Here is a 288,142-nt window from a genome sequence, read left to right as displayed (position 1 = left end):
ACCTCATCTCTCTCTTACCACCCTGGGTGTGAGGTTTCGGCACTAGAACTACGGGACTAGCCCAAGGGCTATCCGAGGGTTCAATGACTCCCAGCTCCAACATTTTCTGCACTTCACTTTTGATGCAGTCTCTGACGTGATCAGGCTGCCTGTAGATTTTACTCTTTACGGGCAGGCTGTCACCAGTGTCGACTTCATGGGTGCACCAATCGGTCTGACTGGGTGTCAGAGAAAACAGATGTCGGAACGACTGAAGAACCTGTTTACAGTCGCTCTGCTGATGGTCGGAGAGGCTGCCGCAAAAGACAACACCATCTACCGAGCCATCGTCAGGATTCTGAGAGAGCAGGTCGGGGAGAGGGTCACTCTCCTCCTCCTGTCCCTCATCTATGGCCATGAGCAAACTCATGTCCTTCCTGTCGACATATGCTTTTAGCCTGTTGACATGAAGCACCCTGTGGGGGCTCCGGGGAGTTCCCAGGTCGACCAGGTAGGTGACCTCTCCCTTTTTCTCCAGGATGGTGTGGGGCCCGGACCATTTGTCCTTGAGTGCTGCTGGGGCCACTGGCTCCAACACCCACACCTTCTGTCCGGGCTGGTAAACAGTCAAGACAGCCTTTTGGTCATGCCAAGCTTTTTGGAGTTCTTGGCTGGCCTTAAGGTTTTCGGATGCCTTCTCCATGTATTCAGCCATCCGCGAGCGGAGGCCGAGCACATAGTCCACTATGTTGGCTGCAGGCTTTTTGAGAGGTCTCTCCCATCCTTCCTTCACCAAACACAGGGGTCCTCTTACAGGATGCCCGTACAAAAGTTCAAAAGGGCTGTAGCCAACCCCCTTCTGTGGGACTTCTCTGTAGGCGAACAAGAGGCAGGGGATCAGGACGTCCCATCTACGCCGAAGCTTTTCCGGTAGTCCATGAATCATCCCTTTTAGGGTCCTGTTGAATCTCTCAACAAGCCCATTGCATTGTGGATGATAGGGTGTAGTGAACTTGTAGTTGACACCACATTCCTTCCACATAGCAGTTAAGTAGCTCGACATAAAGTTTGCACCTCTGTCGGAGACGACCTCCTTAGGGAAGCCCACTCTGGAGAATACTCCAACTAGGGCTCTTGCCACAACAGGGGCTGTAGTGGTCCTAAGGGGAATAGCTTCAGGATACCTGGTGGCATGATCCACTACCACCAGTATAAACTTGTGCCCTGATGCTGTCGGTGGTTCCATGGGACCGACGATGTCGATCCCCACCCGTTCAAAGGGCACCCCCACCACAGGCATTGGTATAAGGGGGGCCTTTGTCGTGCCACCTGACTTACCACTGGCTTGGCAAGTGACACAGGAGCGGCAAAACTCCTTGGTATCTTCGTTCATGTGAGGCCAGTGAAAGTGCGAGACAAGCCTGTCCCACGTTTTCGTCTGGCCTAAGTGACCTGCTAAGGGAATCTCGTGGGCCAAGGTAAGTAGGAAACCACGCTGAGACAAGGGGACGACCAGCCTCCTGGTCATGCCAGGCTTGGGGTCTCTTGCCTCAGTGTACAGGAGTCCATCTTCCCAGTATACCTTGTGGGTACCTGTGGCGTTCCCAGCAGCCTCAGCAGCAGCCTGCTGTCTGAGGGGTTCAAGAGAAGGGCAGTCTAATTGGTCCTTCCCCAGATCTTCCCTTGAGGGTCCCCCTGAGCCCAAGAATTCAACTTGATCAAGTTCGAACTCTCTCGGCTCAGTTTCCCTCAATTCCTGTAGGTCAGCCTCCTCTGAGACTTGATCCTCGACCTGGGGCAAGGGGGAAGGCGCAGCCTTAACCCTACTGCTCTTTTTCTTGGGAGGTGTCTGGTCCGTTGTTCCAGGATCCAGCACCTGTTCAGTGGGGCATTTCCTGACCTGTGACCTAGTCACAGCGAACACATGTGCTGGCAAACCTAACATTTCCATGTGAGTCCGGTGCTCCACTTCTGACCATTGTGACGACTCCAAATCATTGCCCAACAAACAATCCACTGGGAGGTCTGGACTAACTACAACCTTCTTTTGGCCAGTTACCCCTCCCCAGGAGAAAGCTACAATTGCCATACTGTGATTGGTAGTGACATTGCTTGCATTGGTCACCAGGAATTCTGTACCTGGCATGATCTGTCCAGGGTCCACAAAGTTAGGCGTCACCATGGTGACGCTGGCACAAGTGTCCCTATAGGCCTGAGCCATCTTTCCATTTATGAAAGGCGTCTGTCTGTATTTGCCCAAAGTATTGGGGCTTACGTCAGGGGACACGTCTACGTCCCCTGTACTGACAAGGACAGCCTGAGTGAGTGTGCCAGCTAAGTTGTCACGCCCCTCAGAACCCAGGGTTAACCCTACTAAACCCTTGGGAGGCGCACTACCACTGCTGACTGTACTAGGGGGCACAGGTGCCTTAGGGGCTGCAGTGGCAGGAGTCTGCCCTCCTCCTTTCTTGGTGCACTCACTAAACCAGTGAGACTTACTTTTACAGTACTGGCACCATCGTTTGGATTGGCCTTCTTTCTTCTTTTGGGGAGCCTGCCCCCCACCCTCTTTGGGTTGTTGGGGACCTGTCGAAGACTTCTGGTCATTTTGTTCCCCCTTAGAATCTTTACCCTTCTGGTCTGCTTTCTTCTGACCACCTTGATTCTGGCCCTGGTTCTGTTTAACTCTCGTACGAACCCATTTGTCTGCCTTCTGCCCCAATTCTTGAGGAGAGGTCAGATCCGAGTCGACAAGATGCTGATGCAACAACTGGTTCTGACAATTGTTTAAAATTTGTTCTCTCATCATCAAATTATACAATCCTTTGTAATCAGTAACCTTACTGCCCAGCAACCAGCCCTCAAAAGCCTTAGTGGCACAATCGACAAAATCAGACCAATCTTGAGACTGCGTTTTCTGGGTATCCCTGAACAGCACCCTGTACTGCTCAGTGGTTAGGCCGAACCCTTCAACGAGTGTATTCTTCAAGACTTGGTAATTGTTGGCGTCCTCTACCCTTGTGGTGAGGAGCTTGTCTCTTCCTTTACCTTCAAAGGAGAGCCACAAGATAGCTGCCCACTGACTCTGGGGAACGCCTTGCACAGTGCAGGCCCTCTCCAAAGCAGTAATCCATTTGTGGATGTCGTCCCCTTGTTTAAAGGGGGGCACTATCTTCCCAAGGTGTTTCGTATCGAAACTCTTTTCCCTATTACTAGGTACATTGCTGCCACCAGTGGGGACTGCCCCACTTAACTGTTGCTCTCTAGCGAAAGCAAGCTTTTCCTTGGCCAGGGCAAGTTCTTCCCTTTCGATCCGCAGATTAGCTGCCCTTTCCTTCGCTTCGTACACTCTCCTCTGAGGGGACGTCATCCCTCTTTGAGAAGAGTTGTGAGAGCCGTTGGTATGAAGGGATCTGCCAGAGCCTCTTGATAGAGATCTGGCTCGTCCATTCCCCATGTTAAGCTGACCTGATAGTGGCCCCAGGGGTCCCCCAGTACCGCTATCATGTTTGCTTAAGTTGGACCTGCTTAGTCTGACGACTTCTACCTGTCCCTTATCTGCCTCGTCCCCAGAGAGATCCTCATCCTCATCCTCCTCCACATCCTCGTTCTCGGTTGCGAGATGAATGAGGTCAGGATCGTCTCGGGTTCCCTCGAGGGGAGGCATGTCTCCTTCTGGATTAGAAGAGCTACGAAGTTTCTCAGCTCTCCTGGCATCATAAGTCTCCAAGAGACCAATCAGAAAGGACGTTGTGGGGTTAGACCCCTGCTGAATCTTCCGGGAGTGACACAATCGCCTTAACTCCTTGAAGCTCAGCACAGTATATCCTGAAGGGATGACCTGTGGAGGGTCAACTGACACAAGGGGAGACTCAGAGTTTCCTCCTTGGCCCGACATACTGTTTCTAGTGTGGTGTAAGTGATGCACCTACCTACACTATGTGTTTTCCTACTTTTCCCTTGCTAAGAGTTGTAGCCAAGGTGTGCTAAGTCTTGAGGAGCTACAACAGCTGGTTCAGTAGAACTCAGAGTATTCTAAGCTTTTAGTTATATGTACTAACAGTACTTGTGCGATCTTTCAACAAGATATTCTTAGGATACGTGTGGTAAAACAACAGCAAGCTCAAATCCCAACCGCTGCTCACCAATGTGAGAAGTTGGCCCGATATGCAACGTTCGCTATTCTAGCGACCGCTATGTATCGTTCCAACGACCCTTATGGTGTTTGGTTGTAAGTCAACCTATAGACCAGCTATCCTAGTAGCGTGGATACGAGCAGTCTAAGGCTAAAGACTCGAGAGGGCGCGTTAAGCCAGCTGTTTACCACACATGTACCCCTTGAACACCCAGTGAAAGGACACCACACAAGTGTTATGAAAATAAACAGTATATTTATTAAGAATCACAACAGCCCTGTACTCTTTATGAGGACAGGGTACTAAGCACAACCAAATCTCTTTAGCAAATACTTCAAGTGCACGTTTAAAGACAAGTGTCCGAGGACACGGAAAGGTTAAGGCAAGTCGGAAGCGAGGGACTCGGGACCCTAGAGTAAGGAGGCTATGCAGGCACCGAAATGCCGAGTTACCTAGCCACGAGGGCTGCGGCTGCAAGTCTTACAGGCGTCGGGGTCTTCGCTGACGAGCCAGGAGCCGGAAGAAAAGGAGTTGCTGGCCGGCGACCAGTGGTGTATAGTTCGTAGAGATTGATGAAACCTGAAAGCAGAGGGGACCAAGTTCGTACTACTAGCCAGTAGTCAGAGGGTACCAGGAAGGCACCGGTTGGCCGTCACCTCGACCAGGTGAGTGGGCGACGCTCGGCTCTGCAGTCTCACGGACCAGGAGGCGTTGTCGGCGACCACGGTGGAGGTGCGAGCTGTCCCACGACGGATGTCGCTGTCGGCGTCTTGGGTGGACCAGGAGGGTCCGGGGTGCTTCTCGGAAAGATGGAAGCAAGGGCCAGTCTGGAGCAACCAGACCGGCAGTGTTGATTCTTGGTCGTCGTCACGGAAGGGCACAAGCCAGCGGCAAGTGACCAGACAACGTGCTGAGCAGCGAGCAGAAGGGCCCCACGCAGATCGTGGAGATGCTGGGAGACTGCACTTCGGTGCTGGAGCGGCTCAGGGTCGGGGCTTCTCGGACCCCAGAGCACTCACCAGAGAGTTACCTCGATGGTCGTGCTGGTTTTAAGAGCGTGCAGGTTCTGATGATGGCCGGTCCCTCGAGGTCTCGTCGCACCCACAGATCACAGCTGAGCTGATGACGTGGGTAGAGGTCAGAGGTGCCAGGGAAGCCGGTTCTCGTCGAGCTGGGCCGTCGGATTCCTTGAGGAAGGACTTACAGCAAACCGCAGAGTTCTTAGATGGTGCCCGCTGATGCAGGGTGACTACTCCTTAGCCACAAGGGAGAAATCTTAAGAAGAGTCTTGAAGTCCTTTCGTAGAAAGTATTCTTGATTCAAAGATGATCTAATTTGGAAGGGTCCCCGCTCCGGCCTTTATCCTAAAGAAAGGGGTGGGTACATGACTAGGTCCTGCCCTAAGGGTGGGACCAGGAAGGGGGGTAGTTACACCCCTCTCCCCTGCCGGACTTTCCCCAGGCCAGGGCTGTCGCCCCTGGAACTGGTTCTAACCGGCAGATGCGTAGTGAGCACCGGGGTGCCACTCCGCAGTCACCTTCTCGCAAAAGCCCTACCTACCCAGAATACACAAACCCTGTCTGGGACGGTGCGAACACCGCCCTTGACAGGAAACCCTTTGTCCAAGTGCTCCTCGCTGGAAGGACTCCCAGCAGCAGGAGGTCAGACTTGTGTCTGTGGTGGCAGCATCCATTTTGTGGAGCTGAGGCCTTCGTTAACTTTAACCGGGGTTCACAGTTACGTACATGTCGTGTCCCTCTAGAAGGGCGGAATGCTAACCTCGTCGCCAGAGGTGGTGAGAGGGCAGCATCCCGATTCGTATGACACCTTACTCGACATGTCTTGATAACGCGACACCGGAGTTACCGATGTGGTACGCGTTATCATGGAACAGCCATTGGGTCTCGATTCCGCAAGCTGCAACCGGGCTCGGCTCGGGCCAGAGCTTAGTTCACGCGAGCCCATGCACTCTGCCTTCAGGATTGTCAAGGCCTGCCATAGGAGTGACTGATAGGAACTCGGGTGTCCATTGGAGGGTTAGATATAGGGCTACTATATCTACAGCAAAGGGTGATTACACGACTTTGCCCCAGCTGTCATGCAGCCAGTTGTGTCAAATTTAGGAGGCCAGCCAGGGGTGGCATAATACATGCTGCAGCCCCTGACGGCCCTGGGTACACCTACGCCCTGGGTTACAGGGTCTGATAAGGTGGCCCAGTACCAATTGGTAAATGCACCTAGGGTACATCTCGTAATTTATAAAGAGAACAGCCAGGCTGTGGGTCTGATTGGCAGGCCCACAGCCAGAGGAAGTCGTAAACCAGTGAAACAAAAGCAAAAAATCTGGGTGATCATAGGATTGCAGACCCTACTCTCCTACAGTGATACATTGTAGTACGAATAACCCCATAGTGTAGCCCTATACCTCCAGGCTGGCATGCAGCATTCACCTATGCAGTTACTTATGATAGATCTGGATTGGTAAGGAGATATCCAGTGAGGGGAGCCCAGAAGTCCTTTGGACGAGATGCTTCGGGCAGCTCTTCGCGTATATTTTCAATTGGTCCCTACAATATATTAAGTCCTGGATCCACTTCTTGACCGTTGGCACAGCACGTGCTCCCCAGCACATCGCCACGGCTTTCTTTGCGAATAGGGTTGATATGGCTAGTAGTCGCCTATTGCAGGGCTTTAGTTTCTGCACCCATCCCAGCAGACACATCTCAGGCACGCACCCAACAGGATCCGAAGTGATCTAAGTTAACACCTGCGTGACACATGTCCAAAATTTTGTGATGCCAGCACAAGACCATGCTAAGTGCATAAAATCCGCGCTAGCCTGGCCGCAGCGTATACAGCACACACTTCCACGCTAGCCAAATCTACATAATTGAGTCGGTGTGTGGGGTAAAGTTGGTGTAAATATTTAAAATGAATAATGCAGAGATTACAATTCGCCGTCAGGCGCCCCGTTGAAGCACAACAAGACTTCCAAGCCTCCATTGTTAGTGGAGAGGACAGGAGATTATTCCACCTCGTATAAGAGGGGGATTCACTTATCTCTTGTTTCCAGATAGAAGCATTGTACAATTTGGTGATTAGGCCATTTCGGTTTTCCCCTCCTAAAACCGCCCGTAAGGCTAACAGTGTTCGCGGTTCATTAGGGAACTCCGGATAGATGTCCCGAATTGCCTGTCGCACCCTCACATAGGTAAATCCCAACATCATTCCAGTGTCCTGACCCGCCTGCAGGTCAGCCAGGGTTCAGAATCAACCCTGTTTATATAAGTCACCAATATTAACAATCCCCACCGTACTCAAATGTCTTCAAAGCTGCTGGCTCCCCAGCGGCTGATATACCAGGCTGTGCTGCAAGCGGTAGATTGGGTGCGTACAAATATTCTGACTGTGCTCAACACGCTAGGGCCTTCCACGCCCAGGCAGTACAGTGAACCGGGTTAATTTACGAGTGCGGGACTCCTCCTCCCCCATCAGAGCCGCCGCTTTCAGAGGCATCGGCAGCACAGAATCCGCCTTGATCTCAATGTGCAGGGGAAACTTCTGTGGGAAATACCAGAAGTGTGCGAACTGCGCCTGGGCGCAGAGATAATATAATCGCAAGTCTGGACCCTAAAAACCACTACAGTCAAAGGGCTGAGGCAGTACATTCCAACTGCAGCGGGGTTTCTCACCCCCCAAAACGAACATTAGAAGGGCTGACTGCAGTATAGTGAGCAATGATTTGTTCAAGCGAATAGGGATGTTCACAAATAAATAAAGGAGTTTAGGCAGGAAGGACATTTTAATGACCGCGATGCGATGCGATCGCAAGTGAGAGCGGGAGTTTGGCCGAGCGCGTAGCTTGATCTTTAATCTTATCAACTACCGGGCCACAATTAGCTGTTATCACCACTTCGGGGTCCCTATGCAACCATATGCCCAAGTATTTCACTGGGTCTACAGACTATTTCAAGGGATAGTCCAAGTCAAATTCTGCGATGCCTGCCATTAACCGAAATACAGTGGACTTAGTCCAATTGATGCCCAATCCCGAGTACCTCTCAAATTTGACATATTCACGTAGAAGTGCAGGTAAGTGGGTGGGAGGTTCATGGACATAGAGCAGCATGTTGTCGGCATTCAACGACACCACAAAAGGTCTCGGTCGGAATCTCAGTGCCGCCTGGGCATCTACCTGCCGCAGCTTGCACACTAAAGGCTCCAGCACCAATGCAAATAACGTAGGTGACAGGGGGCAGCCCTGCCAAGTGCCACTTTTGATGCAAAAGGGATTGGAGACCCATCCATTCCCTCGGATTCCGTGCTACCGGTGCTGTGTATAGGAGGTGTATCCAATTTAACAAGAACGGTGGTAGGCCCATCCGCAGGAGAACGGTGAACATAAACTCCCATTTTAGAGAATCAAAGGCCTTAGCCGCGTCTAAGAGTTCGGCCACTGCTTGGAAATCCTGTTCATAGTAATGAAGGGTTGAGAGTGTGTGGAGATTGTGCATCGTGGATCATGAGGGCACGAACCCCGACTGGTCCGGCAGGACCAGCTTGGGGGCCAATGGCTGAAGCCTGGTAGCGATCACCTTAGCCAATATTTTGGCATCTATGTTTATTAAGGAGAGGGGCCTGTAGGAGTCGCAGACATTAGCTTCTTTATCCGGTTTCAGAAGCATAACGAGCAGGGCCTTTTTCAAGGAGGGGGGCAGGTCACCCGAGTCATACGCCTCAACGAATATTTCTAGAAGGAGCGGCGCCAGAGCATCCACATACAATTTGAACAATTCACGAGGGAGCCTGTCCAGTCCAGCTGCCTTGCAGGTCGGAAGGGACATTATGGCTAGCTTGACATCTTCCACATCGAACTGATGCATGAGATATTCTCGGTAGGGTAGCTAGGTGGAAGCCAACCCAGTGCCACATCATCCAAGTAGGCATTAATTTTGTCCACCCCCGTCTGTTCCGGGTACCCATATAGGTTTGAATATTAGTCCAGTACCACATTGCTAATGTCAGTAGTGCCAAAGTGCGTTACACCCTCCCCATCCAGCAGTTCAGTAATGTTGGTCTGACTATTCGGGCCGCCAGTTTTTGCGCCAAGGAGCTGCCAGGGCACCCTCCCTCCCCGTAGTAATGAGCAATGCACCTCTGGGATCTGTGCACCATTTCTTGATCAACGTTCTCGTTATGTTCCTTTACAAGATTTCGACTCGCAGCCCATGTCTCTGGGGTCTGGGCAGAGGCATAGGTTCGCTCCAGTGCGACAATGTCCCCAACCAACTTTTGGATTCTGTGGCACAGGTCTTTGAGGACCCCCACCTGGGCGCCAATACATATTCCCCAAATTATAACCTTAAATGCTTCCCACAGAACTCTCTGACTGTCGACCGTCCCCTCGTTTTCCCCCAAAAAGTTGTGGATAGCCTCAACGACTGTGTGTTTGAAAACCTGATCCGTCAGGGATGACGGCTGTTGTCTCCACGTGAATGAGGGTCTTACATAGCCCGGGAACTTAAGCTCCAGAAGAAAAGGTGAATGATCTGACAGTGTTTTATCTAGGTGTTGTACATCCACAACCCAGGTACAGGCAGCCGCAGTCAACAGCCAATAGTCCAGCCGGGACCAAGTACCATGCACAGCTGAGATAAACGTACTCTCCCTGGCCCCTGGATGCCTCATACGCCAAATATCCAGCCAATTCCCAGCCTCCAGTGTGCCCAACAGTGAGGTAGTGGACAGTCTATGCCGCGCCGCCCCCCACACCCAGTCTGTGAGCGTTAACATCTAACCCCATATAATCTCTGCTGTGGGGAAAGCTGAGATACAACACCATACATCCGCAAAAAAGGTGTGATCATCTACATTTGGACCATATACATTTGCTAAGATCACACTCTTCCCCCCTTAGCATCCCTTGCACAATGGCCAGCCACCCCTGATCATCCGCTTTTGTGCCATGGACCTGGAATGGGAACCCCGTCTTGACCAGAATCACCACCCCCCGAGAGTAAGAAGAAAGAATGAGGCAATCCTCACCCCGCCCACCGTGATCCCACATTCCGGTCAGATGGGGTAGTGAGATGAGTCTCTTGCCGTATGGCCACGTGCACATTCAGCCTATCTAGGCTCACTATCACTGTGCTTATCTTTTTAGGGCTGTTGAGTCCCCTATCTTTCCATGTTAGAAATTTTAAGTTACCGCTCATACGGCCCATAGATAATGAAAATTCTTATACCTTTTAAATATGTTCAATCAATCAATCAGTCATTTGTTAAGCGCACTGCATACCCGCAAGCGTCTCAAGGCGTGGGGGGGAGGTGGGGGCCGCTATTGATCAAACAGCCAGGTCTTTAGTGTCCTCCTGAAGGTCAGCAGGTCTTGGGTCTGTCGTAGGCTCAGTCGGAGGGTGTTCCATGTCTTGGCAGCGAGGTGGGAGAAGGATCTCCCATTGGTGGTTGTTCTTCGGATGCGCAGGACGGTTGCGAGTGAGAGGGCGGCGGAGCGCAGCTGGCGGTTGGGGATGTAGAAGGAGAGCCCTCTGTTAAGGTAGGCTGGGCCGGTCTTGTGGAGTGCCTTGTGTGCATGGATGAGGAGCTTGAAGGATATCCTCTTGTTGATGGGGAGCCAGTGCGTCGTTTCTCAGGTGGGTAGTGATGTGGCCGTGTCGTGGTACATCGAGGATCAGTCGTGCTGAGGCGTTTTGGATGCATTGTAGTTGTAGTCGAAATACGTTGGCGAGCATTACAGCGAGTGTCAATAGTGTACAACTGCTGGGGGATTTGGGGGTCATAGATAGGCCAACCTGGGAAATCAAAGGACCACGCCATATTCCTGCACTGATATACAAACCGTATAATTCAAAACCTTGTGCCAGATCAGATACTGCCAACGATACCCAGCCCACCACCCCCCACCCACTTTGACCTCCCCAACTAGCCAAAGCCATCCCTGTGTTGAAGTAGCAACCCCCCCAAAGGTGACCATTCCAAATCTGCCCTATCCAACCCAACCCAGAAAACAACAAAACAAGTACAGATGGGGTATTCCCATGTGGGGGGTGTCAGCGCGCTTCTAACCTCCCATCTAGTAGGAAGTGGCTGAGCAACGATGATAGCTATGCCTTGCACACATTAGTACAGTGTGCCCCCCTACCCCCTGTCACAGAGTAACATATATCGTCAGTGAGTCCAATTTAAATCAACCAGTGGAGAAGAATAATGGTGAGTGGTTGCAGTAGTAACTTTAAACAATGATAAACAGCCGAGCTATTATGCAGAGAGCAAGCCGTTATATCCCTACTGATCCTCAGTGTCAGAGGCCACCTGTGATACACGCCTTGCCCGTTTCAAATGATTAGCGATCTCAAGTGCGGCCTTAGGGTTTGTAAAAAATGATGAATCCCCCTCAGGACCTGTAAGCAGGCGGGCAGAGTATTTATTTATTTATTTATTTATTTATTTATTTATAGAGCGCAACATTCATCCCAGGGGATATCACGTCGCTAAGGATTACGGTAATGAGTATGGTCAGCGAGGTTGATGGATCAGATATCAGTCTTTGGGGAATAGGTGCGTTTTAAGTTTTCTCCTAAAGACAGTGTAGTCTTTATTCAGCCAGAGTTCAACTGGGAGCTCGTTCAAGTGCCGTGCTGCCAGGTATGAGAAGGTACGGCCTCCCATTCTAGATTTCTTTAATCTTTCTTATTTCAGCCAGAGCGAGGTGTTGTGATCTTAGTGATCTGGTGGGAGGGTAGAAGCATATTTTGTTCTGGAGGAACATAGGGCCTGTGTCGTGGAGTGTCCTGTGGGCAAATCCAAGGAGCTTGAAGCAAGCTCTTTGACGCATGGGCAGCCAGTGCAGTTGGTTTAGGCAGTTTTTTGCTGAGCTATATTTGTCTTTATTGCACACTAGTTTTGCTGCAGCATTCTGCACCACCTGCAGTCGTTTGAATAGATAGTCTGGCATCAATAAACGTTTGGCTGTTTTACAGGATCTGAATGAATCCCGAGCACTACTAAGCAACATGTAAGTAAAAGGAACCGCCACTGGGGAAGTCAAATTAGTCACTGCAAGACCTATCTTTGGTCCCAAAAGTCAGGGATCTGGTCAGAGAAAAGATCTAGAACAAAAAAGAATTTGGGCCATCTTACAGAAAACCTGTACCTATCCTGGTTGTTGAAGGAACTAGAACAGTACTTCTCCCGCCTCTTGCTGGCAAAAAAGAAAAGAGAATCGTCTCCATTGATCTGATCAAACCACACTATGTGGCCCATATAGTAGGCCTTGTGGGCTCCTGAGTAGCCGACGCGCTCCTCTCGCTACCAACCCGGAAGTTCAGACACAAAAGACTCATAACGTTCAAAGAGTCACCATTTTGAAGTGATGGAATTTCCAACAATGAACTGGAACTCGTTACTCTAGAAACAGAACTTCAAACTACAAATGAAAGACAAAAATCATTTTGGCCTACCACCGATGTCTACATCAATATGCCTCGACAAGCGATACCTGCCAATTCAACACAACCTGTCGAGTTGCCAGAGATTGATGGAACTGCATCTGGCTACTTCATCGATTTTGATACTTTCTCTCTTGATCGCAGTGAACTTGAGACACCACCAGCTCCAGTTTCTTGTAAGCAACAAATTTGTGAATTCTTCACTTTTCTGAAAAAGACTTACGTAGTATTACCTTGGCTCCAGCTCTGGATCATAACTGGAATATTGTTTTTTCTGTTCTGGATTGGTCTAGTAACTAACTGTTGGAGGGATGGTCGGAAGCAGAAGCGAGGAGGTTGAATAGTGGGAGGTTGAATAGTGGGAGGTTTATTCAGGTAAAAGTAAAGTGGAGTGGGAGAAACAACAGTTTTGTGAGTCCAAAATAGAGTACAAGAGGTTTGGTTCCAAGGACTATGCAGCAAATTCTTCTCTGGCAGGATGGCAGCTTGCTGGGTTCGCCCCTTCCGAGGTATGAAACCTATTTCGGATTTCTAAGGACTTCAGGTTCCCGGAGCGGCTCGAAATAAAAAGAAAGTAGCGGTTAGGAACCAGCTCTTTTTTTAAAGGGGGTACCGTCACCAAAACCAAGTGCAGAAAACCAAGAAACAGTGTGGTTTGCCTTTTTAAGGGTGGCGGGTAACATGAGGATATTTGGGTATTTAAGACGATGTGATGGTTGGCCTATATAGCCAGACGGAGGAATGGAGTGGGTCTCACATCACCTATTCTCCCCCCCCCTTTCAAGCGAAGGTAGAAACAATGGTATTTAAGGAGTCGGGCAGAACAGTGTGAAGCGGTCTCCCACCTCCCAACCCATCCGTTTACCACCCACCGCCCGTGATACTCCCCACCCCCTCCCTAGGTCCCGTTCCCCGACACTTACTACTGGAGGGCACAACTCTCCTGAGTTGTGGCGGCTCTTGCGTCCTCCGGGATCCACCAGTCCTCTGTCCAGGTCTCGGGTCCGTCTTCTTCAAGCTCTTCCGCTCCTTTAGCTCCGTCCGTCTTCGGTAGGTCTCTCGCTTCAGTTGTCACGGTGTCTGCGTTGTTCCTTGCGGCATCCTCGATGATTCGGCAATCCTCTTCTGGAATCCTACCGACTGATGCGCCATCCGGTGTGTCCTCCCCCTTTTTCTGCGAATCCGGGCTCTTGCTTCTGTTTCCTGAGTGGTTGACAAATTCCGATGATTGGGATTTTGAAATTGTGAATAATATGTTGTCTGATTTAGAAACATCTGCTGCATTCACAAACAATGAAATGTTAGAAGACACATCTGATTTTGATAGTATACTGTTCTCATCATTATGGTCATCACTTTTTACACAAATCAAGTATCCCATGTAATGTTTTTACATACCACCAATAGGAATGTTGCCCAAAACCACTGAAAGTAAGTTTGAAAACATTTGTACAGAAATTATCATTTTTTCCAGGGTTTAACAGTTCTGACCCGACCCCACATTACTATAAGGTTGCACCTACACATGCACAGAAAAATATGCTGACTAACACCAAACAGATTTATTTTGTATCCTTTATTGCCCAACTGTCTGAATAGGGTTTTGACTTATGGAAGGACACTATAGACACAAAATCAGTCTGGGGTTCTAAGGATTGGCAAGTTCAGGGAACAGAAGCACTATTTATAGCGTGCCTCATTCCGCAACAAATTATATTTCTGAATGAAACTGAGCAACACACCTCGGTTTCCCACAGGTTCACGCATCAATTTTACATCAAGTGGAGGGAATACCATAGATGACATCATGCAGTATAATACTTCAGACCCCAAGTGGAAGCGATAGTTAGTTTGACTCACAGACACAAACCGATGTTCTCTCGTTGCTGTGGGCGGTCGAGCATGTGATTGAGCTCGTTCGTTGTTCTTTAGAACGCAACTTATCATGGTTGCCACTTTCGACAGGTCTTAATTGATGGACAGTACTCTTCACGAAACGGACTTAGATATATTGGTCACGAAACTTAACAGAGTTGTTTACTAACTTACGCCGCTAAGAATTTCACTTGTGGACTACTTACTATTAACGAGCAGACAATATAGCTATTTTTGTAGCTGTGGTTATACGCTTTGACTACCTTACACTTAATTTGGTGTGGAGGTTTCTCCATATTGGATATTTTGTCTAACTAGCGATGTTGTAATAGACTCCTAGAGCTTACTCACTTCTCCTATTTATCTAGGATCTTAAATACTGGAGGTGCCGTATCTCATATCTATGTGATCAAATTATCCACGGTCCATCCTCATTATTTGCGATTCCATTTTAGCAGAGCAACAGAGAACTACCTACTTAAATTCTGCCTTGATGAAGTCTCTGTGTGAGACGAAACACGTGTTGGCGATTTACGTGCTGGGAGATCTTTTTAAGAAATTATGAACATAAATAAAGAATGACCTGATGAAATCTGAAGAGGACTTTCTCAAAAATTATTGTGGATTGTTTGGATCTCTGTTCACTTATTTTCTATGCTATTCTGTATTTGTGCTGTGTATAGTAGTTAGACTTTTCTACTGATGGTATATGACTTTAGCCAAGACTAAAATATTTTGATTGCAAGGTGTGCTGTAATTAGAACCTCATCCCTAATAGTCACAAACCGATGTCAGTCAAGATTCAGGGGTACAACCAAAGGGTTTAGTATCCATAGGCCAGACCCACGGTATGTACAAAGGAAACATTCGGGCGTAGTGACATCATACAAGTGTTGGGAAGTTGTGACTCGATTGGCTAAAAAACCCGACACTGTCTCAGGTGAAAAAGTACTTATCCTATCAGATGAGGTGGATTTAAGGGATTTTTCTATTAGGTCCCTGAAAACCACGTCAGAAACGTTTCTATTATGCGGTCTATAATGAAATCTGGGAAATCTCTCAACAAGAAGCTGCTTTGATCGCACCACAGCTCTCCATTGGACGGACCACAGCTGTGTTCACTTCAGCTACAAAACCACCTTGACCCACAACCGCCCACAACCTATTCCTCGGAGAAACTGGAACAAAATCACCTCCGACCAACTCCTCACATCACTCATTGAAAACCCTCCCACCCTCTCATTGGACCCAAACCAAGCGCCCACCAAACTCAAGCAATGGATCACCCACAGCGCTGACGATTTAGCACCCCTGAAAAAGCACCAGATCAAATCAAGCAGCAAAAAGGCTCGCTGGTTCAATGATGACCTTAAAAAATCAAAAAAGCTATGCCGCACCTTAGAGAAAACATGGAGAAAAAACCCAACCACCGACAACATGGCCACCCTCAAGGCAGCCACCCGCAAACACCACCAACTGATTCGATCCACCAAGAAATCAGCATTCAAGGATCGTCTCGACAACAACGCCCACAACAGCAAGGAACTTTTCAACATCGTCAAAGAATTCACCAACCCCACCGCAGCATCTAACGACATCACTCCCTCCCAAGACCTCTGCGATGTGTTATCCTCCTTCTTCTACAACAAAATTGCTGACATTCACAACAGCTTCGAGAACACTTCCTGCGAACAACCCTCCCCACCCCCCTCAGATCCTACACCGCAAACTAACAACCTCTGCGCCTGGAACCCAATCACCACTGAAGACACTATCCGCCTAATGAACTCAATCCACTCTGGCTCGCCAACCGACCCCTGCCCCCACCACATCTTCAACAAAGCTGACTCCATCATCGCACCCCATCTCCGTGATGTCATCAACTGCTCGTTCAACTCTGCCACCTTCCCAGAAAGCTGGAAACACGCCGAACTCAGCGCCCTCTTGAAGAAACCCACAGCAGACCCCTCTGAACTTAAAAACTACCGACCCATATCCCTCCTCCCTTTCCCTGCCAAAGTCATTGAGAAAGCCGTCAACAGCCAGCTCGCCGCCTTTCTTGAATCCAACAACTCCCTCGATCCCTCTCAGTCCAGATTTCGAGCCAAACACAGCACCGAAACCGCCCTCATTGCAGCGACAGACGACATACGAACACTACTGGATAACGGAGAAACAGCGGCCCTCATTCTACTCGACCTCTCTGCCGCTTTCGACACAGTCTGCCACAGCACCCTTATACAACGCCTCAGCAACATCGGCATACAAGGAAAAGCCTTGGGCTGGATCATCTCATTCCTCGCCGGGAGAACTCAAAGAGTCTGACTTCCCCCATTCAACTCAGAGGCCACTGAAGTCATCTGTGGCGTACCACAAGGATCATCACTCAGTCCCACCCTCTTCAACGTTTACATGAGCCCACTCGCATCCATCGCGTGCCAACACAACCTTAACATCATCTCTTACACCGACGACACCCAGGTAATCCTTTCCCTCACCAAAGACCCTAACACCGCCAAAACCAATCTTCACGAAGACATGAAAGAAGTAGCCGAATGGATGAAACATAGCCGCCTAAAACTCAACTCAGATAAAACGGAGGTGCTCGCCCTAGGATCTTCCCCCTCTGCCTGGGACGACTCTTGGTGGCCTTCCGCTCTGGGCACAGCACCCATACCCACAGACCACGCACGTAACCTTGGCTTCATCCTTGACTCCTCTCTCTGGATGTCCAGACAAGTAAACGCAGTCTCATCCTCCTGCTTCAACGTACTTCGTATTCTCAAAAAGATCTTCCGCTGGATCCCCCTTGAGACAAGAAAGACTGTCACCCACGCACTGGTCACGAGTCGACTGGACTATGGTAACACACTATACGCCGGAATCACAGCAAAATTACAGAAAAAACTCCAACGCATCCAAAACGCATCAGCGAGACTCATATTGGACATCCCTCGCCAAGATCACATCACCGGACACCTAAAAGACCTCCACTGGCTTCCTGTCAACAAGAGAATTACGTTCCGTCTCCTCACCCATGCACACAAGGCCCTCTACAAACTAGGACCCGAATGCCTCAACACTTGACTATCCTTCTACACACCCACCCGCCAACTAAGATCGTCCAATCAAGCCCTCGCCGCAGTCCCGCGCATCCGAAAATCCACCATGGGTGGCAGATCCTTCTCCTTCCTGGCGGCCAAGACCTGGAACTCACTCCCCACTCACCTCCGCCTTACTCAAAACCACATCTCCTTCAGAAAAGAACTTAAAACCTGGCTATTCGACATGAAATGAACCCCCCTTCCCTAAGCGCCTTGAGATCCTCTGGGTGAGTAGTGCCCTTTATAAATACCTGAACTTGAACAGAATAAACCTAAAAAAGGCATTCGCCGTAGATGACAATGGTATGACTACATTAACATCCAGTAATTTTTCACTGGGCATCATTGTATCTTCTGCTATTGATATACAAGAACCGGACTTGTCTATACTCACGGACAAATTTAACTACGTTCTATTATGGTATTGGGCTGGACGTTGCAATTATAGCATGCTGGCTATGTGCTTTGGCGATTTATCAACGGTGGGGGCCCGATTCACAGAACTAACTTAAGACAAAATCCTAAACTTACTACTTTTGCTATTCACAGAAGTTAGGATTTTGTCTTAAGACAAACTTAAGACAGCCTTAAGACAGACTTAAGTTAGGATTTAGTCTTAAGTCTGTCTTAAGTCTGTCTTAAGACAAACTTAAGACAAAATCCTAACTTCTGTGAATACCAAAAGTAGTAAGTTTAGGATTTCGTCTTAAGTTAGTTCTGTGAATCGGGCCCTATGTCTCTATATTCAGCATACAATCTAACTGAAAAACAGATTACAATGGCACAAAGGGGAGCAAAATATACAATGCTGCATATTGAAAAACTTGACAAGTTACCTTTTACAGTGGCAGAGTACCGTCCACTGAATGGTTGATTCATGGCCACATAACATTACCGGTCACAACTTTCCAGTTTCAGTATTGCCTAAAACAAAACCAGGCAGGAAGATATGAAGCGATGGGGAGGGAATTCATCAAAGAATCTTGGGAATTGCCGTACAGATTTCGATGCACGGAAGTGTTTCTTAGCTGTACTAACTGTGAGAGCGCTTTCAGCGGCTCTCTCATATGCCAGGATATCCTGCTTCACAGGGCCTGTAATGGTTAAGTTGCAAACTTTTCCTGTCACTTGAAAGGGACCCCAGCTGCCATGATTAATTTGGTTTTCGAGTTGCTTTCAAATGGGAGTTACTTGATGCTGAATGATCAAGGTTGTTATGGGATGCTCCCGGGCATCGCATTTCTTGTCACTCAGCCCGATGTTAGAACTCTACCATCCTTTTACTCCGTTAGTGCTTATAATCATTTATATCAGGTCCTGTCTAATGGTTGTTACTTATTTCACATTAGAATTACGCTGGTTCAATAAATGCTTATTGAAAAACATCCCCACCATTTATTCTGTGTATCTCTCTGATACAAAATGAGCACGCGTGACTGAGCGAAAAGTAGTACACTGTTTCCACGATTCTGAGGGATCAGGGTTGTCATGTTCGATAGTTGCCAAGAACTATTCTCTCCTTGTTAAGAGGGGTTTCTAGTGGCACTGTGAGCTAGCTGGTATATCCTACAGTATATGTTGTCTAAACATGCAGATTCTATATAGGTTTTTAGGAACTACACAACAGAACATTCAGTTAACAGTTTACACAGTGCATAATAACCGAGTTCTGTGTGTGACGTGATCATTTATCTGTACCCAGGCTGGGGAGGATGCTACAGCTCTCACCTAGTTTAAATACAGAAAGGCAGACCCTCTGGTCCCCAGAAGGTAAGTGGAAGAAGTCATCAGCACTTACTCACTAGAACGTAAAACAAGGCACGAAAGGAGAAACAACAGTAACAATAAATACAGAAGCTGTTTCTTTCAAGACCAAATAAAACCAACTAAAAATGAATGAGTTTGACAAATTCCTCCCTTTACTCCAAAACGTCCCAAAAGAAGAAAACTACTAACCTGATCCTGTTTCAATTACTTACCGGCAATCACATTACTCCTAGTGCTATTCTCACTTATCTCTGTTATGCAACAAGGCCCCTGTTTTCCCCAAAAACAAAGGAAGAAAACCAGCAGAGCCAGAAGGTGCAACCCCCACAATGAAAGAAACAACGGAGAACACCGGAGAGCCACCAAAACCAGAGGGAAAGCCCCAAGAGGAACACATCCTCTGAGGGATTGATCACCTCATAAAGAACCGGGAGACCAGAACCAGAGCGACCCACAGACCCCAGCAAGGGGACAGCAAAGCCCCGAAAGGCCCGCCTGGAGTGCCAGAGGCAAAGAAAATGAAAAGGAACCATGCACGCATGAGCACACCAAGCCCCAACCAACAGCCAATGCAGAGCACAAGAAGACCAGGTCGACCCCAAAAGGCCGCTTGCACAGAAGAGGCGACCGAAGCCGGGAGACCAAGGCACCAGCAGCCACCGTGTCACATCTGCAAGATGCCAACCTGGGAAACGCCTGAGAGGGCTCCAGGAGAAAAAGAAACCACAGAGCCACAATCACCAATGGAACCGGAGACTCCAGGCCCACCACCAACTCCAACAACAGAGGAACCAAAGAAACAGGACAGGCACCAGAACAACCGACGCCCATCCCCACTGACCCTGAACCCTGGAACAAGGCCAGCAGAGGGAAGCCACAAAGAGGCCCTCAGGGAAAGGAAAGCGCCGGGCAACAACCCCCAATCAACACCCCCCTCCAACATCCTCAAACAAAATGGGGGATCAGCGGAAAGGAGATGCCTGAACAACCACTAGGGCAACCCACACCCATGCCACCACAGCAAATAGCAAACCCCCAAAACTGCAGAAGAAGCGGACAGTAATGCAACCTGCAAAAAGGATGCAGACATGAAGACCCCAGAGGCACATAGCAAACACCCCTCCCCTAACCTGGTGGAACTAGGGTGGCCCGCCAAGGTATGGGAGCAGTGAGGCACCCCAAAACAGGAGGGAGAGAGAGCCAGGAGAGCCAGGAGTTCCGAACCAACAAACACTCCCACGAGTGGGAAAGGTAAGCCACCAGCAGGATACACTACCCCAACCAACCCTCCACAAGACAGAAGCTCACTGGACAACCCAAGCCAGTAGCACAGCCCGAGGGACCCGAAGCAAGGCAGAAAGGGTGCTGCCAACCCTATCCGGGCAGAAACCACTCCACAGAAGGAAGAGGAATAGGGAACTGCACACTGGAAAAACCCAGGGGACAAAGGCCGACCAGCGAGAGGCACCAGGAAAGAACCAACAGGACCAGACAGGCATCCAAGCCAGAAATCACAGGAAACCAAATTACCGGACATCAGACAGCCAAGCACCCCCAAAGACGAAGTAAGAAAGGAACATGGGACAGCCACAACCGCCAACCAGCAACCAAAGGAACCAACAGGCCAGGACAGCAGAGGATACCACCACAGGTGCCCCACGAAACTTCAAGGACTGAAAGAAGCTGTGGCAACAAGAGGTGCCAAGAAGGAACCAAGAAGAAAGAACATAGCCACAGAGCCGCCCCAACCACCCAGGAATGGGAAAAGCAGGAGCTGGAGACCACTAACCCCCCATGGAACCGAAGAGGGCGAAGCCCAAACTAAACCACAGAAAGCCACAAATCACAGTGCACCAGACACAGAAGCTGGCAGGGCACGAGAGAGCGCACCCAAACCACCATAGAGCAGCCAAGACCAAGGAAGCTCCCCCCTCCCCACAGAAAAAACAGACTGCGACCCGCATAAGCACCAGGACAGCCAAGGAGGAAGTCAAAGACACCCCCAACAAGAACCGTAGACACATGACGAGACAACCGCACATGTGAAATTGGCACACAAGCTCCACTGGCACAGCAAGGCAGACCAGGCACAAAAGCAGAGATCAACAAAGGACCGACAGGCCACCACTCACCGGCAAACCACTAGAACAGAAGGTCAAAGAGTTCCAGGACAGAACAATAAGCGGCGAACAGGTGGAATGAAGAACCAGAATAACCCACTTACTCGGTCCCGGCGGCGGGAGAACCGCCCAAATCTTCCATACCCTTCATACGTAGTAAAAGGAGCCTTCGTCTGCAGGAGGAACCCAGATTTATTCAATAGCCCGGGCTATGGAATAGAGTCCCAAGCTAGTCAGAGACATGACAGAGGAGGCTGCTACTTCACTCTGTAGCTTACAAGCCGTTTATACTTTTTCATCCCTGTCTGTTGGCTGTTAGTTCATTGTTTAATCAGGGCAGTGTTTGCAGTTGATAACCAGATCCAGACGACGTTTGTAGATGGTGACCTGGTCAAGGCTTGGTACACAAATCATTATTCACTCGGCTTTGATAAAGGCTTAGTCTTTTCAAGTCATTGTTCAATTGCCTTGATCAAAGCCTGGTCTTTCAAGTCATTGTTTAATCACCCTGAGGAAGGTCCAGCAGTCAGACCATTGTCCAGATACCCTGATCATGGTGTCAAATATGTTTACCAGACTGGGAGCAGAAGATGGAAAATAAATCATTTACCCAGGTTGTCAGTGTCTCGTGGCTTTCTGGTGAACTGCAGAGAACAAGGGGGGTTGAGTGTGTCAGTTCCCGGGTAGAAATGCAGGCTGCAAGATGCATTTTGTCGTGGTCAGTTAGAATTTTCCTCAGGCATCAGCAAAAATGACCAGGTGGGTCGCGTGGAAGTGTTTGACACGAGATGGCAATGAAAAAGCAATGGAGTCCCGGTACAAATTATGTAGATCAGAAGAACACTTTTCCTCAGACCCTCCTTTTTCCATTGAGTGGCAAATACTTTAAGAAATGTCAATGTTCATAAGGCCATCAGTTTCTTGTTGGATGATCATTATCATATTGGTGTTGTGAATGTTAGAGGGTGGAGGCTTGATGGTCTGGACTCACAGTGTACAGAGCACTGGCAGACACTGAAAGCACAAACAGCAGGAGACCAGGACAGGTACTCTGAGTCCCAGAGCAAGGAAGATGAGGATTTTCCACCCCCCCAGGGAAAAGAGGCCCCAGATCCAGCCTGTGAGGGACCAGTTGCCTTCATCTGGATAAATTTCAGAAGAAAGGCGATGCAGACGTTGGATGGCATCGTACACTGTTGGTGCGTTGTCTGGGATGTACACGCAGCAGCTAGACCCGATCAATTTACACACACCACCACGATCAGCAAGGATGATGTCTAGGACCATCCTGTTCTGAAGCGTTATGAGGCGGTCCGCCTGTTGCTCTGCTGCGATGTTGTTGAGGGCACCAGCTGTTACTGTGATGGTGGCTTCAAGGACCCTGGTCAGTCCTCGTACAGCCCGACTGTTGGCCATGGGGCCCCAGAAAGGAAGGAAACCTTTAAAGAAGTCCCCAGTTTCCTGGCCTTCTGTATCCTCGGCTGATATGAGGCCCCTACGTGAGCGGCGCAGAGCGCCCTTCATTGACAGGTGGTAACCTCCATGGGTAGAATACGTTGGTGGAAGGAGGAAGGCTAGATAGCAGGTACCAGACCAGTTACTGGGGAGCCAAGTGTAGGCGGCAGTGCCACAGATGAAATAGGTGTTGGGGGATGCCACCAGCTTCGGAGTTTAAAGTTTTTGTGATCTCACACGTACTGGTACCAACTTTCCTAGTCCCTAGACCATGGATGCAGACACAGCCTTGCACATTTATGACATTCACAGTGTCTCGTTCATCAGGCAGTATCCTTCTTGTGCGGAACCTGGAAAATGTTCGTCAATTGGTTGAGTTGAATACTACCATCTCATCCAGTTCATCTGGTGGTAGTAGCGTTGTGGATGAGCTGGTCGGGCAAAAAGGAGCATTGGCATGGCCTGATCTGTTCCGCCAGAAGTCAACCCAAAATGTTCCAAGGGCAGAATTGGCAGTACCATTGACAGTGTAGGCCTTCTGCATCAGCATCCATGTGAATACATCTAACATGGGCTTCGATTGGAATTCATAGAGCATATTATCAAGGCCATTATCGCCGCTTTATCGGCAGTTTCCTGCCGATAAAAGCGGCGACAATGTATCGCCTGTCCTTGATAATATGCCCCCATTGTTCTTGGTGTTGAGCAGAGTTAAGGGAGGGTTCCACCCTTCCTTTCAGTATGCTGTCACTCTCTGCTTCCGTAGATGTAGAATGCAGTCTGGCATTGCTGAATGGGACAAACGTCGGGACTGTTTCTGTTTCTGAGTCACCTAGTCCTTCCCTCACCCACTGATCATAGGGGAGGGGCAGAGGCACACGCCAGCAGTGAGACGAATGAACCCAATTCTTCCGACTTTCTACTTTCACAGCAATGCGGATGGCCAGTAACACCTGACTGGGTTGTGTCCTGCGGGGCTCGAGGCTCTTAGTTTGTTGAAAATTCCGGATCAGGACCCAATCACCAGGTTGGATAACGTGTCCTGGGCCCTCGCTTTTGTCAGGTATGGCCTCATGCACCTGGTGATAAAGAGTACGAAAGGTGTTAGTTAAACTGTACAGGTATTCAGTTAATACAGAGTATTCAACGTCAGACAGTTTCTTAGGCCATGGGTCACCCCATACATTGGCATGCCTCCCGAACACAATTTCATGAGAAGACAGGCCGATTCTGGTGTGGGCCGTTGTTCTTGTGGACAGTAGGGCTAAGGGCAGAGCATCAACCCAAGTGACACCTGTCTCGGCTACTATTTTGGCCATTTTAGTTTTTAGGATACCATTGTACACCTCTACTAGACCTGCTTACTGAGGGTGGTTAGCTGGATGAAATTTTTGTTTTATACCCAATGCTGTACAGACATATTCCATAATTTGGCCCATAAAGTGTGTTCCATTGTCACTCCAGACCAAGCGGGGCAAACCGAATCATGGGAGGTACTCTTTTAATAGTACTTTGGCCGTAGTGATAGCGGTGCAATCTTTGACGGGGTAGGCCTCCACCCATCGGCTGAGGGTACAGACCACCACTAGGACATATTTCAAATTGTTACATCGGTCCATCTGGATGTAATTCATTTGGAGGACTTCAAAAGGGAAGGTAGGAAGAGAGAATCCTCCCTTAGGAGTAACTGTGCCTTTTCCTGGGTTATACGTTAGGCAAATCATGTATGTTTTAACCAGCTTGTCAGCATATGCTGGTATCTTAGAGTTGTACCATGTAGGTTCCAACAGTTTACATATCCCTTTTGCACTGATGTGAGCAGGACCATGGGCCATCATAACTACTGGTGGCACGTGGCTGTCAGGTAACATCCATTGTCTTTCCATAGTCGTACGGACCCAACAACCATCAATTCCCTCCTTTGCTAATTGCTCCTTCCACACCCTTAGTTCCTCAGGAGTAGTATGGGACTGAATATCAATCACTCTCTGTACTGTGTATTCAACCATGCCCTCATCTGTCACCCACCTAGTAGGACCTCCTACATACATTCCTTCTCTTTTTCTAAGAGCTGTTTGTCTGGTCGTCTGGTCTGCCAGGGCATTGCCTTTCCCAACATCATCTGTCATTTTCTTATGGGCCTTACATTTTATGATGGCCACCTTTCTGGGGAGTGTCAGGGAGTCTAACAGTCGGTGAATTAAGGGGCCATGTTGAATTTTTGTCCCATGGGAAGTAAGGAAATTCCTTTCTTTCCACAATCTCCCGAAGTTGTGGCCCACCCTGAAGGAATATTGTCTGTCAGTATAAATATTAACCGTCATCCTTTTGCTTAAATCACAAGCTCTAGTGAAGGCCACTAATTCTGCTGCTTGAGCAGAGCACTGCGGAATCTAAGCTGTTTCTACTACTCACCCTTATGTCGTGAGAGCGTAAGCAGCTGAGGTGTTACCATCTGGCCCTCGGAGACATGATCCGTCTACATACAGTGTAACTTCTGGTTCTGCTATCGGGGTGTCCTGTAAGTCAACCCGTCCCTTCATCTCCTCCTCTGTCCTTAATATGCAGTCATGTCGGTCTAAGCGGGCATCCTGAGTATCCAGTGGGAGTAATGTGGTGGGGTTTAGTACAGTGCATCTTTTGATGTTAATGTGGCTGGCAAAGAGTGTCAGTTCATATCCTGTGAGTCATGCGCTAGTGAGGTACTGTGTCTTGGTGTTATTAAGGAGGGTATCTACAGAATGGGGGACCATCAGAGTCAGGGGGGAGTTCATGACGATCCCCGCACTCTGACGGACTATGAGGGTGGCCGCAGCGGTCGCCTGTAGGCATCCTGGGAGAGACCTTGTAACAGGATCTAAGGCGGGTAAAAAATAGGCACATGGCCGATGGTGACCTTCGAACATCTGGGTCAAGACAGCGCATGTACAGCCATCTGTCTCATGTACAAAAAGAAAAAATTGTTTGTTATATTCAGAAGTACCGAGGACTGGAGCAGTACACAGAGCCTTTTTTAAATCTTGGATGGCTTGTGCATGCTCTCTAGTCCATGGAAAGGAACTGTCTGATATGTCTTTGGTGGTGAGGGCAAGGAGAGGTTTGACCATGGCCCAAAAATTGGAAATCCACTGTCTACAGTATGAGATTAAGCCTATGAAAGCTCGCACCTGCTTCTGTGTTCGTGGGCCCGTCATAGCATTGATAATGGCTACACGATCAGCGGTGAGCTGCCTTCCCTCCTTCAAGAGGAGATGACCTAAATAGGTCACCTTCTCTTGACAAAACTGACGCTTTTTCAAAGAGTCTTTGTGATTATAGAGGGCAAGGTGGCGTAACAACAGAGAGCGGCTTCTTTACATGCTGGGGCAGAATTTGCATCAATGAGGAGGTCATCTACATATTGCAATAGTGTGGAATTATCAGGGAGTTCCAAGGAATCTAGTTAACTTTTTAGGGCTTGACTATAGATACTGGGGCTCTCGTGAAACCTTGAGGGGCGCAGCAGAATCCAAAGCTCCACCCACCAAGGGAGAAACAAAAAAACTGTCTGCTGTCAGGATGTATAGGAATTCTGAGAAAAGCATTCTTCAGGTCTATGACAGAGCAGTGTGTTGCATCAGATTTAACCATCGTTAAGAGGGCTGTAATGTCGAGGACAACAGGATATTCAAGTTCAAATTCAAGTTCAAGAATTTATATAGCGCACTACTCACCCAGAGGGTCTCAAGGCGCTTGGGGAGTGGGTTCATTATTTATCGAATAGCCAGGTTTTAAGTTCTTTTCTGAAGGAGATGTGGTTCTGTGTAAGGCGGAGGTGAGTGGGGAGTGAGTTCCAGGTCTTGGCCGCCAAGTAGGAGAAGGATCTACCTCCCATGGTGGATCTTTGGATACGCGGAACTGCGGCGAGGCCTTGATTGGAGGATCTTAGTAGGCGGATGGGTGTGTAGAAGGATAGTCGAGTGTTGAGGCATTCGGGCCCTAGTTTGTAGAGGGCCTTGTGTGCGTGGGTGAGGAGACGGAATGTTATTCTCTTGTTGACGGGAAGCCAGTGGAGGTCTTTCAGGTGGCCGGTAATGTGATCTTGGTGAGGGATGTCCAAAATGAGTCTTGCTGATGTGTTTTGGATGTGTTGGAGTTTGTTCTGTAATTTGGCTGTAATTCCGGCGTAGAGGGTAATTCCGTAGTCTAGTTGACTCGTAACCAGTGCGTGGGTGACAGTCTTTCTTGTCTCGGTGGGGATCCAATGGAAGATTTTTTTGAGCATACGAAGTACGTTGAAGCAGGAGGATGAGACGGGGTTGGCTTGTCTGGTCATCGAGAGGGAGGAGTCTAGGATGAAACCTAGGTTACATGCGTGGTCTGTGGGTATGGGTGCTGAGCCCAGATCCGAAGGCCACCATGAGTCGTCCCAGGCAGAGGGGGATGATCCAAGGATGAGCACTTCCGTTTTGTCTGAGTTAAGTTTTAGGCGGCTGTTTTTCATCCATATGGCTACTTCTTTCATGCCTTCGTGAAGATTGGTTTTGGCGGTGTTGGGGTCTTTGGTGAGGGAAAGGATCAGCTGGGTGTCGTCAGCGTAGGAGATGATGTTAAGGTTGTGTTGACGCGAGATGGAAGCGAGTGGACTCATGTAAACGTTGAAGAGGGTGGGACTGAGTGATGATCCTTGTGGTACACCGCAGATGACTTCGGTGGCCTTTGATTTGAATGGGGGAAGTCGGACTCTCTGAGTTCTCCCAGCTAGGAACGAGATGATCCAGTCCAAGGCTTTTCCTTTTATGCCGATGTTGCTGAGACGTTGTATGAGGGTGCTGTGACAGACAGTGTCGAAGGCGGCGGAGAGGTCGAGTAGGATGAGGGCCACTGTTTCTCCGTTGTCCAGTAGTGTTCGGATGTCGTCTGTTGCTGCGATGAGGGCGGTTTTGGTGCTGTGTTTGGCTCGAATGCCGGACTGTGAGGGATCGAGGGAGTTGTTGGATACGAGGAAGGTGGCGAGTTGGCTATTGACGGCTATCTCAATGACTTTGGCCGGGAATGGGAGGAGGGATATGGGGCGGTAGTTTTTAAGTTCAGAGGTGTCTGCTGTGGGTTTCTTCAGGAGGGCACTGACTTCGGCATGTTTCCAGCTTTCTGGGAAGGTAGCAGAGTTGAAGGAGCAATTGATGACATCACGGAGATGGGGTGCGATGATGGAGTCTGCTTTGTTGAAGATGTGGTGGGGACATGGGTCGGTTGGCGAGCCAGAGTGGATGGAATTCATTAGGCGGATAGTGTCTTCAGTGGTGATTGGGTTCCAGGCGCTGAGGTTGTTAGAGGGCGGTTTAGGTTCTGAGGGGGGTGGAGAGGATTGTTCGTTGGAACTGTTTTCGAAGCTGTTATGTATGTCGGCAATTTTGTTGTAGAAGAAGGAGGATAACGAATCGCAGAGGTCTTGGGAGGGAGTGATGTCGTTTGAGGCTGCGGTGGGGTTGGTGAATTCTTTGACGATGTTGAATAGTTCCTTGCTGTTATGGGCGTTGTTGTCGAGTCGATTCTTGAATGCTGATTTCTTGGTGGATCGAATCAGCTGGTGGTGTTTGCGGGTGGCTGCCTTGAAGGTGGTCATGTTGTCGGTGGTTGGGTTTTCTCTCCATGTTTTCTCGAGGGTACGGCATAGCTTCTTGGATTTCTTAAGGTCATCGTTAAACCAGGGGGCCTTTTTGCTGTCTTGTTTGGTGTGATGGTTTTTCAAGGGTGCTAATTCGACAGCGCTGTGAGTGATCCATTGTTTGAATTTGATGGCAGCTTGGGTTGGGTCCGATGAGAGGGCGGGTGGGTTTTGGTTGAGCGATGTGAGGAGTTGGTCGGTGGTGATTTTGTTCCATTTTCTTCGGGGAATAGGTTGTGGGGGGTTGTGGGTCGAGGTGGTTTTGTAGCTGAAGTGAACACAACAGTGGTCCGTCCAATGGAGAGCTGTGGTGCGGTCGAAGGAGATGTGTTTGCTGGAGGTGAAGATTGGGTCGAGCGTATGTCCGGCTACATGGGTGGGGGTGTCAACAAGTTGTTTGAGGTCGAGATTGGCCAGGCTGTCAAGAAGGGTGGTGGTGTTGCTGTCGTTTTTCTTTTCCAGGTGGAAGTTGAGGTCTCCTAGTAGAATGTAGTTCTCGGAGGCGAGGGCATGTGGACTGATGAAGTCAGTGATGTCTTCGCTGAATTGTTTACGGGTTCCTGGAGGACTGTAGATGAGGGTGCCTCTGAGAGTGGTCCTAGGGTCGGTGTGGATCTGGAAGTGGAGGTGTTCGGCGGTTGTAAGGTTATCGTCGGAGCTGGTTGTGATTTTGATGGTGTTCTTATGGACGATGGCGATGCCTCCTCCTGTTTGGACGGTGCGGCCTTTTCGGATGATCTTGTAAGTGTCCGGGATGGCAATGGCGATGTCGGGTGTTGATGATGCATTCATCCATGTGTCAGTAAGGAAGGCGACGTCCGGTGATGTAGTGTTGAGTAGATCCCAGAGTTCAGTGGCGTGTCTGTGGACCGAGTGGGTGTTCAGCAGGATGCACTTCAGGTGGTTAGAGTCGGAGCTGTGTTTGGGGTTAGTGGATGTGGTATGGGTCTTGATGCTGGTAAATTTGCAGGAGTGGCAGGCAAAGGGACCGTGGGTACGTCCCGGGGCAGCTTCGTAGCATTGTGGTGTGTGTCCGGGGTTAAGGGCGAGGAGAGTGGCGGCGTTATACGTTAAGCGAGTGGGGTGGGTATGGCAGGGACCAGGGGGTCTGGCAGTGGGCGCAGTCCAGGCGTGGACGGGCGTGGACGGGCTTACCTTTGGCGCACCTTCGGCGCGCATGCGTGAAACACCATCTGTCATAAGTGGAAAGTGGAGGGGGCGGGGGCGAGGGAGGAGCAGCTGGGAGGCGGTGCGTGCTGGGGAGCCTCGCTACGAGGCACAACAAACAAAATGGCAGCGCTAAACAAACAAACAACCAACCAGGCAAGCAGTCAGAGCTACGATGCAATCAGGCAGTAATGTATTTAATTTACAGTCCGGCAATGCAAGCGCACAATAATTATTCTGCAAAATTAATATTCCCAAGCAGTCACACTACGATACCCAGGCAGCAATCTGATTTGCTCAAGCAGCCAGAGAAAGCATCTCCATTGGTCTTTTTAAGGACAGGAATAATGGGACTGTTACAGATATTGCCACGTTTCTCCTCCACTACGCCCTTGCCCATTAATTCAGATATTATTGTTAAAAGGGCCATTTCTCCTTCCGCGGGCAGTCGATACTGCCGGAGGCGGGGGAGAAGTGCACCTGACTGGATGTGTACCACATGAGGGGATATGTTGAGACACCCTACATCAGTGTCTGATGATGCCCAGAGGGAGGAAGGTAAAGACTGCAATTCTGGTGGGAGGGGACCAGACAGATACATATAGGAAGCTGCGGGGGGGGGGGGGAAATAGTTAGGGATACACCTTGGGGACTACATGATATGGTCGCATACAGAGCTTTCAGTAAATCCATGACTAACAGGTTTTCACTGCAACCTTTAGTAAGGACCAAGGGAGCGTCAACATGTGCTGGGCCAATATCGAGAGGGAGGGATCTGAGACAGGGCTGGTCACAGGTTTTCCTGCAAAACTCACGGAGACATTCATATTGCTAGAAAGGGTTGCCTCTGGGACTGACAGACGTGCAATAGAAGACCTGGTGGCCCCAGTATCCAAAAGAAAATTCTAATCGTTCCCCACAACTGACATTTAAACATACGGGCCCCTTTGATCCACAGGAATTTGCACTCTGGTAATACCCCTTTCCTGGCTGTCCTATGCTTGGTAGGACCCTGTCTCATCATCGTCATCATAATCATCATTGTAATAAGTGCGTGTTGCTTCGTACCCATCATACCTATTGGCCGTGCGCTGCCGGATGGGAGTGTCATCCCTGGGCCTACGCTCTTTATCCTGTGGATGGGGCGGGCCATGGTCCCTCGTCGGCCTCCCGTCCCTGGGAGCGCGAGGCCGAGTTTTCCCTGTTTGGATGTTTTCAGCTAACACAGGGCACTCATCTATCCAATGGCCATACCCCTTACAATAAGCACACTGATCTGTTTGGAGGGCTCCCGTACGTTGAGGGCTGGAGGGGGTAGACTGGCGAGCCCTCGGTTGGGGTTGAGGTCTGAAATTCCCGCGGGCATCGGGACCTCGGGGAGGGTAAGCCTGCTGCAGAAGTGCCTTAGTCTTAAGATCCACGTACTTTCAACTTTCTTAAGGCTGGCAGAAATGTCAGGAAGCAAGTTGCTGACAAACTTATCGACAAACACTGGGCCAGAACCGGGGGTGCGCGGATCCAAACCACTATGTCCCTTGTATTCTGTCTCAAAACGGGTAAAGATTCGATTCGATTAGCTTTATTCAATTTTGAAATATAAAATCATAAAAGCAGCAATACATATATAATACACCATTACATTTCATTTCACAATAAATAACATTATATTAATATAGCATTACATCATTGGAGCAAATCAGCTAATCATTGAGTTTGTTACGAAGTATGTCAAAACAAAGTCTGAAAATTATAGCCCCTCACCCCGTGACCGTTTCTGCCCATCGGAAGGTTCCTCTCTTCATTTAGTCTTGATTGGGGGAGGAGTGATGCTCTGGGATAAAAATCACACAGTTCCCAGGTGTGTATAGGGCCGTCTCCTATTTGTGGCTGCCAGGTTTGAAGATGTGGGACAACGTTATTATTTCTAAAATGTATTACTACCAGGTCACCAGGTATATCTTTTCGAAGGGGACCTAGCCAGCCCACCCTTCTAACACTTCGAATTCTTCCATCAATATCAGGTGGCAGGGGTCTATTTTTTGTTAACCAGAAAACCACCTTATTTCTTAAGTCCTGATGTCTTTCAGATTTTCCATTTGTAAGAGCTGGCACTCCAGAAAGGACGCACACAAACGGAGCAGCCTCCGGTGGAAATTGTATATGGTTAGATTTCCGTGACATATTCCCTAGATTAGGGAATGACCCTTTATGGGGTGTGGGTGTGGGTTCTTTATTCAGCCCTATTCTGGGGAAGAGCTCTGTGCTATTGCGGATGTTGCGGTTACTTTCAGGGTGTTTGAGGATGACATGTGTGAGGCTACTGGATGATTTTGGTCTATGTTACTTTCTGGGGATGTTATGTGGACTACAGTGGCGGGTAAAGACTGTGTTTGGTTGGGGCCTGCCACACGTTTTAAGAGTAGCGAGTTTGCCTTAGTCATTTCCTCTATGCCCGTAATCCTATCCCCTAGATTATTCATTCTTTCTACCAAGGGAGATATTATAGAGTTGATCATGGTTTCTAATAGAGTTGGCCGGGTAGAAGATGCAGAAGTTACCCGTTTCGCTGAATCCTTACATGCTTTAGGGGTAATGGTGATAGGCAATGGAGGGCTTATGTTCAGTTTTTGCTGTTTTGCTTGACTCCCCGTGTGTGTATCCATATTTCGTTTTCTTTTAACAGAGGGCACCTGGGAGGACATTATAGATTTCGTGTTACCTTTTATAGGTAGACAAAGGGGGGTACCCAGCAATTCTTCATTTGATTGGGATAATGTACTAGACTGGGGACTAGTAATGATTGTAGGGCAGATAGAAGCAATGAGTTGGTCGATTCTCGATTCCACAGCAGCATACTTGGATTTACATAAATTATTGAGTTCCTCCAGCAATGATGAGTTTTGTGCTATGTCAACTGTCTGTGAGGGAGATTGCTCACGGAAAATGTAATCTGTAGGCAGTCGTCGTTCTGTTCTCACTTTTAGATGGGCAATCGATGATGTTGCCTTATTTAGGTAGTGGTCCAACGTCCCCTTGGCCAAGTCCCTCTGGAGAATTGGATTTTTGCGCACCCCCTTGCATGTCATAATGTAATTGGCTTTGATGTAATTAGCACAGGAACAGCAACAAACACCTAGAAGGATCTACAATTGTCACAAATCACAATATGATTTCCCTTGGGGAGGGCCGGAGTTTGCCTATGAATAATAATCAGGGCTCTTTACCTCCTTCTGTTGCACTTCCAAGGGGGGTGGCCCGACCCTGCCTTTTCTGGCCTATGATGGCCTTAGATAGTCCAGCCCTTGTCCCGCCCTTGTCCCGGGCTTCTCCCGGCGGCGACCCGCGAACCTGCGACGCGTGGGCTGTCCTCCTTTTGAAGCGCCTCCTGGCGCAGGAATGAGGTGTGGAGGCGTGCTCCGCCGCTAGGGCGTCTGGGAAATGGAGTCCTGTACCAAATGCCCCCCTCTCGCTGCGGCCGCTGGTGTGGCTTTTGCGGCGGCGGAGGGGAGTGATTCAGCGGCGGTGGTCCCTGCAGTGGGACTTGCGAGGTATGCCCACGATTTCTGGTTGATCCCCCCAGGTAAAAACGGGTAAAGAAGTCAGCCACATTCTCATCTTTTCGCTGCCTACAGGCATTTATTTTATCCCAGTTAATGACAGTTTCCGGCAAAAGTGCTTTCATAAACGTCATTATTTTACCGCGCAAAGTCCGGATGGCAGCTTCTGGTTTAGTCCCTCCTACCCTTGCTTCTTCCATAGCCTCTAGTTCAGCCCATTTACCTCCCAACACCGCTTCATGGTCAGTATGTCGAATTTTGTCCCACATCTCACTGGGGACAATTGTACCAAAAAGTAAATCTATATCCTCAAGAACGAGCATACCTGCAGATATAATCTGACCTAATTCTCTGTAAAAGGCAGCCGGATTCTTCCGGGGATCTGGTAATTGTGTTTTTTTAACTGCATTACTTCTGACCTTTTCCAAGGAACTTGAACCCAAAGTCTGCACCAGTGTGCCTCAACAGCCCCTCGGCCATTATTTTGGGCATCGGTAAGTGCGTTAACAAAGACAGGGGCCACCTCTCTCATTGGCATAGCTGTTTCTAGAGGGGTGTTGGGAAAAGCGGTCATATCCCGGTAAGCCATTAAAGCAGACATAGCCCCAAACATCTCCTCTCCCTGAACATAGCCACTTTTTATTTGCGACCTAAGGTCCATTAATCCGGTGGGTCTCTGCATAAGCGCATTCTCAAATCTTTGCATGACCAGGGTACACATGTATTCGTCCCAAGTGGTCTGTTCTATAATTGTCTACTGGGAAAAGGTGGACCATATTTCTTTAAAGGCATAAATATTCCTGTTATTTATCCAACATTCACAATGTTGCCTCTGTAGGCCATTTTCTCGAAGGGACGAAAAGCTGACTGCAGAGTGCAAGGAGGCCAGTTGGGGGGGTGGGAATTCAACAATTTATATAAATCCTGCTTAATTGTAGACCACGGGGAAGCAGGAAAAGGGCTTGTAGGGATAAAGCTGCAGGGGTTGAGTGGATGTAGACTTGTTGTCATTCCCATAGCGAGGACAGGGTTAGCGGGCGTGGTCTGTGTTGTAGGAAAAGTCGGGAGGGCTGGTGTGAAAGGGAGAACAGTAAGAGGGGCAATGGGGGCAGGAGTGGGCTGTGGCGGGGGGACATGCGGGGTGTGAGGCTTCAGGGCAAGGTACATTGGGGCATATGCAGGAGGGTTTTCTAGCATGGTATCAAGCAAAGAATCACCTTCTTCTCCCCCTTCTATATGGCCCTTTCCTTTCTCTTCACGAACTGGATAACATTTTTGTACCCGGGCCCCATGCTCCCTATCGGCTATTTCTACTGACTTTGTCATTTGATTTTGTAAATTTTCTCTGCCGTGGTCGGCCATTGACATACGTTCCTGTTTTCTTTCTTGAGCCTTTTGCTTTCTGGCTCTCTGCTCCCTCTCTTTCCTCCAAAATCGGACAAATTCAAACATAAACGGGCGCGTTTTTCTTTTCATTAATTGTTCCTCTAAGTTGTTGGGAATTGGGAATTAAAGGAGCCATAATGTAGCCACTGTAATTTCGCATCACTTTGTTTCGTATATTTTACCCAGAACGAGGAAAACATTATGGCAGAAGGGCCATGTTTAACCTACATCGTACGGTCAGGGGTCCCTTCTGGAGGAAGCGGACAAGCCACCTCCAGCTGGGAGTCCTGTGTACACATACAACAACATAATTTCTTGAACTTACTACTGACTGGCATGCTTAAAAAATAGAGAACAGACACCAGCGGGTTTTTAAAACTCACCTCGCTTGCTTGGCTTTTGCAAAAGTCAATAACAACAGAATCATACAGAACAGACACCAGCAGGTTTTTAAATATTCACCTCACTTGCTTGGCTTTGGCAAAAGTCAATAACAGCTTGGCTTTTGCGAAAGTCAATAACAGAATCATACAGACTTGGTGGGTGATCAGTCCACCCTTACCTTACAGGGGTAGTTCTCTTCTGCAGACATAGGGCTGTGTCCTGCTCCAGAAATTATTTACTAGAGGACTCCGGTGAGAACGCAGTCAAGTGGCCCAGACTGGGTGGGGAGGAACAGCGGGCGAGTCGTTCGGCTTACCGGATTGCAAGAATCTCTCGGGTAGGGTACCTCCGTCGGAGTCTCTCTGTGCACCTCCTCACATCCACCAGGCCTGATCTTCGTGCTCGTGGAGTCCCTATTCGTGCGCCATTTGAAGAACCGGAATAACCCTCTTACTGGGTCCCGACGGCGGGGGAACCGCCCAAATCTTCCATACCCTTCATACGTAGTAAAAGGAGACACAGGAGCCTTCATCTGCAGGAGGAACCCAGATTTATTCAATAGCCCAGGCTATGGAACAGAATCCCAAGCTAGTCAGAGACAATACAGAGGAGGCTGCTACTTCACTCTGTAGCTTACAAGCCTTTTATACTTTTTCATCCCAGTCTGTTGGCTGTTAGTTCATTGTTTAATCAGGACAGTGTTTGCAGTTGATAACCAGATCCATACGACGTTTTTAGATGGTGACCTGGTCAAGGCTTGGTACACAGATCATTGTTCACTCGGCTTTGATCAAGGCTCAGTCCTTTCAGGTCATTGTTCAATTGCCTTGATCAAAGCCTGGTCTTTCAAGTCATTGTTTAATCACCCTGATGAAGGTCCAGCAGTCAGACCATTGTCCATATAACCTGATCACTATGTCAAGGATGTTTACCAGGCTGGGAGCAGGAGATGGAAAATAAATCATTTAATCAGGGTGTGAGTATCTCGTGGCTTTCTGGTGAACTGCAGAGAACAGGGGGGGTTGAGCGTGTGACATTTCCTGGGCAGAAATACAGGCTGCAAGATGGTTTTTGTCGTGTCAGTTAGAATTTTCCTCAGGCATCAGCAAAAAAGACCAGGTGGGTCGTGTGGAAGTGTTTGACAAAAGATGGCAATGAAAAAGCAATGAAAAAGCAATGAAGTCACGGTACAAATGATGCCGATGAGAAGAACACTTTTCCTCAGGAACTATGACAGAACAATCAGGCAGCAAGAAGCAACAAACACACCCCACCAACCAGCTTGCAGGGGAAGCTGAACACAGACACTATCACCATATCTAAGGGGGAGTAACCTCACAACAGAGAAGCCCCCAGAAGGAGGCGCACCAGCATAAACAGACACAGATGCACCAAACAGGGAGACCCGGCGGGAGCGCACACGCCACAAAATGCACCTACCGCCACAACCCTAAGGAAGCCAAGAACAGCAGAGGCACAGAAACATAGCAGAAGGGCAGGCACAAAACACCACCCGGCATTCATCAAGGGCACCTATCAACCTGTGAGGCGCCCCCGAAAAGGCAGCACCAGGCCTGTGAGCACCACAACGCAAACGCTGAGACATAACACAGGAAAACCTACAGTCAATGGGATAAAAGAGAGCCCACAGGTCAGGAAACATTCCAACAACAAAAGACATAGCACAGCTATACACAAAACGAAAAAAGGTTGTCCAACCCAGAGGGACTGAGTTACCAACGGGAAGGAGCACGGAAGGACCAAAAAGCCAGCAGCAATTGCCCAGAGGTGCTTATTTAGTCACAACGACAGCCAGAGCACAGCTCCAAAGTGCTGCAACAAGCCCAGGGACAACCATAGGCTAAGGAGGCCCCAAAACACAGGAAGCACTGCACAGCCGAACCCACATACAGACTGGACCACCAGGATACAGGGAATCCTCTGCAGCCTAGGCCAGGGGACAAGCACCCACAAAGAACGAACGCGCTGAAATCCATAAGAAGCGGACAAGGCAATGCCACAAAAACGATCCGACAACACCCAAGGCCAAAAGCAGCAAAGCAACCCCATCCATAGCCAGCGTTTTTAGCCTTCAGCACCAGGTTCTCCTGGGGGACTCCCATTCGGGTACTAACCAGGACCGACCCTGCTTAATATTTGAGAACTGGTGATTCGGGGTGGAACAACCATAGGCCCAGGCACCCACCCCTAGAGGCCAGACACCAAAGACCAGATGCTGAGGAGCAAGCCCACCCAAACCCCTGTGGCAAGACTGAGACCCCCGGCACAAAAACCAAGCCCCTGAAGGACACATGAGCCAGACACAGGGAGCCACGGCAGAGGGCTGCAAGTGAGCCCACACATAGCAGACAAAAAAGCACCACAGGAAAAAGTGCAGACACCAGAGGGCCAAGGCCCCAAATGCCCACTCAGGCCAGAGAAGGCACTGCAGCCCACCGGCCAGGCGAAAACCAGAGGAAAGAAGCAACACACAAGACTGCGGCATTGCTAGCAGGCAAACAAACGCATCCCACCATGGCGCACCAAACAGAAATAAGCCGGTGCCAGGCAGAAACACTCCCTAGAACACCACTGACAGGGAAGCCGAGAGCCAGCAACATTGCCCCACTGAAGAAAGGCACAGCAGGCCTCCAGCTGGGAGAACAAAACCAGGACAAAGTCAGGAAGATATCTGCCGCACCACAAGCAGACCCCCCCCCCCCCCACGTGGGCCACAGGAGACACAAGACAGCACCCCTGGCTATAGAAAAATTGGGGACAGGCACCCCCTCCCCCGCGCGTCCTGACAGGGAACCAGCAGGCTGGGAGATGCCAAAACCGTGCGTCCGACCCCACAGCATCGACAGCAGGAACAGAGAGGTGCCACAGATCAACAAGCACACATTCGGCGCTCGAGAGAACTGCACCATGGCCGTAGGCCCCGTAAAGCGGACGCTGACGGATGTGCAATGGAAGAGCCCCCAACGGCCCACCGTGCAGCCGTCACACAGTCAGACACACACCCCGGCCGGAGAAAGGCACAGCAAACCTATGCCTGGCAGAAATCAGCCCAGACAACAGCACAGGCCCACCCCAACAGGACGTGAGCACCATCGACCTACGGTCAAAGCGAAAATATGCAGGCAACCAAAGCGTGGGAGAATATGTCAAAGCATCAGCAATGCCTCCCAACAGAGAGGAGGAGACAGACTCCTTAGCACTGGTACATGCCCTCAAGCTGGCCGGAGGTAAGCAGCGCAGACCTCTGGCCCAGCAAGAAATGAAACGAGGGAGGAGCCCCGATCCACCGCCCTTAGGCAGACCCACTCCTCCCCTTACCTGAAATGACATGGTCACCAGCAAGCCAGAAGAGAACGCAGAAGCCTTTCCCAATGACCGCCAGCACCGTGTGGCCAGAAACAGAGCCATCACGAACACCAGAGCACGCGTACAGTGGGTGCCCTAACCCAGAACACACAACACAGCCGGAACAAGCACGCCGCACCGCACCGCACAGCAAAAAGGCAGCCTACGATAACGCCAACCAAAACAGCAAACCTACCCTGGAGCGAGCGCGCCGCACTCAAACCACCATGTCTACAGACACAAAAGAACAGGTCTTGTGGAGGGGGCGTTTTCTGTTTATTTTGGTAGGGGGTGTGTCTACGAGGCACAGGGGCCTCATTGCGTAATGGAGATAAGCGAGAGGGACTGGAGGTAATGAAATCCTCTAAGGCTGACTTTGGAAACTGACAGATTTATTAAGTTCGATGCAAAGTTCGATAATTTTCCCTGCACTCTGGCTCTCACTCCTAATATTTGTCTTTATATATGTAAATGTCACTTTTTAGTTTCTCGCTTTTCCTGTTGTATACTCTCAGTTGTTTAAACAGTTAATAAAAAGATCAATTTAATAAGTGTATGTTGTAGAGAGGCAAATAAGTGAAAGAGAGACATGCTATGGAAAGTGGGGCCAAAGAAATAAGATCAGGGGTCAACACTTATAGATTTGCTCCAGGATTATTCAGTCTATTTTTACAAACAGCCGAAGGTGCTAACCGTCTCCTCCCCGTGCAGGCATTTCCAGTCTTTCTTCCTCGCATACTACTGCTGCGATGCCTATGGGGCGCCATGCTCTCTACAAATCCCGTCGCATATATGGCAATACACCTGATTCAGGCAGGAGACTCCAGATTTTCTAAGCCAAAGTGCCTTTTTTTTAGCTGTGTCGCTCTTGAAATTGCCTCTGCTTCAATAGACGTCAATGGGGGAAATACATTCTCCTGATTTCTTTTTTAAATCTGGCACTTAAGTTCTTGTTCTGAAATGTTGGCATTTATGCTCTCCTCCTGGCTCTGAATGGGGAGAGGAGTATCTGAGGTCTGTGAGGGTCTAAAAATGAAGATACCTGCACAGACCCTCGGAGGCCCCTCTCACATATAGGAGACACAGACCCTCAGGGGCCCCTCCACTCTGAAGGAGGCACAGACCCTCAGGGGCCCATCTCACATATACAAGACACAGACCCTCAGGGGCCCCTCTCACATATACGAGACACAGACCCTCAGGGGCCCCTCCACTCTGCAGGAGGCACAGACCCTCAAGGTCCCCTCCCCACTGCAGGAAGCACAGACCCTCAGAGGCCCCTCCCCTTGCAGGAGGGACAGACTCTCAGGGCCCCCTCCTACTGCAGGAGGCACAGACCCTCAGGGGCCCCTCCCCCTGCAGGAGGTACAGACCCTTAGGGGCCCCTCCCCCTGCAGGAGGCACAGACCCTCAGGGACCCTTCTCCCCTGCAGGACGAACAGACCCTCATGGGCCGCCCCCCTCCCCCAGCAGGAGGCGCAGACCCTCAGGGGCCCCTCTCTCCTGCAGGAGGCACAGACCCTCGGGGGCCCTCTCCCCTGCAGGAGGCACAGACCCTCAGGGGCCCCTCCCCCCTGCAGGAGGCACAGACCCTCAGGGGCCCCTCTCTCCTGCAGGAGGCACAGACCCTCAGGGGCCCCTCCCCCCTGCAGGAGGCACAGACCCTCAGGGGTAATTCTCCCCTGCAGGAGGCACAGACCCTCGGGGGCCTCTCCACCTGCAGGAGGCACAGACCCTCAGGGGCCCTTCTCCCCTGCAGGAGGCACAGGCCCTTAGGGGCCCCTCCCCCTGCAGGAGGCACAGACCCTCAGGGGCCCCTCCCCCTGCAGGATGCACAGACCCTCAGGGGCCCCTCCCCCTGCAGGAGGCACAGACCCTCAGGGGCCCCTCTTCTCCCTGCAGGAGGCACAGACCCTCAGGGGTCCCACCCCCTGCAGGAGGCTGGGACTGGACAGGACTCACTGCTGGTGCTGACTCTTGCCCCCTCTGACCCGGACAGGATGACACTGACAGGAAGAGAGGAGCTCAGCCTCCGCTGCTGGTGCTGACTCTGCCACAAATGACCCCACACTATCACACCCACAGACCTGAGGAGAGCTCATCTGTCGCTGCCGCCGCTGACCCGGAAGTGAAACTCTTCATTTGCAGACTCTGTCTTTATTACTCTCTGTTATATTTTCTATGTTGTAGTTTGTATCATCCATCTCTCCACCAGTGGAGCCCTGTAAGGATGATGAACATGGATTATATCTTAGCAATGTTGTAGTTTTTATCATCCATCTCTCCACCAGTGGAACCCTGTAAGAATGATGTAACATGGAATGTTGTTGTATGAAAACCACAGTTAGAGAAGGGCTGAGAGCCTTGCTGGCTGCTCCTGCTGGGGCTGTATTACTGATGGAGTGATTACTACTCTCACAGGCCAGGGAGAAGCAGCGCGTGCCGACTCGGAAGTGAAACTGTTCAGTTTCTTACAGCAGAGGAAGGTGAGGAGAGGAGGGCCCGAGGGAGGGGGAACAGAGGAGGGGGGGGCAGAGAGGGGAGAAGCAGAGGTGGAGGGAGGAAGGTGGCAGAGGAGAGGGGAGGAGGGGCAGAGGAGGCGGAGGAGGGGGCAGAAGGAGGAGGTGCCAGGGCAGAGGAGGAGGAAGAGAGTCCATGGCAGAGGGGGAGGAGGGCCTGGGGAGGAGGGACAGGGCAGAAGAGGGCAGAGGAGGGCCCGAGGCAGAGGAGGGGGAGGAGGGCCCAGGGCAGTGGAGAGAGGGTGAGACTTGGGTGAACCTGGGCAGAGGTGGGGGAAAGAGGAGGTAGGCGGGGCCAGGGCAGAAGAGGGGGGAGGAGCTGGGGCAGAAGAAGGGCTGGGGAAGAAGGGGGGAGGGGCCAGGGCAAGGAAGAGGGGGAGGGGAAAGGATGAGACTTAGGTGGGCCTGGTGCAGAGGTAGGGGAGGAGGGGCCAGAGCAGAGGGGGAGGAGGGGCCGGGGAAGAAGAGGGGGAGGAGGGGCCAGGGAAGAAGAGGGGGAGTGCAGGGGCCGGGGCAGAAGAGGGGGAGGAGGGGCCCAGGCAGCAGGAAAGGAGGGGCCTGGGGAAGAAGTAGGAAGGAGGGGCCAGGGCAGAGGGGGAAAGGGGCCCGGACCAGAGGGGGGAGAGGCCGGGGCAGAGGGGGGAGGAGGGCCCTGGGCAGAGGGGGGAGGAGGGGCCCGGGCAAGAAGGGGGGAGGAGGGCCCGGGCAGAGGGGGGAGGAGGGGCCCAGGCAAAGGGGAAGAGGCCCCTGGGCAGAGTAGGGATGAGGGCGGCTGGTTCAGAGGGATGAGGAGGGCCCAGGGCAGAGGTGAGGGGGAGGTGGGGCCAGAGGCAGAGGAAGGAGGAGGGGGAGGGCCTAGTTGGCGCGATACAAAACTAAAAAAACAAAAAACTGTGGGTGCAGAGAGTTTAGCAGCAAAGCAGGGGGCAGCACCAGGTCTCCTGCAGTCCCTGTTTGCAGCAGTGGCTCAGCACATGAGCTCATACAGATGTTCAGTGCTATGACTCGGGGTCAGATGCAGGGGGCAGCACATGAGCTCATACAGATGTGCAGTGCTATGACTCGGGGTCAGATGCAGGGGGCAGCACATGAGCTCATACAGATGTGCAGTGCTATGACTCGGGGTCAGATGCAGGGGGCAGCACATGAGCTCATACAGATGTGCAGTGCTATGACTCGGGGTCAGATGCTGGGTGCAGCACATGAGCTCATACAGATGTGCAGTGCTATAACTCGGGGTCAGATGCAGGGTGCAGCACATGAGCTCATACAGATGTGCAGTGCTATGACTCGGGGTCAGATGCAGGGGGCAGCACATGAGCTCATACAGATGTGCAGTGCTATGACTCGGGGTCAGATGCAGGGTGCAGCACATGAGCTCATACAGATGTGAAGTGCTATGACTCAGGGTGAGATGCAGGGGGTAGCACATAATGCTCACACAGTCGTACGACCCACAGCGGGGTAAATAAGGCGTTGGATGTAGTGTGCATGCCATGAGCCTCTCACACTCATCGTGCAATCTATGAAGTGTGAATGCAGTTCATGTGGTGCCAGCTCTCATAGGATCCCTCTCTGAAGGGGTATTTACTGTGGTGTTATCGGCCCTTGGAGTATCTTGGGGGTCAAAGGCTCTCTGTCCCCCTCCTGCTGCCCCTCCCTCTGTTCATTTAGGGGTGTCCCACCCAAGGCTCACTGGTGGGGGCTGAACATGCATCAGGGGGGCCACAGGTCTTATCCAGACCAGCCCTGTGAACCGTCGGTTCGACCAGCACTCTACAGTTTTACCACACCAGATGAGGGCTGGTCAGCTCATTACTCCAGGCACTTCCCTCCCGCTTTCAAAGTTTTATCTGCTCTGGACATAGCTCATCTCCTCCACTCGCCTCTATCTCCACTGCTCCAAGAAGTGGCTTGGATGATTCACCATGGTCCCAGTAGGTTCACCCACCTCTGTATGCGGAAGGCCTGCACTACCATGATAAGGTTGGGAGCTGGCATGCTTCTCTTTCTGTTCCCCTGGTGCTTCTCTTTCGGTTCCCCCAGGTGCTTCTATTTCAGTTTCCCTGGGTGCTTCTCTTTTGGTTGCCCCAGTTGCTTCTCTTTTGGTTCCCTTGGGTGCTTCTCTTTCGGTTCCCCCGGGTGCTTCTCTTTCTGTTCCCCTGGTGCTTCTCTTTCGGTTCCCGTGGGTGCTTCTCTTTCAGTTTCCCTGGGTGCTTCTCTTTCAGTACCCCCGGGTGCTTCTCTCTCAGTTCCCCCGGGTGCTTCTCTTCTGGTTCCCCGGGGTGCTTCTCTTTCGGTTCCCCCGGGGTGATTCTCTTTCAGTTTCCTTGGGTGCTTCTCTTTCGGTTCCCCCGGGTGCTTCTCCTTTGGTTCCCCCGGGTGCTTCTCTTTCAGTTCCCCCAGGTGCTTCTCTTTCGGTTCCCCCGGGTGCTTCTCTTTTGGTTCCCCTGGGTGCTTCTCTTTTGGTTCCCGTGGGTTCTTCTCTTTCAGTTCCCCCGGGTGCTTCTCTTTCGGTTACCCCGGGTGCTTCTCTTTTGGTTCCCCTGGGTGCTTCTCTTTCAGTTCCCCCGGGTGCTTCTCTTTCAGTTCCCCCGGGTGCTTCTCTTTCAGTTCCCCCGGGTGCTTCTCTTTCAGTTCCCTTGGGTGCTTCTCTTTCAGTTCCCTTGGGTGCTTCTCTTTCGGTTCCCCCGGGTGCTTCTCTTTCAATTCCCTTGGGTGCTTCTCTTTCGGTTCCCCCGGGTGCTTCTCTTTCAGTTCCCACCGGGGTGCTTCTCTTTCAGTTCCCCCGGGTGCTTCTCTTTCAGTTGCCCCGGGTGCTTCTCTTTCGGTTCCCCCGCGTGCTTCTCTTTCGGTTCCCCTGGGTGCTTCTCTTTCAGTTCCCCCGGGTGCTTCTCTTTCGGTTCCCCCGGGTGTTTCTCTTTTGGTTCCCCTGGGTGCATCTCTTTCGGTTCCCCTGGGTGCTTCTCTTTCAGTTCCCCCGGGTGCTTCTCTTTCGGTTCCTCCGGGTGCTTCTCTTTTGGTTCCCGTGGGTGCTTCTCTTTCAGTTCCTCAGGGTGCTTCTCTTTCAGTTCCCCCGGGTGCTTCTCTTTCGGTTCCCCCGGGTGTTTCTCTTTTGGTTCCCCTGGGTGCTTCTCTTTCGGTTCCCCTGGGTGCTTCTCTTTCAGTTCCCCCGGGTGCTTCTCTTTCGGTTCCCCCGGGTGCTTCTCTTTTGGTTCCCCTGGGTGCTTCTCTTTCGGTTCCCCTGGGTGCTTCTCTTTCAGTTCCCCCGGGTGCTTCTCTTTCGGTTCCCCCGGGTGCTTCTCTTTTGGTTCCCGTGGGTGCTTCTCTTTCAGTTCCCCTGGGTGCGTCTCTTTCAGTTCCCCTGGGTGCGTCTCTTTCAGTTCCTCAGGGTGCTGCTCTTTATATTCAGCAAGAGCCAGGATCATTGGAAGACTTGTGGGTGGGAGACTGAGCCTTGCCACTGTCTGCAGATGTCTCATCCCACGGGTCAACTATCCTGCAGTCGTAGTGGAACGGACCCCCAACCCCACACTATGCTTCAGTCCTTTAGCTTCGGTCAGTACTGTGGATGTGGCTCTACGGATCTGGGCCCCGGGCTGCCCAGCACTGCTTACTGTTGGGGGATTCTGGGGTGCTTAGTGTAAATGTTGGTCCAGGTTGTACTAGGTTTCACTGCACTTTCTGGTTCTAATTGAAATATTCTCAGTAAATCATCACCGTTACTCTGCTCTCTCATGCAGTATCGGTCACTCTTTAACCTTGCGCACGCGCACCGTCTGCAGCCGCTTTGTTTGGGGCAGAAATGAATGGGCAATCTTCCCTATTTTGGTCTTGATTAAATAAATTGCTGTCCTTACTCTGAGCCCGAGGTAGCGGCAGACAGCGCCCTATTGTGAGTGAAGGACTCTTTTCATTTTGTGCCCAGCTCACTTGGTTGTGTGATGTTTAATAATTGTGAGTCTACATGGCCCACGGGTATATATGACTCCCTTCAGTTAGCCATGGGTCATTAACAGCACATTGCATTATGATATTTTTGCACCCATACTAACAGTGCTTAAACCCAAACTACATGTCCCAGAATGCTATGTTTCCTTGCTAAAAGTTAGGACTTAAGGTGTACTGTGCAATGGGGTCACTTTGTGACCTTGTTATAGTACATCAAAGATTTAATCTGGTCTCAGTGTGTGGGTTTAAACTCCTTTATATTGGGAAAGGTTCCAGAATGGGTCCATTTGTGATTCTTACTAATTTTCACAAAAAATGCTTGTTTTTTAATTTTTTATTTGGGGAAGATTATCACTCTAATGGATTAACAGTTGTGCAAGAAGGAAACAAAAGTATATTTTGACAGAAAAATATTAGTTTCATCTTTTTTAATACATTCCTAAGCTCTTTTGCTCACAGTTCTATACATTAAACTCTTTGATGTCCAAACCTTCTTCTCCAAAGAGTTGTGAGGGTTTTATCGAAGCAGATTTATAAAGCCCAGCTAATTACCCACTAAGGTATCCAGCCACTGGTAGCCATGCTGCTTCGGTGAATCAGTTCAACAACCATGTCGTGAGTCCCTCCCTGAATGGAGGTTGAGGCCGGAGGTGGAGGGGGAGGCTGTTCCAGGACTTCGCTGCGAGGTAGGAGAAGGAGCGTCCCCTACGGTTGTTTCGGTGGATGCAGAGCGGTGTGAGACAGGGAGGTGGAGCGCAGATGTCTGAAGGTTTGGTGGAACCTTAGGTGGTGGTTGATATAAGCTGGTCCTTGGTTTTGCAGGGCTTTGTTGTTGTGGGTCAGGGTCCTGAATTGACACATTTTGTGGACGAGGAGCCAGTGGAGTTTCTTGAGGTGTGGGGTAATGTGGGTGTGTCTGTGGGGGTCAAGGCTGAGCTTGGCCGCTCAGTTCTGTATGGTCTGCCGTCTCTTCAGGGTGTTTATGGTAATTCCTGCATAGGGTGTTGCCGTAGTCCAGGCAGCTAGTAACGAGGGGTTGAGTGATAGTGCGTCTGGTGCTGATTGGGAGACATTTGAAGATATTTCAGAGCATGCAAAGAGTGAAGTAGCAGGCGGAGGAGACTGTGTTGATGTGTTTTTTTGTTTGAGTTTGTCCAGGAGGATGTAGAGGTTCCGGGCATGGTCTGTAGGAGTGGGTGAGGGTCCTAGTTCAGCAAACCACCAAGAGTCGGTGTTCCCGTTGATCAGTTCTTCTGTTTTTTCTGTCTTGAGTTTGAGGCAGTTGTTTTGCATTCCGTTGACGACGCTGTTTCAAACCAGCATATGAAACTATAACTTACAGTTTACTGAGCTATTAAGGGTTTGTAGAGCCCCGGGCAACACATATTTGGGGCTCCCTATTAGGAATACATTTGAATTTATTACCACTTTTAGGTTCAATTGAAGTCCCTGTGATGCCGAAAAAAGATTTAATCATGTTAAACCTTCACAACCCGGGGCCGGCAAAAGCATCTAAAAGCCCAAGCTGGCTAGAGTCCACCAGCCAAGTACTATCAAAAGAAGCTTGAGCAAACATTGATAAAGATATTTATTTTTGAGTTTGGGTCTAGATCTTTTACATGCAAAAACATTTTATGTGGATATCCAGCCAGCTTGTTATTCCCATTGCAGGGAAACCTGCTACGTTTAGTGGACTAGTGCATAATATTACAATAAAAAGACATATGCATATAGCACAGGAAATTGTAGCTTTAGTTGCAGAAAATTTGTTACCGTAAATATAGCCCTTTTGCCATTGGCATTCCTGCTACAGCAACGAAAAATCAAAGCACTGCTCTGAGGATTATCAAAGTCCCATCTAATAACTCCCCTTCATTTCTCTTCCCCTGCCTTGTCCATCTTCACTTCTATATATGTGAAACTTTCCAGCTCGGCAGGTACCTGTGAGCCTCCTGAGTAAGATAATGAGACACAGGAGATGTACAGAGACTTAAAGAGAACAGTAGAGCGAGAGACATGAAGTGGAAGGGAGAGACGGAAATCATGTAGAAAGATATGTGAGGTGGAGAGGAAAAGAATATAGAAAAATGTGAGGAAGCCGGATGGAAAGATGAAGAGTGGTAGATAGAGGAAGATGTGAAAGAGAGGTAGAGTTTAGAGTGAGTTAGGGAGAAGGTAATGTAGAGAGGCAGAAGAGGACAGTATTCCAAGGGGGAGGTGAAGAGAGAGAGGTAATGTAGATAAAAGGTGAATTAGAGAGAGGTAAAAGCAGCAAGAAGTGGATGATGCACGATAGAGAGAGCAAAATGAGAAGGGGTAGAGCACAACATTTCAGGTAACGAGAGCGGAATGAGGTAAAGTGTAGAAAGAGGAATCTGCTGTAGAGAGAAACGAGGAATTTGAAAACATATATGAACTAGAGCAGTGTTTCCCCAACTGTGATCTGTGACACATTCCCAGGGGGTCATCAGGCAGCAGTTTAAAAGCTTTGAAAAATTCCTTGTAGAATTAGCAGTTTTCGAGCAACAATAAAAGTGTCAAGATAACACCAGTGATTAATGTACCTGCTGGGTAGATGAGAGTTTTTTCCAGTGGCAGGCTTGACTTATCTAATGTAGCACAGAGGGTTAATATGCCTGCTGCAAAGAAGGCATACCATGCATTTTAAAAAACAGTATTTTATGTGCATAGGGCAGTGGGTTACTTCTTTTGTCACAGATATTCTTGTGTTACTCTGCAGCTCATAAGAGACAAACATTATCTAGCACAGTGACCTATAAACTGCCATCAAAGAGCTGCTTACACACTGCATGGTACAAGTGAGTAACTTACGTTTTTCCCAGTCTTTCATTATCCTGATGCTGCTAAAGGGGTTTAATTTGGTGGAAATAGATTTCTATTGTTACAGTCAATGCTAACCACTGTGTTAATTTCTGAATTCTGAGTTTGTGCTTTTCCAGACCAAGCACTCTTTAAAAATGCCCACCAGTATGAATGACATGTGAATCCTACACTTTGTAGTCCCCTTTGCCTTATGTAACATTTTCTATACATTAATTTTCACGTATGATTCATTTTCTCTATATGTGTGTGATGTAAAGTGCTCTGACATCCTACAGTGGTATGAGAGATGCTATAAAACAAATGAAATACATGTGACAGAGAGGATATGGAGAGAGGAGAGGCACTGTTGAAGGGTGATAATAAGGGAATCATTGAAGAACCCGAACAAAGATTGTTGTACCCAGGTGAATAGTAAGGCCATCATTTACTATTCCATAAAAGATAATACAATTCAATATATAATGATGAATGTGTTTTAGAATGCACCATTGTATCCTAAATTTTCTTGGGGAGAGCCTTCCAAAGCCCCCTCTGTAGTGGTCAGGCTCACTCACTGCACTTTGGGATGCACTGTATGGGGACTGGTCTGAACACATTTGTCAGGGCTGCTTTGGGTTTCCACTCTGGCCTCGGCAGGAGCAGGAGCCTTGTGCTGCAAAATAAAACTAACCCTTTAAAAGTTAATCACGGAGATGCAGCACCAACCTTCCCATTAAAGTTTTGAGTTTTTTGCAAACTCTTTCAATATAAAATGCTAAAATCCTTAGTAATTCGAGTGTTCGTTTTGTGTGCATATGTGTGTTTATTTTTTTCAAATTACTCTTTCAATGTTTGAAATTTAACATACAAATTGCTGGGGGTCCCTGGCCTCCAGTGGTGAGTCAATGGGGGTCCTCAGGAGTCAAAAGTTTGGGAACCCCTGGACAAGAGAAAGAGAGTTGATGTTAATATGGAGATATCGAGTTGTGGGAAAATTAAAGAGGAAGAGACAGTTAGGTAGAGCGATCCGTACAGATACAGTTTGAGAGAGATAGTTGAGATGGAGGGGGTGAGGTGAAATGGAGAAGGAGGTCCAGAGAATGATGCATTTCTGAGTGAAAGATCGAGTGAGGGAGAGAGAAAGAGAGAATAGTTAATGGTTGAGGTAAAGCAATAGAGGTAGCCAGAAAGTAGTAAGATATTTAGAGATGTGAAGGAAAGGGAACAGAGGTAGAAGGTGAGAAAGGGAGGTGGTGAGATTAGGCAGTGAACTAATAAGGAGTTTAATCTAAAATGTATTCAGTGAGTGAGGAGATGGATGGGGCAGAGAGAGGTGAGTCAGAGAGAAATGAGCTAGTAAGGAGGAGAGAATGATGAGGATGGAGGTGAGGTAAAGCTAGAGATGAGTTTGTCTGAGAAGTGCAATGGAAGGAGGAGAGATACAGGGATTGTTGGACTTGGGCCTTTTTTGCAGGTTCACTCCCAGACTTTTTGCCCTTAGCCTCTGGCATGGTGGTAGCGATTTTAGGCCTCTGCGCACGTTAGCACCGAGGCCCAGTGTAAAGTGCGTGCACACTCTGAGTGCGTGTGCTGAGAGTGGCCTGCCCTCCCATAGGAATGCATGGGGGATATGTGTGTCCGTGGTAGGTCCTGATATGTGGCGAGAGCAGGGTCGAGTTTGGTATGTGCGAACTCGTGAGGATAAATCCTGCGCGATGGTGTGCGCAGATTTATTGTGTCTAGTGGAGAAATGCCACTTTTAGAAGTTGGCATTTCTGTGTGCTGTGAGATGTGAATTGACTGTCTGTCTTGTGATTGACAGGAGCTGGCTGGTGTGCTTGGCTTCAGGAGCCAGGATGAGTCTTCCCGGTGGTGAATAGGGAGATCTGCATGTAGATGGGAGGGAGGAGTTGCACCTGGTACCTGAGTAGGTCTTGGCCTTCCCTCCACAATGCTGGCTCCACCCCCTGTGGTGTGTCTGATGTCCCTGGCCTGTCCTGTGAATAGAGAGGGGAGCTGAGCAAAACAAAGTGCTCCAGAACCAGTTGTATCTGGTTCTCCCCTTGCCTGCACCTTTGAGAACAAAGGATTTAGCTGTATAAAAGAAGGGGCTGTGACCCCATAAGGATGTTCTTGTTTGTGGACTTGAATCTACCAGGAGAGTGCTGCTGCTGGGGCTCAGGGGAAGGTTCGCCACCCTGGGCTCTGCCCAGCCCCGGGATGTCTGGGGGACTTCTTTCTGTTGGGACCCTGCTGCCTGGCCAGAGGATGACTGGGGGGGACTCTTGTTACAGGGAGCTGTCTGGTCCATTTTTCTTGCCCCAGGACTCCGTGTGCTTCCCAGCGCCCCGTGAGCACTCTGCTTTGGTTCCCCGTGGCTCCTTCATTGCAGGTGCCCACCCCGCTCAATTATGTCTTTCCTGCAGGTGCCCACCCTGCGTTATGGCAGTTCTATTTTTGATCGTTGCAGGTGTCCACCCCGCATGGTCACCGTGATTGTCCCTATGTGAGTTGCACGAGTGCTTACCCCGCGACGTTGCCCGCATTTATTGAAGCAGCGTGGGTGCCCACCCCGCTTATGGCTGCTTGCAGACCTCATCTCTAGCGCGGGTGCCCACCACGCATTTCACCGTCGCGGCCCGAGCCGCGTTTTAACCCCTTTCAAAGCCGCTGATGTTGCGCTGGCCGGTTCTGGAAGCCAGGCTGCTGTGCCTGACTGGGGCGGGCCTAGGGCACTTCATTTACGCTCCCCCCGCGGCCGGGGAGAAGCCACACAGTGTCCCGCGGGCGCTATCTCCAAAGTCCCGTTCCCGAGATGGGGGACCGGGTGAAGATGCACCCCATCCTGGCTCCTGGTGTTGTATGGCTGGGATCCCAGGAGTGAGGGGAGCCCCGGAAGCAGAGTCTCGCCCGCTATTCTCGGAAAGGAGACAGCCCCCGCAGAGAGAGAGCAGCCCTGTAAGGAGGGGGCTCGGGGTTGTCCCTGATTGTGTCTCGGGCGGCCCCACTTGGCAGCGGGCCGCCCCAATGGTGATGGCTCATTCCTGGTAAGAGCCAGGTGGCTCCAACCATTTAGCGATAATTATTTTCCGAGGCCCAGAGGAACCCATGCTTTATAGCCTAGGGGATATGGTTGACTTCTAGAGCCTAGAAGGCTCCAACAGGTGCATCATTTACTCCAGAGCCAGATGGCTCCAACGTTCATATAAATTACTTTCAGAGCCCTGTGTGGTTCCAGCAAAAGGCCACATTTCATAAAGGGCCAGCATTGGCAGCGCGCCCTGACTCTGGACAGAGGGCATTTGAGCCCCTTAGAGATGGCCAGTTGGCCCAGGAGACTATTAGGTTTACAGGGTGTAAGGCCCTACCTTGTGTGAGTTATATAGGTGCTAGGTAATGTGATGTTCATAGTATGTGCTATGCACCTTCATTTATGATTATAGATGTGCTTTTAATGCTTGTCAGGTTTTACCCACTGTCTTGGGTTTTATTGTGATTCTCTACTGTGGTCTAGGTTGGATTTATTCCCTATTTCAGGTTATGTAATTATGTTTATTTTCTAATGCAAGGTATGTTTAGGAGATTGAGGTCTGCTACATTCAGACTTATGAGGGTGGCACAGAATAGAGTTCTCGCCCTATATGATACTGTGCCTGTTAGGATTTATGTTACAGTTTGACGCTGAGTATAGTGTCTTGTCAGTGATTCCTGGTTGTGTTCTAAGATTATGGTGTGTTCTGACTTTTACTAATCTTTATCAAGTGATGCTTCTAAAGGTTGCCCACGTGGCCCGGTCATGTGTAAATAATCCCCTGTAAATATTGCCCGTGCCAGTTGGCACAGTGTATATTGTGTGATTACCATCTAATGTGTTTTATGATAATACTAAGGCTATTTTTATATATAACCTTGTGTGGATTTCCTTTTGTGTTGTGCCCAGTAGGTTGTTACTGTGTGTGTTGTGCAAATCACCACCCAGACAAGCCTGACTGCTTGTGCCAATCTACCAAGGGGGTGAGCAGAGGTTATTTTTGGCGTGTAACTCCCTTGCCCTGACTAGAGTGGTGGTCTCTGCCTGGCTTTGGCACAAGCCTTAGCCAACCAGAGATCCCCATTTCTAACAGGGATGTAATAGAGAAACAAAATAAGTGTGGTACAGAGATAGGGATGAGGTAGAGAGATTTGTGTAAGGGAGCAGGGATTAAGAGTGATAGATATAGATGTAGGTACGGAGACTGAAGAGAGGCAAGGGCATGAGGGAGTGGTCTAGAAAGATGGAGCAGAGTGAGGTATATTGGATGAGAGGTAAGGTAAGGTAAGGTAATTTTTATTATGCATGATTAATTAAAACCGTTGCATACATTAAATGATATTTAAAATCAAAACCACTACTACAAAAGAGTTAATCAGTGCTAAAATAATTCCCTATAAAAAAGGGATTAACCATTGTGATTTACATAAAAACTGTATAACGCTTTCAATGTTTTAATCAAGTAAAAAATCGATCTCAAGTACTTTGCATTATTACGCAGTCAGTCCTTCGAATCTTTGTCAAAGTTTTTATTCTGTGGATTGTTATTTTTTTCTCCATGGGATCCCCTTAGAGCTCAACTTGTAGAGCTAGGGCGTTGCCTTCAAGGATGCATTTTTTCAGTCTCTGGTCATTGAGAGCAAGTAATTTTATGAAGCGGCAATTCAACTGTACTGAGATTGGATTAAAGCAGTGGATTACCGCCTGCCTGCAGGACCTGATGCCGTGCTGATTAAAGGATGGTTTTAATAAAGTTTTCCTTATGTCTTTTAGTTTGTCGCAAATACAAATGATGTGGATGAGGTTCCCGACTCCACAGGCACAAAGCCTGCATAGCTGATCACCTCTTCTGCTTTCCCAAGGTGGTAAGAATGGGTTAATTGAACCAACTCCCAGGCGAAGTTTTAAGAAATTTTCTTTAGTTGTTAACTTTATTGCTGCATTAAGGTAGGGTTGGGGTTTGCAGGCTTAGTAATTGTTGAGCACTACCCAACCATGTGCTCGCTTCGATAATACTTCCTTATACTCAACAATAGATTTAAGTCTTGTTGACTTTGTAACTAGTTTGTTGAACACACAGTGAGCCGTCGGGGTATTCCAAAGATCTGTCAGACCTAGAGCTTTGATGGAGGACAAAAAGTATTTGTTAGCTGTTGATTTCCCTGTAGGCGTTAGTTCAACCCAGAGATGTTTATTTGGGGAACCAATCTCGGCAGCTCTGATTTTATGCCAGCATTTTACATAGGCTCCCATTCTCTCTGTCGCCTGATTTTCTAAGCCAAATTCCAACCGTATTTGGGCCGGAGAAACGTATTTAGGGAGCTGAAATATCACTTGGAAGGAAGTTGTTATTATGCTGTTTAAAGTTGCTGCATCTCTTCCTCTCATCGACTCACTCCCGTAGGTGATTGTGGGATGCAATTTAGCCCGCAGGACTTTTAAGAAGGGGTCTAGTGACAAGTCGGGCAATTTCTTTTTCAAGGGTTTAAGTGCCAGGTAAGTCATTGCACCTTTCCTTCGCAACAACTCCAGCTGGGGCTTTGAAGGAGTTGTTATGGTCTAAAAGTATGCCCAGGTACTTATAACTTGTTACTTGCTGTAGGCATTTCCCGTCAAGATACCAGCTGGGGCTTATCTTTTTGTGGAAGTTTACCATCATGATTGTACTTTTTGCAAAGTTTATTTTTAAGGCATTCCGTTGAGAAAAGTTACAGGTCGCGTCCAACAGATCTTGAAGACCAATAGGGGTTCGGCTGATCAGGACTAGATCGTCCGCATATAACAGATTTGTCAATGTCGTGCATCCTAGCCTCGGTGCATGTGATGAACAACTGTCCAGTTCCCCCGGTAGGTTCCGCTAGGAAAAGGTTAAATAACAGTGGGGCTAGGACGCACCCTTGTTTGAGTCCCTTAGTTGTGGGAATTCTGTTTGAGATTTGGTTTTTATCCTGATCCACGTGTTGGTGTACAAGAGTCTCAAGTCAAGTCAAGTCAAGTCAAAAATTTGTATAGCGCACTACATACCCAGAGGGTTTCAAGGCGCTAAGGAAGGGGAGGGGGATTATTTGTCAAATATCCACGTTTTAAGCTGCTTTCTGAACGCTAGGTGGTTCTGGGTGAGGCGAAGGTAATTGGGGAGTGAGTTCCATGTTTGAGCAGCCAGGTATGAAAAGGATCTGCCTCCCATGGTGGTCTTGTGGATGCGAGGTACAGTGGCGAGGGCTTGGCTGGAAGAGCGTAGTTGGCGGGAGGGGGTGTAGAAGGACAGTCGAGAGTTGAGGCAATCTGGTCCGATGTCGTAGAGTGATTTGTGTGCGTGGGTAAGCAGTCGGAAAGTGATTCTCTTATTGACGGGTAGCCAGTGGAGGTCTTTAAGGTGACCAGAGATGTGTTCGTTGCGTGGGATGTCTAATATGAGCCTGGCTGAGGTGTTTTGGATTCGTTGGAGTTTCTTTTGGAGTTTAGCGGTGGTGCCTGCGTAGAGGGTGTTTCCGTAGTCCAGTCGGCTCGTGACCAGAGCGTGGGTGACTGTTTTCCTTGTTTCGGTGGGGATCCAGCGAAAAGTTTTTCTGAGCATGCGAAGAATGTTGAAGCAGGAAGAGGATACGGCGCTGACTTGTCTGTTCATTGAGAGTGAAGAATCCAGGATGACGCCAAGGTTCCGTGCGTGGTCTGTCGGGATGGGTGCTTTTCCGAGGGCTTCCGGCCACCAGGAGTCGTCCCAAGCAGAGGGGGATGTACCTAAGATGAGGACTTCTGTTTTGTCTGAGTTCAGTTTCAGACGGCTTTGTTTCATCCATTCGGCAACTTCTTTCATTCCTTCGTGTAGGTTAGTTTTGGCGGTGCTGGGGTCATTGGTGAGAGAAAGGATCAGTTGAGTGTCGTCCGCGTAAGAGATGATGTTGAGGTTGTGTTGGCGTGCGATGGCCGCGAGGGGGCTCATGTATACGTTGAATAGGGTGGGACTGAGTGAGGATCCTTGAGGTACGCCGCAGATGACTTCAGAGGCCTCGGACTTGAATGGAGGAAGGCGGACTCTCTGGGTTCTTCCGGTGAGGAACGAGGTGATCCATTCAAGTGCTTTTCCTTGAATTCCGATGTTATTGAGGCGTTGTAGAAGGGTGCTGTGGCAGACTGTATCGAATGCTGCAGAGAGGTCGAGGAGGATGAGGGCGACTGTGTCTCCATTGTCCAGTAGAGTTCGAATGTCGTCTGTTGCTGCGATGAGGGCGGTCTCAGTGCTGTGTTTTGCTCGGAAGCCAGATTGTGAGGGGTCGAGGGATTTGTTGGCTTCGAGGAAGGCGGCGAGCTGGTTGTTGACGGCTTTCTCGATGACTTTGGCCGGGAATGGAAGAAGCGAGATGGGGCGGTAATTTTTGAGTTCGGTGGGGTCCGCTGTTGGTTTTTTCAGAAGGGCGGTGAGTTCAGCGTGTTTCCAGTCTTCTGGGAAGGTAGCGGAGTTAAAGGAGCAGTTGATGACGTCTCGGAGGTGCGGTGCTATGACGGAGTCTGCTTTGTTGAAGATGTGGTGAGGGCATGGGTCTGTGGGGGATCCTGAGTGGATGGAATTCATCAGGCTAATGGTGTCCTCAGTGGAGATAGGGTTCCAGGCGTTAAGGGTGTTCACGGGGGGAAGATGGATAGCAGATGGTAGGGTGGGTTGGTTTCCGGATTGGTTGTTAAAGCTGTTGTGGATGTCTGCAATCTTGTTGTGGAAAAAAGAGGCTAGGGAGTCGCAGAGGGTTTGAGAGGGGGTGATGTCGTTGGAGTTGGCAGAGGGATTGGAAAATTCCTTGACGATGTTGAAAAGTTCCTTGCTGTTGTGGGCGTTGTTGTCAAGTCGATCCTTGAATGCTGTTTTCTTGGCTTTTCGGATCAGTTGGTGGTGAGTGCGGGTGGCGGTTTTGAAGGCGTCCTTGGTGCTGGTGGTTGGGTCTTTTTTCCAGGCCTTTTCAAGGGAACGGCAGAGTTTCTTGGACTTCTTGAGATCATCGTTGAACCATGAGGCCTTCTTGCTGCCAGGTTTACTTTGACGTTTTTTCAGTGGAGCTAAGGTGTCGGCGGTGTTGGATAACCATAGGGTGAGGTTGGCGGCGGCATCGTTGGTGTTAGAAGAGAGGGCTGGGGAGTTTCGAAGGAGCGATGCGGAGATTTGGTCCGTGGTGATTTTGTTCCAGTTTCTTTGTAGGGTTGATTGGAGGTGGATGTTGGGTTTTGGTTTGTTGTAGGTGAAGTGAACGCAGCTGTGGTCAGTCCAGAGGAGATCCGTAGTGTGGCTGAAAGAGACATGATTGCTGGAGGTGAAGATGGGGTAGAGTGTGTGACCTGCGATGTGGGTGGGGGAAGTGACTAGTTGTTTAAGTCCGAGGTTGGCGAGGTTGTCCAAGAGGGTGGTGGTGTTGCGGTCGTGACTCTTTTCAAGGTGAAAGTTGAGGTCTCCCAGAAGGATGTAGTCTTTGGAGGGGAGCGCGTGTGGAGTGATGAAGTCTGTTATGTCTTCACTGAATTTTGCGCGGGGTCCTGGTGGTCTGTAGAGGAGGGTGCCTCTGAGTGTGGTCTTGGGGTCGATGTGGATCTGGAAGTGTAGGTGTTCGGAGTTGGCGAGGTTGGCGTCAGAGCTGGTTGAGATGCGGATTGATTTCTTATGGATGATAGCGATTCCTCCTCCTGTGTGGCAGGTACGGTCTTTGCGAGTGATCTTATAGTCTTCAGGGATGGCAATGGTGATGTCAGGTGCGGAGGAAGCATTCATCCATGTTTCCGTCAGGAAGGCGATGTCCGGAGAAATGGTGTCTAGTAGATTCCAAAGGTCAATGGCATGTCTGTGGACGGATCGGGTGTTGAGAAGGATGCATTGAAGGTGATTGGGGTCGGGGATCTGTGCTGTGGGCGTAGCGGAGATGTTGACAGTACCGATGAATTCGCAGGAGTAGCAAGAGAAAGGTCCATGGGTGTGACCGGGAGCGGCTTGGACGCAGTTGGGGGCGCGACCGGGGTTAAGGGCTAGGAGAGTGGCGGCATCGTACGTAATGCGGGAGGGGTGGACAATGCGAGGACCAGGGGGTATGGCACTGGGCGCGGTCCAGGCGCGGACGGGCGTAGACGGGCTTACCTTTCTAAGTTGATCTAAGAGAGAAGTTGGTATCCCCCAGCTGGCCAGCTTATGCCAGAGCTTGGTGCGATCAACATGGTCGAACGCTGCTGCTAATCTATGAAGCAAAGGTACAGGGTATTTGCCCTCCTGTGCAGCATCCATAAGCATGGTCAAGGCCATGATATTAGTTGTTGTGCCTTGGCCTTGACAAAATCCTGTTTGCGTTATGGGAATGATTTTGTTGTCTGAGGCCCAATTGGCCATTTCTTTTAAGATGATCCCTGCATAGTATTTGGTCTCAGTGTCTATGAGGGCTATCAGACGATAATTATTTGGGGTGGACCTCTCGCCATGTTTATATATTGTATTTACAACAAGGGGTGGTGAGGGACAGAGTCTCTGATTTAAGCAGAAAACTCTCACCCAGTCAAGAGATCAGGGCTAGATCCAACACCGTTTTTTAGCTCACTGCACCATCCCAGTTTCAGAACCTGGCTGTATGCAAATTAGTCTGTTCCTGTCCCAGTGCATGATGGGAACAGGGCAAACCAAACTACAAAAGCCAATTCTTACACTGGGAAGGAAACAAGCTCCCGGGGACCGGTTTCTGGCATTACAGCCGTCTTCGGCCCGGTTTGCTTGAATCCTGATGGTGCAATGAGCAAGGGACTCACATCTGAGTATGCCCTTCCACGCTTAGGGTGGACAAAAATATTTACAACAAGGGGTGGTGAGGGACAGAGTCTCTGATTTAAGCAGAAAACTCTCACCCAGTCAAGAGATCAGGGCTAGATCCAACACCGTTTTTTAGCTCACTGCACCATCCCAGTTTCAGAACCTGGCTGTATGCAAATTAGTCTGTTCCTGTCCCAGTGCATGATGGGAACAGGGCAAACCAAACTACAAAAGCCAATTCTTACACTGGGAAGGAAACAAGCTCCCGGGGACCGGTTTCTGGCATTACAGCCGTCTTCGGCCCGGTTTGCTTGAATCCTGATGGTGCAATGAGCAAGGGACTCACATCTGAGTATACCCTTCCACGCTTAGGGTGGACAAAAATATTTACAACAAGGGGTGGTGAGGGACAGAGTCTCTGATTTAAGCAGAAAACTCTCACCCAGTCAAGAGATCAGGGCTATGCTGTGCAGCTCTAAATTCACGGTCCGTTTCCCAGGGATGCTGCGCCTCTTGTACTGGATATGCTTCTGTGTACCTCCTTCTTTCCTTTTTCTTTTGGTTTTTCGATTTGGTCTGCTTCTCGGGAGAGGGACTCAAGGTGTGGTTTTGGGAAAAGGGGGCTTCCTTCCACCACTTTTCCAGGGAGTTGGTAGTGTCTCTTAGGAGAAGGGGAAGACCACTATAATCACTACCCAGAATGGCTTGTTCTGGCAAGTTAGGGATCAGTCCTACATTCAGGGTTCTTCCGTGGTCAGTACTGGTTTGTACCGTGACTCGTGCTGTGGGGTAGCTTTTGGTGTCTCCATGTACGCACTTGATGGCTACTGACCCTGTGGCAGGGCCGACGGGTTTCTGCATGTCCTGAGGTCGTACCACGCTGTGTCTACATCCAGTGTCGGCCAGCCCCATAAGGGGTTGGTTGTTGATTTTCACAGGACACCTAAACGGTGGGGGTGAGGCTCCTGCGGTGAGACACACATAATTCCGAGTCACCCCGATTTCCATAGGCTCCTCCTTCTGGGGGCAGTGACGGGCAATGTGTCCAAAACCACCGCAGTGGTAACTAACCATGGGCGAATTTTGCGGATCTCGCGTTCGCGAATTTTGCGGATTTGCGAACTCGCAATCCGCAAAATCCGCGAATTCCCGCGAATTTGCGGATTTTTTTTTTTTGTGTGTTCGCAATTGTTTCTGCCAGTTCGCGAGGATTTGGTACTAGTTTGCAATTGCGAACTTACTTGTCGGCTCGCAACGGTCGCGACTATGTTGTTTCTACGTCTGGTTCATCATCACCGCCTCCCAGCACCCTCTGTTTCACCACTGGCACCCTCTCTTTGACCCATGCCACCCTCTGTTACATCAATGCCACCCTCTGGTTCATCATCACTGTAGAAGATGGGGGGGAAAAGCAAGCCCACCTGCCCTGCTTGAACTGACATGAATTAATTTGGGGTTAGTTTATTAACAACACCTGCCCTGCCCCAACTGACAATAATGAATTAGGGGCTAATTAATGTGTCACTGAAAGAATTTCAAGTTCCAGCCTGGCACCTGCTTATCTGCTCCTTTAGCTGTAAATCAGGACCTTTGTGGCATACAGTTAAGGTCAGAGCAGGGTCACACAATAGTTGCAAGCAGGCAACCGAATTCTGGAGGGCCCCCTCAGGAAGCACTACAAAGAATCGTTACAAATCATGAGGTTGACCTTTTGCACCTGCTCATTGCTTTTGCTGAAATCGTTTTTTGGTTTTTTTCGCGCTATTCGCGGGGCGCGGCGTCGTGCGAAACCGACCGCGGAAGCCGCCAATTCGTGCGAATGAGCATTTTATTTTTTTGCGGCTTGTTGTTTCGCGAGTTTTTTTGCAGTATTCGCGAGCCGCTTGCAGCGCAACACGCGAATTTACCCCAAGGTCGAGTACGGGCGCGGCCATTTTGTTTGCGTGACGTATTTCCGTTTCCGCCCGCTATGTATAATCTCGCGCAGTAAGCGCATTGCGAGTAGAGGTTCGCACGAGATCGCGCGGGAAATCTAGAGGTTCGCACGAGATCGCGAGGAAAATCTCGCGCAAACTTACTTTCGCGCTCGTGAACGGGCGCCGGCCATCTTGTTTTTCATTCATTTCCTGTGTCTGGGCATGGTGTTTAATCCTCTTGGTATCTTTGCCATCCTTTGCTTATTTTCAGTTTTTTTTTTACGATTTTGCTTCTTATCTATCCCTCTCTTTTCCTAGCTGTATATATATATTCTGCTATTTTTCTTTACTTTTAAACTACTTTTTTAAACTCTTTTCTTTTCTTTTCTTCTTCCCTATCCTATTCTTTCTTAATTTTCTACTTCTTCCTACCTTACCTGCCCAGACCATGGTCAAGCCAGGCGCCGTGAAGCTGCCCAGGCACTTGAGGGCCGCAGCGGCGGCGGGGAGTAGTGCTGGACCCAGTGCCAGGACAGCATGCGGGAGATTGAGGGGGGAGCAGGTGACTCGACTGGAGATATTCAGCCCGGAGGAAGTGGGCGCGTTGGTCTACTTCGTCCAGCGCCGCCTGCCCAGGACCATCGCGGGAGGCGGCAGGATCGCGGCCGGCGGCTACAACATGCGGGAGCGTCGGAAGCGGTGGGAGAAGGTGTGCTGGGCCATATCCCACCTCTACGGGGTCCAGCACACCTACAGCCAGGTCACCCATCGCTGGACGGACCTCCTGGACCGCGAGCGCGACCTGCTGGACCAGCTCGGCTTGGAGATCCCCGGGCTTGGTGAGTAGTAGTAGCCATTTAATCACTCACTACTATGATGTTTTCTCCTGCTCTGTGTTGTTGTATTGCAAATATTTGTTTTTTACATGGAGCAAGCCAATAATGCCGCTGATGACGATTACATTGTAGTTAAATTATATTTCAAAATCTTCTGTGCATTTCAGGTGCACTGCTCTCCTTCTCAGTGGCGTTGCTACTATGCTTATTTGTTTTCTATTTCGTGGTCTCATTGGCCTGAGTAACTATTATGTATGAGTGTACTTTACAGAACTGCGTAATGCTAGACACTAGGGGGCAGATTACATTTACAAGCCCCTTGCGCCACGTTTACGTTGCCACGTTTACGTTGCCTTGCGTGACGCAACAGCGGCGTAAACGTGCCGCATCCCTGCGAGTCATTTACAGCATGACGCATCTAGGGAGATGCGTCACGTTATAAAGCCATGGGCCTGCACCACAATGGGTGCGTTCCTAGTACGCAGGGTGGGCGGTCCGGCGGCTGTGCGCCTCGCAAAATTGCCTGCGTGAAATCTACAAGATTTAACGCAGGCACTTCTGCGACGCTGCTACGTCAATTCAATTCCTTATGTCTGCTCGAAGCAGGCTAAAGGACTGACACAGCATGTTAAGTATTGGGTGGCCCTGAGCATTACTGGAGTTGCATTGCGTTGGCGACGTGACTCCAGCGATGCGCCGCTCTTACGTGACGAGATGCATCACGCAAGTGCCTACCCTTGCGCCAGGGCGCGCCGCATTGTAAATGAGGCGCATCTGCCGTGTCGCAAGGGTAGTTTTGCGTGACGCATTTGATCTGGCGCATCTCTGGAGATGCGCCAGAACGCGTAAGTAAGTATGCCCCTAAGGGGCAGAATTGCAATTACCGTCGCATCCCTGCAAAGTAGCAGGGATGCGCCATTAATTGTGCGGCCCGCTACCACCACCAAACATGGTGCGCCGTATTTGCAATGCGGCGCACCATGGGCCCAAAACGTCACCGAAGCTTTACTGCTGGAGTTGCGTCACAACGATGGCGCAGCTCCAGCAATGCTCTGGGGTACCCTATCTCCCCAATGCTGGGTCAAGCCGTAAGTCTGCTTCAAGCAGGTGCAGGGTTTGTGTGACGCATCATTGTCCTAAAGGTGACTGATTGAAATTTTGTAGATTTCCCTCAGCCACTATTAGGATGTGTTCCAGCGCAGGAATGCCCTCCCTTGCGCCGGAACGCCCCCTGATGGCGCAGGGCTTTATAACGGGATGCATCTCCCAAATGCGTCATGTTCTTATAATATTATACGCCGCACCATGGCGCCCTTTTTTGTTTAGCTGCTGCGTCACAAAAGTCACGCAAGAACGGCGCAAAAGAGCCGCAAGGGGCTTAAATCTGCCCCTTCCTTTGTACCCCTGACAATAAGAAAAATAGTGGCGGTGGATTGATAGTTTGACTATTTCAATGACTGGTAATGTAGCAGGCAACTGTTAGTGTTGTCACTGATCTGACTGAAATCACAATGGAGAATGTCTGTCACTTTGCGTCTTGCCTGCGGACTGCTGCCTGCCAGTCCTAGGTGAACGTTTCAGTACTTTGTTTTGTGAGTTACGTGACTTTCGAAGTCACAGGTCCGCAAATAAATGAAAACTAACCTTAATCAATATAAATTCGCGGAAATATTTTGTTATTGTTCTTTTGAAATGTTTGATTTGGTTGACATTGACAAGCAACAATCATCCATGTTTTCTGTTCTTTCTTTCATGTTGTACGTCAGCTCCCCCCAGGGGCGAGAGGAGGACACAGGAGCAGCAGGCGGCGGATGCTGTTCAACAGGGCCAGGATCGGGCAGGCGAGGGCTCCTCTGCTGGCCCCAGTAAGTTTTTATTTTAGACAAGTACCTATTTTTCCTAGCGTTCCTCATTTGACTTTTTTCAAAATTGTCTTTGCTCTTCTTGTAGACTGTATCTAAATTCTTATCCTGCCTCTACTATGACTCCCTGTGGTATTACTAGATTATTCTTATTAGTCTGTCTGTGTAGCTAACTAAGATTGCACGGTTGGCGAAACTCCCATGATTCTAGTCAACAATAGCTCTATCAACTTAGTGCAGTCCTCTGGGATTGTCCATAATGTCTTTTGAAGTGTTCTATCTGGACTCATGCTTGCAAAAATTGCAAAACCTTTCGCTCAGTCACTCTAGTCTGGACCAAAATACACAGATTGTATTTAAGTTTAAAAGCTTTATTAAAAGTAAACACATTTATTAAAATGAAGTCATAATAAAACTAAACGTTTAACTGATAATGGAAAAGTGGTTAGTGCTGACGATTAATTGAAGACATTTCTTGTGGTCGAGCCGAGCTCTCACCTGGTTTCAACTTGATCTTGTTGTTAGAAGTCCATCTTCTGTCTGTGTGGAGAAAAATGGTGCGTGTTAAAAAAACAGCCTTCATCAGTTGTGCCAAAAAGTGCAGCAAGACAACCTTCCCTGGAAAAAGGGACATTTTTTTTAACTTTAACGTAGACAGTCACAAATTACATTGTTTTCACATGTCTTCATTCCTAGACCAAAGACTAGTGAGTGCTTTATTCTAACATTCTTAAATGTACTTTGTAGGTGGAACATCTGGTGGCGGGGCCAGTGTGGAGGTGGTGGTGCTCGACACGGAGGCGGAGGGCGATTCTTCAGGGGAGGAGGCGGCGGCTGTGAGAGTTGAGACGGTGGTGGTGGCGGCCAGAGGTAAGCTCTTATATATTCCTTACTTATTGAGATTAAAGACTAGCTGGGAAGGCAAGAATATGAGATGCATGGCTGGGTGAATGATGAAGCAATGATGGGTGGAAGGACAACAGCCTGGGTGGGTGACACAGAAACTGTATGTGTCCATATACCTGGATCATGCTACTATCTGACTCTTAGATAGCATATGTGTATCTAGAGCAGGGGTACTCATAGTACGGCCCGCGGGCCGGTGGTGGCCCTGCAAGCCTTCCTTGGCGGTGCGCAGACCTTGCAGACAATCACTGCTCCCCCGGCCCCCACAGAGCAGAGTGGAGATGCAAGGCCACAAAGAGGTGAAATAGAACAAAGCCTCTGTGGGGCCGGGCAAGCAGTGATTGTCAGGGTGGAGAAGCAGGGGCGCTACAACAAACAAAGCCTCAATAATATGTTAATGGTCTTTTAAAGACCTGTTAAGTACTTTGGTGTTGTTGTCTGTGTGTGCGCGTTGAGGAAGCGGTCTCAACCCGGGCTGAAGGCTGACACAGATAGACACACACACAGTGAGATGACAGAGGGGGAGGTAGAGGGAGGGCAGGAGGGAGAGAGAGATGGAGAGGGAGGGCAGGAGGGAGAGCAGGAGGGAGAGAGATGTATGTAAATGCTGGGTCTGGTGGCTCAGTGGGTGAGGGCATCTGCTGCAGGGACCTGTGTGCAACCTCATGGTCACAAGTTATCGTTTTGCTTTAGCCCCGCCCCCTCTGACTCCGCCCCCACTAGTGCGGCCCTCGGCCCCAAACTACACTGTAAATGTAGCCCCTGAGAGAAAGTTTGTGAGTACCCATGATCTAGAGAGAGTAGACGGTCAGTGGATGAACTAAGTGTAACTTTGAAGAGCATGTAACACTGCACCCGCATGTCCGTTCCAGTGTAGGAAAGGCAAGGAAAAGAACTTTTAATTTTGTCCAAATACTACCATCAATAGTAGCAGTAGTTTGTATTGCAAGCACTGCATAGATCCGGTTATTACGGTGGCCACTCCCTACCTCTCTTAATAAGTTTAGTAGTACTCAGTCATTCATGTGTGGATGTATCACTGGTCACTCAATAAAAAGCAAAGCACCAAAAGTCATCCCATATATAAGCAAAAACATCCCATTTGAAGTGATAGATAATCAGATTATTTATCTTCTTCAATTTTCCATTTCTAGTACTCATTTCCACTGTAGGGTGAAAGTTAAATTAATTAAGGAGTAGCCCTTGAGTTGTAACAGAGTATTCTCAGTGCCACCCGTAATAGAAAAGTAAGAGCTTCACCACCTGCATGTACTGGACGGGTACAGTAACGCAACGCAAGTCTAGGTCACTCCTCATGGCGTGCGTCTCTTTTTCTCGGGTGCAAGTTTACTGCGCTGGCATTATGCCGGCTTGCAGAAGATAACGTACCAATTTTCCAAAACAAGAGACAAGAAGAAGAATAAGACTGGTGTACTTTCATAGTCGACTCTAATGGAAGTCCATAGTGCTCGTTGAATTTGTTCCTTAAACTCCCACTAATGTTAGAGCAAGGATGAAGAAGTGTGAGGTTAGATAGATACTGGCCTCAATAGTTATGTAATGCGTTTGCAAGTTGCTAGTTGTAGTGCAACACAAATTTCTGCTGAATGATTGAGTTAATCTTAAGGAGCATTGGTTACAGACGATGTCTTTCTTTCTTCATATAGGTTCTCCTTCCAAACGAACAAGGAGGAAGGAGCTGGCTAGAGCGGCCCGGCAACGGAGGATCGATGCCACTGTGGCCGAATATCGGCGGCTGGTGGCCCTGGAGGACGAAGAAAGTGTGCAGTCGACCACAACAACTACGTCGTCTGCATCGGCCTCCGTTCCCCCACGGGCTGCCAGTGCCACCCAGCACAGTGGTCCACCCAGACTGAGCCGGGCTGCCAAAGCCAAACGCCACCGCCGAGTAGCAAGGACAACAGCTACAGCTTCCTCTCACAGCCGTTGCACCTACAAGGCATTGAAGGCACGCCTGCGCCGCAGTACCCTGATGGTGTCCCGCCTCCAGCAGGAGCTCCACCACTTTTCCAACCAGTTGGAGGGGCTCCGCGTAGAGCACGCCTTGCTCCGCCAGGAGCATGATGCCCTGGCCCAAAAAGTTGACAGCATCCGCCCATAGTGTCCCTTGCCCCTTTTTTAGAGACTTTTGGGGGGTGGGAATTGGGAGTTGGGTTTTTGGGGACTTTTGAAGGACAATCGTTGGGGTTAGGGAGGGTCTTGCGGGAGATTATTTTGTTAGGGATATAAATATACTTTTTCAAACTTTATCTGAGCATACCCGTTTCTTACTGCTTGCCTGGTGGGTGGGGGTTTAACGTTGACTTTGTTTTCCTGAAAGTTTAGTTCCATTTTCTTCCTTTAAGTGTAAATGCCCAAATGTTTTCAACACTAAGTGCCTCTCACAGACGAAGTGAATCCAAGAGTCCTAGGACTTTAGTAGTACTACCTTCAGTCTCTCGTCTCTCGTACTAATACTCCATTATACCCCCAAACCACCAAACGCTTATCTTACCTGTAATTTGTGTTTGAAAGTAGGGCTAGACCCAGGGCTGGCTCCACGGGAGACAGCGAATATGGTTGGCAATCTTGGTCGGATAAAATTTCCTCATAGCGGTGGTACTAGTGGTGTGACACAGTGGCAGTTGCATGCCTATGAAAAAAAAGAAAATGAAATCTGGTTTGTCCTCCTGAGCAATTCAACGGTACAACTGAGAATATAGCAGGTGACAGAAGTACAGTAGAACAGTGCCACATTGTAGCCTAACAAATGGTAAAGTATAACTACTAATTCGGTTGAAGTTCTTTCACATTAGCAATGGTTCTTTGTCAAGCAGAGTAAGAATATATCCTCGGATTTCTTCACCAGCCTGTTGCTATCACCTTATCCTCCCCAGCAAGTGTGTGGATTTATTGCTGTCATTTAGTCACACATCAATCAAAACCACACAGCCCGGGGGAAGAGGGTTAGGGTTTGAAAAATGGATGGGTACGGGGGTTTTTGGGAAAGGTTTTGGGAGACAAGAAAAAATAGCACAGCATAGACAAACAATTGTGAACATAAACAAATCTTTGGGTACAAACCTATCCATCAATCTTTGAAAGTGCATGCACTACTGCATACATGTCAGTGAAAAGTAAGTAGTACATTTGACAACTGTGGAAGAATAGAAAGAATGCGACAGTACAGGGCCTGTGTGGAATTATTGATAACGATATTCAACATAAGGTCTCTGTACTTAGCCAGATACCCGAGCGAGAGCCTTGCTGGTCACTATAAATCCATTCACAACAACACTCAGTGGGGTTGGTCTGGAAGGTATAGTAGATAGAAAAGGAGAAATTGCTTGTTTTCTAGGTGTCCCCTCACTCACCAGGGTTGCCCCTTGGTGACATGCTTCATCATTGGGGCCATCCCAGTCCTCTACGGCCTGGGGCGTGCTGCGACTTGCGAATTACGTAGGAGCACTTACAAATGACTATGTGTGGTGCAGATGTGATAGTGGAGTGGACTAAGTGATGTGTTAAGGGATCAATTTAGAAGCAGAGAGAGATCCAAGAAATGCAGTCACAGTCAGAGAAAAAGGCAAGGGATACTGTATCTATGTGGTTGTAGTGGTCCTGTTGGAAGTGGTAAGTAAGTTGCCTGCAGAAAAAAAATCCTCCTTTTAGCGGCACTCCTCCTTTGCAGCCGACGCTTCGTCCATCGATGTTGGTCACCAGAAGATACCCTGTAAAAAAAAGCACAGCATGGACAAAGAATGGAACATAAACAATTCTTTGGGTACAAACCTATCCATCAATCTTTGAAAGTGCATGCACTACTGCATGCATGTCAGTGAAAAGTAAGTAGTACATTCGACAACTGTGGAAGAAAGAATGCAACAGTACAGGGCCTGTGTGGAATTATTGATAACGATATTCAACATAAGGTCTCTGTACTTAGCCAGATACCCGAGAGCCTTGCTGGTCACTATAAATCCATTCACAACAACACTCAGTGGGGTTGGTCTGGAAGGTATAGTAGATAGAAAAGGAGAAATTGCTTGTTTTCTAGGTGTCCCCTCACTCACCAGGGTTGCCCCTTGGTGACATGCTTCATCATTGGGGCCATACCAGTCCTCTACGGCCTGGGGCGTGCTGCGACTTGCGAATTACGTAGGAGCACTTACAAATGACTATGTGTGGTGCAGATGTGATAGTGGAGTGGACTAAGTGATGTGTTAAGGGATCAATTTAGAAGCAGAGAGAGATCCAAGAAATGCAGTCACAGTCAGAGAAAAAGGCAAGGGATACTGTATGTATGTGGTTGTAGTGGTCCTGTTGGAAGTGGTAAGTAAGTTGCCTGCAGAAAAAAAATCCTCCTTTTAGCGGCACTCCTCCTTTGCAGCCGACGCTTCGTCCATCGATGTTGGTCACCAGAAGACACCCTGTAAAAAAAAGCACAGCATAGACAAAGAATGGAACATAAACAATTCTTTGGGTACAAACCTATCCATCAATCTTTGAAAGTGCATGCACTACTGCATGCATGTCAGTGAAAAGTAAGTAGTACATTCGACAACTGTGGAAGAAAGAATGCGACAGTACAGGGCCTGTGTGGAATTATTGATAACGATATTCAACATAAGGTCTCTGTACTTAGCCAGATACCCGAGAGCCTTGCTGGTCACTATAAATCCATTCACAACAACACTCAGTGGGGTTGGTCTGGAAGGTATAGTAGATAGAAAAGGAGAAATTGCTTGTTTTCTAGGTGTCCCCTCACTCACCAGGGTTGCCCCTTGGTGACATGCTTCATCATTGCGGCCATCCCAGTCCTCTACGGCCTGGGGCGTGCTGCGACTTGCGAATTACGTAGGAGCACTTACAAATGACTATGTGTGGTGCAGATGTGATAGTGGAGTGGACTAAGTGATGTGTTAAGGGATCAATTTAGAAGCAGAGAGAGATCCAAGAAATGCAGTCACAGTCAGAGAAAAAGGCAAGGGATACTGTATCTATGTGGTTGTAGTGGTCCTGTTGGAAGTGGTAAGTAAGTTGCCTGCAGAAAAAAAATCCTCCTATTAGCGGCACTCCTCCATTGCAGCCGACGCTTCGTCCATCGATGTTGGTCACCAGAAGACACCCTGTCCACTGCCTGCCTGATGCTGAATTGTGGCTCGCTACTGTGAAGCCTGACTCCATCCTTTTTTCCCCATTGCAGAGACTGAAACCCGGCCTGTAGTTATTCAACGAAAAACAGGAAGTGATATAATATTACAACACCACTGATAAATAAATATAAGGTATGTAGGCTGTGGAGTGCAAAAAGTCACAATTTGATTTTCCTAGTAGACAGTACAATATTTTTGAAAGTGCGTACTCTGAGTCACCTTTTGAAGGATAAATAAGTATGGGCAAATTAATGTAGCGGATCTTGCCCCTCAAGCTAGGTGTACTGTAAACTGTGTTTTAGAACAAAATTAGATCTTCCTAGCAGTGCTCCCACCCAGACCCTTACTAAAGCCAGTCGCAAAAATGTAGAAGACCCCTAATCAAATCTCAAAAAACGAGGCCTAGCAGAAAACTGGTGACAAAACTTACTTTGAAAGTAAAAGTAGGCCGAAGTACCCCCTTCCTAATTACCCATTACCCACCGTGGATTGCATTCAAACCACTTGCAAGCAACCAAGCAAAAGTAGCCATAGCCAGCATCGCTCCAAGACTCGAAATCCCCCCCACTCAAACACATGCAATAGAAATACTGCTAACCCTAACGAACCCTAAGTTAAGAATAGTGGCAAAGGCTTTCTTTAACTATGCCAAATCCCCCCTTTCCCACACAGGATTTTCTTCAAATGACTTGCAACCAAAATTACACATTCTCACGAGTGCTCTAAGACCCCAGAACTCAGTTGGAAAAATCTAGAACACCCCGAAACACATGCAATCCTGCTGCTAGGGCTAACCCTAACGAACCCTAAGTTACAAAAAGTGCCAAAACTAAAGGCTTTTTCGCGAGGATTTTGTCCCAACCACTTCTACCCGGTATTAGACCTTCCCAGGAATGCCCCAAGACCCGGCAACCCACCCGCCAAGAAGCATAACACCCCCAAACAGGCCAAAAGCAAAATCTCATACTTGCAATATTTCTGGGCCTTCGGTCCAAACGCGCTGCGTAGCTAGGCCATAAGTCGGGGTTGGCACGACGGATTTCCTGAAAAGCAAATGCAATCAAGATTAGAGTGTCCCAGCAGTGCTCCCAGACCACGAAACTCACCCACAAACACCAGGAAGCCCCCCAAACAGGCCCCCGAAAACGCTACATAGAGCAAAATGTCAGAAATAGCCAAAAAAAAATCGGCCTGGATTTTGTCCCAACCACTTCTACCCGGTATTAGACCTTCCCAGGAATGCCCCAAGACCCGGCAACCCACCCGCCAAGAAGCATAACACCCCCAAACAGGCCAAAAGCAAAATCTCATACTTGCAATATTTCTGGGCCTTCGGTCCAAACGCGCTGCGTAGCTAGGCCATAAGTCGGGGTTGGCATGACGGATTTCCTGAAAAGCAAATGCAATCAAGATTAGAGTGTCCCAGCAGTGCTCCCAGACCACGAAACTCACCCACAAACACCAGGAAGCCCCCCAAACAGGCCCCCGAAAACACTACATAGAGCAAAATGTCAGAAATAGCCAAAAAAAAATCGGCCTGGATTTTGTCCCAACCACTTCTACCCGGTATTAGACCTTCCCAGGAATGCCCCAAGATCCGGCAACCCACCCGCCAAGTAGCATAACACCCCCAAACAGGCCAAAAGCAAAATCTCATACTTGCAATATTTCTGGGCCTTCGGTCCAAACGCGCTGCGTAGCTAGGCCATAAGTCGGGGTTGGCACGACGGATTTCCTGAAAAGCAAATGCAATCAAGATTAGAGTGTCCCAGCAGTGCTCCCAGACCACGAAACTCACCCACAAACACCAGGAAGCCCCCCAAACAGGCCCCCGAAAACGCTACATAGAGCAAAATGTCAGAAATAGCCAAAAAAATCGGCCTGGATTTTGTCCCAACCACTTCTACCCGGTATTAGACCTTCCCAGGAATGCCCCAAGACCCGCGGCGCCAACCCACCCGCCAAGAAGCATAACACCCCCAAACAGGCCAAAAGCAAAATCTCATACTTGCAATATTTCTGGGCCTTCGGTCCAAACGCGCTGCGTAGCTAGGCCATAAGTCGGGGTTGCCACGACGGATTTCCTGAAAAGCAAATGCAATCAAGATTAGAGTGTCCCAGCAGTGCTCCCAGACCACGAAACTCACCCACAAACACCAGGAAGCCCCCCAGCAATGTCCCCAGACCCGTCAACTCACCTGCAGAGAGGTAGAACAACACCCCCACAAGTGCTGAGTCTTTCTTCATTGGGCGTAAACCAGCCCTCTGCTTTGATGGAAATAGGAGTCTGGAGGAGGAGGATAGAGGAGCATGTTCTTCTGAACTTGTGAACCTGAGGAATGCAGACTGCGGCACCTTCAAATCAATTAGCAAACAAGTGAAGACAGTTCTGGTGATGGGCTTGTTTTTGTGATTATCTGATTAAAGTTTGAATTATATTAACTGTGCACAACAAAGAAAGACAGACACACAGGAATAAAAGTGAATAAGGATGAAAAAGAAAGTTATTGATTCGTTGTCTCATTTTCAGGGCTCGGTATCACGGTCCAGGAATAAGAATAAGGCTTCGTCATCATACTCTGCGAATTCAGGCAGGGTGAGCTCAGTGTCACCTGACAGAGTAGAAATTCCCTCATCTATGTTGCTGGCCACCTCCTCTTCATCCGGCACGCTCTCTCGTACTCTGAAATCTGGTGGTATGAGGTGCTGATTCATCTTGATCATTGTTAACCTCTCCACATTTTTGGGCGAGAGGCGGCTCCGTTTGGGAGTTACAATCCCACCAGCCGCACTGAAAACCCGTTCAGAAGACACGCTTGCGAGTGGGCAAGACAAGTAGGCCAAAACAGGCCAAAAGCAAAATCTCATACTTGCAATATTTCTGGGCCTTCGGTCCAAACGCGCTGCGTAGCTAGGCCATAAGTCGGGGTTGGCACGACGGATTTCCTGAAAAGCAAATGCAATCAAGATTAGAGTGTCCCAGCAGTGCTCCCAGACCACGAAACTCACCCACAAACACCAGGAAGCCCCCCAAACAGGCCCCCGAAAACGCTACATAGAGCAAAATGTCAGAAATAGCCAAAAAAAAATCGGCCTGGATTTTGTCCCAACCACTTCTACCAGGTATTAGACCTTCCCAGGAATGCCCCAAGACCCGGCAACCCACCCGCCAAGAAGCATAACACCCCCAAACAGGCCAAAAGCAAAATCTCATACTTGCAATATTTCTGGGCCTTCGGTCCAAACGCGCTGCGTAGCTAGGCCATAAGTCGGGGTTGCCACGACGGATTTCCTGAAAAGCAAATGCAATCAAGATTAGAGTGTCCCAGCAGTGCTCCCAGACCACGAAACTCACCCACAAACACCAGGAAGCCCCCCAAACAGGCCCCCGAAAACGCTACATAGAGCAAAATGTCAGAAATAGCCAAAAAAAAATCGGCCTGGATTTTGTCCCAACCACTTCTACCCGGTATTAGACCTTTCCCAGGAATGCCCCAAGACCCGCGGCGCCAACCCACCCGCCAAGAAGCATAACACCCCCAAACAGGCCAAAAGCAAAATCTCATACTTGCAATATTTCTGGGCCTTCGGTCCAAACGCACTGCGTAGCTAGGCCATAAGTCGGGGTTGCCACGACGGATTTCCTGAAAAGCAAATGCAATCAAGATTAGAGTGTCCCAGCAGTGCTCCCAGACCACGAAACTCACCCACAAACAGACGGAACCCCCCCTAAGAGCACCTCAAAGGCAAGCAAGTCATCAAAAACACAAAAAAATTTCCGCCTCGGATTTGGTTCAAACCACTTTTAGTGCTTCCCAGCAATGGCCCCAGACCCGTCAACTCACCTGCAGAGAGGTAGAACAACACCCCCACAAGTGCTGAGTCTTTCTTCATTGGGCGTAAACCAGCCCTCTGCTTTGATGGAAATAGGAGTCTGGAGGAGGAGGATAGAGGAGCATGTTCTTCTGAACTTGTGAACCTGAGGAATGCAGACTGCGGCACCTTCAAATCAATTAGCAAACAAGTGAAGACAGTTCTGGTGATGGGCTTGTTTTTGTGATTATCTGATTAAAGTTTGAATTATATTAACTGTGCACAACAAAGAAAGACAGACACACAGGAATAAAAGTGAATAAGGATGAAAAAGAAAGTTATTGATTCGTTGTCTCATTTTCAGGGCTCGGTATCACGGTCCAGGAATAAGAATAAGGCTTCGTCATCATACTCTGCGAATTCAGGCAGGGTGAGCTCAGTGTCACCTGACAGAGTAGAAATTCCCTCATCTATGTTGCTGGCCACCTCCTCTTCATCCGGCACGCTCTCTCGTACTCTGAAATCTGGTGGTATGAGGTGCTGATTCATCTTGATCATTGTTAACCTCTCCACATTTTTGGGCGAGAGGCGGCTCCGTTTGGGAGTTACAATCCCACCAGCCGCACTGAAAACCCGTTCAGAAGACACGCTTGCGAGTGGGCAAGACAAGTAGTTTAAAGCCAGGTTGGTGAGCTGTGGCCACAATTCTTTTTTCCCTTGCCAATACGCCAATGGGTCAGAATTAACATAGACCTCTGTTGAGTCATTCAGATAGTCCTTCACCATCGACTCAAGGTCCTCATCCAAGGTTCCTCCACTTTGCTTAGCTCTTGCTGTGCCTCTGACCTTTTGAGAACCAAACCCACGCAGAGCTAGCCAATCCTCTTCAGCCTCCAATGTTTCTGTTGTCTTTCGTGCAGATGATCCGGTTGCCGGTGTCTTTAACGGCTGAGAGGTCACTTGTGCCACAGCCACAGGTGCAGAAGTGGATTGTTTTGACTGGGGATGGCCTGCTGATGTACTGCCATTTCCTTCAATTTCCAGCCGTTCTGTTTCAAACTTCTTGGCTGACAAGGCTAGCCAACGTTTGTACTTTGGAACATGTTCATCATCAAAAGGAAAGAATGCTTGGCCTGCCAGCGCCTTTTTGTAGCGTGGATCCAGAATAGTAGCACAAATGAAATGCTGTTCTGAGTGGATCTTTTTAAGACGTTCATCACCTTGTAGGAGCTCTAATAATTGCTCAGCCAGAAGCAAAGAGTCTTGGTTTTTGTCATCTTTCCAAACACAGAACACACCTCCTTCAGTTGGTCCTCCAGCATGTACAACAATGGGATAGCTTTTCCCAAATTAGAGTCCTCCTTGCTGACTGCACGCGTGAAGAACTCAAAAGGACGAAGCATGCGTGTCAGGCTTTCAACTATGTTCCATTGCGGCCCACCCATCCTCAGCTCCTCTGTACCCTCTTTAAAGAAATATTGGTCGAGTTCCGTATACTGCTCATACAGACGCTCAAGCATGTAGAAGGTTGAGTTCCAACGTGTTACCACCTCCTGGATGAGTGCTTTCACTGGCATTTGACGTTGATATAGCAGGCTCCTCAGCTGCTTCCGGGCCTTAAAAGAATGCCTGAAATGCTTGCACATTTTTCGGCAGGTCTCCAATACACTGTACGCTGCACTGCCTTTATTACCCAAGAATTTTTGGGCAACCAGGTTTATACAGTGCGCCAAACACGGCACTCTGAAATAGTAACCGTCCCTCATGGCCTTAACTATATTGGCGCCATTGTCCGTGGAAACATAACCAACCTTGCATTTTAGTGGGGACAGCCAGTTAAGGACCTTTGTGTTAAAGACATCCAAAATGTTTTCTGCTGTGTGACGTTTCTCCAAACCAAACATGGCTAGTGTTGCATGTTTCCGAGCACCTTTAAAAACAATGTTAGTGTCAACACCTGCGTTTAGCTTTGCTTTAGCCCCTGAAAAAGAGACCCAGTGTGCAGTGATGCACATGTAATCAGCGCCTGCGCCACTGGTCCACATGTCTGTTGTCAGATGTATAGTGTGAACAGCACTCTTCTGCAAAGCTGCCCCAATCACCTTCAGAACATCTTCATGTAGTGCTGGAACCGCAACTCGGGCAAAATAGAACCGGCTAGGAACCTTCCATTTAGGGCAGAGCGCTGTCACTAATTCTAGAAAACCAACCCCTTCTACAAAAGAAAAAGGGAGAAGGTCCAGAGCTAGCATTTTAGCCAGCTTAGTGTTATACAGACGGGTCATTGGGTGGTTGCGTTCATATTGCGCTTCTGTAAACAACATCTTTTTAATGTTGCCCTGGACCAAGGATTTACGGGATGATGATGATCTCTTCGACCCAGTTATGCTCGCTGATGAACTTTTCCGCATTGATGTCTCACTCTCTCCCACACTCTTAGTGTGGCTCCCATGGGGTGTGCTGCTGACAGGGGAACTGGGTGTAAGTGAAGTGTTTGAATCGTCTTCTACCTCCTCGTCATCACCAGATGAAAAATCAACGTTTTCATTACGTGCAATTGCGGCTTTCTTGACCGCCTCTAGGTGCGTAAACCATTGGACAGGGTGCGCTCTCTCAAGATGACCTCTCTGGCCTCCGGTACCATAGTTAGAACCAAGCTTACCACGACTAAATCGAAGCTTACAAAGGCTACAAATGGCTACGTTTTCCTTTTTTGGGCAAACACTAAAGAAGTCCCAAACTGGAGACTTGAAATGTCTTCGGGGGCCGGAGGAGGCGGAGATACTGGTGGTGGTGGTCCTGCTGCTAATGCCAGATGAAGTGGAGGATGTGGATTGCCGAACTTCAGTACGTTTTGCACTTTCACCACCACGAATTGAGGTCGAGGACGAGGTGGGTACCTTCTTGCGAGGAAGAAATATGGAAGCGGTAGGTTTTGGTGTACTACTTAACTCCAAATATAATGATTCCATTTCCATTGCCTCCTCGCCGACATCATCATCACGCTCAGCAGCTTCTCGGGATAGGGTCAAAATGTCTCTTTGCTGCATGCCCGGTGGGGCTGCAGTGACCTTTGTGATGACTGGCTCGTCGTCATCGTGAGAGGCTTCATCACCAGCAGTATCTGTCACTTCTTGTTGAGCCTCATCACACTCCATAGGTTTGAGTTTTTGGACGACCTTCCTTTTACGCTTAGGTACCGGTGTCAGATCATGGTGTGCCTCACTGTCAGACCGCAGTTGTGGTTCCCAAGACAGATCACTTGCATCAGAACGAGGTGGGCTTGAAGAAGATGTAGACACCCCCCTTGATCTTTTCCTTGCTAGGGATGTGGAAGACAATGAATGATCATCAGGAGGAGTGGCTTCCAATGATACCTCAGCTTCATTGTCGATTTCCTGATGTGCCCCTACTTCGGGAGGAACAACTATTGTGGGCACTTGTGAACCTCCATGCACCTTTGCTTGCGCATCTCCTTTTGCTGCCTCTCCTTCCACATGTACTAGGGCGTGTACTTGCACATGGTGTTGTTGTTGCGGCTGTGGTTGTTCAACACTTGTCAGATGAGTTACAACAACCTGTGTTGATTCAGGGACATTGCTGCTACTTTCTTGCGATGAGCCAACATCACTGGTCGATGGTGATTGGAGAAGTACACTGACTGCCTCTGAAGCACTCAAGGGCTTTGACTTAAGTTGGCGTGGTGGTGGAGGCACTGAACCCAATGGAGCAGGGGTGCTGCTCCCAGCTTGGTCCCCAGCAGATCCTGCTGCTGCAGGCGTACTTTTTTTTTTGCTCCCAAAAAACGTGGCGGGTGGCACACCAGCCTCCTTGGTAACTTGCTTCTTCTGCTCCTTACTAGCAACTTTCTTGCTAGAGGAGCTACGGAGAACTTTCTTTGGGGGCGGGGCCATCTTCTTCAGAGCAGGTCAGACAGCAGGCCGCAGTTGCACGAATTGTAGAGTTGTCTGAGGCCAGACGTGACGTCGCGTGACGTTATGCTGCACACACACACCGCTGCAGGACTTCTTCCTGGCACTGGTGGTTCTCTTGAGTCTTGTGCACCTAAAAAAAATGGAAGACAGAGGAACATCAGTTCAGTTATAGAGCACAAAAAAATCGAAAAACACTGCAAAATCAGCACAATCCCAATCCATCCATGCCCTCCATAATGTTTAAATTCAAGACAACCCACAGAAAGACTAGGCCCATGCAAGACTCACTACCCCTGGGCATAAATAAAGGTTGAAAAGTAGGCAAAATGGTTGGAGGCCTAACAACAAAGCCTGCATTCAAAATGGCCACTTGCCTCCTAGCACATGGCCAGGGCCTGCCTGTACCAGCACTCAAAATGGCCCCCACCCACATGGCCTGTCCCCATGAACACCCCCAAAAATCGAAAAACACTGCAAAATCAGCACAATCCCATTCCATCCATGCCCTCCATGATGTTTAAATTCAAGACACCCCACAGAAAGACTAGGCCCATGCACCACTCACTACCCCTGGTCAAGGCCCCAACAACAGGTCAAAAATCGAAAAACACAGAAAAATCAGCACAATCCCATTCAATCCATGCCCTCCATGATGTTTAAGTTCAAGACAGCCCACAGAAAGACTAGGCCCATGCTAGACTCAAATACTCCTGGTGAAAAGGCCACAAGTACAGGCCCAAAAAACGAAAATCACTGAAAAATCTGCACAATCCCATTCCATCCATGGCCTCCATGATGTTTAAATTCAAGACAACCCACAGAAAGACTAGGCCCATGCAAGACTCACTACCCCTGGGCATAAATAAAGGTTGAAAAGTAGGCAAAATGGTTGGAGGCCTAACAACAAAGCCTGCATTCAAAATGGCCACTTGCCTGCCAGTGCCAGCACATGGCCAGTGCCTGTAGCTGCACTCAAAATGGCCACCAGCCACATGGCATGTCCCTCCCCATGAACACCCCCAAAAATCGAAAAACACTGAAAAATCTGCACAATCCCATTCCATCCATGCCCTCCATGATGTTTAAATTCAAGACAACCCACAGAAAGACTGGGCCCATGCAAGACTCACTACCCCTGGGCATAAATAAAGGTTGAAAAGTAGGCAAAATGGTTGGAGGCCTAACAACAAAGCCTGCATTCAAAATGGCCACTTGCCTCCTAGCACATGGCCAGGGCCTGCCTGTACCAGCACTCAAAATGGCCCCCACCCACATGGCCTGTCCCCATGAACACCCCCAAAAATTGAAAAACACTGCAAAATCAGCACAATCCCATTCCATCCATGCCCTCCATGATGTTTAAATTCAAGACACCCCACAGAAAGACTAGGCCCATGCACCACTCACTACCCCTGGTCAAGGCCCCAACAACAGGTCAAAAATCGAAAAACACAGAAAAATCAGCACAATCCCATTCCATCCATGCCCTCCATGATGTTTAAGTTCAAGACAGCCCACAGAAAGACTAGGCCCATGCTAGACTCAAATACCCCTGGTGAAAAGGCCACAAGTACAGGCCCAAAAAACGAAAATCACTGAAAAATCTGCACAATCCCATTCCATCCATGGCCTCCATGATGTTTAAATTCAAGACAACCCACAGAAAGACTAGGCCCATGCAAGACTCACTACCCCTGGGCATAAATAAAGGTTGAAAAGTAGGCAAAATGGTTGGAGGCCTAACAACAAAGCCTGCATTCAAAATGGCCACTTGCCTGCCAGCACATGGCCAGTGCCTGTAGCTGCACTCAAAATGGCCACCAGCCACATGGCATGTCCCTCCCCATGAACACCCCCAAAAATCGAAAAACACTGCAAAATCAGCACAATCCCATTCCATCCATGGCCTCCATGATGTTTAAATTCAAGACAACCCACAGAAAGACTAGGCCCATGCAAGACTCACTACCCCTGGGCATAAATAAAGGTTGAAAAGTAGGCAAAATGGTTGGAGGCCTAACAACAAAGCCTGCATTCAAAATGGCCACTTGCCTCCTAGCACATGGCCAGGGCCTGCCTGTACCAGCACTCAAAATGGCCCCCACCCACATGGCCTGTCCCCATGAACACCCCCAAAAATCGAAAAACACTGCAAAATCAGCACAATCCCATTCCATCCATGCCCTCCATGATGTTTAAATTCAAGACACCCCACAGAAAGACTAGGCCCATGCACCACTCACTACCCCTGGTCAAGGCCCCAACAACAGGTCAAAAATCGAAAAACACAGAAAAATCAGCACAATCCCATTCCATCCATGCCCTCCATGATGTTAAAGTTCAAGACAGCCCACAGAAAGACTAGGCCCATGCACCACTCACTACCCCTGGTCAAGGCCCCAACAACAGGTCAAAAATCGAAAAACACAGAAAAATCAGCACAATCCCAATTCATCCATGGCCTCCATGATGTTTAAGTTCAAGACAACCCACAGAAAGACTCAGTCCACCCACCACTGAGTACCCCTGGGCAAAAGGCCCCAAAACAGCCCAAAAATCGAAAATTCCAAAATTTTAATTGCAGCAACTGTAATGCCCCAAACAAACTTACTTGTAAAATTTCTAATCCAACAGTGATCCAAAGAAAGTCAAAAAGGCCTCAAATCCAAATATCCAGCAGCATCCACAAAAAGTAATCCTTCCAGCTCCAGACCCAAATGAAAAGTGACCAGGAGATGGACAAAGCACTGGGAGGAGCCTGCTGAACAGGAACAGGAAGTTGAAGACTGTGGGGCACTTCCTTCCTCCCACCCCCCTGCCCCCCTCCCCAAAATGGACTCCTCGCTAAAAAAGTGCAGGCAAATGTCAAACTAAGGAGTTATTCAGATAAAAATCATCATTTCTAGAAGGTTTATGCTGCTTGCTGGTGGATTTCTTGTGCAGAATTGCAAATTTATATTTTCGCTCGCCGCATCTCAAATCTCGCAATTGCGAAGTACCGCGAGACGTGATCTCGCCGTACTCGCGTTGACAAACTATCGCTGGCAAGCTGCGATGACGTAATCGCGCTCGCCAATTCCCGCGAGATCACACAGCAAGATCCAAAATGGCGCAGCACTCGCAAACTATCGAAAAAAACTACTCGGCAAACGATGATAAACGCCGCGCGCCGCAAAAATTGTATCACCAACGCCGCGCGCCGCAAAAAAATTCCGCTGCGTGCGAATTTGCGGATTTTGCGGGAAATTCGCAAATCTCGCGGATTGCGAATTTCCCAAAAATCCGCAAAATCCGCGAGCGTAACGGATTTTCCGCCCATGCTTAGTGGTAACATTGTGGTCCGGGTGGGTTTGGTCGAGGCATCATCGGATAGGGCACGAAAGGAGCAGGTTCTGCTTTTCGGGGAACGGGTGGCCGAGGGGGCCGGATGTGGCTTCCATGCGGGCCCCGAGGGAGGTGTTCTTCTTTGTTCTTCTGAACTTCTTGGGCTTTGCTGTAGGCACTGGCTATCTCGACTGCCCGTTCGAGCGTCAGGTGAGCATGCTGCCGCACCCATTTTTGGGTGCTCGGGTGAAGGGAGGCGAGGAATTGTTCCAGGTTTATTTTAGCGACTATCTCCTCTTTAGTGGACGTAGTAGTTTTCAACCACCGGGATGTTAGGTCCTGAATGCGATAAGAGAGGGCCCGTGGAGTTTCTTGGGGCCCCTCTCGTACTTGTCTTAGGCGGATCCTATAGGATTCCTCGTCTATCCCCAGACGCTCGAGGATGCACTTTTTAATGTCGGCATATGGCGTCTGCCCCTGTATGTTGGCCTGTTGATAGGCTGATTGTAACTCCCCGGTCAGCAACGGACCCAAGTAATGACCCCAGCGATCTTCAGGCCAGTTGGCCGCTTCAGCCAGTCGTTCGAAATTCGTGAAAAAGAAGTCGGGGTCTTCCCCCGCGACATACTTTTGGAGGACGACCGACGGTAAGGGAGCCAGAGGCCTCTGCTGTCCCATTGCCTCCGTGAGCTTCCCTAGAGCCTGGTCCTGGGCAGTTCCTTGCCCTTTCAGGACGTCGTGGAGTTGGCCCCGGTCGTCCTCAGCGGTCTTCAGGAATCTTTCCATCATTTGTCCGAGCTGCTCCTGGCTTTCGGCCAGCTTCTTGACTGCGGCCTCCATGCCTCCGGGTGATCCCACTTCTGACACCACTTGTGGGGTGTGGGATTCGGCGGGCCGGAATAACAGGCGGGGAGGCCAGATATAGTGCGCTATGTTTAGCGAGTTTTATTGTAGATACAGGTAGGTGTGGATTATAAGTCTCTGAACAAAAGGGGATCGATGGAGTTCTCCTGGGGAAGTCCGAGGTAGACAAGACGTCCGGTCGGTGAGGGAAGGGAAGAGCTCCGGCTGCTGGGCTGATGTCCTCCGGATGGTGTAAGGCCTCCCTCTCTGTAATGCCGTTGGGTCTTTGACTTCGGTTGGTGAGCCTCGGAGGTTTGGGGCGAGAGAAAAATAGAGGACCGTTAGTCTTTCACTCCTCTCGGTCTGTACAACTATCACCGACACCAGGGGGTGGGGATACAGAAAGTGGATAGTGAGGGACGGGTAACACGGGGAGGTGAAAGAGGCCGACAAATAGGAGGGGAGACCAAGGGTTGACAGGGTGCTCGAAGTGTAGGAAGGTGGGGGTCTATCTATAGATATATATACAGTGCTCTCGTGCTCAAGTAGGTGCAGCGCTATACTATTTACACTTAATTACAACTATCTACAAACGGCACACGGAGATGGATGACGGTTACTCACGTGGCCCGCCGCAACTCCCTGGTGAGTTGCGGCCGCTCTCCAGCCACCTCCTGAGGACTCCACCAGTCCTCAGACCACACGTCGCCGTCGGCGTCCTCCTCCACTTCTTCCGCTTGGATCTCCGACTCCTCGTTTCTCTCTCTCAGCTCCGGTTCCTTCCTTGCTGCCTCCTGCCACAAGTCCGCGGGTTGGAACCTCCTTCGTTGTGGTTCGCTGGTTTTTATATCTTCCGGGATGTAGTCGGGGGCGGGACTTCCGGGTTCATGTAGAACTGCATCCGGGTGTCCGTCTTCCGGTTTCTGACCTCGGTAACCCTGCAGTGGGAGAGATAGAGAAGCAGTCCTATAGAGAGGGAACAAGGCATCATCTATGTTAGACGGACCTCTCCCCGCGCGAGGATGCCGCTTCGCTACGGCAGGTATGGTGGCCTTTCCACAATCACTTATTGGATGATTCCCAGTTTGGCTTTCGTCAATATCATGGGACGTAGATGGCCCTGATCAAGGCTGCGGAGGATATTAGAGCCATCCGGGATGCTGGGGGAACAGCAGTTCTTATACTGCTGGACCTGTCAGCAGCATTTGACACGGTCGATCATACCATCTTGATCGACAGTGTCGAAGGCATGGGCGTTCAGCAAAAGGCCAAGACTCTCCTGGCCTCCTTTGTGGCAGAAAGAACCCAGGTGGTTACCATAGTACCCTTCCAATCTGCCACCTTATCACTGCCATGTGGAGTACCCCAAGGCTCATCCCTGAGTCCGACACTTTTTAATATATACGTGTCGAACCTTGCTAATATCATTCGAACTCATGGGATGAGCCTTACATCCTACGCTGACGACACCCAGCTGGTCCTTGCCATCAGGAATGATGGCCAAAAAATTGCTGACAAATTCAATCTGGGCATGCAAGCCATAGGGAATTGGATGGCCTCCAATTGCCTGAAATTGAATTCTGATAAGTCCGAAGTAGTTATCTTCGGAAACTTGACCCCGGAATGGTCCTCCCGCTGGTGGCCACTGTCTTTAGGTCCTCCCCCCACACCTGTAAGTAGGGTGAGGAATCTGGGAGTCATTTTTGATGACCGTCTTACCTTCCTCCCACATGCTAATCAGATTACCTCCTCTGCCTTTTATAAGCTACGACTTATAAAAAATTTCTCCCTTTCCTTCCGACCTCAGCAGGCAAAACTTTGATTACGTCCCTGGTTCTGTCCACCTTGGACTATTGCAATGCCCTATTCCTGGACACACAAGAAAGAGTTCTTAATAAAATGCAAGCCATCCAAAATGCAGCTGCCAGGCTTTTGGGAGGTGTCCCCAAATTTCACTCAATGTCAGGAACCATCAGAGAACTCCATTGGCTTTCTATCAGGAATAGAATAAAATTCAAAACTCTTTGCTTTGTTTACAAAGCCTTGCATAACCAGGGACCAGCCTTTCTTACTCAAAATCTTATTCCGTACCGTCCCCTTAGATCCTTGTGATCTTCTAACTTACATGAGTTAGTGGTACCCCGTACCAAACTGGTGTCATGGGGTGACAGAAGGTTCCTCGTGTCAGCACCCAAACTCTGGAATACTCTACCATTGGCCATTAAAACCAGCTCGTCTCTTTGGTCTTTTCGAAAGCAACTTAAAACCTGGCTTTTTAATCAGTGATCCCCTTCCCCTCTTTGGCTGTACATAGCAGATATTTTAGCGCCGAGATGCCCAAGGGCCTTCGTTCGCGCTCTACAAGTGCTATAAATAAATAAATAAATAAACAAACTTTGCTTGCACACTTTCCTCTAGCACACAGTTACCCGCCTTGAGTGCCCATAGTGTCTCAGGTGCATAGGTAAGTACCCGAGCAGGGGTTCTGGCTGCGCGTTGGCTCCATCAGCTGTTTTTATGGCAGCCGCGGCAGAAACTAGAACGCTAACCAAGATGGCGGCTTCGCCTGTGCCACCGGAAGTAGGAGTGCAACCGCAACTGTCACCCTACACTACCTTCACACAAACAGCACTTTGAGCTGCGGTGGACCAGGCAGAAGTGACCGGAATTCGGCGGAGGACTAGGTAAGCGGACGCGATGTATGCAAACACAGTCTAAAAGCCCTATAGCTGTAGCAATGTGTCAAGCAGCTTCTCAAAAGTCCCCTCTGTAGGTGAGCAACAAAATACAATAATGATTCAGGGGTGGTGATGAACAGAGTGTCTGAATTAAGCAGACCACTCTTACCCAGTCCAAAGATCAGGGCTTGATCCATCACCGTTTTTTAGCTCACTGCACCATCCCAGCTCAGAACTTGGCTATATGCAAATTAGTCTGACCCTGGCCCAGTGGTCTGCCTAATTCAGACACTCTGTTCATCACCACCCCCTTTTCTGAATCATTTTTGGCCACTATAGGTGTGGCAGGGTATACTCAGACATGAGTCCCTTTCTCACTGCACCATCAGGATTCAAGCAAGCCGGGCCGAAGACGGCTGAAATGCCAGAAACCGGTCCCCGGTAGCTTGTCTCCTTTCTGGTGAAGAATTGGCTTGGTAGTTTAGTCTGCCCTGTTCCCATGATGCACTGGGCCAGGGACAGACTGATTTGCATATAGCCAGGTTCTGAGCTGGGATGGTGCAGTGAGATAAATAACGGTGATGGATCAAGCCCTGATCTTTGGACTGGGTAACAGTGGTCTGCTTAATTCAGACACTCTGTTCATCACCACCCCCTTTTCTGAATTGTTTTTAGCCACTATAGGTGTGGCAGGGTATACTCAGACAGGAGTCCCTTTCTCACTGCACCATCAGAATTCAAGCAAGCCGGGACGAAGACGGCTGAAATGCCAGAAACCGGTCCCCGGTAGCTTGTCTCCTTTCTGGTGAAGAATTGGCTTGGTAGTTTAGTCTGCCCTGTTCCCATGATGCACTGGGCCAGTGACAGACTGATTTGCATATAGCCAGGTTCTGAGCTGGGATGGTGCAGTGAGATAAATAAGGGTGATGGATCAAGCCCTGATCTTTGGACTGGGTAAGAGTGTTCTGCTTAATTCAGACGCTCTGTTCATCACCACTCCCTTTTCTGAATCATTTTTGGCCACTGTAGGTGTGACAGGGTAAACTCAGACATGAGTCCCTTTCTCACTGCACCATAAGGATTCAAGCAAGCCGGGCCGAAGACAGCTGAAATGCCAGAAACCGGTCCCCGGTAGCTTGTCTCCTTTCTGGTGAAGAATTGGCTTGGTAGTTTAATCTGCCCTGTTCCCAGGATGCACTTGGCCAGGGACAGACTGATTTGCATATAGCCAGGTTCTGAGCTGGGATGGTGGAGTGAGATAAATAACGGCGATGGATCAAGCCCTGATCTTTGGACTGGGTAAGAGTGGTCTGCTTAATTCAGACACTCTGTTCATCACCAACCCCTTTTCTGAATCATTTTTGGCCACTATAGGTGTGGCAGGGTATACTCAGACATGAGTCCCTTTCTCACTGCACCATCAGGATTCAAACAAGCCGGGCCGAAGACGGCTGAAATGCCAGAAACCGGTCCCCGGTAGCTTGTCTCCTTTCTGGTGAAGAATTGGCTTGGTAGTTTAGTCTGCCCTGTTCCCATGATGCACTGGGCCAGGGACAGACTGATTTGCATATAGCCAGGTTCTGAGCTGGGATGGTGGAGTGAGATAAATAACGGTGATGGATCAAGCCCTGATCTTTGGACTGGGTAAGAGTGGTCTGCCTAATTCAGACACTCTGTTCATCACCACCCCCTTTTCTGAATCGTTTTTGGCCACTATAGGTGTGACAGAGTATACTCAGACATGAGTCCCTTTCTCACTGCACCACCCGGATTCAAGCAAGCCGGGCCGAAGACGGCTGAAATGCCAGAAACCGGTCCCCGGTAGCTTGTCTCCTTTCTGGTGAAGAATTGGCTTGGTAGTTTAGTCTGCCCTGTTCCCATGATGCACTGGGCCAAGGACAGACTGATTTGCATATAGCCAGGTTCTGAGCTGGGATGGTGCAGTGAGATAAATAACGGTGATGGATCAAGCCCTGAACTTTGGACTGGGTAAGAGTGGTCTGCTTAAGTCAGACACTTTGTTCATCACCACCCCCTTTTCTGAATCATTTTTGGCCACTGTAGGTGTGGCAGGGTAAACTCAGACATGAGTCCCTTTCTCACTGCACCATCAGGATTCAAGCAAGCCGGGCCGAAGACAGCTGAAATGCCAGAAACCGGTCCCCGGTAGCTTGTCTCCTTTCTGGTGAAGAATTGGCTTGGTAGTTTAGTCTGCCCTGTTCCCATGATGCACTGGGCCAGGGACAGACTGATTTGCATATAGCCAGGTTCTGAGCTGGGATGGTGCAGTGAGGTAAATAACGGTGATGGATCAAGCCCTGATCTTTGGACTGGGTAAGAGTGGTCTGCTTAATTCAGACACTCTGTTCATCACCAACCCCTTTTCTGAATCATTTTTGGCCACTATAGGTGTGGCAGGGAATACTCAGACATGAGTCCCTTTCTCACTGCACCATCAGGATTCAAACAAGCCGGGCCGAAGATGGCTGAAATGCCAGAAACCGGTCCCCAGTAGCTTGTCTCCTTTCTGGTGAAGAATTGGCTTAGTAGTTTAGTCTGCCCTGTTCCCATGATGCACTGGGCCAGGGACAGACTGATTTGCATATAGCCAGGTTCTGAACTGGGATGGTGCAGTGAGATAAATAACGGTGATGGATCAAGCCCTGATCTTTGGACTGGGTAAGAGTGGTCTGCTTAATTCAGACACTCTGTTCATCACCACCCCCTTTTCTGAATCGTTTTTGGCCACTAAAGGTGTGGCAGGGTATACTCAGACATGAGTCCCTTTCTCACTGCACCATCAGGATTCAAGCAAGCCGGGCCGAAGACGACTGAAATGCCAGAAACCGGTCCCCGGTAGCTTGTCTCCTTTCTGGTGAAGAATTGGCTTGGTAGTTTAGTCTGCCCTGTTCCCATGATGCACTGGGCCAGGGACAGACTGATTTGCATATAGCCAGGTTCTGAGCTGGGATGGTGCAGTGAGATAACTAACGGTGTTGGATCAAGCCCTGATCTTTGGACTGGGTAAGAGTGGTCTGCTTAATTCAGACACTCTGTTCATCACCACCCCCTTTTCTGAATCGATTTTGGCCACTATAGGTGTGGCAGGGTATACTCAGACATGAGTCCCTTTCTCACTGCACCATCAGGATTCAAGCATGCCGGGCCGAAGACGGCTGAAATGCCAGAAACCGGTCCCCGGCCGCTTGTCTCCTTTCTGGTGAAGAATTGGCTTGGTAGTTTAGTCTGCCCTGTTGCCATGTTACACTGGGCCAGGGACAGACTGATTTGAATATAGCCAGGTTCTGAGCTGGGATGGTGCAGTGAGATAAATAACGGTGATGGATCAAGCCCTGATCTTTGGACTGGGTAAGAGTGGTCTACTTAATTCAGACACTCTGTTCATCACCACCCCCTTTTCTGAATCGATTTTGGCCACTATAGGTGTGGCAGGGTATACTCAGACATGAGTCCCTTTCTCACTGCACCATCAGGATTCAAGCAAGCCGGGCCGAAGACGGCTGAAATGCCAGAAACCGGTCCCCGGTAGCTTGTCTCCTTTCTGGTGAAGAATTGGCTTGGTAGTTTAGTCTGCCCTGTTCCCATGATGCACTGGGCCAGGGACAGACTGATTTGCATATAGCCAGGTTCTGAGCTGGGACGGTGCAGTGAGATAAATAACGGTGATGGATCAAGCCCTGATCTTTGGACTGGGTAAGAGTGGTCTGCTTAATTCAGACACTCTGTTCATCACCACCCCCTTTTCTGAATCGTTTTTGGCCACTATAGGTGTGGCAGGGTATTCTCAGACATGAGTCCCTTTCTCACTGCACCATCAGGATTCAAGCAACCCGGGCCGAAGACGGCTGAAATGCCAGAAACCGGTCCCCGTTAGCTTGTCTCCTTTCTGGTGAAGAATTGGCTTGGTAGTTTAGTCTGCCCTGTTCCCATGATGCACTGGGCCAGGGACAGACTGATTTGCATATAGCCAGGTTCTGAGCTGGGATGGTGCAGTGAGATAAATAACAGTGATGGAACAAGCCCTGATCTTTGGACTGGGTAAGAGTGTTCTGCTTAATTCAGACACTCTGTTCATCACCACCCCCTTTTCTGAATCAGCAAAATACAATAGTTAAGAGTAATTGAAAGTATTAAAAAACCCGTAATGAGGCGCTCCGTGTTAGCTGCTCTTCTCTAAGCTGCGCGTCGGCTCCATCTGCTATTTTTATGGCAGCCCTGGCAGAAACTAGACCGCTAACCAAGAAGGCAGCGTGGACTGTGCCACCGGAAGTAGGTGCGCAACCGCAACCGTCACCCTACACTCCCTCCACACAAACAGCACTTTGAGCTGCGGTGGACCGGGAAGAAGTGACCGGAACGCGGCAGAGGACTAGGTAAGCGGACGCGATGTATGCAAACACAGTTTAAAAGCCCTATAGCTGTAGCAATGTGTGAAGCAGCTTCTCAAAAGGTCTGAGGCTGTACAAGTGAGAGTTGGAGTTTGTGTCACATCTGCGAGTATACAGTTGAATGGAGTTTTTTAAGAGCAATTTCTTTGCGTGTGTGTGTTGCAAAAATGTTGCCAATGACAAGCCTGTCTGCTCCCAGGCACGCCTGGCCTCATCCGCTGGGACCAGGAGTCAGGTAGTATCCTAAATATTTTGCATATTCAGCATAAGATCTATTGTCTTTCAGATACACAGATTTTAGTATCCCCCCATGCTTGTCTCAACTTTAGAAGCAAATGGTGTGTATGCTAACCACACATATAGGGTAATCTGGCACTCAACAGCCCTCACTGTGGACCAACAAACAATAAGACTCGTCTACATCCTCAGATTGAGGAGTCGTTAAAAGTGGCTTTACTAAACCCACCCTCCCTAGGCAAAGATAAGGTGGAAATACTCAAATTATTAGAATTTCCTAAGACGGATATCCTGTTCTTAACTGAAACCTGGTTGTCAGAGGAATCTACTCCAGATCTCCAGAAGCCATACCCGAAGATGACCAAAAGAGAACGAGCTCAGAGAAAGGAGTGAGATAGCAGCACTTATTCACGAGTGGATCCACACATCTCTGAAACAAATTACTCAAACTGATGGGGTAGATCTGCTTTCCTTTCTCAAGTTTCGAGTTGATGACGACAACGCAGACCCTAAAGATAATGAATTTGCTGATTTAATGACGTTGGATTTACACCAACACATTAAATGCTCATGTCACATAAAACAAAATCCCTTAGATCTGATCTGGCTGTATAATTTGAATCAACCCAATATAACCGTCCTTCCTTGCATATGGTCCAATCATTATTTGATACAGTTTTGTATTCCAGTAGATTTTTCTAACTTAATCCACAAGCAGGAAATTAAAACCATATGCAAATGGCAAAAAATAAATACAGAGCCAGTGTTATCAACACTTTCAACCCCCTCCCCCTCTCCCTCTTACCATCAATTGAAGACATTCTCTCCAAAGAAAAATAATACACTCTGTGGCTCAGACATGCTAGTGACCCACACCCCCGCAAACCGCACCAGAACAGTACCCTGGTACAAGCCAGAGTTAAAGGAGGTGAAACCTGCATTGCGTCGACATTGGTAGGAAAGGGATGATGAAGAGAGCAAAATCAAATTTAAAATTGAGCTTGAGGAATATAAAGGCAAAACGAACATGCAAAGTCCTATTAATAGGCAAATAATAAAAATATTTTTTTGATATCCTGAATGATTTTTCGCCCCCAGGTGAAATGAAAACTTCCCTGACTCCTACTGAGGCATTCTTTGACAATTGAAATACTTTAAAAAAAAATTATGTAAAGATAGTATAAACAATTACAGCAGCAGTAATTCTGAAGTTGAGTCCGAAACAAACTCTGCTCTCCTTATCCTCGTTTGAAGAAATAAACAAGTTCCATGAATTTGTGATCAAGGTCAAATCCAGGTCACCAACTGACCCTTGCCCTTCAGCAGTCAGGGAATCTCTGACCTCATCAATCAATCAATCAGCATTTATAAAGCGTACCCTAAGGATATCTGGGCGCAGAGGGTGCTGCGTCTCCTTCGAAAACCCAGGTCTTGAGCAGTCCCCTTCGGAGCGTTTTCATCAATTAAGCCGCTAAAGCTGTCGCTCCAAGCGTGTTTCAAAATGCTGAAGAGCTCCCGATACTGAAAAACCACGGAGAAGTCCCGGGTATAACCAAGAATTATAGGCCAATATCTCTGCTCCCTTAACCTGCAAACACCATTGGTCAGAGAACTATCTTCAAGAGGTTCCAGGCTTTATAACTATACCTACTCTCAGTTGTTAATTTGTGTGGGCAGAATGTCCGCCTCACCACTCCAGTTTTAAAATATGATGCAAATTAATTATTACTTGATGAGGTTGAATCAGCTAAAACCGTGTGTGGACAAAACTGAGATTGTAATTTGAAAGAATAAGACCAACGTTTGGAGCCAACTTTACTCTCCAACAAAAATGCGATTGTTACCGGAGCCTAAACCCACAACTAAAAGCCTCTGAGTGATAATCAATAGTAATATTAGCAAGTCCCAGCTGCTGGAGCAGTAGGATCAAAATGCAGATTTGTGCTGAAACTACTTGAGAAAATAACCCCAATCCTCCCACTTTAGACAAGAAAAGCAATAGCGGTGGCCGCAGTCCTATCTAGATCTCATCATGCCAACCAAGTATATGTAAGAATGCCCAGTATCACCATTCATAGACTACAAGTAATTCACAGCGACGCAGCTTGTTTACTGCATCATCTTCACAGGTGGGCACGCGTCACACCTATATTGAAATAACAAATCCACTATCAGACCCACTGCCTCAGCCCTAAAGGGTTGTGATGTCTAGCCCCTCACTTCATTGCAAACCAGGCGGAAATGCATACACCCGTACAAAACCAGAGATCGCCTCACTTGAATTTACTTGCTATTCTAAAATTACAGAGGAACAGATCAGGTGGACGCGGCTTTGGTATAAGCTCCTTCCATTTGGATCTCGCTTCTGGCGAAATCTATATGAATCTAACTTCAAGTGTTGTCCCAGAAATCTGACAGCCCACAAGCCTATTCATGCTCGATTCTTCCCTGGTCTGATTGGTTGTCTCCTCTTTTATGCATTTCTTATTCAGTTCCAAGAAACCCCAGGTTGAACATGCTCTCTATATATGCAATGACATAAGAAGCGTTTTGTAGATCCTGTAGAGGTTTGGTATGTTGGAACGTGCTTCAGTAACAGAACCGAATACTGCAAAAGAGAGCTGTACAGTGCAAGTGAGAATGATAGCGCAGTCTTGTCTGCTAGGGTTTTATAAACCTTTCATTGCTGCAAGGCTGCTACAGTATTCAGTTTTTTCCATAAAAGTGTGCAATTTGAGCAGAGCAAGGAACAGACATAGTGTTGGAAGCGCATTTCAAATCAGTGCCTTTCCTAATATATGAACTATGTTATGGATATTGTTAAATTTTAATGATTGCATTTTTTTCTGGTGTTAGATATTCGTAATTTCCTCTGATCACACTGGGGTTGGTGAGACAGGAAGGAGTATTTTGACCTAGTTGTCCTGTGATAACGTGTTGTCTTTTCTCTTTTCCTCTCCTCTGCAGAGTTAGATAATTCGTAATTCGTAATTTCCTCTGATCACACTGGGGTTGGTGAGACAGGAAGGAGTATTTTGACCTAGTTGTCCTGTGATAACGTGTTGTCTTTTCTCTTTTCCTCTCCTCTGCAGAGACTTGAAAATCAGAGTACTAGAATGGGGAGAAGACGGGCCCCGGGAAAGAAAGCGAATGCGCAGGGTTCACGTGAATCCGTAAGAGCCACAGTCCCATCTTATCCTCTTCATGACGTCTCAGCTTCAAGATCCCGAAATGATGCTCAGAGGGACGAGGACCTGGAATCGCTTTCGGAGAACCTGCCCCATATTATCCTTCTATCCATGCTGGAGGAGTTGGAAGCCAAACTGGATAACTTGATGAATACTGTGAAGGACGTACCTTCTAGAGTCGCTGGGCTGATTAAGAAAATCTGGATAGAAAAGGATCAAGGATCCCTAGATAATGGTACGGTGTCTTTGGAGCTTATCTGTCCGACAAGCATTAGAGATTGTGCTGTTAGCCGGTCTCCTGCAACGCCTCAACTGGACAGGCCAGCGGAACCGAGCTTGTGTCTTCAGCCGGTGTTCTCTGATGGGCATGCACCAAAGCAGGACTGTACGCTCTCCTCGCCAACTGATGTTCAAGGGCGTCCAGAGGAGCCAAACCTTTGTCTACAGCTAGTGTTTCCTGATCGACGTCACCCACAGCAGGACCAGTGCGTGCAACCTGGGTTTCCAGATAGAAATGGAGTACAGCAGGATTGTCCTCTATCCCGGTGCCCTCAGACAGTTCCTCCAGGAAGATCACAGGAGGCAAAGCTGTGTCTTCACTCAGAATTTGTTGATGGGCAGAGACCAGAGCAAGACCAGAGCGTACAGTCAGCGTTCCCAGAAGAGTGGGAGCCAGATGAGCCCCTGAAGCAAGAACCATCCCCATTGTATACTAATAACTGGGACCAGCAACAGAACCTCTGCCCACACCTAGTATTTCCTGAAGGACACAAACTACAGCAAAACCACTGTATACAACCCACGCTACCAGATGGGAATGGACCTGATGATCCCTTGGAGGAAGAATTGATGTGTTTTGATTTCCAAGATCCCCAGGAGAACCGCAGCCTTCAACCCTTGTCACCTGATGAGATGTCATCAGTTGAACACTTAGAGTCTGGGCTGTTGTCCTTTGATGAGTTGGGGTCACAACAAACCCAGTGCCTACAGGAACACCTATGCTTGGAGCAGAAACTTCCTTATGCGCAGGATCCAAACGTGAACTACGAGCTAGAATCTATGCGCACTGAAGCACAGGAACCAGACAAACATGACAATCTAGAACCGGCCTGTAGTGATGCACATGGTTCAGATCAAAAGTACAAGCAAGAACCACTGCACACTGCGGACCAGGACCGAGAGCAAGAGTCAGCGCTTCCAGAAGCACAGAAACCAGATCAGAACGATGAGCTCGAACAGACCTGTGCAGATGCACATGGTTCAGATCAGAAGTACAAACTAGAACCTCCCTGTACTGATGCAGAGGGTTCAGATCAGAACTACATACTCGAACCACTGCATCCTGAATCACAGCATCAACATCAGAACTGCAAGGCAGAACTGCTCTGTCCTGATGAGCGGGGTCAGTGTGTGCCTCAATCATTCCTAGGACTGGATACAAATACTGCAGATGAAGACTCAATGGAGAGAGGAAATACAAAATCACATTTATTGCTGTTTGAAACTACCCCAGGTATGTGTTTTACTATAAATAGACTCTTGGAGTGCATACTAACACATGTAACCTCTTCTAAATGCGTATGGGCAGATTTTAGAAAGTCTCTGAGGGGAGGATTATGGTTTGGATGAAACCCACTGAGCGATCTGACCCCCAGAGTACGAGTACACAGGGTGCAGATGTTTCCCTGCATTCTTCTCCTCTGTTTCCACACAGGACTGCATCCTTCCTGTGAAGAAACAGGCCTGGTAATGGGACTCTGCATGAGACAAATAAGCCAGTAGCTCTTGTCGTTCCTTGTCCGTCCCTGTTCCAGGCTGAAGAACTGGAAATAACGCTATTCATGGGAGGAATTACTGGCCAGAATCGCACGTAATAGTCGGATGCAAGTGATGTGGTGTTCATTGAGAATAGCAGACATGTGCAGTCTAGAGAGGGAACTGTGTTTCTAGTTGCACAGTTACATTGGGTAAAATGCAGTCGTCTCCAGTTCGTGATTTAAAAATCCTAGTCTGTATTCAGCCTCAACAGCAAGGCCGACCAGGGATGTTGTTGTCACTGCAGGGTTCTCCAGGAGTGCACACCACCTCATGATAGACAGATACACAAAGGTTATGGAACTCTGAGGTGACTTGCAATAATCTTATGATATGCACCAGGTGGTACTTTATCCCGTATAATAGATGGTCACACATCCACTTTCCCACAAACTTTGGTGCGTAGCTCCTACATATGCATCAGCTAACATATTTGCAAACATGAAGAATGAACTTAAAAACGCATGTGCAAAAGTAAAAATAAAAACTGTTAGATATTTGTTGCAAAAAGATGTTAGAAACAGTTCAATAAAAGTCCAATAAAAAGAAAAAGCTGCAGTAGCTCGAAACGTGTAGAAACATGCAGAAAGATTCCACCCTTCCTTTATCTAAGGAAGCTAATAAACATATTCCCTCTGCTTCTCATAGTAAACTAGTGACAAAGCGGACATTTCTATGATACCAAATACATATGTTTTCAGGCCTATAGTCTTTTTTGAGCTACTAAAGAATTGACACCGGCAGGAATTCACAAAATGGTCGCACGCTCCATTTTGTGTGTCAGTCAGCTGCAACGTGCAAGCAACACAAGGCTTTCCGAGAACAAACATGCTAGCTTCCAGCTAGCTATTGCAAAACCTCACATTTCAGTAAAAGCATGTCGACATGACCTGGCCGGTCAAGTACGTGCCAAGTCCACGTATACCAGAGGCACAGATTTCACCTTTAGGGGAAAACCCAAATCTGCTCTTGTAGATGGCATGTGGGCAGCAACACCAGGGTATAGACATACCTCGAGCCTTGAAAGGGTATCATGCCACAGTTGCCCTTCATTGATTGGCCCAGCAGGACATAGTCTGATCCAGGTTACGTATGCAATGATGCCCATCCTGTGGGGGCTTGTAACTATAAAATGTCTCTGTACTGTCATACCAATTGGGCATTCAGTAAGCTTTGCTGAGGTCTCATACAGCAGAAGTTATAAAAGCAAAGTTCTGTTTGTTGCTTTAAACAGCTGCTTCAATTATGCTTCGTGACTTGACGTTCTATTCACATCAGCTGCTGGCGCTGGCAGCAGGCATTGTGCCCTCAGGACTCGACTGTAATAACTTATAAAAGCGGCGCTCTGACGTCTCTTCTTCATAATCACTGACTTTGTGCATCACAAATTCCTGATTATAAAGAAATTAGAGACTGCCATCTATACAGGGATTACAGAATCCCATGTAATATAATTATATATATATACACATATAATAACTTTGGCACAGTTCAATGAATCTGCACAAAACTATTTGGGATTGGCCTGGCTAGTTTCATGCAGTGTTTTTTGTGGTCCTCAAATTAAGCCACTAGTCATTTAAGGTAGAGCTAGCTGGACCTTTAGCCCATGAATGGTCCGTGCATCTGGACTCGTGGACCCAAATGTAAAAATATATTGGATCTGATTGGTTGAGGGAGCTTTTTCGCCCATCCATTTCGGATACCTAAACCCAAAGTTGGGCCTGCGGACCTGAAGCTCCCTGGTTGGCTGGCTACATCTTGAACCATGACAAAAAAAAAGGTTCCTTTCTGTGGTTTTTAAATAAAGTTTTTTTCCAATGTAACTTGTAAAGCTAGACACCTATCTAGAAAACTCTTCTATCCTCAATTACACATATACAAGTGAACCATAACATAAATTGTATCAAAAACCATATTTATTAAAAAAGAAAAGTTTCTTGTATCAAATAATTTGACATAAACAATTTTTTGCACATAAAATTACATACATATTTCATTATAGATCATACACGAAAATTCAATGTATCAACATGTAGAAATCAATTTAAAAAGCCAGTATTGTCGACGCGTTTCGGTGCTTAGATTGTTGGAACACCTTCCTCAGGACTATAATTAAAAACTTCTTCAATCTAAAAAGGTATATGGAACATTCATTAGTATACAGTATATGAGGATTTTTTAAGTCTTTTTACAAAAAGAGTTTTTTCTAGGATCATACAGGGTCAAACCTACAAGTGATCATTATGTCTTACATTTAAAGCATTTTTCAATTTGCGGTACCAGTCTTGATCCTGGAGTGGAGTAGCCTTTTATAATGTTATACGCCTCAGCTTTGTCGTCAAAGGATCCATATATAAAATATAAAATAATAATCATTTTGAATTTATAGTTCAGCTACTACTATAATGCATTATCTGTACATTGTAACTATCAAAGTATTTGGCTTACTTTGTGATAGTTCGTGGAGTCTTGCAATTTAGGAGACACACTTCAAGTGTACAGATAATGCATTATAGTAGTAGCTCTCTCTCTCTCTCCCTCCTTCTTTCTCTCTGTCACTCTTTCTCTGTTTCTCGGTTTCTCTTTCTCTTTCTTTCTATCTTTCTTTCTATTTCTCTTTCTCTCTCACTCTCTCTCTTCTGCTCTTCCTTCTTTCCCTCCCAGTTAGTTTGTGGTTATAAGAGCTTCTTTTGAAAAGCAACTATTTCTTTGTTAATAATTTTGGAATCTTTTAACAAATTTGCTCAAACTTTTCAAAAAGAGGTTTTTTCTGGTGTCTCTTTATTATACCAAATGCGTTTCTTTTTGTGGTTTTATATAGTACAATCTTGGCTAAAGGGCATTGAAGCACTTTTCTAAAGAAGAAAGACCAAAATGCAGATTAGATGTGCCATAAAATAACAGATAAGCAATAGACGAATCCCACAGATCACGTCGGGGGAGAAAGTTCAAACAGTTAATATCTGGATACATTGGAAAAGTGGATGCAGAAAGGTGACCACAGATTTATTATTCAGAGCGTCTCTCAAGTAGGAGGATTTTGAGTTTATAATTGTGGCAAGACTTGTTGTTGTTCAAGGTGGTTGGGGAGTTCCATATCCTTGTAGCGCTGGCAGAGAAGGCGAGCTTTATAAAGCGTTCTTGCCTGAATGTCGCTTGTTCCAGCAGGAGGACTTTACAAATTCTCAATCCTTGTTCAGATCCAGACATTTTGAGTTTTTCAACCAAGTAGGAGGGTGTGGAGTTGTGGAGGGCTTTGTGGGTGATGCATTCAGTGTTACATTGGTCTGTTGCTTCAATTGGAAGCCATTGTAGGATGCGAAGTATAGAAGAAATGTGACTTAAAATGTTGTGACCTGTCACAAAGTGGATACCTGTATAAAGCATTTCTCTCGGTGATGCTAATTTTCTCTGGGAAGGCCAGACAGGAAAGTACCAGCGTATGGACTTCTAAGTTCGTCAGGCACTCTTGTGCTTTGATGAGACTTGCTTCTGAAGGTAAATGTGAGTAAATATAGGTCTGTAATTGTTAAGGTTGTTCTAGTCGGCATCTGTGTTGTTTGATGAGGGGGGTGACTTGGCCAAGTTTGAGGGAGGTCAGCATGGAGCTTCTCGAAAAGGAGGAGTTGATGATTTTGGTCCATGCAGGCGAGATATGATGTGACTGAGATTCTTGACACGCTCAGGAGGGAGGGGATCGGAAATGTGTGTTGGTTTCATGCAAGCGAGTAATTTGAGCACTTCTTCTGAAGGGACATAGTCGAATTCAGTCCAACCGGGATAGGATGAGTTTGGTGAGACGACCATTAGTTGGAGGTAGGGCCTTGGGTAGACCCTCTTTGCTAGGGGGACATCTTTGGTATAGGACGGAGAGATGGGTGGGTCAAGAGATATTTCAATGTTAGATATTTTTTCAAAGAAGAATGTTGCAAACTCTTCGCGGCTCATGGTAGAGTCATTTATTGAGTGTTGAGGGAAAGATGAGGTTTGCTGTTTGATGATGTTGAGAAGGTCTTTAGGGCTGTTCCTAGAACGGTCAATTTGGGCTCAGAAGAAGGGGGATTTTTCTCTGAAGAAATATTTTTTGTATTTTATGCGTTTAGCTCCTGGTATCGCTAGATGTGTTAACAAGGGTTGTTGTCTCCAGTTTCTTTCAGCCAATCGGAGTTGATACCTCTCTGTTAAGGTCGTTGTTAAACCAAGATCCGAAAGGAATACATATGATTTCTTGAGTTTCAAAGGGGCGTCTATGTCAAAAAGTTCTCTAATTTTTCTGTTGTAGTGGGCAGTGAGATCATCACCTTGGAATTCGGAAACTGACTAATGCTTCTAATCCTGCCTGGGCGATTCAATGTATGTTCCTCGCCCAGTGCTTGTGCCGGATATTTTGGGGGCGGGCCTTTGGTTGGATGGCATTGAGATTGAAAAGAATTAGGTGGTTGTGAGTCCAGTCTGTGGGTAGGATAGAGCGGAGGGATAAGGTGTTCTGCTTAGAGATGATTGCATCAAGGGTAGAGCCCTTGGTATGAGTTTGTTTTTTGCAGTGTTGGGTGAGATCGTTCGCTTCGAGGAGGGTGGATAGGGCTTGTACTGTTGGATCATTTGCATTGTTCAAGTGCAGGTTCAGGTCTCCTAGTAGAACGTCTGCGCTGCCTTTAAGATAGTGTTGCCTGAAGAGGTTTGTTTAGTCCTCAAAGATTTGTCATTTTTCACCAGGAGGGTTATAGATTACATGAGTTTTGTTAGAGTTGGGGCCTTTGAACGAGAGTTGAAGTCCTATATATTCAAAGGTAGGGTATTTCGTGTTGAGGAATGGAGTTAAGCACAGATAGTTTTTGTGTATAATGGTTAATCCACCGTCAATACGATCCTAGCGGTCGTACGGATGATTGAGAAGCCCTGTGGGTTGAGGAAATTGATAAAAGGGGATGAGTGGTCGTTCAGCTGGGGTTCAGTTGGAAAGCAGAAGTCGATTTTGTGTCTTAGGATGGTTTCAGCTATTTGAGTGGCATGCTTGACTGCTGACTGACAGTTTAGTAGCATGCAGCAACACGTAGGTAGTGATCTTGGACCAGGCTGACAGGGTTGGATGGTTGTTATTTTTGTAGGCCGCCTGGGAAGATGAGTGGTGTTCAGGGTTCTACTCATGCCAAGGATGACTGGGATCTGGCGGTGACAAGGCTTGCTTGGGGCATTGTCATATGTGTTGCTCAGCATTTCAGCTTCCCGTTGCGTGATTTCAGTCGTAGTGCATCTATGATTGAGTTGGTGATGGATATAAGGGATAGTTTGTCTAGGTGTAAAGGATAGGGGATCAGAGTGTATGTTTGTGGCAGGATCAGTGTTCGTCATAGATGCGTGAAGCTGGGGCAGGAAGTAGGTAATCTTTGCGTTCTTACGTAGTGACAAGATTTCATCCAGAATAGTGTTGATTGTGAGTTCAAGCTGGGCTGTTGTAGGGATCAGTTGAGTGGCGTTGGGTCAGTGGTAGGAAGTGGAGTGCGATTGAGCTCGTCAGAGTTTGTGGCGGAAGCTAATGCCGGAGCGGCCCGTGCAGGTAAAAGCGGTGGGGCCGGGTGGGGGGGATTCAATAGACGACAACAAGGGGGGAATTATTTATTTAATTTTCCCTTGTCATCGTCTGTCGCATTCCCCCGGCCCCCACCGCTCTTACCTGCACAGGCCGCTCCTGGGCTAATATAGTATCCAGCCTGCTGTAGTTGGAGGACTGTGAGGATTCTGGTGGGATAGATAAGTCAAGCAGGGCAGTGGAGGTGAGCCATGCAGAGGGGGCAAGTAGTTTTGGGATCGAAACAGAAGGTTCAGTGCGTCTGGGGATCAGAGAGGCTGTAGGGGAGGTAGAGGGGGGGCAGTGCGAGGGGGTTTGAGAGTAGAAGGTTCAGCTAGTAGATGAGGGCGTGCATGGGAGTGAGTGATGGGGTAGTGGTAGCGAATGGCATGGCGGCGCAGAGAGCCGGAAAGTGGAAAATAGATAATTTTGTTCAGTGGCTTGGATTAGGATGTTCCCATTTCTGTATATAGTAATGGACCGATCTCTGCTAAATTTCTGGGATAGGCATATAGTTTGTTTAGATCCATAAGGGACATTGGTAGCATTAGTTCTCTCCTTTTGGCGGGTTTCGTAGTGTAGCAGATGAAGTCCATTTTAAGACTTCCGTGTGTAGGATTGTAGAAATGTCTGGTATTAGTGTCTCTGGGTGTTCTTTAAGGATTTTCTGTTTGTACTTTTTAGCAGCGTGTTTGGAGAGGTTTTGCAGAAATGAGTTGAGGGCGTATCTTTCCACGCTCCTGAAGTTGAAGTGATACTCAGAAGTTGTTTCTGAGGATAACCAAAGTTAGACTTCAGGAGAAGCATTCAGAGGTGTGCATAGTGGTCGAGAGGCGGCCTCCAACACCTGAGATGGCTGCCTGATTGTAACATTGGGCCCTTTCAATGGACGGTTGGTGGGCACTTCTTTGGAAGAGTGGGATGCGAGTGTCAGAGGCGTGTGAAAAAGGTCACCAAGGCAGTCTGGTAGGATCCCTTTGAGGAAAAGGGGGCCTTGAATGCTGAAAAGCGCCAGTGGGCCTGTTGATGTCACTGGGTTCTTAGTGGCCATGGTATCTTGGAGCTGGAGGTTGTGATGGAGTTTATTGGTCAGTCTGCAGAAACGTCCTTTATATTCGAGGGCATATATACAAGTTATACACCCACATCATAGGTAGTATATCAATATCAGCATAGACTAGTAGACATCACAAAGGATGGGTCACTGCTATAGGCACATGGTAGGATAGGAAGCAGCATCAACTTGAGATAACAGTGTATGCACGAGATAATATTGGAATAAGATGGGCAAAACAATGCCCATGTAGGCTTAGAATAACAGTGTAGATATAAAGACACAGTATACTCGCAAGAGAACATCTTGAACTTTAGCATTGTGGAACTTCGTTGGTAGTTCATTTTAATGGTGAGATATGTTAGGAGGGGTCACTAGGTGTCATTGATGTAAATTGTCTCTGACACTATAGTTTTGTGGGACTTTGTTGAGAGTTGTTTTTACTGGCATGAAGTATTAGAAGGGACAGTGGGTGGCACTGGGACCTCGTTTATTCTTTTGCGGTCTGGAGTCCAATATTTATACCCGGCGCCCACTAGTAGGAGTTTCTAGAGGCTTCCACCGCCATGACATGTCAGGCATCCGCTTCCTCCTTGCCCTGGGTCCAGCTTGTCTGGAGTCACAAAAGACCAGTGATAACTCCTTTGAGAGAGTGCTCAAGCAGAGCCTTTGTAATGTGCAACTGTGATAAGTGACAGCTGCTCCCCCTCGTTAAGTCAAAGAGGCCTATCCTGCCAACACCTCTCTTCCAAATGAGCAGAGGAATACTGAAGCACTCAGCGAAGTCCAATGGCCATGCCTTGTGGCCCGTAAAGAAGTACTGCAAGATCAGAGATGTTTGTTGTGATTTATTGTTTCCACAATTATTCACCTTTCTTGCGTCTGAGACGTAAAATCCATTACTGACACGCAGCCGTCACGTGTTTTGTCATAGAGACTTTTTCAAGGCTGCAAGAGGATATAGAAAGTATCTTACACAATTGTAACAATAACATAGGGATAAGAAATGCAGCTGTTAAGTCACCATCACCAGATAGAACAAGAAGAACGCCGTTGTGATCCTGACGGATACCCTGTGAAGAGCCAAGTGCATCGGGTGAAATCCTAAAACTGATTGTGCCTGATAATCTGGCCATGCTAAGTTATTGCAACTTGCTGTAAAATCCTACTACTTCCGATAAAGTCATTATGAGCCAAAAGAACAGTAATCAAATCTATTAGCATTCCAAAATGCTCAAGTAGAGTGGCGTCTCCGATTTTAAAAAAATGCTGTTTGACGGCAATCCCCCCAGATTTGGGGATACTAGTATATAATTAGGGCTCCCGGTTTTCCGTTTAAACGGATTTTTACATATAAATTCAGACGGAAAACAATTTTTCCTTTGTCTGTATTTATATGTAAAAACAGCAAAATACTAGCAAATGCTGCAGCTCTGCCGTCTCGAATACAGAGTTATCTCCCCACGCCCCCTTCCTGCTGCTGGAAATTCCTTCCCGGGCACACACACAGCCGCACCCGAGTACTTCACAGGTCTTTTGAAAGACCATTTACTTGTTAAAGAGGCTTAATTGTTCTTTCACCCCGTGACATAGCCTCCTCCAGCGCCCCTGACACCTCCTGTCCCAGATCCCATACAGTTGCTCAGCTCTGCCCTCTGATGCCTTTAGGGGTGTTTTAATGTCAGATAGCGTTGTGTTTCCATTCATAATATTTAGTCTGTATAAAAAAATAGAAACGTGACATTGTATTTCTACTGAGCACAGAGGGAAATGAAGTGCTTAGCACTCATGCATTTGGACTCGTGGATTTGTCAATGTCACGTAAAATAAACGTACATTTGTCTTTCTTTGTTGGAATGAAAGAGAAGCTCCGTTAGGAAAAAATGCCCTTTTTTATACTGAAAAACCTCCTCCTATAAGATGCCTTGCGTGGCCTCCATATGTGCATACATACTGTTATTAAATGTGAAATGGCGGCTGCGGAGTCCAGGGTGTGGAGCAGGGGTGCGCAGGTAAAACGGAGGCCACAGAGCACAGACCAAGCAACAGTCTCAAAATCCACCTGACCTCTCCTCCATGCCAAGGCGAAGCAGACGTGATTAGAAGGAAGGCTGGCAGCAAATATCCCAAGAGGCAAGTGTGATCATTCGGAAATACAGGGGAAGGGGGCGAGAGGGAGCAGGGTTGTAATGAGCTGTTTGATCCAGGTGCTAAGCACCTGAAAAATAAAACTCGAAATAGGCCCCTTTATATGTTAAATATTAAGAATGCTCGAGTTAGCTTGTGTCTGAGAAATTGGATGGGCAAACTTTTTTTGGAGCAGATTAGGAAATATCTGTCTTCAGTTAATTGTAAATCGGAATTAATAACAGGGCCGGATTAGGCTCACCATTTGCAGTCTGCTCTCAGTCACAGTCAATCTTTCTCCTGCAAAGTTGAACCTATTCTGTGTGTAAGAATAGAAAATAATTTAATATGCCCCATGTTAACCTGAATTACTTTGTTAAGAAAAGCATGTCCATCCAGCCTTGATGTAGACAGAGGCGGAATTACAGTTAATGACTCACCTCCAAAACATTATGCGAACAGAAAACGTGATTCAAATACAGTCAAGCAAATGCACTTTTATCAAGATGGATGGATGCTTGGATGTTCTGGTGATTCACCAGTGGTGAAAGGATACATAGATGGATGGGTGGGCAAAGAGTTACAGGAGAGTAAGTCCGAAAGAATGAGTGGATGTATACATGAATGGATGAATGCCCCAGATCAATGATTTTCCAGTGAATGGATACATAAATGGTAGAAGGGTGGATGCCTGAATGGGAGTCTAGAAGGATGTATGTATGTATGTATGCATGAACAGATGTATGCAGTCAGTAGATGATGGAAACATGGATGAATTACTGGGGGAATGATTCAGTGAATGATGCTTGCGTTGAACTCCCTTATGTCGCCCGGACTCGCTCGCTACACACAAATGAATCCCCAAGTCCTGTGCCTCGCCACTTTGAAATATCACCAGCCGCCACTGAATGATAGGTTATTTCCAGTAAGGACTTTCATGACAAGCCAATTTTCACATAGAAATTAACAAGACAGCTGCGTGAGGCACACACAAAGCTCTGCCCTCGAAAGCCACTTGAGAGCATTCAAATCCGATTGCAGGGGTGTGACGGAGCAGTGACGCAGTCTGAGAGATCCTTGCTGGAGCAAGGAAGGCAGAAGGGTCGTTTTCAAACACGGAGCAATAAGTCACAGGTTCATGCTGCTCGCGGGTCACCAACAGCTTGTGTAGGGCTGCCACGGGGTCTTTTGTGTAGAGCGCCCCCTCTGTTGCCGGTGGCGCATTACTTCAGACAAAATTTCAAGGTGGTTTTAATGGCTTTTGCCGAGGTGAGCATTTGTACACTTAACAGACTGTAAACGAGTTATGCGCTGGTAAAACTGGGAAGCAGAATTGAGGTCCTGAGGTTATAGCACAGGTGTGCATATTCTGGGAGGTCGAGGCGCAGTTCAGTATTTATGGATTTGCCACCGTCTTCCTCGAGCTGTCAGTGCAGATTATTAGACTCCTATGTGTGCCATATTATAAAACAGGAATGTGACAACTCTGGCTGATTTTATTTCGAACAAATGCTGAGCCCTTTGTTTTATTGCACAGGTGCGTAACTCTGGGAGACGTGGACACTGTTCAGTATTTACGAGCCTGTCACTTTCTTTTTCGCGTTGTTTATACACATTATTCCACTCTATCCGGCTCACATCCTAAAATGGGGATATTAAAAAAATGGATACTCTGACTAACTTTATTCTTAACAGCCATTAGAGGGCCAGCCTCAACGGGTTCCTTTACACTTTCAGACACAGACCAACCAGCTGGGTTATATCTCCACAGCCATACTATCCCAGACTGACTCATCCACTGAATATCGATCAGCAGGTATTAGTTTACCAAAGGATGATCTTCAGGGATGGAATATTTAGAAACCACAGATCTCCTTCTTAATCCCAACCTCCCCTTGCCACGTCAATCTACACACGTTGGTATTAATGTTGCTTTGTTTTCTCAACACGTCATTCTACACATATTTTGACCCATTCATAATGCTAAAGTGTTTTTATAGCAGAGCTGAGAAGCACCGGTACTCTCCTTTTCATATTACTCAGTACCGGACCATTTAACGCACTTCTAAAGCCACAACAAATCACTAGTTTAAGTGAGCGCATGTGTGCATTGTCAATTTAAATAAATGTGGAAAAATACTAGCTGTAGCGTCGTCTTTTGCTTGTGGCAAAAATAAATATGGATAAATACAGAAAAAATGCCCCAAACATAAATATGGATAAATACAGACGGAAATGGCAAAAAAATAAATACCATAAAACTGGGAGCCCTATAAATCATGCACATAAGTCCAAGGTAACCAGTATGTTGCTGTCAGTCTACTCACATTTTTTTTCTCATTGCTTCATCAACCCTACACCCCCATTCTGCTGCATACACCAGAAGCTACACTACAAACAAACCCCTCTCCTTTCGCCGCTTCAGCCGTGCCGTTTAAGGTTTATTTTGTAACTTTAAAGCTGAGTGCAGCGCTCGCTCTGCCCTAGACTCCACCCACTTTTCATCTGTGTTGGACTTGGCCCTTTTGTCAGGTTCACCCCTGAACTTTTTGCCTTAAACTCTGACATGGTGGTAGTGATTTTAGACCTCTGTGCACTTTAGCACTGTGGCCCAGTGTAGAGTGCGTGCGCTCTCCGAGTGCATGTGGTAAGATTGGCCTACCCTCCCACAGGAATTCATGGGGGATATGTGTGTCCATGGTAATTCCTGGTATGAGAGGAGTGCAGGGTCGATTTGAGTATGTATGAACTCGTGAGAATAAATGCTGCCCAATGGTGTGCACAGATTTATGGTGAGTGATGGAGAAATGCCACTTTTAGAAGTTGGCTTTGCTGTGTGTCTGCCTGCTTGATGTGAATTGCATGTCTGGCTTGTGAGTGACAGGGGCTGGATGGTGTGGGTGGCTCCAGGAGACAGTGTGAGTCAGCCCAGTGATGAATAGAGAGATCTGCATGCAGATGGGAGGGAGGAGTTGTACCTAGGACCTGAATAGGGCTGTGCCTTCCCTCCACAATGCTGGCTCCACCTCCTGTGGTGCGTCTGATCACTGAGCCCCCACCTAACAATAGGGAAGAGGAGCCTGGTAAACAGAGTGCTCCAAAACCAGTTGCATCTGGTTTCCCAAGTCCAATGCTGTAACACAAAGGAAATTGTCCAATAAATGTAGGGGCTGTGACCCCATGAAGTGTTACACTTGTTCTGGGAGGACGCTCTGCCAGGAGGAACCGCCGCTGCATGCAGGCCTGCCTCGCTGCACTTTGCTGGGGTCTCCCCAGCACCAAGGACTCTCTTATTTCTGCCTTTTTGAGGACTTTTGAGGCCTAGCGCCTCGTGAGTGCTGTATTTGGGTTGCCTAAGGGAAGAGGAGCAGGCCCTGCTGCAGTGCGAGGCTGTGAGGGAATCCCGGTGTGTGGGATTCCCCCCTGAGCTCCTTATTAAAGCAGGAGCTCACCTTGCATTTGTGTGTGCTGCCGGCAGGTGCCCACCCGCAATCATCTTTATTGAAAGAGTGGGTGCCCACCTCGCACTGCCGCTGTTTCCACGGATTAGTACTTTTTCAAAAAACGAAGCGGGAGCCCACGCTGCCCGTTCTGGCCCCCCGCCTGAGGCTGCCGCCGAGAACACAGATGCATTCCCACAGCTGCCCTGCGAAGCGCAGGCAGCCTGAACGTTTGGGCCCATTTATTTTGTTAGAGTCCCAGTGAAGGACATGTCGTGATTTGACGGTGATCGGGTTAGCGTTAAGCTTTGCTACACGAATTTTCCCTTAACTTGACTATGGTATTCGGAAGCCATTTTGAAAACACTGGCGTCCATTTTATATGAACGCGCTGCCTCGTGGTCAGCATGTCCTTTGTCTTTCCTCTGTACCACTGACCACTCAAACTTGCCCAGCAACAGGCTATTTTTAGTACCGGTCAAGCTTGCACATGCGCGGTTAAACCCTCTGTACTAGTGGACAGTCATCGCTTAGGAATGTTCTTCAAACTGACCAGTGGTGTTGTAACCCCTCCCATGAGTTGGCTGTGTTCCAAAAATGACCTTATATGTACCTAAACTGAGCAAATGTGTTCCGCCTACTCTTTTTTATTACTGTAAAACTGTATAAAAGAGGCCTCGCACCGATGCTCGGTGTGATACTTCTTGCATTGCCGAAGGGTGCTGTAGGAATGTACCACCACCCCATGGGGTCTTAATAAACTTGTCTTTTGCATTTTCCAGTTGCCGTGCCAATGTCTATTTTATGGTGTAGCGGGTTTTGCGGAATATGTAGGCCTGGAGGACCCAATACCACAAATTGGCGACCACGAAGGGACTCATCGGCGACTCGGATGCCCGAAGGAGAGGTCGTGACGAAGGATTGGAAATTCGCCAAGGACGCGTACGCTGCCACTGAGTGACCCGAGTCTTGGCACCCACAGTGTTTTCTTCCTTTCCTTCTGATCTGACCTTCCAGTTGGCGCCGGTCCTCGACTGAGATCCTGCTTGTTTGAGTTGTCGTACAGTGCCGGTTTGGCTGATTCGAACTTGGCAGTTGGAACCTGGATAGCTGAGAATTTGGTAAGCTTGTGATTGGTAAGATAGTCTACGGACGCTTACTGTGGCTCTTTGAATATGTTTTGAGTTAGCTAACATTTGGTTCTATGATTTGAATTATATGTGCAGTGCACTTCACATAGGCGGGCATGTAGAGATATTTCTCTAAATTTGTCTTTGTTTAAACGGCACACCTTGTGTAAAGTATATTAAGTGCCATTTTTGTGATATCGCGTTTCCGTGATATTTTGACATGCCTGTTTTAAGCACACTCCGAGGAATATGTTGTCTTGGAAAAGTTACCAATTATCGATTAAATGAATCTCAGCCGGCTCCCCCAGAGGGGACACCTAATCGTGAAATGTACGTAAAATTTGGCATTCCCCCTATTCTATACAGTACATTGTGGCACAGATATACAAAATCAGATCCCGAATTGCAATGGCCACTACATGGGTCGTTTGATTTACGAAAGGTTCAGTATGTGGAGCAATGTTTGTTTCAGCGCAGGTCTAGACAAGATATGTTTGATTGTGTACGTATGTGGGAGAAAGCGGTGCGTGAGCGAATGAAGCGTGAATTAGCCTTGGTGGACAAAGAGCAGCGGAAGGCTGCTCGGGATAAGGCTTTACAGCTGGAGGAGAAAGAGTTGCAGGAGAAGAAAGAGAGGGAGGCACGGGAACGTAATTTGCAAACGAATGGTCAATTTCCTATTAGACGTCCTCTTTATCCTGTCCTTACTAATGAAATTGATGATTTTTCATTATTAGATCGTTGCCCGCCTCCGTATGTTCTACCTACGGCCCCAGATGAGGATTCGGACGGAGATGATCGAGGGAGTAGCCGTGTTAGGTTAAATGCTAGTGAAGCTGCGGAATTGCGCAGCTTTGCCCGTAAACTCAATTTGAGCAAAATAACTATGTCAGAGATTAATGATGAAATGAGTAAGTGGTCCGAGCGAGAACGGTTGTATTTCTTGAGTCAGTTTGGAGACGAAGTTGTAGAACGATTTAGGAAAAATTCAAATGATTTAGAGCCTAAGGATATATCAGTTGGTCGTGAGAACATGCGTAAAGGTCTTTTTGTTATTACAGATGCGGATCGGTTTTTCCAACGGTTGGTCCAGCTACGGGATGAGGCGTCATGCTTACGGGAGTCGAGAAAAGCATCAGATGCGCCTGCGCCGGGATCGTCGGAGATATCCAAAGAGTGTCCTATCTTTGGAGCAGATAAGAGTTCTACGATTCATGTTATGCCTATGCGTGAAGCTGCACCTTTATATGTCCCTCCTAAAGGGCAAGGTACAAGCGATGACAAATTGTCTGGGGATGCAAAGGGTTATTTTATATATAATTGGGTTTATACACCATGGAATAGAGCAGATGTTATGGCACTGAAAAATGCTTTGCCTGACCCCCGTAAGAATCCGGCAGCTTTCTATGAAGGGGTGGAAGGGGCTAATTCTTCGTGTGTTATGACGTTAGTTGATATTGACCTTTTCTTTGGGTTAATATTGCCTCCTGATATGTGGAGAGCAATTCGTAAGTTCGACGATGGAGCGATCCTGGGGGCGGATTGGAAAACTTTATCCCAAGCTGATTTAGACAGGGAGCCTGCATGTAAGCCATGTCAATTAATTTTAGATCTCCCGACGGCTATTTTGAATAAATTAAAAACGCTCGTTCCCCCAAAAAAGATTGATTGGACCATGTTAGCCTCTTGTAAGCAGAAGGCGGATGAGTCGGTGTCTGATTTCTTCTCACGTTTTGAAGAAGCATTTCATGACTATAGCGGGCAGTTACTAACAGAAGACACGGGTAGACATTTGTTCGTTGATAAGTATGTAGCGAATCTCTTACCGGAGATTTCAAAACGCTTAAAGACTAATGAAAGTTCTTGGACCACGGCGACCCCTGCTTCTTTATTGACTATGGCTCAGTATTATGAACAACAGGAATTAGAGGCTAAAGAAAATACTGATAAGAAAGCGAAGGAATTGAAGACGAAAGTGATGTTGGCTCAGGTTTATGCTACACAGCCGAGAGGGAATGATAGAGGTAGGCGTGGTTCGTATGGTACGTCTTCTGGTCGTACTGACATTGCTGAGGATCAGTGTGCATACTGTAAAGAGTTTGGACATTGGGCCTCAGATTGTCCGGTGCTTCGTGAACAACGTAATCAGCGTGGTCGAGGAGGTGGAAGGACACGGAATAGTTATTCAGGAGCGAGGGGAGGAGCAAGTGATCGTGGCAGGATAAAAGCGAGGGGTCATGGTCAGGCTGATAATAATACTTTTGGTCGACGGAATCAGTATCAGATATGGGAGGGTGAGAATGTGGAGTCTCAGGACTATGTACATGCATAGGATTGCGTAGGATGGGGTGTGGAATCGGTTGAAGTACCAGTAGATCAAAGAGGTCCATACGTATCAGCGGGCGTTTTGGGTTCTACTGATCAGTTCCTGGTTGATACGGGAGCTACTCGTAGTTCTCTGTCCAAAAACTTGGTTCCAATGGCTCCCCTGTCTGCGAAACAATTACATCCATAGGGTTCGATGGAACACCTTCTCTTAGCCCATTGTCACAACCCCTTACATTTTACATTGACAGATTCTTTGGTCCGTGCCCGTTTTTATTGTCACCAAATACTCCAGACAATATTATGGGAATAGATTTGCTCAAATACTTTCGAGCAACAATACGCTGCGCTCCTGAAGGAGTGCGGCTTATTTTGAATGACAATTACCCAGATGTAGAGAGATTGTGCACCATGCAAGAAATTGAAGCGTTGGCCTCTCTCCCGCAAACGTTATGGGCTTCTTCAGACACGGATGTGGGACAGATGCTTATTCCCCCTATTCGAATAACTGTTAAGGAGGGTGTGTCTCTGCCACGTGTGCCACAGTACAAAATCTCCAGGGAAGGTGAAGTTGCCTTAACTCATATTGTACACGACTTGATTATTGCAGGCGTTGTGGAGGAAGTTCCCTATAATGTCTGTAACAGCCCTATTCTTCCGATCTTAAAGAAAGATACTGATGACAAAATCTATCGATTTATTATTGATTTGAGAGAAATTAACAAGATAGTAGTGCCCCAGTTCCCGGTGGTGTCTGATATTACCACCTTACTTACTCTGATTCCGCCCACTGCCACCACGTTTACCGTGATTGATCTGAAAAATGCCTTCTTTTCCATTCCCATCCATCCTGACAGCAGATATCTATTTGGCTTCACATTAAATAATAAGTCGTATAGATTTTATCGAGTTCCTCAAGGCTATACAGAAAGTCCTAGCATTTATAGCCAGGCTTTAAAAAGACAGCTTGATTCTTTCGATTTGCAGTCTGGAGTGGCTCTCATTCAGTATGTTGACGACATTCTACTTGCAGCAGACACGCAAGAACAATGTGAGGAGAGTAGTCTTGCTTTGCTTTCCTTTCTTGCTCAGAACAATCATAAGGTTTCTAGGAAAAAGCTTCAATATTGTAGACCAAAGGTGACCTACCTCGGTCATCTTTTGTCTAAGGAGGGACGTGCATTAACATCTGATCGAATCCAAGCGATTTTAGATACACCAGTCCCCCGTACTCAGAGAGATGTGCACGCTTTTATAGGCTTAACGTCTTTTTGTAGACAGTGGATAGTGGGATTTTCACATATTATAAAGCCTTTGTTAGCACTATTGTCCAAGACCACACCAATGCCCCTTGAATGGACAGATGAATGCCAGAATGCTTTTGAACAATTGAGACAAGCCCTTTGTTCTGCACCAGTGTTAGGTACACCAGATTACACGAAGATTTTCACATTATATGTACACGAGAAGGATGGGTGTGCATTGTCAGTCCTAGTGCAGACACACGGGGATAAACAGAGACCTTGCGCGTATTTTATCAGCAATACTTGAACCCGTAGCACGAGGATTACCTGGGTGTTTTCGAGCAGTTGCAGCAACAGCAGTGGCCATAGGACAGAGTGAGGGAATAGTTTTGTCACACATATTGTTGGTGTTAGTTCCCCATGCAGTAGACGCTCTGTTAAACCAAACAAAAACTCAGTACCTCACGAGTGCACGTTTAACAGGATATGAGCTCACACTGTTGGCGCCGCATATCACATTAAAGAGATGTGCTACTCTGAACCCTGCTACTTTATTGTTGTATCGAGTTGCTGAGGGCCAGGAAGAAGAACACCATGATTGTGTTTTCCTGACTGAAGAACAAACAAAGGGTAGTGTCGACTTACAGGATACGCCACTTCCAGATGTGGATGGGGAACTGTGGGTTGATGGATCGTGTTTGAGGCTGCCAGATGGTACAACTTCCGCAGCATATGCGATCACGACACTTAAGACAGTGGTAGAAGCAGCACGAATACCACAGAAATTGGCCCAAGCAGCGGAACTGATAGCCTTAACAAGAGCATGTGAATTGAGTGCTGGCTTGTGTGTGAACATCTACACTGATAGCCGGTAGGCCTTTGGAGTAGCGTATGATTTTGGCCTACTCTGGAGAGAGCGTGGGTTTTTTACTTCACACGGAGTGCACATCATGCACGGAGAACTAGTGCATGATCTCCTGAATGCGTTACTTTGTCCAAAGAAAGTGGCGATAATTAAATGCAGTGCACATAAGAATGTGACAGACAAGGAAACGCCTTTGCAATTGCATAGCGAGGGAAACTGCTATGTTACGAAATGCCTCGCCAATGTATGTAGTGAAATCGCAGGCTGAGCGATGGCATGATGCTAGAGAGGAGATACTAGACATTCAGAAATCAGCGTCTGAAGCAGAACTCGCAACCTGGGCAGCGGAGGGAGTGCTGGATGATGAGGGTTGTTGGAGAAGCAAAGATATGGTAAGATGGAAATTGCCTGCAGCTTACTTGCAAGCAATGGTCCAAATGACACATGGATTGGCACATGTTGGAGCTCTTGCAATTACTCGATTGCTAACGCGAGTGTGGGAGCATCCTGAGATTGCCAATACGGCCAAAAGAGTAGTGCAGACCTGTCTGATATGCTTTCAGCACAATCCTGCTAAAGGGACGTATATTCCGAAAGGAGGGTTTGTTCCACCTACTGCACCATTCGAAGTGCTACAAATGGATTTCATCCAGCTTGAGCGTTGCAATAACCTTAAGTATGTCTTAGTGAGGTTGTGTGCTTTCAGTAAATGGATTGAGGCCTTCCCCACGAAGGATAATACAGCGTTGACAACAGCTAAGGTTTTGCTCAAGGAGTACTTGCCACGCTATGGTGTTTGTAAATTTTTGTGGAGTGATAATGGTCCTCATTTTGTTGGGAAAATTGTGTAATACGTCTTGAAGGGATTGGGAATTCAGCAAAAATTCCATGCTGTATTCCATCCGCAGTCAGCAGGTCTTGTGGAAAGGTACAACGCTACTTTGAAATTGAAGCAAGCAAAGATTGTGGCATCCACGTCTTTGAAATGGCCGGATGCTTGGCCTCTGGCATTGCTATCTATTAGATCAGTGCCCCATTCCCGAACTGGCCTCACACCTTATGAAGTGGTGTTTGGAAGGCCTATGAATATATGGGGAGTTCCTAAGCCTCGATTGTTACATGATATGCCTTGTATAATGATGAACGATTATTTAGCACGATTAACAAATGATTTACTTTCCATTCATCAACAGGTTCGAGAAGCGCTCCCCGACAATTCCATTGGAGAGGCTCACAATCTTCGTCCTGGCGATTATGTGATGGTCAGATCCTTTGAGAGAACAAGCAGCTTGGAGCCGAGGTGGCGTGGACCTGAGCAAGTGCTATTGGCGACTCGTACGGCTGTGCGAGTCACGAACAAGAAGCGGTGGGTGCATTCCACTCATTGTCGCCGAGTCTCTCCAGATCTGGTGAACCCAACTGTGCTGTCTGACTATCGAGACATCTTGGACGAGGAGAAGAGCCCAGCTGTTGCGTCTACTGAGTCGGAGGGAGCCTTCCCGGACCACACCGTCTCTGGAAGAGAGAGATACAATCTACGACAAAGAGAAGCAGTTGTTTTGTGCGAGACTGGTTGAGTTACCGCTCCAGGTTTGTGAAACGGAAGCCAGGAATATCAAGGGGGGGGATCAGTTCTGCCAAGTGTAGCGACACCCGTCTTGAATCTTGGAGAAGAAACCAACGGCTACCTCGGAGCTCAGCACTCATATTTTTATTTTTTAGTTGTTTTCTTTTTGAGACATTTTGAACTTTGAACTATGGCATCTTCTACAATGCGAAATAAGAGAATTCTTGGTGCAGTTCTCTTTGTTATGACAATTGTGGTGATATCAGTTATAGCTTGGGTGGTAGAACTACTGGTGCCGGCAAGAGAACATTTATTGCCAATTACCCCTATTCAGTCCGAACATTTTCATTTTACTTTGCCTTATCATGAAGAACGACACAGACAGACTTATCTGAATAATAGTTTCATCCAGATTTTGCATCACACCCATAATATGACAAACACTTCGAACTGTTGGGTATGTGGGATGTTGCCTGGACATCAAAAGAAAGGAGGCACTCCGCTTATCCCACTCCCATTCCCTCACAATGGTTCTTGTAATGCTTGGTATACTCTTTTATTCACTTTGCGATGGCCGACAAAAGGTGGACTACTTTTCCGACTCAACAAGGTCTGCTTTAATGACCGAGATGGTTATCCACAAGCTGAAGGAACTAAATTTGAATGGGAAGAATATCGACCCGATAATGTATCCTCGCCACGAATTTATAGTAACCAACGAAATGTAAATATGTCTAGTCTGCATGTAATCACAGTCATTGATACGAAAGCCGATCTGTGTGTCCGAAATAAAGGTACAATCCCAGTAGGAAGAAGTGAATGTAACACTACTCTCACCTTTGACACTCCAAATGGTATCACCTTTGTGGCTTCACAAAACACTTACTTTATCTGTGGAAATAAAGGTTATCACTGTCTCCCTATAGGGTGGTTAGGAACATGCTATATATCCTTTGTATTACCCCCCGTGTTTATTGCCCCACCTATGTACCATAATGACTTTATCCTGTACCACGATTTTATACTGAATAGAGTGAAGAGAGCATTAACTCTCGTTGAAATAGACCAAACTGACACTTCTCTGCAGCAGTATGTTGATTTTAATTTAGGTCTCTTCTCATTTGTTGGGGCTGCTTTAAATAGCAGAAAAATAAGACGACTGACACGTGTTGTAGAAGCTGTTGCTAATGAGACAGTTTTTGCTTTAGGGAACTTGACTGAGGAACTTCAAATTACCAGAATTGTAACGCTCCAGAACAGAATGGTTCTAGATGTAGTATTGGCTGATCGTGGGGGTGCATGCCGCATTATCGGAAGTAGTTACTGTGTATACGTGCCAGATAATTCGCCCTCTGTATATGATGCAATTTCTAAGTTACATAAGATAGCTGCTGAGATACATCCTGATAATGGTACTTGGACACTTTCGGGGTGGTTTTGGACGTTACTTAGTACTTGGGGTTGGAAGTTGCTGACAATCCTATGTGTAATAATTGGGATACTGTTTTTACTATGTCTCTGCATTCAATGTGGCCCTATGTTATGTTCCATGTGCCTTTCTGCTTGTATTCCTTCCAAGCGAGCTATTGTCAAGAATGAACAAATGATTCATAAAGAAGTAGCAAATATTATGTCTATTGATATTGAGGATGAATACCCTGATTATGTCCACTGTGAGGTAGCTTCAGCTAAACGCTAAAAGGGTTGTCTATCGTAATTTGACGGTGATCGGGTTAGCGTTAAGCTTTGCTACACGAATTTTCCCTTAACTTGACTATGGTATTCGGAAGCCATTTTGAAAACACTGGCGTCCATTTTATATGAACGCGCTGCCTCGTGGTCAGCATGTCCTTTGTCCTTCCTCTGTACCACTGACCACTCAAACTTGCCCAGCAACAGGCTATTTTTAGTACCGGTCAAGCTTGCACATGCGCAGTTAAACCCTCTGTACTAGTGGACAGTCATCGCTTAGGAATGTTCTTCAAACTGACCAGTGGTGTTGTAACCACTCCCATGAGTTGGCTGTGTTCCAAAAATGACCGTATATGTACCTAAACTGAGCAAATGTGTTCCGCCTACTCTTTTTTATTACTGTAAAACTGTATAAAAGAGGCCTCGCACCGATGTTCGGTGTGATACTTCTTGCATTGCTGAAGGGTGCTGTAGGAATGTACCACCACCCCATGGGGTCTTAATAAACTTGTCTTTTGCATTTTCCAGTTTCTGTGCCAATGTCTATTTTATGGTGTAGCGGGTTTTGCGGAATATGTAGGCCTGGAGGACCCAATACCACAAATTGGCGACTACGAAGGGACTCATCGGCGACTCGGATGCCCGAAGGAGAGGTCGTGACGAAGGATTGGAAACTCGCCATGGACGCGTACGCTGCCACTGAGTGACCCGAGTCTTGGCACCCACGGTGTTTTCTTCCTTTCCTTCTGATCTGACCTTCCAGTTGGCGCCGGTCCTCGACTGAGATCCTGCTCGTTTGAGTTGTCGTACAGTGCCGGTTTGGCTGATTCGATTAAAGAACTTGGCAGTTGGAACCTGGATAGCTGAGAATTTGGTAAGCTTGTGATTGGTAAGATAGTCTACGGACGCTTACTGTGGCTCTTTGAATATGTTTTGAGTTAGCTAACATTTGGTTCTATGATTTGAATTATATGTGCAGTGCACTTCACATAGGCGGGCATGTAGAGATATTTCTCTAAATTTGTCTTTGTTTAAACGGCACACCTTGTGTAAAGTATATTAAGTGCCATTTTTGTGATATCGCGTGCTGTAGGAATGTACCACCACCCCATGGGGTCTTAATAAAATTGTCTTTTGCATTTTCCAGTTTCTGTGCCAACGTCTATTTTATGGTGTAGCGGGTTTTGCTGAATATGTAGGCCTGGAGAACCCAATACCACAGACAAAGGGTGCCAGTGCCCATCTTTTTGGATTCACAGCTGCCCAGCAAGTAGATGGCAGCTGCCACGTTTAGGCCAGCACTTCTTTGAGGGCATCTCTGAATGAGGCAGGAGTGAGATGCACTCCTCTGCCCAGCGCAATTGCGCACTGCGAATTCTGCTTCATTGGCAGCAGCCCTGACATTTGGAACATAGGGCATTAGAGCCCCTGAGAAGGCCAGTTGGCCAGGGGGACTAATAGGTTTGTAGGGCGCCAGGCCCTAAGGTGATTTATGAGTACGAGGTCTATCCTAATGTGTTTATGCCTAAGGATATAGTGTAATGTGTGTTTGCCCAAAGTGATGCAGACATAATGTGTTTATTACAGGTGATAATGCTGAGGTCATTATGGTACCAGTAGTTACTGGTTGTTTCATTACTTGTGTTTTACTTGCCTGTTCTGATGGTTATGACCAGGGCGCGATTGGCCTGGTCCTGTATATAATCCCCTGTGAATATTGCCTAGTGCCAGTTGGCACAGTGTATATTATGTGATTATGTTTCTAATGTGTTTATAACAATACAAAGGCTATTTTTTATATAACCTTGTTTGGAGTTCCTTTTGTGGTGTGCCTAGGGTGTTGCTGCTGTGTATGTGTGTGTTGCGCAAACGCTTTACAGATTGCCTCCGGGATATGCCGGACTGCTCGTGCCAAGCTACCAAGGGGGTGAGCAGGGGTTATCTTTGGCGTGTAACTCGCTTGCCCTGAATAGAGTGGTGGTCTCTGCCTGGCTTTGGCGCAAGCCTTAGCCAACCAGAAATCCCATTTCTAACATTGATGGTCAGCGGTGAGGATAGGACTTGCATTTGCACAGTACCACAGCAACAACTGGTTGCACTACAAACCCTGCATTTAGATAATCACGTGTTTGGGGATTATTGTTTCCGAGTTTTATTTTATTTTATTTTTGTCTCCTAAAAGTGTCATTTTTTAATTATGTACCCTTGTTACAGCTCTTGCACCTAGGTGTCCTGTGTTGCTCGTGTCTCTGAGCGTCCTGCCAAAATGGAGTCTGCCTTTAATTTCTATGGTCTGTTTAGATACAGTATGTGGGAGTTGGTGGGGTTCTGTGAGGAGAGAGACATAGCAGTGAGTGGGTCAGACACCACGTCAAAACTTCGGAAAAACCTGATCCAATGGAAAAAGGACGAATGGGAACATGAGCACAATGAGGAAATAAGGGCCCCGACCGCCCGCCAAGAGGATGGTGGGTCTGAGGGGGGGGGGGGCTGTGGAGTTTGAAGGGGAGGTAGAAAATGACAGCACCTGGACGCTAGTAGATAGTGAGGACCCCATAGATAGGGAGTCTCTCGCCGGGTCAAGTGTCAGGGGCAGTGCCCCATCCCTTTCCCTTTCCCCAGAGGAATGGCTAGATAAGAGGGAAGAATGGGGGCATCAGCTGGCTGTGGAGAAGCTCAGGTCAGAGCATGCCAAGGAGATAGCGCAGCTAAGTGTGGAGGAGAAAAAGCTAGAGACCGAAAGGGTCTCAGCGCAGGATAATATGGCGGAGGCTGAGAGGGCCTTCGCCAGGGAGAAATTGACTCTGGAGGGTAGATTATCCCCTGAGTGCAGTTGTGGTTTTCTGGATTCACTAGTGAGGGTGGGGTCCAGTGGTGGCAGAAATATGGAGTCCAGTGCAGGAAGTCCCATTCCCAGTTCCCAAAGTATGGTACCTTGTTCCCAAGAAGAGGAGTACAGGTTTTTGAGGGACTGATAAATATGGTTATCAAAGAGCACATGCTCAGTCGTTGTTTGACAGAGTTGTCCCAAAACCTGTTGGAGTGTGAGTCCTTTAATCCCTGGGAACTTGCACAGGAGGCAGACGTCTGGGTAAGTGCCCGAAGTTCTGCCAAGGCATTGGAGAGTGATTCCAATAGTAGTGGCTTGGGTATCCTCCCATCCTGTGTGGGGGAAGAGGTTCAGTATAGCCCAGCTAGGAACCAGTGTAGTGGGAGGGGTGTAGGGGCTCACGTCCTGTCTCAGTGGAGTAGGAATGAGTATGGGGCTGTGCGTCTCAGGGCCTGGAGGGTTCCCTAAGGGAACACCAGGTTGAGGGCCTAGGCTGTACTAGGAAGCCATTTGAGGGGGATCGCCTAGTGTTAGGAGACCCTGGAGCATCTGTAAACGAAGCGCCATTTGTTCTGGTGTCTGGCAGTTTCGCTCCAGTTAGGAGGGTGCAGAAGTCCGGATTGAGGGGTGAGAGGGGGATGTGTTCCCCAGTGAAAAAACCAGTGGGTCAGGGTCCATCCAGAAGGACTGAGTCACCGTTGAATGGCAAAGTTGACACCATTTCTGTCCTGGGGGATCTTCGCGTGCTGTCAGATGAACAGGGGTCGGAGATCTGCGCCAGGCAGACTTTCACACGACACATGAGTCATGTGTTACCCTCATGGGGGTTGAGGCTGTGTGCGCCCCTAGAAGTCCTAGCGCACCAGGCAAGTATTCAATGGCAGGGGTTGGTCCCTTGGTTGGGAGGACAGGATCTGCCTGACCTGGAGGGAGGGACATCTGTAACCAGTGTCTTAACCAGTTTGGCTTTCAGGGGTACCGCTCCAGTTGGGAGGGTGCAGAACTCTGGAAGGGGGTGCAGAGAGAGGGAGCCCTTGCCTCTGACCTGTTGCAACCTGAGGGTTTAGCCCCTAGGTTTGGAGACCAGTTGCTGGAGAGAGGTCCTGAACTGGTGGGAGAGATGTGTTCTGGGGGGCCTCTCAAAGGAGGAGAGTGCAGAACCCTAGGAGAAGAGGTAGGGGGAGGAAAGCCTCGCCCATGACTTCTGGTCAGCCTGAGGGTGCGGACCCTAGGCTGGAGGATCAGTGGCTGTCTAGAACTGCCTTTATGAGGGGAAGAGTGGAGAATAGCTACTATGTACCAGGGATAACTACACCCACTCTGTGGATGGGCAAGGACAAGTGGCATCTGGGTGGCCTTGGGCCTGGTCCTGGCCGTGTGCAGCTAGGGAGTACCAGTGGGGTAGCCTAGTTGGTCCTGAGAGCTTTTACAAAGGGTACCACATGGGTTCACAGTGGCGTAGAACAGGAGGGTGTCCTAAGGCCAACAGAAACAAATTCAGCAATAATAGGAAGGGTGAAGGCACCAGTTTAGGGGTGACCCTGTAGAGAGGGCAATGTCTACCAAATTCAATAGCTGTTTTCTTCAGTGCAACTGACAAGCTTATTCTTGCAGTAGTAGCATCGATCCTTCATGAGTGACTTCCAAGGTATATCATCGGTAAGGACGTAAGCGCTGGAGAGATGAGTTAAAGGCCGGTGTAGAACATTGAGTTCTGACGTACACGCAGTGTAATGAAGATGTGTTCAACTACTCTCCATGTGTGGCTTAGTTATTGGTGAGTACCTGAGCTGGAAGGAAGCTATAACTGCTGACAAGATAGGGGATACGATGCCCGTACACTAAAAGCGCTCTTCCGGAGTGTTTGCCGTGGTCAAGCACACTGCTCGTGCGTGCCACATGTGCCTCAGTTGAAGGGCAGAATCAATGCTGGCGCTGGTGGAGTCTCAGCGTAATGCCAGCCTGAATAAAATGCTTAAAGATAAAGACGGCGACACTGAAAGTCTACATGTCGCAGGACAGGAACTGAACGAAACAGCTTCTAATAGAATATATGGCACCATTACGCAAATTAATATGATTACGCTATGTTGAGTAAGAAAACTAACGGTGGACAAGGAAAGCGCCCAGAAATAGTTCAGTTCACATTACACTGAAATTCATGTGCTATGAAGCAGAGATTAACCAGGTGTTTGTGAAGAAACATTTAAGCTCAAAATCGACCACTGTTATCTGCTTTCATGTACTTGTACTGTACAAAGATTTATCTACTTCTCTAAACCATCAACAAATCATCGTCTTACAACATGCTGGAGAGCAGTCTCAGAAAGAGGGTCGGGTTGGGTTTGCTGAGTTTTCTCAGACAAAGCGGCCTACCACCAAAGCTGCTGCATAAGGTGCCCAGAACAACTCCTTAGACAGCCATAACATACAGAGCTCCGATGGAGAGCCAGGGCGAGATCCAAGCTCCAAAGGTCATTAAGGCTGACCCCAAAGCCAGCACATCACGAGGCGCTAGAGAAGCTCTGTCTGATCAAGTTCCACAGGAAGTGCCTGAGAGACCACTACTGTCCTCCAATGTATATACGGCTGCTGCATTCTTAAAACCCTCAACTGTGTTTCATATTGCAAGAAAACAGAATATTGGCGATAGATGGATGGATAGAGACTTTTGAAGATTTCATAGATGCAATAGATGAAAAAGAGTATAAAGTATCTTGAGAAACATAGCCGGTGAAGGAGGAAAGAAGCCATGAAAAAGAATTTACAAGAAGGTGAAAAGACATATGATCAAATCGAAAAGGCCTTTAATGTCCAGTTTAAGCCAGTGCCCAATGTGAATGATAAAAGATATATCTTCATTCAGAGACCAAGTAAGACCATTGATGAATTTGTTAAAAGACTGGATGTTTGGTAAAGCACCGTAAATTCAATTAATTTATGATGAGGAGGCTACCCTCCTCAGAGTGATCAATGGATGTCTGTCGTAAGCATTTCAACGGCGAATGCTGATGGAAACTGAGCTTGTATCAAGTCCTCAAGGCTGCTTGCGCTGACAGGTGTACTTATCGCCAAGTGAATGACATGGAGGCCGTAGGTGCCCAAAGTGCATCTGTCATGAGCACGAAAAGTAAGCCAAGGTACAAGGCCGAGGGACACAAGGTCCTGTCTCCACAGAAAACAAAACGTGTTACAGATACGGACTGTCATTTCCACACAAAGGTAAATGTCCCGCCATTGGACAGATGTGCATAGACTGTGGTAAAGTGAATCATTTTGTGACGACTTTCAACGCAAAGATAAAAGTAAATGTGTAATATAGAATCTATTTTTACTTAATCCTGCGTGGATTCCATTTTTGTGATTTACTCACTGAGTTGCTGCACTAGTGCGTTGCACAAATGCTCTACACATTGCATCTTTAAACTAGCCTGACTGCACTGCGCCAAGCTACCAGAGGGTGAGCGCAGATTATCTCAGGTGTGTATCTGGCTTACCCCGACTAGAGTGGTGGATTCTGCCTGGCTTAGGTGCCTACTGTGAGAAGTTGGCCCGATATGCAGTGTTCACTATTCTAGCGACCACTATGCATCGGTCCAAACGACCCTTTTGGTGATTGGTTGTAAGTCAATCTTAGACCAGCTATCCTAGTAGCGTGGATACGAGCAGTCTTCGGGCTAAACTCTAGAGGGCGTGTTAAGCCAGCTGTTATACCATCACATACCCCGTGAACACCCAGTGAAAGGACACCACAAAAGTGTTATGAAAATAAACAGTGTATTTATTAGAATCACATCAGCCCTGGACTCTTTATGAGGACAGGGTACTAAGCACAGAACAAAACTCTTAGGAAAATACTTCAAGTGCACAATCAAAACAAGTGCCCGAGGGCACGGAAAGTTTAGTGGTCTCGGGCGGACCCGATAAGGCAAGTCGGAAGCGAGGGACTCGGGACCCTTAAGTAAGGAGGCTATGCAGGCACCGAAATGCCGAAGTTACCTAGCCACGAGGGCTGCGGCTGCACAAGTCTTACAGGCGTCGGGGGTCTTCGCTGATGAGCCAGGAGCCGGAAGGAAGGAGTTGCTGGCCGGCGACCAGTGGAGAATAGTTCGTAGAGATCCAAGCCTGGATCAGAGATCGATGATACCTGAAAGCAGAGGGGACCAAGTTCGTACTACTAGCCAGTAGTCAGAGGGTACCAGGAGGGCACCGGATGATCGTCACCTCGACCAGGTGAGTGCGCGACGCTAGGCTCTGCAGTCTCACGGACCAGGAGGCGTTGTCGGCGACCAGGATGGAGGTGCGAGCTGTCCCACGAAGGTTGATGCTGTCGGCGTCGCTGGGCCCAGGATTGGGGCAACAAGCCTTGGCAGATTTCAGGGCCACGTGGTGGGCCTAAAATGGTGTCTTGAGTGGACCAGGAGGGTCCGGGGTGCTCCTTTCGCAGAAGGGAGCAAAGGCCAGTCTGGAGCAACCAGACCAGCAACGTTGGTTGTCGTTCGTCGTCAAAGAATCACAAGCCAGCGGCTAGTGATCGGACAACGGACTGAACAGCGAAGCAGAAGGTCCCCACGCAGATCGTGGAGATGCTGGGAGGCTGCACTTCGGTGCTGGAGCTGCTCAGGGTCGGGGCTTCTCGGACCCCAGAGCACTCACCAGAGGATTCCTTCGGTGGTCGTGCTGGTTAAGAAAGCGTGCAGGTTTTGATGATGGCCGGTCCCTCGAGGTCTTGTCGCACCCACAGATCTCAGCTGAGCTGACAATGTGGGTAGAGGTCAGAGGTGCCAGGGAAGCCGGTTCTCGTCGAGCTGGGCAGTCGGATTCCTGAGGAAGGACTTGCAGCAAACCGCAGAGTTCTTAGATGGTGCCTGCGGATGCAGGGTGACTACTCCTTAGCCACAAGGGAGAAATCTTAAGAAGAGTCTCGAAGTCCTTTGGTAGAAAGTATTCTTGATTCAAAGATGATCTAATTTGGAAGGGTCCCCGCTCCGGCCTTTATCCTAAAGAAAGTGGTGGGTACATGACTAGGTCCTGCCCTAGGGGTGGGACCAGGAAGGGGGGTAGTTACACCCCTCTCCTCTGCCGGACTTTCCCCAGGTCAGGGGCTGCGTGCCCCTGGAACTGGTTCTAACCGGCAGATGCGTAGTGAGCACCGGGGTGCCACTCCGCAGTCACCTTCTTGTAATCCCTACCTACCCAGAATACACAAAACCCTGTCTGGGATGGTGCGAGCACCGCCCCGGACAGGAAACCCTTTGTACAAGCTCTCCTCGCTGGAAGGACTCCCAGCAGCAGGAGGTCAGACTCGTGTCTGTGGTGGCAGCATCCATTTTGTGGAGCTGAGGCTTCAGTTAACTTTAACCGGGGTTCACAGTTACGTACATGTCGTGTCCCTCTAGAAGGGTGGAATGCTAACCTCGTCGCCAGTATTGGTGAGGGGTCAGTATCCCGATTCGTATGACACCTTACTCGACATGTCTTGATAACGCGATACCGAAGTTACCGATATGGTACGCGTTATCATGGAACAGCCATTGTGTCTTGGTTCTGCAAGCTGCAACCGGGCCCGGCTCGTGCCAGAGCCCAATTCACACGATTCCACGCACTCTGCCTTCAGGATTGTCTAAGGCCTGCCATAGGAGTGACTGATAGGAACTCGGGTGTCCGTTTTAGGGTTAGATATAGGGATACTATACCTAAAGCAACGGGCGAGTACGCCACGTTGCCCCAGCTGTCGTGCAGCCAGTTGTGTCAGATTTAGATGGCCATCCAGGGGTGGCATAATACATGCTTCAGCCCCTGGTAGGCTCTGGGTACACCGATGCCCTGAGTTACAGGGTCTGATAAGGTGGCCCAGTACCAATTGGAAATGTACCTAGGGTACATGGAATCCATTTTAGAGAGAGAGCAGTAGGCCCGGGGTCCTGATTGGCAGGGCCCCAGGTCAACTAAGTCGGAAAACCAGCAAAACACCAGGCAAAAATGTTGGGGGTAACCATAGTCAGGTATCTACCTTCCTACACAACCCCCCCCCCCCCCCCCCAAACGAAAGGAGATAAGGCTATCCTTGACCAGGTAAGCCTATATTGCCTGAGTGGCCATATGAGGTAGTACATGCACTGGCATGGTTACCCCCTGTATCATGGTCCACTAAGCAACCCCTCACCCTAAGGGTATCTGAGGGTCTCCACCATAGGGAATCACTACCTGTGGTGTGTTTTGGCAAAGTAAAAGGCTGGTGTGGGAATTGAGTACTGAAGTGAGACTCCACTACTGTTGGGCTCAACTTCCTCCAATCACTATCCACCATATGTGCCTTTCTTTCCAGTACTGAGTTGCGATGAGCTCTCAGGGTCAACCTCTGGCTACCTAAAGCTGGAGACTGAGTCCCTCTGCTTGGCTTACTGGAGGGACAGGTCAGGTTTGGGGGTTTTAGGCCCCAGGTTTGGCTGTGCCCAACAGTGTCCAGCTGTGGGAGTTCCCTAACTAAGTTTAAGGGGGATCCCTCAGGAGTGTGTTTTATTTTTACTTGGCTAGGACTACTAGCTTCAGTGATCCTAATCTGCTGATTGGGAAGTTCTTTTGGACGGGGGCCCTTTGGGGTTCACCACTGGCCTCCCTGACCTCTACAGCCCTGGGCTGACTGAGGCAGGGTAGAGAGGGGCAGGTTACCTGCTCCAGACTGGGTCCCACCTGGGAAGGTTCCACTGTCATCAGGGGCTCTGTCAGGCTAGGCCTGACTACCTCTGGGGCAGTTCCTTTACCAGGGGTAGAGTCAGTTCCCTGAGGAGGCTGGCTCTCACCTAGTGTCTGGGAGGGGGAAGACTTCTCTTCCTCCTCAATGCTCTCAGTTTGAGTGGAGTGATCCATTGTTTCAGGCTTCACAACACTATTATCTGTCTGAGTTTGAGCTGTGGCCATCACAACTCCACCAACCTTTTCAGGAAGGGACTCAGTTTGGGTTTGGGCTGTGACCATCACAGCCTTGCCAACCTGTTCAGGAAAGGCATCTTTCTGGGATATGGCTGTGACTGGCACAGCCCTCCTGACCTGTTCAGAGAGGACATCTTGGACTGGGGCTGTGGCTATCACTGCCCCACTAACCTTACCATGGAGGTTTACCATTTTAAAATGGGTTTCTTGCTCTACCTCAGCCCAGGCTGAGGTCTCTAAATCATTCCCCAGTAGGCAATCTACAGGCAAGTTTGGTGACACTGCCACTCTCTTGTGACCAGTGACACCTCCCCAGCTGAGATTTACCACTGCTATGGGATGATCTCTCTGCACTCCATCAATGTTCACTACCTGGTATGTGGCACCAGGCATAAGTTGCCTTGAGGGGACTAGGCTCTCAGCCACCATGGTGATGCTAGCCCCTGTGTCTCTGTAGGCCTCAACCTTTGAACCATTGATGATGGGTTCCTGTCTGTACCTGCCCAAAGTGTTGGGACAGGTTGTGAGGTTGGCAAACCCCATGCCAGTCTCACAGACAAGAGTATCTAAGTCAGGGGACCTGGTTAGGCCAGAGTCCCCAGGCACTCCCAAAGAAAATGCACCCAGATTCTTGGGGGCACTCCCACCACCTGGGGGATTACTACTAGTAGTAACAGGAGGCTGGGAAGCTTTATTTGGGGGTATGTTCTCCTTATTGTTGTTGGCCTTGGGACAACTGTTGTCACTTTTGTAATGGCCTACCTGTTTGCAGGTATGACAATAAGGTTTCTTTTGGGTTTTGGGAGAAGTTTGGGACCCACCCTTTTCAGAGGAATTTTGGGGCCCTGTGGTTTGATCAGAAGGTTTATTCCCACCCTTCTCTTGAGGCTTGGTTGATTCCTTCTTTTGGTCACCACCCTGGTTCTTAGGCCTGACCCTGGTTCTGACCCATTTGTCTGCCCTCTTACCCAATTCTTGTGGAGAGGTCAGATCAGAGTCTACCAGGTGTTGGTGTAATAACTGGTTCTGACAATTACTTAAGATTTGCTCTCTCATAATTAGATTGTACAATCCTTTAAAATCAGTAACTTTACTTCCCAGTAGCCAGCCTTCAAAAGCCTTAGTGGCACAATCAACAAAGTCAGTCCAATCCTGAGACTGAGTTTTCTGGGTATCTCTGAACATCAACCTGTACTGTTCAGTGGTTAAACCAAACCCTTCAACCAGTGTATTCTTCAGGACTTGGTAATTGTTAGCATCCTCAGCTCTAGTAGTGAGGAGCTTATCTCTACCTTTACCTTCAAAGGAGAGCCACAAGATAGCTGCCCACTGACTCTGGGGGACACACTGTACAGTGCAGGCCCTCTCCAAAGCAGTCATCCATTTGTGGATATCATCCCCTTGTTTAAAGGGGGGCACTATCTTACTCAGGTGTCTAGTGTCTAAACTCCTGTTTTCCCTTGGGGGAATGCTGCCACCAGTGGGATGTGTCCCACTCAATTCTTGCTCTCTAGCAAAGGCAAGTCTCTCTTTGGCCAGGGCAAGTTCTTCCCTTTCAATCCTCAGATTGACTTCCCTTTCTTTGGCTTCATATACTCTCCTCTGGGGGGATGTCATCCTCCTCTGAGCAGAGGCCTGAGAGCCATTGGTTCGAATGGATCTGTTAGAGCCTCTTGATAGAGACCTAACTCGTCCATTCCCAATGTTAAGCTGGCCTGAGAGGGGCCCCAGGGGTCTCCTAGTACCATTCTCATGCCTGCTTAAGTTGTCCCTAGTTAGCTGACTAACTACTTCTGGACCTTTGTCTGCCTCATCCTCAGATGGCTCTAGATCCTCATCCTCCTCTTCACCTTCTGCAGAGAGATGGATAAGGTCAGGGTCACCTGTGGTTCCCTCTAGGGGAGGCATGTTCCCATCTGGATGAGAAGGGTCTGTGTAACCAGCCCTCCTAGCATCATAAGTCTCCAAGAGACCAATCAGAAACGGAGTTGTAAGGTTTGAACCCTGTTTTAGCTTCCGAGATGTACAGAGCTGTCGCATCTCTTGGAAGCTAAGTGCAGCATATCTGGACGTGACCTGTGGAAGGTCGACTGACACAAGGGGAGACTCAGAGTTTCCTCCTTTGTCGGACATGCTGCTTCTAGTGTGGTGTAAGTGATACACCTACCTACACTATATGTTTACCTACTGATCCCTTGCTAAGAGTTGTAGCCAAGGTGTGCTACGCCTTGAGGAGCTACAACAGCTGGTTCAGTAGAACTCAGAGTATTCTAAGCTAAGTTATATGTACCTGGAGTACTTATGCGATCTTTCACAAGATATTCTTAGGATACGCGTGGTAAAACAACAGCAAGCTCAAATCCCAACCGCTGCTCACCAATGTGAGAAGTTGGCCCGATATGCAGTGTTCACTATTCTAGCGACCACTATGCATCGGTCCAAACGACCCTTATGGTGATTGGTTGTAAGTCAACCTTAGACCAGCTATCCTAGTAGCGTGGATACGAGCAGTCTTCGGGCTAAACTCTAGAGGGCGTGTTAAGCCAGCTGTTATACCATCACATACCCCGTGAACACCCAGTGAAAGGACACCACACAAGTGTTATGAAAATAAACAGTGTATTTATTAGAATCACAACAGCCCTGGACTCTTTATGAGGACAGGGTACTAAGCACAGAACAAAACTCTTAGGAAAATACTTCAAGTGCACAATCAAAACAAGTGCCCGAGGGCACGGAAAGTTTAGTGGTCTCGGGCGGACCCGATAAGGCAAGTCGGAAGCGAGGGACTCAGGACCCTTAAGTAAGGAGGCTATGCAGGCACCGAAATGCCGAAGTTACCTAGCCACGAGGGCTGCGGCTGCACAAGTCTTACAGGCGTCGGGGGTCTTCGCTGACGAGCCAGGAGCCGGAAGGAAGGAGTTGCTGGCCGGCGACCAGTGGAGAATAGTTCGTAGAGATCCAAGCCTGGATCAGAGATCGATGATACCTGAAAGCAGAGGGGACCAAGTTCGTACTACTAGCCAGTAGTCATAGGGTACCAGGAGGGCACCGGATGATCGTCACCTCGACCAGGTGAGTGGGCGACGCTAGGCTCTGCAGTCTCACGGACCAGGAGGCGTTGTCAGCGACCAGGATGGAGGTGCGAGCTGTCCCACGAAGGTTGATGCTGTCGGCGTCGCTGGGCCCAGGATTATGGCAACAAGCCTTGGCAGATTTCAGGGCCACGTGGTGGGCCTAAAATGGCGTCTTGAATGGACCAGGAGGGTCCGGGGTGCTCCTTTCGCAGAAGGGAGCAAAGGCCAGTCTGGAGCAACCAGACCAGCAACGGTGGTTGTCGTTCGTCATCAAAGAGTCACAAGCCAGCGGCTAGTGATCGGACAACGGACCGAACAGCGAAGCAGAAGGGCCCCACGCAGATCGTGGAGATGCTGGGAGGCTGCACTTCGGTGCTGGAGCTGCTCAGGGTCGGGGCTTCTCGGACCCCAGAGCACTCACCAGAGGATTCCTTCGGTGGTAGTGCTGGTTAAGAAAGCGTGCAGGTTTTGATGATGGCCGGTCCCTCGAGGTCTCGTCGCACCCACAGATCTCAGCTGAGCTGACGATGTGGGTAGAGGTCAGAGGTGCCAGGGAAGACGGTTCTCGTCGAGCTGGGCAGTCGGATTCCTGAGGAAGGACTTGCAGCAAACCGCAGATGGTGCCTGCGGATGCAGGGTGACTACTCCTTAGCCACAAGGGATAAATCTTAAGAAGAGTCTCGAAGTCCTTTCGTAGAAAGTATTCTTGATTCAAAGATGATCTAATTTGCAAGGGTCCCCGCTCCGGCCTTTATCCTAAAGAAAGGGGTGGGTACATGACTAGGTCCTGCCCTAGGGGTGGGACCAGGAAGGGGGGTAGTTACACCCCTCTCCCCTGCCGGACTTTCCCCAGGTCAGGGGCTGCGTGCCCCTGGAACTGGTTCTAACCGGCAGATGCGTAGTGAGCACCGGGGTGCCACTCCGCAGTCACCTTCTTGTAAGCCCTACCTACCCAGAATACACAAAACCCTGTCTGGTATGGTGCGAGCACCGCCCTGGACAGGAAACCCTTTGTCCAAGCTCTCCTCGCTGGAAGGACTCCCAGCAGCAGGAGGTCAGACTCGTGTCTGTGGTGGCAGCATCCATTTTGTGGAGCTGAGGCTTCAGTTAACTTTAACCGGGGTTCACAGTTACGTACATGTCGTGTCCCTCTAGAAGGGTGGAATGCTAACCTCGTCGCCAGTATTGGTGAGGGGTCAGTATCCCGATTCGTATGACACCTTACTCGACATGTCTTGATAACGCGATACCGAAGTTACCGATATGGTACGCGTTATCATGGAACAGCCATTGGGTCTTGGTTCCGCAAGCTGCAACCGGGCCCGGCTCGTACCAGAGCCCAATTCACACGATTCCACGCCCTCTGCCTTCAGGATTGTCTAAGGCCTGCCATAGGAGTGACTGATAGGAACTCGGGTGTCCATTTTAGGGTTAGATATAGGGATACTATACCTAAAGCAACGGGCGAGTACGCCACGTTGCCCAAGCTGTCGTGCAGCCAGTTGTGTCAGATTTAGATGGCCATCCAGGGGTGGCATAATACATGCTTCAGCCCCTGGTAGGCTCTGGGTACACCGATGCCCTGAGTTACAGGGTCTGATAAGGTGGCCCAGTACCAATTGGAAATGTACCTAGGGTACATGGAATCCATTTTAGAGAGAGAGCAGTAGGCCTGGGGTCCTGATTGGCAGGGCCCCAGGTCAACTAAGTCGGAAAACCAGCAAAACACCAGGCAAAAAAGTTGGGGGTAACCATAGTCAGGTATTTACCTTCCTACACCTACCCTAGCCAACCAGAAACCCCATGTCGAACAGTGGTTCTTGTGAATCACTTTATTTCCCAGCATGCTCCTGCTGCAGGACCAGGTCAACGCACTTTGTATAGGAGGACTAGCCACCATTTGTATCTCAAAGGGAAGTGTGACTCTTTTTCCTAGAACAAACATTTTTTTCCCTGAATGTAACTGTTCACTTCTCCATATTATATCAATGCAGCTTTTTCAAGAAATATTTTCTTCATGTAATGTTCAATGTTTTTTCTATTTTGCAGAACAACAATCACATCTAGAAAGTATGAATGGGAAAGAAAGCCATAAAGGTTCCGGAGGAAAGATGAATTTTACTCAAAATATCTACTTAAAGAAACGGCGCAGAATGCACATGAAGGAGAGACGCTTTGCTTGTAATGTGTGTGACAAAGAATTTATCAATGAGACACTTCTTGTGAGGCACAAAAAAGGACACACCAGCCAAAGGCCATATCCCTGCGAAACGTGTAAAAAGTGTTTCACTCAAAAGGCAACTTTTTTACAGCATCAAAGAACGCACACTGGAGAGAGACAGTATCACTGCAATGAGTGTTCAAAGCGCTTTGCTTATAAGGGAAGCCTTGTACATCATCAAAGAACACACAGTGGAGAGAGGCCTTATCACTGCCCTGTATGTGCCAAGAGCTTCACTCAAAAGAAAATTCTTCATGAGCATCAACGCATACACACAGGAGAAAATCCTTTTCATTGCACCATGTGTGAGAAGAGCTTCAATCATAAGGGAAATCTACTAAAGCACCAAAGAACACACACAGGGGAGAAACCTTATCACTGCACTGTGTGTCCCAAGCGCTTTGCTGATAAGAGATGTCTTGTACAGCATCAAAATGTACACACAGGAGAGAGGCCTTATCAGTGCACTGTGTGTTCCAAAACCTTTTCTTGGAAGGCAAACCTTGTACTGCATCGAAAAACTCACACAGGAGAGCGGCCTTATCACTGCACTCTGTGTTCCAAGCGCTTTGCTGATAAGAGATCTCTTGTACAGCATCAAAGCGTACACACAGGAGAGAGGCCTTATCATTGCACTGTGTGTTCCAAAACCTTTTCTTGGAAGGCAAACCTTGTACTGCATCAAAGAACTCACAAAGGAGAGCGGCCTTATCACTGCACTCTGTGTTCCAAGTGCTTTGCTGATAAGAGATCTCTTGTACAGCATCAAAGCGTACACACAGGAGAGAGGCCTCATCAAAGCGTACACACAGGAGAGAGGCCTCATCAAAGCGTACACACAGAAGAGAGGCCTCATCAAAGCGTACACACAGGAGAGATGTCTCATCAAAGCGTACACACAGGAGAGAGGCCTCATCAAAGCGTACACACAGGAGAGAGGCCTCATCAAAGCGTACACACAGGAGAGAGGCTTCATTAAAGCGTAAACACACAAGAGAGGCCTCTTCAAAGCGTACACACAGGAGAGAGGCCTCATCAAAGCGTACACACAGGAGAGAGGCCTCATTAAAGCGTACACACACGAGAGAGGCCTCATCAAAGTGTACACACAGGAGAGAGGCCTCATCAAAGCGTACACACAGGAGAGAGGCCTCATCAAAGTGTACACACAGGAGAGAGGCCTCATCAAAGCGTACACACAGGAGAGAGGCCTCATCAAAGCGTACACACAGGAGAGAGGCCTCATCAAAGTGTACACACGGGAGAGAGGCTTCATCAAAGCGTACACACGGGAGAGAGGCCTCATTAAAGCGTACACACAGGAGAGAGGCCCCATCAAAGCGTACACACAGGAGAGAGGCCCCATCAAAGCGTACACACAGGAGAGAGGCCTCATCAAAGCGTACACATGGGAGAGAGGCCTCATTAAAGCGTACACACAGGAGAGAGGTCCCATCAAAGCGTACACACAGGAGAGAGGCCCCATCAAAGCGTACACACAGGAGAGAGGCCTCATCAAAGGGGACACTGAGGCCTCATCAAAGGTACACACAGGAGAGAGGCCTCAGCAAAGCGTACATACACGAGAGAGGCCTCATCAAAGCGTAAACACAGGAGAGAGGCCTCATCAAAGCGTACACACAGGAGAGAGGCCTCATCAAAGCGTACACACACGAGAGAGGCCTCATCAAAGCGTACACACAGGAGAGAGGCCTCATCAAAGCGTACACACGGGAGAGAGGCCTCATCAAAGCGTACACACAGGAGAGAGGCCTCATCAAAGAACACACACAGGAGAGAGGCCTCATCAAAGCGTACACACAAGAGAGAGGCCTCATCAAAGCGTACACACAGGAGAGAGGCCTCATCAAAGCGTACACACAGGAGAGAGGCCTCATCAAAGGGGACACTGAGGCCTCATCAAAGGTACACACAGGAGAGAGGCCTCATCAAAGGGTACACACAGGAGAGAGGCCTCATCAAAGCGTACACACAGGAGAGAGGCCTCATCAAAGCGTACACACAGGAGAGAGACCTCATCAAAGCGTACACACAGGAGAGAGGCCTCATCAAAGCGTACACACAGGAGAGAGGCCTCATCAAAGCGTACACACAGGAGAGAGGCCCCATCAAAGCGTACACACAGGAGAGAGGCCTAATCAAAGCGTACACACAGGAGAGAGGCCTCATCAAAGCATACACACAGGAGAGAGGCCTCATCAAAGTGTACACACAGGAGAGAGGCCTCATCAAAGCGTACACACAGGAGAGAGGCCTCATCAAAGTGTACACACAGGAGAGAGGCCTCATCAAAGCGTACACACAGGAGAGAGGCCCCATCAAAGCGTACACACAGGAGAGAGGCCTCATCAAAGCGTACACACAGGAGAGAGGCCTCATCAAAGTGTACACACAGGAGAGAGGCCTTATCAATGCTCTGTATGTGCCAAGAGCTTCACTCAAAAGAAAATTCTTCTTCAGCATCAACGCATACACATAGGAGAAAAGCCTTTTCGCTGCACCATGTGTGAGAAGAGCTTCAGTCAAAAGGGAAATCTACTAAAGCACGAACTAATACACACCGGAGAGAGACCTTATCACTGCACTGTGTGTTCAAAGCGCTTTTCTCAAAAGGGAGACCTCAAACGGCATCAACGTGTACACACAGGAGAGAGACTTCATCATTGCACTGTGTGTGAGAAGTGCTTTTCTCGTAAGTCGACCCATGTACTGCATCAAAGAACACACACCGGAGAGAGACCTCATCGATGCACTGTGTATTCCAAGCACTTTGCTAATAAGAGAGACCTTGTACATCATGAAGGAACACACAGAGGAGAAAAGCCTTTTCGCTGCACTGTGTGCGAGGAGAGCTTCAATCAAAATGCAAATCTACGAACGCACCAACTAATACACACCGGAGAGCGACCTTATCATTGCACTGTGTGTTCAAAGCGCTTTTCCCAGAACGGAGGGCTTGTACGGCATCAAAGCGTACACACATGAGAGCTTAAATCAAAGTTCAAGTCTCGTAACAACAAACACACAGGAGAGAAACCTTATCACTGCAAAGTGTCTTCCAAGCGCTTTTCTCAGAAAGAAAGGCCATGTATGGCATCAAAGTGCACACACAGGAAAGAGGCCTTATCACTGCACTGGGTGTGAGAAGAGCTTTACGCCAAAGTCACCTATGCAACGGCACCAAATAATACATACTAAACTGAACCCTAGCACTGCACAGTTTATGCCAGGAACTTCAATCAAAACGAACGTTTCTACAACACCAATTAATACAAACAAGATGGATCCATTTTCACTGTAACAATCTTATGTCCTGCTTACCCCAAAGTATGTTTTACTGGAATGTTGTAACTTAGCGAGGGCTTATAGTAAAAAATGCCTAATGACCAGTGTTCCCTGTAGGCTACGTGCATTTAGTGTAATAACCACGAGTGCGCAAACTCCGTTGCGAAGCGCATACACTTCACACATCACTGCGGCACCATTTACAGCTCTTGCTTTTTAAAAGTGAGCAGCGTGGAAAAAAGATCTCTTGTGAAGGAGCACAGAGAGCAGATCTTGGGCCTAGCAACATACCTCGGTGGAAGAGGGGAGAACGTTGCAGCGTGCCTCTTAAACTGCCGGTATCGGGTGCCCAGGTTCACAAGTTGTGCAGCATCTTTCTTCTTTGCATGCCGGGCGTGGTCCGTCCCTTTCAGATTAATTTATTCTAAAAGTCCATGCACTAATTAGCATTGTTCGGTACTGAAGGGCATGATGTGTGGCATACTGATGTTTAAGTCCCAGCTAAAAGTGTTCAAAAAGCAAGCACTCGGTGGATAATGGTATGCCTGTGCTAAACTTATTTAGAGATGTCATTTCTGACCCTGCCGCAAGCATGCTAAGGCATATATGCCCCCAGTGAGAGAGTATCATTCAGATGAGTCATTTTCCCGGCCTAGACCTGGGCTCGGTAATTGCAGCTTTGGTCCCCTGTGAAGCGTGATTGCGAGCAGCCATACAGGAATGTAAGGGGATATGATCGGTAACCAATCACATCCTTGTGTTATTTCTTTATAAATGTCCTGAACGTTCCCCACTGCTAGTTGATTCTATTGTACCATCCGAATATAGGATTCATTTACCACCTCTCTCACGCCATTACATGAGGGCACAGCCGTAACGCTCTCAGGCCGTCTTACAAAACATACACTAAACTACTACTTACACATCACAACAACATTTAGCTCACATTTAGCTCACAGCTGGGCTCTCAGCACAGACCCCTATTCACAGATGCCAAAGTCCCAACAAATCGAAGCCCGTAGCCCCTCTGCAGCGCACAGAGGTACTCGCCTCGTGGAACGGACTTGCTTCCATCTTCAGCCCAGGTGCTGCTCGCTCTTTGTGGTGCGTGATTAACGTTGGAGCTGCAGAAAAAAACGTGGGCTCTTTTCCCTTCCCATCATACCTTTCATCACATATGTTTAAGAGTTAATAGTTGAACTGTGGTTATTGCAGATGTATTTAGACATCTTTTCCTAAATAAATCCTGCTGTATCTTGCATTGCAATGGGTTCGAGTCCGCATTCTGTGCATTTCAGATCCCCTCCTATAGGGAGCACATTTATTATTGTGTCGCTTTGTAAGCTCTACAGTGCTCGGTAGTGAAGAGTTCTGCCGCAACCAACTGGAAAGCAGTGAACCCACCGAGCAGCCCTGTATCTATGAGTGCCGCCAGGTATAACTTCATTCACCTCTTATAAAGAGTAAGTACTGTGTCCAGACTGATTTTTTTATTTCTTTTTTTCATCCCAGCCCTTTTTTGCTTTCCTCATTCGAAGAATGCAAAATACAACAACACTTAGGGCAGGATGTACTAGCATCAGGAATACCAATTTTCCTATTTGCCATTTTCTATGAGTCGCAATTTGGAAATCGGAATTCCTAATGTATGAAACTCTTTTGAGTTTCATTAGCGATTGCTAGCGAGTGACAAATAGACCTACTTCATGCATATTAGTGAGGGAGGTCGCAATTTAAGGCCCATTAGGAATCACAGCCATCACAGAGATGGCAGCCTGCTGAGGTCAGCAGACCACCATGTCTATGATTGGTTTTTAATAAAGCAGTCTTTTTTTTTTTAATGCATCCCATTTTCCTTTAAAGGATAATGGGATGCATTTAAAAAGAAAAAAAATAAGCTTTTTCGTTTATTTTTTTTAAGAGTAGACAGTAGGATCTGTGGGACAGCCGCCTGCTCTTAAAAATATTTGTTATCCATTCTTCAAAGGACCCGTACCATTTGCAAATGGGTTACCACCTCCTTCAGGGAGTCAGTAAATTTTGACCTTGATACAGTCGCATTCAGATTCAGAAATTGGAAGAAATGCCGTAACTAATTGCGAGTAGGTAGCGTGTTGCCAAATCACAATTTGTATTTGGTACATTTGTAAAGGCATTTTTGCGGTTGGACGTTTCCGACTGCAAAAATACTTTGTACAAGAGGCCCCTAATGATTTACTCCCCCAGCAGGAGAACTAGCTAATAGGGCACTAAACTAATGGTGCAGCGCCAGCTTTGCACGTGTGCAGCAACAGCGGTGGCATGAGCACTGGCACTTAGGTTTTAAAAAAAACAAATTAATCACAGTAAGCATTCATTTGTTTGTGCTCCTCATGATTGAAGGTGTCTCTTGCAGCCTTGGGCTTGGAGATAATATTTTGTTTGAAGTCCATGTTCATGTTTTCCCAGCAGACGGCAGATGCTCCTGCTGTTCTTGGTCCATTCATCGCACACTCCTGCTGGTGCTTGCTAACTCTTTATGCTTCTGTGCACTTTACCATTGGTGCAGCAGGTGCAGTGGCACGGGGGCCCAGGACTGTGAGGGGCCTGTTGACTCTGTAAATTACTGTATATTAGCAGCCCAACAACAGTCAAATAGGTAATTATCTTTGCTTGCACCTGAGCTCATGGCATCCTGGTCTTTCCACAAATATGCATAAACCGGAGCTGGGCATCACTGCTAGCACTGATGGAGGGCTGTACGCTTTGGAAGGAGAGTCGATCTCTCAGAACCATGTTCAGATAAAATGATCATTATTACGAGTCACTGCACTGCCGACGCCTGAACAGCAGGAACCCTTCGTCTACCTCTTCCTGGTTCATGCGGGACTTCATTCTACCTAAAATAATTTTCCTGTATGTTTCATTTAACAACACAGTTTGCTTCCTAAATGCAACTGCAAAGCTAGATTTTAGTGGGATGAACAACACATAGGATTATACCTGCAAGTGTTTTGGAAATACAAAACAGACACACACACGCATCAACCCTTTTAAGAATATCCACACCTTGGGGGTCATTATGATTGCGGATTTTCCGCATCCTCGGGGCCGGCGGAAGCCACCGCCGGCCCCGAGGATGCGGAAAATCCGCAGCGGACTGACCAAAGACCCACCGCCAGATTAGGATGGCTGGTGGGTCCTGGTTTCCGTCCGCAGCTTTTCCGCCGCGGTCGGATTAAAACTGCGGCGGAAAAGCTCTAATATGGTGACGGTGTCTTCCAGACACCGTCCACCATATTAGGATGGCCAGTAAAGTATGCTTTTCCGCGGCGGGTTTTCCGCCGCGGAAAAGCATACGGAACTTCACTGCAGGGGCCCGTTGCGGGCCCCCTAGGTGAAGGGGGGGTGGGAGGTGCACATGGGGGGTACCTATGGTACCCCCCTGCATTTGCATGCAGAAAGCGGCAGGCACCTGCCTCTTTCTGCATGCAAATGCAATGCGTGCATTTTTAACATTGCCGCGGATGCAGCTTGAAGCTGCACCCACGGCAATGTTAAAAATAGAGGATGTGACCGCCAGGGTGGCGGTCACATCCTAATTGCACAGGAGGGAACTCCGCATGCCATGCGGAGGTTCCCTCCTGCTCTGGGGTCGCGGACAGACGCAAGTCCGTCCGCGATCCTAATCGACCCCCTTATGTCCATTATACTCCACTCAACGTGTTGTATAGCATTCTCGATCATAGGGAGGGGACGCCTTCACAAAAGAAGGGTCGAGGACGTGTTGCATCTAAAAAGGATTCAAGCCTGTGCTCTGCATGCTGCAGATGTCTGCAGTGGATGCGTTAACCATCTGCGCTACCTTACATGCTTACTACGGCACAGGAACAACGGTGTATGTGTGGAAATTGTAACTGAGGATCAACAAACGTTTTGGTTTAGAGGATCGCCTAAACCTTTTTGTTTAGTAGCTACAAGCACTTCCTTTCTTTAGCACTTTTCATTTCATGTTCACTGTGCTGCGGCTCACCATTACCAGTCCACCGAAAACAAAATGCATTTGAGAATTGGTTGCAGGTTGCAGGCTCCACTCATCCTCCACCGTTCCACAAGCAGGTAGTTTGGATCTTCCATTTATTTAAGGCAATTCCTGAAATATCAAAAAAGGCTGTGTAGTCCAGAACATTTTTACTCTCCCGGGATTCCTTTCTTTTCTTGCCCAACTCCTCTCTGCTGCAAAGCATTCAGTGGTAAGTGGCGCTCTTCAGTGTACCTTTCTGCTGCTGACAGTCATTCGATAGACCTCTCCCCGCACATCTGCCCCAGAGGACCTGTTGTCTGTACATTCTTCAACTGCATACATTCGTTTGTCCTTTGCAGGGGTCTGGTGTTACCTCAGCCCCATTCCATAGCCCACCACGCTGCAGCCTGCAATCCTCTTTTAGTATCCTGTGTCCAGCATCGCCCCTCTGCGTGCCCTTCCTCCTCTGCATTTTCGCCTTTGTCCACTAAGTATGCCTTATAAAGGGCCCACTAGTCCCTAGGGTGGGTCTCCGCAGACTGAAGCTCATTAAAAGTGTCCAACTACTCATTACAGTGTGCCATGTGCGAGTGCCGATCCCCAATTTTGGGGCAGGGCCCCTTGCCCAGCGCATCGGTACTCTGCGCTTAGCTAATAGTAGTCCAATAGCGAGTAGCTTTCTTTTTTTTGTGTTGAAATGGTTTATTCGCATTTATTAAATATAAAACAATAAAAGCAATAAAATACAGAAATGTGCAATATGATAACATAATCACATTGGAAGTAACGCATAAAGGTAAATATATATGAATTCATGAGGATGAAGACTGTATCTTATTGTAATACAAGAGATACAATAATAAGATGAAAGGAGGAAAAAGGAATTCAGTTGTGAATAAAACAATAAGGTATTTGATTGAATAACTCTAAGGACTTATGGTGAGATAAAAGTAATTTTTAAGCAAATGTGAGTAGAAAGAAAATGAATAATAATAAAGGAAAGGTACCAATGCAGAAAATTATAAAAGAATAGAACATATAGTATAGAACATTATATAGGGAAATTAACCAAAGATGAAAAGGAAGAAATTGGAGGAAATAAGATGAGAGCATTGGTTCCATCTGTAGAGTGAGGCTGTTATAGCCGTCAATGCCTGGAAAACTCTCTCCCAGAATTGAAGTATCGCTGGACAGTACCAAGCAGCATGTATAACCCCTGCTTCCTGCTCACTGCAACGCAGGCAGTTTGCAGATTCCCGTAGGCCAGTGTTTCCCAAACTGGGGTCCGCGACACATTCCCAGGGGGTCCACCGCCAGCAGTTTAAAAAGCTCTGCAAAGTTCCTCGTATAATTAGCAGTTTTTAGGCAACAATAAAAGTGTCAAGAGAACGCCAGTGATTAGTGTACCTGCTGGAGAGAGATTAGAGTTTTGTCCAGTAGCAGCTTTGAGTTATCTAAGGTAGCACAGGGGGTTAATATGCCTACTGCAAAGAACGTCTACCATGCAGTTAAAAAAAACTATTTTATGTGCATAGCTCAGTGAGTTACTGCTTTTCTCACTGAGATTCTTTTGTTACTGCACAGTTCATAAGTTACTCTCGTAATCTAACACAGTGACCTATACACTGTTAGAGCTGCTTGCAAACTGAATGGTACAAGTTAGTAACTTATGTTTTTTCCCAGTCTTTCATTATCCTCATGCTGCTAAAAAGGTTTATTTGTGTAGAAATAATTTTTTTTATTAAAGTCCATGCTGACCACTTTATGTTCTGAATCTGGGGTTTTGGTTCCCCAGACCAAGCACTCATTCAAAATTCCTACCAGTATGGATGGCCTGTAGATCCTACACCTTGTAGTCTCCTTTGCCTTATGTAACATTTCCTATATGCTGATTTACACATATGATTCATTGTCTCTATATGTGTGTTATGTAAAGTGCTCTGACATCCTACACTGGTATAAGAGGTGCTATACAACAAATGAAATGCATGTGAGAGAGGGGTAAGGAGAGATGAGAGGCACTGTTGAAGGGGTATAGTTGGGGAATCATTGAAGAACCCCAATAAAGATTGTCGTACCCTGGTGCACAGTAAGGCCATCATTTACGATTCTTTAAAAGCTAAGACAATTCTACATATAATGATCAATGTGTTTTAGAATGCACCATTGTTCCCTACATTTTCTTGCGGGAGAGCCTCCCAAAGCCCCCTTTGTTGTGGTCAGGCTCACTCACTGCACCTGCTGTGCACCGTATGTGGACTGCTCTGAAAACATTTGCCAGGACTGCTTTGGGTTTCCAGTCCGCCCCTGGCAGGCGCCTCTTACTGTGAAACAAAACCAACCATTTAAAAGTCTGCCAGGGAGACCAAGCACCAACCTTCCTATCAACACATATCACTTTTTGCAATTCTCTCAATATAAAATACTAAAATCCTTAGTAATTCCAGTATTTGTTTAGTGTGCACATGTTTATTTTTTTCAAGTTACTGTTTTCATTAAATTTGAATCATACAAATTGCTGGGGGTCCCCGGCTTCCAGTGGTGACTCAATGGGGGTCCTCAGGAGTCACATGTTTGGGAACCACTGCCGTAGGCCATATCGGTACAATCTTTCCAGCATATAATACACACAGTTTATGTACTTAAAGTGTATTAACTGGTGTCTCCCATGTACAGCCATACCTTATCTAAGGGCCTACCCAAGTCTCTCGGCGAGTCCGATCTTGCTTCAATCGCACTGGGTCTGCGCGCTTCCTGCACATAAGCATAGAACACTCTTACTAACTTGTCAGGGGCTTCTTTCTGTATCACGGCAGAAGGTGCCGGCATGTCTAGTGGCTCTTGCAAGACTTGTCCTAATAGTTCTCTCAATTTATACCGGACTCCATGGCAGTGATATCCAGTCAGGGCTTATGGCGGGTGCCTTGCTCAGGGAAATTCCTCCAATTCCCAACCTTTACTTTGTGAAAAAGATCTCCTATCTTTGTTACCCCTTGCGTTTGCAGGGCAGTTCTCATATTTGTTACCGGTACTGACGAGAGCCAGGTGCACCGCTCCAGTTTAACATGCGGGAATACAAGAGTGTGCCCCTTGTTTATCTCACAAGCTCCACCATGCATTGGCAGCACTGTGAGAAACCTGTAGGGCCTTCAGTCCCCGGGCTCTCCATCGTGCCCATCATAAACACCCAACAACAGTCTGAGCTCACCCAGACCTGAGGGGGACGGCTTTACCATTTGTAATACATTAGAGTCATATGTTGTATGACAATAAAGACACAGAAACACATCATCATTTGCCACAAATTTTGCGATGTTTGGCCGGGCATCCCCTGCCCTCATACCGTAGTTGTTCTTGTGTGGCGTACCAGTCTACTCCTTTGCGCCATTTGACTATGTTTGGCGGGACGGGATTCTTCCATGCCATTGCAATGTCTTGTTTGGCCACCACAAGGGCGCTGCTTATGAATAATTTGTCTGCTCTAGAGTCATCCAGTCCATCTGTGACTCCCAGTAGTATGTACAAAGGGTTGTGAGGGCCCTCCCATCCCAGCACCTCCGTAGGTTCCACTACCAGTGACTCCCAATAGAAAGCTATGAGGGGACAAGACCATACAAATATGGAAAAAATCTGTGGGTTCTGCCACACAGCGTGTACAGGATGGGTGTGGTGTTGGGCCTGCCCTATGTAGGCGGTCAGGGGTAAGATAGGAGGTATGAAGGTAGTATAGCTGGACCAAGCGGAGCCAGGCTGAGACAGTGATGGTTTTGGGAGCCATCAAGGCGTCTCTCTGGTCGTCGTCCTCCAGCGCACCTAGCCAGGACTCCCAACTAGTCCCCAGCGGGTCAAGGGAGGTGGGGCCATTGTTATTTAATGAACGATAAATGCGTGATACCCCCTCGCAAAGTCCCCCATTGTGATTTGTGCTACTAAGGGGCTGTGTTCTAGAAGCGACGTGCCTGTTACTATGTGCACGCTGAGGGTGTGGCGGAGTTGTATGTACCTAATAAACTGTGACGGGTGGAGTGAGTGTCTGACTTGAAGGTCCGAGAAGGAACGTACATGGTCCCCAACCCAAACGTCGCTGAGTTGTGAAATACCAATAAGATCCCAGCCCCGGAAACCCTCTGGGTTCCCCACTTCTCGAAGCCATGTGCCTTGCCAGAGGGGTGTTTGCTGGGTCAGCCTATTCCCCCAGCTGGTATGGCGTAGGGAGTCACGCCAGGCCAGCAACCCTGCACGGGATACTGTGTGGAAGGTCTTGGGAATGGGTCCCCCGTACATCATAGTCTGGATTAGAGAGAGTCCCAGGTCTTTCAACTCGGTCCTGTAGGCAGGGTCGGACCAGCCACCATTAAACTAGTCGTTCAATATTAGGAGGCGGTTTGCTATGTAATGTAATGTAATGTAAATTGGTTTTTATACCGCGCGACTGTCAGGAGGAATCAGGGAAATTTTAAAAAGTGCTACCCTGCCTAGCGGGTTAAGCAATAGGGCTTGCCACTTCTGGCGGTCTTTTGTGACCAGTGGGGTGATGTTAAGTGCCCAAGCCAGTTCAGAGAGCAGAGTGACCCAGATTCTTAAGTATTTGAACGATTGTCATCTAAAGGGGATGGTAGACTGTCAATCAAAGCATTCTCTAGATAGATGTAGGGGCACCAGGGTTGATTTTGCAGAGTTCAAACATAAGCCAGAGACTCGTTCGATGATACAGAGTATCTGCAGGCATCTGGGGCCGATTCGGAAGCATGGAAAAGTAGGACGTCGTCTGCGTATAATGCGATTTTGTCCTCATAAGAGCCTCCAGCCCGGGGGGCGTGGCTAAGCAAGCCACGATGGCGGCTGTGTCTTGCTGAGGCTCCGCGATCGGGCTAGCATCCTGCCCATTACCTGTGATCGCCGGGAGCCTCAGTGTCCACGCATATCACCTGTGCTGACCTGGAGCATCCCCCAAGCGACCAGCAGAAGCAGCAGGCGGACAGCGCGCCCTGGGGAGTCTTCTGCCGATGCCGAGCGCCACTGTGAAAATGGCGGGCGCAACCCCGTCTCTCGGACGCGGAACCCGCTGACAGCCGACACCTTCAGCGACGGCCACGGACGGCGCTGCCGGCTGGCGGCGGTGGGGAATCCCGGAGAAACTGTGGATCCGGCCCTCGAGGGTCCGCCTTGGACGGCGCTCAGTCCCACCTCTACACCCCCGGTGCGCAAGATGGCGGCCGCCTGCACCAAGGCTCCGCAACCCCGGCGCTACCACTGATCAGGCCGTGACACCGACCAACCCGCCACAGCGGACCACGAGGGACCGGCGGCGACGCCGACAGGGCGGGGCTGTTCCTCCGGGGACCCGCGACACTCCTCGAGGGCGGTGAGTGCTACTCGCTCCCCCCCCCCCCCGGAGCCCCGACGCCGATGCCTGGCGGGGGCCCTCCCCACCAATACGAGGCCCTGCAGGGGTGCGCAGCCCACACAACCACCGGACAGAGAGATCTGGAGAACTTTGCGCTGGGAGCTGGGTGGAGAGCCTGAGTGCCTGACCCTAACATGGCGCCCACGGAGGCCTAGGCGCCGGGAACAGCACGGACCTCGCCCCCCCCCTGGACCAATACTACCTGCCCCAGCCGGCCGGTCACTAACTCTGCACTCTACATTAGCGAGGGAGAGGGCGCTCCCACGACCCCCCTGGCGCCGGGCGCTGCCAGCCCTGACGAGCCACCTCTGACACCCCCGGCCGGTGGGGAGCCCCACTTGAAGCCCAGGTGGACCTGGAGAGACCCACCAACAGTGGAATACCACTTACCCGGGCGCGCAGCGAGGTGAGGGCTGGACCACCGAACGGAGCCCTCTTTCGCCCCGGAGCCCTTGCTCCCAAGATGGCGGCCGCCACCCCGGAGCCCCGACGCCCCGAGACTGTGTCCCTACCGGAAGCCTGACCGGCCCACAAGCCCGGACTGTTTGCCGCCGCGGACTACAGGAGCGCTCTGGAGACCCCGCCGCTGCCATCGGTGAGTGCTGTCCTGCCAGTTCCCCTCCTGCTCCCTGAGGATCTCCGGTTGGCACCCCGGTGACCCCCTCTTCACACCCACCCACGAGGACAGCCGCAGAGCACGCTGCCTCCCAACCAGAGCACCCAAGTCTGTGCAGACCTGCCACCAGGAACAGCCACGAGTCCCGCCTTGGGGACGAGAGCATCCCACTTGCACTGGAGACACTGTCGGCGCCTCCCCCGGCTCACGCCACCCGACCCTGCCCTGCCGGTCAGCGTGAGCACTGGACCCCGCCCGGTGAGGTGCAGAGACCCCCACGCGATCGAATCCACCGGCCCGGTAACCGCATGCCACCCTTGACGCCCTTGGTGGTGGCCCCCCCAGGGTGAAACGAACCTCGCCTTGGACCCGGAGGAACCGGAGTGGTGACCCACTCACCCGCCGATACCACGTGACATCGACCTACCACCCGCAGGACACAAGACGACCGAGGGGGGAAACCCCCCCCCCCTCCTCCCCTCAGCAGCACCCATGGGGAAGCCGAGGAACACCCAGGGGACGGCAGTCCCAGAAACGGCTGTCGAGAAGATGCCCCAGACGAGGGCGTGGGCACAATCCAATGCGTCGCAAGCCGACCCTACGCTATCGACGAAGCTGGACCAGGTGCTGGCGGCAATAGAACTGTCTCGCCTATCGATGGAGGAGAGATTAGGCACCCTGGCAACAGACATTAGCCTGATCCGGGATGAGCACCGTAAACTGGCGGATAGAGTGAAGGAGGGCGAGCGGATCGTGACTGAATTACAACCGACGGTGCAATCGCAGGCAGCAGATGTGCAGGAGATCCTACGCCGCGTGGCGACCCTGGAGGAACGCACAGTGGACTTGGAAGGACGCTCGAGACGCTGCAACATTCGCGTCCTGGGCCTGCCGGAGGGGATAGAAAACACAGACCCTCTGACCTACATGGAATCCTGGACTAAATCATTCACCCCGGACTGTGACCGGTCACCTTACTTCTCCATCGAAAGGGCACACAGGGTCCCGGCCCGGGCACCCAAACCTGGTCTTCCCCCGCGGCCTATGCTGGCCAAGTTCCTGCACTTCCGGGACCGAGATGCGGTGCTTCGTGCGGCCCGGACGGCGGGCCCCCTGCAAGTGGAGGACCAACACGTTATGGTGTTCCCAGACTATGCCAGAGAGATCCAACAACGTCGATCCACGTTCCTAGAAGTCAAGAGGCGCCTCCGCGCAAACGAACTTCAATATTCCCTGCTGTTCCCTGCCCGCCTCAAGGTGATCCACAAGGGGAAAGCCCTCTTCTTCGACACGGCAGCGGACGCACAGGACTGGACCGAATTTCACTGCCCGCTGCTCCCTGAGCCCGGACCCCGGAAGGCGCGCAATAATGATTCCAGACGATCCAGGAGACGTGGCGCTAACCATGAGCGATCTGGCCACCCCAAGAGCCAGGGGTCCTCCCCGGCGGGCTCGCCCGATCTCACCCAAATCATGCAGGAACGACGAGACGCCCTGCGGGCGGTCACTGAACTACATTCATCACCCCTTGCCTCGGACTTGGAAGGTCAGCCACACCTATTCACCCCGGAGAAAGATCGAGACAGCGATGGAACCATGTCGGGATTTGGCCCGATCTCCTCCCCCCTTGCTGTGGCACGAACTCTGGACGCTGCCCTCACCAACCAACCTGTCACTTCCTCGTGAACAATTGAACTGTCACACGACATATCCTTTTCTTGATTGCCTGTGATGACGCGCGACGTCTAGAAGCCTAGACTGACCTGCTAGATAAGTGTAAGCGCCAGCGAGCGATAGATATTTCTCCTACTAGAGCCCGACCCGCGCACAGGCCCAGCGAAGACACATGCTGCCACCCCCGCAAATTACTGTTGACCTTCTCCCCTAGTGGGACACTAGTTTGGATATGTCACCCCCAGTGACATATCCTCAGTATTGGGACAGTTACCCACCCGAAGTTCTAGTTCTTGTTCACCTCCCCGGTTCCCCCCCCACGTTTAAGGAAGCTTGGCGCGCAGGAGCATACACGACACACACACGTAGGCGACACGCGGGAATTGTAGAGGGGCCCCTCCCCCAACCACGTCACCCTAGCAATGGCTGAACCCCACTCTGACATTAGTATCCTTACACTAAATGTACGGGGTCTGCACACACCCAGCAAGCGCTATTCGGTATACTCCTACATACGGCGCATGTCGGCCAACATAGCGTTCTTACAAGAGACGCACATCAACGTTACTGAACTCATTCGCCTACAAGCCAAATGGCGAGGGACCATTTGCGCCACGCAATATTCAGCGTTCGCACGCGGCGCATTAATCTGGGTGAGGCCTGGTACTCCCTTCCGGGCGCTCCGACGAGTAGAAGATAGGGAGGGCAGATACGCGTTTCTGGAGGGAATTCTTGATGGGCAAGGGGTACTACTAGGCAGCATATACGCCCCCAATACAGATCAGGACCGGTTCTGGGATCACCTTACGGGCGTCCTAGCCCAGTTCACCACTGTCCCTTGGGTACTGGGAGGCGACTTTAACTGCACACTAGACCCCTCACTGGACCGGTCACATCTTCCCCCCGCGCACTCCCCGGCCCCTCGGCAGGCGGCTTTCTTCAGGGCTTGGACCACACACTGGGCGCTTACTGATGCATGGCGACACCTACACCCACTGGCTCGCATTTACTCCTTCCACTCGATTCCGCACAATCTTCGGGTCCGCCTAGACCGTTTCCTCTGCTCTGCTCCGATCCTCCCTAAGGTTACATCTACAGATTATCTGGGACGGATCCTCTCAGATCATGATGCCCACATACTGCGGCTTACCTGGCGCCCCCCGCATCCACCGGTTCCCACTTGGCGCCTCCCCAGAGACTGTTTAACGGACCCGGTCTTTAGGGACGCGCACAAAACCAGCATAAGCGACTACTTTATGCACAACGAGAACACAGCGTCATCGGTACTAGTGGAGTGGGATGCGTACAAAGTGGTAGCGAGGGGAGAATGCATCAAACAGATAGTGGGGGTCCGCCGCACCTTGGAACGGTCGCTCTTACAGACGGAACAAACTCTAGCTGCTCTCACTAAACGGCCCGACGACTCGGAGGAACATGCCGTGCTCACGGCAGAGGCCAAAACGGAATACCAAACTGCCTGCGCTGACCTCCGTAAGTATAACTTCAGGGCATATGCCTCGCGGGTGCACAAAGATAGAGACAAAACCGGGGCTCTTTTGGCCTGGATGGCGAAGCAAGACACCGAAATCAAGCCGATCACGGACATTCTCAACCCAGAGGGTGTACTGGTGCAATCGCAAGCGGAGATTCTCCTAGCATTCCAACGCCATTATGCACGAGTGTACGAAGCCCCGACATGCTGTACCGCGTTTACCGTAGATCAGTTTCTGGACCCTCTGACGCTACCCACGGTCTCGGACTCCGATAAGCGCACACTAGACGCCAAGATAATCCCCTCGGACATTACCCAAGCGATACGCGCCATGTCCCGAAATAAAGCACCGGGACTGGACGGCTTCCCACTAGAATACTACGCAACATTCTCTCCCCTGGTAGTTCCCCGTCTATCACGGGTGTTCGGGGCGTCACTCCACTTGGGGAAACTACCCCAATCACTACGGGAATCCGTGATTGTCACCTTTCTTAAGCCCCACAGAGATCCGCTGCATATGGGGTCATACCGACCTATCACACTCCTGTCGGCTGATTGTAAGATTCTGGGGAAGATCCTAGCTGATCGTTATGCGCAGGTCATACGCCCGCTGGTCCACCCCGACCAATGCGGCTTCGTTCCCGGGAGGAATACCTCCCAGAACCTCCGCCGAGTCTTCCATATCCAAGATCAAGTACGCGACAGATTTCCCCGCGCTGCCTGCCTCATTATGGACCTAGAGAAGGCGTTTGACACCCTCACCTGGCCCTACCTATTTTCGGTCCTGCGGCGTCTTAATCTCGGCCCGACGCTCCTGGCATACACCCGCCTCCTATACACCGACCTTACTACTCGAGTTCGTATCGGGAAACGTATCTCACCGGCGTTTGCAGTCCGACGAGGCACAAGACAAGGTTGCCCCCTATCGCCCCTCCTGTTCGCGCTAGCGATCGAGCCGCTGGCGGTTCGACTGCGTCAGGAGGGGACGGACTGGGGAGTGCCGCTTGCAGATGGGACCCACTGTGTGTCCATGTACGCGGATGATCTCCTCATATATGTCCGAGACATTGAAATGGACCTAACCCCCATAGGGGTCACGTTGATGGACTTTGCGACTGCCTCGGGTCTGCAAGTCAACTGGGACAAGTCTACGGTTTACCCCCTACATCCGGACCTACCCCCCCGAGACATAGACCTTGGACCGCATAGGCTTTCATGGTCCACGGAGGCTCCCCGATACCTCGGCGTTCGCTTATACCATTCTCCGGCAGACATCTTTGAGGGCAATCACCGCAAGGTACTCGAGAGTCTGCGCCCGACGGTCGCCTTCTGGAATAAGCTGCCGCTGGCCCCAATAGGACGGATAGCCCTTGCTAAAATGGTGATGCTCCCCCGGCTCCTCTACCATTTCACAAACCTGCCGGTGATACCACCCAGATCCTTCTTCCGCGACGTTGATTCCCTCTTAGGAACTCTCATCTGGGGAGCAGGCCGCCACAGAATCGCCCTGAAAACTCTTCAACTCCCCACAACACAGGGGGGACTCGGAGCTCCATCCTTCGAGGCATATTTCCTCGCAGCACAGCTCCAGTGGCTGTCCTACTGGACGGCGGACCGTTACCCTCAGGAGACGGTTACCCCTACCGGTAGAATCGTGACTCCGGAACTCACCCGCCTGCTCCTCCCGGGCACCAAGCCGCGGCGCACTTACCCCCTCCAGGTGACGATAGCGCGCCGTTGCATGCTACGGATTCACCGGCTGTCTCCTGCTAGACCCCCATACTCCCCGCTGCTGCCACTAATAGGCGGCCCCAAGCAGGATTCCTACTTTGCGGCCCCACTACTCGCCGACTGGTCCCGCTGTGGCATCACAGATCTAGAATCACTCTTCGAGGAGGGTCAGCTGAAACCGCTGGACCGCCTGGTCGCAGAATACGGGCTTCCCCCAGGCCAATTCCTCAGGTACAGGCAACTGCTCGACGGATACCGACCCCATTTCAATCTCCAACATGGCGAGCCAGACACGCATCCAGTAATACATACTATCCTACATATGGGGGTGGGTCGCCACCTGGTCACATGGCTATACAAATCCATCCGGGAACTCTCACACACCCCCCTGACGACCCTACGAGCCACTTGGGAGGAGGACATAGGCCGTGCGCTACACGACTCGGAGTGGACTAAAGCTCTTGAGGCCCCTAAGCGCGTTTCTAGAAATGCCCGCTTCAAAAATATTCAATATTATTTATTACACAGGGCATATCTCACCCCAGCGCGATTACAAAAGTACTACCCCTCCACGCCATTCCTGTGCCCCAGATGCTGTTCCCCAGTTGCGAACTTCCGTCACATGCTTTGGGACTGCCCCAATCTCCAGCCTTTCTGGCAGGGGGTGCACAACACACTACTGGAACTCACGGGTCTCACTACGCTAGCCACCTGGGAATCCAGTACATTAGGCATCCTCCACATCTCTAAACGTGAGCCGGTGCATAGGCGCTTTGTGTCCTTAGCGCTCCTACTAGCCAATAGATGTATAACCATGCGCTGGCGATCCCCAGAGGGTCCCCCCATAGCACACTGGCAGGGGGCGGTTAACAAATGGGCGGCAGCGGAGGAAGACGCTTTAAGGGAAGAAGAAGCCAAAGGTGCGCGCAAGCGTCCCATCTCCATGGAATGGGCCATGCTCCTCCACAGCTTCCGCCAGTCCACACAGGCTGGAGACCCGCCTGACCCTTCCCCTCCCCCCACCCGAGAAGACCGGTAGCCTTCACCTGCAGTGAGCCACCCCAGAATCGGACCCCGACAAACCCCCTATATCCTAGGCGGACCTCTCGCAGGTCCGGCCATCCATGGGTTTCTCCCCCCCCAACCCCCCCCCCCCCCCCCTCGACACCCGCCGCCATTATCTCCCGACTTAGACCCTGCTAGCGCCTACATGCTTCCCTCCCACAGTTTCGTTACCCCCCTGTTCACTGGTAACACTGCTGTGTGCACAATACAAATCTGGACCCGGCGCCGTAACGGCATGAAAGTACCCATCTGATCTTATTCATCGCCCCTATGGCGATACCGTCCCGTCACCTTTCAGCCTACGGGAGCCTCTACATGATTGTAATGCACTGATTCCCCGAAGTCATGTATATGTATACCAGTTCTATATAGCAAGAAAACGTTGCACACATAGCTGTTCGTGGCCGAATGTTGAAGCCACGCCGGCGGTCTGATTATTCTGTGCTGAAATACTTTACTGCAACAATAAAAACAAATTTAAATAAAAAAAAAAAAAATAAGAGCCTCCAGCCCAGGACATCCCTGCTCGTCCCCCTCCTGATTGTGAATGCGTCCGAGAGTGCTCCATTGACAAGCACTCTTGCGGTCGGTTTGGAGTACATGACCTGAACCAAACAGTGGAAGTCCAGGCCCATGCCCATAGCAGCCAGGACATCGTCCAGATATCTCCAGTTGACTGAGTCAAAAGCTTTCTCGAAGTCGACTAGGAGAAGAGCCAGATAAGGGGTTAGCGACTGTCGGTGGACCGAGGCCAAATGGAGGCGCCTAAGACAGTGTCTGGTACTCTGCGCCGGCATGAAGCCGAACTGGACGGGATGGATGAGTTTGTTGAGGTATGGTCTGAGACGTTGGGCCAGGACGGTGGCGTACCTTTTGACCTCTGTATTAATTAGAGATATGGGGCGGTAATCGTTCGGGCTGATGAGGGTGGTTGGGTTTTGGAAATGATGACTATTGTGACCGCATTGGTCGCCAGAGGGAAGCAGTCAGTTTCTACGGCCTCTGTATATAGGGCAGTGAGCTGTGGGACCAGTATGTCTAGGCAGAGTAATACTCCTGTGGGTAGCCGTCAGGGCCTGGTCTTTTCCCGGCTGTGACGTGTGAGAGGGCATCTTGTATTTCCTCGTGTGGGATAGGTAATCCATTCAGGTTGATCCGACCGTGCTAGGGGATGTATGATGTTACAACGCATACTTTTACAACACATGCCTTTTCAACGCATTTTTTACAACGCAACATCCTTTATAACGCATTCCATTACAACGAATTTCCTAAAACTACCATTACAACGAATACCATTACAACGGATACTACCTTTACAACTTCTAGCATCTGCTGGGCTCTGCAAGGGACAGCTGTTCGGCTCCTGTATTCACCACACCATCGCTGTTGCTTAAGGCAACGTTGGTAATATTTATACCTGAAAGGTGCCTTGTTTGACGTAAGTTTTTGGACATAAGACGTCAATAAAGATGTCACTAGGAACTGGTCGTTCTTACAGTGCTCATAGTGTAGGGGTAAAAATTACTATTCTAACTCCAGGGGGTGCAACAGTAGGGTAAGTGTTGGATAGTGTAGGGGTAAAAATTACTATTCTAACTCCAGGGGGTGCAACAGTAGGGTAAGTGTTGGATAGTGTAGGGGTAAAAATTACTATTCTAACTCCAGGGGGTGCAACAGTAGGGTACGTGTTGGATAGTATAGGGGTAAAAATTACTATTCTAACTCCAGGGGGTGCAACCGTAGGGTAAGTGTTGGATAGTGTAGGGGTAAAAATTACTATTCTAACTCCAGGGGGTGCAACAGTAGGGTACGTGTTGGATAGTATAGGGGTAAAAATTACTATTCTAACTCCAGGGGGTGCAACAGTAGGGTAAGTGTTGGATAGTGTAGGGGTAAAAATTACTATTCTAACTCCAGGGGGTGCAACAGTAGGGTAAGTGTTGGATAGTGTAGGGGTAAAAATTACTATTCCAACTCCAGGGGATGCAACAGTAGGGTACGTGTTGGATAGTATAGGGGTAAAAATTACTATTCTAACTCCAGGGGGTGCAGCAGTAGGGTACGTGTTGGATAGTGACTCGACTGCACTAAGCCTAGGAAGGTGGGGGTTTTCTAGGGTGGTCTGCTCTGATAGTGAGAGTTCAGGCCTCGGGCAGAGTAATAGTCAGTGAAGGCTTGATCCATTGCTCTGGGCGAGCGGTGGGTAATCCCTTCGGAGTCCCAAATTTCTGGAATTATCCTGTTCGCCAAGAGGTATGACTCTAACCAATGTAATATGCTCCCATTGTATCACCCCATCCCTACATGCGAGCGATGGAGGACCTCCATAGGAGCTTTGCCGAGTCTAGCGAGATTTGTTTAATTTCATCCCTCACCAGGGCCAGTAGGTGCAACTGGGAATCATTTGTTGCCCCAGATGAGCTCCCTCCGGGTCGGGTCGCTTTGGCCTTCGAGGACGGCGAGCCTGTTATCTTGGGCTGCTTGTTGGGCTTTAAGGTGGCCCTTGGTGAAACCACGTATGGTGGCCTTACCCGCCTCCCAAAGGGTACCCGGGGAGGAGACCGAATCTTGATTAGTGCGAAAGTACTGCCTAAGTTCCCGCTCCGATTGCTTCCTTGCATTTCTAGTCTTGTTGAAACCAAGCGTTCATCCTCCACATGGGGCAAGGTGTATCAGGGGGGTCACCTAAGGTTAGAGCAAAGGTGAGTGATCCGAGATGCCTCGGGGGAGGATAACTATTTCTCTGACCCTGCGACATTCGGGAGCCGGCATAAAGATCATGTTGATGAGGCCTGAGTGTGGTGTGCTGCTAAGGTTGACCGTATTGGGTGTCCTGCGGGTTCAATGTCCTCCATAAGTCACAAATACTCATGGCTTCCATCCAGCTTTCCAATTGCTTGGCACATAGAACGCGTGAGGCAGTGGGGGTCCCTGTGGTGTCAAGACTGTGCTGCATCACTGCATTGAAGTCTCCTCCTCCCACCCTTGTTTCCGGCAGCAAGGAGCTAATCACTTCAGCAGTGTAGTCTAGAGTCTGTGTGTGTCTATCACAGATAGAGAGGACGTTGGGGCGTTGTCGCCCATTGTTCCGGAGAGAGCAACAAAGCGTCCGTGGGGATCCCTGGTGCTTTGAGTAGGCACGAAGGGCAAGTTACGCCTCAGGAGGATCGCACCTCCGGGTGAGCCTTGTGTGAAGCCTGAGTGCCAGGATCTGTCGAACACGTATCTCGCGAGGAAGGGACAGAGATTACCCATGAGATGGGTTTCCTGGAGCAGGAGTATGTTGGGTAGTGTATCTTTGGGCATGTCGCAGAACAGTGGTCCGCTTGATTCTGTCTAGCAGGCCGTTGACATTCCAAGACATTATCAGGAGAGAGGGTCAGAGCTGATTTGCATATCGCCATTGTCTAACCCAGGGTGGTGTGGAGTGCAAAAAAACGATGGATTTGGGCCCAGATCTTTGGACTGGGATGAATGTGAGACATTGATCCACATTCGGTCCATCACCTGTTTTGTTTGCAATTAACAGGAGAGAGTCCTCTCTATGTACCGTCTGTGTCATGGTCGGTGTGGGGGGGGCCAAGGAATCCCGGGGTCCTGCCGTTGTGAAGTGAATGCTTGGGCGAATACTGGTGGTGGCTGGAGGCCTCGCCTGTTGGTGTGTAGTTGGAGTGTAAAGTCGAGTTGGTGCAAGGTTGAAGTGCTGTGAACCTTGACCTGCTTAACTAGGTGCGAACCCAAGCCAACTGTCCAAACCCTGCCACCCCCCATCCTATGCTTCGAGAACAGAAGCATCTGTCGTCCTATAACTGTAGAAGAAACAGGATAAACTATAATGTTTAGTTTCAGGGTAGCTTGGAGGACGCCCCTCATTACAGTATAAGATCGTATTCAGCAGATTTATCTGATTGGCGTGGTGTGTTGTGTTGTGTCCATGTATAAAGAGGTTGCTCTGGCCTGGAGGGCAACGGTCATGGTTCCTCACGGGACATGTCAATCGAGAAATGCCGGGCTCCAGGAGATGTCTGAGTCTGTGGATTCGGTGCCCAAAGTCTTAGGAGAGTTGTCTCTCACGGGTGAGTGATCTCGAGAGCCAGTCTGCGGTGGAGGGCAGGCTCCGGTGGACAGCTCCCAGCATTTGGGGTCCGGGGCCTCAGTTGCCGGCGAGCCCGATCTGGCTCTGCTTGTTCTTCGACCGTTGCAGGAATGCGTACGCCTCCCTCTTGGAGTAGGGGTGGTAGTGGAGGTGGCTCGGGCATTTGATGGCACGGTCAGAGCTCTGAGTCTGAGAGGGCGTTCTTCGGTCAGCCAGGTCCAAGCCGAATCCAGGGTGTCAAAAAAATATGTTTTATCCTGAAAGACAATGCGTAGCTGAGCCGGGATGAGCAGTCTATATTGTAGATTAAGAGTGCACAACTTTTGCTTGACTTCCATGTACAACCATCTTTGGGTCTGGACCTCACTTGTGTAGTCTGGGAATATCATAATAGTATGGTTTTGGTAGGATAGGGTTTGCCTGTCATAAGATCGAGTCTCTGTCTCTGAAATTGAGGATCCTGGCAATGATGGGCGGTGCGGGGCACCGGGGGGGGAGGGGTTTGGTGTGAGGGAGCAGATGCAAAACTAAGATGATATTGCATCTTGTGCATCCATGAGGTGATTCATTGCTCAACAAAGGACTCCACCGGGCCTTGTTCTTAGCCCTCTGGAATTCCTACCAGGTGCAGATTGTTGCATCTAGATCTGTTTTCAGCCCGTTTATGTAGTTCATTGGCTTGGGTTTGTAATTGGGTCATCTGTTCTTTCAGTCTCTGGGCGTCGTCTTCAACCGAGGAGATGCTGCATTCAGTTTCAGTAATGCGGACCATCGCATTGCTGTGTTCCTGTTGGAGCAGGGCCATAACCACCCGGGCCTTGCGGATCTTATTGCCAATCGAGACCTGGGAGGTGCTAATGGCTTGCGGGATCATATTAAGGTTGCATCCTGCCGGAGCAGGTCTCTCAGCGGTCCTGGACAGGGGCCCAGCATCAATGCCAATGTATTAGTCGATTTTGGACTGCGTTGCAGGAGTTTTCGGACCGCGTTCCTTCCCCATGGTTGACGGAAAAGAAAAGCAGGCAATGGATATTGTTGGGGCTACTTAGAGTTGGGCGTTCTTTACCGTGATTCCCGTGGTTGGTTTTGTCAAGGCGTCTTGTGGGTTCATGTGAGTGCTTACTGGTCTTTCGGGCGATGGGGGGGGGGGGTATCCCGGTATTGCCCAGGTCGGGCCGCGTGGCGGTGCTGAGGTAGGTCCCGACGTCCGGCAGAGCGAGGCCCCACCGTCGATGCCTCGGAGCCACAAAAAGGAAGGGGGTAGGCTAGTCCTTGGGATACGGCCACTTCAGCCCGAAGTTTCACTAGATTCTACGATACGTGAAGTGCAGGGCTGATTGGGTGGCAGGGAAAAGACAAGGTCCTGGAAGAGCTCGTGCCAGGGGTTGCCGCCGTTGTTGTGTGTGTGTGTTTCTCTTCAGGGCTGAGCCTCCAGTGGCCGGGCCTGATGGGCGGTGGGGGGGAGGGATTTTGGACCAGTTCCCCTCAACGTCCGGCCTTCCCCACTCGGCACCCCGTGCCTCCCCCCCACCCCCTCCGCCAGCAGTCAGGGCGGTCCAGATCAGTCTGGTGACAGCAGCACACCCGGCTCAGGATGCAGCTGCTGGAAACTAGGTGCTTCCAGGGCCAAGTCAGGGGTTCGCCCCCCAGTCTGCTCTGCTTGGTGACTGCTGCCTGTAGGATGCGGGAGTAAGGGTTAAGGTCTACAGCTTGTAGGGCGCAGAATGGATGTACTAGGTTCACCTCAGGCATCCAGAGTTGGGTTGGAGTTTTCCGGTTGGATAAATGGAGGGAATAGTGAGCATTAGCCAGGTGAGGACGCCAGAATGCGGAATCTCTGGGTGGTGGGGGGGCTCCGGCCCTGTTGCCGCCGCGGGCTCAATGGGGAAGGGAGGGGGACAGAGGTCCACCGCTGCGTGAGCTCACAGCCGAAGCCCTTACCTGGAGGCAGTCAGGTGGCATCCCGTGTCGCTGCACAGTAGGATGTCAAAGCACTGGCTCTCCCTCCTAGGGCTCACCAGCCCCTCAGGCTCAGGGCGAGCGCCACATGCCGGAGTCACCCCAGTCAAGGGAGAGGGACTCCCATCAGGATCCGAGCTCTCCGGAGCAGGAGGCGGCAGCTGCAGAGGAGTCCCAAGGAGACTCGACAGTCAGGAGAGATAGAGAAGGGGTGTCTTCACCCGAGGCCCCACTGCATGACCATCGCAGCCAAACCTTGGCCTTCAATAGGTGCGGGTGGCAAATGGCTGGGAATGGTTGGATCATCAGACTCCCGTCTCTTCTGGGTCTAACCTTATGTATCAGTCGGAGGGCGGAGATATGGCAATGCAAACCACCATTACATTGTTTTACTTGGCTTTTATCGTCTGTTATTACACTGCTGAAGGTGCTATGCTGTTTATGTTTATGTTCTTTTATGGTCTTTTTGCAAAATCAATAAAATTGATTATAAAAAAATTTACATTTTCTCTGAATAGTTAAAAAGAGCCTCCATGAACACCTCTGTGAGCTCTTTGGTCTTAGGGAGTTTCTCTAGAGGAACGAAATGGGCCATTTTGGACAACATATCTACTACGACCAGTATAGCAGTAAACCCTCGAATAGCTCGTAGGGCTGTGATGAAATCCATGCAGATGGAGGACCAATACCTATCAGGGACGGGCAAAGGCTGTCAAAGGTCTGCTGGTGCACAGTGCATGGGTTTCTGTCGGGCACATGTAGGACAGGCTTTGACAAAATTGAAGATATCCTGAATCATGCCTTTCCACCAGAACCATATCTGGCATGTTTGCAAGGTCATTTCTTCCCCCGGGTGTGCTGCCATGGGTAGAGTGTGGCGCCACGTCATATTCAGGTTTCGTGTTTCTTCTGAGGGGAGAAATAGGCGTTTTTTGTGATAAAACAAGCCTTTCACTATTTTGTTCTGAGGATTTGCCAACCACTCCACACAATTAGTTGAAAGACAGCACTTCTACAGCATCAAATAACACACTGAGAGAGGCCTTACCACTGGGCCAAGTGTAAGAAGAGCTTTACTCTGAAGGCCTCTCTACTGCATCACCAAAGATTACACACAGGAAAGAAGCATCATTAGTGCACTGGGTGTGAGAAGAGCTTTACTCGAAAGGCACATCTTCAACTGCACCAAATAATACCCACTAAAGTGAACCCTATCACAGCACAGTTTATGCCAGGAACCTTCACTCAAAACGAACGTTTCTGCAACACCAATTAATGCAAACAAGATAGATCCATTTTCACTGTAACAAACTTATGTCCTGCTTACCCCAAAGTATGTTTTACTGGAATGTTGTAACTTAGCGAGGGCTTATAGTCAAAAATGCCTAATGGCCAGTGTTCCCTGTAGGGTACGTGCATATAGTGTAATAACCCCACCGCAATGTTAAAAATAGAGGATGTGACCGTCATGGTGGCGGTCACATCCTAATTGCACAGGAGGGCCTTCGCAGGCCATGCCGAGGTTCCCTCCTACTCTGGGGTCGTCCGCGATCGTAATGGGCACCTAAGTGCGAAAGGCCGTCTTCCACTCATCTCCTTCTCTGACTCGAATCAAATAATATGCCCCTCATAGATCAAGTTTAGTAAAGATCTTAGCCTTGCACACCTGGTCCAAGAGATTAGAGATGAGTGGAAGAGGGTATTTATTTTTTACCATCACTTTGTTCAAGGCACGATAGTCCAGGCAGGCTCACAATCCTCCTTCCCTCTTGGGAATGAAGAAAATAGGAGAGGATACAGGAGAGGTTGAATGACGAATAAAGCCTTTTTTTAACATATCCTGAAGGTACTCATAGAGATACTTGGTCTCTGGTTCCGTTAACGCAAATACCCTGCTGACAGGCAGATCAGCACCAGGAATCAAATTGATCCTACAGTCGTAGGCTCGTTGTGGTGTAAGCGCTACTGCCTTCACCTCATCAAAGACTCCTGCAAATTCGAGACATTCAGAAGGCAAAACTAAGGAATCAGTATTAGAAACAGCGCAACACAATGGGGCTTAACACTTTACTCTGCCCAGAGGCCTGACCTCTCACTATCAGAGCAGACCACCCTAGAAAACCTCCACCTTCCTAGGCTTAGTGCAGTCGAGTCAGCTCAAATGGATTACCCATCACACACGAGGAAATACAAGATGTCCGCTCACAAGTCATAGCCGGGAAAATACCAGGCCCTGACAGCTACCCACAGGAGTATTACTCTGCCTACCGAGACATACTGGTCCCACACCTTGCTGCCCTATATACAGAGGCCTTAGAAACTGACTCTTTCCCTCTGGAGACAGATGCGGTCACAATAGTCATCATTCCCAAAACCCAACCACCCTCATCAGCCCGCACTGACTACCGCCCCATATCCTTAATTAATACAGAGGTGAAAATTGATGTCACCGTCCTGGTTCAACGTCTCAGACCATACCTCAATAAACTGGTCCACCCCTACCAGTGCGGCTTCATGCCGGTACAGAGTACCAGAGACTGTCTTAGGTGCCTCCATCTGGCCTTGGCCCACCGACAGTCGCTAACCCCTTATCTGGCTCTTCTCCTAGTTGACTTCGAGAAAGCTTTTGGCTCAGTCAACTCGCAATATCTGGACGATGTCCTGGCCGCTATGGGCTTGGGCCTGGACTTCTGCCGTTTGACTCAGGTCCTGTACTTCAAACCGACCGCAAGAGTGCTTGTCAATGGAGCACTCTCTGACGCATTCCCAATCAGGAGGGGGACGAGGCAGGGATGTCCACTCTCACCCCTCCTCTTTACCCTGGCGATGGAGCCTCAGGCCAGGATTATTCATGCTGATGACCGGGTCCAGGGCTGGTGGATCTCATGAGGACAAAATCGCTCTATACGCTGTCAACGTCCTACTCTTCCTCGCAGAGCCGGCCCAATCTGGCCCCAGATGCCTGCAGATACTCTGTATCTTTGAAAGAATCTCTGGCTTACGCTTGACCTCTACTCTGCCAAATCAACCCTGGTGCCCCTACAGCTATCTAGAGAATGCTTTGATTGACAGTCTACCATCCCCATCAGACTGCAATCGTTGAAATACTTAAGAATCTGGGTTGCTCTGCTCTCTGAACTGGCTTGGGCACTTAACATCACCCCACTAATCAAAAAAGACCGCCAGAAGTGGCAAGCCCTATAGCTTACCCCACTAGGCAGGTTGGCACTTTTTAAAATGATGATTCTTCCCTGATTCCTCTAAATCATTCAAAACACCCCATTCCATATTCCCCAGACCTGGTTCAGGGGTTTAGACAGATTGACGCGAGGTTCCTCTGGAATGGTTCGCGTCCACGCGTGGCCCTCTTTCTCTTCCAAATTCCACTCTTCGATGGAGGCATGGGTAAACTTGTACCTATATTACCTAGCTACCCTCCTCCTAATATTGCACAACTGGTTTAATGGTGGCTGGCCCGACCCTGCCTACAGTACCGAGTTAAAAGACCTGGGACTCTCTCTAATCCAGACTATGATGTACGGGGGACCCATTCCCAGGACCTTACCCACAGTCTCCCGTGCAGGTCTGCTGGCCTGGCGTGACTCCCTACATCATACCAGCTGGGGAAATAGGCTGACCCAGCAAACACCCCTCTGGCAAGGCACATGGCTTCGAGAAGTGGGGAACCCAGAGGGTTTCCGAGGCTGGGATCTTATTGGTATTTCGCAACTCAGCGCCATTTGGGTCGGTGACCATATACGTTCCTTCAATCAGACACTCACTCCACCCGTCACAGTTTTATAGGTACTTATTACTCCACCACACCCTCAGCGTGCACATAGTAACAGGCACGTCGCTTCCAGAACACAGCCCCTTAGAAGCACAAATCACAATGGGGGCCTTTGGGGGGTTATCACGCATTTATCGTTCCTTAACTAACAACAGCCCCCCCCCCTCCCTCGACCCGCTGAGTACGAGTTGGCTAGAGACCCCTTGATGGCTCCTAAAACCATCACCGTCTCAGCCAGACTCCGCTTGGTCCAGCTATACTATGTTATGTTATGTTATGTTATGTTATAAATCCTTTTATTGCGCGCTCTATTACTCAGGAGTATCCTGGCGCGATGAGTACATGATAAAAAGGCGGGGCCACTAACACACCGAAGAGAGAGATTACAGAGTAATATTAAACAGGTATGTTTTGAGTCCCTTCTTGAACTGCGAAAGTGAGGAGGCAGTGCGAAGGGCCAAAGGAAGAACATTCCATACTCTAGCAGCCTTAACAGAGATGGATTTGCCTCCAGTTCTGGCAAGCTTAAATTTAGGCTGGACCATCTGACAAAGGTTAGCCGAGCGGAGAGCCCGTTTAGGAGCATAAAGAACAAATCTATTCCGCAAGTATACTGGGCCTTGCTGATTGATAGCCCGATATGCCAGGACCAGAATTTTAAACAAAATACGATTGGCAATAGGCAACCAATGAAGGCTGCGCAGATGTTCACGAACACTAGTTCTCCTGGGTAGTTGAAACATCAACCTGACTGCCGAGTTTTGAATAACCTGAAGTCGACGGACCATGTAATCAGGTAGGCCACTGAAGAGTGCATTTGCATAATCTAAGCGTGATAAAATCAACGCTCTAAGCACAGTCTCTCTAGCTTTGCCGGGAATGAGGGGAAAAAACCTTCTGAGGGCCTTTAGAGTGGCATAACAGGTACCGGTTAGTTTCTTAATATGCTCCCCGAACTTTAAATCCTGTCCGAACCAGACACCTAGGTTCTTTACAGGGGCACCTGATGAGTTCGGACAGGGTAGGTCGGAGGGCCAAATTTGTTCCCTGAAATTATCCGGAAAAGATCCATAGAGGAGGATCTCCGTCTTCTCCTCGTTACATTTAAGCTGGGCCATTGCCAGCCAGCGAAAAACCTGCGACAGGCAACTCTGAACGGTCAAGGGGTCTAGATGATTTTTTGGCCAGGTGAAGAGCAGCTGGGTATCATCAGCATAAGCCATTATTTTGGCACCCAGCTGCTCAGCTAGATAGACCAAAGGGGTCACATAAACATTAAAAAGCAAGGGGCTTAAGGTAGACCCCTGCGGGACTCCTGTGGTAAGTTCCTTAGCCTTAGATGCATAAGGGGGGACCCACACTTGCTGTGATCTATCTTTCAGAAATGAGGTCAACCAACCCAAAGCGCGGCCTGAAATACCGACAGCACCCAATCTGGCCAGAAGCAACGAATGGGGCACCGTATCGAAGGCGGCAGAGAGGTCTAGTAAGATCAGAACCGCCCTGCCGCCTCCATCCAGGCACTCCCGAATAGCCTCTGAAACCTCAATTAGTGCTGTTTCGGTGCTGTAGGCCGCTCTGAACCCCGATTGAGCAGGGTGGAGCGCGTGAGAAGACTCAATAAACCCTTCAAGTTGTCTAAAAACAATCTTTTCACATGTCTTAGCCAACGCTGGCAAAAGAGATATGGGCCGATAGCTAGAGGGCATAGTCGGGTCCAGGCCAGACTTCTTCAGTAATGGGAGGAGCTTGGCTTGCTTCCAACTCAGAGGCACAGAGGCCGAGCAAAGAGATAAGTTAACAATCCTAGTTACCTCCTGGCAGACTATCGCCGACACTCCTCCCAGAACTACTACTCTACAAATGCTGGAGGATCTCCTGTTTAGGGAAAGCTGGCCATATAATACCCCCAGACACTTTATTCTTGAGTGCTGTCGGCTATCTTTAAAAGAGAACTTTTTTGAGTATAACGGTGATTTGTTTTTACAATGCCATGGTACTTCCATGGGCAGTGCTTTTTCCCCTTCGGTAGCTGGACTATATGTGAGTCAATTTGAGAGCCATTTTGTACTAAATGTAACTAATCCATTCGTTTCCAGTATTTTATACTGGAAACGTTATATTGATGACATTGTATTGATTTGGCAGGTAGACAAAGACTTAACCCAATTCATTGAGTGGCTGAATGGCCGGGACCGTTGGCTAAAATTTACTTTCACTGCTGACAACCAGGAAATAGATTTTTTTAGATCTAACTATCTTCAGTGAAAATGGCACCCTGGAGACAAAAACATACACAAAACCTACTGCAAAAACAGTCTTTTGTCTTATAGGAGTTTTCATCCTAAACCTTTGCGGGATTATCTCCCTTACAGTCAATTTCTTAGACTGAAGCGTAATTGCAGTAAGAACAGAGATTGCGTAATACAATCACAAGAACTGAGCCAGAAATTGGGAGCTAGAGACTATACAGCCTCCACCATCTCCAAATGCCGGAAACGAGCAAAACACCAACCTAGAGAGTGCCTCCTACAAACTGTACAGAAAGAACCAATTAAAGATCTAGTTACATGTGTCACAACCTATTGTCCAGCAACCTATGAAGTACAAAAGTTGGTCAGAAAGAACTGGCGAATCATTACATCTGGAGAACATAACTGGCCAAAACCCAGGTTCGCAAACAAACGTACAAAGAACCTCAAAGATGTGTTGGTTCACACACGCCCAAAGAAGAATAAAACGATCCCACAAATTAGAGACATGAATATGATGCCCGTTACAGGACACTATCTCTGTGGGACATGTCTGGTGTGCAAACTCACAAACACAACAAAGACACTACAACTGAGTGAAACGCTACTTTGGACACAACGACAACACATTAATTGTAATTCCACCCATGTGGTATACTTAGTGAGTTGTCCGTGCCAACGGACGTATGTGGGCATGACCTGTAGGAAAATAAAGTTGAGAATTGGAGAACACAAGAGCAACGTAAAAATGAAGAAGAATACAACTAAATTATGCTCCCACTTTGTAGAAGCAGGCCATGACTGTGAATAACTCAGATGGACAGTGCTTGAAATGCTGTCAGATAAGACCAGGAATGCTGAAAAAATGTTGTTTGAGAAGGAACAACGATGGGTGAACCGCCTCCAGACACACCTCACATACCCTGGCATCAGTTTACATAGCGACCAATGAATTTCGTCTGCCGCACTTCATAACTAGATATATTCCCAAAGTGCAAGAAGAAGATATCATGCCTCATTAATGTACCTTGTCATGGTAGGTGAAATTTCATCATCCCTTCCGTTTGGTCTATACGCAACTGTTTTAAAAACGATATATTCGCATGATAGAGATATTTACATATATCATATTTCCCTAACACCTACTGAGGAAGGTGTACTCTTTCATATATACTTGTGAAACATTTACATTTGTTGTTCACACTAAAAACACTGTGACAAATAAGAGTTAGGATTATTTGGGCGTTCCATCGATGTAATATGTAATTTAAATCTACCTTTCAAATCCTTTTTAAATCTAAGGATTATGCCATCAGTCAGTTAAACCCAAGCCTCGAGTTTAATGAATCCTATGTCCATCTATATAATAAGAGTGGGGCTTACTCTGCCCCAGCCCACACTTCATGGTATAGGTTTTAGTTTTATTAATCACTAGTTTTCTACTTTTGATAAACTGTGAAAACCCATCCATCAAGCGTTGGAGGCCTATCGGGGTCCTGGACAATAGCACGGCATCTTCCGCGTAGAGTAATACCGGGACGTTGATATCATGAACTCTAGGAGCGTCTGCCACTACTGTCTGTAGAACAGTGTCCACTTCATTGATGAAAAGGGTAAAGAGCAAGGGAGCGAGAACACACCCCTGCCTTATACCCCGCCCGATCTTAAATTTGGTGGTACACTCCCCACTAGAACCATATCGTACGCTGGTACGTAGTTTGACATAGAGTCGGGCCAAAAAAAAGAAAATACCCTCAGGGGCCCCCATTTCGATCAATTTGGCCCATAGAATTGCATGGTCCACCACATCAAAGGCACTACTCCAATCTGCGAAGCAGAGATAAATAGAGCCCTTCTTGGCCTGGGTGTATTTCCCGATCAAAAGTTCGAGATTTAAGCATTGCTCAATCGTCCCACGCCCTTTTCTAAACCCATACTGGCAATTTGCCAGGATACCGTTGGTTTCTGCCCATTCTTCTAGCCAAACCAAAAGTACCCGGCTCATTATTTTCACAGAGGAATCTAAAAGGGAAATGAGACTGTAGTTCTTCACATCCCCCCAATCTCCTTTCTTGTATATGGGTATTATGATTGATTCCTCCCAGGTTGGGGGTACCCCATAACAAACAGCTGCATTAAAAACTTTTGCCAACATTGGTCCCCATACCTCAGGGACTATCTTATAAAGGTCAATGGGCACCCCATCGGGACCCTGAGCCTTTCCCCCTTTGCTAGCGCCAATGCTATCTAAAACCTCAGTGATGGTAATGTCCAAAGGGACAAAGGGACAACAGTTTTTCGGTTACCCAAGGCTTTGTCCGAATCAAAAATAGTAGAAAAATGAGAAATCCATGTTTCCATATTGACCTTAGATGTTAATTCTGGTACCTTCTCATCTTTAAGAAACGGACAATTGACAGTGGCCCAAAATAATGTACAGTTTTTCGTCCCTGCAGCCTGTGTCAATTTATCCCGGGCCTCATGCTGTAACTCCGTCTTCCTTCGCTTTACTATAGTCTTATAGTTTAATCTAAGCTGGGACACCTGACTCCTAACTCTAGGTTTGGCTGCCAGTGCCTCTTTAAGCTCTTTTAGCGCAATTGTACATGCGTGGTCGAATCATCCCCTTCGTTGGTCGGACTTACGCTCGGCTGATTTAGTAAACTTTTTGTCTATAATGGAATTAATACTAATACAATGTCGAATAGGATCGACAGTAATGTCAGCATGCTCAAGGATTGCAGTAATTTCTGATAAGCAGCAATTTACAATTGAATCAGACGTCATTTCAGCTTTATCCCCTTTCCATCTTAGCTTTGGACCATTAGGTCTATGAGGTTCGATGTTAACAATAAAGCCCAAATCAGGTACAGGTTTTTCTTTCCAGAGAGTGGCCTCAATAATAACACAATTAAGGTCGCTAAGCATGATATCCACGACCCTAGGGGCCAAACTCCAGGGGATAAGGTTAGATGACATACATATAAAATCAATAACAGTATTTTCCCCCCCACCTGAAAAAGTGGGATCTCACCTAAATCGTTCTTCTCATTAGCCAATATTTCCATATCATGAGCCGCTAAGAAATTATTCAGGGATTCCCCATACTTGTTATGAGGAAAATGGAGATCCGCATCCCCAAAATGATTGGTGACCCAGCACGTACTTTGATTGGAGAGGGGACAAACAGCAATATTAAAATCCCCCGCCAAAATAAATTCAAAAACAACTTTCGAACCCGCTATGATGTCAACCAGGGCACTCTCTAAAGCATTGACCACCAGGTACCTGGTGCTGTCAAAAATGTTATTATAAAAATTAATTAAAAGGATATTTCTTCCATCCTCCTGGGAATGGGCCCCCACTAATACATGTTTTTTAACAATTATGGGAATTTTAACAGAAATCAAAACCAAAAGCCCTCCCTTGGCTCTACCAGAAGTAGATGCCATAGCTGGTAACTGGTAAGAAACAAAACCGCTGTAACCAGTAAAATCTTTACACTAAGTTTCCTGGAAACAGATGATATAAAAAAGGTCAACAAATTCTGACCACCCCAGGCAATCGTCTTTGGACACTAAACCCGCAACGTTCCAACTGGCAATAAAACAGCTCGGGGGCCCAGTGGGTATTTGAATAATTTCATTGGAGATAATAATTGTTGGACTTTAAACAATGATTGTCCAGTGTATCATTAGTATTAGGGAGGGTTACACTTAGCCTATCTACTACTGGCAAACCCCCACTACACCCATCAGATTCACCCACAGAGCTGTTTATCATGCGGCAATCGTAGTGCACAGTTTCGTTGGGAGGGAGCCCTGTAGTATTTCCCTCTGTCTCTACTCCACAAAGTACCGTTTCTACTTCATCCAGGGAGAGGGCCTGGTCAGGATCCAGTCAATCATTGGAGTCTAAACCACTCAGAGATTGGTAACGGTTAGATGTTACCACCTCAAAACCTCTAGACACACCAGAGGCACTACCTCTACCCCTCCCAAAACCATTAGTAGGCTGAACAATTAAATGTCTATAGAAAAACCCCAAGGGTCTGAGTGAAATTCCCTGGTCATTCGGTGGGCGAGAGGTCGCTCTGATCAGAGAAGTGGTAGCAAGATGTGGGTTTTTGAAATTTACAATTACACCGTCACCACTAATTTTTTTATGTGAATTCCCTATCCATTTAGTTCTTGTAGTCAATAAAATCTAATCAGACAAAGCCACTGGGAAACCGCACTCTCGGTTAAGCCAAGCCACAGTTTTATTCTTCAAAGATTCATGTGTTTCCGAATTACTGGTGGGAAATTAGTTAAAACTGCCACATATGGTGCACAGTCTGGGGGTAAGTCGGGCAGCGAATAACCATATCGCTTAGTCTTCTCTTTAATTAGCCCTGGCTCATCCACTGGAACTATATTAGTAGGAGTATTTAAACACACCGTAGGCACAGGGTTGGATACAGCTACAGTAACTGGGCATTATCCCCCATTGGGTATCTTTGGTTTCTCCGTTATAGATCCATGGACCCTTTTAACTGCTTCTAGGCTGACCTTTGACCCTGTATGTGAGCTCAGAAGGCCCCCCCAACCTCTTTACTTCCCCTGAAATAGTGTCAAGTTTGTCCATTAAAGGTTTAATAATTTTATCAAACTTTGCATCTATAATGCTAATCAAGAGCTCTAACTGCTCGGGAACTGATTTAACTTGAGAATTATTAATTACTGTTACTGGGTCACTAACAGCACAGTTGGATAATGGGTCAGCTCTTTTTTTGTTATGGCCCCCCCCCGTTTTGGTAGGTTATCCTACTAAAACTCCTCCCTGATCTTAATCCTCTCTGGGCTCTTGGAGCCGGTGAGCATGGTACTAATAGATCATGAGGAGCCTCCGGCACGACCAAATTAGGCTCTAATTCTATAGGAGTAGCCGCAGTTGGAAGTACAGGAAACTCCAAGTTATAACTAACATCCACTAGAGAGGTAGACAAAGATGTGGGTGACTTAGGTGAACTAGGGAATGGAACAGAAGGGCTCCCCGACCCAATGATAGTCGGCGTTCTTGGTTGATTTTGTCTACCACTTTTACAAGGTAATTGTCAAGGGTAGCTAAAGCAGGACGGGTGTTCCCATTATTACCTTTAGACATGATTGGCTCTATCAAAATGCTTCCGACAAGCTATATAAAATAAAAATCCGAAAAGCCTTGATAAGGAACAAAACAATATTCCCTAATACTGTTAAAAGAAACGCAATCCTGGAGACAAGCAAACAGGAAAGCGGGTGAAAAAACAATTACAGTCCCAATATAAAAATGAATAAGTGGTGGGCTCAATTACCATGTCCAATACGAGCTACTTCAGGAGTCCCAGAACCAAAGTCCGTGGCCCAGCCCTGCCGTGTCCTGCCACGGACGGCCACAGACGGTCCCTCCCTTGTCCCGGGTTTCTCCCGAAAAAATATATAGCGCCGGTGAGGGGGCGGTGCTCCGATCCCCGCTGCAGGTGTGGGCAAAGTGGAGGATCCTGAGAGTGGTAGTCCTGGTGTCAGCGGCCAAGTCCTTTTGTTCGCATTGATTCCACTGCGGCCAGACGCAGTGCGGCGGCCCCTGCCTCCGCTGTCCTCCGTGCACACAGAGAGCCCTGGTGTGTGTGCCCTCTTCACCTCCTGCGCTGCGGCACCCTCAATTAGAGTCAAAGATATGTCTTATGGAGGTTGAGTTGTGTCTGTTTGTAGACTATCCAGCTGTTCTTGTTCAAACTCAGAGTTAACAGTTTTATGCTCCACTCTTACGAACAGTATGGGGGCTACCTTCCAGGAATTTGCCAGAGTCTTCCAAATACACACTGCTGTGGTCGCTGCCACTGACCCCATTCACCTGTGTGGATATTGCCATTGTCATATACAGTTACCCTAATGTTAAGATCCTTAATAGTACTTGCTGTTCTAGGCTTGGAGGTAACATTACAATCAGGAGTATCCACCATCGGCGTCATACCTGGGGTACTGGTAGGAATATGAGAGCCAAAGTCATCTCGTATAGAGTGCTGATCCTTATCCTTCTGATTATCAGGTATATCTTCACTAAGGGAGGGGGTTAATGAGGGACTAACTGAAGGCATAAAAACTGCGTTTCCCCCAATCCTTGTATCCTAATTAAGTTCCATATTTATTCCATACCATCTTGTTCCCCCATTCCATCCATTCCCTCAGTTTGTATATGGCCCATCTTTTTACTCTTTTTTTTTTATCTTTACCAGCTGAAAATAGTGCCGGAATAGTTTTAGTTGACACTGTATCCGCTTTAGCCCCAACAATGTTTATATACATTTTTGTGATTTTAGTAAAATTACCTGGCGTCATATTTCCAACACCGACGTTTCATTCAGTATGTACATCTTCCTGCAGCCGCGGTCTCCCGCGTGTTCCTTTAGGAGGTATTACCATGGACTGTAAGGATTTCCCTCCTAGGCCTCCGAATCACCTCCAGGTGGAGTCAGCGAAGTCTGCACAATGTACCCGCCCAAGGACTCCGGCGGAGTCTGCCCAGCCTTGCCGCGAGCACTGCAGAAACAATCAGCATCCCATACCGCAAGTGAGGTCAGTGATTTTACGGCGTTGCACTTAGTCAATGATTTTCTGGCGTTCTTTCCCTTTATTTATTTTTCCGTCCGCTGTATTCCTCCACACAGTCCTCCACACTGTTGATTCTTCTGTAGCACGTTTGTCTCCCTTTCCCCTAAGACTAGCGTTTTGCGAGCTCCGGCATCGGGAGCGGTCAGCCTACACGTCCAAACTCGCGTACGTAATCTTGCCTCTCCTCCACTGCAGTCCGAGCTGTGTTTCACCAGTGACCTTACATTTAAAAGTAGACATTTGAGGAGGAAGAGTGTCTTGTCTTTTTAGACGCTACCTCCTTTATAGCATGGCCACCCAACGACCGATTTACAATGATGGAATCGGTCTGACCACACATGGGGCATATCCCGACTTGGTCTGTGTCCATAGCATCTGGAGAGAGCCCAGGGCGATGAGCTTTCCCATGACGATGATTTAATCTAGTGTGGAAGTCTTTAGAAGAGGTGATGAAATCTGGCCCCAGTGTACCATGGGGACAGGCCTTGAGCCCGGTCCAAGCGCGGACGGGCGCAGACGGCCCTGCCTTAGATGCGCCTTTGGTGCGCGCACTGCGTACGTCCGTTGCTCAGTCACCTCAGCGTGCCTTTTGTAGGTGGCGGCCAGAACACTAGTCCGCTAACCTCACAGTAATTATCCAACTCTCCAGCCCCTGGTTCCCTCATGGAACAAAGTGATTACTAGCAGCGGAACAAAGTGTAGCGTGCAAAATTAGTTAGGTCAGTTTTAAAAAAATACAATTGGCCCCAATGTCTGAGTAATAATTAAAACAAAGCGAGTGACAAGTTTAAAATCACAGTCCTAGCGAGCATTGAACACAATTTGGTAACCAGCACGGCAGCCCTGCGCAGTCGCGTCAGCGTGCCTTTTGTAGGTGGCGGGCGGACACTAGCCCGCTAACCCCACAGTAATTAACCCGCGCTTCAACCCCCGGTTCCCTCTTGGAAAGAAGTGATTACTAGCAGCAGAACAAAGTGCAGCGTGCAAAATTAGTCAGGTCACGTCAGTTTAAAAAAAATACAATTAGCCCCAATGTCTGAGTAATAATTAAAACAAAGCGAGTGACAAGTTTAAAATCACAATGTTCTAGCGAGCATTGAACACGGCTCGGTAACCAGGAAGGCAGCGGTGTTCAGAAATACTGTTTTTTAGAAATATTTGTGTCTCTTGAGACAGGGTTCAACAACTAGATACAAAGACATTAATAAAGATGTCAGCATATCGCCAGCAATAAGCAAAAGTAGATACACTGACACCTACTTAGCACTTTACTAATTTTTCATTTTTGTCACACATAACCGTTGTTTCTGAATTGCTTACTTGTTTTCAACATTTTTCTGAAGCAAAAAGCAGATTCAAACTCCAAATGTATACAGTCATTCAATACAGGGTCATTGGATAGCAACCACTTACACATCCACAGGAAATTAAATCAGCATATTCCACGAGGCAAGCCATGGGTATTTGCCAAGCATTTTGATACAGACTGTTATTCTTAAAATTTTGAGGAAATCGAAAACAGAATCCAGCAGAAATGCAACAAACTCTCAAAATATTAAATTAACAAAAAGCCCTATTTGTGAATACCTTTATCCTTCCAGAGTGGGTATGACGCCAGAAAACTGTGGTTGTAATATTGTCGGACGTAAACATTGTGGCCTGTTGATTCAATACCATTGCTACACTGGAGTAATACCATGAAATCTACCCCAATGGGACAATATTTTTTTAAACTATATTTAGGACAAAATGTTTGTCAGACATAATTTCTGATTACGATATTCAGACATAGAGCCCAGAGCAGGGTGTAAGAACTTGTAATTATATTATTTTCAGATTTAAATAACACACCGCCAAGATTGTAAAGGATAAAGAGTGTTTGCTTCCTAAATGCTAATATTTCAAGAAGAAAGTTATTTTTGCAAGTCTGTAGCCCACCTAAAATATCGGATTTCTACAACAGGTAGTTGTGGGTTCTCAAAAATATGCCTGATGACTTTTTTGGGGGGAGCTCACTATAGCTCAAACTAGACCTGAAGGTATCAGAGCCCTTTACATGAGCACCAGTTGCGTACAGACGGACACCTTCATTTTTTTGTTTTTGGGGAGATTAAGTGATTTGCCCAGAATCACAGGATGTTGAGCATCCCTGCTGAGACTCGAACCCAGCTTCGAGCCTTCACTCTAAATGTATTTAAAGAGGCCATCCAGTGTAGAGCTAAAAAAGGTTCACTTTGCCCAATTCTGCATCTTCATCAATAGGCCTTCCAGAATTTTCCTTTGTTCAAAGAAATCAGTTCGGGTGTGGATATCCAGGGTAACATAATTCACCTAATGGTCCATTTAATGCTTAACCACACCTTACTTCGTTAGCAGAGAGCCGACAGAAACTAGAGCGCTGCAAGGCGGCACCGGGATACAGCATAACACTTCCTGCAAAAACCAAGTAACCGATATTACAAATTAGCAAAAAAATATTCACCAGGGGAAAGCAGAATATAATACTGATTTATTGACTCTCGCACATTAGACTGAGCATGGTTGGGACAGACTTTTAATCACAGCTGCTGGTTCAGAATCACAAAACAATAATCAATTCAGAAGAAGGAGCCATTTAATTAGACGTGGGGGAAACTGGAAGACAAATGATGCCACCTTAGCATTATATGTAAAACACAACAAGTTCTGAAAGAATAAAGCAACCACCCAATTTATATTGCATGGACAGTCATATGGTGCCTACTTCATTTACAATAGATGGTGACTAGAGTCATTTAATTTATAGTATGGATTGATTTTACCTCACAAAGCAAAAGTTGTTTTGGACAGCCCTGGGGTTTGTGTATTGATCGTGTGTATGTGTGGGTGTGCGTGTGTGTGCGCGCGCAGAAAAGCAACAATATTGTTAAATGATTTGAGAAGGGCATGTTTTTTGTATGGTTTTACAGAAAACATTTACGCGCCCCCGGCTGCTGACATTGGATCCAGGTGTGGCTGGTTGATCTGCATAGGTCTGGGCAGGGGTGGGGTGTGTGCACTGTGTGGCAGGAATGTGCAGCAGGGCAGACAGGCAGCGTCTAGAGTAGAGGATTTTCAGCCCAGGCTGAAGTCCTGTCTGCATGGCTTGCCCTCGCGCCCCTGTCCATCCACAGCCTCACTGACCCTCCTTCAGACTTTTCTGGCTGTTCAGATCAAGGCATCACTTATCTTTCATGACTGCTTTGAAATCCTCAGCAGGTAAGATGTCCTGGAAGTCCTGCTGCTTCTGTTGTTTTTTTGCAACTATCGATCATGGTGACTGCTCTTCGGAACAGCATGGGAGGGAGAGAGGGAGGCCAGATTGCAAAGCGACCAGTTCTCCGGAATCCGCAAGCCCCGGGGTCCAGAGATGTTGCAGTTATGTGTTGGAGCGATAGGAGGCAGCCATTACCTTTGCGTTCCCAGCATGACCTGCACATGTGGAACGAGCACCATGATTGCTGGTTACAGGACAACATTGTTTTCAACAACCTTTATTAAATAAAGGTAGCTTTCTAATTAGGCTTTTATGTCCAGCTTGGAAGCGTTTAAGTAAAGAAAAATCTTATTTCCTAATCCTCTGTTCCATAGTAACACTTTCAGCATTAGGATGCATTTCAGAGAACTAACGTGTACACGCATCCTAGACGGCATACGTGTACCATTTGCGAGTCAATGCAAGTAAGAAAGCTGATATTTTAAATTTAACAAAATCTGTACTCGCATGCATCGGGTTCCTGGCAGCCACATGGGCTGCTGGTCAGCTGTAGCAGGGGAGTAGGGGAGGTGGGCCATTCGGAGCCCAGCTCAGCAGCTGATTACTATGGCCGGAAGAGGCTTTTGCCGCTGATGAAGATGTGGATGGGGCTGGAGGGGGAGCAGAGGCAGCTTTGAAACGGCAAATAAAATGTATGTGCGGCGCTTGAAAAATCGGTGGCACCATTGTCCGAGGTGGGCACGTCGTTTTGCCTGCAGTAGGAAAAGCTCATTACAAAAAATAGAGCACGCACCATGTAATAACCAAGTAAAGGTGCTCGTAGCCAAGGGAGGATACAAATGGCGACATGCCCATACTAAGAAGGGACTAATAAGTTTCATAATGAATCAGACACCAGCCTTTACTAAGGACAAAGAATCAAGCCAATCAAAAATAAGGGTGGGGGAGTGAGCGAAGCTTCTCTCTGAACCGTACGGAAATACCACAGATCTCCGCAGAGCAGCGCCTGCACGCTGGCTCGGGCTTGACTTAATAAAGGACTCTACCCGTTCCAGATAACACCAATCTAGATGTAATGAAAAATACTTTTTCCTTCCCAATCCGGCTATCATAACAAAGGTTTTTGATTTGTTAACAAGCAGGCCCAGTTCAGCCTTTAAAGTTGAATGAGCGCCAATCAAACGCTGTAGGGCCAGGGGTGTCCTGGCCATCAAAACTGCATCATCTGCATAGAACAGAGCAGGGAGCGGTAAGCCACCTACTGATGGAACATCTCAGTACTGCACTGGCGAAACGTCATTACATTTATTGGTGTGCAAGGAAAAGAAGAAAGAGGGCAAGGACACAACCTTGTCTCATCCCCTTTTCAATTTTAAATATTTCCGAACATTCCCCCTGTTTACCAAACCTGAAAACTGCCCCTGCCTCTCTATACGTCTCCCTAATAAAAAGAATTATGGAGTTGTCCATGCCCATCGACTCCAAAAGAACCCACAATTTTGAGTGGTTTACGCAGTCAAAGGCCGCGTACAAGTCCACAAAAGCCCTATAAACCTGGCCCTTTTTTGCACAAACATATTTTGCTGCAAGTAAGGGTGAATTTTGTCGATCGTGCCCCTCCCCTTTCTAAACCCGTATTGTGTCTCAGCTAAAACTTTATTAACAAATGCCCACTCTTCCAGTCTATTTAAGAGCAATCTCCCCATTAGTTTGGTAGCGCTATCCAGCGGGAAGAATGGGCAGTAATTTGCCGGATTCAAGGGATCCCACTTCTTATATATGGGGATAATCACAGATTGTTTCCAAGAAACCGGGGGTCCCACTTTGGAAAAAAGTATTAAAAACTTGGATCAAGTGTGGAGCCAATAAATTTTTAAGTAAAAAGAAATATCCAGAGGAACCCCATCTGACCCTGCTGCCTTTAGGGCAGGCGATTGAGAGAGTGCAAGCTCAATTTCCTCTAATGAGAATTCTATCCCCAGATGGGCAGTCATCAAGTCCTAAGGTTTTTTTGTAGCGCTATCCATCTCTACGTTAAAAATGCTCTGGAAGTGAGACAGCCAGGTGGATGGTTCTATATGAATATCAAGAGAGGGGTCTCCCTGATCCTGCCAAAAAGGGGCATTTACCACCCTCTAAAATGCCTTGATATCTTTACTCCTCGAAGCCTCACACAAATTTACCCATGCTTCATCCCGTGACTCCTTTTTTTTTCTCACCACCCTAGCTGTCTTATCACCATGAAGCAATAAGACCGAAACTATGGCATTTATTTTCCCCATAACAACTGAATTTCAACATGAATTTGGCAGGATCGCACATTCCATATAAAGCCTTGCAGCTCATAAAACATCCCACGTGTACTTTACACACCCAATGAGAATCTCAAGTTGAGGTCACCGCATTAAAAATCAATCCTAATAAAACTGAGGTAGAAGTCAAAGCAGGTAATGCGCACGGAAGGGCCTCACGTTACAAACCTCTAATAAAGAAGAAACGAGTAGGCTAGTAAATGTTGAAGGGCATGGACGTTAACCGTAAACCCAAGGTTCAGGCCCCTCTGAGTTCTCTTTTTCCAATCTTGCAGATCTTTCCTTTTAATTGACATCGAACCCACGTACAACCAGGTCCTGTTTATACCACGTTTGTGGTAAGTTTTACCTGTCAGCCAGTTCAATATCAGCACCAACTAGTATTAATGCATGCAACTAGCAAGCAGTATGTCTCCTCCTTGCTCAGGTGATTACCTTATAACCAGCAGTAGTTTTCACTGACTCCTCAGACTGTCCACCCCCGCTGATCTAGCCTATCCCCCAACTGCTCTTGATCATTTGTTCTCAATTTTCACACTGAATATTTGGGATGTTTTAACACCACTTAACTACATGTAACATGTGCGCTTTGCGCTGCACTCAAGTAGGTGCATTTTCTTGCCTGAAGTCCCAGCAAATCCGGCGGGATACTATGTTTAACCCGAGTCAATCCCATGATGTGGGTGATGTGCAATGTTTTTTCAAATAAAAGTAGGGATATAGTTTCCCGTGTTTTAAAATACATTCATTTATGTACCAAATAGGTTACGTGTCCCCCACCCTCCAGTCCTGATGAAGACCCCACAGCAAGATTATAATAATATCTGCGCGTACGAGGGTCGAAACGTCAACATCTGATTGCCTTTCACTGTCAACTCCACACCCCATTGGTTTCATTCATTGAACATTTGGAGTAAGATTTACGTCTAAAAATAATATACATGAACCTGTCGGTCCTGTTTTTGGTACAGAGTTTGTAACTGTGCGAAACAAGTCTCAATTGTTGATTTTACCGTCACCTAAGAATCTTCTTTCTTCTCTTCACCAATTCCCATCACTATCACATTACCCTCCCCGCTTCTACCCTTTGGGGCACTGTAATTAACCAATGCTTGATTATTGTGTAAATTATGTATATTTACTATAACATCCCATTGTGAATTAAACAATGTGGACTGAAGTTTTGTTGATTTGACTTATTTCTATTTCTTTGGTTAATGTCTCCCTGTTACTGGGACCCCTTCGCTTTATTAGTAAATGTTGAAGGGCATGGACGTTAACCGTAAACCCAAGGTTCAGGCCCCTCTGAGTTCTCTTCCATGCCTTGCTGAGCATGACGAAGCAAACAGACCAAATAATCCAAGCCAGCTGCCCCCACGTTAAGCTCCTCTGGAAACTTCTGCATAACCAATCACGGCCGGCATTACAGGCGGGTGGCGGGTACTTGGAAATGGGGTGAGGGGATGAGGGGGAGGCGGGAGGGGTTTAAGGGAAAAAAAGAGATAAAATAAAGTAAAACTTACCGTCCCGGAGACTCCCGACTCCCGCCGTCCTGGTTTTGAATCCTGCAGTGCTCGTCATCACGAAGGCTGCAGGCAGCCTCCCTCCCCTCCACCGCAGCCTTGTGATTGGTGAGGCCACTGCCCCACCCGCGTCGTTTTCTCTGTGTATGCTGCAGCATATATAGAGAACAGGGAGAGTGGGCGGTGTTTGGGCGGCCTCAGGCTGCCCAAGCAGTCAGTATGAACAACAGTGGGCAAGCCACTCCCCCCTGCCCTCGAGCAGGACTCCCCACCCCAACCAGGAACTTCAGCTTTCTCGCCGTGCGAGAAGGCACAAACAGATGGTAGTTATTACCATTTATTTTTCTGCCTTCTCGCACTGCGAGAAAGCAGGGGGGCGGCGCCCAAACGCCCCTATAGAGGAGCCGCCACTGTTTACGACACCTTACCTGAACCAGAACTAGAAGAGGATGAGGAGGATGTTGATGAGTTTAAAGTCACCCTGTTAAAATTAGAGGCACATTTTGGTGACAGGGTAAACGTAGTTTTGGAGCAACATAAGATCTTTACCCGCATCCAAGGTAAACAGGAATCTGTCATCAATTACATAGCATCACTTAGAGGTCTGACACAACTTTGTGACTATGGTGAACTTACCGATTCACTCATCAGGGACCAACTTGTCAGGTGTACAAACAATAGTCGTATTCAAGAAAAGCTCCTGGCAAAAAAACCACCTTAAAAGAAGCGGTTAGTATAGCAGTTTCATTGGAACACAATGCTAAGTGTATCAAAGAGATGAAGACTCCCAATGAGCTTGTTGCCAATGTTCGCAATAGCGGTAATGCACAGGCCAATTCCATTGTTAATGAGGTATTCAAAGTTTGACCCGGAGAAGTCATAGATAATCAATCTGCCAGTGAAAAGGGAAGGTTGAAATGCTATTGATGTGGCAGCAGCAATCTCCTTGCTAATGATGTGCGCTGTACTGCCCGTAATGTCACGTGTGTAAAATGTAACAAGAAGGGGAACATGGGTAGAGTGTGAAACAACAGTGAAAACTACCAAGTGAAAGTAGTGCCCAATGAAGGGGACTTGGCCCCTAAGTATGTTTTCCAAGTGAAAACCAGGGACTGTCAAACTGCCCCAAGTTCTCAGGGGCATTTCAGTGACAACAAGCCTATTGAACATCCTAAATGTACTATCCTTGTGAATAGTAAGCCCATAGATGTGTTGGCCGATTCATGTGCCCCGGTTACCTTGTTCAATGTTGATGTCATAAATGACATTTTTGATACCTCCATTCTCAAAATGCTGGAAGCTGACATTTCAGCTGTAGGGTATGCCAATGAGAACATTCCTTTAGTAGGGATGATGAGTGTGTGTATTAAATTCAAAGGAAGAACTACATTGGGCAAAGTGTACATGTGTAATGTCCTGATAATTCTGTTATTTCTGCCAATCACCAGGGCATTACTTACCTTATCCCTTCTCAGGACCCAAAAGAACACCACACTTCACAATACTTACCTAAGAAAGGAATAAACACTAACAACAAACTAAAGCTATAAGGCCATTGCCGAGGAGCTCGCAAATAATCGCAACGCACACCTCTCCACCTCCGAGAGGATTTCGGAAATCACAACACACAACTCTCCACCTCCAAGAGGATTCGGACAACGCACACCTCCCCATACGAGAGGATTCGGAAATCAGGACGCACACCTCTCCACCTTCGAGAGAATTCGGACAACGCACACCTCCCCATACGAGAGGTTTCGGAAATCACAACACACACCTCTCCACCTCCGAGAGGATTCGGAAATCACCACAACGCACACCTCCCCATACGAGAGGATTCGAAAATCGCACCGCATGCCCCTTCTAACAATGCCTCTGGTAGAATAATTAGAATTTATACTTCCCTAGATGGGAGCGGAACAACTCTCCTTCTACAATTACCTGCAGGACGGTAAACTTAACCATCCTTCCTATGCGACAGCACTTGGATAAGAAAGGTCCTGACATCCCATCCCAAGGATCACAAACAAATTATAATATGCTCAGGGTTTCTTTATTACACATTGATAGAATGACAAAAGAAAGAAATAACTAATATGTCACGATAGGCCTTCTTCACAATTACACCTAAGCAATTACTAAATGCAATTAGTAAGACACATATAAAACTTATATGTATATAAATGTATAGAACCTGAAAATAAAAGGGATAGTTAGGCAAATACAGTTAGAATATAAGGATTAGTGGAACACCTCACCAAGTTCCTACACATCTTGCTTCCAGAGGGGGCCCGTCTCTCCGGTCTGATTAGGATTCTCTGCTCCACGGTCAAAGCTGCACGTCTGCAATGTGATGTATCACCAAACTGCCAGGATACCAGACTACCAGAGATCAGAGCTCAGACACCTCCTTTAGTACAAAATGGAAGCGTTAGTCAAAGCCTCTCCTCCTTTCCCCATCAGATTCCGTACCACTCCTTGCCAAGGACACAGCATCGGCTGGCCAGGCATCTGTTATGACTTCAGCATAGAGTGAGCACATTCCTCCGACAAGAACTGGTTCTCTCTGGTTTAAGAAGGGTGAACAACAAGTAGAAAGTAAAACATAGCCTCTCACCTAGAGAGGCTCAGAAAATGGAGTTGCTCGAGCATAGGCCTCAATTCCCGCAAAAGAGCAAAATTAGTATGCAAGAAGGCATAAGGTCATGCCAAAGCCAATAGGCAAGCCCTGCCATTATGCAAGATAAAGTCGGAAACAGAAAGGACATCATCAAGCCCTACTTTATTACTAATTTGTGTTACACAGGCCTACACAGCACTATATTATAAAAAAATATACTGAGATGGTAGTGCGCAACGGTCATAATCAACCTGATTATTCACAAAAATATATCGGTCACTACTACTTGGTAAACAAAGGGTCAAATCTGTTAGGTTGGAATCACCAAAGAGAGCTGGGGATTATACTCGACCCTGAGGGGGTGGAGGAAACCAGCGGGGATGTAAACATTTGTTCTGAGTTGTTCACTGGATTAGGCCAAAGTGTAAACAGTAATGCCTGTGACGTACCTCCCATGGGTGTGAACATCATTTCTAAATAAATTGTCAAACCCCCTGTAGAAGGGGGATGCCAGAGGTGGTTCATGCTGTATCAGGAGCTGATGTTGTTAAAGGTTAGCCTGTAGTTAATACTTGTAACCAGTTTGATAATCCAACAGCAGTTCCTAAAACCCCATGGACTAAGTTGGCATTAGAGATAATCTGTCCCACGGGACAATCAAGAGGCCCGAAGAGATTTTTGATTGTTCTCATGGATTACACATCTCACTGGATCAAATACAAGTATGTCTCACATGTCTCGATAAAAGCCCTCATTGACTTCTTAAGCGACTCATTGGCATGTGAAGGTGTGCCAGCTTACATAGTCACTAACAATGATATCAAATTCTCTTCTATGGAAATGAAGACATTCCTTTGTGAGCTGGGCATCAAGCATGAGGAACTTACTGGATGTTGCCAAGGAGACAATGACCCCATTTGGATGTCAATGCCCTGGATTAAAAATCCCACTCATCTAGCTTGTGCTAACAACATGGATGTAGATTCAATGTTAAGAGAAAGTATTTGGGCATATCACACCTCTTCCGACTTGATAACAGGAGTTACCCCTTTTGCTTCCATCAGGGGAAGAGATCCGATTGCCAATTCCATACCACCCCTGATGTACCGTGCATGGCCTTCACACACATTGTCTTCATTTTATTGTAACCCGCCCGTCATTCTTTCCTTCCTTTGACAGCTGGGTGCCCTCCGCCTCCCAGGCCTAGGGGTCCTATGTTACTGATACGTTCATGCTATTTTCTTCATAGGTTCTTCATGTCCTCTCACCCCTTCTTTTTCCAGCCTCTTTCTTTGGCTTTCCCTTTCCCCTCCTTAGGGAGATGTGTTGTAATCTCCCTCTTCCCCCCCCCCCCGGTACCTTTCTCTCTGTTGCTTTCTTTCTCTTTTTCCCGGTTGGTACCTTCTGCTCTCCCCTGCCCCTTCCTCCCGCTTGGAACGTTCCTCCCGAGAGTTCATGGAATGTTGATTTGCCTGTCAGTTCGGAGAGTGGATGACAGAATAAAGATGTTTGAACTTACCTTGCCTCAGTGTTCATCTTCTTTATAACAGACGTGCTACCTGTAATATTGAGATCTGGGCTTCACTCCTGTTTTGGGAACATAATTCAGTCGTTTCTACCCAATTCATGCCCGATTTGTTTAGGAAACCTAAAAATATGTCTGTATCCTGGCACTTCTCTTGTTATTAATTCATAAAAATACCTCAGAATGTTGAGTACGTGGAAGCTGCGTGCCACACAAGGTAAGTAAGTAACATTTATTGTTTTTGATTAATTAAAACCATTACAAAAATACATTCAAGTGAAATGTTTTGATTAAATTACTTTTCAATCAATGCGTGTGCCACACAAGGGATTTTAACATGAATCTGTCAAATACAAAATTTACTTTTTTATTTTTTAAGGTACTTATATAGCGCTGCTTTATCTAATAATGTCTGATGGGTTTTCTTCCAGAGCCCTTTCCCCTTCAGAAAAAGTTCTCCATCGACAGACCCAGGGGGAATTCCTATGAGAGGATGGCAATCTGCCCAACTATAAACAGGATTCAGAAAAGGGGGTGGTGATGAACAGAGTGTCTGAATTAAGCAGACCACTCTTACCCAGTCCAAAGATCAGGACTTGATCCATCACCGTTTTTTAGCTCACTGCACCATCCCAGCTCAGAACCTGGCTACATGCAAATTAGTCTGTTCCTGTCCCAGTGCATGATGGGAACAGGGCAAACCAAACTACCAAGCCAATTCTTATACTGGGAAGGAAACAAGCTCCCGGGGACCGGTGTTTGCCATTTCAGAATGTTTTGCAGAATAGGGACGTATATCGTCCGGGCCTGGGGCTTTGCCGTGTTTAAGTTTGGCAATAGCAGAAATCACCTCCTCGATTCGAATGTCACTATCTAGTTGTTCGGCCTGTGAGGGTGCCAGGGACGGGAGGGTAACAGAGTCTAGAAACGCCGTTGTTGTGGGTTCATTCGGGAGGTCCCCTGTGTAGAGATTAGCGTAAAACCTGCGGAAGGTTTGCGCTATCTGGACATCTTCCATAACCATCGTCCCAGTGGTGTCGGAGATCTCCTTCACCATTTGTTGCTGGCGTTGTACCCGAAGTCTATTTGCCAGTAGACGACCACAACGGTCCCCTCCTGTATAATAGGCATGACGCAGTCGCAAAGCTGCGTATTCTGCACGGTCCATATCTAATGCCGTTAGTAGTTTCCTGGCTCCTTTGAGTTGCTTCCACACCCGGGGCGCCCCTGTGCGGCGGTGTATCTGTTCGAGCTCCCGGACCCGTTGAGTGAGTTCCTCTCTTTTACTCTGCCTTTCCCTATTTTCAGCCGACGCGATGGCTATAAACTCTCCCGTAAGTACCGCTTTCAGGGCAGCCCATCTTGTCGCCAGTGTGGTGTCGGGGTTATCATTGCGGGACAGATACTCCTGAGTAACCTCAGTTATGCGTTTAACCACCTCTTTTCTATGAAGTAAAGTGTCCCTAAGATGCCAGACCCGAGGGGTGCGAGTCATCGGTGGCAGGCTTATTGTAGCGAGTACCGGAGCATGGTCCGATATGGAAATCACCCCCATTTCAACTGTCAAGGCCAGCGCTTTTACCTGGGTCGTCACCAAAAGGTGGTCCAGTCTCGCATACGTCTTATGAGCATGGGAGTAGTATGAGTACTGCCTGTAGGGTGCATACAGCGCCAGAGGTCGTCTCCCGACAGCTGAGTTTTACAACCGGCGGAAAATTCCCCAGTCTGTGGGTTGCGCTGCGCCGATCTATCAAGGGCCGAATGGAAAACCATATTAAAGTCGCCCCCGATGATAATGTGTCTGTCTTGCGAGGCAGTAATATCCACTAACGCCCTTCGTAAAAACTGCTCCTGTTGGTCATAGGGGCTATACAAGGATCCGACCGTAAACGGGAGTCCTCCAATCTTAAATCTGTAAGCCAACAATCTGCCTTTGTACTCTGCATGTTTATGAAGGACCTCCCCCTTGAAATGTCGTGCCACTAGGATCGCCACCCCCGCAGTCTTAGTGTTACTGGAGAAAAAGAATTGTGTTGGAAATTTATGGGAACGCAGCCTATGGGAGTCGCTAGGTAGCAAGTGGGTCTCTTGAAGGAGGCATATATCCGCTTGTGTGTTCTCCAGTAAAGACAACACCGCCCTCCTCTTAACCGGGTTATTACGGCCTCTGACATTTAGAGTCACTATCTTAAGAGACGTGGGGGGCATGTGAAGTGGTAAAAGTTAAGCAAGAAATACCTGCCTGAGCAGGGCAACATGTATATATGCCGTTAGCACGGCTGAGACCTGTAAAATGCACTGGGCGAACCCTCCCCGACCCCCCCTTCCCCAACTCCCCTACCCTCAACCAAACTCCCCGACCCCCCTCTCCCCTGAAAACAACCCGCACACCCCTCCGCCCCCACCCCTCCCGCTCCCAACATGTTCCAGAACTGCATTGTCCCAGGCCAGCCCTCGAAGGACAAGTCTGTGGTAAGTCAGAAATGTGGACGTCCAGCCACAACACCCCATACCGCCTCCCCTACCCCCAGAACGCCCAAACCTGCAATGCAAAATAGGCTATGTTGATCTCCCCCCGGAGTCTGCTTAGGCCGTCATAGCGACATCACTCGTGGTAGTGTGGTCGGCTGTCTCTCGGAGTGCCCCGTCCATTCCGGCTCGGATGGTAGGCGAGTCTGGTCGAGCAGAAGAAGCAGAGGACCGGCGTTCAGATACCCTCTGCCAGCCGTCCCTGGTGGTGCGTCTTCTGCGTGGGGTGTGCTGTTCTTCATCCGTCGCAGTGATACCCAGCACCTCGCAAGTGTCCTGGAGTGATCGGAGCTGATGGAGGACGCCATTCCACCGGAAGATCAGACGGAAGGGGTGTCCCCAGGAATACTGTGTCTCGTGGGCTCTCAGAAAGTCCGTTGCTATTTTGAATGTTCGGCGTTTTTGCAGCGTAATTGCTGATAAATCTTGGAAGAGTGCAACTGGGTGCCCACGGAATTGGAGTGATTGTTGTTTCCTCTCTTCACGCAGGATTTGCTCCTTAAGGGGGAAATCGGGTAGGAAGGCCAGGATATCCGGAGGGGGCGCCGAGGACCGGCATGTTCGCCCACCGTATGTGCCCGGTCGATTCTGATAGGGAAATCCTCCGGCTCACCTAGTATCTCCCTAAACAGGCTCGGCAAATACCCAGCAATGTCCGCTCCTTCTTCTGTGGAAGGTACCCCCGGGCTCGGATGTTATTCCGGCGGGACCGGTTTTCAAGGTCCTCCGTGTGGGCCTGGAGGTCCAGCTGCTGTTCTCTCAGTCGCAGCACCTCCTGCTGTAGATGTACGACCTCTTCGTCCCTTGAGTGTCCGGTTTCCTCCATGCTGGCTACCCTCTCACCCAGACTATCCACCTCTCGCCGCACCTCTCGGACCTCTCCGGCCACTTCCTGCTTTAGAGTCTGAAAGTCATCCCGTAGAGAGCTGAACAGAGATTCCAGGAAGGACCTGGTGACCGGTGGTTCTCCTCCTCCTGCTTCTGGTGGGACCCGGTGAGTCTTGTCCTTTATTCTGTTTCGAGGAGCCCTTGCTGAGCATTTCGGGCAATGTCCGTTCACCTCCCCCCCCCCCCCCCCCCCCCTGTTGCTGGCCATTATCGAAGTAAAGGCTCTAGGTGGGGCCTATCGGGTCTTCGGCTTGTGACAATAGCCAGCAACTTGCCAGGGCCGTTAGCAGTCCGGCGAGAGCTCCCTGTCGGGCGTCGTGGGCTGTTCGGTCCCGCCTCAGGTCACAGGAGGGTACGAGCACTCACCGCGCGTGGACTCCGATTCTGCCTTTCGGTTCACCACGTGGCGTCCGCCTCATCCTATATAACCCCCGCCCGGCGGTGATCAATGAGCAATCCGTGTCACCGCCTATCGAGACTGTGCGGGCTGGACACTCTCTTCAGCCCCTCCACTGCACTTGAGCCACTCCTTGGTAGCTTCTCCCAGCCAGGTTCCTTGCAAGCTTAATGGCTGTTCCGGCCGGTCGCCATTGCTCCCGTCAACCTGGGCCTCTCTGGAAGGCGCCACTCTCGGGTTCTCGTGGATAGCAGTCCTGTGGCCCCGCCGCCTCCTCCGGCCGCCGTCTCCGAACCAGCGTGCGCTCCACGCCCCAGCTCGTTCACCTCGGAGTCCTCGCCCATCGCCTCAAGTCCGAGGTTAAGCCCGGTAACACTCCTGTTGGCCTTCTCAGCAACCATTGGGCCTCGTCGCTTCAGCGGACCTGCTTTCCATCGACCTCCTCGCTCCTACCGGCTCTGCACCACTCCTCCGTCGGTGGCAGACGCCGCAATCTTTCGGCCTGGTGCAGGAATCCAGGCAACTCCGCCCACAGGCCGCGTCCTCGCGGAGAAGCTCTCGGCCATCGGGAGGGCCTCAGCAATACTTCCGGTCCCCTCCGGGTCCTCCGCAGCCCCCGGGCCGTCGTCTGCTGTTCTGCGGAAGCCTCCGCTGCTCAGTCAGCTGCTCCCCCACTGCAGATCTGTAGTGGGTCCAGTTACTGCAACATCCACTGCTCCGGCAGGCCTCGGATCGCAGCTCCCCACGTCTCTGGTGTTGGCTCCGGCCCGCACCGCGGAGCCACGCCTGCGCAATCCCCGGGGCGAACGCCAGCTCACAATGAACTACCGGCAGCACCACCGCCTCCGCTGCAAGTTTCAGGCTGATCGGGGGGAGATCGGCATAAATACAGGGCTTATGGGTCTAGAGCCCGGGTAGCTCGCCAAGAGTGCGACCGCTCACTCCGCCATCTTGGCCACGCCCCCTCGTATTGCATTTTAAACGCTTGTTTGTCTCTGATTGGTGGGTAAACTCGCACTTGTTTTTTGGTTCCCATGCGCGTGTTACCTCTGGAGCTGAACACACCGTATGCCATAATTTGTAAGGAGACCCGGGAGGAGAGCGTTAACAGCGCATTAGCGCAACTTAGCGTAACAAGAGGAGGTGTCGAAAAACTGAGATCGGCCAACTTGTTTAGTTTCAGTGTTCCCCCGTTCATGCCTTGTCGCCGCATGCAGTGTGGGAACCTCTTGCTGACCCCGCCCCATACCTGAGCCACGGGAGCTGCTCATGAGCCAGCCTCTACCACCCGGGAGAGACAGAAGCGGCGAGGGCTAGAGGACAAGAGAACGGAATACAAACCTGTCTGCCAGCAGGACCCAAAACCAAACGGGACCGGGCGAGTTTGCCCACCGCTCCTTTCGCAGCTCTGAAGATCTGCCTCGGCACCGGAGCCGCCGGCCCGCAGCCAGCATCATTATGGTACGGACCGAGGATGATGCCGGTAAGTGCTGGTCTACTGTTAAAGCTTACTAACTCTCAGCAGCACGGCCAAGTCAACAGAGATGTGTGCGGGTGTCCAAACTGGCAACAAATCTGATTCCAGCAGAGCCGCCCGATATGTATCGGTAAATAATCACTTTCAGTAGGGCTTTAAGTAGGATGAAAAAACTGAGGGGTGTTTCCCACAGGGGCGTGGCCAATGTAATTGAATGCATGGCTTAAAACACTTATGCTAAAAATCTGTAGTGTGTGCCCGACAGGTGTTTTGCTGTTTCTGTCCATTCATCCTTATAAAGAACAGAACAAGTAACATTACATGTACAAATGAGCAACACCTGTGATTTCGTTAAATATAATATTAAACATGCCTCAGTTCTTGTAGACGAGGATGTGGCATAAGTCTAGAGCTACCGACCTTCGAGCTGAGCACGCAGGTTTGAGCCTCACATCTGCTCAACATTCTGGGATTCAACAAATGACCTCGTCCTTGAGTTATGTCACTGGTGCTCATGTCTGCCACTGGCCGTAGTGTGCACCGGGCATTTCTCCGGTGGGCCGGAGGGGTGGGGGCTGGTTTTGTGGCCGCAGGGGGACGCTTTTCTTACAGGGTGCTGGTTTTGCAGCAGTGCTGCAAAATCGGCCCTCTGTAAGAAAAGCGTGAGCAGTGCTTAGCAGCTAACAGCCCCCTCCCCTCCCGTTCCCAGGGCCGGTGGAGAAGCAACCTGCCAGGGCTGGTTGCTGTTCCCAGGCTGGCCCTGGTCTGCCATATAGAAAACTGACAAACGAATCACTGCAAAGTTGCATCAAAAGCAGTGCCGGTTGCTATATTGACGAGTTAAGTTTCTTTCCCCACTCCTAGGGTAAAAATGGAGAGCCCAATTGGGACCCGTTTCAGACCTGCTTTTAAGAGCTGACAGTTCTGAGCATCAGCAGGACCCGGCCCACCTAAAGCCCTGATTTGCAGTTACTTCCACCTGATAATAGATTCCCGCTGCTTACTTGATACATTGAAGCATAAACAGGCTCTCTGTTTGCTCTCCCCTCAGTTCCTTTACCAATCTGTTACTTCTGGCGTTCGTGAATTGCTGCATAATCTTGCTTATGCTTGGGTTGAAATCTGCCTAATTTCAGTCTAAAGAGTCTGAAAGATATTTTGACAATATATATGCGCAAAATGCTCTCACCCCAAGTGCTTCGAGCTGCACCTGGTATTGCTCAGTGTATGTTTATTTTCTTGCATATTGACTGATTGAAGGGTCTTAGGAAGGTGGCAACCTTCGTGGTAATTCGGTATTCACAGAAGGCCTTTAGGAGTCCTAAAGTTAGAAGTCCTAACTTTACTACTACTAAATTGGGAAAAATCCTAATCTTAAGACTTTTGGTATTCACAGAAGGCATTTAGGAGTCCTAAAGATAGGACTCCTAACTTTACTACTACTAAATTGAGAAAATCCTAATTTTAAGACTTTTGGTATTCAAAGAAGGCATTTAGGAGTCCTAAAGTTAGGACTCCTAACTTCTGTGAATACCGAAATGAGTAAGTGCCTTCTGTGAATACCAAAATGATAGTAAGTTTAGGATTTTGTCTTAAGTTAGTTCTGTGAATCGGGCCCTCAGTCTTTATTGTGTGAACTGCCTGAGAATCCCTATCTCTCTGATAGGTCTATTACCAAATTGACCATGCTTTTGCTTTTCAGCAGCAATCCTATTGATGCTTTGGCTAGGCAGTGTTCTCCTGGAATTCTGTTCTCAATTTCCAGCTGTACAAAACATTTTTAACAGCAGTGGATTATCTTGCCTTTCTTGAGCTACAAAAAAGAGTAGGAAGCTCGAACATCGGGTCTCATAAAGCTTTATTCTCAAATCCTTGTTTACTTTAGGAAACTTCATTGTCCTGTATCCTATGCTACTATTTCCAGATGGGTTACGTGGTCCATGAAACAATCTAGAATTGATAGAACCTGTTTCATGGAGTCATTCCTCTAGGAGTTCCATGGCTTCCTATACGTCTGTATTAACTGAACATTCTGAGAGCTGCTAATTGGTTGCAGCTTCCACTTTCGAAACTTTCCATTGCAAACCAATTGTTCATGCTTATTCTATTATTAAGCAGCTTCAAAATAGCACATTGGTAGTCTCCAGTCTTGCAAGAAAATCCAGATTTTACCAGCGGCAATGATGAAAAGTCCTAATGTCACTACGTACACTTAGTTGACTATCTTTAATTTTGTGGATAGTGGATTGACTCTCTTTTATATGTATTGTTCCTCACTAATTAATTCTCTGGTACAGTGGTTCTTAACCTGTGGCCCAAGGACCTCTGGGGGGTCTGTGAGGCCTACGCAGGGTGTTTTTATAAAATTAAAATTAATAAATACAAATTAATAAAGTATGTTTGAATGAAGAAGCAAAACTGACAATATTTGATTGTGAATTAAACAAAAAATGTCAATATTTGAGAATTTTTTACATGTATTCCTATGTCTATATTTTTGAGTATTTTTTTGAGGTAAAAAAATAGCTTAGTCCGAGGGTCCCTGACTTCCAATTATGATTCAGTGGAGGGCTTTAAAATTGAAAAGGTTAGGAACCGCTGCTCTAACGTATTGTGTCTTTAACATTTCACTCAGAAAATAGGCTATTTAGGGAAATGAAAGAAACAGACTGGGAAAGGCAGTGACCTGCATGTACTTCAACCAACCCAGCCAGCATAACCCTACCATCTTGTTTCAAACTGTATTACATATACTGTTAGAGTCTTAAAAATGTTCTTAAGTACTTTTGGGGAGTACATTATGTTTTATTTACGTGCTTCACAACATAAGGTCCAATTTACAGAGACAATTTAATAGATAGGATTCTGAAAGCACATATATTTCATTAGAACAATCTTCAATCACAAAAATACAAATACATATGTTACCTAAACATTGTTTACATGATTATATGGTTATCACAATCAATCAATCAATCAATCAATGACATTTATAGAGCGCACTACATACCCGTAGGGTCTCAAGGCGCTGGGGGTGGGGGGGTGCCGCTACTGCTCGAACAGCCAGGTCTTCAGCTTCTTCCTGAAGGAGAGGTGGTCTTGGGTCAGGCGCAGGTCGGTCGGGAGGGAGTTCCAGGTCTTGGCGGCCAGGTAGGAGAAGGACCTTCCTCCTGTAGTCGCTCTTCGGATGCGGGGGACGGCGGCGAGGGCGTGGTTGGCTGATCGGAGGTGGCGTTTGGGAGCGTAGAAGTTGATTCGGCTGTTGAGGTAGCTCGGGCCTTGGTCGTGTAGGGCTTTGTGTGCGTGGGTGAGGAGGCGGAAGGTGATTCTTTTGTTGACGGGGAGCCAGTGAAGGTCTCTCAGATGTCCGGAGATGTGGCTGGTTCGTGGGATGTCGAGGATGAGTCTGGCTGAGGCGTTCTGGATCCGCTGGAGTCTCTTCTGGAGCTTGGCGGTGGTACCGGCGTAGAGGGCGTTGCCGTAGTCCAGTCGGCTAGTGACGAGGGCCTGGGTGACGGTCTTCCTGGTCTCGGTGGGGATCCACCAGAAGATCTTCCGTAGCATGCGTAGGATGTTGAAGCACGCCGAGGAGACGTTGTTGACTTGCCTGGTCATGGAGAGGGAGGAGTCCAGGATGCGTGCATGGTCTGTCGGTTTGGGTGCGGTGCCCAGGGCGGGAGGCCACCAGGAGTCGTCCCAGGCGGAGGGTGAAGAGCCCAGGATGAGGACCTCCGTCTTGTCCGAGTTCAGTTTCAGGCGGCTGGTCGTCATCCACTCGGCTACCTCTTTCATACCTTCGTGCAGGTTGGCTCTGGCGGCGGCGGGGTCGTTGGTCAGGGAGAGGATCAGCTGGGTGTCGTCGGCGTAGGAGATTATGCTGAGGTTGTGTTGGCGTGCGATGGCCGCGAGGGGGCTCATGTAGACGTTGAAGACGGTGGGGCTCAGTGAGGATCCTTGAGGGACGCCGCAGATGACTTTGGTGGCCTCTGACTTGTACGGTGGTAGGCGGACTCTCTGTGTTCTTCCGTCGAGGAAGGAGATGATCCATTCCAGCGCCTTGTCCTGGATTCCGACGTTGCTGAGGCGCTGTACTAGGGTGCGGTGGCAGACCGTGTCGAATGCCGCGGAGAGGTCTAGGAGGATGAGGGCCGCTGTTTCTCCGTTGTCCATCAGGGTTCGGATGTCATCGGTGGCAGCGATGAGGGCGGTCTCGGTGCTGTGATTGGCTCAGAAGCCGGACTGTGAGGGGTCGAGGGATCCATTCGTCTCGAGGAAGGCGGCCATCTGCTTGTTGACGGTCTTCTCGATGACTTTGGCTGGAAACGGGAGGAGCGAGATGGGGCGGTAATTCTTGAGTTCGGTGGGGTCCGCTGTGGGTTTCTTGAGTAGAGCGCTGAGTTCGGCGTGCTTCCAGCTCTCAGGGAAGGTGGCGGTGTCGAAGGATGTGTTGATGATGTCTCGCAGGCGGGGTGCGATGACAGCGTCGGCCTTGTTGAAGACGTGGTGAGGGCAGGGGTCGGTCGGTGATCCGGAGTTGATGGAGTTCATCGTGCGGATGGTGTCTTCGGTGCTGATCGGGGTCCAGGCGTGGAGGGTGGCGGTGGGGGGTGGTTGTTCGGTCTTGGTGTGCGTTGGTTGGTTGTTGAAGCTGTTGTGTATGTCCGCGATCTTGTTGTGGAAGTATGAAGCGAGGGAGTTGCAGAGGTCTTGCGATGGGGTGATGTTGTTGTTTCCTGCGCTGGGGTTGGATAGCTCTTTCACGATGTTGAAGAGTTCCTTGCAGTTGTGTCCGTTGTTGTCCAGCCGGTCCTTAAATGCAGTTTTCTTGGCGGCGCGGATCAGCTGGTGGTGCTTCCGGGTGGCCAGCTTGAAGGTGGTCCTGTTGTCCGGTGTAGGTTCCCTTCTCCAGACTTTCTCGAGGGCTCGGCAGTTCTTCTTGGAGCTCTTGAGTTCGTCGGTGAACCACGGGGCTTTCTTGCTGCCGGGTCTGCTGGGCGGGGTCCTCAGCGGGGCGAGCTCGTCCGCGCAGCTGCTGATCCACTTCGTGAGGTTGTCGGCGGCCTGGCTGGGGTTCACTTAGCTGGCAGGAGGGTGCTGGCGAGCTGGTCTGCTGTGATCTTGTTCCAGCTTCTGCGGGCGGCCTGTTGCTGGTGGTGGTGGGTCGTCGTTCTCTTGAAGGTGAAGTGGACGCAGCTGTGGTCCGTCCATTGAAGCTCTGTGGCGTGGCTGAAGTCGATGTCTGTGCTGGAAGAGAAGACTGCGTCGAGTGTGTGTCTGGCGAGGTGGGTGGGGGTGGACACCAGCTGCTTGAGTCCAAGATTGGCGAGGTTGTCGAGCAGGGTGCTGGTGTTGCGGTCGTTGTTGTTCTCCAGGTGGAAGTTGAGGTCCCCCAGGAGGATGTAGTCAGCGGAGGGGAGGGCATGCGGGCTGACGAAGTCGGCGATGTCCTCGCTGAATTGTGTGCGTGGTCCCGGGGGTCGGTAGATCAGGGTGCCTCTGAGGGTGGTGTTCGGGTCGGTGTGGATCTGGAAATGCAGGTGTTCGGCGGTGGTCAGGGTGTTGTCGGTGCTGGTCGTGAGACGGATGGTGTTCCTGTGGATGATGGCGATGCCTCCTCCCATCTGGTTGGCGGTGCGGTCCCTCCGGACGATCTTGTAGCCCTCTGGGATAGCGATGGCGATGTCGGGAGCTGAAGAGGCGTTCATCCAGGTCTCTGTGAGGAAGGCAACGTCAGGGGCTGTGGCGTCTAGGAGGTCACAGACAATATTATTTTCCCAAATAGATAACTAGACTGTTGTAAACCCCCAACACCTTATCCTGTCTGTGCTTGGCTGATATACAGTATGTCATTATCTTTCGGAGAACTCATGAATGTTTAAATTTATCCAAACAATAACTTTGCTACCAGAGAAGGCGACACAAGTCTGCTACCAGCTCCAAGATATCTGCCTTTGAAGGTCTGACAGTAAATGTGAAAAATATACGTGTAGTCTTGTTTGACATATTTTTATCATGCTGGTTCATAGCAGTTATGTCTCGGATTAATGGAAAGTCCCCCAATGTAGAGTAAAAGTCAGTGGATAACACTAAGGGGTCTATAATGTCGAGCGGATCGCCACCGCCCATATGGTGGTGGTGATCCGCCCGCCTTTATACACCACCCGCCACCCATTTCCCCCCGTCATATTAGGATGATTGGGGGTCCACGGCGGATGGAGAGACTGTCCGCCGCCTTTCCGCTGGTCGACTCGTCGACCGGGCAGAAAACATGCATAACATTGTGGCGGTGTCTGCAAGACACCACCATCCATATTATGATGACAGCGGAAAGCAGCCATTCCATGGCGGCGTTGCCGCCATGGAGAAGCATGCTGTCTTCGCTGTAGGGGGAGGGTGTTGGAGGGCTCGGGGGTGCCCATGAGGGGTACCTATGGTACCCCTGCATTGATGTGGACAAGGTGGCAGGCACCGCGCGGTGACCGTCACCTTGTGCATGTCAATGAACAACATGCATTCCTAGTATTGTGGCAGGCTGTGCTCTGAGCTCCACCCGCCACAATGATGAGAATGTGGAATGCCACTGCCACAGTGGCGGTGGCATTCTAATTGCAGGTGCAGGACCGGCGCACCCCTGGCGGACAGTCCCGCATTCCATTACAGTGGCGGGCGGTCTTTGACCCTGCTCACTGGCCGGTCGCTCCCCACGCTGCTGCACTGCTAGGTTGGCACTGTCTCTTGCACCTGTTACTGGATTGCTTCTGCTTAGACTCTGTTGTGTTGCTATCACTGCCTGAATTTGTCTTTCTGTAAACCGTTTTTGCTGTAATCTGTTTTGCTATAATCTGTAATCTGTTCTCTCACTGCCCATTAATCATTTTCTCCCCCAGCCTTATATTGTTGTTCCCCCCTGCCACTCTTGCTGTGCCCTGCTTTTGTTTTCCCCTGCAGTACATCGCCCGCTACTTCCCGCCGCTGCGTCCCTGTGGCTCCATCCCTCTACTCGCCCATTCGCTGCCCCGCTCTCGCCTCCCAGCTCCTCCTCCCTCCCAACTCTCCTCATATGGAGGTCGCACGCAGCAGTCATGCTCCTGGCGTGCCGAAGGCGTGCTTAAGGCAAGCCCGTCTGTGCCCGTCCATGCCTGGACCGCACCAAGTGCCAGACCCCTGGCCCTCACAAACACCACGACGCCCGTCTCCGGTACTACTCCTGCGTCCTCCATGCAACACCGGACGATCACGCACCTGCTGCCGGACCGCCCCGAAGCACATGCCATTGAACTCTGGGACCTACTCGATACCAACACCCCAGACATCGCCTTCCGGATGAAGACCTGGCTTAACCCCTCCTCGGCACCCGATATCGTCATAGCCATCCTAGAAGGCTTCAAGATCACCCGCAAGGACAGCACCATCAGAGCAGGAGGAGGAATTACCATCGTCCACAGGAACACTCTCAAAAGCTCAACAAACACTGATGACACCCTCAGCACTGCCAACACCTGCACTTCCAGATCCACACCAACCCCAACACTACTCTCATAGGAACCCTCGTCTACAGACCACCCGGACCCGACCACAGTTCAGCGACTACATCGTCGACTTCGTCAGCACACACGCCATCGCCTCCATGGACTACATTTTCCGTGGGGACCTGAACTTCCACCTCGAGAACAACAATGACTCCAACTCTTCCACCCTAATTGACAACCTCGCCAACCTTGGGCTCAGACAACTCGTCACAACACCCACCCACTCTGCCGGCCACACGCTTGACACCATCTTCTCAGCAAGCTCCCACGTCTACTTCAACCACACCACCAAACTTCATTGGACCGACCACTGTTGCATCCACTTCAAATCCGGAAACCCACCACACAACCGCACCCAGCAGAAGCCCCGTCGCTGCTGGAGCAAAGTCACCGAAGACCAGCTAACCACCATCCCCTCGCCCTAAGCCCAACCGCAGACCCAACCAAACCCAACGCCGCAGCCCGCAACCTCAGACAGTGTAACGATGACCTTGCCAACACGCTTGCCCAGCTCAAGAAACCCTCAGCCACATCAGTAAGAAAGCAAACTGGTTCTCCGAAGACCAGGCCTCCAATCAAAACTGCCGAAAGCTAGAGAAGAACTGGATCCGTGAACGAACACCGGAAAGCTACGCAGCCCACAAGAACACCACCCGCAGACACCACCACCTCATCAGATCCACCAAAAGAGCCTCCTTCAAAGACCGCCTAGGCAACAACGCACACAACAGCAAAAGGCTCTTCAACATCGTGAAAGAACTCTCCAACCCCAGCTCCAACATCAACGACATCCCACCTTCGCAAGACCTATGCAACTCGCTGGCCACCTTCCACCCCAAGATCGCAGATATCCATGACCACTTCAACACCACAACGGCCCCAGCAACCATCGTGACCTCCACCCCCACAACCACCACCCGCACCAACCCCCTGATCTCAACATCAACGACAACAACACCATCAAGATCATGAACTCCGTCCACTCTGGATCCCCGTCAGACCCATGCCCACACCACCTCGCACCCCATCTCCGGAAAGCAATCAACATTTCATTGGAGACAGCACCCTTCCCGGAGAACTGGAAGCACGCCGAGATGAACGCCTTACTCAAGAAAACCAAGGCGGACCCCAAGGACCTCAAGAACCTCCGACCCATCTCCCTGCTCCCTTTCCCAGCGAAGGTCTTTGAGAAAGCCGTCAACAAACAACTGACCAGATTCCTCGAGAAGAACAGAATCCTGGTCCCATCCCAGTCTGGGTTCCACAGCAACCACAGCACCAAAACTGCCCTCATCGCCGCCACCGACGACATCAGGACCCTGCTAGACAACGGAGAAGCCGCAGCCCTCATCCTCCTGGACCTGTCAGCCGCCTTCGACACGGTTTGCCACCGCTCTCTACGAACATGCCTCCACGACACCAGGATCAAAGAAAAGGCCCTGGACTGGACCACCTCTTTCCTCTTCGGCAGAACTCAGAGCGTCTGCCTCCCCCCCTTCCGCTCCGAAGCCACCGAGATCATCTGCGGCGTACCCCAGGGCTCATCCCTCAGCCCAATGCTGTTCAACATCTACATGGCACTGCTCACCCACGTTTCTAACTGCACGACCTCAACATCATCTCTTACTCCGATGACACCCAGCTGATCCTCTCCCTCACCAAAGACCCCCACACTGACAAAACCAATCTCCATGAGAGAATAATGGCCTTCGACGACTGGATGAGAAACAGCTGACTGAAGCTGACCTCGGACAAGGCGGAGGTCCTCATCCTCGGATCCACCCCTTTGGCCTGGAACGACTCCTGGTGGCCGACTGCACTAGGAACAGCTCCTACGCCCACCGACCACACACGCAACCTAGGGGTCATCCTCAACTCTACCCTCTCCATAACGAAGCAGGTCAACGCTGGATCTTCCTCCTGCTTCAACATCCTCCTCATGCTACGCAGGATCTACAAGTGGATCCCCACCGAAACAAGAAGGACGGTCACCCAGGCCCTCGTCAGCAGCAGACTGGACTATGGAAACGGCCTTTATGCAGGAGCCCCGTCCTAACTCCTGAAACTGCTCCAACGCATCCAGATCGCCTCTGCATGCCTGATCCTCGACATCCCTCGCTGCAGCCACATCACACCCCACCTAAGAGACCTGCACTGGCTCCCCGTCAACAAGAGGATAACCTTCAAGCTCCTCACCCACGCACACAAAGCACTCCACAACACCGGACCAGTGTACCTCAACCGCCGACTCAGCTTTTACACCCCCACCCGCCAGCTCCTCTCCGCCGACCACGCCCTCGCCACTGTCCCCTGCAACCGAAGAGTGACCACTGGCGCAGATCATTCTCCCACCTCGCCGCCAAGACATGGAACACCCTCCCCATCCGCCTACGGCAGATCCAAGAACTCCTGAACTACAGAAGACTCCTCAAGACCTAGCTCTTTGAACAATAGCAGCGTCTCCTTCACCCCTTGGCGCATTGAGACCCTCACGGGTAAGTAGTGCGCTTTACAAATGCTTTGATTGATTGATTGATTGTCCACTCGCCATCGTAATGATGCCCTAAATGTACCTCATGAATTGACCACTGAATTAGGGAGGTCTTCACCCCAGTTTATCGCATGAGCTCTTGCCAGACAGCTGCAGCATTTGTTGCTTTGCTGAGAGCCAATCAGAGAGGAGCAGGGCTAAGCCCAGCTGATGTGAGTTTTTCTCGACTTAAGTCTGATAGTCACAGCTTTTCCAATGTGAACAGTTATGCAGTGTGCCGAGTCCCAAGAAACTTTAGAGGCAAGTTAGCTACTCCAAACTCTCATGGTGAAGCACATAGAAGTAGTCTTCCAGTTGCTAAGCTCCAAGGAACATTCCACTCTTGTTACAAATGTTCATATTATTCTTGCTGCTAGTAACATACATGAGTGCTGTTCTAATTATATTCTGTGTGGTTATTACTCATGTACTACGCAACAGGATTAGACAGTTGAAATAAACACTTTTAAACATATATAGTGTATTTTCTTAGTACAGTACTTGTGAGTGCTATGCTAAATAACAAAATCGGGTATGAATTACCGCTGCATACCTGACCCCTTCACAGAAGTGTTAGTTGCCCAGAAAGCACGGACACCACACCGGCACGTATGCCCAGTGGGGTTGTGTGGGGGGTACAATAACTTGGAATTCTGTTTGAGCGATGGAGCACTGAACCTAGTCCAATCACCCGTGGGCGGGAAAGCCAAAGCCTATTGAGCTTGGCCAGAGCCCTAGTTTATGCAACACAACAATATTGTTTATATGTTTATTGGGTTTTCAGAAACAATATTTTCTATCCAAAAAGACAGATAGACAAACAGTTAACATATGTTTCCCCTTGCTTCACATAAGACCGTATCTTCAAGACCATAATACATACACAAACAAAACATTTTATAATTAAAAGTCAATTATCACTCAAAAGAGAGAACATGAAAACCATTCAAGATATCAAACAATTGTAAATGAGAATGACATCGCAAATATATAGTATAAATTCACAATAAAGTTCCACATGATTATATTGATCACTTAAATGATATTCTTTTAACCCTGTGCACATTTAATTTAATTATTTTCTTAGTACAATATGACACTAAAGGTTATGTCACAGGATTTGTCTCTGTTAAATATATAGCCATTCATATTTAATATTTTTTCATAATGCAATTGACTTAAACAATGATATAGTTTCCTCAATCCCTAAATATCCACTACCTCTTTAGCGTAGCAATACAAGTTCTATTAAACGGAACAGTTTCATTTTGTTAATTTATCTCATTAAAAAAAAGGTCTTTGAATCTTAAAAATGAATTCCTACTCCTAACTTGTAGAGAAAAAATGTAAACTCTGCTAAAAGAGAAATCCTATACCTGTTTCCTATAGGTTAATTTAATTGACAATACTTGTGCTGAATCAATGTAAGAGTCTCAAACTTGTATTGTGTATCATTAATTATTGCATTATGTCTCAGCCTACGATTAGTGTAGATAAGTATACCTTTATTTAATGTACGCATTTATTGTCAGGATAATGTCCTCAGTCTTCTGACGAACACAGAATTATTATCAAGTCTTTATTTCCCAACAACAAGGACAGCATTATGACTATAAGTCACGTTAGTGGAGGATTAATGCATTTTATTTTACAATCAATTTTATTGAGTTTTGAATTTGACAACAAACAGCACCATTTAGAGCAACATCGCACATTAGCTGGATAGGTGAAAACACATTGCAATGACATCAAGATCACATAAAGAACCAAGAAGAACATATCCACGTGCACCTGGGGAGCGCACCATATCATCTCAACCGTACCCTGCAAACTTGCTCAGACCTGAGTCCCTTGCTCACTTTGCCACTGGTTTCAAGCAAGCCGGGCTGAAGACGGCTGACATGCCAGAAACCGGTCCCAGGATGCTTGTTTCCGGTCCAGGGAAGGCATGGCTTGGCAGTTCGGGCTGCACTGTTCCCATGAGGCACAGGGTCAGACTGATTTGCATATGGCCATGTCTGAACTGGGGTGGTGTGGAACAGGAGCCCATATTACCATCGATGCCCAGGCTGCTGGCGCTGTGCGCCTCTTAGTTCCCATTCTGAATAGTTACCAAATAAAGAGACGGGCGCTGGGAGCAGGAATCACAAGAACAGGATTTATTACTCATGAGGAGAGCCTGTCATTTCCGACACGAAACAAGGTGTCATCGGGAGGTGCTCTAACAAGTGAGCTGAGACATCGTCTTTTATACCTTACAAAATACTTGGCATTACAATCATGATATTGTGAAACAAAGAAAAGACATCCCCATAATCCTCGTGTCAATCCTACCCCACATATGTTCACAATAGGGACCCTTGACCTGCTGATAAGAGGGGAGGGTAATCACGCAGCTGAGTGTTCCGCCAATTTTTAGGATGTGTGCGCCTGATCGTAGCCCAGGGGGTGGGGTGGCCAGGATCAATAGTGGGTCCTTTGAAGAGGAGTGACTCCATACAATAAGCAGTAAACAGTATCTCCTGGCTTAGGCGATGACCTCAGACATGTGTGGACAGTCAATCGCGGAGGGAGGGTTTACTAACAGAGGGGTTATTCATGAAAGGAAAGGAGGTGCTGGTCAGGCGCGGCCGTGACTCCCAAGGTCCGGGTCTTGCAGAAGAAGGAGGTTTATGACTTATTCATGTGAGGGAGGGGAGGGAGGAAGCCAGGGTGTGCACAGGGACAGAGTCGCACAGAGAGAGATCTTATGACCCGTACATGAGAGAGCGGGGGCAGTCAGGTGCAGCTGGGGAGGGCTATGTCAGCTGAGCAAAGGATGCCTCTTCAAGAGGAAATGGGGGGTTTGCGTGGGTCAAGCAGAAGGGTTGCCTTCCAGGGCAGGGTCGCGCAGAGGGAGAGGGTTTCATGGTCTATGCATGTGAGAGAGGGGGGGGTTCAAATACGCGCAGAAGGTAAGCCGGTGATTCTAATGAGCGGGAAAAAAGGCCAGGGTGCCTAGAATGGCTGTTATGTACATATGGGTACGGGCTTTTACTGGCGGAGTGATGCGGTCAATATTTTATGGTATTCATGGTGCTTACAGGGAGAGGAGTGGGAAAAGGGAAATGAACGTCGCTTATGTACATCAATTTTTCTAATTTTCCACAGTCGCCCCTTTTTACATAACAGAGTTCATTTTTGTAATTGATGGGGGTACATATAAACAGGCGCGGTTGAAGAATTAGCATTTGTCAATACTAACATTTGGCATATAATCATGGACAGTTGATGTGATGGGCAGAATGCAGCACATAGGAAATTGCATTTGTCGAGTTCCTAACATTCAAACGCACTACACAGCATAAATGTTTCTGACTTAAAAATGTGACCAATGAACATTTTGACCAAGTAGTTGAGGGCGGAATTCAGTTCAATACGCAAGATCTCTTCGTCAGAGTGTCTTTTTAGCAGTGAGCTATCACTGGTAGGCTCTAGTCCGTGTCCTTCAGTTGGCGCTGTTGAGCACCGGCGGTGGAGATATAGGTCCAGCTCGTATTTAACCTTTCGCGTTGCAAGGTGCGGTCTGTCCTCTGCTGTTAGACCACAGTCCTGTTCCCTAACCAATCCCTTTAGTGGCGCCTTATGCTCGGCACCTATATTTCCGTGGCAACACCCTATTCCCACCTGAATGCTGTTCTTCCTTTTGGCAAGAAGTCACATGGAAAAGAGGGTGTGTTGTTCAAATAGTCGATAGGAGAGAGGGCGGAGTGGGGTCAGATTTCCTGGGACACACCAATGGGACCAAGGGAGCAAAGGATAACAAGCAGGCAGGCCCATCAATCGGGCTTGAAAAGGGGGGACGGAGGCTTCAGGCACACGTGGGTTAGCAGACTGAGGGCTTCAGGGCAGCCCGTCAAGTTTCATTTTCCACGTTTGGATTTGTTGTCTCGCCCCGTATCTTGTTGCTCTGCAGCTCCACCTTTGGTCGAGGTCATATGTGTCTCAAGATCTGTAGCCAGGCTGTACGTCACGTGCGACCCTTCTCCTCCGGTGATCGTAAATCTTTGAATAGGTACAAAACAAGCTTTAGAGAACTGGTCAGGAGAAGACATTTATGCAGGTGAATTCTTCCCTCAATCCTACGCACTTGGGAGATACGCTCATCGGTCACAGTCAGAGGTTCATTACCAAGCAGTGCATATGTCAGCATTCCTACTGAGTTCATGCCAAGTTTTATTCATCGTCTATTCATGTCACATATGGAGAAAAGTCAGACTCTTATCAACTGTGCATTTCATCAAACTCAACATTTCGGAACCTCCAGGGAGACTCGTCTTTCTAACCTGAGCCTTAACAGTCTAACATTTCCCTTCAAGGCTGGCTAACCTTTTCAAACAGGGCAGGGGCGCTATCATCGAGAGTCAGGGTAAAACAGGTTTTTCTCGAGGGACGACAGTTACTCATGGTCATCATGTTTATATCCGGGACAGCAGCTGGGGTCAATCAAGTGGGGCGGGGATGCTTCGGGCATTCGCGCTTGGGTGCAAAGGGGTGGGGCAATCTGGGCATTGGGGGTCAATCTTGACGTTGGCGTTCGTCTCTGATGAACAAGAAAATAAGGTGCCATTGACATACAGTTCCCCTGTAAAAGGCCAGATTGGGGGACTTTAGTCGTCTTACCTGTCCTTTCCTTCGCAGCCAATTCGAGTTCATTCATTTTGCAGAAAGGAGAGGTAGTAATATGGCGAGATACGATCATTTTAGTTTCGGTCAATTTTGCTGAACACCTTCGCGTTCAATAAGTATCCAATCAGACTGGTGCCGGTGGGGCACAATTTTACCACAAAAAGGAAGAGGAAATAGGGAGACTCTCATAGAGAGTGAGAGTCGTCCGCAATCTAAACGAACCATTCGGTACACGTATGACATGTAGAGAGAGAGAGAGAGAGAGGGAGAGAGAGAGAGAGAGAGAGAGATAGATAAGGGGGGGGAGAGAGAGAGAGAGAGAGGTGTACGAAAATAGGTCATTTAGTGCGCTCACAACACAGAACAGCAGGGGGTCAGGTAACGGAGAGACGCAAACAGAGGGAAGACATAAATCCCTACAGTACACACACACAAACTCAGACGAAGGAAGACAGTACATGTATTACATATATAAGACATTCACGACAAAACATAAAACTAATATTGGCCAGAAAGATCTATCTTTACATCCTACGTATCTTTAATATCCTATTTACCTACGTGCTTAGCTCTTTTTACCTTTCCCTCCTTTTCCCTCTCGCTTGCTATCTTTGCGAACGTTCTCAATTGCCAATACTTACGCCTCGGTCAGCCGGTCAGAAATTAACCTGGTGGGGCTATTTACCCACGGTTGGATCTTAAACCATTTTTCAGTTTCTTCCTTTGGTGGGAAGTTCTCCAGGCTGAGGCAACGGCGGGTATGGATCGGGAGAACAGTCGGATAGCGTGTTTATATCTATAAGAGTGTGAGAAGGAGGCGGTACATTTTGAACATCAGCAACATTCCTAACTTCCCAGACGGGTGGTGCCTTGGTAATCCTTACCCCGGCACTCTTCTTTGTCCTTTCCCTATCTAGTAAAACGTCTAGTTACATTATTTAACATGCTATTTCGAGTCAATTTTCGTCATACAGTACCCGTCAAGTTTCTATGTCAGTCCATCCTCCCAGTCGCTACATTCTAAGGAGGAACAGTCATGTCTAAGTCTACGTCTTTTTTAAAAACTCATCAACATAAGGGCTATGCTCATATTCCCTCCTTCCCTTTTCGTCGGTTGTTTGATCATCGCTCTTCCACACTTCAGTCGTCGTTCCGACGCGACCTGCAGAAGGGAGGAGAAAGAAGGGGGTGGGGGCAGCATTCAAACCACATCAGCATGCAGTAGTCCGAAAATGTTTTTACTTACCACATACTCGACCTATCTCAATGTAGTGCATTTCTCTACCATCTCGGCGTTTAAGCCCAGTGGGACCAGTAGTGTCAGATAGATAATCATTGACGATCTGCATATCTACATGAGTCACTTGGTCGCGACCCCTTTAGGTTGCGTGCAAGGGTGGCGGTCAGGTGGCATTTCTGTGGTGTCGTTTAAGGGCGTCTAAAACACTTTTCCGGCTGCCTGTGACACATAATGTAGCTGCTAAATATCGGGCCCTTTTTAACCTTCAGCCTTAATCATACTTATTCTTCGCTCACAGTAGTAATACATTCAAAACTCATTAATGCAACCGCTACAATTATACTTTCTTTTTCAAAATACCTTTAATAAAAAGTGTTGATGTACAAATACGGGCCTACAACCCAGTGGACCGACCACGGAGCAGACTGGAACTGTACATAAGAGGAACGAAGTTGGTGGCCGTTCATTGCATAAAGTGCAGCAGTGCAATAAAATCGTATCGAACTTTCCTACAGGGCAAGCATGATGCATGTCAAGAATTCAGTTTTTCAATTAATTCATTAATTCATTATCCAAATGCTCACTCAGTGCCTACATTACCCCAATTCATTTTCCAAATCATAATCAGTACCCACCCTAAGTCAGTTCATTGTCCAAACATATGATCAATATCTATATTGCTTTCTTCTCTAAGCACATAATCACTATCCATCTTATCGACTTTCATAGTCCAAAAAGTGCATACATATCTCGAAGCATCAAGATTTGAGCAATCCGGGTGAACAGGGAGTTTGAAAGTTTCGTTTCGTGTATCGGCGCCATTTTGGGCGAGGTCAGGCAGGTTCCAGTATAGTCAGAATGTCTCCAATGACTCGTGGTTGGACCAGAACCGCTTTTGGCAGTTCAAAAAGTTTTCGTAATGGGGTGGCAGACTAACAATATGAATCATCAGTCAAAAAGTGGGGAGGGAGGCAACAATCTTTTCCTACCGGGTCATTCTGGTGTTCCACCGGAACTGAACAAATCTGTATCTTTGCAGGATTTTAGTCATTTCCAAACTGAGGCTGGCGCCGGCAGGAGTGCGCCGATGTCGCGACTCCCAGTGAGGGGGACGGGGGCGCCCATGCGGAGGGGTCGGGGGGGGGGGGGCCCCCCCGGCTCTCATAGAATCTTCAAAGTTGAGGAGAGAAGGCATGGGGCGTGTGCCCGTCCCGGGCGAAAGACCGCTTTTCGATGTGGACCCTCTTTAAGCAAGAGCGTTGGGGTGTCGCTGGAAGCCTCCACCTGGAGGGAGGTGGGGGAGGGTCGTTCGCGCCGCCTCCCCCTTCCAGCGACCCCGCGCCGTTCTTCGGCTCCAGCGCTTCGGTATTGGCCGTGCCAGCTATTGAAGATGGGGGGGGGGTCGGTGGCTGAGGCAAGACATCCCCCCCTTTTTTGACATGTGGTGGAACTACCTGAAACTCTCAGGCGTGGTCATGTGGCGGGACTACCTGAAACTCTCAGGCGTAGTCATGTGGCGGGACTACCTGCAACTCTCAGGGTTGTCCGACCTCGCCTTGGCTCCGGTCCTCGTCGATGGCCAGATCAGGCAAGAGAGGGGGTGGGGGGTGGTCGGTGGCTGAGGCAAGACAGCTCCCCCCCCCCCTGTGGCCTGCAGGGCAGCAGAAGAGGGGAAAGGGAGAGACCTCCACGATTCCTCGGGCCGTCCACCCTACAGCCTCCCCCTCCGACTGCGGCCAGCCGAGCCCTGCGCGCATCGAGGCCTCGCCTTCCGGATGGGCGTAACCGCGGACCTGTTGCACTTCGGGAGCTTCCGGAATGGGGGTAGGTACCTATTGATTTGTATCTATTTCATGTGACCGTTATTTGGGCGTGGTGGGCAATGAGGCAGACATGTTTGGGGCAGGAATAGGCAACGGAACCTAGCTACCTCGTGGCTGCCTTGGTGTCAAGCTTGTCTCCCCTTGCCATTTTTATGTTTCTTATTGCGGGTTATTTCTAACGTTTCTTATTTTATTTTTAGCGAAGTTGATAACTCATCAGTGGCCTACTGATTTCGCTCAACTCTTTTTCTTGTATTTTTATGCCATAACCTATTATAAGCTATAGCGACTAGTCCACACTTAATGAACATGTCCTTATTAGGTGTGCCCTCCAGTGGAGCTGGATGGTTCATCTCTAATAAGCGGTCCGGGCTAAACAGGCTACCAATCAGTGGGGAGAAGATAGGCATGACGGATTACAACGGGGACAAAAGTCTGCACTACCTATCTTATCACGGCGGGCAAAGACTAGACAGAATATTTCTATTCTCCGTTGTTTGCAGGCGGTGAATACCTCAAAAGAACCAATACCGAACACTTAATGTACGGTCAATCAAACAATCAGTGGGGAGAATAAGTAGGTACGACGTGTTAAAGGTTTGCGTTACCTACCTTTTCGCTACCTACAAAGAGAGACCTTGTTCTTCCCTGTTTGTAGACAGAGAATCTCCAGACAATAATCCACGAACAACAGTTCGGGAAACAGTGGGGGAGGAAGATAGGCACGACGGATTACAACGGGGACAAAAGTCTGCGTTACCTATCCTTCACTGCTTGCAAAGGGAGAGCCTGTTGTTTCTCCGTTTGCAGACGGTGAATCTCCAGAGGTACCAACAAAAGAGTAATACTAGCATTATCCAAATCAAACAATCATTTCACAATTTGTCGCATTTACGCGACCTTACCCGGACCGGACCGTGTGGGCAGTTCTTCGCCTTCCTCCTTCCAGCGCCCGATCGTTCTCTTACTCCATGATTTTACCGCAGCAGTCTGTGGGATTCCAGTCAGGACAGTAGGTCACTCGAGAGAGGTCCGTTCAGAATCGGTGAAGTTCATTCAATCGGCAGCCGGACGAGGGCCCTCTCAAGGCAGGTATACTCCGATCATTTAGATGTTCACCTCATCGTCTGGATCTCTCTTACTGGACCTTATGTCACTGATGGGCCCCGCGTTGGGCGCCAATTGTGGAACAGGAGCCCATATTACCATCGATGCCCAGGCTGCTGGCGCTGTGCGCCTCTTAGTTCCCATTCTGAATAGTTACCAAATAAAGAGACGGGCGCTGGGAGCAGGAATCACAAGAACAGGATTTATTACTCATGAGGAGAGCCTGTCATTTCCGACACGAAACAAGGTGTCATCGGGAGGTGCTCTAACAAGTGAGCTGAGACATCGTCTTTTATACCTTACAAAATACTTGGCATTACAATCATGATATTGTGAAACAAGGAAAAGACATCCCCATAATCCTCGTGTCAATCCTACCCCACATATGTTCACAATAGGGACCCTTGACCTGCTGATAAGAGGGGAGGGTAATCACGCAGCTGAGTGTTCCGCCAATTTTTAGGATGTGTGCGCCTGATCGTAGCCCAGGGGGTGGAGTGGCCAGGATCAATAGTGGGTCCTTTGAAGAGGAGTGACTCCATACAATAAGCAGTAAACAGTATCTCCTGGCTTAGGCGATGACCTCAGACATGTGTGGACAGTCAATCGCGGAGGGAGGGTTTACTAACAGAGGGGTTATTCATGAAAGGAAAGGAGGTGCTGGTCAGGCGCGGCCGTGACTCCCAAGGTCCGGGTCTTGCAGAAGAAGGAGGTTTATGACTTATTCATGTGAGGGAGGGGAGGGGGGAAGCCAGGGTGTGCACAGGGACAGAGTCGCACAGAGAGAGATCTTATGACCCGTACATGAGAGAGCGGGGGCAGTCAGGTGCAGCTGGGGAGGGCTATGTCAGCTGAGGCAAAGGATGCCTCTTCAAGAGGAAATGGGGGGTTTGCGTGGGTCAAGCAGAAGGGTTGCCTTCCAGGGCAGGGTCGCGCAGAGGGAGAGGGTTTCATGGTCTATGCATGTGAGAGAGGGGGGGAGTTCAAATACGCGCAGAAGGGAAGCCAGTGATTCTAATGAGCGGGAAAAAAGGCCAGGGTGCCTAGAATGGCTGTTATGTACATATGGGTACGGGCTTTTACTGGCGGAGTGATGCGGTCAATATTTTATGGTATTCATGGTGCTTACAGGGAGAGGAGTGGGAGAAGGGAAATGAACGTCGCTTATGTACATCAATTTTTCTAATTTTCCACAGTGGCAGAGTGGGCTAAAGAACGGTGATGGATTAAACCCAGATCTGTTGACTGGGTGTGAGTGTTTGATTGGTTCAGATGCTCCGTCCATCACCACCCCCTTTTGTACCACTTTGTTCGCCATAAGTTGGCAGGGTATGCTCAGACGTGAGTCCCTTGCTCACTTTGCCACTGGATTCAAGCAAGCCGGGCTGAAGACGGCTGAAAAACTAGAAACCGGTCCTTGGAAGCTTGTTTCCGGTCCAGGGAAGGCATGGCTTGGTTGTTCGGGGTGGACTGTTCCCATGAGGCACAGGGTCAGACTGATTTGCATATGGCCATGTCTGAACTGGGGTAGCAGAGTGGGCTAAAGAACGGTGATGGATTAAGCCCAGATCTGTTGACTGGGTGTGAGTGTTTGATTAGTTCAGATGCTCCGTCCATCACCACCCCCTTTTGTACGACTTAAGGAGGTCGGCACGGATCCGCTGAACCAGTGGGGTAACATTAAGCTCCCATGCGAGGTCAGTGAGAAGGGAAATCCAAATCCCCAAGTACTTGAAAGACAGCCGCCGAAGCGGAATCGTCGACTGCCAATCAAAGCACTCGCGTGAGAGATGCAGGGGGACCAGGACGGACTTGGACGGGTTCAGTCGCAGGCCAGGCGCTCGTTCAAAAATGGCCAGTGCCTGAAGGCAGCAGGCCCGAACGAGCAGGGTCAGCCAAAAACAGCACGTCGTCTGCGTATAACGCAATTTTATCCTCTTCTGCTTGGCCGGGCCACCTCCAGCCGGTAAGGGAGCGATCATTGCGGACAAGGCAAGTGAAAGGCTCCATCCCCGTGGGGCCCCGGTCGGAGAGGCAGAGTGTGGAAGTTGCTGGCCCCTACGCCTCCCAGAGCGCCTGCAGCACGGGCAAAGAGTCAGGGCGTCCAGCCTAGCGCCACCGCTGGCAGCGGGTGGAGCGTGATCCCGAGCAGGCATCCGCAGCGGGCGCTCCTCTGTTGCCCATGCCCACACCTCCTCTGGGGTCTCAAAATAGAGGGATTTGTCTTGAAAGAGTACTCACAGCCGCGCAGGGAAGAGGAGCCTGTATTGAATGTTAAGCGAGCGCAGCTTCTGCTTGACCTCCCCAAAGGAGCGACGTTGAGATTGGACCTCCCGGGTGTAATCAATGAAGACCATGATCGTCAGGTTCTCGTGTCTGAGCGGCTGCTTCCTCTGGGAATCGGCCAGGATAGTTGAGTATCTGCAGGATAATTGGATGCGGCGGGGCACCTGGCTGCGGCGGGGGAGCAAGCGATCTGTGTGACCTCTCGATCGTGTACCAGGGGGAGAGCGCTCCTTCGGGCATCCAGGAGCGTATCCAGCATTCCACAAAGTCTGCTGCCCGGCCTTGTTCCACTCCCTCAGCAAAGCCAACCAGGCGAAGGTTGTTGCGGTGGGCGGGGTTTTCTGCATCCTCGGCCGGTCGGTGGAGTTCCTACGTGTGGGACTGGAGCCGATTCACCTGGGCCTTGAGGTGCTGAACGTCATCCTCCACAGCTGATACTCGGGACTTCGCCTCCTTAATCCGATCGTTGGCGTTGCGAAGGTCCTGCCTGATCAGTGCAATATCGACACAGACCTCAGCAATCTTGCCCTCAACCTAGGACTGCGACGTCTGGATCGCCTGGAGAATTACGAGAGGTCAGGAGCATATGGCAATGCTGATCAGCTTCACCAAAATGGCAAGTCAGGCCTGGCCAACTTTGGGTCTGGGAATTGATCCTCATTTACAATGCCGTGGTGCGAGCGGCAAAGTGGACCTGAGCTACCATTAATTTGCCCAACACACTTGCAAGTGTCAGTGAACACTTCCTGAAATGCCACGCACTCGCAACGCTGCGGGTAGCGTGGGCCGGCAGAACTGCAGGGTTACCCCGTGACTCAGCCCCCCACTTAATAAAATGTCTCAAGGCTTCACAATCATATTTTGAGTATCTAAGTAGCCAAGCCATTGGGTAGTGACTCCTCCGTGATGCCGCGTTGTATCGGCCCGTGGTGTGTCCAGTCCCAATACATTGTAACAAAGTAGAGAGCTCCGAGGGGAACATCGCGCAGCATGCATTGCCACTCAGTCATGGTGCATTATAGCAGCTGAGGAGGTGCTATAATGTGTGACTTCGGATTTCAGTGCGGTGATGCGGACCACCACACAAAAATGCGTTAGTCGAATGCCTCATGCATGGTACGTGGCAGGGCTGGGCATACTGATGCAACTAAACTGAGGTCGTGGGTACGTGGTGCGCCAGCTTACGTGGCAGTCGGAATCTCAGCTATAATGAGTGATTTTTATTTTGCTTCTTAGAGTTGTTAGTGAGTGTGTTTTGAAATACAGCATCCTGCCAGGCTGTGACCCAGACTACTGTTAGCTGACTATAATTATGAAGGGTGAAACAGCGGAAATCTGTGTTGGGGCCTCTCACATCCTACAAGACTGGACTCGAGAGAGAGAGCCACCTGGCCCGTCCTCCCAACAGGTATCCAAGGCTGTGGCAACATGTCCCTAGTTCAATTTCCTACCTGCCTGGGCCCCTTGGAATTTTTGCTATCGCCTGGCAACACTAGTACTTTGAATCTGGTGACATCCACCAGTTCAGAGAGCTCCTCTCACGTCCAGCGTGCCTCCTGATTCGAGACAGAAATCACTGCAGTCCGCATGAATCCTTATGAATTACACCATTTGTGCTGCATGTGTAATACAGAAATAGACAAACAGATTTAGCTCCATCAGTCGATATCACAGAAACAGTTTTACACTGTGGCATTCATGGCGAAAAGTAATGGTGAAACCATAGGTGACGCAGCTATTGCTTATAAATGGTTTTAGGAGTGTTTTGGATATTTTAACTAGTTGCAGCAGTTAACAGTAGTGTTGTGCCTCTGCCTGTACAAGGGCACTAGGTTAGTGCCCTTCCATTTCTGATGCTTTGCAGCACTAAACGTTTTACTTTCTTGTTGATCAGATGGGTGTAATTTCTGATATTTATACGCTTTCCTATTCCTCTTCGCTTAATTATGCTGGCCAGAAAGTGTCACTCATAGTCATTGAAATGTCACTCATAGCAATCTAAACTTGGCAGCTATGATAAGGAATAACCCAAAAACACAGGAAGATTAGAAAAAGTCTGACTTATGCCACACTGTATTTGGACTGGTGTATGAAATTGTATGGTATTTTTCCCTATTTACTTTGCTATGTACCATGATGTCCATCTGTAAAATCAGATAAATGAAGCATTAGAAAAATTCAATGAAAAATGAATAAGCTGACCAGTTTAATTGCACCACTATCACATATTCTCATATATTTAATGAAATATAAACTGTCTCTTCCAGTTGATAACTTTCTGTAAATACTCTTTAGTCCTCTGTATCAGTGTTTTGAAGTCGCTCATGTGAAGTGAAACTGTAAATACTTTCTGAGACATCTAAAAACCTAGGCATTTCCTGCCACAAAATGCTTGTTTGTGTATATTCACTCGAGACTGGATGTGATGGTTCTTTAAGTGGCCAGCAGAGGGCGCGCCTCGCCTGCTGATGAAATCCTCCGAGCACATTGTATGAAAAGGAGAAGGGTTTCCTGTTCCAGGGCAGCGGTGGCAGAGACAGTACAAGCAGCAGATGTTGACGTCACTTCCTGCCTCTCCCTCTGTGTCCAGCCTGCTGCAGGGGAGGAAGGACGCCCTGTCTGTCTATGCAGTTATCTTCATCTTCAGACCCTCACAGCCCCCCACTACATCTCACAGAGCCTAAATCTGCACCTGCCCCACCCCAGCCATAGGAGGAGGAGAGAGCCTGGAAATGTCTGCACAGGTTTCTGCTCAGGTAGGAGAATATCAGCACCTTGTGCTGTGTTTGTAGAAATGGACTGAATAATCCTGGAGGAAATCTCCTTCAGGAGCCGGGCTCTTCTATCCAGGGACCTCGAGAGGCCTTTCCTTCCGGCCCTGGGGGTGTTTGTGCTCATCATTTGTTTTAAGGAGAGGATCTGTGCACTGCACTGCATCTTAATGCACTGTGAGAAATATGTGTACAGTGCCCTGCATTTCACTGCACTATGATTGAGAAATCTGTGCATGCTTCACTCCATCTTACTGCACTGTGAGGAATCTGTGCACGATGCACATCATCTTAATGCACTTTGACAGATGTGTGCACACTGCACTTTACAGCACTATTAGGTTTCTGTGTCACTACAATCCATCTTACTGTACTGAGGAATTTGTGCCACTGCACTGTGAAAAATGTGTTCACATTGCACTGCATCTTAACTCTCTATGAGAAATCTGTGCACACTCTTTGCTCGGCTTTCGCTGTTAGTTTGTTGACTTGCCCCCTGTGTCAGAAGCATGTCCACCAGGCAGCTAAACGTCAAGGCTCCCCTGCTGCCCCATGCCCTGTTGTCCCTGTTTTTATATCTCAGTCTAGGTAAAACCTCTGTCATTACAATAGTTTTCAGCTGCATAGGTTGGCTTATAGCATTATCTGCTGCAGAGGTTGTGTGTCTGCTACAGGGAATTTGGATGCGTGCATTGACCTTGGGTCTGCCAGGTAGGAAGCCTTTGAAGCAGTGGAACGTACAGGTCTGTGTTTTAATGTACCTCTGCAGGTTGGATGTGTGTGCATCTGAAAAGGGTAGAGTTGTCTTTGCAGGCTGTGTGTGTGTGTGTATGAGACGTGTCTACAATGTGTCTTTTTCAAGTGTGTTTGTCTTAGCAGATGTTGGCGGGTCTGTCAGTCACTCTTCTTGCCCTTCCCTCTCTGTACCGAAATGTTTATGATTACTTGCTGTAAGAGGGTCTGCTCGGTGCAGAATAGTCAGGTACTACTCGGCACACTGTAGACGTCTGAGCAAAGTCACATGTGAAGTTCTATTTCTTCCCCATAATTTGGAAGAATTAGGCAGCTTTGAGTGAGACTTAAGCACGAATTCCAAAGATGTGACTGCCCACAGGCACCCAGGGCTGCTTGTATGACAATGCTACAAGGGGTTGGTTCACGCTCTCATCAACGGTGTGTTGATAAGGATTGTGCTATGATATGAAGCCTACATGAAGGATTCTAAGAGACTCTTGAAGTCATTCTGCTCTAGTTGTCACTTCAGCAGGAAGGGGAGAACACGATGAGCGAGCAGAAAAAGCAAGAAGAGGCCAGAGAAGAGAAATAAGAGGGATGCAGAGAGAAAACACACGAAGGGTGGAGAAAAGTCATTAATAGATATCAGCCATAATGTGAAAGAAAGAAATTTGTATGGGAGGGAACAAGAGTTCTAAAAGATGGCCAGGAAAAGAAATGTAATGAACATTATTTATAAATTACCAAGGCCCAGATGTAGGAAGCCTAATACCGGTCGGTAACAGCCGAAATTACCGAATTTCGTCCGTTACCGACCGGTATTAGGCTTTTCAGATGTAGGAGGCCAAAATGAAGGATTCAGTAATTTACTGAATCAGTATTTTGAGGAATCAGTAAATTACCGAATCCTTAACGCACCGATTCGGTAATTTACCGAATCCTTAATGTAGGAAGCACTCAAGTGAGTGCTTTTCTCCGTTAACTACAAGTTGGTTGTAAATAAAGAAAACCGTTAAAAAAGCAATTTTGTGCTTTTTTTAACAGTGCCATGTGGCAGACATACATGCCCTTAGGGCATGTATGTGTGCCACATCTGCACCCATGCACTATTCAGGGGTGCAACAGGGTGTCAATGTGACACCCTGCCACCCTTGTAAGTCTTCCCCCTATTACCGATTCCGTATTTGATTTGATTGATTGATTTGATTAAGGATTTATAGAGTGCGTAGCTACCCTTGGGCGTCCCAGCGCTATCGTAACAGCTTGCCAGTACTCCTGGGTAAGGATTATTGGGGGAACAACCAGGTTTTCAGCAGTCTGCGGAATGAGAGTAGATTGTTTTCTTTGCGGATGCTGAGGGGGAGGCTGTTCCAGAGCTTAGGGGCGTTGTAAGAAAAGCAGCGGTCGCCTGTGCGTGCTTTCCTTATTCTAGGGACGCTGGCCAGAAACAGGGCGTCCGACCTGAGCTGTCGGGTGGATTTGTGAGGCTTGATTAGAGGTTTCAATATTGGTGGGCCTTTGCCTTGTAAGATTTTATGGGAGATGCATAAGGCTTTGAAGGCAATGCGCTCTTGGATGGGAAGCCAGTGAAGCGCCTTGAGGGAGGGTTTAGCTGAGCATCTTGATTTCTTCCCCGTAAGTAGTCTTGCTGCAGCATTCTGGGCGTGCTGAAGTTTTTTTAGGACAGCTACTGGTGCGCCCAGGTACAGGGCGTTTCCATAGTCCAGTCTCGATATGATAAGGCCCTGGATCAGGATTTTCCTAGACTGGGGGGGGAATAAGAGGAAGGATCTTACGGGCTGCTCGCATGAGCCCAAAACAGGTGCCGGCTGTCTTTCTTGCTTGGGCTCTGAAGCTAAGGTCCTGGTCTAGCCAAAAACCCAGGCTCTTGATTTCTTGTTTTGGTGTGGGAGGGGTGCCCATGCTAGGTGGCCATGCAAGGGTTTTGGGAAGTTTGTTTGGGTCGCCTAGGAGCATGATTTCAGATTTCTCGCCGTTGAGTTTGAGTCTGGAGTCGCCCATCCATTTAGATATATTGTGCAGGCAGGTGACTAGGTTCTCCATGGATTGATCGGCCTGGTTGATGGAGACGACTAGTTGTGTGTCGTCGGCGTACATGACCACCTTTATGCCGAATGGTGAGGCGATGTCGTCTAAGGGGGCCATGTAAACATTAAAAAGGGTGGGGCTCAGAGAGGAGCCCTGAGGAACCCCACAGTTCAGGGGGAGAGCTTTGGAGTGACCGTAGCTGTCGGCCACTTGGAATGTCCTATGTTCCAAGAATGATTTTAGCCATGCCAGGGCGGTCCCCGAGATGCCGGTTTTTCAGAGGCGGTGGAGGAGGATGGTGTGGTCCACCGTGTCGAAGGCGACACTCAGGTCCAGGAGGATCACTGCCACTGATCCTCCTGCGTCCAAGATGGACCTTGTCTCCTCTGTTACGGCCTGAAGGGCGGTGTCAGTCCCCTGTCCTGGTCTGAACCCTGTCTGCGAGTGGCAAAGGAGGTTGTTAGTCTCTAGGAATGTTGAGAGCTGTTCATTTACAATTCTCTCTGCCACTTTGCTGATGCCTGGGAGGAGGGAGATGGGTCTGAAGTTTGAAGGGCCCAAGGGATCTAGGTGTGGTTTCTTGATGAGTGCCCGAACTGTCGCACTTTTCCAGTTGATGGGGACTATCCCGCTGGAGAGAGAGGCATTTATCAGCCTAGTGAGAAGGGGGGATATAGTGGGGGCTACTACTTTGAGTTTACTCATGGGGGCTGGGTCGTCCGGGGATCCACTCTTCACACGATTGAGAGTGTCCACCAACCTCTCGATGGAGATGGGGAGGAAGGCTTTCAGGACGGGGGCGTCTGGGTCAATGGGCCCAGCTGGGAGATCGGTTAGGGGATAGGGTTTGGGAAAGTCATTATGATCTTGAGGATTTTGTATGAGAAGAACTCAGCGAGTTGGGTACATCTGGCACCGGTTGGATCAGCGGCAGGCTGCGGTTCGGGAACTTTCATAAGAGATTTTACTATGCGGTAGGTCTCCTTGGAGGAGTTGGAGGCAGCTAGGATTTTCTCTTCGTAATAGGAGGCTTGAGTATTTTTGATAAGGGTTTTGTATTGCTTCATATAGATTTCTTTGTTGTTTGGGTTCCAATCTTTTCTCCAGAGACGTTCGAGTTTTTTGCATTTTTTTCGGAGATCACGCAGTTCCGAAGTGAACCAGGGAGACTTGAACGAACCCTTCTTACTAGGGAGCTGTTTGACGGGGAGAACCGCGTCAAGGGACGATTCTATCCAATCTCGGATTTGGATGTCTGCTAGTGAGGGATCCGGATTCAGGGTAGGGGTGGAGGCTATGAGCTGGCTAGTCCAGGCATCCGTGTCTAATTTGTGCCACAGGCGCGAAGGTGCTTGGGGTGGAAGGCTGAGGCTGATTTCGGTGGAGATTGGAATTTTCAGGAAGATAAGGTGGTGATCTGTCCAGGGGATGGGTAGGGGTGAAGATGTGGAGAGTTCTGGGATATTAGAAAAGATAGGGTCCAAGAGATGGCCCTTGTTAAGGAGAGGCTGAGTGCTGAAAGATCTTCTTTGAGGTCTCCAGCTATTTTGTTCCCTGGGTCATCAAAGTGGATGTTAAGGTCTCCAAGCACTGTAAAGTTGGAAGATAAACAGGCTAGAGGTGGCAGTCTCCACCGGGGAGTTAGGGAACTGTCCAAGTGGCCCCGGGGGTCGGTATATGAGAAGACCCAACAGAGTTTTCTCCGGGGAGAGATGTAGGGAGAAATGAGCGTTTTCACAGTTGAGGACTGGACTGTCCTTGAGATGGCAGGTGAGATGGGCTTTGGTGATTATTGCTAAGCCGCCTCCTGATCCTTGAGGTCTGTCTAGATGTTTAATTGTTTAGCCCGGAGGGAGGGCTTGGACTATGTCTGGGTCGGATGCTGAATTGATCCATGTTTCGGTGAGAAACAGCACTTCTATGTCGTTGTTCAGTATTAGGAGGTTTATTTCGGTGCTGTGCTTGGGGAGGGATCTGCAGTTGAGCAGAGCCATTTTGATTGTCCTAGCTTCAGGGGATGAGTGCGGGGTGAGTTTGTATGAACAATGGCTGCATTTGTTATGATGCTCATCCCGAGAGATTGAGTGAAGACAGGGGTCCAGGGCACGCGTTGCCAGTTTCCAAAGAGTGTCTGAGGTGTAGCTAATGGGTAATGAGGTGAGAGGAACAGGGGGGCTGGGCCCTGGCTCGTACTGGCGCGGACGGGCGCAGACGGGGTTACCTTTGGCGCGCCTTCGGCGCACTGGCGGCGCGCCCGCAGCGCGTGTCCACTGCACGTCCGGCCGAGGCACATCCTTTTGGGGGAAGTGGAAGGGGCGTGGCCTCATGGTGGTGGGCGTGGCCTCACTTCACTCGCTGATGGTGGCAAATTGTTGACAGGCCCACGGCAGCGTTAAGATCGGCTGCGCGGTGTGTGTGAGCAGCTCTAAGGAGGGGGGAGTGCTCAAGGAAATGTGCAACAACAGGTATTAAAAACTAATTTTTAAGTTTTCAGTGCTTTAAAAAACGGCGATCGTTCCTCCCGGCTCCCGCCTCAGGAGTTGTCTGTATCAGGCCCATAGGAATGAATAGGAATTACCGATTCGGTAAATACCGAATGCTACCGATTCGGTAAATTTTACAGAACCATTAGCTGCATACCATTTACCGATTCTAAAATAACGAATTGGTAAAATTCGGTCTTTTAAAATCGGTAAATAGTATTTACCTACATCTGGCCCCAAATGTTGAATTATATTTTAGGAGCTAAAAATGTGATTTAAGTGTGACTGGAATGTGAGTCTTCGAATGTTATAGGTGTAATGTGCTGTTTAGTGGTACCAATACGTGAACCAACTTTATAGCTATAGATCTGGGATTTAATCCCAATCACCGAATGGTGTAAATGAACCAAAGGGAGGGATCAATGTATTTTCGGGTTTCCAATCTCAGCTCAAGTGAGATAGTTAAGAGGTCCCAGGTTCCAACCGTCCTCCTTTATAAATGTGTTTATGCACATTCTGCACAGATCTGTGTTACCTTTGTATCAAACATACCAATCCCAATAAATTCTGTTGCAGGTGGCCCTTTCTAGGGTGCTTTCCCTTTTGTTTGCTTTTGTCCCTCCCCGTTTTCCGCTGATCTATGTACGAGCCTAAGGACTTTGATCGCTTTTATCACTGCCATTCAGTGCCAAAGTGATGTGCTTGTCATATACATACTGGTGATTAGTGTATACATGATTGGCTAAGTTAGCTGTGAGTACCTTGTCTAGAGGTAAGACATATACCTAGGGCACCTCCTGCGTGGGGCAGCAGAACTGGTTGTGCCACCCACAGAGGTAGTTCTTTAAATGTGCCACAGCTTTGCCATGACGGCGCCTGTGTGTGCAGGTTCCTGTCACTAGGCTTGGCATTTAAGAAGACACTTGCCAAGGTTCTGCATGTCTTTTGTCATATCTGAGTACTCCCTGGGGACAGGGCGGGGTGTCAGGAAGAGGTAGGGCATGTGCATGTGTACGCTACATGCACTGGTTGTGAATGGCACCGAGTGGTGTGTTTGTTACAGTAGGGCCTGCTCCTCCTATTGGATTGGCTTGAGGGATCTGTGGAAAGGCTATTGAGCTGGATTTCCTGCATGCAGAAGAGTGTCAGTATAGTGTTTGGTATCGATGAGTTCATAATGGCGAACCTGCTCCGTTGGTGCGAGTGAATTTGACATTATGATGTTGGAAATACCACTTTGGGGAAGTGGGAATGTTTGTACTCATGGCTCTTTATGCCTATCCACCTGTCTCCAATTCACAGCTGGCTGCTGGGGCAATGGCTACATCTGTGCAATTTCTGATAAGACTGCTATAAACTAGGGACTCAGGGTATACTGTAGACCTCTCACTATGAGGGGCCTTCCTGTGTTGGTTAAGAGGGGGTGGAATTGGCACCTGCATTCCAAGTGGCAGGGTTGTGGCCCCTCTAAAGATACTGTTGAAGCCTGCCAGTTTAGGGTGTCAGACATGGCAACATTTAGAGAGGGCCTGTGCATTTCAAAGGTGGCCTCATCTTCATAGGTCATTGTGGGTATAACCACTGGGGATGTGCTTTTAGGAGTTAAAGACGCTTTGGGGATTGGTAACATACTACTCTGGTTCGACGCTGGGACATTAACAAGAAGAACTATTGGGGCGGGGGGCTGCAACTGGATTATCTGCAAACTTGTGGTGGCCTGGGGCTTGTTGTGCTTTAGGAAGGGGACTATCACTTGGTGGATTTTGCCTGGATGTTGCTTGCCTGCAGCTAATTGCCAACTGTTGTGGCCCGGGTCTCCAAGCACTCTCCAAGGGCTGGTTGACTGGCCTCCAGTCAACGAGTTCCCATGTTTGTTATTCAGTTACTCTTCGTGGGATTTTATCTACACATTTTGTACAAGGTCGTCTAGAATGTATAACTTGATAAACTGTTTTCTTTGCTCGTTTTGCAACAGCACCTAATATTTAGCCATAACATGGTGGCATCTCCAGCACAATAGTTTTATCCTATAAATGGTGTTCCGTCCCCTTGGATGCAGAGAGGAGAATTCCGGCAGATAGGACTGTTCTAGAATTACAGTAGTGCCTGACATGCAACCCTGCGTAAACTAAGTTTACACTCATCATGCAGACCACCTTACTGCTTGCACCAGGTATGGGGGCTTAGGCCAATCCCAGAGATCGCAAATATATCCCTATGCTCACCAAATAAGGGTACAACTAGACAGATATATAATTTGTAATGGGTGGGATGTCTGTCCTATACAGTCTGGTAGTAATTCAAATTACTTTAGTTTTTTTTGTTTTACATTTTTTTATTTGGTTTTTACATTTCCACACATTGAGTATACCAACAACAGAAATTATTTAATCTTGGAATTACATTGATCTTTGTCTAATAGTCATCGAGAAATCACATCAAAAAATCACTTGTACATGTTTTAACATTGCAGACACAGCATGATAGTCGTCTCAAGGGTTATCTCATGACCGACCTCTGATGAGGTGAAAGGACGTGTATGAGCCCTCGGCTGTGCAGGTCAGTTTTTGAGTCAGAGATCTTCGTGTGCTCCTTCTGTGTTCCCTTATGGTGCGTTTTCGCTCGGTATTGGATTTGCATGTTTCCATTGAGATTTCATCGGATTCTGGATCTTTAGTGTGGGGAAAAAACCATAAGCCATGGGGGTGAACTGGGGGGATCGGGTGCGGAGTTACTGGTGGAAGGTGATTGGTTGTGGTTACTGTCCATGGTACTATGTCAGCCACCTGGGGGGGGACCGTGTAGAGCATGTTGTATGTGTTCTATGGGGGTCTGTGACCGTCACACAGTATTGCCCGTATTATGTGTCGATGTCTGGTCATGTATTATCGCCTACCTGCCTCTGAGGAGATACTTGTGTAGTCTGCGCAGGGGATGGTGTCAATGAGGATGGTTACGTTGTTTCGTGAATAAATCGGTGCATCAGTTGTGCTCATCCTAGGGAAATGGGGTGTTTATGTATTCCCCTCACTTCCTCCTCCCGTAGCACCTCCTCCTCTGCTGCGCCCCATTTCTTCATGGCCCCTATCCAGGCAGCCTCAGGGGGCCCTTACGCCTGCGGGACATGCAGAGGGCACTGGCTTCCCATGAGGAGAGGGTCAGATTGTTTGTTGTCTCCTGAAGTGTGTGGTGTAAACGGTCCCAGTAGTGGTTAATAATTGGGCAATTCCAGAACATATAGTCTGGCATCGAGGGGTGAGGTATGCCCTATGAAGTATATTGAATTGGATGTTCCTGAAGCATGCATTTCTGGAGACTTTCTTGGGGTACTCTAGGGCTTTTTCCAATTCTTTATGACCTATTTTATCCTCCCATGTATGTCATAATGTGTTCAGTGGGCGGAGGGTCAGTTCCCGAACAGCTTTGTATAGCCAGGTCACTAAGTGTCTGCCCACCCCCATATGAAGTATGGCATGTATTACTGGGTGTGTACGGGGTTCTCCCGCATGTGGATCCCAAAATGGGCGGCTATTATCTATTAGCTGCCGATGCAGAAGGAACTGCCTTGGGGGAAGGTCATATAGTTCTGTCAAGCGGCGTATGTCATTAGCTGTCCATCTTCAAACAGGGATTCCATTTCTGTGATAGAGGAATCGGTCCATACTTGTGGGGCACGGGTAGTATAATTTTGTCTGATCGGCGGAATCCTACCAACGGGAATAAAGGTGAGTACGCAGGTTTCCCTTTGGACATGCAAAAGGTTTGGTCTGCGTATCTGCTGTTTGTGGAGTGACAATGGGGGGTGTGACTGAGCCGTCCCGGGAAGCGTGGGCGTCACTTATTTCTTCTTTGGAGGTGAATGGGTGAGGGGCTTTTTCCGCATCTGAGTTGTCTTCTTTCGATCTCCCTGCTGCTGCTGCTTGCAGTGCTCTCCTACATTCTGCTATTATTTGTTCCAGGTCAGGGGAGCGCTGGGTGAGGAAATACGTGTGTGAGCTCAGCTGTGTAAGGGTGACTTTCCTGTGTTGACGTTTGTGGCTGCTCACGGGTCTGTGGTTGCTGCGAGCGTCAGATCCTGAGAGCCATTGTTCCACCCAGTCACTGGCTTCCGCTGGGTCAGTGAAGAAATGAGCAGCTCCATCATGCAGGATTTTCAAGCGGGCCGGGAAGAGGAGAGTGCATTGTACGTTTCTTTGCCATAAAATACGCTTGATTGCCAAGAAGGCTGTTGAACGGCGCGAGAGTAGTCTGGGAATAGCATTACGTGTTTATCCTCCACTTGAAGTGGTCCCTTCTGTCTGGCCGCTCTGCGGATAGTGTCTCTGTCTTGATAGTGAAGCAATTTCAGGAGGAAGGGCCGGGGTGGCGAGCCTGGTGGTGGTTTAAGGGCCGGCACTCAATGTACCCTATCTTTGGAAAAATATGGAGGCAGATCCGCCGTCCAGGTGAATGTCTTCATCCATGTTTCCATGTGTCTAACAGGATTAGCCCCTTATGCTCCCTCTGGCAGGTTTAAAATGCCGATATTGCTCCTTCGAGAGCGGCCTTCCATATCGTCCGTTTTGCTTTCTAGGGACCGTACCTTTAGTTGCAGCTCTTGTATGGCGACTTGATGGGTTCCCTGTCGATGGTGAGTGCAGTACAGGCGGCCACGTCCTCAACTACTGGTCACTTCCGTGGCCTTAGTACTATTGACTGTTTGCTTAAACGCACAGCACTCCTGTGGTCACCTTATTACAATGTTTGTCTCTCTGGGGCCCTCCGAAGTATGCCTCGAGGCCTGGCACCGGACGGGAGGAGGGGCCAACGACTGTGGCGGGCCGTAGTATAGCCTCTGCTAATATCTGGTTGGTCGGCGGCAGACTTTGGCAGCAGGTTCGTAGCTCGCTTGATGGGCGGCCGCGAGCGCTGGGTGATGAAGCTGTGCTGCTAACAATTGCCCTCTTGTGGGCTTGCGGCTCTGAAGTTAATGGCCGCCCGCCTGGCCGTCCACCCCAGCCCCAGAGGGATCGGTGAGATGGGGCCCTGGCGGGAAAGGGATGCAGATCGGTGCAGCGATGGGCACCAGGTCCAGACAGCCGTGTGTGGTTCCCTCAGGATGGCGCGAGCCACCTCCCTGCCAATACTTCCACGCCTAGGCCTCTTCCCCCTGCACTCCGATTCCTGGTGCCGAGTTGGGGGGACCACAGCTCCGAGACGCAGGCAGACGACGATCAGGGTGATCCGCGGTGTGGGGCTGTGCAGGTATAGTGGCTGACGTGTGGAGCCTCAGTGTCGATGATCGTCCCCCTAGCGCGGTGGGTGATGAATTGCCTCTCGTTGCGTACTGTGTATCAGAACCTGACCTTCTGTCCAAAGTGTCAGGACAAGGCAATCCAAAATCCACGGGAGCGAAGATGTCGTCTTTTCACTCCAATAGGGCACAGCGACACCAGACCACAGAGACTAACTGGGGATTCCACTACCCGCAAGGAGTGGAGAGACAAGGAAGGACCACCTGGGCGATCTTTCAGGAGAGGTGGGTCTAGGAAGAGCAATCCTGCAGAGGGACGAGAGAATTGAAAGAAAGGTAATTAAACAAAGGCATACATTTGTGCAGCATAAATGTTATCTCACTTAGTATGCAAACCCAGACTTACCATCATCTGGCGAAGAAGAGCTTTGAATACCAATGCCTATACATCTTAGACAATGTGGTTCATAGTCCGTACTGCTTGTATGAGGGCAATGTTTACGAAGAGTAAATTGCCTTGAGCATGTGCAAAGGTTCGTAACAGAATGGAAGTAAAAAGTGCTCTTCCAAGATTTTTCAAGAAAAAGGGGGTCGCAGAATAGCTGGGCAGGGTGTAATTAGGGATTAATAATGATGATGAAGCATGACACCAAGGGCCCTTTTGGTGTGTGAGGGGTATTTTAACAAATACTGTGTATGCCTGTTATACTCTGGCTCACAGGAAACCTTCTGGGGGTGGACCTTATTGATATTTATACCATCAACTGGAGGAGGGTGCGCCCACCTGAGTGCTTTTAGCACTACCTCTTCACTCCTCCTTTTGATTCTTTGTAATTAGGGATTGTCTTGCCAAAAATATTTATAGAAATCCACTTCGGCCCAAAAGGACTTGCTGTAATCCAATATGAATAAAGCATCCAACTTCCCAGAGATTTTGGATGTTAAAAAAAATAAGAATTTTTCAAACCTTCAAGAGTAGCAAGAAATACTTTATATGAGGATGACTTAATCCTTTACAAAAACATGAAAGTCCTCATAATATCCCACACTGGTATTATGCTTGGTTCAACAAAATAAATAAAAATAAATGCATGCAAACAATAAATAAAGAAAGTACCTGAGCCTCAGGAGTGTTTCCAAAACACTCTGCATTAAGTGAAGAAATTTGCGAATGAAGAAAACAATTTGCGAAAGAAGAAAACAATTCCCAAAGTGAGGAGAACAATTCCTAAAAAAAAAAAAAAGGAGCACAACGCGTCTAGTGTCAGCACGAAGGAGAAAGGGAAAGGCAACACTCGCCTTGCGTCCGAGGCGGCTGGAGGCGGAGTTTGGAAAGCAGCGTCGCGTTCAAGAAAACAATCGCGTCATGCCGAACGTGAGCAGGCAACAGAACGCGATCAGAAAGGGAAAAATAATTAGCGTTTCACGAAGGTAGCAAATCCAAAAGGGAAGTGTTGAGGAAGCGCTGGGAAGCCAGAACTCGAGCCAAGGAGGGAACAAATATGAAGCAGGTCCAGAACAGTAGTTTCCAGCAGCGAAGTCTCCCGTCTTCACTCGATCACTCGAACTGGGAAGGGGCGTGGTCCCATGCAGAAAGAGAAGCCAAGCAATCAATGTTGTAAGCTGACTGCCTACATGCAGGAATGGGTCAGCTGATCGCCACTAGGCAGTCTGGGAAGGCATACAAGGTAAGGATTCTTCACAAGGCATTCTGGGATTATTAGTTCTTTGCTCTACCAGGGAAGAAAAGGGTGCAAGAGGCTCGATGACTGACACTGTGAACTCCAGCGCCGAGTGGGAAGGGCGATCGCTGCTGCGCAGAGCTGGTCGCAGGCAAGTTGGACTCCTTACCGTGGGGGGCCAATGACCGCCACCGGCCGGGTCTCAGGTACGGGGCCCAGGTACGGGGCCTTCTCTTGCTGCGGGGTCTCTCAAGGCCGCTCGGGTCCGGCATTGCGGTCTCACCTTTGGGTCCCAGTTATTGCAACGGTGGCCCAGTATGTCTGCCTTCACTGGACGGGACAGCAGTGGGCGGCCCCCAGGCTGTTGCAGTGGGCGGCCGGTGCCTCGACACCACAGCTTCAGGTCGTTTGGCACTTGGCGGGGGACGCCATCTTGACCCCGCTGCTGGATCATAGGGGTGGTCACTTACTCGGTGTGGGATGCCGCTCCGCCTCTCATTTGGGGGTGTGGATAGGGGCTGAGGGGTATTGTCCAGGTGGGCATCTGGGCTAGCGAGTTTGCGGAGGATTTCGGCATCGATGGGCACAGATAGCGCAGGCAGAGCTCTAAGGAGGCACGTCCGCCATCTTAGTGTGCCAGGCCACGCCCCCCTTCAAAATGCCTCAAATTACTTTGTTTAGGTGCATCTGCCTAATGATTGCAGCACATTTGCTTCATATTAGACCACAATAATTATAATAAATGTATTGTAAACTTTCTTCAAGTCTTTCTTATGTTTACTATGGGCATGCATGAGGACGTAAGTGAGTAACAAAAGGGGAGGGTCCGTATCCACAGTGCCCTTGGGGATAGATGGTCGTGTTTGAGGTTGCCGAAATCACCTGTTACTCCGGGAAGATTAGGAGTTCAGGTGAGGCACTGTGAGCTCGCAGGATTGTGCCAACAGGTACTGACATTGTAGAGAGGCTCAGTCCCTAAACTCTGACATCCTGTCATCCTATCATCCTAACACACAGTTCTGCTTTACCAGCGCAATCAGTGCAACAGCTTCAACCATTATAACATTACTGTGTGGTTATATGATTATATTATTCTACTCATATCTAACACTACCTATCCTATTGAGAGCTTAGTGGGAGAACCCTTTGCCAGATACCTTGGGATAGCCTAAACTCCTATACCTGACTGTCATGTATCACAAAGCCAGCCTGTGTAGAATGGTTAGCATCCATCTTTTTGGCAATCAGTCTTTCAGTGTGTGTTAAATTATAAGAGACACTTGTCATTAAGTGTAACATAGAATGCATATGATACAATATTTTTCAAAGAATATCTGTGATTTGACAATGCAGTCATGCCATTGTCCACAACAGCCAATGCATTTTTCAAATTAATCCTGTCAATTTGTCTTAAGCGTTCAGCAGGGTCCTGCTGAGAAGTTTTCCGCAGTTCATTGTAAGTGGCGTATATGAATCTACATGACCTAGGACTCAAGAAGAAATCTTGTAAATCCATGTCATCAGAAAGGAAATATTAGATGTTCCTTAACTGTAGATAATGTGGAATGTTGTAACCATTGCTGTGTTGAAGCAGGTGTGGGTTATCAAAAAATAGAACAGCGAGGCTTGGCAATCAGGAACAGTTTAACTTGATTAAACAATAATGTCCTGGAATTGCAGCCACATCTACAGCTTTTTCTTGAATTCACTTGGCATTCGGTACATGGCATGCTTTATTCTGTATTCCCGGTGCAATAAAGGGAAGCTTGTCCCCCTTTGGGCAGGAAATTCTGGTCCAGTGGGTCATAAATATTGTATTTAGATAATTTATCCCACTCCTATAGAAGGGACCATAAATACCAACTGGATGTCACATTCTGAGGTGGTCCAGGTGTGTTGTGTGTGCTTCCTGCTATGCACTGTTTGGACATTATCTGATGAGTGCAACTGACCGGCTGCTCTGGCATCGTCCTTGGACGGAGTGCATGCTCTCAGCTGTGAATTTATTTGTGTTTGAGTGTGTGCATCGGACTTGTTTCTTTAGGTACTAGATCCTGGGACCACATGTGATTTTTCTGTTGCAATCTTCCTGGTGTGTTTGAGGCTTGTTCCATGTCTGGTGTTTCCATCACGGTAAGAGCCAGGGATGAACAGAGGTCACCTGTGTTGTGTTTCTTGATAAAGGGTCACTCTGCCCAATTATACTTCTTAATCAATAGGCCTTCCAGAATGTTCCTTTGTTCGATGAAATCAGTTGAGGTGTGGATATCCAGTGTAACATAATTCACTGAATGGCCTATTTAATGCTTCAGCACACCTTACATTTTTTTGTGTTTACAAGCGCTTCATCAGCAGGGTGCCGACAGAAACTAGAGTGCTGCAAGGCGGCACCGGGATACAGCATGACACTTCCTGCAAAAACCAAGGAACCAATAGTACAAATTAGCAAAAAAATATTCACCGGGGGAAAGCAGAATATAATACTGATTTATTGACTCTCGCACATTAGACTGAGCTTGGTTGGGACAGACTTTTAATCACAGCTGCTGGTTCAGAATCACAAAACAATAATCACTTCAGATGAAGGAGCCATTTAATTAGATGAGGTGGAAAGGTGGAAACTGAAAGACAAATTATGCCACCGTAGCATTATATGTAAAACACAACAAGGTGTGTGTGCGTGTGTGTGTCTGTCTGTCTGTCTCGTGGGTTTTTACAGAAAACATTTACGTGCCCTCCGGCTGCTGACATAGGACCCGGGTGTGGCTGGTTGATCTGCATAGGTCTGGGAAGGGGTGGGGTGTGAACTGCGGGCAGGAATGTGCAGCAGGGGCAGACAGACACCATCTAATGCAGAGGATTTTCAGTCCAGGCTGAAGGCCTGTCTGCATGGCTTGCACTCGCGCCACTGTCCATCCACAGACTCCCTGACCCTCCTTCAGACTTTTCTGGCTGTTCAGATCAAGGCATTACTTGTCTTTCATGACTGCTTCGAAATCCTCTGCAAGTAAGATGTCCTGGAAGTCCTGCTGCTGGTGCTGCTGCTGTTTTTATGTAGCTATCGATCCTGGTGACTGCTCTATGGAACAGCACGGGAGGGAGGCCAGATTGCAGAGCGACCGGTTCTCCAGAAACCGCGAGCCCGGGGGTCCAGAGATGTTGTAGTTCTGTGTTGGAGCAAAAGGAGGCAGCCATCACCTTTGCGTTCCCCGCATGTCCTACACATGAGGGACGAGCACCATGATTGCTGGTTGCAGGACAACAACCTCCTTGCTGATTGGCCAAAATAGCTTCAGAGGTGGGGAGATTAACAAGGTTGGTTGCAGGAGAGCTCTTGCCCATTGTTTTCAACAACCTTTATTGAAAACGGTAGCTTTCTAATTAGGCTTTTATGTCCAACTTGGAAGCGTTTTAGTGAAGAAAAATTCTTATGTCCTTAATAGAAAGAATTATGGAGTTGTCCACGCCCATCGCCTCCGAAAGAACCCACAATTTTGAGTGGTTTAGACAGCCGAAGGCCGCGGATAAGTCTGCATAAGCCATATAAAACTGGCCTTTTTTTGCACAAACATATTTTGCTGCAAGTAAGGGTTAATTTTGTCCGTGGTCGATCGTACCCATCCCCTTTCTAAAACCGTATTGTGTCTCAGCTACAACATTATTAACAAATGCCCACTCCTCTAGTCTATTTTGGAGCAATCTCTCCATTAGTTTGGCAGCATTATCCAGCAGGGAGATTGGGCGGTAATTTACCGGATTCGAGGGATGCCCCTTCTTATATATGGGAGATAATCACGGATTGTTTCCAAGCTACCGGGGTCCCACTTTGGAAACTGTATTAAAAACCTGGGTCAAGAGTGGAACCCAAACATTTTTATGTACAAAGAAAATATCCCCATCTGACCCTGCTGCCTTTAGGGCAGGCGATTGAGAGAGTGCAAGCTCAATTTCCTCTAATGAGAATTCTATCTCCAGATGGGCAGTCATCAAGTCCTAAGGTTTTTTTGTAGCGCTATCCATCTCTACATTAAAAATGCTCTGGAAGTGAGACACCCGGGTGGATTGATCTATATGAATATCAAGAGAGGGGCCGCCCTGATCCTGCCGAAAAGGAGCATTTACCACCCTCCAAAATGCCTTGCTATCTTTACTCCTCGAAGCCTCACACAAATGTACCCATGCTTCATCCTGTAACTTCTTTTGGCTCACCGCCCTAGCTGTCTCATAGTCAGCTCGTAGCTTCCTAATCAAATCTTTGTTTCTGGGACTTGTTTTAAGAGCAGTGCGAAGATCTTTGGAGGCCTTTGAGCTATTTGTCTCAAACCCCCTTATCGTCGATGGAGTGTTTCTTGTAGCTGGATGTAAAAGATTAGAACTTATAGATGTTAGAATTTTACTAAATGCTATTACTACTTGATGACTATCAGTGTTGGTGTCTTAGCAGGATTCAGTGTCCGGTAACAGCTCCTTTAAATCCTTTGGGAGGAAGGAAATAGGGTTAATTTTCTCCCATTTAAGAGTAGATCCACTCTTCCTACTCCGAATCAGTTTTGGGGCAAATATAGAGCTGTACTTAGCAGAAAGAGGCCAAACAAAACAAAAAAAGCATGATCACTGAACTCTGTCAACGCGGCTATGGAGGACTTAATTCATCTCTTAAAATTAGTCTGAATGATTGTAAAATCAGATGTCAAGGTAACTCCAGTAAGTTGAAAAGTGGGGAGGGGTTGACCAGTCATGGGGTGATACAGGTTTATTACAACTAGGTCCCAAGTTAATGAAAAACAGTTTGAAATGTTTGCGAAGTTATGATGCATAAAATGGACTAGCAACAAATCATTAGTGTCAGTTACCCCACAAATACATTGGTCTGAATTGGGGCTACAGTACACATGAAAATCCAGAGCTCAAATAAAAAAAATTGAACATGATTGGTATGTTAACAGAGTTTCCAATATTCCTGCCAACTCATCTGTCACCTGTGTACAATTCTTAAAATTATCTTTATAAAAATGAATGCATAACAAATCAATTTTCCCAGAACCTTCAGCCACGATGACATGAAAATGGGGCGAGTTATTGATAAAGGTCAACTTACCTAGGGTGATCGTGTTTGCTGCAATTCTGAGTAAGCCTCCTTTAGATCTGCCTGCTGCTGATGGAACTGCTGGCGTAACAAAAGAGCTGTAGCCGTTTATAGATAGACTGCTCTGTCCAATTTTCCTGAAAGCAGATAATATCAGAATTCGTAAACACTTTATACCAATTTTGATTATCCTTTTTGTTTTCATAGCCCGCTATATTCCTAGAGAGAAACTTTATATCACTTGGAGACTCCTGCGACCGAATTGCTGTTGGTACTTGTGAGAAGGATGATGTAGGGTCAATTGGTAAGGATGTAATACTGCTTAGTGGATCTAAAATAACCAACTGAACCCTCTCCACGGGTACCAAACCAGAAACCATTTGAAAATCGTTATAAAGAACAGACTGAGGAGGCAAATAATTTAGTGGAAAGTTCAGTCATTCACATGCCTCCATATCGTCCAACAATGGGTACCTATTTGATAGAGCAAGGGCATCAAAAGCCACCTGCGCAGGCTTATGACCAGTTCTCACTAAAGAAAGGACCTGAGTGAGTACGGTGGAAATACATACTGGTGCAGACCTTTAAAAAACGCCAAACGAGACTGCATAAATCTGAGAATGGAGTGAAGGGGCAACCGGTAAACTCCTTAATGGGTCTCGCACTAGCCATTCATTATCAAAGGTTAAAATAACCAGTCATTATCGGTTGTTTTTTACATCAGACCCAATTCACTGCGTTCTTCTGGCCATTATCAAATGATTTTGGATGAGATGACCTTGATTAGAGTTTTGAGTCATCCAGTGTTGAGCCTTGGCCATCAGCTGAAGTGAAGATTTTCTAAGATTAGGACGTAATAAAGGCACGTTGACTAAAATTTGAACATAGTGACAAGCTGCAGGAGAGAAGTTCATGTATTGTTGATTTGGTCTGCTATTGGCCTGAGTAGACGGGAGATTTACCATAACCTGTGGTCTTGATAAGTCGTGTGATTGCCCCTTACGCATAAAATCTGATATGGTCACCTGCGGTGGGCAACACCTAGGGACCAAATCTACATGGTCTGGACCTATAGGATCCCTGCTGGGGGCCAACTGATTTTCAACACAAGGATGACCAATGGAAGTAGAGGGTGATTTAGCTAACTCACGACCAAGGATCATGTTTTCACAATTAAAACGCAAATTATGACTTTCACAATTATAGTTTTTTAAGAGTTTTACAGACATCAGAGGGGATGACCTTAAGTGCAATCTATAGAATCTAAACAGGCATAGATTGGTTGCAAAAGTTGTTTAAAGTTATCAAGAAGAGCACACCAATATGAGGGAAATGTAGTCTCTGAATGTTGCTGGCCATTCATACATGTGGAACTCGCTGGCATAGCGGCCTTTCTGATCTTGTTGGCTGGTCACATGGAGGGCAGTATCGCATAACCTCTTTTTCATTTACCATTTACAGAGGTAGCATCAGTCGGTTTCCCACTAAATGTAGAGGCAGGCTGGGGATGTTCGGGGGTTGGTACAGAGACTGCCGAAAATTCTGGAAGCAAAACCCCATATAGTTTCTTTACACCGCCTTTAGTTGGAGAAACAACTTGATTAGATGACTGCCCTATCCCTGACTCCAACGAAATTCTCTTTTCTGAAAGTATGATTTATCGATGTTGCCTTGGCCAGAAAGGTATCTAAAGAGGTAACAGTTACCGCCTCTGTTGCTCCCAGCTTTTTCTTGCCCAAGGTGGGCCTGTAATGGGGGAGTGTAGAAGTTAGAGGGGGGGGGCCCAGCCCAGCCTCCGACGGGCATGGAGAGTCCGCCCTTGGCCCGAGCGAGGCCCATGCATTGGTACCACACTGCTGCCTATAAGCATCTCTGGGTGCCGGAAGAGTGATGCTTTGTGCAGTGGAGCCTGGGGGCTGTAGTTCGTGCCCTGGCTCTGCTCCGATGCGGCCCCCACAGCGGGACCTAACTGCTGCCTTTAAGCGGCTCCGGGTTGCGGTAAGAGTGATGCATCGTGTGGTGGAGCCTTGAGGCTGTAGTCACTGCCATGGCTCTGCTCCGATGCGTCCCCCACTGCTGGACCTCACTGCTGCCTTTAAGTGCCTCCGCACACAGGAAGAGTGACGCAGAGTGTGGTGGAGCCTCTGACCTGTAGTCAGTGTCCCTGCTCTGATGCATCCCCAGGGAATCTCTAATAGAGTGCTCTACCTTGCACTCACTTCAATTGTCCAACTTAAGCATAATTGGAGACTTGAATCTTTTCTTCATCTTGATCTAGTCAGCAAGATAGAAATCCAGGACTTTACTAATGACCTGGCCCCTTTCCAATTAGCTCAGTTAGTAAAACATTCAGCTATGAGGCCGGCCATCTTCTGGACCCTTTTTTTTCCAACCTGGCCACCCTTCAAACTGCTCCCCCTGTTCCAGTGACCTGATCAAACCATTATATGGTGCCTATGACCATTGATACACCTAGCTTTGAAAACAACATTACCGGTAACCCCACAATGAGAAAGCAGTAGCATAAACTGGACCCTTTTGCCTCTTCAAGGTTTATCGAAAGGAGTGTGCCTCTATTAGACTCCAATAGAGAACGGGCAGAGACTTCCACCAAAGCATGGAAATATTCTCTATTGTGAACAACCTGATTAAACCCACCTCCACTCCTGGATTAGCAGAAGCTTCTAACAGCCACTGCAGCAAGCTTGGTCAATGATCTTTATCTTTACTTTAACAGGGGTGCGAAAACAGTCAAACCTGTCTCTCTTGATACAGTGACGTACCCCTCGCAATGGGCTCCCTTGGACCAATTGGCTCTACTTGACGCAGATTCTATTTCTACCTTAATGCATCAAGTGAAATCTGGATCTCTGGATGATCCATTTAAACCTGAATATATTTAAAAATTTCAAGAGAGCGTCACACCCATATTTCTAAAATTAGCCAAACTTGCTGAGCACTGAAGAAGTATCAATATCATAGAAACACGTCAAGGTTATCCGTCTTCTAAAAAAGCCTTCGCTAAATGCCACTCAGCCAGAAAACTATTAACTCATTCCTCTTCCGTCGTTTCTGTCCAAGGATGAAGAGAAACATGTAAACAATCTCCTAACCAAAATATTAGAACAATATAAAATGTTAGATTGTTCCCAAAATGGATTTAGAACATACAACACCGAAAGCAAAATTGCTCTTTTAACAGTTACTGAATCCCTTTGCAGTACTGCAGATGCCGGCAAATCCTAGGCTCTGATACTCATAGATTTAAGTGTGGCCTTCAACCCTGTCTCACATGCAATAATATTAACTCGCCTCACTGACCTGGGGGTACAGGGCAAAGGTCTGGCCTGGTTTACCTTCTTTTTAACGGAGTGGTCTTCTAAAGTTATACCCCCCTTTCGTCTCATCACAAAGAGGACTGGCTCCTGGCATCCCTCGGGGCTCGGAGCTCAGTCCTACCCTTTTTATTATTCACATCAGACCTCTGGTGGAGGTAGTGAAATATTTTGGAATATGGCCAAATGGATGCACGACAACTGTTTAAACTGAACTAAAAAAACAGAGATCCAAGGAGTACCCAGCCTAGCTGCCTGGATGCAATTTTACATGCCCTCCAGAACACTACGCTCCACCAATCTATACCTGGCCCACATCCCTCGTCACAGCAGAGCCAGAACGGGAGGTTTCTCCTTCCATGTCTTAGCTCCGACCCGATGGAATTCTTTGCCTCCTAACCTTAGAAAGCTTTTCCGGAAACAGTGGAGGACACAGCTCTTCTCCATCTGGACTGACAATTTTGCCTCTCTGCCACTGTGTTTCTTAGGATTCTTTTATGTCCCTTGATGATATTGTCTGACAGGTGGACCCTCACCTTCCCCTCAGGCCAGGCTGCCTTCAGGTGTTGTGCTTTCAAAGGCTCGGCTCCCCTCTTGTAAAGGGTCAAAGTGGTAACACCCTTGCAGCAAGTGCCTTTATCAGCCGCAGTATTAATATATAGTGCACACCAATTCCCAGCCCAGTAAAGGCCTGAAACAGACCCAAAATGGAGCATGTACCTGCATGTTATATACTTCCTAGAGCGTTACCTTTATTATATACTTCCTGGAGCGTTACCTTTATTATATACTCCTTTATTATATACTTGCTGGAGCGTTACCTTTGTTATATACTCCTTTATTATATACTTCCTGGAGTGTTACATTTATTATATACTCCCTGGAGCATTACCTTTATTATATACTTCTTGGAGTATTACCTTTATTATATACTTGCTGGAGCGTTACCATTATTATTTTCTTCCTGGAGCGTTACCTTTAATATATACTTCCTAGAGCGTTACTTTTATTATATACTTCCTGGAGCGTTACATTTATTATGTACTTCCTGGAGCGTTACCTTTATTATATACTTCCTAGAGCGTTACCTGTATTATATACTTTCTGGAGCGTTATATTTATTATATACTTCATGAAGAGTTTGCTTTGTAATGTAGCCTTGAAAGTGTTACTGCTGTTATACAATTCCTAAAACTGAAGTGACAGCAACACATCCTGAACCATCTCTTCTTACACAATCCCTTCTTGTTTAACCCCTTCGCCGCGGGGTTAATTCCCCCACGGCGCTGGGGGAGGGAGGGTGCACGCAGCGCCACGGTGCTTGTGTCGAGCTCGGCTTGTCACGCTGCACGGTGGTGCTGTGCTCATTACGAATTAAGCTCGTCATGGCCACACTCGTTTCCGTGGAACGCTAAGCACAGCAGGGGAATTATCCCCAAGTGTGAGCGCCCCGCGGGTCATGACAAGCTCAGCTCGTCATGAGCACAGCGCAACCGTGCCTCATGACAAGCTGATGTCGTCATGAGCACGGGAGGGGTTAAATGAAATCTTAGCCATGTGCGTCTTCGTAAAGCTGTACCTCTAGCAAGTGGGCACTCCATGTGTGCTCTTTCTGTACTAAGTTACTGTGTAAACACCGAAAAATCACCTCCTTTTCTGAATTAAGTAAAATGTGACATGTTCTATAGAACATTTAGTTAAATATCTGTGTATGGTGAAATATCTCTTGGTAACTTTCGTTAATGGTAATGACCAGATGTCTTTTACAACTAGTTAAGTATTGTGTATTCACATGCTCTTACATTTCCATTTAGTGATTTTAAATCTCTTTACATCCAATAGGAAACCAGCCTTGAATGCATAAATGATCGTGAATAATGACAGTAATCGTGAAAATCTGAAAAAAAGTGGCTAGAAAAAAAAAGCTCCAATATTTAGGAAAAGATCTGCATAGAGACTGAGGAACCTGAACATAAACTGATAGATCCTGGAAGAGGCAGTCAAGAGCAATTCAGTGGATGTAAGAGTCTGAGCTGTGCACCTCCACGCAACAGGACTAAGAAATGACCTCTAGAAAATTAAGGCAACAACACTAACAAACCACTTCCTGTATAAACAGGCCTCCACAACCAGCTTTGATCATGTGTTCGGTATGAGGTAGACACAACATTTCTCTGCTTCCTGTAATGATGGCAGACCACCATTCAGCGTGCTAGGTGTATTGTAAACTGTTTCTGGCCAAACCACAGGAACAAGAGAAAAGCACAAGGGAGAGGAGCCAGACAACTGAAGGGTACAGGAAAGAGAGGGTCTCTGATCTACAACAGACTGTCCCAATTTGCTTTGACCCGAAGAAGACTGATCTTCACTCATGAACATGCGAAGCCATTCCACAATATAAAAACATAACCACCTACAAAGAAGCTTTACTTGCCACAATTATAATATATGTAGTTGGTGAGTCTTGTATTTCATTGTGAAATCTGATATTAACCATCCGAAATACCACAGACATACAGGGAATATGAGAATAACACAAGTGCTTTATACACCATGTTAGCTCCTCGGGAAATGCAGTCATGGGATGCAGACAAATATAAACACGACCCAGAGACACTAACCAAGAAAGAAAAATCATACACAAGCAGCAAGTGCTTTAGTTTGTGATCACTACTAAAGAGCCATCAGCAAACACACGCAGGAAAAGCAACGTGCAATTGCAATGAATGTGTGAAGAACTTTAGTCAGTTAGCACTCCTAAAAGATCATCAGCGAATACACATGGGGGAAAAACCGTACCATTGCACTGAGTGTGTGAAAAGCTTCCGTCAGTTATCACAACTCCAAGTTCATCAGCGAACACACACAGGGGAAAAACCGTACCATTGCAGTGAATGTGGAAAGGCATTCAGTCAGTTATCAATTCTTCAAAGACATCAGCGAACACACACAGGAGAAAAACCATACCATTGCAGTGAGTGTGTGAAGAGCTTCAGTCAGTTATCACAACTCCAAGTTCATCAGCGAACACACACAGGGGAAAAACCATACCATTGCAATGAATGTGTGAAGAGCTTCAGTCAGTTATCACACCTGAAAAAACATCAGCAAACACACACTGGGGAAAAACCGCACCATTGCACTGAATGTGTGAAGAGCTTCAGTTATTTATCACAACTACAAGTTCATCAGCGAACACACACTGGGAAAGAAAAACCATACCATTGCAATGGTCACTTATCAATTCTTCAAAGACATCAGCAAACACACACAGGAGAAAAACCATACCATTGTAGTGAATGTGTGAAGAGCTACAGTCAGTTATCACACCTGAAAAGACATCAGCAAACACACACTGGGGAAAAATCGTACCATTGCACTGAATGTGTGAAGAGCTTCAGTTATTTATCACAACTCCAAGTTCATCAGCGAACACACACTGGGGTACGCCGCAGATGATCTCGGAGACTTCGGAATGGAACAAGGGGAGGCGGACGCTCTGGGTTCTGCCAGAGAGGAAGCAGGTGGTCCATTCCAGAGCCTTGTCTTGGATCCCTGCGGTGTGGAGGCGTGCGCGTAGTGTGCAGTGGCAGACGGTGTCGAAGGCAGCGGAGAGGTCTCCCCATTGCAGTTTCCCCATTGTCTAGCAGGGTCCTGATGTCGTCGGTGGCGGCGATGAGGGCGGTCTCGGTGCTGTGGTTGCTGTGGAACCCTGACTGGGAAGGGTCCAGGATTCTGTTCTCTTCAAGGTATCGGGTTAGCTGTCGGTTAACGATTTTCTCGATTACCTTGGCCGGTAAGGGGAGTAGAGAGATGGGTCGGAAGTTCTTGAGGTCTCTTGGTTCTTCCTTGGGTTTTTTGAGTAGGGCGTTGATCTCGGCGTGTTTCCAGCTCTCTGGGATAGTCACGGTCTCAAGGGAGAGATTGATGATGTTGCGTAGGTGGGGTGCGATGGAGCTGCTTGCTTTGTTGAAGACGTTGTGCGGGAATGGGTCTGACGGAGAGCCGGAGTGGATTGTGCTCATGGTCTTGATGGTGTCATCGACGCTCACGCTGGTCCAGGCTAGCAAGGGGACGTGGTCCATGGTGTGCAGAGGGTCTGTTGTGTTGCTGTTTGTTGGGGCTGTCTCGGTGTTGAAGCTGTCGTGGATGTCTGCTATCTTGCGGTGGAAGAAGGTGCAGAGGGAGTCGCACATGGCTTTTTACGGCGGGATATTGTTGGTGTTGGAGCTAGCGTTCGAGAGTTCCTTCACGATGTTGAAGAGCTCCTTGCTGTCGTGTGCATTGTTGTCAAGGTCGTCTTTGAAGGAGGTCTTCTTGGCAGCCCTGATGAGGTGGTGGTGGTTGCGGACGGCGTCCTTGTGTGCTGCCTGGCTGTCCAGAGTTTGTTCACTGTGCCATTTCTTCTCTAGTTTCCGGCAGGCTTGCTTGGAATCTAGGAGTTCTGGGGTGAACCAGCTGGCCCTCTTGCTGGTGTCTCTGTGGGGGGGGCTTCTTAAGCTGAGCAAGGGTGTTGGCACAGTACTCAATCCAGCGTCTGATGTTGTGGGCAGCGACGTCGGTGTTGGAGGGTTCGGTGGGTGGGCTGAGAGCGAGGTTTGCATGTCTTCGGTGATTTTGCTCCAGCAGCGGCGGGGGATCTGTTGGGTGCGGTGGTGTGTGGTGGGTTTCTGGAAGGTGATGTGGATGCAGCGGTGGTCGGTCCAGAGGAGTTCAGTGGTGTGGCTGACGGAGACGTGCGGGCTTGAGGAGAAGACGGGGTCGAGCGTGTGGCCGGCGGAGTGGGTGGGCGTTGTGACGAGTTGTCTCAGTCCGAGGTTGGCGAGGTTATCGATCAGGGTTGTGGAGTTGTTGTTGTTGTTCTCAAGGTGAGATTTCAGGTCTCTGAGGAGGATGTAGTCAGTGGAGGTCAGGGCGTATGTGCTGATGAAGTCGGCGATGGAGTCGCTGAACTGGGGGCGGGGTCCAGGGGGTCGGTAGACGAGGGTGCCTTTGAGGGTGGAGTTGGGGTCTGTGTGGCTCTGGAAATGCATGTGTTCGGCGGTGCTGAGCGCGTCATCTGTGCTAGTCGAGACCCTGATGCTGTTCTTGTGGACGATAGCGATTCCTCCTCCGACTCCGTTGGTGCGGTCTCTGCGGGTGATCTTGTAGCCGTCTGGGATGGCTATGGCGTTGTCGGGTGCGGAGGAGTTGTTCAACCAGGTCTCTGTCAGGAAGGCGACGTCTGGGGAGGTAGTGTTGAGCAGGTCCAAGAGCTCGAAAGCGTGTTTACGTGCAGAGCTGGTGTTCAGTAGTATGCATCGGAGGTGATCGAGGTCTTTCTTGGTGGGTGGTTCGTCGGCTTTATGGCAGGTGCGCGTTTCGGGGCGACCTTGAAGCAGTTGTGGGTATGTCCAGGGTTGAGAGCGTGCAGAGTGCGGGCGTCGTAGTGGCGGCGGTCGTTGTGGTGGGTACGGGGGCCAGGGGTTCTGACGCTGGGCGCAGTCCAGATGCGGGCGGGCACAGACGGGCTTGTCATGCACCAGCGGCGCTACCGCGCTGAGGCCGGCATGTGTAGGGAGGTGGGAGTGAGGAGCAGCTGGGAGGCGGGAGGCAAGGCCAGCAAATGGGCAGTCAGGTGGGCGGAGCCGCAGGGGACGCAGCGACGGGGCGGTGAGGGGCCACGAAGGAAACAGAAGGCAATAGTGCACAGCAATTGAGGGGGAAACGAGTGGCACAGAGGGCAGAAAGGTCACAGAAAGGGCAAAAAGGTCACAAGAATACAGGGGGAAACGAGTAGCACAGAAGGCAAAAAGGTCACAAGAAGGGCAAAAAGGTCACAGAAAACGGGGGAAACGAGTGGCACAGAGGGCAAAAGGTCACAAGAAAGGGCAGAAGGTCACAACAAACGGGGGGAAACGAGTGGCACAGAAGGCAGAAAGGTCACAGAAATGCAGGGGCAGCTAAGCAACAGAAGGCAAAAACGGGCGGAGAGACATGGGGGCCGAGAGGGGAGCAGAAGGAAAAACCGTGCCGAGAGACACGGGGGCATCCAGGGAGAGAACAGGCACAGGCGGTGCTGTGTGGAGGGGGAGCGATCTACCTGGAAGGATCAAGGGTCGCTCTCCTCACCGTGCAGCGGCCGGCCTATATGGGGAGGTGGGAGGGAGGAGCAGCTTGGAGGCGGGAGGTGGGGGCAGAGAATGGGCAGTTAGGGTGGCGGGGCCGCAGGGGACCAAGCGGCAAGGGTCACCAAAGGAAACAGAAGGCAAAAAGGCACAACAATTGACGGGGAAACGAGTGACACAGAGGCAGAAAGGTCCCAGGAAAGGGCAGATGAGGTCACAAAAAACGTAGGGAAACGAGTGGCACAGAGGCAGCAAGGTCACAAGAAAGGGCAGAAAAGGTCACAAAAACCAGGGGGAAATGAGTGGCACAGAGGCAGAGAGGTCACTAGAAAGGGTAGAAAGAGGTCACATAAAAAACAGGGGGAAACGAGTGGCACAGAGGCAGAAAAGTCCCAAGAAAGGGCAGAAAAGGTCACATAAAACGGGGGGAAATGAGTGGCACAGAGGCTGAAAGGTCACAAGAAATGGCAGAAAAGGTTACAAAAACGGGGGGAAACGAGTGGCACAGAGGCAGAAAAGTCCCAAGAAAAGGCAGAAAAGGTCACAAAAAACGGGGGAAACGAGTGGCACAGAAGGCAGAAAGGTCACAGAAATGCAGGGGCAACTAAGCAACAGAAGGCAGAAACGGGCAGAGAGACATGGGGGCCGCGAGGGGAGCAGAAGGAAAAACCGTGCCGAGAGACACGGGGGCATCCAAGGAGAGAACAGGCACAGGCGGTGCTGTGCGGAGGGGGAGCGATCTACCTGGAAGGATCAAGGGTCGCTCTCCTCACCGCGCAGCGGCCGGCCTATATGGGGAGGTGGGAGGGAGGAGCAGCTTGGAGGCGGGAGGTGGGGGCAGAGAATCGGCAGTTAGGGTGGCGGGGCCGCAGGGGACCCAGCGGCAAGGGGCAACAAAGGAAACAGAAGGCAAAAAGGCACAACAATTGACGGGGAAACGAGTGACACAGAGGCAGAAAGGTCCCAGGAAAGGGCAGATGAGGTCACAAAAAACGTAGGGAAACGAGTGGCACAGAGGCAGCAAGGTCACAAGAAAGGGCAGAAAAGGTCACAAAAACCAGGGGGAAATGAGTGGCACAGAGGCAGAGAGGTCACAAGAAAGGGTAGAAAGAGGTCACATAAAAAACGGGGAAACGAGTGGCACAGAGGCAGAAAAGTCCCAAGAAAGGGCAGAAAAGGTCACATAAAACGGGGGGAAATGAGTGGCACAGAGGCTGAAAGGTCACAAGAAATGGCAGAAAAGGTTACAAAAACGGGGGGAAACGAGTGGCACAGAGGCAGAAAAGTCCCAAGAAAAGGCAGAAAAGGTCACAAAAAATGGGGGAAACGAGTGGCACAGAAGGCAGAAAGGTCACAGAAATGCAGGGGCAACTAAGCAACAGAAGGCAGAAACGGGCAGAGAGACACGGGGGCCGCAAGGGGAGCAGAAAGAAAAAACAGACAGAGAGACACTGGGGCAGTGAGGGGAGAAGAAGGTAAACCGGGCAGAGAGACATGGGGGCAGCGAGGGAGAGAACGGGCACAGGCGGTGCTGTGCGGAGGGGGAGCGACCTACCTGGACATATTCAAACACACACTGGGGAAAAACCATACCATTGCAATGAATGTGGAAGTAGTTTTAGTGATTCCTCAAATCTCAGGAGTCAACCATCTGATTGCAATGAATGTGGAAATAGTTTTAGTCTTTCCTCAAATTAAGGAATCATCAGCGAACACACACAGGGGAAAAAGGTTCAAGTGCAGTGAGTGTGTTAAGTGCTTTAGTCAATTATCAGAAATACAAAGACAACAACGAACACACACAGGTGATAAACCACTACCACTGCAGTGAATGTGAAAGAAGTTTTAGTAGTTACTCAGTATTAAGGAACCATGAGCATACAAACAAAGGTGATAAAACCCTACCACTGCAGTGAATGAGGAAGTAGTTTTAGTGCCCCTTCAACATTAAGAAATCTCCAGCGAACCCACTTAGGGGAAATGCCATTCAAGTGCACCACACAAACACAAACAGGAGAGAAACCATACCATTGTAGTGGATTTGGAATTGTTGTCGGAAGAATTTATAGCTAACTACAGAGATTAGTGGTAAAATCTATAAACACAGCACAAATGAATAAGTTTAACAAGCACAGACTGGAGAATATTTCTAGCTGATTTTGATGTTTGGTAATTTTGTGCAATAACTCGTTCAATGACAGCTGCTAGAGAACAACGTCCAAAGGCACAAGAAGTCAAAGTAGGAAATTATGACCAGTAACTGAGAGTTAATGCTTGCAGCGCACAACATTTACCTCCGAAGCACTGACTTGGGAGACATGATGCTCATTTCACTCGTCACATGATCTGTTAATGCACCCACCATAGTGGCACTTCCCCAGAGGTGTCCAATATCAAGCTGGGACCCTTGGGAAATTTGCTGGCTCACCACTGACTGTAAATGATTCACTGCCAGATTAATTTGATATGAATATATTTTAGACCTTTCTTATTTACAGAGAATCAACCAACCAACTCCTAACTGGTGAAAGGACAGAATCTGTGCATGATGGTGAAAGTATTGATCAGAGAGAGAGCCGGCGAAAAGTTTAGTTCTTAATACGTTTTTGAAAGATTGACAGATAAGTAAAGAATCTTGAGCAGTAAAGAATTCCAGCACTTACAGTCCAGATCTATCAACTCCCTACTTTACATTTGTTGAACCTTATCACTGGAAAAACAATCTGGATTTGGAAGTAAAGGAACACAAAAGATACTGATTTTTGATACAAATGATATTCAGGTTTGTTTTTACAAGTAAAAATAAACTCTTGTTTTATAAACTGCCGGTAAATTAATGGGCATAAAAAGTATGTGCTGCCTCGTGAGCAAGCAGTGAAACTTTGTGATGCAGTTGGGACGTCCTCCGACCACAAATAAGATGGATCGTAACATTCTGAATCATCTATAAGGTGCTCTTGTGTTGCTGTAGCTGTCAAATAAACAGTGTTCTCATAGCCCAACCTTGCCTAGAGGAAGGAGTTCACCGATATAATATGCACATCAGAAGAGAGGATACATCTCCAGTAGCCAAAGGTAGTAGAAACGAATGCTTTCCACCAAGTTCATTTTAACAAATTGTTGAGTCTAGGATGTTCTTTCTGCTGTCGACCATCATCATCATCACTACACCACCACACAGCCAGTCAGTAAGAGGAACGAGACTGCTCTTCAGCACACCCATCCTTATACATTACACACTACAGGGGTTTACCCCAGGGCCAAACTCACTTTACTTTCACGTTAACAGCAACAAGTTCTAAACTGAACAAGTGGTTTGTACGGCCATTAGTGGCATAAGAAATTTGAAACCCGAAACTTTATTAATCTGTATTAACAATACATAACCAAACATCCAAACACCACCCATGTATAGACATCCAAGAGCCTTTAAAAACCACACTACAGACGTATGTACCCGGATCAAACTCAATTTACTGTAACAGTAACATGAACAAAATTATGATACAGCAAGAACAATCATGAGGATATGAAATTTACACAGTGATGACTAGATTTTACATATTAATACGAAATGTATGTTTTTAGATATGTAATAAAACATCACATTTATTTGAATTCATGGTATTTGACTACTGATTGTATAGGAGATCTTAAATGTGATTTATTCCCTAAACTATAAAGATAATTTGTGAATCTCGGGAGACTGTGTTATAGTCAACTTTGATGACCCAGATACAGCTGAGCACATTTGCTCCGGGGGTACGCCTGCAACGAAAGATGGGATTGATACAAAGACTCTCCTACTTCTACCCCCTAACACCCCGCTACAGTGAGGGTCCAGAATGGAACTGGACCCAAGTAGGAAGCTGGGACACGAGAAGGGACTGGGTTGACTGGTCAGGGTACGGTAGTAGAGATCCCGGCCCTACTGTAGGCTGGAGAGGGATACCAGTCGCAAACAGATTTAACTGTTTAGAAATGGTCGATTGACTACCATCGCGTACTGGTCAGGGAACTAGGGGTCAAATGCTTTTAGGGCTTAAACCCCTACAACCCCCTCAACCACCATCAAGTTACTTGAGATCCTCCTCCATAAAAATAAGCCCTGACAAGACCAGGGTACAAAAATCAAAACTATCTGACTCCCCCTCAAAAATAATCCCTGACGTAATAGAGTCCCCAATCTCTATCACCGAATCAAATAAGCCACCTTGTATTGTGGGGAAGGTAGCTCCCGCAAAGAATGCAGAAGTAGGCTCACCCCAAGTGAACTCTGTAACTGCTGATGTATCCTCCAAAATACATCCTACTGTCCCGGAGTTAGATTTAAATGCATTTTCTGGTCCACTAGTCCCCATTTCCTCTTCTGAAACTAGCGACCCGACAATCCTTACTTGGCCCCTTTCCGTTTTATTCTGGAACGTTGCGGGGCTCCGTTCCAAGTTAAAACACAAACCATGGCTAGACACAGTTAGAGTACACCAAATAATATGCCTGCAGGAAACCTGGGCCATTGACCCACTGCATATTGTAGGCTATAAAACATACCATGTTCCAGCTAGCTCCAAAACTCTTGGCAGACCTAAGGGAGGTCTTGCAGTATATATTGCAAACAGCATACCTTCTATGGACATCATTGTTCTCCAGTCTGGCGAAAATTTTCAAATCCTAAAGGTCACTTTCAATAAATGTATGGTGTATTTTTTGTTTAACTTTTACAACAATCTCCAGTTAACTGAATGTGTAAAAGTTTTATCCGAAATTACTTCTTTCTTAATTGATCAGCGGAACAAACATATTTCTATTATTTCCTATGTGATTTGGGGGGGGGGGGGGATTTTAATGCTTCATTATGTAGCAACTATAAGAAAGGTATCTGTGGTCTCCAAGATAAAAATGGATGCTGCCTGACTCATTTCTCACATACCAAGCTAGGTAACTGCCTGAATGAGTGTCTATTTTCACTAGAGCTGGAATATGCGAATAACATTGTAGACCCACCTGCTGATTTCTTGCCTACATTTCATGGTAGGGGTCTATCAAGTGTTATCGACTATATTCTATGCTCTCAGACAATAAAGGGACAACTGCTAACTTTTAAGACAGGCTCAGATATCAGCAGCGACCACTTTCCTAATAGTGTTAGCCTATTAATTAAAAAGGCTTCACCCTATCAAATTAGGACTAGTTTACTGAATCAACATATGCTGTCCATGGATAAAGTAAATGGCTTCTCTGTGAAATGGTCTAAAATCGACCCAGCAGCCATTACCAGTAAAGTGGTTTCCAGAGCCCTCCCCTGGATGAACAACTGTTTAGCACTAGACTCCTCTCCTCAGATGATCATAGCTAGCTTCTTAGAAATTACTAGAACCATACGGGCTGAACTGACGCGTACCCAAAAATCTAGAAAACTGAACGCCATGGGCTGGTTCGATTCAACCTGTCGTAAAGCCCTAACAGACTTAAAAAGAGCACTTCATAAGCAAGTAAGAGATCGCGTCGAAATCACTAAACTTAGAAAGGCCTATAAAATAGCACAGCGTAATCGTAGAGCCGAAATAAAGAAGAATTTGTGGGCACAATTACATGAGAGCTGCCAACGTAACGACAGTTCTCTGTTCTGGCGTACGATAAAATCTCCTTTCCTGGTAGAAGCCTCCTCCGTTCAGCATCTCGATGTGGCAGTGACAGCTGACGAGTGGGTGGCTCAATTTTCTAAAATATTTGGTGGTCCCCCTGAGGACATTACCAACGAGGGTCACGTGGCAGGTGACCGTCCTGGGGACCCGATTCTTCCCATTGATCTTCTCTTTGATCACAAGGAGGTCATCAATGCGTTGACATCTTCTAAAACCGGCAAGGCCCCCGGTCCGGATGGGGTTCCACTAGATATCTTTCTACATACTGTGGAACTTTGGTCACCCCTTGTCACCCAGGTTATGGCAGCAGTCGCGAACATAGGCCTAATAGATTAATGGTCCACCTCCATCTTGCTCCCAATTTTTAAGAAGGGCGAACGCAACAATCCAGCATGCTACAGACCCATTTCCCTCCTGGACTCCTTGGGGAAAGTCGCTGGTCGGCTGATCCTGGAACGCCTCCAGGACTGGGCGTCTACAAATAACATCTTGACAGACCTCCAGTATGTGTTCCAGGAGGGTCTTGGTACTGTCGAGCAGGCATTGAACCTCGCCCTTCTGATTGGTAAATATGTGGGGGCTAAAGGTGGTAACCTGTATTTAGTCTATGTTGACCTTAGCGCAGCATTTGACTGTGTTATTCACTCAAAGCTGTGGTCCATCCTCGGAGAAATTGGGGTAGATCCCCCTCTCATTCAATTTCTCCTTGAGCTCTACACAGACGCCTCTGCATGTGTCAGGTACGGTATTGACGGTGAATTATCCCCCTCATTTCCCTTCAACAAAGGTGTTAGACAGGGCTGCGTCCTGGCTCCCTTCTTATTCAACCTATACACCAACGGGTTGGAAGTGGCTATGCTTGAAGGGAGTCAGGACCTTCCTTCTATCAACAATCGCCCCATTCCCGCTCTGTTATATGCGGATGATTCTGTAATTTTAGCTAGAACCCTAAACCAGTTACAAAGACAGTTAAACAAATACTGTCAATTTATGCTTTCCTTGTGTTTTAAAAGTAAAGAAAAACAAAACCTTTGTCATGCATTTTGGCCCCAGGGCGAAGAATTCTAAACCAATTTTTATTGATGATGTTAGGCTGGAATGCACCAGGGAATACCCCTATTTAGGAATCTTAGTGGACAACAGATTATCCTCTAGTCTTCGTGGTAGTACGTAATGACGTAGAGCGCGGGTGCCATTTTGGGAGCACATTCCAGCGCCCAGACCCGAGCGATACGGACAGGTTCCTGACACTCTCTTGTGATAATTAATAAATACTTCAAACCTTTCCCCAGTAGTGTACGCTTCATTTAGGTGACTCCCCTCATCATTACAGTGGAGACGAGGTCGCGATTTCAACAAAAAAAGGAAGGAAACACCAGGACCCACCAAAGTAAAAGAACCAGGGAAGACACGAGGAGCAGTGACCCAGGGGAGGCAGCGCAGGCAGCAAGAGAGCGTGGCAGTAGACAACACCACCACAGGCAAGCACCAAGAGCAAGTGCAAGAAAGGAAAAAGGGGCAGGAAACCTCATAGAACACGGAGGTAGGAGGGCAGCCCCATCACAAGCAGAGCAGACCTAGCACCCCACGGGGGAGGAACAGGCACGACCAGGCACCACAAGAGCGCGCCAAAGAGGGAGGCAACTCACATAGGGGGACCAACAACCATAGGAAGGAAAGAGAAAAGCAGAGAGGAATCACGCCCCACCAAGAGCATCGTCACTCACTAAAGCGCCTACTGAACATCCAGGGCCCAGTTAGAACAAGTGCAGCACGGAGGGGAGGGTGCCTGGGAGCCCCAACAGAACCAGAAACGCAAGCGCGCCAGGCAGTCCCAGGGGAGAAGAGGCAGTATTAGAAAGACGCGCTGAAATGTGTGTGCAGGCGTCTTCACTAACGACTCCAATCCCATTCCTACACAAACCGGGTAAGCCCTTGATGAAGTGAGAGGATTGGAGAGAATATTTCATGAACTACTTAGAAGCCCTAGAGGATGAAGATGGAGAAGAATTTCCCAGCAAGAGGAGGAAGAGAATACTATTGCACACCTTAGGTCAAGAAGGAATCAGAGTCTTCCAGAATCTAGTCCCCACTCCACAGCATGCCGCGGACGACGACGTGTGTTTCGACACGCGATAGAAGGCCTTAACAACCATTATAGACCGGCGGTATGCACGTCCATAGATAGATACAACTTCCAACAGAGGAAACAAGCGACGGGTGAATCGATAGATGACTATGTGGCAGCATTGAGGAAACTAGCAATCACGTGCAAATTTGGCGCCCTGCATGATGAGTTTATCAAAGACCAAATAGTCATGCACACGACTAACACGAGGATCCAAGACAAACTAGGGGTGAACGGTGACGGTACCCTAAAGGAAGTCATAGCCATGGTGAAAAAGGCGGAACTTTCCAAAAGATGCGCAGACGCAGCGAAGAGAGAGACACATGGTCAACAAAGTCGACGAAGCAGAGCCACCAGAGAGAGGCAAAATGACGACAGCGGAAGGGAAGACGCAAAACAAATGGACCACACGACCCACACAGCCAAAGAAACCGAAAAAGAGGGCACAAACATGTGCTACAGATGTGGAAGCCAGTCCCACGCGGCATACGTCAAACGTTGCCCTACATTCTGAGCAAAATGCATGCAGTGTGGAATCATAGGACACTTTGAAAAGGTGTGTTGTCGTAAGTTGAAGAGACCAACAGTGAAATACGTGACGCAAGACCTGGGAACAGAAGAAGGAGGGATGCAAGAAGAAGACAATGTACTGTGCGTGGAGGAACAAGTGCTAGGCATTGACTGCTGACACTCCAGGAAACCACAATGTGACATGGTAATAGGAGGTGTACCGATCAGGATGGTAGCAGATTCGGGTTCCCCGTACACCATTGTACAATGGACAGTGTGGAGCGAAAGCTTCAAACCTAGCCTGGGATCGCACCTCGAACCTCCAGACACACTCCCTGTAACGTTGACAGGAGAACCAATTCCAATGGTAGGGTATCGAACCCTGAAGTTTGAGTTCAAAGATCGCAGTGCAGAGTGCAAACTATATGTATTAGAGAAGGGTCCGTCTGTCCTCGGGTAGATGGATCATATAATTGAACCAGGAGGGGACGCGCAAGTCCTGATGACCAGCACGGAGCATCAACCGAACTTCAAAAAGATGAAAAGCGATTTCCCCACAGTGTTTGGAGGAAAAGTGGGTAAACTAGCGAAATTCACGCACAGAATAGATCTCAAGGAGAACGCCACGCCGGTTTCCCACAAAGTAAGGAATATACCCATAGTGGTCAGGGAAGCAGTACAACAGGAGTTGCAGAGACTGGAAGACAACAGGATCATCGAACCAATAAACTGCTCAGAATGGCTTTCTCCGTTGGTGGTGGCGATGAAACCTAATGGCAAGGTCCGGCTATGCGTGGACTTAACAAGTGCATCATTGTGGAGAAATTTCCGTTAATTTTTTTTTTCTTTTGTCCTCATAGATGCCACCAGAAAATATCAACTCTAGATGGGCTTTCTTAAGGCCACTATCATAAACCAGCCGATTCCTCCCTAGAGTCTGTGGATAGCCAGTGGAGATCGCCCGGGGGTAGGTTGTTACCTGATCCTACTCCCATTCACAATGTATCTTGCCACTTAGGGAGGACAGGACCACTAACCTCTGGCATAATCATTGGACTCATTGGAGGTTATCTCTCAGACCATGCGTTTAAGGCAGACCAGATTTTGATGGCGCTTTCCCCACCACATAACATGTCTAAACGACAAACCGCCATTATGTTTCTTAAGCAGTCTACAAATCTGGGGGGATTTACAGACTTCCACTCCCTACAGATCTCCCTCCTGTCAATAACTATGACGTAAAAAATAAACTATACAGTACAATTTCTATTATCATAATCAGGGGGAAGGCCAACAAAAATCAATCTAGCGCTGCAAGTAATTGGGGATAATATAACCTCTTCTAGGAATTCACACGCCTCACTCCAGTAACTCGTAATTTCAGGGCAGTCGACAAAGATGTGTCTGTCGTCTGCAGCTGGAGATTTACATCTTGGACAAAAGTATACTTCTGCTGAGAGCTTAGAGGGCTTCGCTGGAGTCCAATAAACCCTGTAGAGCGTGAACAGGTGGTTCCTCCTATGGTTGGACGGTTTTATGATATTCTGAGAAATTGTAAACGAGTCCGTCCACACCTTCAGCACCTCCCCTGGATTTTGCACTGTAAGATTATCCCCGAGCTTGGTAGTTGTTGGACCCGGCCTCGTGGCGTGGTTCTAACCCTCCCGCATGGCGGGCCCGGGACGACATCAGCCCTCCATCGACCGCTGTCGCCCCCCTGGCACCACCCTCCATGAACTCTCGATGAGAGCAGCCACCCTAGCAACCCACGGCTCTCCCCCCTGGAACACGGCGAACCCTGCACTCCCCAACTCTGCAGGTCCGGCTACCACTCCGGACCACCATTTCAGGCCCGACTCCATCTTGGGCCCATCACGTCCTGAGCACGTGGCCTCGGCCCGACCCCGGCCAAGGCCCCAGCGAAGCCCCAACATCGAGGCACCAAGATCCCCCCAGGTGGTAGAGTGGCCACTCAACAGATCTAAGAGGAGGGGAGTTTCGATGGGCCTCCAGCCGACCCCGGACGCCTGGTATCGATCGCCCTCCGGCCTCCCTGGGCGCTGGCTCCATCCCCCTGCTGGGTGTCTGGACACCCTCATCCCGGCCGTCTGACCCCCCAGGCGCGAGGGTTCGGACATCAAAGGACTCCAGTCCTATATCTGGGCTAGCCCTGGATTAGGACACCAGTTGTATCCTGGAGTCGAGAGCCCTGCTGATGCTTTCGCGGCTGACCCCGAAAAAGAACTCACTACCTTCAACCTTGAAACCATCCTTGGAGCCTGCTGGCGCTGCCACGGTCCATCTTCGCTGAAACCAGCCTTGGAGCCTGCTGGCGCTGCCGCGGTCCATCTTCGCTGAAACCATCCTTGGAGCCTGCTGGCGCTGCCGCGGTCCATCTTCGCTGAAACCATCCTTGGAGCCTGCTGGCGCTGCCGCGGTCCATCTTTGCTGAAACCATCTTTGGAGCCTGCTGGCGCTGCCGCGGTCCATCTTCGCTGAAACCATCTTTGGAGCCTGCTGGCACTGCCGCGGTCCATCTTCGCTGAAACCATCCTTGGAGCCTGCTGGCGCTGCCGCGGTCCATCTTCGCTGAAACCACCTTGGAGTCCTGCTGGTGCTGCCGCGGCTCGACCTTGCGGAACCCCCCAGCTCGAGGATTGAGAGCTGTGCGCAGGGTATCCCTGTACCCAACCGGTACTGAGACTGTCCCGCTACCCCCTGTTCCCGGTTACCGAGAGTTTACGGATCCCTCGATCCGCTTGTACCTATTGCCGAAGATAATCAACCTTTATTACTGATAAAGCCTAAGAAACTATGCTCTTGTGTGGTATCCATTTGTAGTGGTGTGATTGCTCTGCTGTACGATTATAGGAGAGGAACCTCACCCAGGAGGCTTCTCAACAACGCTCGGCCACTTCCAGAAGGAGGGGTGGGCCTAGGGGTGGTCAGTCAGACATCTTCTGCCTCCCCCGGGACCGCCTTTCTAACAGTAGTTTCAGCTCCTAGATTGTCATTTGCTCCCACAAGTGTATTGTACCAGAGCGTAGCTTCCCCTTTCCATCCTCCCACCCTATTAATAGATAAAAAAATTGGGATCTCCTCTTCGTTAACCCAACGCTGCCTCCCCCACCAGTAAGACAACTGATAATATTTGAATCTTGTAATGTAGCCCCCTGTTATGTTCGATAAGGATTCCCAACTTAACAGTGCCGAGTTGTTACACAGGTACCCCCATTTCATAAGGCCTGCCGCTCTCAAAGGGAGAGCCAATCTATCTAATAAGCAATCCGGTGTACCAGGGGAATCCCGAATTGGGGCTTGTGAGTGGTAGTAGGGTATGTCAAAAATTTTACGCATTGACTGCCAAGTATTGAGTGCTGTCCTTAAAAGTTTTAAACGAACCTTTTTAAAAAACTTCTGATCTCCATATTTATGGAGAAAAAAGACTGAAACATGCAGCAGGTCCAATAGCATAGCCTGAAAAAGTCTACCATGGGATGAAGAGTCCAACTCATTTGCCAGAAGTCTGAAGTTCTTAAACTGAAAAGCATAACAATAAAAAAGTAAATCGGGAAGAGCCAGTCCGCCTAATTTCAGTCCCCTTCTTAGTTTCCTCCTGGCGATCCTTGGTGACTTAGTCGCCCAGATGAAAGAGCCAATCCTTCCTTGGAGGTTTGAGATGTCCTTTTTATTAAAAATTAGAGGGATTGAGTTAAATAGAAAAGTGGCAGGATTATCATCTTGACTAGATTTACTCTACCGTAGATGTTAAGTGGTAGAGTGTTCGATCTAGTCAGTAGATTCCTTACTTCTTTTACCACCTTCTGCCAACTAACTTTCGGAATGTCTTCTAAGTTTTGGGTAAGGAAAATTCCCAGGTATCTAATTTTTAATATGGCTTCTGGTATCTGGGTTATGCTGTTCCAAGTCATAATGTCTGTTTTGTCTTTATTAATTCTATACCCAGACACTGTACCAAAATCTTCAGCCAATTCGAATAATCTGGGGATGGCCTCTGCTGGATTGGATGTGTAGAGAAGAAGGTCATCCGCATATAATGCTGTCTTAAGCACCAGATCACCCATTTTGAACGGTAAGATTACCGGATCTGATCTCAGGGAGCAGACAAAGGGCTCGATATAAATATCAAAGTGAAGGGGGGATAGGGGGCAACCCTGCCTCGTTCCCCTTGAGATGTTAAACCATTCGGTTAGGCAGCCATTAACCAAAACTTTGGCCCGGGGCCCCTATACAATGTCGCAATCCCTTTAATGAACATATCTGGAAACCCAAATTTTGCCATGGTTTTCCATAGTAATAGCCAGTTAACTTGATCGAAGGCTTTTGCTGCATCGATCGCAACAATGTCGAGCGGCAGTCCCCTGTCCATTGCCATGTCTACTGCTCCTACGACTTGAAACGTAAGTTTGTTGAGTTGACGGCCTGGGATGAACCCCCTCTGGTCAGGGTAGATTATTGATTTAATTATTTTTGCCAGCCTAGATGTAAGTATGCCAGAGTAGATTTTCAGGTCAGAATTGAGGAGGGAAATAGGTCTATATGACTCTATTTTTTTAGGGTCTTTATTTGGTTTTGCTATCAAGGTGATAGTAGCTTCTGACCAGGAGGATGGGGTATGCTCCCTTTCTAAGAAAATTTTATTAAAAAGTACCAGTAGTGGGGCTATAACTACGTCCATGTTATCCTTGTACACCTCCGCTGGCAGGCCATCCGGACCAGAGGCCTTATTCCTGGACATCTTTTTTACCTGGGCCCGTATCTCACCCTCCGTAATCTCCGTGACTAAAAAGGCTTTATCGGATTCACTCAACTGGGGTAACTCTCTCAGGGCCCACCATTTTTCCAGTTCCTCCACCCCACACCTGTTTTCCTCACCATATAGATCTTCCATGAATCCTCTAGCCTCTCTCCTGATCTCAAGGTCTTCTGTTATGATGAGTAGCCCGGAGTCTTGCTCAATTAGTGAACTAATGTTGTTCCTGTTCCTCTCGGTCCTGGCTTTCCAGGCCAGGAGTGAACCACACTTCTCTCCATATTCAAAATTACGGAGCTTGCGTACTTCCCACTTATCTTTATTTATCTTGTCCGCTCGTGCTTTAAAGCCTGTCTGCAACTACAGGAGCTCTTTTTAAAGAGCCGGGATCCTGCTTTTCTCTTCCATTACCGCTAACTGAAGCTGTTGTTCCTTCTTCTTAATCAGGTCTAAATCTTTAATATCTTGTTCTTTCCAGAGTTTTCTTTTTAGAGTGATGTGTGAACCAAGGATACCCCTCAAGTAAGACTTGAGGGTGTCCCAAACTGTCTGTTCTGAGGCAGTACCAACATTAAATAAGAAAAACTCCGACAGGCTCTCTCTGATTTTAATTTTAATCTCATCATCTAGAAGGATAGTTCTATCTAGAGTCCACCTGTATTCTGAGTGGTTAGCCTTAAAGTTAATTTTTAATTCAATAACAGAATGATCTGACAATCCTATAGGAATGTGTGAAATTAAAACAATATCAGGGAGAAAAGCTCGGTCTAAAAGAAAATAATCTAATCTGGAGTATTGTTTATACTTTTTGCTGTAAAATGAGTACTCCCTGAGGCTACCATGCTTGACTCTCCAGGCATCCTGTAGGGTAAAATCTTTCATGATGTTCCTCAAGGCTAAAAGAGATTTATTTGGTGTATTATATTTGGCATTTGAAGTACGATCTAGCTGAGGGTCCAAGATAAGATTAAAGTCACCTCCCAATATGACTGGGGCCGAGTTCTGTATCATGTACTCATCCAACTTTTGAAGGAAGCCCGGGTTGTCATCATTAGGGCCGTAATAGACAGCAGATTGGAAAATAGAACTACCAATGGAGAGGACTGCCACCAACCATCGCTCAGACTGATCGGTTTCTCAATTATGGACCCTTATTCCCTTATTGGCACGCACAATTATGGCTACTCCTCTGGTCGAACCTCTTTGCCTGGAGCATAGGATTTCCTGAACCCAACTGAGTTTCGCAAATACTTGGCTACATGCCTCTGCTTCAAGGTGGGTCTCTTGTAAAAGATATACATGTGCCTCAATATTTTTTAAGAATTTGCACACTCTGTGTTGTTTCTTGCGGCTTCCAATACCATTTAAGATCCAAGAGAGGAATTTTATTGGTAGGGTATCGAGCCCTGAAGTTCGAGTTCAAAGATCGCAGTGCAGAGTGCAAACTATATGTAGCGGAGAAGGGTCCGTCTGTACTCGGGCAGATGGATCAAGGCGACTTGGGCATACAATTGAACCAAGGAGGGGACACGCAAGTCCTGATGACCAGCACGGAGCATCAACCGAACTTCAAAAAGATGAAAAACGATTTCCCCACAGTTTTTGGAGGAAATGTGGGTAAACTAGCGAAATTCACGCACAGAATAGATCTCAAGGAGAACGCCATGCCGTTTTCCCACAAAGTAAGGAATATACCCATATCGGTCAGGGAAGCAGTACAACAGGAGTTGCAGAGACTGGAAGACAATAGGATCATCGAACCAATAAACTGCTCAGAATGGCTTTCTCCATTGGTGGTGGCGATGAAACCTAATGGCAAGGTCTGGCTATGCGTGGACTTACGCGAACTGAACAAGTGCATCATTGTGGAGAAATTTCCGTCACCACGGATAGAAGAAATACTGGCAAAAACAAAAGGGATAAGAAGGTTTTCCACCCTTGATCTCACTTCAACCTAGATAGCCCTGAATCACACGAGCCGGAAACTGACATCCTTCATAACACCCTTTGGATGCTACCAGTTCCGCCGGATGCCCTTTGGCCTGGCGTCAGTAGCGTCAGTGTTCCAAAAATAATTGCACGAACTGTTCGGAGACATAGAGGGAGTACAGTACTTCCAAGATGATATCTTGGTGATGGGCAAGGATCAAACCGACCATGACAAGAAGTTGGCAAAGGTGTTGCAAGTCCTAGAAGGAAATGGCCTGACGGCCAAATGGGAAAAGTGCTGTTTCGGTAAGATGTCAGTCACCTACCTAGATCATGAGATCAGTGAACAGGGCATTACACCCAAGCAAGCTAACGTCAAAGCGATATGTGACGCACCAGCACCAAAGAACAAAGAGGAAGTGAGGTCATTCTTAGGGATGGCCGAGTATACAGTAAGTTCGTTCAAACAACACTACAGTTGTGTGCAGCTGCACCGGAGACAACCAGCGGGTGACATCTGTTACCATCAGAGAGGTGTGTGTGGTGTGTGCTCACACACACAAGCACACATCTAGAAAGCCCCTCTTGTCCGACCACATGCATCTGCCTTTCCCTGGGTTGCCCAGAAGTCTTTGCACACAGTCCCTGCATTACTATGTTGTTGGCACGCGCTCGCACACACATACATCACACAGACCCACCACACACCTGGTGCACCAAGGCTGTTCACGAGCATCCACCCAAGCAGATGGCGTTCTGTCTGGTTCAGATAATAGCATCCTTTAGCATGCATCCAACACTCGCATTTCACGAGTGTGTGCACTTACAGCATGCCGCCTTCGGACTGTTAACAAGTGTGTGCCTGCTCAGGCGGCGTGCATAACCTGCCATAATTGTGCAGAGCATTCTTTCAAGTCGCCACCCGGAATACTAGTACAAAATGGGAGGAAGGGAGTAATTATGCGGAAGCATGAGAATAATAGCCAGTATACAGTAAACGGTTCATCCGTTGCTGCCGCAGGGCGGTAGAAGAAGCAAGCCGTACATTGGCTGACACCAAATAGGCTCTAGCCTTGCATTCAGAGTGGGCACACACTCGCCACCCCTGGTTTCACAAGAGCGTGCACCAGAAACCACACTTCTTGGGTTTTTCATAAGTGAGTTCTGTAGTGTCGCGCTCTAGTCTTCGCGGTAGTACGCGATGACGTAGAGCGCGGCTGCCATTTTGGGAGCGCATTCCAGCGCCCAGACCCAAGCGATCCGAACAGGTTCCCGGCGCTCTCTTGTGATAATTAAGAAATACTTCAAACCTTTCCCCAGTAGTGTACGCTTCATTCAGGTGACTCCCCTCATCATTATAGTGGCGACAAGGTCGGGATTTAAAAAAAAAAGGAGGGAAACACCAGGACCCACCAAAGTAAAGGAACCAAGGAAGACACGAGGAGCAGTGACCCAGGGGAGGCAGTGCAGGCAACAAGAGAGCGTGGCAGTAGACAACACCACCACAGGCAAGCACCAAGAGCAAGTGCAAGAAAGGAAAAGGGGGCAGGAAACCTCATGGAACACGGAGGTAGGAGGGCAGCCCCATCACAAGCAGAGCAGACCTAGCACCCCACGGGGGAGGAACAGGCACGACCAGGCACCACATGAGCGCGCCAAACAGGGAGGCAACTCACATAGTAGGACCAACCACCATAGGAAGGAAAGAGAAAAGCAGAGAGGAATCACGCCCCACCATGAGCATTGTCACTCACTAAAGCGTCTACTGAACATCCAGGGCCCAGGCAAAACAAGTGCAGCACAGAGAGGAGGGTGGCTGGGAGCCCCAACAGAACCAGAAACGCAAGCGTGCCAGGCAGTCCCAGGGGAGACGAGGCAGCACTAGAACGACGCACTGAAATGTGTGTGCAGGCATCTTCACTAACGACTCCAATCCCATTCCTACCCAAACCGGGTGAGCCCTTGATGAAGTGGGAGGATTGGCGAGAATATTTCATGAACTACTTAAAAGCCCTAGAGGATGAAGATGGAGAAGAATTTCCCTGCAAGAGGAGGAAGAGAATATTACTGCACAACTTAGGTCAAGAAGGAATCAGATTCTTCCATAATCTAGTCCCCACTCCACGACAGGCGCTGACGACGAAGTGTATTTCGGCACGCGATAGAAGGCCTTAACAACCATTATAGACAGGCGGTGTGCACGTCCATAGATAGATACAACTTCCAACAGAGGAAACAAGCGACGGGTGAATCGATAGATGACTATGTCGCAGCATTGAGGAAACTAGCAATCACGTGCAAATTTGGCACCCTGCACGATGAGTTTATCAAAGACCAAATAGTCATGCACACGAATAACACGGGGATCCAGGACAAACTATGGGTGAACGGTGACGCTACCCTGAAGGAAGTCATAGCAATGGTGAAAAAGGCAGGACTTTCCAAAAGATGCGCAGACGCAGCGAAGAGAGAGACCGCCACGAGGCAGATGATAAACAAAGTCGATGAAGCAGAGCCACCAAAGAGAGGCAAAATGACGACAGCAGGAGGGAAGGCGCAAAACAAATGGACCACACGACCCACACAGCCAAAGAAACTGAACAAAGAGGGCACAAACATGTGCTACAGATATGGAAGCCAGTCCCACGCGGCGTACGTCAAACGTTGCCCTGTATTCCGAGCAAAATGCATGTATTGTGGAATCATAGGACACTTTGAAAAGGTGTGTTGTCGGAAGTTAAAGAGACCAACAGTGAAATACGTGACGCAAGACCTGGGAACGGAAGAAGAAGGAGGAGTGCACAAAAAAGACAATGTACTGTGCGTGGAAGAACAAGTGCTAGGCATTGACTGCTGACACTCCAGGAAACCACAATGTGACATGGTAATAGGGGGTGTACCAATCAGGATAGTGGCAGATTAGGGTTCCCCGTACACCATCGTACAATGGACAGTGTGGAGCAAAAGCTTCAAACCTAGCCTGGGATCGCACCTCGAACCTCCAGACATACTTCCTGTAACGTATACAGGAGAACCCATTCCAATGGTAGGGTATCGAGCCCTGAAGTTCGAGTTCAAAGATCGCAGTGCAGAGTGCAAACTATATGTAGCAGAGAAGGGTCTGTCTGTCCTCGTGTGGATGGATCAAGGCGACTTGGGCATACAATTGAACCCAGGAGGGGACACGCAAGTCCTGATGACCAGCACGGAGCATCAATCAAACTTCAAAAAGATGAAAAGCGATTTCCCCACAGTGTTTGGAGGAAAAGTGGGTAAACTAGCGAAATTCACGCACAGAATAGATCTCAAGGAGAACGCCACGCCGGTTTCCCACAAAGTAAGGAATATACCTATAGCGGTCAGGGAAGCAGTACAACAGGAGTTGCAAAGACTGGAAGACAATGGGATCATCGAACCGGTAAACTGCTCAGAATGGCTTTCTACGTTGGTGGTGGCGATGAAACCTAATGGCAAGGTCCGGCTTTGCGTGGACTTACGCGAATTGAACAAGTGCATCATTGTGGAGAAATTTCCGTTACCACGGATAGAAGAGATGCTGGCAAAAACAAAAGGGATAAGATGGTTTTCCACCCTTGATCTCACTTCAGCCTATCACCAGATAGCCCTGCATCACACGAGCCGTAAACTGACATCCTTCATAACACCCTTCGGATGCTACCAGTTCCGCCGGATGCCCTTTGGCCTGGCGTCAGTAGTGGCAGTGTTCCAAAAACGTTTGCACAAACTGTTCGGAGACATAGAGGGAGTACAGTACTTCCAAGATCATATCTTGGTGATGGGCAAGGATCAAACCGACCATGAAAAAAAGTTGGCAAAGGTGTTGCAAGTCCTAGAAGGAAATAGCTTGACGGCCGAATGGGAAAAGTGCCATTTCGGTAAGACATCAGTCACCTACCTAGGTCATGAGATCAGTGAACAGAGCATTACACCCAAGCAAGCTAACGTCAAAGCGATATGTGAATCACCAGCACCAAAGAACGAAGAGGAAGTGAGGTCATTCTTAGGGATGGCCGAGTATACAGTAAGTTTGTGCAGCATTTTGCCACCAAGACTTATCATCGGCGCAAGCTCATACGAGACAAAACAACGTTAACATGGACAGAAGAGGCACAAGGAGACTTTCAGAAAATCAAGGAAGAGATCAGCAAAGCAGTGCCTCTTCAAGGATATGATTCACAGGGACAGTCCGTATTGACCACAGATGCAAGCGAAAAAGGACTAGGAGCAGTCTTTATGCAAGAAAGGAAAAATGAAGAGATGGCGACCATCAGTTTTTCGTCCAGGTCCCTATCACCAACAGAACAGAAATTCAGTGTGATAGAAAAAGAAATGCTGGCAGTTGTGTGGGCCATGGGGAAATTCCACCAATTCTTATGGGGTACGAGGTTTCAGCTCAAGACAGACCATAAGCCCCTGGTCAAAGTTCTCACGTCCTGCGGTCACGCTAGCGCTACACCCCGCATCGCCAAGATGACTCTGAAGCTGTTAGACTACAGATATTACGTGGAGTACATCCCAGGAACTAGGAATAAGGTAGCTGATTATCTCAGCTGAGCCTCAGCGATGGAGGAAGCGCAGACGAGGACGAAGTCCATGTAGCTTTTGCAGAAGACCCGGAGAAAGTGATAAGCTGTCAAGAATGGGAAAAGCCTACGAAAATGATCCAGGCATCAAAGACGTTAAGGACTTCCTGCCACAAGGATGGCCCGAAAAAAAGCATCTCGGAGAAGAACTCCGGAAATTCTTCGAGGTGCGTGAGGAGTTGTCCATTGGAGATCAGGGGACATTCCTGTTTAGAGGGAATAAAGTCGTCCCCCCCAACGTCATTTATACCGCACCTTTTAGCTGTATTGCATGAAGGACACCTGGGCCTCGTGAAAATGAAGATGAGAACCAAACAGGTGTACTGGTGGCCGGCAATGGATATCCAAATCGAAAAGGCATGTAAGGGAATGTGACCAGTGCCAGAGAGCGGACAAGTCTCAAACCCTACTACAGCCAGCACTGGAGAAGTTCGACAACCCTGCTAACCCTTGGCAGGAGTTGTCTATTGATATTCTTGGGCCAGTGGTAGATGCACAGGGAACCACCAAGTATGTGTGCGTTCTCATCGATCAGTATTCAAAGTGGCCAGCAGTAAATGTAAATGTAAATGTCATGGTACTTATAGAGCGCACTGTCACCAGACGGTCACCTTGCGGTGTCGCCTATTCGGCTTCCTGGCGCTGATACTTATACCGCTGTGGAACCCCTCCTGGCTTTCCCTGTGAAGTGTCCACTCCTGGGCTTCCCCAGGGTGAAGCAGGCATCCTTAGCGCTGTTGGGGCCGGTGTGGAGGCTAAGCAAGCTATTGCCCAGAGTTGCAGCGTGGGGCCCGTGATTAGAATAGGCACCGAGGCGAGAATTAACAGGTCAGAGGAAATTGAGCCAGAGACCCCGCCGAGGCGGGAATCGAACCCTGGTCCCTGGTCAAAACTCTGCATCAGGGTCTGCCGCTCTAACCATTGACGATTCATATAAGGGGGTGGTGATGGACAGAGTATCTGAATTAAGCAGAACACTCCTACCCGGTCAAAAGATCAGGGCTTGATCCATCACCGTTTTTTAGCTCACTGCATCACCCCAGTTCAGAACCTGGCGATATGCAAATTAGTCTTACCCCATGCCTCATGGGAACAGGGCAGACCAAACTACCAAGCCAATTCTTCACTGGAAAGGAGACAAGCGTCCCGGGACCGGTTTCTGGCATTGCAGCCGTCTTCGGCCCGGCTTGCTTGAATCCTGGTGGTGCAGTGAGCAAGGGACTCATGTCTGAGCATACCCTTCCACACTTGTGGTGGCTAAAACGATTCATATAAGGGGGTGGTGATGGACAGAGTATCTGAATTAAGCAGAACACTCCTACCCAGTCAAAAGATCAGGGCTTGATCCATCACCGTTTTTTAGCTCACTGCATCACCCCAGTTCAGAACCTGGCTATATGCAAATTAGTCTGACCCCATGCCTCATGGGAACAGGGCAGACCAACCTACCAAGCCAATTCTTCACTGGAAAGGAGACAAGCTTCCGGGGACCGGTTTCTGGACTGGCAGCCGTCTTCGGCCCGACTTGCTTGAATCCTGGTGGTGCAGTGAGCAAGGGACTCATGTCTGAGCATACCCTTCCACACTTGTGGTGGCTAAAACGATTCATATAAGGGGGTGGTGATGGACAGAGTATCTGAATTAAGCAGAACACTCCTACCCAGTCAAAAGATCAGGGCTTGATCCATCACCGTTTTTTAGCTCACTGCATCACCCCAGTTCAGAACCTGGCTATATGCAAATTAGTCTGACCCCATGCCTCATGGGAACAGGGCAGACCAAACTACCAAGACAATTCTTCACTGGAAAGGAGACAAGCTTCCGGGGACCGGTTTCTGGCATTGCAGCCGTCTTCGGCCCGGCTTGCTTGAATCCTGGTGGTGCAGTGAGCAAGGGACTCATGTCTGAGCATACCCTTCCACACTTGTGGTGGCTAAAACGATTCATATAAGGGGGTGGTGATGGACAGAGTATCTGAATTAAGCAGAACACTCCTACCCAATCAAAAGATCAGGGCTTGATCCATCACCGTTTTTTAGCTCACTGCATCACCCCAGTTCAGAACCTGGCTATATGCAAATTAGTCTGACCCCATGCCTCATGGGAACAGGGCAGACCAAACTACCAAGCCAATTCTTCACTGGAAAGGAGACAAGCTTCCGGGGACCAGCTTCTGGCATTGCAGCCGTCTTCGGCCCGGCTTGCTTGAATCCTGGTGGTGCAGTGAGCTAGGGACTCCTGTCTGAGCATACCCTTCCACACTTGTGGTGGCTAAAACGATTCATATAAGGGGGTGGAGATGGACAGAGTATCTGAATTAAGCAAAAACACCCCTACCCGGAAGCTTGTTTCCTTTCCAGTAAAGAATTGGCTTGGTAGTTTGGTCTGCCCTGTTCCCATGATGCACTGGGCCAGGGCCAGAGTAATTTGCCTATAGCCAGGTTCTGAACTGGGATGGTGCAGTGAGCTAAAAAACGGTGATGGATCAAGCCCTGATCTTTTGACTGGGTAGGAGTGTTCTGCTTAATTCAGATACTCTGTCCATCACCATCCCCCTTTTGAATCGTTTTAGCCACCACAAGTGTGGAAGGGTATGCTCAGATGTGAGTCCCTTGCTCACTGCACCATCAGGATTCAAGCAAGCCGTCCGAAGACGGCTGCAATGCCATAAACCGGTCCCCGGAAGCTTGTTTCCTTTCCAGTAAAGAATTGGCTTGGTAGTTTGGTCTGCCCTGTTCCCATGATGCACTGGGCCAGGGCCAGACTAATTTGCATATAGCCAGGTTCTGAACTGGGATGGTGCAGTGAGCTAAAAAACGGTGATGGATCAAGCCCTGATCTATTGACTGGGTAGGAGTGTTCTGCTTAATTCAGATACTCTGTCCATCACCACCCCCCTTTTGAATCGCTCTAACCATTGAGCCACACTCCTTCACTAAGAAGTAGACTTACAGGAGGAGATGGACACGGAGACAGTCCTCAGATTTCTTACGGCCACTTTCTTCAGAGAAGGCATACCCCGCTCCATTCTGAGTGACAATGGACCCCAATTGACCTTGGAAAAGTGGTACAAATACATGGAACGAAACGGAATCAAGATAAAACACACATCCATATACCACGTAGCGGGAAAGGGAAACATCCTTTACAACGCAACTTTTACCACGCAGTGCTTTTACATAGCAACTTTTACAACGCAAACCATTACAACACATTGCGCTGGGGGAGCTCTAGGATAGGGAATAGATTTAATTTACTATCCAACACCTTCCCAACTATCCACAGGGACTGGAGTTGGAATAGTAAATTAAACTATTCACAATCCAGCACCCCAAAGCGCTATGCGTTGTAATGGTATGCGTTGTAAAAACTGAGATGTAAAAGCATGCGTGGTAAAAGCATGCGTTGTAATGTCATATATCCAGCGGGAAATGGTCTAGCCGAAAGGTTTAATCGTGTCACAATGGGTTCCACACAAGCCGCCATAGCAATGGGCAAGGATTGGGAAAAGGAATTGCGGAGAATGCTTTGGGCCTACCACATTACACTCACTGGCACAGTGTACGGTACATTCCAAATCCTAAGAGGACCTGACCCTTTCACCAAGGACAATCTGGCATGGAAGGAAAAGACAGTAACGAGTAAATGGTCACCAGCAGTGGTTCAGCACAACTTGGAGAGAGCACAAAGAATATACACTGAGTACTACAATAAGAGACGCAATGTGAAGGACACCTCGATAGAAAGAGGAGAGTGGGTCATAGTCAAACTTGCCCAGTTGAGAAGGAAAGGGGACAGCAAATACAGCCTTCCCATGCAAGTAAAGGAGGAATATGACAGAGCAGCATTGCTTAGCGATGCTAATGTCTGGTCACAGGATTGCATGTCCAAATGCAACAAGATAATGCCATGGACCTGTGAAGAAAGATCAAGGAAACAATAGAGCCAAAGCTCACCTACAGACAGCGCGTTACTGCGCAGAGGAGAAGAAGACTCGGATGTAGAAGGAGGAGGAGCTGAGCACGATGAAGGAGACAATCCCATAGCAGAGGGACATCAGGAGGAGGCAGGTGAGACTTCTGAGAGAGAGACTCCTAAGGGAACTGGAAGCAGACTGGTGATCCAGGCAGAGAGCAACTCGGAGAGTTTCGCCTTCACTCCAGTAAGACGCACGCGGGCTGGGAGAACTGTAGTGAGGCCTGCCAAATACAGAGACTATGAACTGGGCGAAGGTAAATATCCAGAACCTAGAGAGACTGTTTATGGTTTGCTTTTTGTTATATAAAGAAGGGAGATATGTAGTGTCGCCAGGGGCGGCTGGTGACATTTGAAAGTGGTGATGCGTAAACTAATTTGCATATTGCACCGCAGCGATTGAGCGCAGCGAGCGAGCCCAAACCACCTTGCATCCATCCATACATCATTCATGCATCCACCCATCCATCCACCCACCCACCCTGCATACATCATTCATTCATGCATCCACCCATCCATCCATCATGCATCCGCCCATCATGTATGCATGCATCCATACATCATTCATGCATCCACCCATCCATCCACCCAACCATCCTGCATCCATACATCATTCATTCATGCACCCACCCATCCATCCATCCATCATGCATCCACCCATCATGCATGCATCCATCCATACATCATTCATGCATCCACCCATCCATCCACCCACCCATCCTGCATCCATACATCATTCATTCATGCATCCATCCATCCATCCATCATGCATCATGCATCCACCCATCATGCATGCATCCATGCATCCACCCATCCATCCACCCACCCTGCATACATCATTCATTCATGCATCCACCCATCCATCCATCATGCATCCACCCATCATGCATGCATGCATCCATACATCATTCATACATCCACCCATACATCCACCCACCCATCCTGCATCCATACATCATTCATGCACCCACCCACCCATCCACCCATCCATCCATCATACATCATGCATCCACCCATCATGCATGCATCCATGCATCCACCCATCCATCCACCCACCCTGCATACATCATTCATTCATGCATCCACCCATCCATCCATCATGCATCCGCCCATCATGTATGCATGCATCCATACATCATTCATGCATCCACCCATCCATCCACCCAACCATCCTGCATCCATCATTCATTCATTCATGCACCCACCCATCCATCCACCCATCCATCATGCATCCACCCATCATGCATGCATCCATCCATACATCATTCATGCATCCACCCATCCATCCACCCACCCATCCTGCATCCATACATCATTCATTCATGCATCCATCCATCCATCCATCCATCATGCATCCACCCATCATGCAAGCATCCATCCATACATCATTCAGGCATCCATCCATCCATCCACCCATCCATCCAACAAGTCCCCCAAAACAACTGACTTAGGGGGACTTGATTTAGTTTTCAGGCACGTAAATAACATTCCTGTAAACATTGTAAAAACATCTAGACGTTTGTTCAACTGAACATACTCTAGGACGCTGAATCCATCACACTGAGATTCTGTCATGATAAGGAAGACCCTCCGGCGATTCCAATACAAGAACTTCACGAAGTGTAAACACAGCACACATTACTTCTGCAGTAGTTATTTTTTAAAACATTATGGCAGGATTAAAGTAATGGATCTGGTGGCAGAGTAGATAACTTCAAAATATTTCTGACGTGTTCCTTTCAGTCACCACAAATGTGTAGAGAGTCACGGCCGGCATGAATCCGGGTGGTACGCGCGAGGGGGGGGGGAGGGGGTGTATTTAATTACGTTTTTACAAACAAATAAACTTACCAGGGTGAGGAATCTCCTCTGCCGGTCCCGCCGCGCATCCCGTCTCCGAGTCCTCTCATGGCAAGTGGCAAATCATGAGACTGGATGTGACTCAAGGGCAGCTACTCAACTGTATCCTGCCTGTTGACAGGGCATGGGGCGGCCATACGTCACCGCCCGTGCAGGATGCTATCTTCAGGCTCCTGTACCACATTAGGCATGCGCAGCATGCCTAATGTAATGTCAATGGAGCGGGGGGGGGGCTGAAATTAAGAGCGCCCCTTGCAGTTGCGCAGTCGGAGTCTGCTGGACTCCTGCTGCACTCGCCTGGTGCACGTTTGTAGTGAAATAACGACTGACTGTGCTCATGCGCAGTTGAATCTGTGAAGCAGCTGCCAGCACAGGCAGGAAATGTAAACAGACGAATTTCGTCTGCCGTCTGTTTACATTTCCTGCTGTCCGTGGGCAGTTTTGCTTGTTGAATCTGCCTAGTGGGGCGCTGCCCCGACGCCCCTATGGACCAGCCGCCCCTGAGTGTCGCGCTCTAGTCTTCGCGGTAGTACGCGATAACGTAGAGCACGGCTGCCTTTTTGGGAGCGCATTCCAGCACCCAGACCCGAGCGATCCGGACAGGTCCCCAGCGCTCTCTTGTGATAATTAATAAATACTTCAAACCTTTCCCCAGTCGTGTGAGCTTCATTCAGGTGGCTCCCCTCATCATTACAAGTTCCATGGACTGTTCGGGAGAATGAACTCATCCTGGTGGCGTCCAGAGATATTTAATGAATGCATATACATGCGTCTTGCGTGAGTGTAAGAGCACACGCAAAGAGGGTTCAATGATGTGTGCTGACACAGGAGGAGTCTAGGGGTACAGCCCACACCCCTCAGTAGTTCTAGACTGATTGTGCATACTCCTGCGTTCTGGGGTTGTCTATGAGGTTGTCCTCACTCGCTTTGCATCCAGGAATGACTCTTTATGAGTGTACGCTCATCATAATTGCTTTGTTCACAAGAGGGTGAACCCCGCCCAGCATCAGTCACTTGCACCGAACACTTTGCCTCCCCTCTTCCCCGAGCGTGCGGTTGTATGAGTGCTATCCTTGGTTCTCGTGAGTGAATGCTCATCGAGTGAGTATCCTGGTGCAATGTATGAGTCGGTGAGTTCACAACTATCACGGAGAGTGTGTGCTAACCCAATCAGCAGCCCAATGCCCTTCATGTGTGCGCTCTCACACGCCCTGAGTCGGGGAAGTCTCACCTGAACTTCTCTTTGGCTGTCACATGTGTGTGCTCTTACACAAAACATCCCCCACTCCTCTGTGGGTGAGTACTGCATACATACATCCTCAGATAGTCATTGCTGCGTGCAGAAACACTTATACATTTACTGTTGTTATTTCATTTCGCGGCCGCGTGGCCAATGCTTGTTTTCTCTATTCAATTAATCAATATTCAATCAATCAGAGTACTTATAAAGCACGTTACTTACCCGTGAGGGTCTCAAGGCGCTATGGGGAAGGGGGGTGCCGCTACTGCTCGAAGAGCCAGGTCTTGAGGAGTCTTCTGAAGGCGAGTAGGTCTTGGGTCTGCCGTATGTGGGTAAAGAGGGTGAGGTCGGAGAAGGATCTGCTGTCGGAGGTCGTTTGTTGGATGCGGGGGACAGCGGCGAGGGCCAGGCTGGCGGAGGTGAGCTGGCGAGTGGGGGTGTAGAAGCTGACTCTGCTGTTCAGGTAGGGTGGTCCGGTATTGTGGAGTGCTTTGTGTGTGTGGGTGAGGAGCTTGAAGGTGATCCTCTTGTCGACGGGGAGCCAGTATAGGTCTCTCAGGTGGGGGGTGATGTGGCTGCGGTGGGGGACGTTGACGATCAGTCGGGCGGAGGCGTTTTGGATGCGTTGTAGTCGTTGTAGGTGTTTGGCTGGGATTCCTGCATAGAGTGCATTGCGGTAGTCCAGACTTGTGCTGACGAGGGCCTGTGTCACCGTTCTTCTTGTTTCGGTCGGGATCCACTTGTAGATCCTGCGGAGCATGCCGAGGGTGTTGTAGCAGGAGAAGGAGACGACGTTGACCTGCTTAGACATGGAGGAGTCGAGGATGAATCCTAGGTTGCATGCATGGTCAGTGGGTGTTGGTGCTGTTCCCAGTGTGGTCGGCCACCAGGAGTCATCTCAGGCTGAGGGGGTGGGTCCGAGGATGAGGACCTCCGTCTTGTCCGAGTTCAGCTTCAGAAGGCTGCTCTTCATCCAGTCGGCGACGGCCTTCATTACTTCGTGGAGGTTGGTTTGGGTAGTGTGTGGGTCCTTGGTGAGAGTAGATGAGCTGGGTGTCGTCGGTGTAGGAGATGATGTTGAGGTTGTGATGGTGGGCCACTTGTGTGAGGGGGGCCATGTAGACGTTGAACAGCGTCGGGCTGAGAGATGAGCCCTGGGGGACGCCGCAGATGATGTCGGTGGCTTCGAATCGGAAGGGTGGGACGCGGACGCTCTGGGTTCTGCCGGAGAGGAAGGACGTGGTCCAGTCAAGGGCCTTCTCTTGGATTCCGGCTTTTAGGGGGCGTGTCTTTAAAGTGGGATGGCAGACCGCGTCGTAGGCGGCTGACCGGTACAGGAGGATGAGGGCTGATGTTTCGCCGTTGTCTAGTTGGCACCTGATGTCGTTTGTGGCGGCGATGAGGGCTGTTCCGGTGCTGTGGTTTCGTCTGAATCCGGACTGGGACGGGTCCAAGATGTTGTTGTCTTCCAGGTGGCGGGCCAATTGCATGTTGACGATTTTCTCGATGACCTTTGCCGGGAACGGGAGCAGGGAGATGGGCCGGAAGTTCTTGAGGTCCTTGGGATCCGCCTTGGGCTTCTTGAGGAGGGCGTTGATTTTGGCGTGCTTCCAGCTTTCCGGGAATGTCGCTGTTTCGAAGGAGATGTTGATGACCTTCAGTAGTTGGGGTGCGATGGCTGCGTCTGCTTTGTTGAATATGTGGTGTGGGCACGGGTCTGACGGAGATCCTGAGTGGATGAGTTCATGACCTTGCGTGTCTCGTCGTCGTTGGGGTTGGACCAGGAGGTCAGGTTGTTGGCGTTGGTAGTGTTCACAGGGGAGATGGAGTCTGGCGTAGTCAGGGTGGTCATGGTGTTGAAGCTGTCGTGGATGTCAGCGATCTTGCGGTGGAAGCAGATGGCTAGTGAGGCGCACAGTTCTTGTGAGGGCAGGATGTCGTTGGCGTTGGCGCTGGGATTGGAGAGTTCCTTTACGATGCTGAAGAGCTCCTTGCTGTCGTGTACGTTGTTATCCAAGCGGTCTTTGAAGGAGGATCTCTTGGCTAATCTGATGAGGTGGTGATGTCTGCGGGTGGTGTCCTTGTTGCGTGGTTGTCCGGTGTGCGTTCGTGGAGCCATATCTTCTCCAGTTTCTGGCATGCCCGTTTTAAAACTTTTGTTTGTAAAAGCGCACGCGTCGCTTTCATGTTAATGACGGCCAGGGACATGGCCGTCATTAAAGTGAAAGCGTTGCACTGGGCACTTTTGCAAACAACCATTGGTCTCGCAATCCCCTCTCCCTCTTCAATAGCTGAAACTGAGTTCTCGCTAGCACCTCCCACAGCACCGCCTTTATTCATGTGGTAAACACAGCGGCCATTATTCGTTTGTCTCAGAAGTTCAGTCTTTTCCTGGCGGGCCTGGATTTCTGATCATTCAAGCCCAGCCAGCTGGGCTGCCTCTGAATAAGTGAACCACCGTCCAAGTTATTTGCCTTAGTGCCGCCTTTACTGATTTACATAAATAAAGCGCACAGCCTGACGTATCTCTGCAGTATGTGCATCTGGGCTGCACACTGCCTGTTGTTTTCAGGTACAGGTAACAGCCCAGGTAAAAGATTGCTCCATGCAGGCACTGCTGCAACAGGTAAAAGAGCTGTCACTAGTCAGCACAGTGGAAGGCTCTCTACAAAAGGTGACGGATTTCTATAGTTGTTTGCCATATTTGGGTATTAAAGTGGTACCAATAAGGTACAACTAATGCACAGACCATGTTCAATTTAAAAATTGCTAACTAATTAAGTTACATTATTGCAAAATGTGCTGCATAATCCCACATAATTTGCATTTTTGGCCATAATTTACTCACCCCTGCTGCATTATTTGGCTCCCCTGCCGCATAATTCCTATGGCCCAGACTATAGGAGAGACCGATCATACAAAGGCAATGCTAGAAAAGAGTGTCAGATGAGGGACAAACCAGGTAGAGACAGCCCTTGGTCACAGCACCGTAGATAGCCAGGCTTGACATTTACCTGTCTTAAGTTCTTTAACAGAGTTTCAGTAATTTATATTGCACAATAGCTCACCAAGCTAACACTTACTACAGCAAAACATTATTAATTAATTGAAAGCAATTGCATTTACCAATGCACGTCTTTTTAGCTACCTATCAAACACATAAGTAACTAAAAAGAACAAGCATTGGCATAAATAGGTCTCACTTTTGGGACCGTATAGATATTTAGTTATCCAGCACAATATCCTTGGTGCTATAACAACAACTGTTGCATGGCTAAAAACTTATAAGGTCCCAAAGGTGAGACCTATTGGCTATGCCAATGTTTGTTTTGCTTGAGATGGTACTACCTCTCCTTCTGTGTTAATGAAGAGAGAAGTGCTACCTGTAATACTGAGATATGGGATTCACTCCTGTTTTGGGAACATAATTCAGTAGTTTCTACCCAATTCATACCCGATTTGTTTAGGAAACCTAAAAATATATCTGTATCCTGGCACTGCTCTTGTTAATAATCCATAAAAATACCACAGAATGTTGAGTATGTGAAAGCAGTGTGCCACACAAGGGATTTAAACATGAATTTGTCAAATACAAAATGTACTTTTTATTTTTTTAAGGTTCTTATATAGTGCTGCTTTATCTAATAATGTCTGATGGGTTTTCTTCCAGAGCCCTTTCCTCTTCAGAAGAAGTTCTCCATCGACAGACCCAGGGAGAATTCCTTTGAAAGGTTGACAATCTGTCCAACTATAAACAGGGCTGCTGGGAGGACCAGTGGTTTGGCTGGTATAATGCTTTGCTGCATTTTTTATAGAGTTATAGCGTGCCCTGTCCACCACACCCTCTATCCAGCCCGCCTTTCTTTAGTGATTTTTCTATTTTGAGACTGTCCCCCTATAGTTTGACAGGTGGTCCACGGTCTGTCAGAGGAGCAGTCGTAACAACTTCCAGTACCCCGTTGGACTACCATCTGCCATATTTAGCGATCTCCACCAACCTGGCTATCCCTGTGTCTTCAGAGGAGCAACAGGAGCTTTTCTAAAAGCACCTAAAGTTTGCTGAGTGGCTGCCCTGTTTCCCATGGGTGCCCAACAGACTTTTTTGTTTTACTCCTAAAGTGAGAGTTTGCTTTTGCTTTTTGTAAAACCAATAAATAATGTACTTGATACACTGAGTGCTTTCTGCAAGGGAGTCTAGGTCTGCGCTGTCTCGTCAACAGATGTTGTGTGCAGTATAGCGGGGGAAGCTTTTCGCCTATCTTTTTCATTGGCTGAAATTCTAAATGCTGCAATCTGATTGGTTTTGGCCAACTTAATCCCGCCTCCTGACAGCCATGTCATCATTGTTGTCCTTCCACGGCTATCGGCCCCTTTACTTTTAAAGCTGTTTTGTTCCCCTGCCTCCACTGTTCCCTCCCGCAGTCCGTGAATTCCTTTTACCACCACCACCCCTCCACCTCCTCACATTCGTGCCTTTTTTAACGCTCGTACCTCTGTTTAAAATGCAATACGTCTCGCGTAAATATGAGTCATATTGCATTTTAAAAGCTTGTTTGTCTCTGATTGGTGGGTAAACTCGCACTTGTTTTTTGTTTCGCATGCGCGCGATACCTCTGGGACTGCGCCTGCGCCGAACATACCGTATGCCTTCATTTGTAAGGAGACCCGGGAGGAGAGCGTTATCCGCGCATTAGCACAACTTAGCGTAACAAGAGGAGGTGTCGAAAAACTGAGAGCGGCCAACTTGTTTGTTTCATTGTTCCCCCGATCATGTCTTGTCACCGCATGCAGTGTGGGAACCTCTTGCTGACCCCGCCCCAAATCTGAGCCACGAGAGCTGCTCATGAGCCAGCCTCTACCACCTGGGAGAGACAGAAGCGGCAAGGGCTAGAGGGCAAGGGAACGGAATACAAACCCGTCTGCCAGCAGGACCCAAAACCAAACGGGACCGAGTGAGTGAGCCCGCCGCTCACTTCGCAGCTCTGAAGATCAGCCTCGGCACCTGTAGCTGCCGGCCCGCAGCCTGCGTCAATGTGGTACGGACCGAGGATGATGCCGGTAAGTGCTGTTAAAGCTTACTAACTCTCAGCAGCACGGCCAAGTCAATAGAGATGTGTGCGGGTGTCCACACTGGCAACAAATCCGATTCCAGCAGGGCCGCCCAATATGTATTGGTAAATAATCACTTGCAGTAGGGCTTTAAGTAGGATGAAAAAACTGAGGGGTGTTTCCCAGAGGGGCGTGGCCAATGTAATTGAGGGCATGGCTTAAAACACTTATGCTAAAAATCTGTAGTGTGTGCCCGACTGGTGTGTTGCTGTTTCTGTCCATTCATCCTTATATAGAACAGAACAAGTAACATTACATGTACAAATGAGCACCACCTGTGTTTTCGCTATATATAATATTAAACATGCTTAAGTTCTTGTAGACGAGGATGTGGCATAAGTCTAGAGCTACCAACCTTCGAGCTGAGCGCGCAGGTTTGAGCCGCTCAACATCCTGGGATTAAACAAATGACCACGTCCTTGCGTGATGTCACTGGTGCTCATGTCTGCCATATAGAAATTTGACAAACAAATCACTGCAAAGTTGCATCAAAAGCAGTGCCGGTTGCTATATTGACGAGTTAAGTTTCTTTCCCCCACTCCTAGGGTAAAAATGGAGAGCCACATTGGGACCTGTTTCAGCACCTGCTTTTTAGAGCTGATAGATCTGAGCATCGGCAGGATCCGGCCCACTTAAGCCCTGACTTGCAGTTACTTCCACCCGATAGTAGATTCACGCTGCTTACTTGATACATTGAAGCATAAGCAGGCTCTCTGTTTGCTCTCTCCTCAGTCCCGTCACCAATCTGTTTCTTCTGGCGTTCGTGAATTGCTGCATAATCTTGCCTCGTGCTTGGGTTGAAATCTGGAGTCTAAAAGATATTTTGACAATATATATGTGCAAAATGCCCTCACCCCCAAGTGCTTCGAGCTGCATCTAGTATTGCTCAGTGTATGTTTATTTTCTTACATTTTCTTTGGAAGGCTGCAATCTTTGTGGTACGCTCTTAATCAAAACCTTTTGCAAAACATTGGCGTTAATAGCAGTGGCGGTTCTTACATGGGGGCGTTTGGGCGCCGCCCCCCCTGCTTTCTCGCCGTGCGAGAAGGCAGAAGAAATGCTAGTTATCATATTATATAAGTTATATAATATGATAACTAGCATTTGTTTGTGCCTTCTCGCACGGCGAGAAAGCAGAACAGTTTCCTTGTTTACAGTGGGAGTGGGAGTGTTACTCGAGGGCAAGGGGAGTGGCTTGGGGGAGTGGCTTGCTCACTATTGTTAATACTGACTGTTTGGACAGCCTGAGGCCGGCGCCCAAACAGACAGTATTAACTACAGTGGGAAAGCCACTCCCCCAAGCCACCCCCCCCCTGGCCTCAACTCTCCCTGTTCTCTGTATGCTGCAGCAGCAGCATACGACAGAAAATTACGTCACCTGGGGCAGCCGGCCGCACCAATCAATCTGCGGCAGTGGAGAGGGAGGCTGCCTGCCGCGCCGCCTTCCTGATGACGTGCTGCAGCGCAGGACAGGACTTGAAAACGAGGACGGCGGGAATCGGGACGGAGTCTCTGGTAAGTTTATACTATTTTATTTAAAATATATTGGTTGTCGTTTGTTTCCAAACCCCTCCCGCCTCATCCCCTCAGGACCCCATTTCCAAACCCCCCCCCCCCCCACCCCGTAATGCCGGCGAATTAGAGCCCGCCATTAAAGGCTGTTCACCCTTCACGTCTCTTCAGCATTTGCCTGGCACCCCACTTTATCACCCGTCATGTTCAGCTTTTACCAGTTCTTGACAGCGCCAGACTCGTGTTCTTTATAAATTTATTTGCAGTTTGTTGTTGAGCCATGCCTGAAGTGCTGGCATACCGCTTTATCTCATGTATAGCGATAGACACGTTTTCGCGAACCAGACTTATTTGTGTAGTTTGGATCTGGTCTGGCTCAACCTATTTTAAAGGGATACCAGCTGGGTCGGAGCAGAGAAATTAAACCGAGACTTCCCACCTCCTCAACAGAGCAGCTCCTCCAGGCACGATAAGAAAGAGGCGCTTGTCTCGAGAGTGAGGGGGTAGGGGGAGGTGAATAGTGTGCACGGCCGGGGCGTTTCAGGCAGAGCTCTGTAAGAGTCAGTAGCAGGCAGCCACCCTGCAGGCAGGATGCATCAGAGCTCAGCATACCGCATACGCATGAAGCAGAAGCCAGAAGAACACAGGCATCAGCGGACATTAGAGCTCATTGCATAGGGCACAGGCAGGAAGCAGCCGTCAGAGAACAGGCAGGAAGGAAGCAGCAGGCATCAAAGCTCATGCATAGGGGACGGCACAGGCAGTAAGCAGCAGGCATCACAGTTCAGGCATAGAGTACAGGTAGGAAGCAGCAAGCAGACTTAAGGTAGAACTGGAGCGCCTGCGCCCACGCTCTTCAGCTGCTGCAAGCGTTTTCCCCTCAGCCTTCAGAGTCCACTTGAAAACCACGCTGAGTTAGCCATGGGGTGCGGAGTTCAGGGTCTACCGCCTACGTGAAGAGCCTGGGCATGAGGGACTTTGGGTATTGGCATTGTATGTACACATTCAGACCCACTCTTCAGAGCCTACTGAAATAAATTCAGAAGTGAATGTCAGCTGCACCACGAGTCTGCTGCCACAGGTAATCATTTTTGGGAATCCCCACTTATTTTTCCTCAACAAACACCACCCTCCCAACCACCCTGGCACGCAACACTCATCCCCAACTTTTACGCCCTCCCACTTTCAAATGTCACCAGCCGCCACTGGTTAATAGCAAAAATATTCAGGTCAGTTACAGAACGTTCAGCCTCTGTCATGATGCACTTTGAACCTGGCCACGCCTTCCCAGACTGGAGTTGGATCTCAGCCCGTAGGGGGCTGCAAATGAAGCCTTGAAATCACTGTAACTGCAGCCAGTGTTGACAATCGTCACTAATTCCCAACAATAACTGTTTTCCATTTTATGAGGATGAGTCACTCTGAGGTATTTCTTGTCGCCCACCAACAGCAGGAGATCAGGACTCTGATAAAATGTTTTGATAGCTGAACTTTTGTCCTCTTGCCAATTTGTATTTTTAATCAATGTCCTCATCCTGAAGCTGTTTGAAGTTGTTATATTTGGGCGCCCCTGTGCACAAATAGCATTCTGCTGCATGATAATCAGCTTTTCGTGGATAGATTATACTGCTCGGAGGGTGTCTTGCTGAACTCTGCTTTTACAACTACCTGATTTTTGATACTCCTTTCTCGCACTTTTCTGCATCGGAGTATGGTTGTCTCCCGAGCTTTCAGCCTCTCTGTGCTGTGCAGTCAGATACAGTTTTTAAGTAGTAGGCACTGTTTCTTTCTCAGCTGTCTGTTCCTCCTCTTACTTCATAGTACAGGAGACAACATTCTTCCATTTCAGCCTAGGGTAACTCAAGGTCGCACAAACTGGTCAAGAATGGCTGCTACTTAACAAAACTCATAGGAACGGCTTTGGGGAAATTTAAAACACCATTTCAGTAAGATTGGTTCTCATGTATGAATATATTTTGCAAGTACATTGTTATCTGCTAAATCACTTTTACCAGTCAGGAAAGCTTTTCCGACTTGTCAAAGGGGTAATGCTTCTTATTTTGAATGACGAATAGAAAGGGGTGTTTGAAAGTGTTACCCTCCTACTTCACAAGAGTGCAGTGGTGCAGACGCTCAGAGAAAAGACTGCTCTCCAATCCTGGAGCACGCATATTTCTCTCTAGGTAGATGGACCCTCAGCTCCGTGGTCGGCTGCTTCTGGCTCATCTTAGACGTTCACACATCCTGCAGGGGTGGTGCACTCCTTCCCTCTCAGCAGGCAAGGTAGCTTTTAGGTTAAAGAACAGTAGATGTTTCAGCACCCAGGCTAATATGCTGCATTGGTAAATACATATAAGGTCCCTAGGGCGAGAACGATTGCATTGCAAATGCTTGTTTTCTATTTTTTTCTGCTTGGGACAGCCAGTCTTTCTATAATGTTCCTGAAGAGAAGCAAGTAGGTCAGAATGCCTACCATTAGTAGGGCAGATGGTCTGATGTACGTACACCAACCACCCCAGGTATGTCTGCCATGGTTATGAGGGTTCCTGTGGTTCTGACCTCTGTTTAAACAGAGGGGAATAGTGATAGATTCTTCTCATCAACTTACAAAATTCTACAATTTATTTTTATAATCCATTCTTCCTTAGAGACCTTGGTTGGAAGTTTGCAACATTGTGTCAGGTTTTGTGAAAAATGAGTGTGCCGTTGTCCAAGGCTGTACTGTTGCATCAAAGGTTGTATAAAAGCATTGTGCCACCCTCCGAGGCTGTGCTGTTGAATCAGATTATGTGTAGAAGTAGTGTGCAGCCTTCTTCTCAATTTAGTAGTAGTAAAGTTAGGACTCCTAACTTTAGGACTCCTAAATGCCTTCTGTGAATACCGAAAGTCTTAAAATTAGGATTTTTCTCCGTTTATTAGTAGTAAAGTTGAGAAAATCCCAATTTTAAGACTTTCGGTATTCACAGAAGGCATTTAGGAGTTCTAAAGTTAGGAGTCCTTACTTTACTACTACTAATTTGAGAAAAATACAACCAAAGATCTTTCACAAACATCTCATGTGTCTGCGCCCAGCTGTCGCCAGGAGCCCAGACCCCTGCACTTTTCATGCTTGACTTGGGACACAGGCAGATATGCTCTTATACGGGCCGGGAACTCCTAGATATCAAACGATCAAGCTCATCTAGATGTATTAACCACCCACATGACACTTTCGGGCATTCCATGACATGGAGGGGCCTTTCGCGTGCAGGTTTTGCAAATTCCAAGACATGGAGCAGAAGCAGAAGCATGCGGCCCGCTGCTATCTGATCCAGAAAAGCCAAAGCATAATTATAAATTAGATGCTCCCCCCAAACTATTCCTCAGACTCCCCTAGACTATCCTTCCGACAAATTTGGTCAGGGCTGGAACTGCTTTTTGGGCAATGTTAGATCTCTGCCCAAGCATGCTACTGAAATCTGGAACCTACTATCTTCTGAGAATCCCGACATCGCATTTCTGACTAAAACCTGGCTCAAACCTAGCTCCACCCCCGCTATTGCGGTGACAGTTCCTGATGGCTACCATGTTCAAAGGCTGGATAGACAGTCTAAGGTGGGTGGAGGGATAGCCATTATCCATAAAGACATTATTAATGTATCGACACTTGAGCAAAGTTGCAATGATAAAATAGATATGGCGGTATTTAGATTTTTTTTTTTACCTCATTACAGCTGGAAAAGTGCCCGTGTAATTCAGCCCCCAGGTCCCCTTTTAGATTTCTCGCTTCAACTGATGGAATTAATTGCCCCTCATATTATCACCACTAAACATTTTCTGTTACTAGGGGACTTCAATGTACATAGTGAGAACACTTCTAATCAGGACGCCTGTATGGTTCTCGCAAACTTGGCCACTCTAGGACTAGTAAAGATCAACAAGGGTCCTACACATCTAGCAGGACACACGTTAGATCTTATCCTGACCAACTCTCCAAACATCTTTTGTGGACAGATCACTCTTTAATTAACTTAGGGGACCCAGGGTCAACTCTGCCCCTTCCATGGCCCCCTCCAGTCTCTGTAGACAGTGGCATAACATAACACCTGACCCTTTTCTTGAACACATTCCCGACAACTATTATCCTGGAATCAGGGAATATTGAGGAATGTTTGGCCAGCCACAACTCCATAGTAAAAACACTCAAAGACCTGCTGGCATCATTGAAACATTACCATAAATCAGCCAGATGCCAACATGCAGCATGGTTTTCTCTAGATTTACGGAAGGAAAAATGTCTTTGTAAGAACTTGAAAAGATGCTGGCGTTACACCCATGATGTGATTGATAAAGAAAGGTATAAGACCTCTCTGGCTCAATATAATAAGAACTTCAAGAACGCGCACAGAGCCCACATTGTGTTGCACTTTAACCAGGCAGGGAACGCCCCTAAAGAATTATACCAAATCCTTAAATCCTTTACCAACTCGAAGGTCTGCAACAATGGAGCTGCTCCATCTCAAGATCTCTGTGATATAATAGCTAATCATTTCGTAGAGAATCTAGCTCATTTATGATGACATCACTAAAGACAAGAACCCTCTGAATGACCATGCATTCCACCATCTTCCATCCTTGACCAATGTGCCTTCACTGGCAAGCTTTCCCGCTCTCACAGTTGATACAGTTGGGACATAGCTGTACACAGTTAAATCTGGTTCCCCTTTGGATATTATTCCAGCCAACATTTCCTTGTTACTCTTTAAACCGTTGTCCCCATCTACCTGCTCAATCCTTAATCTTTCACTAAGAGAGGGCCAGTTACCACTTGAATGGAAGGCTGCACAAATAATTCCCATCCGAAAGAAAGCTAATGTTCCCATGGAGTATCCGTCCAACTATCGTCCGATTTCTCTTCTACCCCTTCTGAGTAAGTTATTGCAAAGCATATTCATAAACACCTCTTTCTATGTCGACTCTACTGGATGCCTTGACTCCTCCCAGTCTGGTTTAGGCCAATGCACAGTATTGAGTCATCACTGATTGCTGTCACTGACAGTATAAGACACTCCCCTGACAATGGACAAGTAGTACTACCAGTGCTGCTGGATTTGTCAGCAGTTTTCGACACTGTTTCTCATCACATCCTACTCAGACTTAGAGAATTTGGAAACCAAGGACAGGCCCTTCAGTGGATTTTGTGCTTTCTCACTCCTCAGACTCGGACCATCAATCTTGACCATTTCCAATCACACATCTCACTCTGGTCAACATGTATGTTGCTCCATTAGCTGGACTCCTTGGAAAGCTGGGCTTCACACCAATCTTGTATGCTGATGACACCTAGCTTTTACTGTCATTTGACTAAAATTCCCACAATACTCAGACTGCTTTCTCAGAAGGCATGATTGCCATCGCTAATGGAGGAGAATGGAGAGGTACACCACTAAATTGTCTTTTCAAAAGATGTAAGCGTACAAAGTTCCTTAGTATTTGAATTCCTTTATTTCAACAATGTCATAACGTAGGGTCCAGCCAATGCGTTGCCATCGCTACTTGGAGGAGGAATCATTTCCTACAGCTAAATGCTGGGAAAACTGAGATCATGCTATTCGGAGAAGCGCCTCTGCTCTGGTATCCAGAATGGTGGCCTCCGGAATTCGGCGATACCCCGGTCCCTAAGACTGTGGTCGAGAACCTAGGCATACATCTGGACCAGAAATGCACAATGAAAGAGCAAGTTACAATCACCGTGGTCTCATGCTTTCATATAATAAGCCTCCTACACAGGGTATTGCTATGATTACTTTCGGTAATCCCCATTACTCTTAATCCTACTCGTCCTCGACCCAGTCATCACTCATGAGGTATCTCACAAGACAGGAAACAAGACAGGAAACGCTTTTAGGCTCCACCCCCCCCCCCCCCCCCCCCTGCCAGGTGCTATATTACTCCCAACCACTAGAAGCACATCCTGACACATCAAGCAACAAAGGAGGGAGGGTGGGAAATAGGACTGGGTCGAGGACGAGTAGGACTAAAAGTAATGGGGATTACCGAAAGTAATCATAGCATTACCTCTACGTCCCTCGTCCTCGACCCAGTCATCACTTATGAGGCAAACCAAAGCAACGGCCAATAAGGCCTTTGGCACACCCAACACAGCAAACACAGACCAGACACAAAGGAGTGCAGCAAGTGAAAGTTCAATAAACACACAGAGCGAGGTGGCAACCCCCACAGTTTGCAACACCCCACAACCAAAATTGGTCCGGTCAGAAAGGGCACAATTCAACCGGTAGTGCTTCACAAAAGTGGATTCGGAGGCCCAAGTCCCAACCCGACAGATCTCATCAAGAGAAACACCATGAAAAGCAGTCCAAGAGGCAGACACGCCGAGTGGAACGCGCCTGAACCCCAGCAGGACAAGGCAAACCAACACCGAGATAAGCCAGAGAGATGACCGCCTTAATCCAGCGACCTATAGTAAGACGGGAGGCAGCCTTATGACGACCAGCCAAACCCAAGGTCACAAAGAGGGAGTCAGAGGAGCGAAACCCCGCAGACCTTGCAACATAAACTGACAAGGCACGCTTCAGATCCAAAGAATGAAGCAAGAACTCAGAAGGAGAAGAAGGAGAAGGACACAAAGAAGGAAGAACCAGTTCCTGAGAGTATTGAAAATGAGAACAGATTTTGGGGAGAAAACCGGGATCCAAAGAGAGGACCACAGCGTCATCCAGAAACCGCAAAAATGGGGGAGAACAACGCATGGCCGTAAGTTCCCACAGCCTTCCCGCAGAAGTAATAGCAACCAGAAACGCCACTTTGTAAGACAGGAACTTAAGGTCCACACACTCCTAAGGCTCAAATGGAGAGGACTGCAAAACACCCAACACCAAGGAGAGATCCCATAGGGGTACCAGAGACCGGACAGAAGGAGAAGAGAGAGAGAAACTCCGAAAGAGGCGAGAAACCAACAAGCCATCCGAAGGTTGAAAAGAATCCGGATCCCGGAAGGCACGGATAGCAGACCATTGACCCCGCAAGGTAGACAAAGCAAAGCGCTTCTGAAAGCCATCCAGAAAAAACTGAAGAACAGAAGACACAGGGCAAGAGGTAGGAAACAGATCAAGGGAGGAACACCACCCAGAAAAAGAAGTCCAGTGTTTGGAATAAGAAGCCAAAGTAGACTTCCTTCGAGAGGCCTGCATCGCAGATATAATGTGGTCAGGCAGACCACGGACCCCAAGAGACAATCGTTCAACCTCCACACCGCCAAGGTAAGAGGAACCAGAAGGGAGGGAGATGGGGACCTCAGAGGAGAGGGGTAGCGGGGCAGAATCCAAGGAGGACCCACAGCCAGACCCAGTAACAGAAGAAACCAAGATCTCAGCGGCCAGTACGGGAGAACAGCCACCACCTGAGCCCCCAAACGCTGAACCTTCAGCAAGAAGGCAGGAATCAGAGGAAAGGCATAAAGAAACCAAGGAGGCCACTGGAGAGACAAGGCACCCACCCCCCAAGCTCCCTGCTCCGGAGACCTGGAGCAGAACAAGGGAACCAGGGCATTGGACCGGGAGGCAAACAGGTCCAGATCCGGAGTCCCGAACCTCTGGCAAAACAACTGAAAAGTCCTGTGAGCCAGACACAGGGACAGAGACGAATGAAACCTCTGACTCAAGGAATCCGCCACTATGTTGTCCACACCCCGAATGTGCTGAGCAGAGAGGGCCAGAAGATGCTGCTCCGCCCAATCCAAAATGGAGCAGGCCACCAGATTCAGGGAAGAACTGCGGGTCCCGCCCTGGTGATTGATATAGGCCACCGTCACCGTGTTGTCCGATCTCACCAGAACATGGCAACCCCTCAGATGAATACGGAAGAAGCGAAGTGCCCTCTCCACGGCAGATAGCTCCCGCCAATTAAACGACCTGCGCGACTCCGACGGGAGCCAACGGGCCTGCAACGTCCAATGATCCAAAGTCGCACCCCAGCCGGACGCGCTGGCATCCGTGGTCAAAACCAGAGGGTGAGGCAGATGGATACACATCCCCTTGGAAAGGTGGGAAGAATCCAGCCACCATTGAAGAGCAGCTACAATGTCCAGAGATACAGGCACAGGAACAGCATAGTCCAAGACAGGAAAGGGGACCCACCTCTGAACCTGCCACAGCAGAGGACGCAGATGAACCCTGGCCCAGGGCCCTGGCCCAGTGGACGGTGAAGACAGATGCAGCCATGTGACCCTGAACCTCCAGCCACTGTAGGAGGGGAGCTGCAGCTTGAGACAACAACTTCCTCAACAATGACTGGAGACGGACAATCCGGGAGTCCAGCTGAAACACCTTGCCCAGCACTGAGCTGAACACGGCCCCGATGAAGGATCTCCGGGTGGCAGGCACAAGTTGACACTTCGGCAAGTTTATCAAGAACCCATGATCCCTGAGCGGAGACATGGTCAAGAGAAGGTGGCGAGACATGATCTCCAGAGACGGGGCCTGGACCATCCAGTCGTCCAGATAGGGGAACACGGACAACCCCAGGAGATGGAGATGCGCCACCAAGGGAGCCACCACCTTGGTGAACACCCAGGGGGGGACCGTAGACCAAAAGGAAGGACGCAGAATTGTCAGTGCTGACCCCCAGGCAGAAGCGCAGGAATCCCTGATCCCCCACAGCCATGGGAACGTGAAGATAAGCGTCCTGGAGATCGAGAGCGGAGAACACCCACCCGGATTGGATCAGCGGAATCACCTTCTGGAGAGTCTCCATCTTGAATGGGATCTTCTTCACAAACAAATTCAGACCCCGAAGGTTGATGACCACCCGGAAACCCCCCGTGATCTTCGGAACCACAAAGATGACGGAGTAGACAAACATCCCCAGTTCCCTCTGCGGAACAGGGACAATCGCATGTTTGCTGACCAAAAGACAAACACCCTCCAGCAAGGCCAGACGGCAGAGGCGTCCCGAGGAGTCGGAGTCACAACTTCACCGGAGGAGGGGGGGGGGTTACAGGAACTCGATCTGGTGACCCCGAGACACAACATCCAGCACCCATTTGTCGGAAGTCATCAATCGCCAAGCAGGAAGAAACAGGCAAAGGCTGGTGGAAGGACCTGGCACTGGAGAAGGAGGAACCCCCATGGGACAGAAGCTGATGAAAGGATAAAGAATGCTTGTGCTCCTTAAAGACCTTATGCAGCTTATCCTCAAGAGAGTCACCAAACGGACGGGCACCAGTGAAAGGCAACCGTAAAGCCATGGAACGTTGGGCTGCGTCTGTCTTCCAATCCCTTAGCAACAGGGTCCGAAGAGCAGCAAGAGAGGAACCACAGGACATAGCAGAAGCCCTCACCGAATCAAAGGCAATGTCCGATAAGAATTCAGCTTGACGCTCCATGGACTCCAGCAAGTCCGGACAGCTGCCCCCCCCCCCGCATCATGGAAAACAGGGCCTTGAAATCAGACAACAAAGACTGAGCAACATAGGCCCCATGAATCTCAGATCGAATAGCAAGGTGAGAGCCAGCATATGACTTCTTCAAAGCTGAATCGATCTTTTTATCCACACCGTCCCGCAGGATGTTATCATCCACCATGGAAGGACGCCCCACAAGACTGGCCACAACGGAATGCACTGGGACAGAGTCAGGCAAGGAGTCCGCCATATCCTGCAAAGGATAAAGCTTGGACATAAACCTGGGCATGGTGATGTGATCCGGGTCCTTCCATTCCTTCAGCAGGACATCCATCACAAAAGAGTGCACCGGCAGAGAAGAGGTAACAGGCTTCCGAAACTGCGGCAAGACCGGATCCTGAGAGGTGCTGGGCGTAGAAGCATCAGGAAATCCCATATTCACCCAAACATGGCAAAAGATATCAGGCAAGAGATCCCTGGAAAAGTATTTGCCCTGAAGCTCAACAGCAGCTAGAGAAGACCCATCAGAGGAGGAAATGTCTGAGTAAAGGTAAGTAGCACGATAATGACCTCCAACAGCCTTCTTGCTTGCCTTCATATCAGACAATGTCTCCAGGATAAGGCATTTAATCCCATCATCATCCACCCTGGCACGTTTCACAGGCGTAGCCGAGTCCCCACTGGCCTCAGGAGAAGAGGAAGGCACAGGAGAAGAATGCTTCCTCTTGCGATGATGATTGCCCATAATGCACAAAAAACAGCAGCAGCAGCAGAGCAAGAAATACAACAAGAAACACCACAAAAAACTCCCGCCCAATAGATACAGAGGGAGCAAACAAACCAATCAGCCGCCATGGATGAAAGCAATCCGAAAAGTTTGAATCAAATCCAAAACGACCAATCCCAACGCCGGAAAAAACTCACAGGGAAGGCCAGGTCTGAAAACCGCAACCGGAACGAACTCTGTAACTTGCGGAGACAAACCAAGCTGCCAGCCAATCACAATGGAGGCTGTAGTGAACTGCAGGAAACCAACGGGAGAGGAAGGGGTGTCACCCAAAGGAAACCCGCGGCCAGGGAAACAGCAAGCGCGGGCCGCCAAGGCACAATCCGCAGCAGTAGGAGGGCCCATCGTGACGACAGGCACGCCAGAGCCCATCCAGGTGCCTGTAGGAAAGGCATGTGAGGAACGCCGCAGACGGAACAAAAAAGAGGGAGGAAACTGATCCAAAGCGCGCCCAAGACATGGCCAAGCGCTATGACAGCAACCGCCTACCTGCAGCAGGACCGGCATATTCACCCGCGAGTCCCAGAAGCATCGGCCTCCAGATGAAACGTAAGACCTCCTCGCAGCATGAAACCGGGCAGCAAGAACAGGAAGACCCGTGGAGCCACACAACACAGGTCTCCTGAACCCACGAAGAGACAGGGAAGCCCAGCAGCACAACTCTACTGCATCCCACGACAGTCCACGGGAGCCCTCAGAGCCCAGCAGAGGAGGAAGCCACAGGACAAGCGAAGCAGGTAAGTGCCCGGCACTCACCCAAGCGTCACCCATAAAGTAAAACCACAGACAGGAGACAAAATAGGATGTGCTTCTAGTGGTTGGGAGTAATAAAGCACCTGGAAGGAGGGGGGGGTGGAGCCTAAAAGCATTTCCTGTTTTGTTTTCCTGTCTTGTTGGATACCTCATGAGGGATGACTGGGTCGAGGCGAGGGACGTAGAGGTAATTCCTACTGTGAAGCTCTCCTGATTTCAGCAAGTGAGTCCTCCCTCAGTAGACTTCAGGCAGTCCAAAACATCGCACTCGCCTGGTCTCTAACTACCTTGCCAGAACAGCATCTCTCTGTCTATTACAATGTTTGCACTGACTTCCAATACGCAAGCTGGTCAGATTTAAGATATGCTGCATTGTGCACAGAGCACTAAACTGTAAAGGTCCTGGCTATCAAGCAGAAAAGCACATCAGCCACCTAGATCTCTACGCTCATGAGCCAAATCCTTGCTCCTTGTCCAGCGTTTCAAAAAAATCCCGCGTAGGTGGGAAAGCATTTTTCCACTTGGCCCTCTATTATTGGAATCAGCTCCCTATTCTTCTCCGGAAATGCCCAGATCTTTTGGGGGTGATCCGGGCACTTCATAAGCCAATAGAAATTAAATAAATGTGAGAACACGCAGGGATGAGTATATCGGTTTTGCTTGCTGCTCGCAGTGGCGTAACTAAACTAGAGGGGGGGGCCCTGCAAGGTACACCCAGGGCCTCCCTCTGGACTCAACCAGGAGCTCTCATGCCAGGGTACTGTGCTGAGGGGAACCCCTGGAGCTCAGGCCTGCCCACACCAAAGGGTCTGGGGGAGTTTGTTACCCCGCTGCTTCTTCTTGTTACATCCAATACTGTGCTATTGGTCTGTTCCAGGGTGCTGCTTGAAGATATCACCCTATTAGCTGCTTAATGTCTGTATGTATAAGGTACATACAGAAAAAAATGACATGCAAAATTACACTCTATGATCTTTTCAAAATGTGTGCTCTGAAGTTACGTTGTGATGTTGCAAATACTCCAAAAACTGTCCCCCTCATACTCTTCATATTTTAGATAAACAACCCACAGTGTACTAGTGCTCATTGTTTTAGCGTTTGCATTTCAACACAGCACAGCACATTTCACTTTCTAACAAAATCAATGTGTTGTCTCATATAGTGACCGAGCACATTTATTTGCCACTGAGTAGAAGCTTACAACTGTTGCTCGCTAGTAGTACTCAGTTGATTTTCCTGAAAATGAACAATGTTTGGATCTTGGAACATGTTGGAATCAGGTCGCCTACGAATGATTTAGCACCGGGTGCCCCACGAACATGCGGTGCACTAAGGGCGATGGAGGCGGCCCCCTTCCATCTGCGCTCCGGTCCCCGAGCGAGCGGCTCTACGCACGGCCCCCTGAGAGAGGCCGGCTATCCCAGGCCATCCGAGGCTCCAAGGCACTGCAGTATCGTTACGGTTTAGGGGGGATTCTGACTTAGAGGCGTTCAGTCATAATCCCACAGATGGTAGCTTCGCCCCATTGGCTCCTCAGCCAAGCACATACACCAAATGTCAAAATTGGAATGAATCACGTTGTAACAAGATGTGTTACATCATGAGTATTCAAATGTAAAACATGTGTATGGGAGAAAGTGTAGCATAAAATCCTGCCTATATCTCTTCGAAGCCTGGAGTGAATGCAGTTGAACCCATAAGGTGTTGTTATTAAAATGTTACAGATCACAATGACCAGTCACACTCAATTAAATGCTGTGGCTCTGTCACTATTGTGGCAAATATCTTAATCTAGCTAGCGTCTACATCTGAGTCTTACAGAAAAGTGAACACACTTAGACGGACCATCGTATACATCACACTCTATTGATAGGAAACCTGTGATGAAGCATCCAGTACTTTGACTATTAAAAGATAAATTAGGATAAGTAGACCTCCTTTACCAAAATATAAAATGTTATAATGTGTTAACGTAGTCTTTATTGTGTTAAATGCCTGGCCTGAGAATCCCGATCTCTCTCTGATAGGTCTATCGAGTCTAATTGATCATGATTTTGCGTTTCAGACAGAAATCCTATGGATGTTTTGGCTAGGTAGTTCTCTTGGAATTCTGTTCTCAATTTCCAGCTGTACAAAACATTCTTAACAGCAGTGGATTAACCTGCCTTTCCGGAGCAACCAAATCTCTGTGTAGCTTGAGGTCTTAAAGAATAGGAAGCTTGAACATCTGGCCTCTGAATGCTTGATTCTTAAATCCATCTTTACTTTAGGAAACTTCATTGTCCTGTATTCTCTGCTACTCTTTCCCGATGGGTTACGTGGTCCATGAAACAATCTGGAATTGATTGAACCTGTTTCATGGGGTCTTTCCTCTAGGGGTGCCATGGCTTCCTAAACGTGCGCAATGACAGAACATTCTTCTTTTTTTTCTGTATATGTTTTTTACTCCTCAAAAAGCAGTCAGTTTTCCAAACTATATTGAATGCAATAGTACAATATGGCAGTTTTTCCTCATTCATGTTCCTCATCTCATATCAACTCTTTCAAATACTTCAGCAACCAAGCTGGTAACACCATACCGTTTAAAGGAAGGGAGTGTTCCTTTAGATCTGGCCTAACAGCGCAGTTCTCTCAACCTTTTTTTATTTGTTATTTTTGTTTATTGAAATGCTTGCAACAAGTATACACAACACCCCAAGGCTGGGGTGCAGCAATATCTTCCTCACATGTGTCGATACAAGCCAATTTTAGTTTTTAACATAGGAAATTAAAAAAAATAACTGAACCCCCCCACACACCTCTACCGGCACTGAAATAGTTTTGCATCATACAATTGTCGGATCCAAAAGCCATGTGAACGCACTTGAGTGATAGCACATAAAAGGTAGTTCCAAGTACAATAAGTCCTGGCCAGACACATGAGGGAAGAGATCATGTAAATACGTGAGGCACGTTACACGTCAGGGGGGCTCAATAAGTACACAGTCAGTGGAGCCCAAAAGTCTTTGAGTCGTGAGGCCTCAGGCAGCTCTTCTGCGTACGCCTCCAGTTGTTCCCTTGCAATATATTAAATCTCGGATCCATTTCTTCACAGTAGGAGTGGATTTTGCACCCCAGCATTGTGCCACAGCACGCTTATCCACAGGGTCGAGACAGCGACTACCCGCCTGTTGAAGGGCTTAAGATACTTCATGCTACTCAGCAGGCATGCTTCCGGTACACACCGCAAGCTCTCCATCACAACATCTGAAAGCACACTTGCCTCCTTGGCCCAGAAAATGCAGCTATCCCATTGCACTGCCACGCCAGGTGTAAAAAATCGGCGTCAGCCTGCCTGCACCTTACACAATTAGCTGTGTCCCGCAGGCCGAATCTGCGTAATTGCACTGGAGTATAATATAACTGGTGCAAACATTTTAAATGGATGATGTGTAAATTATAGTTCGCCGTGAGGTGTCCAGTCAACTTGCAGCAAAATTTCCAGTGATCTAACGGTAACTCATACCCCAGCGTAGTGTTCCACTTAAGATATGAAGGGTGGTCCCCTGGCTCCCTCTCCCGCTGTGACGCATCATATAGCCTAGTGATCAGACCCTTGCGTTTTTTCCCAGCCAGCACCGCCTGCAGTGCTCGCAGTGTTTGTGGTTGAGTGGGACAGTTAGGGTAAATGACCCTGACTGCCTGCCGCACTCTCACATAGGTGAATCCCAGAATCCCGATCCGCCTGTACATCTTGGAGTGAGCGGAACTGACCCCGTTCATAAAGGTCACCCATTTGCGTAACACCAACAGTCGCCAAAGCACGTAGAGCAAGTGGCTCCTGAGCTGCCGAAATGTCCGGCTGTGCAGCAATAGGGAGCTTCGAGGCATATAGCTAATCTAATCTGGCAAGCGTTTGTCAGGCCCAAGCAGTGCATTGTACTGGATAAATTTCCGTCCTCTGGACACCGTTCCCTCTAGAGAGTGTTGCTGCCACTAGCGGCATTAGGAGTGCCGCGTCAGTCTCAATTGCCGTATGAGGCAAGAACCGCTGCGGAAAGAACCAATAATGGGCAAACTGCGCCTGCATGCAAACATAATATAAGCGCATATCGGATGCCTCAAATCCCCCGGTCAAATGGCTGCACCAGAACATTCCAACTACATCGTGGCTTCTTACCCCCCCCCCCCCCCCCCATTCTAATGACAGTAGGGTCAATTGCAGTGTCTTGAACAAAGAGATATTCAGCCGAATGGGGATATTCTCAAACAACTATAACAATTTGGGTAATATAGACATTTTCGTAACTGCAATACGATCAGCAAGCGACAGCGGCAGCCGAGCCCACTGCTCCGCCCTATCTGTGATCTCTGTTACAACACGTCCATAGTTCATGGAGATTACCTGATCAGGATCTCTATGAAGCCATATCCCTAAGTATTTCACCAGGTCCAAGTCAGAGGGAAGTTCAGCTCAACCTCACACGTGCCAGCTGTCAACTGGAACACCGTCGACTTAGCCCAGTTAATCCCTAACCCAGAATAGCCCTCGAATTTAACGTACTCTCGGTTTTATTCCTGCTGGTAAGTCGCTGGCTCGCGAACATATAGTAGCATGTTGTCAGCATATAACGAGAGGCAACAGGGGTCGCTGCCGGAAACGCAAAGCAGCTGACGCATGTAACTGGCGCAATTTGCAAGCCAAGGGCGCTAAAGCGAAAAGCATCGGAGACAGGGGGGGCAACCCTGCCGCGTGCCTCTACCGATCAGGAAGGCCGAAGACACCCAACCATTGACACGCACTCTGGCAACGGCCGCGGTATACAGCACCCTGATCCATTGAAGGAAGAACGGTGGAAGGTCCATCCTTGTTAAAACAGTGAACATATAGTCCCACTGAAAGGAATCAAATGCTTTCACTGCATCCAGCAGCACCGCCACCGCTAAGAAGTCAGGGTAAACGTAATGTAAGGTAGCGAAAACCGTGCAAAAATTGTGTATAACAGAACATTCTGAGAGCAGCTAATCAGTTTCAGCTTCCACTTTCAATACTTTCCATTGCCAACCAATTGTGCATGCGTCTTCTGTTATTAAGCAGCTTTAAAATAGCATGATGGCAGTCTCCAGTCTGGCAAGAAAATCCAGATTTTCCCAGTTTTAAAAATGTCAATTCATCCAAACACTAACTTTGCTACCACACAAGGCGACACACGTCTTCTACCAGCTCCATGATATCTGCCTTTCAAGGTCTGACAGTGAATGAGAAAAATAAATATGTAATCTGGTTTGACATTTTGGTACACTAGTTTTACATATTTTCATCATGCTGGTTTATCCCATTTATGTCTCAGGTGGATGGAAAGCCCGCCAATGTAGAGTAAACGTCAGTTGTTAACACTATATATACCTCATGAATTGACCATAGAATTAGAGAGTTCTTCGCCCCAGGTTACCGCAAGAGCTCCTGCCAGATGGCTGCAGCATCCATTCATATCCTGAGAGCCACTCCAGAGCGGAGCGGAGCTAAGCTCAGCTGATGTTTGTTTTCTTTCCAACTCAAGTCTCGTAGTCACAGCTTCTCCAATGTGAGCAGGTATGCAGTGTGCCAAATCCCAAGATACTCTAGAGGCACGTTAGCTCATCTAAATTCTTGTAGTGTAGCACATAGCAGTAGTCTTCCAGTTGCTAAGCTCCTAGAAACATTCCATTCTTGTTACAAATGTTCATATTATTTTTGCTGCTAGTAACATGCATTAGTGCTGTGCAAATTATGTTCTATGTGGTTATTATTACTCATGTACTAAGCAACTAGGCGGTTGAAATAAACACTTTCAAACATATTTAGGGCATCATTAGGATGGCGGGAGGACAAAGTCCGCCCGCCATACTGAAGGAAAATGGGACCGTATGTGCAGGGTGCCCGTGGGGGAGACTAGGATGCGTCCTCCACACTGGCGGGCGCATCACACATTTTCAACATTGCGGCTGGCGGTGCTTTCAGCAGCACCCGCCGCAATGGTGAAAAGCATTGTGCATGCAAATGCAGGGGGGTACCATAGGTACCCCCATGTGCACCCCCATTCCCCCACTACCTGGGGGCCCACAACGGGGCACCAATAGCAAAAACTGCATGCCTTCGCCACGGAAAGGCACATCCCTGCATGTATCGTAATAGATGGCAGTGTCTAACAGACACCGTCACCATATGAAAACCATTTCCGCCCGGTCGACTTGTGGACTGGGCGGAAAAGCGCCAGGCGGTCTTTCCGTCAGCTGCTGTACCCCCGCCATACTAATATGGCGGGGGGAAATGGGTGACGGGTGGGGAAGGATGTAGGGTTGATCACCACCGCCCACATGGCGGTGGTGATCCGCCATCCTAGTGGACCCCTAAGTGTCTTTTCTCATTACAGTGCTATTCTAAGGAAAGAAATTTGATTTGAATTACCACTGCGTCCCTGACCCCTTCACAGAACTGTTGGTATCCCAGAAAGCATGGATACCACACCAGCAGGTATGCCCAGTGGGGTTGTGTGGTGATACGATAACTTTGAACTCTGTTTAAGCGATGGAGCACTGAACTCATTCCAGGCTCCCGTGGGTGGGGAGGCCAACGCCTAGTGAGCTAGGCCAGCGCCCTAGTTTATGCAATACAACAATATTGTTTACATGTTTATTGGGTTATCATAAACAATATCTTTAATCCAAAAACAGACAAACAGTTATCATATGTTTCACCTTGCTTTTCATAAGACCATGTCTTCAAGACCATAATAAATATACAAAGAAAACATTTTATTAACAAAGGTCAATCATCACCCAAAAAAGTACATGAAAACAATTTAAAATATCAAAACAATTGTAAATAAGAATGACATCTCAAATATATAGTATAAAGTCACAATACATTTTCACAAGATTATTTTCCTCACTTATGTGATATTCTTTTACGCTTGTCCACATTTAATTTAATAATTTTCTTAGTGAAATATGACACTAAAAGTTATTTCACAGTATTTGTCTCTGTTAAATATACAGCCTTTCATATTTAATATTATTCCATAAAGCAGTTGACTTAAACACTAATGTTCGAGGCATGTGTGCTGTAGATAAATCCGCTATCTAGTGTTGTGCTCAGATGATTATAAGTTGTTTTTGTTCCAAGAAGTTTTCTTCAGCTTCCTCTTGGTAATACTGCACATGGTCATCAACGCCATCTTCAGAATGTTTTTTTTCCGCTGGCGGGTTGAGATGTAAAATCTCGCAATCCAGTTCGAGTCTCCTTCTGGCTCCCTTCGGTCCGTTATATCTGTGGTATTGTCTTGCTCGGTATCTTATTACTTCTCATACTTAGACTTTACATAGCGGGTTTAGGCTCTGGCAAAAGCGTATCCATTTCCAATACTCTCGGAGAATGACCTGCCCATGGAACACACTTTGTTCCATTTCTGTCCGAAGTGCCACTCCAAATACCCTCACACCGACCAACATCTCATTTGTAACTTATGCGTTTCGCCCGAACTCCGAGAAGACAGCTGTGAGGCCTGCAAGTCTTTTCAGTCCAAAAAAACTCTTAGGGACTGACGTCTTAGAAGACAAGGAATGCAGCGCAAACAAACTGACAATATCTCTGACATCTTGGGCTCTGCAAGGAGAGGACAAAGAAGCTTCAGCAGCACAAGCGGAATCACTTTCCACCCATGATTCCAAATCAGAGTCTCAATTAGAAGAGGTTTCTGGCTCTCTTTAACAGGCAAAGAAGCAAAGTACTGTGATCACTTCTACACCTGCTCCAAAGCCCAAATCATCAGTTCCCCCCATAAAAATGCTAACGGGCCACCACTGCACACAAGCCATGGTGCGCACTGAAAACCTGACTCTGAAGCCTCGCCCTCTGTCTTGGCTCCGAAAGTTTAGCCTAAAGCACGGGCTTTACTCCATCCGAGAGCATAACACCTCAGTTTTCAGTCTCAGCAACAAAAAAAAGACTTGTTTCGGAACCAAATGTTCCTCCATTGAAGACAAAGCGTTCACCACCAAAATGCTTTGTTTTCAGACCAAAATCTCAATCCTCGAGCAGTTTCATAAAAATCTCAATCCAAAACAGCTTCGTGGTTCTCTGAAAAACTTAGATTGGCTAAAGCCAAATGCAAAACGCTAGAGCGGAGGTGGAGGCTGAATTATGCCCCTGAACTCAAAGAAGAATATAAAATAGAGATAAAAAAATACCACAAGCTATTAAGGTCAGAAAAAGGCATCTATTTTAAAAATAGAATCGAATCAGCAGACAACCCCACCAAAGAACTTTTTGGTATCTACAGAGAACTCACAACCCCATCCAGGCTTGAGGCTCAAGACGTCTACTCTAATGAATTATGCGATCTTGTAGCCGATTATTTTGTGGACAAGGTGGACAAAATTCATGACACCTTTACAGCTAGTAACAACCTGCCAACCAGTCTTGGGACCAATGTAGCTGTTTCCACACAAAAATCGCGGCTATCATGCTTTACAACGCCAGAAAGAAACAAACTTCTAGGTATTGTCAAAAGCATACAATCCGGATCTCCATCTGACTCATGCCCAGTGGCGCGGTGTAAAGGTGTTATGGAGAGCATGCTAATCGACCATATTAGCCACATGATCACTCTGTCCTTTCAAGAGTGTCATGTACTGGAAGCATGGAAGACTGCCCAGGTCATTCCCCTAAAGAAAAAACCCAACATCCCCATCTCACAACTGCAAAACCTTCGCCCCATCTCCCTTCTTCCCTTCTGTGCAAAGATTGTGGAGAAAATTGCTAATAAACAGCTTATGAAACATCTAGAAGAAGAAACCCATCTCCACTCATCCCAATCTGGATTCAGAACCGGCTACTCGACGGAGTCAGCCGTTCTATATTCCACTGAGCGCATAAGGCAGATAGCGGATGAAGGCGAGACAGCAGCATTAGTTTTATTAGATCTGAGTGCAGCGTTTGACACCGTGCTGCACTCCACGCTGATGTCTCGCCTGATGGAGATGGGGGTGACGGGGTCAGCGCTAGCCTGGCTGAAGTCCTATCTAGCTGATAGAAGCTTTCAGCTACATTGTCCTCCCTTCAGATCGTCCCCACGCAAGGTAAGCCATGGGGTTCCTCAGGGCCCAAGTTTGAGCCCCACCTTGTTTAACATCTACATGGAACCCCTGGCTTGCGTGGTGGAGGCGTTTGGGGTGGACATTGTTAGCTACGCTGACGACACCAAGTTGGTGTTTAAACTCACACCCGACCGTAGTCAAGATGCCATCAACTTCTCGAACTGTATGTCAGCAGTGGCAGTATGGATGAATGACAACTGCCTACGCCTTAATGACTAAAAGACAGAGTTGTTGGTGGTCGGGAGAGCAACATCTTCATGGTCAAGGCTATGGTGGCCCAGTGAACTTGGGGACCCCCCCATTCCGAGGGAGTCGGTACGTAACCTTGGTGTTATGTTGGACACCGACCTCTCGTACAAGATCCACGTTAATAAAGTCACAGGGAGATGTTTTGGCCTACTCAAGGTTCTTCGTAAGGTCTTAGACCTCCTACCTGCAGTAGCCAGAAAAACCATTGTTCACGCCTTAGTGACTCCACACCTTGATTACGACAACGCCATGCTGTTAGGGCTAAGCCAAAAAGCACTTCATCAACTTCAATGCGTGCAAAATGCTGCTGCACGTTTAGTGCTTGGCCTCCCGCGCAGAGCATCAGGAACGTCTGCATTGGCTAAACTCCACTGGCTCCCCGTCAGGGAGCGTATTAAATGTAAAGCCCTCTGCTACGCACATCGCATAGCCCAGAACAAAGGTCCGGATTACCTCAAGAACCTCCTGACCATACATCGCCCTACTCGCAATCTAAGATCCTCTGGTGCGATGTTGTTTAAAACACCTCGTATTCTTAGGGCCAGAATGGGCGGACGCTCATTTAGGCACTTAGCCCCCAAATACTGGAATGCTCTACCACTGAATATGAGGATGGAGCCATCCGAAATAGGATTCCGGAGGAAATTAAAAACACTCCTCTTCCCCATTTCATAATCCCGTTCTCTCGGGTCCTCTGTTGAATTTATCAGTGATTAGCGCGGGGACACACTGTTCTATGTGTAGCCAGGCGCTCTATAAATGTTGCATTATTATTTTATTATTAAAACAAACAAAATGCTCCAAATTTAGCTAGGAACGAAGAAAATAATGGTACATCCACTAAAACAACAT

The 288,142-nt window shown here is 48.4% G+C and overlaps 1 protein-coding gene across 2 annotated transcripts; it reads left to right on the top strand.

The window, feature by feature from the left end:
- The first annotated feature begins 90,535 nt into the window (after positions 1–90,535).
- Positions 90,536–231,049, top strand: LOC147736834 (uncharacterized). 2 transcript variants are annotated; one of them, XM_086953519.1, is made up of 7 exons: positions 90,536–91,671; positions 91,804–92,124; positions 104,245–104,267; positions 118,964–118,973; positions 128,449–129,004; positions 130,891–131,231; positions 230,522–231,049. In XM_086953519.1, exons 1-7 carry the CDS (start codon positions 90,536–90,538, stop codon positions 231,045–231,047), a joined length of 2,913 nt encoding a protein of 970 aa, XP_086809645.1. In that variant the 3' UTR covers positions 231,048–231,049. The 2 variants fall into 2 exon arrangements, with proteins under 2 accessions (XP_086809645.1, XP_086809646.1); XM_086953520.1 differs by lacking the exons at positions 90,536–91,671; positions 91,804–92,124; positions 104,245–104,267; ... (1 more) ...; positions 128,449–129,004; positions 130,891–131,231 and adding an exon at positions 206,819–206,970 and having other exon boundaries at positions 229,431–231,049.
- Positions 231,050–288,142: the final 57,093 nt, after the last annotated feature.

This window comes from Lissotriton vulgaris, chromosome 1_2 (genome assembly GCF_964263255.1).
Source record: "Lissotriton vulgaris chromosome 1_2, aLisVul1.2, whole genome shotgun sequence".
In the NCBI taxonomy this organism is placed as follows: Eukaryota; Metazoa; Chordata; class Amphibia; order Caudata; family Salamandridae; genus Lissotriton; species Lissotriton vulgaris.
Note: the sequence above shows the minus strand (reverse complement) of the source record. Positions and strands in the feature narration are given on the sequence as shown.

Coding starts and splice junctions, on each gene's coding strand:
- LOC147736834 (XM_086953519.1), top strand. CDS start 90,536: ATGGGGAGAAGACGGGCCCCGGGAAAGAAAGCGAATGCGCAGGGTTCA. Junction 91,672..91,803: donor TACGAGCTAGAATCTATGCG/CACTGAAGCACA, acceptor AGAGTCAGCGCT/TCCAGAAGCACAGAAACCAG. Junction 131,232..230,521: donor CGTAAGTCGACCCATGTACT/GCATCAAAGAAC, acceptor AATTCTTCAAAG/ACATCAGCGAACACACACAG.